This window comes from Bos javanicus, chromosome 21 (genome assembly GCF_032452875.1).
Source record: "Bos javanicus breed banteng chromosome 21, ARS-OSU_banteng_1.0, whole genome shotgun sequence".
In the NCBI taxonomy this organism is placed as follows: Eukaryota; Metazoa; Chordata; class Mammalia; order Artiodactyla; family Bovidae; genus Bos; species Bos javanicus.
The window spans coordinates 51,381,367-51,669,724 of NC_083888.1; positions in this window are offsets into that span (position 1 = coordinate 51,381,367).

Genomic DNA, 288,358 nt, shown 5'->3' on the forward strand with positions numbered 1-288,358 from the left:
ATGTATTGTTGAAGCCTGGCTTGGATAATTTTGAGCAGTACTTTACTAGCGTGTGAGATGAGTGCAATTGTGAAGTAGACTGAGCATTCTTTGGCATTGCCTTTCTTTGGGATTGGAATGAAAACTGACTTTTACCAGTCCTGTGGCCACTGCTGAGTTTTCCAAATTTGCTGGCATATTGAATGCAGCACTTTCACAGCATCATCTTTCAGGATTTGAAATAGCTCAACTGGAATTCCATATCCTCCACTAGCGTTATTCATAGTGATGCTTCCTAAAGCCCACCTGACTTCACATTCCAGGATATCCAGCTCTAGGTGAGTGTGAGTGATCACACCATTGTGATTATCTGGGTCTGAAGCTCTTTTCTATACAGTTCTTCGGTGTATTCTTGCCATCTCTTCTTAATATCTTCTGCTTCTGTTAGGTCCATACCATTTCTGTCCTTTTTGAGCCCATGTTTGCATCAAATGTTCCCTTGGTATCTCTAATTTTCCTGAAGAGATCTCTAGTCTTTCCCATTCTATTGTTTTCCTCTATTTCTTTTTTTTTTTTTCTTCCAATTTTATTTTATTTTTAAACTTTACATAATTGTATTAGTTTTGCCAAATATCAAAGTGAATCCGCCACAGGTATACATGTGTTCCCCATCCCGAACCCTCCTCCCTCCCCATACCATCCCTCTGGGCCGTCCCAGTGCACCAGCCCCAAGCATCCAGCGTCATGCATCGAACCTGGACTGGCAACTCGTTTCCTACATGATATTTTACATGTTTCATTGCCATTCTCCCACATCTTCCCACCCTCTCCCTCTCCCACAGAGTCTATAAGACTGTTCTATACATCAGTGTCTCTTTTGCTGTCTCGTACACCGGGTTATTGTTACCATCTTTCTAAATTCCATATATATGCGTTAGTATACTGTATTTATGTCCTCTATTTCTTTTCATTGATCACTGAGGAAGGCTTTCTTATCTCTCCTTGCTATTCTTTAGAACTCTGCATTCAGATGTTTATATCTTTCCTTTTCTCCTATTTTTTTTTCTAGCAATATGGTTTTTTGGCAAGGTTCATTAAGAAATCATCCTCCTTTAATGGGCTGCTGCTGCTGCTGAGTCACCTCAGTCGAGTCTGACTCTGTGGGACCCCATAGACAGCAGCCCACCAGGCTCCCCCGTCCCTGGGATTCTCCAGGCAAGAACACTGGAGTGGGTTGCCATTTCCTTCTCCAATGCATGAAAGTGAAAAGTGAAAGTGAAGTCGCTCAGTTGTGTCCAACTCAACGACCCCATGGACTGCAGCCTACCAGGCTCCTCTGTCCATGGGATTCTCCAGGCAAGAGTACTGGAGTGGGGTGCCATTGCCTTCTCCTCTTTAATGGGCTAAGTGTAATATGTACACACTCTTACATACATGTGTGTGTATAGACATACATTTGAATTGAGAATACACAATATGTGTATTCATGCATTGTGAATACAAACACAATTGAATTGAAATCTCAATTTCTCCTTTGAGCCAGTTTTATTCTGCTGAATTAAAAAAAATTTTGATAGACACCCCTAAAATACTTGTCTATGATTTAATGTAAAATTTTTAGAAAATAGGCATATATTCTTTCCAGTTTTTCAAATTTCTTAATTGTGTTGATGTTGATGAATGTGTTAAGAATGTATTATAGATAATGCCAATGTGTGATGTTGGTGAAAAGTTATATAAAACACATGATGGAATCTATTTAATTTCTCCCCTGTGGAACCATTTCTCCTAGAACCTTTTTATCTTTGGTTAAATTTGGTTTGTCTCTGGGTCTACAGCTTAGCTGTCATTGTTCTAGAAATTTTCTTTTCCTCTCACTGGAGTTAGATTCCTTGTTTCCTATAATCCTTTATATTGACTTTTCATTTTGGTAGAGCCAGTCTAATCAATCTTTTAATTTCCTAAGAACAAGGGAATGTAAATTTTGTTTCCTTGGGAAATTAAGACAAAACATCTATCCAAATGCTTTATTTGTAGTTTGATTTAGTATAGATCATATTCAATTCTTTTTTACTCAAAATCTTAAATTATTTTAAGATATCTTAGTTATAATGTCAGATACTTCTGATCCTTAACCATAGAAAGTCGAATTACTTTCTCTCTAGGAGCTTGCATGTTTTTTATCTTTGGTGTATATTATGAAATTTCGTGATCCCTATGTCTTGCGTGTCTTTGTGTATGTCTTTTTAATTGGAAAATTGGTGGGCCATTTAAGTCTATCATTCATATATGTAATCTTTCAGACTTACCTCTACTTTTCCCAAAGCACTTGTCACTTTATAATATACCTTTTTATTACACACATAATTTTTGTGTCTGTGTCACTCAGTTTTAGACAGTAAATACAATAAGATGGGGATGTTTGACATTCCCTTTATTATAAATTAGAAAAATAGTGGATACTTAATAAATATTTGTTGAATGGGAATGGCTGAGCAGCTTGTCAACTCATCTCCCTGATACTCCCTTACGATATACTCAAATTCACAGTATATAATTTACCATTTAACAATACTGAGCAAAGATAGGTATTGCTGTTTCCAAAAGCCAGTGGATCCCATAAATCTTAATCCTCCCTACCAAATAGTATATATACTATACAATACTTGGAAGTTACCACTTTCCTTCATTAGGATGTAAGTTTCCCAAAGGCAATGATTTGTTGTTTTTTTTTTTTTTTTTTTTAATTGAGATATCCCAAATGCTTGGGGAAAGGTGATATTATGACTCCATCATATTTTTTTAAGAAAAGGAAAAAAAATAATATATACAATTTAATACTTTAAGTAATTTCCTTCTTTTGGTCTTGTACTGGTCATAGTAGTTTCAGTTCTACAGAAGATAGTTAGATGTATTGACTTTAAAATGTTCCCTGGACTTAGCCCTGACAAGTTGAGGTGTCTGCACAGCCATTTCGCATGAGAAACTTTGATCTGAAGTGCTGGTTCCAAGGCCTTTGCCTGCGGTGCCCTATGAGTAAGTGAAACTAGACAAAGCACAAAACAAAAGAAAAAGGACAAGAGTTTCAAAATGTATGTGAAAAACCACCACCTGAGATCCATTCTGCTGATTCTGATCAAATAAGTTGAAGAGATCAAGCCCTGAGTCTTTGGAGTGGGAGCACTGACTCCAAGACCCTAGACTACCAGAGAACTAACCCTAGGAGGTATCAAATAGTGAGAACTCAGACAAAAGAAACCACTTGAATACAAGACCAGGCATCACCCAACCAACCAGTAGCACCCTGTGCAGGATGCCTCATCTAAACCACAAACAAAACAAAAATACAAACCCTATCATCAGCAGACGGGATTACCATCTCACTCAGCCTTGCCCATCAGAGGAAAAACAAACAAGCAAACAAGAACTCAGCACAAATCTCACCCTGTAGGAAGCTTACACAAACAACTGGACCAACTTTAAGCAGGCAGAAACCAAAAGGAAGAAAGAATTCAACCTTGAAGCCTGGGAAAAGGAGCCCTCAAACAAAATAATAATCAGAGAAATACTACACAAAAGAAGGAACAAACTGAAAACACAGAAGTCCAGGTAAATGAAGAGGAAATAAGCAAACTACCTGAAAAGAATTCAGAATAACGATAGTAAAGGTGATTAAAAGCCCTGAAAACAATGGAGAAAATGCAAGAATCAATTAACAAAGACCTAGATGAACTAAAGAATAAACATACAGAGATAAAAAGTTCCATGATGTAATATTATAGAATAAGTGTAATTTTCTGTTTATTTAAAATATCTGAATACCATTTGTAGAATATTGGATCTCATTATCACTTGATCAACTACTACAGAAAGTTACTAAGGACTTTGAATTATGTGGATAACTGAATGAGAAAAATAACTGATATCTGTTTTGTTTTGTTTTTTTTAAAGAAACAAAAACAACAGAAAGTTTTGCTTAACTATGCTTTTAAGTGCCTAGTTTTAGCTTGGTTACTGATCCTTATCTTTTAGGATTTTATAAAAGATATTTCACTGACCAGAGAAATAAAATCCATGTCTGAGTTTTCCAGGTCTCTGAACATTTCTTTGCCTTAGTTTGTACTTTGAGACAAAGATTTGAGTACAAGTTGTTTGTTGGGAAATGCTGGTGGCGGATTGGGACATAGTGAGAAAAGATTTCAGGAAGCCAGCATAGGATGTATAATTCAGCTCGTATCCACTGTGGGCACCTGTAGACTAGTCCCTCTGTGGAACTCTGTGAGTCTATCCTCATAGCATCAGTTCCCAGATATTAAATCTGCCCTGTGGGCCTAGAGAGAAGCCTGAGGCAAAGTCCCAGATGCTGAAGTCAGAAGTGGAACTGCATGTAGAAATATGCTATGCTGAGGCAGACTAGTAGGGCACTTACTCATGCAGTCCTCTGGAGCAGTATCCACAGTTTAACAATACTTCATAATACTTTTGTTCTCAATGTTGTCTTAATGACTATCAGCTGGTGCCATAGAGAATAAAGAATAATCAAAGCTGTACCTTAGATGGGTTCAAGTTGTACATTGGCACAGGAGATTAGGCTCTCCTATATAAAGACTCTCCTTTATAAATAGGGGACGTTAGGTCAGTCTTTGACCATAATATTTTTGAGCTTCAGTTCAGTTCAGTCGCTCAGTCATGTCTGACTCTTCGTTACCCCATGAATTGCAGCACACCAGGCCTCTCTGTCCATCATCAACTCCCATAGTTCACCCAGACTCATGTGCATCAAGTCAATGATGCCATCCAGCCATCTCATCCTCTGTCATCTCCTTCTCCTCCTGCCCCCAATCCCTCCCAGCATCAGGGTCTTTTCCAATGAGTTGACTCTTCCCACGAGGTAGCCAAAGTATTGGAGATTCAGCCTCAGCATCAGTCCTTCAAATGAACACCCAGGACTGGTCTCCTTTAGGATGGACTGGTTGGATCTCCTTGCAGTCCAAGGGACTCTCAAGAGTCTTCTCCAAAACCACAGTTCAAAAGCATCAGTTCTTTGGTGCTCAACTTTCTTCACAGACCAACTCTCACATCCATACATGACCACTGGAAAAACCATAGCCTTGACAAGACAGACCTTTGTTGGCAAAGTAATGTCTCTGCTTTACAACATGCTATCTAGGTTGGTCATAATTTTCCTTCCAAGGAGTAAGCGTCTTTTAATTTCATGGCTGCAATCACTATATGATTTTGGAGCCCCAAAATAAAGTATGACACTGTTTCCAATGTTTCCCCATCTATTTCCCATGAAGTGATGGGACCACATGCCATGATCTTCATTTTCTGAATGTTGAGCTTTAAGCCAACTTTTTCACTTTCTTTCACTTTCATCAAGAGGCTCTATAGTTCCTCTTCATTTTCTGCCATAAGGGTGGTGTCATCTGCATATCTGAGGTTATTGATATTTCTCCCAGCAACCTTGATTCCACCTTGTGCTTCCTCCAGCCCAGCATTTCTCATAATGTACTCTGCATATAAGTTCAATAAGCAGGGTGACAATATACAGCCTTGACGTACTCCTTTTCCTATTTGGAACCGGTCTGTTGTTCCACGTCCAGTTCTAACTGTTGCTTCCTGACCTGCATACAGGTTTCTAAAGAGGCAGGTCAGGTGGTTTGGTATCCCCATGTCTTTCAGAATTTTCCACAGTTTATTGTGATCCACACAGTCAAAGGCTTTGGCGCAGTCAATAAAGCAGAAATGGATGTTTTTCTGGAACTCTTTGGCTTTTTCGATGATCCAGCAGATGTTGGCAATTTGATGTCTGGTTCCTCTGCCTTTTCTAAAACCAGCTTGAACATCTGGAAGTTCACGGTTCATGTATTGCTGAGCCTGGCTTAGAGAATTTTGAGCATTACTTTCCTAGCATGTGAGATGAGTGCAATTGTGCAGTAGTTTGAGCATTCTTTGGCATTGCCTTTCTTTGGGATTGGAATGAAAACTGACCTTTTGCAGTCCTGTGGCCACTGCTGAGTTTTCCAAATTTGCTGGCATATTGAGTGAAGCACTTTCAGAGCATCATCTTTCAGGATTTGAAATAGCTCAACTGGAATTCCATCACCTCCACTAGCTTTGTTCGTAGTGATGCTTTCTAAGGCCCACTTGCCTTCACATTCCAGGATGTCTGGCTCTAGGTGAGTGATCACACCATCATGATTATCTGGGTCATGAAGATCTTTTTGTACAGTTCTTCTGTGTATTCTTGCCACCACTTCTTAGTATCTTCTGGTTTTGTTAGGTCCATACCAGTTCTGTTCCTTTATCAAGCCCATCTGTGCATGAAATGTTCCCTTGGTATCTGTAATTTTCTTGAAGAGATTTCTAGTCTTTCCCATTCTGTTGTTTTCCTCTATTTCTTTGCATTGATCGCTGAGGAAGGCTTTTTATCTCTCCTTGCTATTCTTTGGAACTCTGCATTCAGATGAGAATATCTTTCCTTTTCTCCTTTGCTTTTCACTTCTCTTTTCACAGCCTCTTATAAGGTCTCCTCAGACAGCCATTTTGCTTTTTTGTATTTCTTTTCCATGGGAATGGTCTTGATCCCTATCTCCTGTACAATGTCACAAACCTCCGTCCATAGTTCTTCAGGTACTCTATCTATCAGATCTAGTCCCTTAAATCTATTTCTCACATTCACTGTATAATCATAAGGGATTTGATTTAGGTCATACCTGAGTGGCATAGTGGTTTTTCCTACTTTGTTCAATTTCAGTCTGAATTTGGCAATAAGGAGTTCATGGTCTGAGCCACAGTCAGCCATTTGTCTTGTTTTTGCTGACTGTATAGAGCTTCTCCATCTTTGGCTGCAAAGAATATAATCAATCTGATTTCCGTGTTGACCATCTGGTGATGTTCATGTGTAGAGTCTTCTCTTGTGTTGTTGGAAGAGGGTGTTTGCTATGACCAGTGCGTTCTCTTGGAAAAACTCTATTAGCCTTTTTCCTGCTTCATTCTGTACTCCAATGCCAAATTTGCCTGTTACTCCAGATGTTTCTAGACTTCCTACTTTTGCATTCCAGTCCCCTATAATGAAAAGGACATCTTTTTTGGGTGTTAGTTCTAAAAGGTCTTGTAGGTCTTCATAGATCCTTTCAACTTCAGCTTCTTGTTGGATCACCATGATATTGAATGGTTTGCCTTGGAAATGAAAAGAGATCATTCTGTCATATTTGAGATTGCATCCAAGTACTGCATTTTGGCTCTTTTGTTATGTATGCCAATTTCCCTAATTCGTGTCATTGGAATATAAGCACTATGAAATTATGTCTTGATAGTTTAATCTTTCTCTTTACTAACTTTAGACAGATTTATACTTGTAAACTTCTATACTATTAAACAACATCATTCTTCCAAATTCTTTTCTACATTTTGTAAGTGTAGCATATTCAGGATAATAATTGTTTTCAGTAAAACAGATGGTAAGCTCATTACAGGACTATTAATGTTAGCATTCATTTGATAGATCAGATGAATGTGCATGAATTATATTCTTGGTTTAGATGCCCCCACAGTTTCTACTACTCACTCAAAAAAAAAGTTGCTTTAACATTGGTGTCAGTTACTACACCACTTTGAATACAAAGTGACATTAAAAGAATAATTTGTAGAGGCCCTGATTCCAAGGCATTTTCACTATTCTCCTCTGAAACCATCCTAATATGTCCCAAATTAGTGCCATGAATTCTGAGATAACATCTCAAATGTGCTCCAAAATCTCATTGTAGTTTTTTTTTTCTACACAGCACTTCAGTTTTCCTTCTTTGCAGACCACTGGGTTGTGTCTCTTTTCATCAACAATTCCAAGTGACTATGACTGAAGCACTGATTATTCTTCTGAAATTTTGAAACTGAGAGTTATTAGAAAACTCTTTACAGTCAATTATTTCCAAAGAAAATGTAGCATTTGATTTAAGAAGTGCTGTAAGTATAAAATACAAACAAGATTTCCACTTTTTTTTTGTTTATATTTTTGTGGCTGCTATAAAATTTAAAATTACACATGTGGCTAGTATTACAATTCTGTTGGATAGCGCTGTTTTGTACTAAGACTTTCAATATCCTTTTTAGCTTAGTTTTTCTTTCTGGACCAGCAAATTTACCAAAATTTTCTTCATGATATATTTACTACTCTGTTTATTGCTAGTAAAATATTCAGTTTGTTTGTATAGATCTGAATCTCTTCATCATACTTACCTTTAAGATCAATGTATTACTGACTAGCATTACAGAGTGTGGAATACCAAGTTTGGAATATCTGTGCTATTCTAGGTCAAGTGATATCTCAATTGACATTATTCAGATTCATCTGTATTTGCAATACAGAAATAGAGTTGCAGATGTAGAAAATAAAATTATGGTTACTAAGGAGTAAAGGGAGGGAGGGATTAAACTAGAAAATTGCAATTGACATATACACATGTATAATAGACAACTATTAAGAACCTATGGTATAGCACAGGGAACTCTGCTCAATACTTGGTAATGAGCTATATGGGAAAGAATATAAAAAAGAATAGGTGCATGTGTACATAAACAGATTCACTTTATTGTACACCTGAAACTAACACAACATCGTCAATCAACTGTCCTTGAATAACATGTTTTAAAAAGCTGTGGGTTTAATTGAATTATTTTTATTATGATAATATTGAAAATATTAAAAAGTGTATAAATTATTACTATGGCTCTTATAACAGTATTAAACCAAAATAAATTCTGATGCAAATACATATTCTAAAAATATCAATGATATATAAAGTATTTACATATATTATGTATGTTTTGGGGGTAGGGATCTCTAATCATAAAACAATTTCTCTACATTATTCCAATATTTTTATAGATTTATCTGTGTGTTTTTGATATCAGTAATCTGTTGATTATTTGAGTTATATAGAGATGCTTATTTTAAATTACACACTTGACTGTCCCCAAGGCATTCATTTACCAGCCTATTCTTCCCATTCATTTGAAATAGGCACCTTTATATTTTCAAATACAGCATTTTCCCTTTACTGCTTTGAAAAGATTTTGCCCTATTTTTCTTTCTGGAACAGCAAACTTATCAAAATTTTCTTCATGATATATTTAGTGCTCTGTTTAATGCTAATAAAATATTCCAGTTTTTTTTTAATATAAACCAGAATCTCTTCAACATACTACTTTCAAGCTGAATATATTCATGTATGACAGATGTTTACTGAATTTGGCATATCTGTGCTATTCTAGGCCAAGTGATAATACGATTGATATTCTTCAGATTCATCTAACAGTAACTTGGCATCTTCTGTGCCAAACTTTTCTCTTTCTCTCTTCTTTCAATGGATAGAAAAACACAATAATTCTGTTTCTTGAGGTCACCTTTGAAATTTTCTCTCTATCTATATTGTTTTGTATTCTGAGATAGTCATTCAGATGCAGCCACAGGATGAGATGGAATGACTCAGGAAACTAGTTTAAAATACAGGTCCTTAAGACAGGAGGTGCCACATGCCATGCAACTGTCAGGCCACATGAAAAGCCTCAGGGTGGTCAGAGGCAGAAGACAGAGGGAGGGGACAGTATTAGGCCAGAGCCATCATTGGAGTTTTCAAGGGAAAGGCCAAAAAGGGCAGGGTTAGCAGTTTATGATTGGCTAGTTTGAATAATTCTGGCAGGACTTTGGCAGGCACTAAGCCGTGGGCGCCTGGTCCCTGGGCCTGGAATGATTAAGGCAGAAAAATATTAGCACTTGGGGTGCGTGGGTTAGACTGAGGAAGTGTGGCTCTGGATTGGTTAGGTTGCTCACCAAAGGCATATTCCTGGGGGCCTTTGCCTCTAGGAGAGCAGACTCTCCCAAAGCCAGAAATGTTTTATAATTGTTTTTAATGTCAAAACACCATAAATACAGAACATTTTAATAAAACACACTATTACTCCCCAATTTAATGAGGATATATTTCATAATATCAGTTTTATTTATTTATTTTTTTAGGCAAGTTGGATGTTCTTTCTGGGAGAGTACATTTTTGTTTGTTTATTTGTTACTTTAATGATGAATCTGCTTCTCTGTGTATTTATATGTATGCCTGTATTGGGGAAGGTGATCATAGGGAAGGAATTTTTAGGCCTAGATAATTAAATTAACTCTTCTACACAGAATTTCAAATAGTCTATATCTGTTGAGTTTTAATAGAATGTTTCCATATGCTTTATGTATGTGGTAAATGTATACATGTATACACGTGTATATGTTCAGTTCAGTTCAGTCGCTCAGTCATGTCCGACTCTTTGCGACCCCATGAACCACAGCACACCAGGCCTCCCTGTCCATCACCAACTCCCGGAGTTCACCCAAACCCATGTCCATCGAGTCAGTGATGCCATCCAGCCATCTCATCCTCTGTCGTCCCCTTCTCCTCCTGCCCTCAATCTTTCCCAGCATCAGGGTCTTTTCAAATGAGTCAGCTCTCTGCATCAGTCCTTTCAGTGAATACTCAGAACTGATCTCCTTTAGGATGGACTCGTTGGATCTCCTTGCAGTTCCAGGGATATATATATATATATATATATATATATATATATATATATATACACGTACGTATATATGTACATGGAAAAATATGTGTTCCATATTTAAACATATATTTACATATATGGAAGTAATTGTGTGTTTAAATACTTAGTACAAAAATTCCAACATTTTACATTTGTTTTACTTAGACTGTTCACCTCAATTTAAACCAGAATCTTTTGCAGTTTTTCTTTAACTGAAGAAAGTTTTTGTTGTCTAAAGAAACCCTAATGTTTCTGCCCATCATCCTGCAGACCTGCAGGAAGGTTTTAAATCTAGCAGTCCCATATTGTAGCTCAAAATTGGATCATTGATATACTCTGCATTGTGCAGTAAAGGTACAAAAATTATTGAGCATTGTTTTCAGTGTTTAATGACATTTTGACCTCTACTTTTATTGCTGCTGCTGCTCAGTCACTTCAGTCGTGTCCAGCTCTGTGCGACACTATGGACTGCAGCCTGCCAGGCTCCTCTGTACATGGGATTCTCCAGGCAAGAATACTGAAGTGGGTAGCTATGCTCTTCTCCAGGGGATCTTCCTGACCCAGAAATTGAACCCAGATCTCCTGCCTTGCAGGCAGATTCTTTACGGCTGAATCACCAAGGAACTTTTATACTTCCTATCAAAAACATTGGGCTTGTCTGTCTGCATTCTGAAAAAACCTCAATTCTTTTATTTTTGTTTGCTGTTGTAATTTTAAGCACTTAGTAGGTACTTATAATTCACAATATCACAATATATTTGTTTTTAACTTTCTACCTTGCTTTTGTATATATTTTATGGAAGTGTGTATTTTAGGACATACATTGACAGGACATTCAAGGTGGTATTTGTCAGTCTTGGAGACTTGAATTTTTTATTAAAATTGAATACCTAATAAATGTAAAACCAAGAAAATGTAGGAATAAGATTAAATATTTGTTTAACCTTCTGTGTGCCATGGAAGTAATCATTTCCAGGTTTAGCGCATCATGATACAGTTTTTCCCTCAGACCTCTCCTTAAGTATAGTTTTTATGTGATGATTTTGCCATCAATTATGTCTATAGTCATAATATAACCGATTACATAAATTACATAAAAGTGGATAATATTTTACATGATATTTTACATTTGTTTTCGTAAATTTTATTGGTTAACCACTTTCCATATGCTTAAATCTAAGATAACAGATAAAAGATTATTAATTGATATACATCACAAAAAATCATGCTTAAAAAGTTTAAAGGCTATAGGAATAGATTGAAGGATGGAAAAAAGATTTTATGATTTCTAAGGATTTCACAGTAAAGCAAAGTGATTGCAGATTGCATGGAGTGTGAAGGATAGTTTGACCCAGCAATCCCACTGCTGGGCATACACACCGAGGAAGCCAGAATTGAAAGAGACACGTGTACCCCAATGTTCATCACAGCGCTGTGTTTATAATAGCCAGGACATGGAAGCAACTTAGATGTCCATCAGCAGACAAATGGATAAGAAAGCTGTAGTACATATACACAATGGAGTATTACTCAGCCATTAAAAAGAATACATTTGAATCAGTTCTAATGAGGTGGGTGAAACTGGAGCCTATTATACAGAGTGAAGTAAGCCAGGAAGAAAAACACCAATATAGTATACTAACACATATATATGGAATTTAGAAAGATGGTAGTGATAACGCTGTATGCAAGTTATCAAAAGGGACACAGATGTATAGAACAGTCTTTTGGACTCTGTGGGAGAGGAAGAGGGTGGGATAATTTGGGAGAATGGCACTGAAACATGTAAAATATCATATATGAAATGAATCTCCAGTCCAGGTTCAATGCATGATACAGGATGCTTGGGGCTGGTGCACTGGGATGACCCAGGGGGATGTTATAGGGAGGGAGGTGGGTAGGGGGTTCAGGATGGGGAACACATGTACACCCATGGTGGATTCATGTTGATGTATGGCAGAACCAATACAATATTGTAAAGTAATTAGCCTCCAATGAAAATAAATTTATATTAAAAAAAAAGAACTGGGAATATTAAAAAAAAAGTTCAAAAGCAAAAAAAAAAAAAGAAAATTAAAAGTATATGCAACAAAAATTCAATAGAAATGTTATAGATTAGTTAGAAATGTGTGATAAAGTAAGCTCAAAATAACTATACTCTTCATAAGAATAGTTTGCAAACAGGAGAGGGTATTTAAGCAAATATTTCTGATTGAGTTGCTTTCAGGAGTAATAACTAAATTTACAGCTATTTTCTCATGCCCGTATTCATTAGGTAAAAAGAGTATTGGTACTAAGAAATGATTTTATTATGGTTTTCATCTATACTCTGCACCAGTGAATAAAGAAATAATCTTTTTATCAATCTAAGGCAGTAAATTCTGCAAAATGGATCTAGTCAAGTTATATAATACTTCTCTGATACTGATATTTTTCTTTCAGATAATTTTTATTAACATATAGCTGTTTTATAAGATTAATTAGTTTCAAGTCTACAAAATAATGATTCAACACTTTTATAATTAATATTAAACTTCATTTACAGCTTTATAACATATTGGCTGTATTCCCTGTGCTGTACAACATATATTTTAATGTATTTATTTTATACAGGGTAATTTATACCTCTTAATCCCTTAGCCTTTCACACATTTCTCTTCCCATTTGTAACTTGTTATAATATCTTGTTCTCTTTATCTGTGAACCTGTTTCTGTTTTGTTATATTTACTCATTTGTTTTATTTTTAGATTTTACATGTAAGTGTTTACATACAGTATTTATCTTCCTTTGCCCGATCTATTTCACTATGCGTAATAACCTCCAGGTCCATCCATGGAAAAACTTCATTATTTTTGTGGCTTAGTAATATTTCACTGTATGTATGTATGTGAGTGTGTGTATGCTACATCTTCTTAATCCATTCATATGTTGATGGACACTGTTACCTCCATATCTTGGCTATTGCAAATAATAATTAAGATATGGCTATGTGAGTAATGCTGCTATGAATGTTGGAGTGCATGTATCTTTTCAATTGCTGTTTTTGTTTTCTTTGGTTACATACACAGGTGTGGAATTGATGGATCATCCGGGTAGTCCTATTTTTAGTTTTGTCAGGAACTTCCATACTGGTTTCCAGAGTGGCCATACCAAGGCACTAATTTTCATTCCTACCGACAGCGTAAGAGGGTTCCCTTTTAACCGCATGTACTTTAACATTTCTTATTTGTGGTCTTTTCAATGATAGTCATCCTGACAAATGTGAGATGACATTTCATTGTGGTTTTGGTTTGCATTTCTCTGATGCTCAGCTATGGTGAGCATCTTTTCATGTGCCTGTTAGCCATCTAACATGTCTTCTTTGGCAAAATGTCTATCCAGGTCTTTTGCTCATTTTTATTGGGCTTTTTGATGTTGAGTTGTAAGAGCTGTTTAGATATTTTGGATATTAACAACTTATCAGTCATACCCTTTGCAAATGTTTTCTCCCATCCAGTCGGTTATCTTTTCATTTTGTTGAAGGTTTCCTTTGTTCTGCAAAAGCTTTTAAGTTTAATTAACTCCCATTAAGTTTATTTTTGCTTCTGTTTCTTTTGCCTTAGGAGACAGATCCAAATAATCTTGTTGTGATTGATGTCAGGGTGCCCTGCCTGTGTTTTCTTTTTTCCTTCTAGGACCCCTATTATGTGACTGTTAGTATATTTGATGTTGTCACACAAGTTCCTTAAAAGGTTCTCATTTTTAAAATTTGCTTTTCTTTTTGCTCTTCTGATTGAGTGATTTCAATTGTTCTGTCTTACCATTTGCTTGGGCATTCTTCTGTATCACCTGGTCTTCTGTTAATTCCTTCTGGTATGTTTTTTCAATTTAGTTATCATATTGATTCACTCTGGCTGATTTTTTTTTTTTTATATTTTCTGGTTCTTTGTTAAAATTCTCACTGTATTCTTTTATTCTTTATCCTATTTCAATTACCATTCTTATACTAATATTCTGAATTCTTTACCTGGCAAATTATTTATGTTTTCAGTTTTTTTCCCCTTATTCTTTTTTTTTCCCCTTATTCTTTAGTTGAAAAAAAAATCTTTATTTTGCTTACCTTACTCTGTCTCTATGAAATTCAGTGAAACAGTTACCAACCCTTTTTTTGAAGAGATGTTCAGTGTAATTGTGCCCATTGACACAATTTGATGGGAAAGTTTGATGGAAGAACTAGATCTGAAATAAGCTTAGGTCACGTCTCCTCCCCACCACCACCCCCAGCATTTGCTGACAGCTATTACCTTGTTGGGTGGTGGGGCTAGAGATAGAGGGACTAGAGCCAAAGCCAGATGTGAACTGAGGCTCCTATGCTCACTGGCTGACAGTGCCCTGTTACAGGTAAAAAGCAGGTCCCAAAGTGCCAGAGCAAAAGGCCTGAGGGTTAGGTCTGAGCTGCTGGTGTTCCCTCTAAAGTGTATACTCTGTTTCCTCCCAGCCTCAGCACTTTCACTCCAGAGGGCATTGGTGCAAGGGCATAGGGTGTCTGAGTCAGTGCCCAGTACCTGCTGGGGCACACACTGATGTGGTCCCAGCCCACCAATCAGAATTCCAGGTGACTTCCTGTCCACTGAGAGCGCCAGTAATGGCTGCTTGCCCAATTCAGATGCAGTACTAGGTTTAAGCCAGGGTTAGCTCCCACACAATGAAACTAAGCAATGCCGTGTGGGGCCACCCAAGACGGGCGGGTCATGGTGCAGAGGTCTGATAGAATGTGGTCCACTGGAGAAGGGAATGGCAAACCGCTTCAGTATGCTTCCCTTGAGAGTCCTATGAACAGTATGAAAAGGCAAAATGATAGGATAGTGAAAGAGGAACTCTGCAGGTCGGTAAGTGCCCAATATGCTACTGGAGATCAGTGGAGAAATAACTCCAGAAAGAATGAAGGGATGGAGCCAAAGCAAAAAATAATACCCAGTTGTGGATGTGACTGGTGATAGAAGCAAGGTCCGATGCTGTAAAAGCAATATTGCATAAGAACCTGGAATGTTAGGTCCATGAATCAAGGCAAATTGGAAGTGATCAAACAGGAAATGGCTAGAATGAACATCAACATTCTAGGAATCAGTGAACTAAGATGGACTGGAATGGGTGAATTTAACTTATATGACCATTATATCTACCACTGTGGGCAGGAATCCCTTAGAAGAAATGGAGTGGCCATCATGGTCAACAAAAGAGTCCAAAATGCAGTACTTGGATGCAATCTCAAAACCTACAGAATGATCTCTGTTCGTTTCCAAGGCAAACCATTCACTATCACAATAATCCAAGTCTATGCCCCAACCAGTAATGCTGAAGAAGCTGAAGTTGAACGGTTCTATGAAGACCTACAAGACCTTTTATTTATTTTTTTTTATAATTTGTCATTACTTTAATCCATTTATAATGCATGAACATGTAGATTGTAACATTACATAACCTTGTATCTTAATTTACATAGGCTACCTCAGTTTAGTTCAGTTCAGTCGCTCAGTTGTGTCCAACTCTTTGCGACCCAATGAACCGCAGCATGCCAGACCTCCCTGTCCATCACCAATTCCTGGAGTTTACCTAAGCTCACGTCCATTGAGTCGGTGACACCATCCTTTTAGAACTAACACCCAAAATAGATGTCCTTTTCATTATAGGGGACTGGAATGCAAAAGTAGGAGGTCAAGAAACACCTGGGGTAACAGGCAAATTTGGCCTTGGAGTACAGAATGAAGCAGGAAAAAGGCTAATAGAGTTTTGCCAAGAAAATGCACTGGTCATAGCAAACACCTTCTTCCAACAACACAAGAGAAGACTCTACACATGGACATCACCAGATGGTCAACACGGAAATCAGATTGATTATATTCTTTGCAGCCAAAGATGGAGAAACTCTATATAGTCAGCAAAAACAAGACCGGGAGCTGACTGTGGCTCAGACCATGAACTCCTTATTGCCAAATTCAGACTTAAATTGAAGAAAGTAGGGAAAACCACTAGGCCACTCAGGTATGACCTAAATCAAATCCCTTATGATTATACAGTGGAAGTGAGAAATCGATTTAAGGGACTAGATCTGATAGACAGAGTATCTGAAGAACTATGGACGGAGGTTCATGACATTGTACAGGAGGCAGGGGTCAAGACCATCTCAATGGAAAAGAAATGCAAAGATGCAAAATGGCTGTCTGAGGAAGCCTTATAAATAGCTGTGAAAAGAAGAGAAGTGAAAAGCAAAGGAGAAAAGGAAAGATATTCCCATCTGAATGCAGAGTTCCAAACAATAGCAAGGAGAGATAAGAAAGCCTTCCTCAGTGATCAATGCAAAGAAATAAAGGAAAACAACAGAATGGGAAAGACTAGAGATCTCTTCAGGAAAATTAGAGATACCAAGGGAACATTTCATGCAAAGATGGGCTCGATAAAGGACAGAAATGGTATGGACCTAACAGAAGCAGAAGATATTAAGAAGAGGTGGCAAGAATACACAGAAGAATGGTACAAAAAAGATCTTCACGACCAAGATGGTGATGGTGTGATCACTGATCTAGAGCCAGACATCCTGGAATGTGAAGTCAAGTGGGCCTTAGAAAGCATCACTACGAACAAAGCTAGTGAAGGTGAAGGAATTCCAGTTGAGCTATTCCAAATCCTGAAAAATGATGCTGTGAAAGTGCTGCACTCAATATGCCAGCAAATTTGGAAAACTCAGCAGAGGCCACAGGACTGGAAAAGGTCAGTTTTCATTCCAATCCCAAAGAAAGGCAATGCCAAAGAATGCTCAAACTACCACACAATTGCACTCATCTCACATGCTAGTAAAGTATCACTGAAAATTCTCCAAGCCAGGCCTCAGCAATACGTGAACCATGAACTTCCAGATGTTCAAGTTGGCTTTATAAAAAGCAGAGGAACCAGAGATCAAATTGCCAACGTCTGCTGGATCATCAAAAAAGCCATAGAGTTCCAGAAGAACATCTATTTCTGCTTTATTGACTATGCCAAAGCCTTTGACTGTGTGGATCACAATAAACTGTGGGAAATTCTGAAAGAGATGTGAATACCAGACCACCTGCCCTGCCTCTTGAGAAACCTATATGTAGATCCGGCAGCAACAGTTAGAACTGGACATGGAAAAAATACTTGTTCCAAATAGGAAAAGGAGTATGTCAAGGCTGTATATTGTCACCCTGCTTATTTAACTTTTATGCAGAGTACATCATGAGAAACGCTGGGCTGGAAGAAGTACAAGCTGGAATTAAGATTGCCAAGAGAAATATCAATAAGCTCAAATGCACAGATGACACCACCCTTATGGCAGAAAGTGAAGAGAAACTAAAAAGCCTCTTGATGAAAGTGAAAGAGGAGAGTGAAAAAGTTGGCTTAAAGCTCAACATTCAGAAAAGTAAGATCATGCATCTGGTCCCATCACTTCATGGGAAATAGATGGAGAAACAGTGGAAACAGTGTCGGACTTAATTTTTTTGTGCTCTAAAATCACTGCAGATGGTGATTGCAGCCATGGAATTGAAAGACGCTTACTCCTTGGAAGGAAAGTATGACCAACCTAGATAGCATATTAAAAAGCAGAGACATTATTTTGCCAACAAAGGTCCGACTAGTCAAGGCTATGGTTTTCCCTGTGGTCATGTATAGATGTGACAAGAAAGCTGAGCGCCGAAGAATTGATGCTTTTGAACTGTGGTGTTGGAGAAGACTCTTGAGAGTCCCTTGGACTGCAAGGAGATCCAACCAGTCCATTCTGAAGGATATCAGTCCTGGGTGTTCTTTGGAAGGAATGATGCTAAAGCTGAAACTCCAATACTTTGGCCACCTCATGCGAAGAATTGACTCATTGGAAAAAACTCTGATGCTGGGAGGGATTGGAGGCAGGAGGAGAAGGGGACGGCAGAGGATGAGATTGCTGGACAGCATCACTGACTCGATGGACATGAGTCTGGGTGAACTCTAGGAGTTGGTGATTGAATGGGAGGCCTGATGTGCTGCGATTCATGGGGTCGCAAAGAGTCGGCACACCTGAGCGACTGAACTGAACTAGCCCCCACAATTATGCACCATTCTCAGCAGTGATAGCCTTCACTCTCATGGAAATCTGTACCAGAGCAAGAGGGGCTGGATTGGATAGTGGGTGTCAGCGGGTGTACAGGCTGGGATGGTTCTGGCACACCAGTGAGAGCTTGAGATAGCCCATAATCCACTACCTTTGCAAGTGCCTGCAGCCTTTGCCCCCACCCTGTTCAGATGCAATGTCAGGTCTGAGCCTTGTCCACCTCCCTCGACTGCAGTTTCTTCTGCGATGGCAGCCTTCACCCTAGTGGGGAGCAATACCAAAGCTGGAGGGACTGCGCAGTTGAAGAATAACTGGCCAGAGCCTTGGGCAATCTCAAACTGCTTCTTCTAACTTGTTCCTGGAAGTAAGCCAGCACGTGCATGTTCTTAATGAGCAGGGGCTAGGTTTCTTATTAGTCCCACTGGTTTTCATACCGGGTAAGGAAGTTCTTCTTCCTGGCATTGGACATCAGGGCTGGGGTTCCCAGCATGGGCTGCAAGCTACTCTCTCCCAGGGAGGATCTTTTAACCCACAGAATTCCTCTTGTCTTCTGTCCTCTCCTAGAGGTACAGGTTCTGAATTGATTGCTTGTCTTCACGTCCTACCTGACTCTATGTAGATCATTCTTTGTAACCTTGCAGCTTAAGATTCTTTCTGCTGGTATACAGCTTGTTTGCAGTGAGAATCGCTCTGTGTGTAGATGTATTTTTGATGTGTTCATAGGGCGAGGTGAGCCCAAGGTCTTCCTGATCACCATTTGATCTCCTCCTCCCAGATTATTTTTAAACCTAACTTTAGTTTTCTGCTTTCAACTATATTTAAACATATTTGGAAACATGCTGAATAGCATTTCCTAAATCATTTTAGGCTTCCAGGAATTGATTCAGTGCTCATAAATAAATGTTATTTTTAGATGAATATTCCAGTTCCATATTAGTAAAAATAAATTAAATAATCACCAAGTCAGTATTTCCTCATTTGATTGTGATATTTGTGTATCTTCTAGTAAGCTATTTGGACATTAAATTATTCTATATGAGGCATTCTAGAAATTCAATCAGAAAAAAACATTATTTTTCTGAGCAAATAAAAAGCTATTTCAAGTATCAAATTCTCATCAGTTTCAGATTTGTGCCAAGATGTATACAGAAAGCTAAAACATCTCAATATTGAAATTATAGTAAGCCACAATTTTATAGTGGAGGTAAATTATCTACATAAAACTGTGTACTTAAGGGTTTTCAAATAATTTCCCCAAACTCCATCTTCTTCTCATCATATACCTTAAATGCTTAGTTTAATTCTCCAGAATAAATTAAAATATATGTTTGAATGTCTAGGTAATTTAATACTTTATAATAAGAAATGAAAGATGAGAAGCACATGTTTAAAGACAATTATGACATATCTTTGGCTTAAATGACTTTCCAAATTAATAACCAAGAAATCACTACACAGGTAGTGTAAATAAATACAAACATAATATTGAAGGAAAATTGCCATCAATGTGTCAAGTACTTTGAGCATACTGATGATAGAAAAGTTTCTTCTTGGAGATTTTTTTGATAAAATTGCATTTGAATCAGACCTCCCACTAGCAGAGGACATTTCCAATGGCATTAAGTTGGAAAATAAATTGTTACACAGAAGGAATATTTTGAATCAAAAAAAGAAAACACTTTAGAGGATATTGGGGCTATTTTTTCATTTTTGCTAAGTGTTCCCATTTTCATTTTGGATCAGACAATTCTTTGCGTGCTGTCACATGTACTTTAGGATGTTTTGCAGCTTCCAAGATCTCTACCAGCCATACTCATTCTCCAGTCTTGTCATCCATGAAGGTTTACAGACATGCCAAGTGCCTCCTGGGGGGAAAATGCCTCTAGTTACAAACCAATGAGCCACAGTGCAGAAATACACACAGGGGATGGTGCTAAAGTGTAGGTTGCAATAACTAACTTTGGGTGAGTACTTTTTCTGGAATATCATTGGCTGATCATCTTGTGTTCATTATCTTATGTAATCTTCAGCTTGGCTTTATGAGATTATTACAGAAATTAAGAATGAGATGCCTAATGATTTTCCTAGAATCTCACATCTAACAAGTAGTAGATCTTGGCTTTAAACTGCTTTTTGCAAGATCCCCTGGAGAAGGGAACAACTACCTACTCCAGTATTCTTGCCTAGAGAATTTCATGGACAGAGGAGTCTGATTGGCTACAGTTCATGGGGTTGCAAAGAGTCAGACATGACTGAGCAACTAACACTTTCACTTTCTTTGCCTCAATAACCTGTGCATTTGGCTATAAGGATATACTCCCAGCAGACCATAAACATTGGCAAGCATACTGTGAAACTTACCAACTGCTTGATGTGAATTGGGTCATGGAAAAAGAAATGAGAAATTTCTCAGAGGTGTGAGAGAGCTTAAAAGATTAGTTGTTTAGTTCTTTGGCCCATTTTTTGATTGGGTCATTTATTTTTCTGGAGTTGAGCTGTAGGAGTTGCTTGTATATTTTTGAGATTAGTTGTTTGTCAGTTGCTTCATTTGCTATTATTTTTTCCCATTCTGAAGGCTGTCTTTTCACCTTGCTAATAGTTTCCTTTGATGTGCAGAAGCTTTTAAGGTTAATTAGGTCCCATTTGTTTATTTTTGCTTTTATTTCCAATATTCTGGGAGGTGGGTCATAGAGGATCCTGCTGTGATGTATGTCAGAGAGTGTTTTGCCTATGTTCTCCTCTAGGAGTTTTATAGTTTCTGGTCTTACGTTTAGATCTTTAATCCATTTTGAGTTTATTTTTGTGTATGGTGTTAGAAAGTGGTCTAGTTTCATTCTTTTACAAGTGGTTGACCAGATTTCCCAGTACCACTTGTTAAAGAGATTGTCTTTAATCCATTGTATATTCTTGCCTCCTTTGTCAAAGATAAGGTGTCCATATGTGCATGGATTTATCTCTGGGCTTTCTATTTTGTTCCATTGATCTATATTTCTGTCTTTGTGCCAGTACCATACTGTCTTGATAACTGTGGCTTTGTAGTAGAGCCTGAAGTCAGGTAGGTTGATTCCTCCAGTTCCATTCTTCTTTCTCAAGATCGCTTTGGCTATTCGAGGTTTTTTGTATTTCCATACAAATTGTGAAATTATTTGTTCTAGCTCTGTGAAGAATACTGTTGGTAGCTTGATAGGGATTGCATTGAATCTATAAATTGCTTTGGGTAGTATACTCATTTTCACCATATTGATTCTTCCAATCCATGAACATGGTATATTTCTCCATCTATTAGTGTCCTTTTTGATTTCTTTCACCAGTGTTTTATAGTTTTCTATATATAGGTCTTTAGTCTCTTAAGGTAGATATATTCCTAAGTATTTTATTCTTTCATTGCAGTGGTGAATGGAATTGTTTCCTTAATTTCTCTTTCTATTTTCTCATTATTAGTGTATAGGAATGCAAGGGATTTCTGTGTGTTGATTTTCTATACTGCAACTTTACTATAGTCAGTGATTAGTTCTAGTAATTTTCTGGTGGAGTCTTTAGGGTTTTCTATGTAGAGGATCATGTCATCTGCAAACAGTGAGAGTTTTACTTCTTCTTTTCCAATTTGGATTCCTTTTATTTCTTTTTCTGCTCTGATTGCTGTGGCCAAAACTTCCAAAACTATGTTGAATAGTAATGGTGAAAGTGGGCACCCTTGTCTTGTTCCTGACTTTAGAGGAAATGCTTTCAATTTTTCACCATTGAGGATAATGTTTGCTGTGGGTTTGTCATATATAGCTTTTATTATGTTGAGGTATGTTCCTTCTATTCCTGCTTTCTGGAGAGTTTTTATCATAAATGGGTGTTGAATTTTGTCAAAGGCTGTCTCTGCATCTATTGAGATAATCATATGGTTTTTATTTTTCAATTTGTTAATGTGATGTATTACATTGATTGATTTGCGGATATTGAAGAATCCTTGCATCCCTGGGATAAAGCCCACTTGGTCATGGTGTATGATCTTTTTAATGTGTTGTTGGATTCTGATTGCTAGAATTTTGTTAAGGATTTTTGCATCTATGTTTATCAGTGATATTGGCCTGTAGTTTTCTTTTTTTGTGGGATCTTTGTCAGGTTTTGGTATGAGGGTGATGGTGGCCTCATAGAATGAGTTTGGAAGTTTACCTTCCTCTGCAATTTTCTGGAAGAGTTTGAGCAGGATAGGTGTTAGCTCTTCTCTAAATTTTTGGTAGAATTCAGCTGTGAAGCCATCTGGACCAGGGCTTTTGTTTGCTGGAAGATTTTTGATTACAGTTTCAATTTCCGTGCTTGTGATGGGTCTGTTAAGATTTTCTTTTTCTTCCTGAATAGACATTTCTCCAAAGAAGACATACAGAGGGCTAATAAACAGATGAAAAGATGCTCAACATCACTCATTATCAGAGAAATGCAAGTCAAAACCACTATGAGGTACCATTTCACACCAGTCAGAATGGCTGCGATCCAAAAGTCTACAAATAATAAATGCTGGAGAGGGTGTGGAGAAAAGGGAACCCTCTTGTTGGTGGGAATGCAAACTAGTACAGCCACTATGGAGAACAGTGTGGAGATTCCTTAAAAAACTGGAAATAGAACTGCCTTATGATCCAGCAATCCCACTGCTGGGCATACACACTGAGGAAACCAGAAGGGAAAGAGACACGTGTACCCCAATGTTCATCACAGCACTGTTTATAATGGCCAGGACATGGAAGCAACCTAGATGTCCATCAGCAGATGAATGGATAAGAAAGCTGTGGTACATATACACAATGGAGTATTACTCAGCCATTAAAAAGAATACATTTGAATCAGTTCTAATGAGGTGGATGAAACTGGAGCCTATTATACAGAGTGAAGTAAGCCAGAAGGAAAAACACCAATACAGTATAATAATGCATATATATGGAATTTAGAAAGATGGTAACAATAACCCGGTGTACGAGACAGCAAAAGAGACACTGATGTATAGAACAGTCTTATGGACTCTATGGCAGAGGGAGAGGGTGGGAAGATTTGGGAGAATGACATTGAAACATGTAAAATATCATGTAAGAAATGAGTTGCCAGTCCAGGATTGATGCATGATACTGGATGCTTGGGGCTGGTGCACTGGGACGACCCAGAGGGATGGTATGGGGAGGGAGGAGGGAGGAGGGTTCAGGATGGGGAACACATGTATACCTGTGGCAGATTCAGTTTGATATTTGGCAAAACTAATACAATTATGTAAAGTTTAAAAATAAAATTAGAAAAAAAATACAAAAATATCTAGCACCCAGAAAGATATTAATAAAAGTCATAGTATGAATAAAAAAAATAAATAAAAGATTAGTTGTTAAGGAAAGTATTGTAAAATTCCTGACTGTGTGCCTTATATAATAGAAGGTCTTGTCATCCATGAAGGTCTATAGACATGCCAAGTACCTCCTAAGTACCAAATACCAAGTACCAATTCTCCAGGTACCAAAATAAATGCATATACAGTGCATTTATTTTCAGTTTTATAAATTTGAGGTGGTTTTATAACTTTTATTTTAAGGAGAGAAAATTGAGACTAATAAAAGAGAAAAAGCTTTCCCAAGTTCACAAATTTATATACCACATTTGAAATTTGAACCCAGGCCTGATTTCAGTGATTACATCTATTCCCTGTTCTTCATTTAAATATATGATTCTGTCATATATTTCGGTATATGCATTTGTCAAACTGGTCCTGAACAATAGCAACATACCAGTACTATTTCTTAAAATACACATTTGCCAGTATTCTATCAATGGCCCCAAAAGCTTGTTCCAGTTTTTTATGTAATTCTATAATAATGCTCAATTTTGGATTCTTTTGTGAAATATTTTAGTTCCTGACCTAGAATATATTTTTCTTGTTTACAATCACAAGCCAGATTTTGTTGACTCTATTCCATGAGTTCACTTTTAGACAGTCTGGTTCCTGAAGTTACATAGACACCTTACTGACATGAGTAAGTATCCTGTAAGGTATATAATGGCTGAATTTGCAATGATTATTAGTAGGCACAACTATAATGAAACCAATTTTTTCTTCTAAGAAATCTCTGTTCACTTTCATTCAAAGATGAAATGGAAAATATAAATCATTCCATGCTGACACTGTAGTCATTTGACAACTCATTTTTTGATAAACCCTTTGAATGTCAAATTTCTCAGAATATTTTATTGTATTTACTGCAATTTTTAATCTACAATGGAAATAGATCAGCAAACATCAAATTGGTTAAAATTCTACATTCTCTGAAAGACAGATGAATTGGTACTTTTTTATTTTGTCTGACACTTGGATATAAGACTATCCTTTAAATATATTAAATAAAAGCAACAGTTACATAATAGTATGTCAACCTGTTTTCAAAAATGTGGAAGAGTTGATAAGTGGGTTGGCCTGGCTGAGGTTTAGAAACCATTGTAAACATGAAAAAGCACAGTTTTGATATATTACAAATTTAATTTTTGCAGCATCTGTGAATAATGCATTTATTTTGAGCTATAAATTATTAAATTAATACTATTTTATAATTGATACCACAATATTATAATTCCAAATTGAAAGACTTGGTAATAGAAAGTCTTAATTACTGAACTACTTAAAAATCATTATGGCCTAATGTGAAGATTAAAATAAATATATAAAAATAGTCATTATTATAATATATACTAGGGTGCAGAATTTCATAAACAAGATACAGATAGGCATATCATTTCATGGAAGTTTTCATTAGTTGGCTACAGACCAAAATATTGCTTATTTTTTTCTATTATATACACTGGGGTAAAGTTTAGTTCTAGTTGTGGCATTCAGAAAATTGAGTTTAAGCCATCATAAACTAGAAATGCAAGTATTTTTCTCCCAGAGAACTCTATAAAACTATATTACAGTAGCAATAAACAAAATAACTTTTTGTTTTTTGTTAGCTTTGGGGATTATGAACTCCATTTCTGTATTTATTACAGTGGGCATTACATCCTTACAGTGACTCTGCCAAAACATGAAAGGTTGAACATGCCTTCTGATAATGTTATCTAAGTAAGTGGAATATTATTTAATAGACTGATTAAAAATTTTGGTGTTGCATAGGATTTGGGATGATAATATAACATACTGAAATGCCTAGTTAGTTCCAGCAATATTCCGAAGGCATCCATCTAACCTGAATAGGAAGAAAATAGAGAATGTGGAAACAGGTCTTAATCATTGAAACATAGTTGTTATGATTTTCAGCTTCTTGTTAGCTGAAAATAAGCCTAAAATTAAAAAAAAGATATATGACTTTTGGAATGCCACAGGGAAGATTTCCAAAATAATGTATCAAGTGATGTCAGATATTAATATGAATTAATATCTACTGTGACTAGAGAATGATTAAAGAGAGTTGAGGAAATAAGGTCACAAAGAGAAGTGAATTGTTTACCAAATTCTTGAGGAGATTATGGATCTGCATTGTTGGGGTGTGTAGAGTAGCCTTTTCAAATGACGCATACCATATCAACATACTATGAATTGGCAAACTGACATGAACTCAGTTTCTCTTCTACGTTTTTATGCTATTGTGCCTCTCTCAGTCTGGATAGAAGGTATATTTCATCAACAGGTGAAATAATTTTATCAGGAAGACAAGTTTTATTTTCGCTTTATAGAATCAGTTCAGTTCAATCGCTCAGTCATGTCCGACTCTTTGCAACCCCATGAACCACAGCACACCAGGCCTCCCTGTTCATTATCAACTCCCGGAGTCTACCCAAACCCATGTCCATCGAGTCGATGGTGCCATCCACCCATCTCATCCTCTGTCCCCTTCTCCTCCTGCCCTCAATCTTTCCCAGCATCAGGGCCTTTTCAAATGAGTCCTCTTTTCACATCAGGTGGCCAAAGTATTGGAGTTTCAGCCTCAACATCAGTCCTTCCAATGAACACCCAGGACTGATCTCCTTTAGGATGGACTGGTTGGATCTCCTTGCAGTTCAAGGGACTCTCAAGAGTCTTCTCCAACACCACAGTTCAAAAGCATCAATTCTTCGGTGCTCAGCTTTCTTTATAGTCCAACTCTCACATCCATACATGACTACTGGAAAAATAATAGCCTTGACTAGACGGACCTTTGTTGCCAAAGTAATATCTCTGCTTTTTAATATGCTGTCTTGGTTGGTCATAACTTTCCTTCCAAGGAATAAGCATCTTTTAATTTCATGGCTGTAATCACCATCTGCAGTGATTTTGGAGCCCCCAAAAATAAAGTCTGACACTGTTTCCACAGTTTCCCCATCTATTTCCCATGAAGTGGTGGGACCAGATGCCATGATCTTAGTTTTCTGAATGTGGAGCTTTAAGCCAAATTTTTCACTCTCCTCTTTCACTTTCATCAAGAGTATCTTTAGTTCTTCTTCACTTTCTGCCATAAGGGTGGTATCATCTACATATCTGAGGTTATTGATATTTCTCCCAGCAATCTTGATTCCAGCTGTATGTCTTCCAGCCCAGCGTTTCTCACGATGTCCTCTGCATATAAGTTAAATAAGCAGGGTAACAATATACAGCCTTGATGTACTCCTTTCCCTATTTGGAACCAGTCTGTTGTTCCATGTCCAGTTCTAACTGTTGCTTCCTGACTTGCATACAGGTTTCTCAAGAGGCTTTATAGACTATCCCTTGAAAAATATTGGTAAAACATAGTTACCCTGTGAGATAAAGGATACAGGATAATCTTTTTTAAAAAGTATGTCAACACTTTCATATTATTTTTAAGACAGAATGACTAAAACTGGGAAGCTTAACTGTATATCAGATTTTAAGTTTGGCCAAATCTGGATAAAACAACATTTATTTTTAAAATCAGTTTATTTCAAAACAATTTATCAAAGAAATATTTTAAAAAATCACTCATGTATATAGCAAAAGTTTCTACAAGTGATTATTTTGGGAAAGATAAATGTGTTGTAACAAAATTAATGTGTTTTTAAATAAAGTGTTTATTAGATTGTATCTGCATGTTTGCTCTTCAGCTGTCACTTTTGATTTAAAAATATATATTCTTAAGTAAAACATTCCAGGGCAATTATTATTCTTGTTTTGACACAAAATGAAGAAAGGCTTTGTAATGTCTATTCCAATTGTGTAAACTTTTTCAGTCCTCTACTTGTTTGATAAACTCGAGGTTAATTCTCCATGTAGAGTGCTGTCTTCTCTTGTCAATTGTGACTATTTCTGGATTACTAAAGTAGATAACTCTTATCTTTCCCAAGCCCATTTATTATATTTTTATTACTATATGACCACACTCTCAGGCTTTCTTACACTTACTTTATTGCAGATTTTTATTACTAGATTTTTCTCACACTAGTGATGGATTGCCACTGACCTTTTGTCTTTCAATTCTCTGTTACAATAAAAAAAAATACCCTCTACAATGTCACATTGGAGAATTTCAGTAAGATTAAGGCACAGTTTATAATCTTGTACCTTTATTTCTGAGTGAAATAATACCACATAGTTTCATGGTTGGTAAATCGGTGCAAATGGACTTCAAAAATCTTCATAAATTATAAAGACAGAAGACAATTATGTAACATGGTTAAAAAAGTGGTTTTTGAAACTGTCACCAGTTTACATACTGATATATTTTCTTATCATATTTACGATGGTCTCAGAAACTATTCTGCCATATACCATCATTTTTAATTTTCTTCCCATTCATATTCCTTTCTAAAAAGCAAAAAAAAAAAAAAAGGAAATTATTAGTTAATTGAAAGTAAGAGGCTCAAATGCTAGAGTAACATTATCCTTAAGGCAGACAGGAGAGAAATGGAATGAGGCTAAGTGCTGAAGATTTAATGATAGTTTATCTATAGCCCTAAATATGATCAATTCTTTTCATCTGATGAGGCTACTTCTTATAGTGTTTCTAATAAAGTTACTACCTTTATTATCTAAGGACTTCCCTGGTGGCTCAGATGGTAAAGCGTCTGTCTGCAGTGCAGGAGACCTGGGTTCGATCCCTGGGTTGGGAAGATTCCCTGGAGAAGGAGATGGCAACCCACTCCAGTACTATTGCCTGGAAAATCCTATGGACAGAGGAACCTGGTAGGCTAGAGTCCATGGGGTCTCAAAGAGTCGGACACAACTGAGTGACTTCACTTTAACTTTTCACTTTATTATCTAAAAAAGTTACTACCTTAAGAGTCTACAGTTATTTTCACAACAGATATAGTAAAAATGCTATTCATGAAACATTTCCTAAAAATGTTTCAGGAAACATTTTCTATATATAAGAACATGTGTATGTATAAGTATATATACTATACACAGAAGTGTGTATGTGTGTGTATATTTGCATTATTTTTCTGTTACTGCCATTTACAAATTCCTGCAAACTTAGCCACTTAAAAATAGTACAGATTTATTGCCTCACATTTCTGTAGGTCAGAAACCTTATATAGTTTCTGAAAGTCTAAAATCTTGGTGTTGACCGGCTACATTCCTTTTCTGGAGGCTTTAGGAGAGAATCTGTTTCCTTACAGTTCGAGTTTTTTGCAGAAGTCTATGTCATGTGTTCAACCCACTCCAGTGTTCTTGCCTGGAGAATCCCAGGGACGGGGGAGCCTGGTAGGCTGCTGTCTATGGGGTCGCACAGAGTCTGACACGACTAAAGCAACTTAGCAGCAGCAGCAGCATGCCATGTGTTTACAGGACTGAGTTCCTATTTTCTGGCCGCTGTCAGTGTGAGAACTGTGCTTAGCTTTTGAGACCACTCACATCTCTTGGCCCATAATTTCTTCTCCATCTTCAAAGTGAGAAAAAGTGGTTCTAATTCCTCTCGTACTTTGTTTCCTGGTACCTATTCTATATTCACATAGTATCTGATTTTGGTTCTTCCTTCTTAGAGTCCAAGTGGGTATATAGAATTTACCTGATAATCCAGAAAAAAAATCTCTCTGTTAAGATTAAAAACGTAATTTCATCTGCAAAGTCCCATGTGCTTATTCACTAACTCTAGGGGTTAGGTATAGCCATTTTGGGATTATCTTGCCTATTTCAGTCTACCATCTTGCCCCTAAATATTAATAACCAGAGCACATGAAAAATATATTCACCCCAATGCAGAAGCCCTAAAGGTTTCACTCTATGATAGTATCAGCTCAAATTTTCAAAATCTTAACTAAGTATTACCAGTATTAAATTCCCAAATTTTATTAACCAATCCTCTAAATCAGGTGTGAGTGAAGCTCTGGATATAATCCATTGCGATTATAATTCCTATTTATATTTGGACTTGTGATACTAAATAAACAGACTGTGCATTTTCAAAAGGCAGTGGCAGGACAGGAATATGAAAACATTAGAGACATTCTGGTTCAAAAGTGGAGAAAATGGAAGGAAAAAAATGGGTCACTGTTCTCAAGCCATTTTGAAATCTAATGTGAAAACCCCATTAGGTTGTAAGGCCTGGGAATAATTCTTTACAGTTCTTGATTACACTCTCAGAGTACTCTTCTCCATCTTCCTAGTCATCTTTTTTTTCCCCCCACTGAAAGATAGAGGGGTTTTGTAGCAGAATGGTTTCATCATCCTATTGGTGTCAGAGATCTTTCATTTTGTATAGTCTCTGCCCCTTTTAGTCCAAGTTAGCAATATTTCTGCTGCTATATAATTCTCTAACTTTGTTCTTCTCCTGGCATGTCATGGGGATTCATGCCATTAAACAAAAAAAATCTTTCCTATGTCATATTATCTCTATTTTAACATTTACTGAGGTGACTAAGGGGATAATGAACCCAAGTTTCCCAAGATCACTGGTTAGATTAAGGAATGAGATTCTCAAACTTAGCTTCTCAAGATTCTTCTCAATTCAATTCAGTTCTGTTCAGTCGCTCAGTCGTGTCCGACTCTTTGCAACCCCATGAATTGCAGAGTACCAGGCCTCCCTGTCCATCACCATCTCCTGGAGTGCACTCAAACTCACATCCATCGAGTCGGTGATGGCATCCAGCCATCTCATCCTCTGCCGTCCCCTTCTCCTCCTGCTCCCAATCCCTCCCAGCATCAGAGTCTTTTCCAATGAGTCAACTCTTCACATGAGGTGGCCAAAGTACTGGAGTTTCAGCTTTAGCATCACTCCTTCGAAAGAACACCCAGGACTGATCTTCAGAATGGACTGGTTGGATCTCCTTGCAGTCCAACAGACTCTCAAGAGTCTTCTCCAACACCACAGTTCAAAAGCATCAATTCTTCGGTGCTCAGCTTTCTTTATAGTCCAACTCTCACATCCATACTTTTTAATATGCTGTCTAGGTTGGTCATAACTTTTCTTCCAAGGACCAAGCGTTTTTTAATTTCAGGGTTCCAGTCACCATCTGCAGTGATTTAGGAGCCCCCAAAATAAAGTCTGTCATGTTTCCATTGTTTCTCCATCTTCTCGTCATGAAGTGATGGGACCAGATGCCATGATCTTAGTTTTCTTAATGTTGAGTTTTAAGCCAACTTTTTCACTCTCCTCTTTCACTTTCATCAAGCGGCTCTTTAGTTCTTCTTCACTTTCTGTCATAAGGGTGGTGTCATCTGCATATCTTAGGTTATTGATATTTCTCCTGGCAATCTTGATTCCAGCTTCTATTTAATCCAGTCCAGTATTTCTCATGATTACTCTGTGTATAAGTTAAATAAGGAGGATGGCAATATACAGCCTTGGTGCATTTCTTTCCCATTTTGGATTTGGGTAGGTTGAATTTTCAAAATCAAGATTTACTTTTTGTTTAAAAGTAATTTTTCCTTCATGTACCACTCTCCCCTCATATTTTAATAGGGCATCACTTGCTTTGTCCACAAAAGGTAACTAGGAATATCACTTTTAGATTGATGCACATACAAATAGAGCAGTAAAATTATCCATGCTCTCCCATTTTCATTATGAAATTTTTTGTTGAGAAGTTACTTTTATAAATGAGTGAGGCTTCCAAACTGGGACCCTACCAACTTTGTGTAATAATTAAACTATTATTAATTTAATCTAATGAGTATTTGGGATTGTTTGTTATTGCAGCATAATGTTAGCTTATGCTCACTCTTAGATAAGTAATTTTAGTGGATTTCTGTTGCTTGGTATTTGATTGGTTGTAGTGGTTAAGTCAGTGGGAAGTTAAGAAAATATTGGTAGGATAAAAATCTTTTTTCCCCCTTTTTTAGAAACTTGACTATAAGGAAAAGAAAATAAGTTGAATGGGACTGTGAGTAGGCCAAGCAAAGGCAATTTAAATATGAATGAGTTTTTCGATATTAATATACCAGAGAGCAAATATTGTAATCAGTGCAGATGGTGATTGCAGCCATGAAATTAAAAGACGCTTACTCCTTGGAAGGAAAGTTATGACCAACGTAGATAGCATGTACAAAAGCAGAGACATTACTTTTCCAACAAAGGTCTGTCTAGTCAAGGCTATAATTTTTCCAATAGTCATGTATGGATGTGAGAGTTGGACTGTGAAGAAAGCTGAGTGCCAAAGAATTGATGCTTTTGAACTGTGGTGTTGGAGAAGACTCTTGTGAGTCCCTTGGACTGCAAGGAGATCCAACCAGTCCATTCTAAAGGAGATCAGTCCTGGGTGTTCTTTGGAAGGAATGATGCTAAAGCTGAAACTCCAGTACTTTGGCCACCTCATGCGAAGAGTTGACTCATTGCAAAGGACTCTGATGCTGGGAGGGATTGGGGGCAGGAAGAGAAGGGGACGACAGAGGATGTGATGGCTGGATGGCATCATGGACTCGATGGACGTGAGTTTGAGTGAACTCTGGGAGTTGGTGATGGACAGGGAGGCCTGGCATGCTGCAATTCATGGGGTCGCAGAGAGTCAGACATGACTGAGCAACTGAACTGAACTGACTGAAATATTGTAATAAATTTAGGATAATGTATGGAACCAAATCTCTACAGTTGAAAAAGACTTTGAGGAAAAAGAGAATGATGATTTGCCTTAAGTAGTGGAGCAATTTAATTTTGTAAATAGATTTTTTAAATGTGACTTTTTTAAAGGCTGGTTTGTGCCAGTTATATAACAGCAATGTAGTCTAGTCTTGCTGTTTTTATGGAGCCAAAGATGAGGATGGTAATATAGACAGATTTATGATTTTCAACTCCATGCTCAGAATCATTTTCATCTTTTTTTTTTCAAGTAGAAGATAAGAGCAACATTGACCAGAGAAAAATAAAAGCAAACTTGATATCCACATAAAACTTTCTTCAAATCTACATCAATTCAGTACAAGTTGAAATAAGTTTGGAATGAATTTCTGATACCATATATCCTTTTCTTTGAATGACATATTAAGTGTTCAGTATAATACTCATCATTGTCAAAAGATATCTTTGTAAATACTTCACACTTAATATATTGACTTTTAATTCATAAATGAAAAGGAATAATGAGTATTAATCCTCAGTTCTGGAATTATGAAAGGTTACAAAAGTTATTATTTTCTGTATTTGTTGTATGGCTGGTACAAAAAAAACTGCTTACAAGTTTAAAAGTGCTGATGGAAGGCTTTTCTTTTGATGTTCAGTGACAGAAAACAACCAAAGCAACAGTATCTCCCTAATTTTTATTTCAAATTAGTTCAATTTCTTTTCACCATTGGATCTAATATTTCTATTGTATCTTTGCATTCTCACCTCTGAAAATGAATCAGATTTATACTTGCTTGCTAAGTTGTTAAACTCTGCATGCCTCAGGGAAACCCAATTAAAAGTCTTGGCTGTTGCAAAATAATTTCTCTTTATTTAGCCTTCCAAGTTTCCCAGTATTTTGAACTTGGAAGAATGTAGTCAAGGAACAATTATAATTCTTCAATTTATTTTAGGTCTAATTATATCTTTCTTTACTGTCATATACATGGAAATCAAGCTTCTCTCAAGATTTTTTTCCTATATGCTTAATTGGGATCTTATAAAACTGTAAAATGAATATTCTATATGAAGTCTCTTTTTAAATAAAATTAGGTAAGAGTTAAGATTTCTGGCTTTCTCAGTTATCTGGGAGTAAGCTCAAAATCTTAAAGTACTAATTTTTTTTTTTCCAATCTAGCTCTTTATTGGAGAAGGCAATGACACCCCACTCCAGTACTCTTGCCTGGAAAATCCCATGGACGGAGGAGCCTGGTAGGCTGCAGGCAATGGGTTTGCAGCGACTTCACTTTCACTTTTCACTTTCATGCATTGGAGAGGGAAATGGCAACCCACTCCAGTGTTCTTGCCTGGAGAATCCCAGGGACGAGGGAGCCTGGTGGACTGCCATCTCTGGGGTTGCACAGAGTCGGACACGACTGATGTGACTTAGCAGCAGGAGCAGCAGCAGCAGCTCTTTATTTATAGAAACTACTATTAAAATAAAAAAGATAATTTTAGAACTTAATAAATATGTGTTAAATGTACGTTAAAAAGTTGAGGATGAATCTGTATTAAATAGCTATATGTTATAATTTTTAAAAATGTAAATCATTTACTAAACTGTTACTGAATGAAGCACTATACTAAGACATTTACATTTAATTGCTCATCTTATCCTCATGATTCTGTAAAGTTTAGCTTACCTAAGAGGAATTTGCACTTTGGGTAGGTTAGATAGCTTTCCCAAGGTCATGTGGTTAAGGATTCACATTTAAACCTCAGTGTGCCTGACCCTATGCTCTAGCAGAAGCATAAATGGCTCTACAGATCTGTGTTCTGCTTTAGTGGGCAGCAAAATCACTAGCAGCTTTCTAGTCGTTAGATCTGAAGTGGGGCCTAAGATTTAACATTTAAAAAAATTTCCCAGTTGCTGATAATGATGGTTTGAGTATCACACTTAAGAACCACTTCTGTGTAAAAATTATAGAAGTTACAACTGTTATTCATTATATTATGTTATTCATGTTATGGCTATGTTATTCATTCATAGCCATGAAGAAATATTCAAATTATATTCAACATACTCTGTAACAAAACAAGGAAATTTGCAATGCTTTTAAGAAAAGCTTTCATCGAAATATATAGAACAAATATTCTTGTTCTAGAAATTAACCTCTAGTTATATAGAACAATTTCACAAGTGAAAACCTTGTTTTCATCCAAAGTAATGTGTTTCTCAGTTAAGAATTGCTCTTATGATGTATACAGTATTACTCATTTGTGGCCAGTGTGATTATGTCAGGACATCCTTGCACAAGATCAGTGATGCATATAACTTCAACCACCAATCTGAGAACCTTAGAATATAGAACCATGAATTCTTGAGTCAGTCTGTATTCTCAAGGAAACGATAATCCATGTTCCTAACTCCTGCTACTTTCACATACACACCATGTCATTTTTATTGGCCTGAGCACATTCATGCTTTTGTAAAGATAAAATTATTCTTAACCAAGCAGTGAATATTAAGTGATACCTGTAATTAATTTAGTGGTAGCTGACTCCTAAAAGCACAGGTTTTTTTTGATCCAAAGACTGTAGTCCCATGTAGATAATATCAAGCCATCATTTCCTTAAGAAATACATTGAGGGGTGTGTCACTAGCCTTCTTGACAAATCTCTAAAGTAAATGTCCTGTGTAGTGTACAAATGATAGGACTGCTGCAGTGGAGGTGGATTTCCTTATATCACTGAGAAAGGGATGTGTAAAAGCAGTAGTAGCCAGGTAGACATGATTTATATTCAGAGACAAGATGGGCACAATTACCACAATAGTGGTGATTAGAATTGAATTTTTACATGCAAAAATCTGCGGTGATATACAGTTGATTGTTGGACCACTAGAAATAACTGGATTTGACATTTATAAGCAGTAAATTCAAACTCCAGTTCTGGTAGAAAAAACTTACCTTGAGGTAACACTCTGTAGTGGAAACTCATAGTGCTCAGGCCAGGACAGTTGGCAGACCCTGTGACCTTCAAATAATGCAGGGTGGGGTAAGGGGTCTACCTCTTTGAAATAGAACACTGTGGTTAATCCAGAAGTATGTGCATGTTAATCTTCCCATAATCTGTTGCCACTTTTTAGGATGAACGTACCCTTCAGTTCAGTTCAGTTGCTCATTGTGTCTGACTCTGCAACGCCATGGACTGCAGCATGCCAGGCCTTGTCCATCACCAACTCTTGGAGTCCACCCAAAGTCATGTCCATTGAGTTGGTGCTGCCATCCAACCATCTCATCCTCTGTCATCCCCTTCTCCTCCTGCCCTCAATCTTTCCCAGAATCAGGGTCTTTTCAAATGAGTCAGTTCTTCACATCAGGTGGCCAAAGTATTGGAATTTCAGCTTCAGCATCAGTCCTTCCAATGAACACTCAGGACTGATCTCCTTTAGGATGCACTGGTTGGATCTCCTTTGCTGTTCAAGGGACTCTCAAGAGTCTTCTCCAATCAGATCAGATCAGATCAGTCACTCGGTGGTGTCTGACTCTTTGCGACCCCATGAATCGCAGCACGCCAGGCCTCCCTGTCCATCACCAACTCCCGGAGTTCACTCAGACTCACGTCCATCGAGTCAGTGATGCCATCCAGCCATCTCATCCTCTGTCGTCCCCTTCTCCTCCTGCCCCCAATCCCTCCCAGCATCAGAGTCTTTTCCAATGAGTCAACTCTTCGCATGAGGTGGCCAAAGTACTGGAGTTTCAGCTTTAGCATCATTCCTTCCAAAGAAATCCCAGGGCTGATCTCCTTCAGAATGGACTGTTTGGATCTCCTTGCAGTCCAAGGGACTCTCAAGAGCCTTCTCCAACACCACAGTTCAAAAGCATCAATTCTTCTGCATTCAGCTTTCTTTATAGTCCAACTCTCACATCCATACATGACTACTGGAAAAACCATAGCCTTGACTAGACGGATCTTTGTTGGCAAAATAATGTCTCTGCTTTTTTTAGGAAAGAAAAATTCTGACTTTCTGTGGCTAGTTGATTTTGGCTCTAATTGATAATAGTCCATAGAGACTTAATTCACCATTGTTTTCCAACTTCAAAATGAATCTTGAAGGAGTTTAAGCAATGGACTCTTGAATCTAGTTGATCTCACATTGTTCTCTCTTTCTTTCCTTCTCTCTCTCTCTTTTTTTTTTTTTTTTTTACTAGCATATAGTTGATTTACAGTGTGTTATTTTCAGGTATACAGCAAAGCGAATCAGTTATATATATGTTTGTATTGTGCATGCGAAATCACTTCAGTCATGTCTGATTCTTTGTGAACCCATGCACTTTAGCCTGCCAGGCTCCCTCACCCATGGGATTCTCTAGGCAAGATCATTGGAGTGGGTTGCCATGCCCTATGCTGTGTGTGTGTGTGTGCATGAGTGTCTGTCTGTCTGTCTGTCTGTCTCTTCCCTGATGACTTAGTGGCAAAGAATTTGCCTGCCAAATCAGGAGACTCAAGAGTTATGGGTTCCATCTCTGGGTGGAGAAGACCACTGGGAAGAGGAAATGGCAACCCATTCAGTATTCTTGCCTAAAAATTCCCATGAACATAGGAGCCTGGCAGGATACCAAAGGGTCACAAAGAGTCAGACATGACTGAGCAATCAAGCACATTTTATATAATTAGTGTGTATATATCAGTCCCAGTCTCCCAATTTATCCCTCCTCTCCTTTCCCCCCTGGTCACTGTAGGTTTGTTTTCTATTCTTTCTGTTTTGTAAATAAGTTCACTTGTACCATTTTTGAGATTCCACACATAAGCAAGAGCATATGATATTTGTCTGACTTCCCTCTGTATGACCATGTGTAGGTCTGTCCATGTTGCTACAAATGGCATTATTTCGTTCCTTTTAAGGCTGAGTAGAATTCCGTCCTATATATGTACTACATCTCTTTTATCCACTCATCTGTCAGTGGTCATTTATGCTGCTTGCATGTCTTGGCTATTGTAAATAATGCTGCAGTGTACGTTGGGGTGCATATATTTTTTAGAATTATGGTTTTCTCCAAATATACGCCCAAGGTGGATTGCTGGGCTGTATGGTAGTTTTATATTTAAGCACTTTCATACTGTTTTCCAAAATGGTTGTATGAATTTACACTCCCACTGGCAGTGTAAGAAGCTTTCCTTTTCTCCACATGCTCTCCACATTTATTGTTTGTTGATTTTTTGATGATGTCCGTTCTGACCAGTGTGAGATGATACCTCATTGTAGTTTTGATTTGCATTTCTCTATGAATTAGCAATGTTGAGCATCTTTTCATGTGCTTTTTTTTTTTTTTGGCCATCTATATGTCTTTGAAGAAATGTCTAGATCCTCCACCCATTTAAAAAAAATTTATATTGAACTGCATGAGTTATTTGTGTATTTTGGAGATGAATCCTTTGTCAGTTGATTTGTTTCCAAATATTTTCTCTGATCTGAGGTTTTTTTCCTTTTGTTTATGGTTTCCTTTGCTATGCAAAAGATTTTAATTTAATTAGGTCCCATTTGTTTTTGTTTTTACTTTCATTACTCTAGGAGGTGGATTCAAAAAGATATTGCTGTGATTTATATCAGAAAGTGTTCTGCCTGTGCTTTCATCTAAGAGTTTTATAGTATCCAGCCTCTCAGATACCTCTAGATTTCATATTGTTTCAATGAGACTATAGCTTAATTTTTGGTTCTTTGACCAGCGCTGAAATATATATCATGGAGAGAAATACTTGGGACCAAAGATAATCCCCAAGTGATTCCCTGACCTGTAGAAGAGATTTTACAATAGGGGAAAATAAGAACCACTGGAACTTCCTCATTCTTCCCATATGTCAATCAAAAGCAAGTCTACACATTTGCCTGCATCGCAGAGATTTAGTGCTACCAGCAAGTCTTGAAAGATGCAGGTGTGGTGACTGCTACCACAGCCCGTATTACCTCACATGTTTACCTGGTAAAAACCAATGTAATCATAGAAAATCACAGTAGGCTATCCTAAACTTAATGAGATGTTGATGCTAACTGCAGCTGTGATTCCGGGTGTATATATACAATAGTTGACCCCACCCCCATAGTATCTGGTATTTGTATCAAGCTTTTCACCTGGAAAATAACTTATTTCCACTTCTAATCAGCAAGGCAAATGATATAAAATCAGAAGTTTATCCTTCATGGGACTACATGGTAACTTTACTCCTTGTTGTAACATAGTTCAGACATCTTGGTCAGCTTCATGTACTGCAGAATACCATGCTGACCCATTTCAGTGTGGTAATGGGACCTGGAAAGGAGGAAGTTGCAAATATTCTGTCTGCTTTATTAAGATGTGTGCCAGGGACTTCCCTAGAGGTCCACTGGTTAAGACTCTGCCTTCAATGAAAGGAGTGTGGGTTTGATCTCTGGTCACGGAGCTAAGATCCTGCATACCTCATGGTCAAAAAAAAACCCCAAAACATAAAATAGAAGCGATACTGTAACAAATTCAATAAATACTTTAAAAGTGGTCCACATGAAAGAAAAAAAAAAAGACATGTACCAGAATGTAAAAAATATGCTTGGAAGTTTGGCCAAAATCACTAATGAAGTGCTTGAGGACTGAATATGTTGGGGGGTATCTTCTGAAGTGAGACAAGTTGCTGGGTGTCTGCATATTTGGGGCTACAAATAACATATGATGGCAAACTACTTCAGTTATTTATTTATTTGACAACTTGTACATCTCCCCATTTTAAAGAAGCCCAGATCTATGGGACACATTGCCCAATCAACTGGACCTCTTTTCCTATCAGATGTGATGGTAGTACAAGTGTCTGGGGCAGACCAAGGTGATCTGTGGCGACTCTGCAACCTCAATAGACAAATAATGCTTAGACCTTTCAGTTTTGGAATATGGCCAAGCCCTCTGTTGTCTATTACTAACTTCTGGGTGAAAAATATCACCTTGTTAGCTCCTGGGCCCTAGTAAATCTGAATGGCTAACCATGCCTACTAAGGGACTGCTGCTAAGTCACTTCAGTCATCTCCGACTCTGTGCGACCCCATAGACAGCAGCCCACCAGGCTCCCCCATCCCTGGGATTCTCCAGGCAAGAACACTGGAGTGGCTTGCCATTTCCTTCTCCAATGCATGAAAGTGAAAAGTGAAAGTGAAGTCGCTCAGTCGTGTCTGACCCTCAGCGACACCATGGACTGCAGCTTTCCAGGCTCCTCCATCCATGGGATTTTCTAAAGAGTACTGGAGTGGGGTGCCATTGCCTTCTCCGACTAAGGGACTAGGCAACCCAAACTGCTGTCATGAATGGGATTTATATAAGTTATCAAACTATAAAAATGGATGTGTGTAATTATATTTCATTATAAAAGGGATGTGCTACATAAATGGAAGGCTATAACTGGCTCAGAAGGCACAAATTTGTAGTTCACAAAAATGGTATCTAGTTCTATTACTTAGCTATATATCTCTGTCAAGTAGACTCATGGCCTCTGACCAGTTGATGGAGTGGATAATTAATAGCCCCAGTTTAAAGATGTATCTATTTCATCCATAGCCACTTCACTATGGCACCGCTCATCAGTGGCCCTGAAAAATTGTAAAGTGAAATTCTCCCATTAAGAAGAGTGTCAGATGATACTACTGATTATTTATTTTGTGTTCAAGAGAAAATGGGAATAAGAAAGGAAAATAGATGACAGGTGCTTAGCAGAGTAGGCATGTGACTGGACCTCTTGTAAGGAGCTCCTAGTAAGAAGGTATTCATTGCATTTATGAGATGCACCTATTGAAGAAGGGAGTGGGAGGCTTCTCTAGATTCCTCATTTACTGTTTTTCATAAATGAAATATACTGCTTAAATGAAGTTTTTCTCATTATTTGAAAGAATTGTATATAAACAAATATTTCTGATTCCTCATCCATAAATCTTAGTTATCTTAATTTTGTCCAAAATTCTCTGCAGTACTATCTAATAAATGTATATATGGACTACAATATATAATTATGACTGATTTACTGAAAGAATATTTGGAAATATAATCAAAAGGCTGGCATCTATTAATACATATTTATTAACATTCAGGGATTCCTTTAATTTAGTACTCTCATTTAGTGACTCAAGCAACTTAATTGCTTAAATTTTATTAATTTTAATTGCTTAAATTCATCAAGCGACAGGATTTCAGGAAATTGTAACTGTTACAATGGAGAAAGTAGCAAGGCCATTTCAGACATTTGCAAGATGACCATGAGGAAGGAAACCCCCCACCCCATATCCAGAGTGTCTCTGTTACCCAGAGAAAATCATGACCCTGGCCTCTGAGTCAGTTCAAAAAAGAGTTGGAGGGAAATCCTCTATATTGGCTACTTCTGGCATGATACATGATGTAACATTATCCATGCTGCTGCTGCTAAGTCACATCAGTCATGTCTGACTCTGAGCGACCCCATTGATGGCAGCCCACCAGCTCCTCTGTCCCTGGGATTCTCCAGGCAAGAATACTGGAGTGGGTTGCCATTTCCTTCTCCATAGCAGGCATGTTTTCATTTCTTTAAACACAGGTAGAAGTCACTAAAGTGAATTTATTGATGAGAGTGTAAGAAATGCTTTGTAGCATTTTTTCAATTGCATATTATATTTTGTTCCTCATAAAACACATATCGTCATGAAGAAAAAAGTCATTACACTATGAGGCTTATAACTTGGATATGATAAGTGAAAAGTTGTATCTGACTCTTTGTGACCCCATGGACTGTACAGTCCATGGAATTCTCCAGTCCATGGAATCCTCCAGAATACTGAAGTGGGCAGCCTTTCCCTTCTCCAGGGAATCTTCCCAACCCAGGGATTGAGCCCAGGTCTCCCACATTGCAGGTGGATTCTTTACCAGCTGAGCCACAGGGGAACTCCAAGAATACTGGAGAGGGTAGCCTATCCCTTTTCCAGGGGAACCTCCTGACCCAGTAATCAAACTGGGGTCTCCTACATTGCAGGCGGATTCTTTGCCAACTGAGCTATGAGGGAAGCCCATAAGAATAGAGGTTAATTCTCATTCTTTTCTGAGGTTTAATGATAAAATTCATTCTTATACTTAAAAACACCATTTCATTCATTGTATCTTCTGTTTTTAAATGCATACATTTTGCTATTTCTCTCACTGTGCCATTGGTTGCATGCTTTTAACCTAGTAATGAAAGAAAGAGTCTTAGCAAGAACTGCTTTCAATTCAAATTGATTGACATAACTTATATTTGAGTAAATTAAAGTAGAAATAAATCAAACAGATACTTTTGGCACCATAGATGAGGAAAGGCCAGAGCAAATGTTATTTATTATCCATTTTAATCCTGTTTTGCACTTAATTAGGACAGCTTCATTCAGGAACAGTGATCTTACATTAATCTTGCTTTCTGAATATAGATGAAATATGAGCTTAATAAAAATGTTGTAACTTATCTTTATTTCAAACAAGATTTCTTACTCCTTACAGTTTTAGCTTTTCCTAGCAGTATGGTAATGTCAGTTATTATTTGTCTCTATAAAGAAATTTGAGAAGCAGAAGGATCCTGTTTTTTTTTTTTTTGCATAGAAGTATATTTGAAACATTTCATTTATTTTCTAGCTTATCCAGAAAGCTTCACATAAAGTGTTACATTTGAGAGGTTTAAATGTGTTATATACGTATAAATAAGAACATTGTGAAATTATTTTTATTTTGGGATAAAGGAGATAAACAATATGGAGAATGATGTGCTTTTGTGCTTGAATTTTAGGAGTAATTTTTCTTAATGATTTTGTTAATTATTTACATATTTCCTTATTTTGTTCAGCTGCTCAGAGTCTTCTGTCTATGGAATTATCTATTTATGCACAGATGTTGGGTATAATACTTTTACTCCATTTCTGGAAATTCTATTTCTCAGAATAAAAATGATTAGTTAAAAGAAAGATATGAATGTGCTTTTTTCATTTCCTTAGACCACAAAGCATTTATTCAAAATGAATATTTCTTGTAAACCTTTTACTAAAAATTAGACCATGTTTCTATTTCAAATTAAAGGACAGAAATTGGAATCAATTTTATGCCATCTCTGTATGTTTCCTGTTATCTACTACCTAAAATGACCCTTCATAATCTTTTAAATAAACTTCTGGCTTATCAGAATGTCCTGAGATTGCTTTTGGAGTTTTTATCACTAGAAAAATCATTTTCTTACAGACTTCTACCAAAGAAACTTCGTTACTATTTTCCCCTTATGAAAACATTGTAGAATTGATGGAAACTAGTATTTACATATTCTTCCTGTGAATAAAAGGAGTATTGCTTGTTATTTCAATATTCAACAGTTACATTCAAATAAGGTCTCTAATATCAATTATAGGAATAAGACAATGTGTGATCATGCTTCACAGAAAAGCACCCAAGATTGTAATTAGCATTTAGCTTTTATATTTAGTTAGTTTAAATCTTTTGTTTTCATTAATGACAACTACTGGTTTAAAAAAAATCTACTAGAGGTTTTATGTATGATATTAACTGAAATATAATGTTTAACTAAAAGCTTCATCCAAACTTGTTCCTTTAAAACATTGTTCCTTCTCATGAATGGAATATTTTCCTCTGCTTTCCAGCATACATAGGTCTTAGACGACTTCTGTGGTAATTTTAACTTTTACCTCAGTCCAGTTCAGTCGCTCAGTTCTGTCTGACTCTTTGCAACCCCAAGAACTGCAGCACGCCAGGCCTCCCTGTCCATCACCAGCTCCCGGAGTTCACCCAAACCCATGCGTATTGAGTCAGTGATGCCATCCAACCATCTCATCCTCTGTCGTCCCCTTCTCCTCCTGCCCTCCATCTTTCCCAGTATCAGGGTCTTTTCAAATGAGTCAGCTCTTCGCATGAGGTGGCCAAAGTATTGGAGTTTCAGCTTCAACATCAGTCCTTCCAGTGAACACCCAGGACTGATCTCCTTTAGAATGGACTGGTTGGATCTCCTTGCAGTCCAAGGGACTCTCAAGAGTCTGCTCCAACACCACAGTTCAAAAGCATCAATTCTTCGGCGCTCAGTTTTCTTAATAGTCCAACTGTCACATCCATACATGACCATTGGAAAAACCATAGCCTTGACTACATGGACATTTGTTGACAAAGTAATGTCTCTGCTTTTCAATATGCTATCTAGTTTGGTCATAACTTTCCTTCCAAGGAGTAAGCGTCTTTTAATTTCATTGCTGCAATCACCATCTGCAGTGATTTTGGAGCCCTGAAAAATAAAGTCAGCCACTCTTTCCACATCTATTTGCCATGAAGTGATGGGACCAGATGCCATGATCTTACTTATCTGAATGTTGAGCTTTAAGCCCACTTTTTCACTCTGCTCTTTCACTTTCATCAAGAGGCTGTTTAGTTCTTCACTTTCTGCCATAAGGGTGGTGTCATCTGACAGAATGTGGTCCACTGGAGAAGGGAATGGCAAATGACTTCAGTATTCTTGCCTTGAGAACCCCATGACCAGTATGAAAAGCCACAAAGATAGGACACTAAAAGATGAACTCCCAGGTCAGTAGGTTCCCAATATGCTACTGGAGATCAGTGGAGAAATAACTCCAGAAAGAATGCAGGGATGGAGCCAAAGCAAAAACATTACCCAGTTGTGGATGTGACTGATGATGATAGAAGCAAGATATGATGCTGTAAAGAGTAATATTGCATGGGAACCTAGAATGTTAGGTCCATGAATTAAGGCAAATTGGAAGTCATCTAACAGGGGATGACAAGAGTGAACATCGACATTCTAGGAATCAGTGAACTAAGATGGACTGGAATGGGTGAATTTAACTCAGATGACCATTATATCTACTACTGTGGGCAAGAATCCCTTAGAAGAAATGGAGTAGCCATCATAGTCAACAAAAGAGTCTGAAATTCAGTACTTGGATGAAATCTCAAAAACGACAGAATGATCTCTGTTTGTTTCCAAGGCAAACCATTTGTGTCTGACTCTTTGGCACCCCATGGACTGTATAGTCCATGGAATTGTCCAGGCCAGAATACTGAAGTGGGTAGCCTTTCCCTTCTCCAGGGGATCTTCCCAACCCAGGGATCAAACTCGAGTCTCTCACATTGCAGGCAGATTCTTTACCAGCCAAGCAACAAAGGACGTTCTTTAAGTAATTAAGTCTTCACTTACTTGAAGAACCAATGAAAATCATTTATTCTGTATCTTCTTGCTCTCTGGCCCATATGCAATGGATAATGATTCAATCATTCTCTTTAGAGATTTTGTAAGGAAAGACTACAAAATGTTAAGGTCATTAGAAAATGAAAATATTAAATGATATTGGTGAACCACTGATTAGCCTATGCATACGTGTGTGTGTGTGAGTGTTGATTTTATGCTAACACATAACTGGAATCTCTTACATTTAGAATGGCAGCGGGATAATGTTAAAGTATACATGGAATTTGTATGTTAAATTATTGGGTTACTTAAGTAGAATTTGAGACAAAGGACAATGTGTAACATTTGTGAATGTTTCTGTGCTAAAGCTTTTATTCACACACACATACATGCATACACAAATTAAACAATTAACTCTCCAGATGCGTTTTATATATTGCAGTGTTTCTGCCTAAAAGAGACCTCACAAAAGTCACAGTTCTGTTTTGTTAGTGTACTACAACTCTTTCTTGTTGATGCAGTTCAGAATTAGTATATTGTGTTCAGGTCCAGCTCTAATTTACACAAGAGTTTCAAAGACAATTTAATAACATCATCATAGCCTCAGCAATCTTGTTGAGATTTAATTAGATTGGAAATAATTTAATATTTATTTTAGTGTTCTTACAGTGAATTTGTTTTTAATCGAAGGAATCAATTTTGTCATCATTAGTGTTCACTCTTCAGGGTTCATTTTCTTCAGAATTCATTACCTGGATGACTTCAGTCCTGTAATGCTATTACATAAATTTGCCGAAAGTTTGCTTTTATTTTACTAAGTGGACTATGCCTACGAATTCTTTGCAAACTGATACCTGTGGTGGTGGGGAGAGAATGGAGGGAAATTCCTTTCCTTTGGGAACTAATTATCATTTTTAACCTACCATATAAAGATTATTAAAGATTTTTTGCTTCATAAAAAATGTGACATTAACTAATATGCATTGAGAAAGATTTCCTATGGCTTTATTCTTCATTTTCAAATGATTTAATTTCTGAGACTTACTACGGATCCACCTTTAATATAAATTCTTAAAGAATGAGCCTGCTCCATTTTACTGTTACTACTCATGCTCTTAATATGCCTTAAGGATATATTTATCATGCCTGATGTAGAGTGTGAGAGTGAGTGTTAACAGGATAAAAAGTGATAACAGTTGAAGTAGGAACTGACAGAAAGTATACGAAGAATAATGGCATAAATATAATTCTCATGCCTCCCTGAAATGAAATTTACTTTAAGATACTAGATAATAAATCCAGGCAAGAAAGCAGTTGTTCAAAGCAGTCTTATACATTGAATTAATTCACTAGCCCTGTAAGAATAAGTTTATTTATATTGCTGTAAGTCTATCACATATAATAAATTTCTGGAATAAGTATTAGAGTATATATGAAATAGCCATTTTGTTGAATACACATTTTATCATGACTTTTATATATAAAGTAACATAGTCAATATCTTTCAGCACATAATATTTCTTTGATAAGAGAGATAACCAGTTAAAACAGAATTTCTTCGTTTAAAGGCATTTGAAAAATGCTGGGTAAAAGAAATTTTCAAAAATCCCCTTACTAAAAATGTTTAAACCTTAAATTATAAAATTACTCAAAATGTGTAAATAGGATACAATGTTTTCCCTACATATTTAACAGCAACATTATTAAAAATAAAACATTTAATGAGGTTTGGATTAACTTTTCATTTATGGAAAACAATTTGTTAACTATATTTTCCTGTAGGTTGATAATAAGATGCTGGAAAATAAACTACATGCCATATATTTACTTTATGAGCAGTACCCTATAGTTTAAACATTCAATTGTTCAAGCTAGTTTAGTGTTACCCAGCTGAATTAGAGCTCTCCATTGAAAAGCAGAATATTCTGGCTTTGGATATAATTTATCCAGTTTTCCTCTCTAGTATGTTATTAATGTGAAGTTAAAATTAGGACCAGTGATTAGTATAGAAAATTTTATCAAGAGATTTCAGGGCATGTATTTTTAAGTACCTACTCTGTGTAAAATTGTCTGTTGGAAACGTACATAGACAAAAATAATACAAAGATTCCTGATTTTAAACTATTGCATTCTTTTAGAGAAGCAGACTTGTGCAGAATAAAATAAGTGAAGATAAACAAGCAAATAAAGATAAGTAGATAAAACATGAAGAATTATCTTGGTAAAGAGTAAGTCAATGTCAAGTTTCCAAAAATTTTTTAAATATCAGATGAGATCAGTCACTCAGTCAAGTCTGACTCTTTGCGACCCCATGAATCGCAGCACGCCAGACCTCCCTGTCCATCACCAAATCCCGGAGTTCACTCAGGCTCAAATCCATTGAGTCAGTGATGCCATCCAGCCATCTCATCCTCTGTCGTCCCTTTGTCCTCTTGCCCCCAATCCCTCCCAGCATCAGTCTTTTCCAATGAGTCAACTCTTCGCATAAGGTGGCCAAAATACTGGAGTTTCAGCTTTAGCATCATTCCTTCCAAAGAACACCCAGGGCTGATCTCCTTCAGAATGGACTGGTTGGATCTCCTTGCAGTCCAAGGGACTCTCAAGAGTCTTCTCCAACACCACAGTTCAAAAGCATCAATTCTTTGGCACTCAGCCTTCTTCACAGTCCAACTCTCACATCCATACATAACTACAGGAAAAACCATAGCCCTGACTAGACGAACCTTTGTTGACAAAGTAATGTCTCTGCTTTTGAACATGCTCTCTAGGTTGGTCATAACTTTCCTTCCAAGGAGTAAGTATCTTTTAATTTCATGGCTGAAGTCACCATCTGCAGTGATCCTTACTTAAATAGGGGTATAACTAAAAACAACAACAAAATATTGAGTTTAGTGGCAGAAGAAAAAAGGGCCAAGGATAAAACTTAAAGAAAAAAAAAAAGGCAACATTTCATAGGTGAAAGTGATCAACAAGATAATGCCCAAGTTAAAAAGATCTTTTAGAAAAGGGACTTTTCAACAACAATTTCTAGGGATATTTTCAGGAATATAAAATATATGGAAATAAGTCGTTGCATTTTTCATTTCAAGTAATAGTGATGCATTAAAGGAAAATCTCGTAAGTAGAGTGATAGGGTCAGAGGGCATTTTAAGTTGTTGAGTAGTTGTTACAGATTCTTCTTACTAGAATTTTTCTGTTAACATGTACAGAAGAATAGAAAGAGTGAGTCAATATTACTTTGAGAGAGCTGAGAATTTGCCTAAGTAGAAGTTTGGAGAGAAGGATGAAGATGTGGAAAAAAAAAATCATTGATGACCTGAACTCTTGGAGAGTTTATGAGGGAACAGAGTTAATGTCCAGCTGAAAAATATTAACCCTGGAAAGGAAGAGTACTGTTTTTCTTCTGAACAGAAACAACATGACAATTGGTTAAATATGAAGAAAATGAGGTATAGTGTATAGAGAATTTTAGAAGATTTGCAATAAATGACAATTATTTTATAAAACCAAGTAACGGCCTGTTTAAAAAAAAAGGAACAGACAAATTTGATTTGACAAGAATATAATACAATTAAAACATATAAAAGAAATTAAGATAGATTTAAAATTCAGTAAATCAGCTTTATGTATTGGATTTTGTACCTCAAAAACTGTGGAACTTCTAAACTCCAGTACTTTAGAATGTGATTTACTTGGAAATACGGTTTATTGCAGATATAATTAATTAAGAAGAGGTCATATTGAAGTAGAGTGGTAGCCTAATCCAATGTAACTGGGGTCTGTAAAAGATGATGGTCATGTGAAGACAGAGACCCAGGGATAACATCATGTACAGATGAAGGATCAATATGATACACCTATAAGCCAAAGAATGCTTGGAGCTACTGTATGTTAGAAGAGAGGCACAGAATATATTACCCCACCAAGCCCTTAGAAAAACTAACCTGTATCTGACACCTTGATTTTGGACATCTATCCTCTAGAACTATGAAACCATAAATTTCTACTGTTTAAACAACCCACTTTTGAGAGCCCTTGAAACCTTAGGATTAGAAATATGTAAAAATGTGAATATATATATAGATATCAGATCAGATCAGATCAGTCACTCAGTCATGTCCGACTCTTTGCGACCCTATGAATCACAGCATGCCAGACCTCCCTGTCCATCACCAACTCCCGGAGTTCACCCAGACTCACGTCCATTGAATCAGTGATGCCATCCAACCATCTCATTCTCTGTCGTCCCCTTCTCCTCCTGCCCCCCATCCCTCCCAGCATCAGAGTCTTTTCCAATGAGTCAACTCATTGCATGAGGTGGCCACAATACTGGAGTTTCAGCTTTAGCATCATTCCTTCCAAAGAAATCCCAGGGCTGATCTCCTGCAGAATGGACTGGTTGGATCTCCTTGCAGTCCAAGGGACTCTCAAGAGTCTTCTGCAACACCACAGTTCAAAAACATCAATTCTTTGGCACTCAGCCTTCTTCACAGTCCAACTCTCACATCCATACATGACCACAGGAAAAACCATAGACTTGACTAGACAGACCTTTGTTGGCAAAGTAATGTCTCTGCTTTTGAATATGCTATCTAGGTTGGTCATAACTCTCCTTCCAAGGAGTAAGCATCTTTTAATTTCATGGCTGCAGTCACCATCTGCAGTGATTTTGGAGCCCAGAAAAATAAAGTCTGACACTGTTTCCACTGTTTCTCCATCTATTTCCCATGAAGGGATGGGACCAGCTGTCATGATCTTCGTTTTCTGAATGTTGAGCTTTAAGCCAACTTTTTCACTCTCCACTTTCACTTTCATCAAGAGGCTTTTTAGTTCCTCTTCACTTTCTGCCATAAGGGTGGTGTCATCTGCATATCTGAGGTTATTGATATTTCTCCCGGCAATCTTGACTCCAGCTTGCGCTTCTTCCAGCCTAGCGTTTCTCATGATGTACTCTGCATATAAATTAAATAAACAGGGTGACAATATACAGCCTTGATGGACTCCTTTTCCTATTTGGAACCAGTCTGTTGTTCCATGTCCAGTTCTAACTCTTGCTTCCTGACCTGCATAGAAATATCTCAAGAGGCAGATCAGGTGATCTGGTATTCCCATCTCTTTCAGAATTTTCCAGTTTATTGTGATCCACACAGTCAAAGGGTTTGGCATAGTCAATAAAGCAGAAATAGATGTTTTTCTGGAACTCTCTTGCTTTTTCCTTGATCCAGCGGATGTTGGCCATTTGATCTCTGGTTCCTCTGCCTTTTCTAAAACCAGCTTGAACATCAGGAAGTTCACGGTTCACATATTGCTGAAGCCTGGCCTGGAGAATTTTGAGTGTTACTTTACTAGCATGTGAGATGAGTGCAATTGTGTGGTAGTTTGAGCATTCTTTGGCATTGCCTTTCTTTGGGATTGGAATGAAAACTGACCTTTTCCAGTCCTGTAGCCATTGCTGAGTTTTCCAAATTTGCTGGCATATTGAGTGCAGCACTTTCACAGCATCATCTTTCAGGATTTGGAATAGCTCACCTGGAATTCCATCACCTCCACTAGCTTTGTTCGTAGTGATGCTTTCTAAGGCCCACTGGACTTCACATTCCAGGATGTCTGGCTCTAGGTCAGTGATCACACCATCGTGATTATCTGGGTCATGAAGATCTTTTTTATACAGTTCTTCTGTGTATTCTTGCCATCTCTTCTTAATATCTTTTGCTTCTGTTAGGTCCATACCATTTCTGTCCTTTATCAAGCCCATCTTTGCAGTAAATCAGTTAGCATTGATATTTTAGCATCTCTAACAGCACTTTAGGAACAAAGCAGAGAGAGTCACTTACCCAAGGTTGGGTATAGTAATGGAGAAGGCGATGGCACCCCACTCCAGTACTCTTGCCTGGAAAATCCCATGGATGGAGGAGGCTGGTGGGCTGCAGTCCATGAGGTCTCGAAGAGTTGGACACAACTGAGCAACTTCACTTTCACTTTTCACTTTCCTGCATTGGAGAAGGAAATGGCAACCCACTCCAGTGTTCTTGCCTGGAGAATCCCAGGGACAGGGGAGCCTGGTGGGCTGCCATCTATGGGGTCGCACAGAGTCGGACACGACTGAAGCAACTTAGCAGCAGCAGCATCAGGTACAGTAAATATATGTATTATTTGTAGTTAATATGTCAGAATATTTGATTGATGGAAGAAAGTAAAAATTAGTAATATCTTATGTTATTTGTTTTATGTTTGTTAGAACTAAGTTTTAGATTTATTGATTATTCTTTCAAATTTTTATCGTTGTTGTTAAATATGTCAATATTTGACATTGGTATAAAATAGAGCAAAGTTCTTAGTACTATATTTTCATATCATTATAAATTACTTTGTCAATTTCAGTTTTTTGTAACCTGTTGTTAATGTCTACAACAATATTACTGCAGTTAGAAAATAGAGTAAGTTTGTATAATTTTCTGAAATGGCATTGGGAGAGAAAATATTAAAATATTATTAGATTATATTTAATGTGTTATTTTCTCAGCCTAGAGTATAATTAGGGATAGAACAAAACATGGAGGTTGAAGAATATTTCAAGTACTGGAAAACATGTATCCATAGATGAGAGGAATTTGAAATGCAGTTACAAGAATAATTATCAACCTTATAACTATATAAAATCATTATATTAAGATTTAGGCAAGTTTCTAGGAACCTAATTTTCATCATGTGAACATGCTTTTAAAGAATATTAACTTAAAATAATAAAAACATTACCTTCCCAAAGTCCCTATCTATCCCTTCCCCCAGGCAACTGTAAATTCATTTTCTGTTAGTCTCTGTTTTGTAAGTAAGTTCATTTGCATTGGTCACGTACCCACTGCTATATTTTAAAAGGGAAAACCAACAAAGACCTATTGTATAGCACATGAACTTTGTTCAACATTATGTGCCAGCCTGGATGGGAGTGGGGTTGGGGGAGAATAGATACATGTATTTGTATGGTTGAGCCCCTTTCCTGTTCAGCTGAAACTACCACAACATTGTTAATTGGCTATACCCGAATACAAAATGTTTTTGATGTTTAAAAAATAAAAATTTAAAAAAATGAAAAAATAATAGGACATTTAAGAAAACAATGCATAGATGCTAAAAATGAGATTGCCAATAAAGATGGAGATGAAGTAAAGTGGAAAAGGAAATCCATAAGCAGCTGGGCATGCCTAGATATTAAAAGGAAATTTCCTGGAAGTAGCAAAAGAAAGTAGTATAGAGGTTGTATTTACTATAGGCAAAGCATTTGTTTGAAAACATACTGACTTTCAAAGGTAATTTTATTGTTCCCTGCCTGTAAATACTTAGAGATCATGGAAATCTAATGTACCTTGTATTGACAATACTAAAAATTTAAACTGTTAATGGATCTCAAAGAGGGAAAATAGCTGTTAGAATTTTCAGGATCATCAACAGGGAACAAATATTATAGATTATTAAAACAGTTGTTCCCCCCAGTCTAGTTTTTGACATTTAATTTTATAACACTTATTGATAGTAGAGATGAGGTACTGACTATAGAATGTAGACTGTGCTCAGTTGCTTCAGTCGTGTCCAACTCTGTGACCTATGGACTATGTATAGCCCACCAGGCTCCTTTATCCATGGGATTCTCCAGGTAAGAATACTGGAGTGGGTTGCAATTTCCTTCTCCCAACCCAGCAATCGAACCCATATCTCTGGAGTCTCCTGCATTGTAGGCAGTTTCTTTACCCACTGAACTACCTGGGAAGCCCTTTAACCCCCTGCTGCTGCTAAGTCACTTCAGTCGTGTCCGACTCTGTGCGACCCCATAGACGGCAGCCCACCAGGCTGCCCTGTCCCTGAGATTCTCAAGGCAAGAACACTGGAGTGGGTTGCCATTTCCTTCTCTTTAGCACACTAAGACCCCCTAAACCTTGTTTCCATCAGCTCATGGTATCAGAATGTGGAGAAGCAAACCTCCAGATCTGTCTCCTGACTACCTTGATAAGGCATGTAACTGGTCTGTTACCAACTGCACACAGGCCTCCTGAATGCATGGTTTCTCAGCCCTGCAGAACCGTTTAAACTGCTGCTGCAAGTGATATATGCAGTAAGCAAGGGCACCAGTATAAAGACAAACGCTAATTGAATAGTGTCGGAGCAGCATGTCACACAGTCCCATCAAGCAGAGGATATGACATAAGTGAGGAACAGAACCAGGAGAAATCACGTCCTGGAGCAGGGCTGGTAGGCGCTGCGAGTGGGCTGGGCAGCGGTGTCCTGTGCACGAGCAGGAAGCCAAGAGACGCACTCCGTACCGTGTTTCTACCAAGAAATGGAAGAACGGGGTCTGACAGGAAAACGTTCTATCCCTCAGCAAAAACAGAGCATGGTTCATGGACTCTGAATGCACATTTATGGCATAAAAGAATTTCAATCCTCTATTTTTATAAAGCAAAACTCCTTAAGTCTTTGTGACTGAGTTTCACATTAACTGGCACATTATTTTGCCTAAAACCTAAGCATTGTCAGTTTGAGAAGAAATCCACTGTGATATATAGATTCCCCATTTAAATTCTAGGGTTTCTTCTTTTGATCCTTTGTAAATTTTTTATCCAAGAGACAGAATAGATACACATATATATATATATATTTGGAATCATGAACCATTAAAGAATGAAATAGGAAATCACAAAGATTTAAGTTTTGGCAGCCCTTGCTTGTTTTTTTTTTTTTTTAGTTCTTTAAAGACTGTAGCAGAATAAAAGGATGACTGGCTCCTAGAGACAACAAGTGATGAAACTAAAAACAAACAAACAAACAAAGGCACATCCCAAGCAAGGTCAGGTAACCTCAATTCCCTGCCCTGCCCCACGGTAAACAAGATGAATACCTTTAGTAGCAGCTCAGAATTCATCTTTATAAAATGTAGGAAAAGAGTATTATTCTTTTCATCCTTTCTGAAAGTGATTAGAAGCTTCAGAAACTGAATTACCAATGAAAATTCCCAGCTAATTTTTCTTTGTCCTAAAGTTGCATAAAAAATAATGACACTCATGATAAGATATGCTCAACTCTTTGGTTTACTTGCTGAGTTATTACCAAGAGTTGAGGGTATAAATGAGATTGGGCCAAAGCAAAAGTCAAGATCTGAGATATAATTTGCTGCATTTCCAATAGTAGTTATGGATTTTTTTTTTTTAATGTCTCCAATCATGGTAGAATGATGGTTGGTGGGAAACATTTGTCTCATTTAAAACACACTAACAAGTAAATCTGGGAAACTAATAACTTAATTCAGTATTGATTTACTTGATTTAAGTAATAGGTAGAATATAGCTTCATTCTTAGCTATTTTCTTTAGGGACACTTCTTGAAGTCTGATTCTTAGTATTTTTTAGACCATTTCAATCCTCATGTTATATCGATTATTCAGGAACTTGTCTTAAAATCACCTAGCCAGATCAGCTAAAGCTCATGATCATTTATGATCAAGCAAATGATTTTAAAATGTTATATAGGTATATATACATGATATAAGAGGGCTTCCCTGTTAACTCAGACAGTAAAGAATCTGACTGCAATGCAGAAGACCCAGGTTTGAACTCTTGGTCAGAAAGAGACCCTGAAGAAGGGAATGGCAACCCACTCCAGTATTCTTTCCTGGAGAAGTCCATGGGCAGACCATGGGGTCACAAAGAGTCGGATATGACTCAGTGACTAACACTTTTATACATGATATAAGAAATCCAGTCAAAGCCATTCTTCTTATTCCCAAGATATTCCCATAGGAAGCTTTCTGGCTCATTCAAAATCTATGTACATTTTAGTTTTGCCCTTCTCTACTTGTTCACAGAAAAAAAAAAAGTAAGGAAAAGAACTATTAAAAATTGACTTTTTCCCCCATAGCATTTAGAATGTGCAATAACAGTTCAGTGTATAAAAAATAATATTCCTAGAAGCTCTTAGCACGTTCTCCTCCTCAGGTAATCTGCTTCTGCAAATCATTCATGCATTCTTATCACCCAATGAATAATTAAAATGACCATTTAGGTTTTATTAATAAATATAGAGGAATAAGAAGAGAAAACTATTTATGCAGAAAGATAAAGGGGGAATACATAAGAAATGTGAAATGGAAAACTTTAAAAAATTGTTATTAGGATTGGTTTATTTCCATTAGAGAATGATACATTTCATTAAAAGGAGAATTTTTTTTCTAGAGAAGTGGAGAGAAAACTTAGAAAGACTTTGGGATATGAAAATTAAGTTAGAGTGAAATTGTAAGATAACTCTAAGCAATTATAGTTTATACTTTAGATTTGACTCCTATGTAGTACAGTGACCTCTTTCAGCTATTTGCTATTTCATACATTCATAAATATAAAGGGTAGAATCTTTTAAGACTACATCAGAATGTTGTTTATAACAACTATTTGTTTTCAATATTTCATTTCTATGACCTGTGGGGAAAAAATTGCTTTAAAAATATAAACAAAAACACAGCCTTCAAGTGTTTCATAATCTAACCCTAATCTACCTCTTTTCATCTTGTTCTCAAATTTCCATTAACCTGAATGTAAATGACTCCCATTTAATTTCTTCAAAATTACACATCTTCTGTGACTGTTCAGAAAAGTCCCAGCTCTAATGTCACCTTCTCCAAAATCTAATAGCCTTTGGTCATCTTCTTATGATAGTATTCATAACTTTGAATTATAATTGTTATTTATGTATTTCTTTTCTCCATGAAGAGGGCAATATCGTTACTTTTGAATCATTAGTTCTTGTGTAGTGCCTAACAATATACAATCAGTGAATACTTTTTGGGTGAATAAATTAAATAACACCACAATCTTCTTTATGTATCTCTTCAGTTTTTCTATGCTACTTTTGAGCTTCATCTCCCAAATCAGAGATATAATAAACCTCAAAAAGCACTGTGAGTCACCGAAAGTTATAGAAATCTGTTTTACTACTCTAATCTTTTCAGTAAGTTCAAGCACAAAAGCCAAATATATTGGTGTCTGGATACTCATCACTATTTTAAAAATGTTACCTTGATGAAATAGTACTTGTTAATCATATAATCTTTTCACCTTCCTTTTAGTTCTACAAGGTAAATGGCAGTTGTATATCTCATTTCCGCTTTTCCCTGTTCTTCTACGAGAAGTACTTGCTCATCCTCTCAGGGTTTAGGTGATTACACTGCAAGATGAATTATGTGCAAGGATTCCTATTTCCAGTTGCACAAGTGCTTGTATCTCTTTGTAGAGAACTTGACTTTGCTTTATGAGGTTATGACTATCAGATAGGTCATTCATTTGGATTCACTACTGTTAGGAAATCACTTTGGCTTTATACAGAGAAGAAAGTTACTTAACAGGTATGAACAGAACAATCTCTGTGAGAAAAATGTTCACTTAAAAGCTTAAGAATATAAATGCTATTTGTCCCTTAATTCTATGAGTAACATTTTAGCTATTTCTTATTTTCATTTATCCCAATCTTACTTTTTTACTGTTACCAACACTAAACAGATGAATAAAGTTTAAAAAATGTTTAAAAATTTTTTTCTTAAGATTGAAAAGAGCCTTCAAAGAGGATGGATCCTAAATATATCTCAGACTTTCTTCAGTACAGTGATAACATAATTTTTTTAGACCGTATATAATTTCTTAGTGTAAAGTCATTGGTGAACTCTCATATTAGAGAGATCTCCTGTATCTATGATTTATTGAAATTCCAGTATCATATCTTCCTTTTCCAACTTTGGCTTTTAAGTCATATGATGGTTAATTGTATGTGTCAACTTGTATGGGCTTTGGGATACACAGACCTCTGGTCAAAATTATTTTTAGAGTTTCTATGAGGGTTTTTTCTTTTTTGGATAGGATTAACATTTAAATTGCTAGCTTGAGCAATACTGATTGATGTCCTTTATGTGAGTGGACCTCATCCCATCAGCTGAAAGCATTAATAGAGCAAAAGCCTTCCTTCCTTTATGTGTAAGAGAATTCATTTGCCTTGATTGTCTTCAAATTTGAACCATAATAAGTAAGTCTCTTTCCTCCCTCTCTTTCCTACGCTCCTCACCCCACTGAAACACAAAATACACATAATGAGATATAGCTCTCTCTATGTATCTCCTAGTGTTTCTGTTTCTCTGGAAAATCCTGACTACTATAGGCAGTTACAATTTACTTATTAGGTATTTGAATATGTTGTATGCTTTGAATCATGTCATTTCATGTTGTAAATGCTCTTTTTATGGAACTCAGCTTTGGCTGCTCACCATTTAAAAGCCGATAATTTGAGAAACAAGTGTCAGTAGAAAGGATAGGTGTGTTAATCAGAAAAGCTGGCAATATGGGCAGAGAGAAGACCATTTCCAAAGATTCTGCTCAGCCATGACAGTTTTTAAAGGGAAAATTGGAGGGGAAGAATCTCAGTTGAGAAATGGAATATTACTTGCCTTATCAGTAAACAAAGGATGTCACCCTCCCCAGCAAGTGCAGCCAATAGCCATGGTGAGCTGGTGATCCCTGAGGAAACTCAGGAAGAAAAGGAATACCAGTCATCTAGGTGTCATAAGACTGTAGCTACTACTAACAGTAAAACCTGAGGAAACTCAGGATGCAGAGATACTGCTGCCAGAAAGCTGAGGTGCGTATCAAAGGAATGATTTCTGTGAGCCCAGACTCTTGCATCTTCCCATACATGGAAAAGTGCTAAATTCCTTAACTTGAGATATTTAGGTTTTTCCTTTTTTCTTTTAAAAGTCATCTTTTTATTACTATCTGCCTTTTGTTGCAAAACTCCTATATATCCTGGCTTCCCTACCCCCTCCACCCCCCAAACCTCCTTGAAGCAGTTCTCTCAGAGTTTTTTGAGATGCTGTCTCCTGGGCTTGAAGTTCTAAAAATTTCCTTTGAATAAAACATGACTCCCAACTTTTAGGTTGTGAATAATTTCTTAGTCAACATGTGAATCATAGAGGCAGGAGGTTGGGTTCTGCATCATTCTAGTTGCATCCAGACAGGCTGACTCCCTCTACAGATGTTATCTTGCCAGCATGAACCTCCTGCAGGTTTCCTTAGGGGGCTGTTGAGGGTAAAGAGCTAATCATTCTTTAACTACTAATGCTTCATTCTTTCTTCTTGTTATCTAGGGAAAGAATCAACAAGTTAGACAAGGCATGGTGCACATTCAGGATAGCATAAGTTAGGAGTTAGGTTAAATTGCCTAGTGATCTCATTCCTATAATTAGGTTTTAAAGTTCAGAGGGGGGCAGAAATAAGTAAGTAGGAAAGGGACAAAAGAGCTGCTTTTCCTCTGAAGGAAAAAGAGAGGAAATTAAGACCAAAATTTAAAGCTGCTCCTTTATAGGAAAAATTTGCTTTAAAAACATGGAGATAATATTGTGGTCTTCACAACTTCTGTGATAGCTCAGTTGGTAAAGGATCCACCTGCAAGACACCCTGGTTCGATTCCTGGGTCGGGAAGATCCCCTGGTGAAGGGATAGACTACCCACTCCAGTATTCTTGGGCTTCCCTTTAGCTCGGCTGGTAAAGAATCCACCTGCAATGTGGGAGACCTGGGTTCGATCCCAGGGTTGGGAAGATTCTCCTGGAGAATGGAAAAACTACCCACTCCAGTATTCTGGCCTGGATAATTCCATGGACTGTAGTCACAAACAGCTGGACATGACTGAGCCACTTTCACTATCACGACTAATGTGAAACACAAGTAGACAAAGCAATGGCCTGGTTGTAATTGGTTATGTCCCTAGTATTAGAGAAACTGTGCTAGAGTTGAGTTTGCAGGGAAGCAAAATGTGCCACTTAAAATCTCTTTGGCATACACATTATTTCAAGCTGAAAATCAAGACTCTAAAGACTCAGGACGAATCTTTGATCTTCTCCCTAATTGCCTAAAATGATGTATTGATAAGCTGCTTAGTATTGCTGCATAATTAACGAATTACTGAACATTTTGTGGCTTAAAATAAACACACAGATTTATCACCTCATAGTTTCTGATCAGGAGTCTTTTATTAGTACTGTTGCATCCTCTGCTCAGTATCTCACAAGGTTTCAGTCAAGGTATTGCCAAGCTGAGTTTTCATCTGGAGGCTAGCATTGGGAAGAATACACTTTTAAGCACTGAGATTACTGCAAGATGTCATAGCTTTGTGTTTGAATGACTGAGGGCTCCAGCATTTTGCTCTCTGCCTGCTAGAGGTCAGTAATGCTGAAAAAGCTGAAGTTAAAATGGTTCTGTGAAGACCTCCAAGACCTTTTAGAACTAACACCCAAAAAAGATGTCCTTTTCATTATAGGGGACAGGAATGCAAAAGCAGAAGGTCAAGAAATATCTGGAGTAATGGGCAAATTTGCCCTTGGAGTACAGAATGAAGCAGGAAAAGGCTAATAGAGTTTTGCCAAGAGAATGCACTGGTCATAGCAAACACCCTCTTCCAACAACACAAGAGAAGACTCTATACATGGACATCACCAGATGGTCAACATCGAAATCAGATTGATTATATTCTTTGCAGCCAAAGGTGGAGAAGCTCTATACAGTCAGCAAAAATAAGATTGGGAGATGACTGTGGCTCAGATTATGAACTCCGTATTGTCAAATCCGGATTAAATTGAAGAAAGTAGGGAAAACCACTACATCATTCAGGTATGACATAAATCCAATCCCTTATGATTATATAGTGGAAGTGAGAAATAGATTTAAGGGACTAGCTCAGATAGACAGAGTACCTGATGAACTATGAAGGTTCATGACATTGTACTGGAGACAGGGATCAAAACCATCCACAAGAAAAAGAAATGCAAAAAGGCAAAATGGCTGCCTGAGGAGGCCTTACAAATAGCTGTGAAAAGAAGAGAAGTGAAAAGCAAAGGAGAACAGGAAAGATACACCCATTTGAATGTAGAGTTCCAAAGAATAGCAAGCAGAGATAAGAACGCCTTCCTCAGCGATCAATACAAAGAAATAGAGGAAAACAATAGAATGGGAAAGACTAGAGATCTCTTCAAGAAAATTAGAGATACAAAAGGAACATTTCATCCAAAGATGGGCTCAATAAGGACACAAATGATATGGACCTAACAGAAGCAGAAGATATCAAGAAGAGGTGGCAAGAATACACAGAAGAACTATACAAAAAAGATGTTCACAACCCAGATAATCATGATGGTGTGATCACTCACCTAGAGCCAAATATACTGGAATGTGAAGTTAAGTGGGCCTTAGGAAGCATCACTACGAACAAAGCTAGAGGAAGTGATGGAATTCCAGTTGAGCTATTTAAAAACCTAAATGATAATGCTGTGAAAGTGCTGTGTTTGATCAATATGCCAGCAAATTTGGCAAACTCAGCAGTGGCCACAGGACTAGAAAAGGTCAGTTTTCATTCCAATCCCAAAGAAAGGCAGTGCCAAAGAATGCCCAAACTACCACACAATTGTACTCAACTCACATGCTAGTAAAATAATGCTCAAAATTCTCCAAGCCAGGCTTCAGCAATACGTGAACCATGAACTTCCAGATGTTCAAGCTGGATTTAGAAAAGGCAGAGAAACCAGAGATCAAATTGCCAACATCTGCTAGATCATCAAAAAGGCAAGAGAGTTCACATCTATTTCTGCTTTATTGACTATGCCAAATTCTTTGTGTGGATCACCATAAACTGGAAAATTCTGAAAGAGATGGGAATACCAACCACCTGATCTGCCTCTTGAGAAACCTGTATGCAGGTCAGGAAGCAACAGTTAGAAACGGACATGGAACAACAGACTGGTTCCAAATAGGAAAAGCAGTATGTCAAGGCTGTATATTGTCACCCTGCTTATTGAACTTCTATGCAGGGTACATCATCAGAAATGCTGGACTGGGTGAAGCACAAGCTGGAATCAAGATTGCCAGGAGAAATATCAATAACCACAGATATACAGATGACACCACCCTTATGGCAGAAAGTGAAGAAAAACTAAAGAGCTTCTTGATGAAAGTGAAAGAGGAGAGTGGAAAAGTTGGCTTAACACTCAACATTCAGAAAACTAAGATCATGGCATCTGGTTCTATCACTTCATGGCAAATAGAGGGGGAAACAGTGAAAACAGTGACAGAATATATTTTGGGGGCTCCAAAATCTCTGCAGAATATGACTACAGACATGAAATTAAGAGACATTTAATCCTTGAAAGAAAAGCTATGATCAACCTAGACAGCATATTAAAAAGCAAAGACATTACTTTGCCAACAAACGTCCATCTATTCAAGGCTGTGGTTTTTCCAGCGGTCATGTATAGATGTGAGAGTTGTAGTGCAAAGAAAGCTGAGCACCAAACAGTTGATGCTTTTGAACTGTGGTGTTGGAGAAGACTCTTCACAGTCCCTTGGACTGCAAGAAGAATTCCAGCCAGTCTATCCTAAAGGAGATCAATCCTTAATATTCATTGGAAGGTCTGATGTTGAATCTGAAACTGCAATACTTTGGCCACCTGATGTGAAGAACTGACTCATTGGAAAAGACCCTGATGCTGGGAAAGATTGAAGGCGGGAGGAGAAGGGGACGACAGAAGATGAGATGGTTGGATGGTGTTTCTGACTCAATGGATATGAGTTTGAGTAAACTCCTGGAGTTGGTGATGGACAGGGAGGCCTGGCATGTTCCAGTCCATTGGGTCGCAAAAGTCAGACAGAACTGAGCAACTGAACTGAACTGCTACAGGTCACCTTTATGTCCTAGAGGCCACTTATAGGTCCTTGTGGCCCTGCTCAGTTTTTCTTTGCCACAAAGAACTTCCTCAACATAGTAGCTTATTTCCTCAAACCTGCAAGTATAATTTTTCAGTGTAGTCTCTAAACTGAAGTCTTATATATCATGTAATCAAGGAAGTGACATCCCTATATCCCCACAGTAGTGCCACATTTTGTTGGCTAGAATCAATAGATAAGGGGCCTGTTTCAGGAAGGAATTACGACCATGGATAGCAGCAGTATGAACTAAGTGTTGCAGACAGGAACCTAACAAAGCCCATTTGTTAAAATTCCTTTCTGTGTCCCATTGTCTCTGTGGTCTTGGTGGTTGATTTAGTCTGTAAGTTGTGTCTGACTCTTGACTCCATGGACTGTAGTCTGCTGGGCTCCTCTGTCCATGGAATTTCTCAGGCAAGAATACTGGAATAGGTTTCCTTTTCCATTTCCAGGGGATCTTCTAGACCCAGGGATTGCACCTGGCCCTCCTGCATTACAGGAAGATGGATTCTTTACTGCTGAGCCACCAGGGAAGCTCAGTTGTCTCTGCTTGGCTCAGTAAACACTTGTTTACCAAACAATTGCTTTTCTGTCTCCATGTCAATTGCCTCCCTCTCCTTTGATGCCCCAAACCATTATGACAACATTCTCTTTTGTCTTCAGCTGAATGATCTTTAGGATGAGGGTTTCACTTTGCCAAGCTACTCAAATTTTATATTATTAAACTTTTGTTTGTTTTTTCCCTGCTAATATTCCTAATGGCAATTTAATTCTTAGACTAACCAGAAGAACCCAGGAGAGTAGATGAAAATTTCTTCCTCTCTGACAAGGTTATTCCTTAAGGATATTTAATCAAAATAATTTACATTAAAATTTTTGTATCTTTTAGGTTTATGTTGATAATCTCCACATTATATAATATCCTGAGTGCTAGATACATAGCAGAGTCCATACATTGGAAAAAAGAAGTGAAATAACTGAAGTAATATTTAATGTAATGTACCATGGTAATAAATAAATCGTGTTCATAAAAAGCATATCCACTACTGCTAGAATAATTAGAGCAGATATTTACTAGGTAAATATTCCATAACTTTATTTCTTTTCAACATGTGAAAATATACATGTTACAGTATTATAGAAATCTATTTTTATAGCATGATTCCACATATGGGGAATGTCTTAAATTTGCATTGAAACCACCAGGTGGTGTGCCATGAGGCGGCTCCAAGGAACTCTGGTGCTTTTTGTTTCAGCACAGAAAGAATTCAGTGAGAGGCAAAGTGATAGATAAGAAGTGCTTTATTAGAAGTGGATGCTTATAAGGCTTACAAGTAGGGGGTGAGAGGGTGCCACACCCTAGGAACTTAGTGGGCTACAAAGGACAAGGGGTATGGGGAGAAGACCACCTTCTTTCTCATTCTTGAGTAGATGTCACACTTCCATTATCGGTGTCAGATGAGGGAGTTTTCTTGTCCCTACATAGTCAAGGCAGGACTGTCATGGCACTATGGAAAAATTGTTTCACGTCTCAATACAGTAAGGCTCTTTCAGTTTTAAACGTCACTTTCCATAAAATGTTTTGTATGTATTCAGAGAACATCTCCTCAGTTCAGTCGCTCAGTTGTGTCCGACTCTTTGCGACCCATGAATCGCAGCACGCCAGGCCTCCCTGTCCATCACCAACTCCCAGAGTTTACACAAACTCATGTCCATTGAGTCCGTCATGCCATCCAGCCATCTCATCCTCTGTCGTCCCCTTCTCCTCCTGCCCTCAATCTTTCCCAGCATCAGGATCTTTTCAAATGAATCAGCTCTTCACATCAGATGGCCAAAGTATTGGAGTTTCAGTTTCAACATCGGTCCTTCCAAGGAACACCCAGGACTGATCTCCTTTAGGATGGGCTGGTTGGATCTCCTTGCAGTCCAAGGGACTCTCAAGAGTCTTCTGCAACACCACAGTTCAAAAGCATCAGTTCTTAGGTGCTCAGCTTTCTTTATAGTCCAACTTTCACATCCATACATGACTACTGGAAAAACCATAGCATTGACTAGATGGACCTTTGTTGACAAAGTAATGTCTCTGCTTTTTAATATGCTGTCTAGGTTGGTCATAACTTTCCTTCCAAGGAGTAAGGATCTTTTAATTACATGGTTGCAATTACCATCTGCAGTGATTCTGGAGCCCCAGAAAATAAAGTCAGCCACTGTTTCTACTGTTTCCCCATCTATTTGCCATGAAGTGATGGGACCAGATGCCATGATCTTCGTTTTCTGAATGTTGAGCTTTAAGCCAACTTTTTCACTCTCCTCTTTCACTTTCATCAGGCATCTCCTAGGGATCAACAACTTACTCACTGGGCAGGATACGGGTCATGTCACTACTGTTTATTGTTTGGGAGCATGGCTCATGCTTCTGTTGCATGGTTTTGTTGCTAAATAGGCCTTCTTGGTTTTGTGGTTAAGCAAACCTGCTTTCTTGAGTGATCATTAACTTACAGAGGTCTTCCATACCTTTTTCTTTACTTACAAACTTCTAGTGGGGTTAACTAACTACTTTCTTTGACCCTTAACTCTGCCTATCAGTATGACTTTATACAGTATGATAAATACTATCAGCTAGTATTTATATTGTAAGCGCTAAAATTGTTGATAACCAGTCTAACACTACAGGGAGCAAATGGGTGTGTTAGTGTGCTATTTTGTAGTTTGTTTTGCTTTAGCAGATTATAACATGGATAAATTAATTCCTTGAAATTAAACAAATTCACTTGTTTAGATATCTAGAACTAATATCATACTGGGAAAACTTGGTTTCTTCATTCATCTTCTTCTTTTCTAATTCCATAGCACTGAAAAAACTGTAGTCTAAAATTTTGGGGCTGAACTTTCTCATCTGTAAAATAATGTTGCATGAGGTGATCTCTAGAAATTATTCCAGTCTAAAATTTTGCTCCTTTACTATATTTTTATGTGTAATTCATTCAGCTTTGTCCTGCATTTATCAAATTTTTCAGACAATGGTAAAATAACATCCTTTTAAATGTATTTTTATGCATGTATAGTGATAATTATTACAGAGTATTCTCAATTATCTGCAATCTTCTTTGAAAATAGTGTATTGCTATGTTGAATTAGGGAAATAGGTGCATCATTTCTCAATTTTGCTTCAAGTAGGCACTCTTAACAATTGGTTTTCTTCTGTTGGTCCCTTTGTGTAGATTAATACACAACAAAATAAAATAATTGCTAATTGCTGTTGCTGTGGCTATTCATAAGTCATCATTCTTTCCATTTTAAGATTATTGTAATTTATTTATTTGTAGTTATAGTCTTCATTGAAATATGTATGCCATGCCTCCTCAACTGTTTTTTGTCTTCCAGCTATTCAGTTATTTTCAAATATCTTAGTGCAAAAAAAAAAACTTATCTGGATTTTAATCTTGAAATTCTACCAGTGTTTTTTATTTTATTGCTTGTGCTTTAGGTGTCATCCCCTTAAAAAATCAAGACCTACATCAAGGAGTTTTTTTCTCAATTTTTACTTCTAGAAGTTTTATGATTTCAGGTCTTACATTTAAGTCTTTGATACATCTTCAGTTCAATTTTGTTAGTGGTAGAAATTGTGGGTCTAGTTTCATTCTTTTACATAATAAATATCCAATTATCCGAGCTCCCCTTATTGAAGGGAACATCTTTTCTCCATTGAGTATTTTTGGCTTTCTTTTCAAATATTAGTTGACTGTATATGCATGGATATGTTTCTGGGCTCTTGATTCTGTCCCTTTTGTCTGTCTTTATGCCAGTATTATACTACTCTTTTGATGACTATAGCTTTATAGTATAGCTAGAAATCAGGAAGTGTGATAACTTTGTTCTGGGAGATCATCAGCTCTACTTGCCCATCTCTAAGCTTGAGCGCCAGTGGAACTTTATCTAAGAGTTGTCTCCAGCCCTTCTTGTCAGATGCAACTGGAAGACACTATCCACTTGGGTGGGAGGACTGTGAGTCAGCTCTTTGATTAGACATAGGCTCCCTGGGCTCTAGGGTTGGCAACATTTTTTGTTTGAGGATTCAAATCAGGCATATCTGCACCTTGCTGAGTTCCCAAGTTGGAGTATGCCCCAGACGTGGTTCCATAGATGAGCAAAGGTGATGGTTAAAAGTACCACTTGGGCACTACAGATATGGCCTCAATAAGCCAAAATCTGGGTGCTGGTTGTTGCACACCACTCCCCTCTTCTTTATCACAGTCATATTTCCAGTGGTTGAATCCCACAGACTCCCCTGTGATCCCTGAATGCCGCATCAGAGTAGGGACTCCCACCGAGTCACCCATATGCTGGTTTAGTGGCTGGTTTCCCCCCTAGGTTGTCTTTTTCACTAGAAGCTGGAGGATCAGGTGAAACCTCTCTGTGTGGTACTGTGCTTGCCTGAGAGAGGGGCCATTGAGTCAAGATAAAGCCATTGCTCTTATGCTTCTGATATGCTCTGTGTTGGGCTCTTCAGTGCAGAGGGTTGCTTCAGCCTCATGTCTGGTTCTAGAAAGCTTGCAGTGATTTCTTGCTCTTGAGCAGTTTTAGTTGTTCTTGTGATGTGACAGTCAGTCAACCTATATTTTTGGTGATGCTTCTCCTCAGAAATCCCTTTTTAAATAAACAACAGCCAACATCCTCACCTGTTATAGGGAAAAGTGAAACTCCTTCCCAATGCAGCCCCTCTCTTCTGTTAGTAGCATGCAGCCAGCTTCTTAGGGACTAGAAAACAAAAAAGGCATTTGGCTTCTAGTTTAATGTAGATACCATTTGCTCTGTGGCAAGTTTCGAAATAAACTTTTGGTGATGCCTCCTCTTTCCTCAGTTTTTCATGAAGGAAAAGTATCCCTCTCTTAAAATTTTGAAGATATTTTCTATAAATATAGTCTGTGAAATGATTTTTTCAGATAAATCTTATTGTATACATTTAAAGGACAATACAAAAAGAAAAGGAGAATAGAAGGTAGGTTAGAGCAACCTAGAAGATTTTTTGTTAGAGTGAAACTTGAGTGAAGTTTATAATTTTTCTATTACTATAAAATAAAACCTACAACTTAAATATTATATCATTCACTTGGATGTATACATGTAACAAAGGAAAGAACACTTTATTTTTGGAACTTTCTAAGTAACTGCTTTTGAGTTACTTGGAAAATGACAGGCAGTCTTTTCTTGGGTATCAGTTGAGTCCCCATAACCCCCAAATCCTCTGACCTAATCTCCTAGGATGGGTCTTTTGAAATAGGTGCCCCATCTTGAAGAGACTGAGTTTTTGGAACCACGCTAGTGGTAATGGGTATACTAGTCAATCTCTGGAAAGAATTAGAGTGACTATAGATTTCTATAGAATCTTGGATTATGTCAGTTGTCTTTGTATAAAATTATTAATAGTCCCACTTCCTATCCTTTCATTATAAAAATTTTTCATGGTTTGGCAATAAATTATACAGTAACCTCATTCAGTCTTCCCAATCAGCATTTAAACTGCAGTGAGCAACTGCCAGCCAGTGAAGTAACACTATAGCCAGGACCCGGATATATTTGAAGGATGCTGAAAACCTGAATGGGGACTTCCCTAGTGGCTCAGATGGTAAAGCATCTGTCTACAATGCAGGAGACCCAGATTCGATCTCTGGGTCAGGAAGATCCCCTGGAGAAGGAAATGGGAATCCACTCCAGTACTATTGCCTGGAAAATCCCATGGACAGAGGAGCCCAGTAGGCTACAGTCATGTCAGAACTGCAGGTTACCAAGGATCAAGTATTTTATTGTATTTCAATGATTTAATCCCAAATGCTATCTGACTAAATATTATATGCCGTGTCCATTGAGTAAAGAAATAATGTATTATGTTTAATATGTTTGGGGGAGCCTTTATTTTAGTTAAGTTTTGTTTATTATCTCTGTTCCTCCTCTGTATAATAATACCTTTCAAAAAAGAATTTTTTCATTTTATTCACTGTTGTGTCCACAAAATCTGGTAGAGTGCCTGGCACATGGAAGGTACTGGGAATAAATATTGGTTGGAAGCAATAGAGGTTCTAGAGTTCATCTTATCTTGCCATTTCTAAAATCAATTTTATTCTTATGACATTGCTTACTGATAATTATAACTATTTTTAAAGAAATAATAACCAAAAACCCAGTTTGCTCATTTCTCCCACCTCCTACTCCTTACTCCACCTTGCAACCACCAGACTATTCTCTGTATCTGTGAACTTTTTAAAAAAAATTTAGATTTCATATGTAAGAGAGATTTTAAGGTATTTGTCTGTCTACTTGACTTATTCACTTAGCATAATGCTTTTTTTCTAATATGCATTTTTTCTTCCCAAAGACAGAGATGTGGTTTTCAAACAGATATTGGTATTTTAACAGAGGCTACTTCTTGTAAAATTTAGTTTATTACCTCTTGCTTGTGAAGCATTTAATTTTCCCAAAATCTCAAAGGTGTGGTAGTTTGTCTTTATTTTATGATTCATTTACTTTTATAAGCTAAGTAATAAGTACAAACTTGCAAAGAGAAACATTAAAAGGGTGTAGAGTACCAATTCATAAGCTTTGGATTTTTTTTTTTTTTGAAAGTGTATTTGGATGTTATACAGATTTTAGAAACATAAGAATTCAAATTAAATTATGTTTTCCAGAAATGAAATAATACCAACAAAAACAGTTCAATTCAGATGTAAAACAGGGTGTGTATATTTTAAAGAAGTTTTTCAATTATTCTTATGTAACATATCCAAATACTTAGTTGTGTCATGTAAACCATATTTATGCAATTTGTTATGTTGAACTTGAAAGAGCAAAGTTAAGTAAATAGAACCAATTATGAACCTGGGGAGTTTATGGTAAAAGAAATAATCAAGTTACAGAAGGACAAAAATTCATAATTCCATTTATATGAAGTACCTAAAGTAATCAGATGCACTGAAGCAGAGAATAAAATGGTGGTTTCTGCTTTATTGACTATGTCAAAGCCTTTGACTGAGTGGATCACAATAAACTGTGGAAAATTCTTTAAGAGATGGGAATACCAGACCGCCTTACCTGCTTCTTAAGATATCTGTATGCAGGTCAGGAAGCAGTAGTTAGAAATGGACATGGAGCAACAGACTGGTTCCAAATAGGAACAGGAATATGTCAAGGCTATATATTTTCACCTGGCTTATTTAACTTCTATGCAGAGTACATCATGAGAAATGCTGGGCTGGAGGAAGCACAAGCTAGAAATTTGAATAACCTCAGATATTCAGATGACACCACCCTTATGGCAGAAATGAAGAGGAACTAAAAGCCTCTTGATGAAAGTCAAAGAGGAGAGTGAAAAAGTTGGCTTAAAGCTCAACATCAGAAAACGAAGATCATGACATCTGGTTCTATCACTTCATGGCAAATAGATGGGGAAACAGTGGAAACAGTGAGAGACTATTTTTCTGGGCTCCAGAATCACTGCAGATGGTAATTAAAGCCATGAAGTTAAAAGATTCTTACTCCTTGGAAGGAAAGTTATGACCAACCTGCTTGCCTGGAGAATCCCAGGAACGGGGAGCCTGGTGGGCTGCCGTCTATGGGGTCACACACAGTTGGACATGATTGAAGTGACTCAGCAGCAGCAGACAGCACATTAAAAGGCAGAGACATTACTTTGCCAACAAAGGTCTGTCTAGTGAAGGCTATGATTTATCCAGTAGTCATGTATGGATGTAAGAGTTGGACTATAAAGAAAGCTGAGCACCTAAGAATTGCTGCTTTTGAACTGTGGTGTTGGAGAAGACTCTTGAGAGTCCCTTGGACTGCATGGAGATCCAACCAGTCCATTCTGAAGGAGATCAGTCCTGGGTGTTCATTGGAAGGTCTGATGTTGAAGCTAAGACTCCAATACTTTGGCCACCTGATGCAACTGACTCATTTGAAAAGACCCTGATGCTGGGAAAGATTGAGGGCAGGAGGAGAAGGGGATGACAGAGGATGAGATGGTTGGATGGCATCACCGACTCAATGGACATGAGTTTGGGTGGGCTCTGGGAATTGTGTTGGACAGGGAGGCCTTGCGTGCTGCAGCTCTTGGGGTCACAGTTGGACACTGAACTGAATTGAGGGAAAAAATAGGTAGGCATTGTTCAATGGGTACAAACTCAGTTATCCATGATGAATAAATTATAGAGATCTGTTGTACAACACTTTGCATGCACTGAACAATATTGTATTATGCTCTTAAAGATTTATTAAGATGATAAATTTCATGTTAAGGATTCTTACCACACACAGTAAAACAGACACAGTGAAATTTTGGAAATGATTTCTAGGTCTGTTTAGATCTGTTAACCTTGATTTTGGTGATTGCCGGGGACCAGCCCCGGCTGAACCAGGGTATTCGAAGGAGAGACGGCATAGGCGAAGATCAGGAAACAATTGCTTAATTAAACGTTAATTAAGGATATAAAGAGTAATAGAATGAGGATAGCTCAGTAAAGTTCAGTGGAGAAAAGAGGCTGAAATAAGGATAGCTCAGTGAGGAAATTCAGTGGAGAAAAGAGGCTGAATAATTCAGCCAGAAGGTAAGAGAAAGAACGACATGGTGAGACCAAGTTTTGGTGAACAAGGCCCGCACTTTATTTTTCAAAGTAGTTTTTATACCTTAAGTTATGCACAGAGGATAATGGGGGAAGGGGTAGAGTCTTGCAGCAAACCAGGCTTTCTTCCTGCAAACTTATCATATGCAAAAGCTTAGGTGATTTGCATCATCTTCTGGCCCAGAGGCCTGTTAACATTTTAAGACCTTTTCTTCAGAAAACTTATTTTTCTCTAAAGGTGATTGGTCAGGAGCCACCCTCCAAAAGCATTAGATAAAGTTGCATTCCTGCAGAGCAAAGGTGTGGTGGGCTACAACAAGAAAAAGAATTAACTCAAGGGTCCCAGGTTACAAACATTAAAGCTACTATTTACACCAATTATATTAACCAATACACTGCCAGGGACACAGCAGGTAAGGGATATGGAAACTTAGCAGCAAACATTGGCCCAACAAGTGAAAATCCCTTCACCAATACAATTTCTAATCAATCTTTTAACTACTCAAAAGAATCTGTGTTTAGACAGTTTAGGACATCTCCTGCCTCTCACAGTTGGGAGGCTCCGAACAATCACACGAGGCCGGAAAAACCTATTCAGGCAGGCTAGAGGATTTCCAAAGGAGTTTGTAGGTTAAACACTGTCACACCCAGGAATTATTAACTGGAGCTGTAAGCTAACTTTTTCAGAGAGGTAGTGGGGGACAGCCCCCGTAAAGTCAGAGATGTAGGTGAAAGCACAAAGCAGAAAGTAGGCAGACTCTGGTTTTGGGGGTATATGCTCGAGAATTTCCAGGGAGACTCCTGAAGCTCGATCCCGCCTTTGCGTATGCCGAGCCTCCTTCCTCATGACCTTTGTCATGGGCGGAGTTCCTCACGCTGGCTACCGGCAGTGATAGAATTCCAGTTGAGCTATTCCAGATCCTGAAAAGTGCTGCACTCAATATGCAATATGCACTCAATATGCAATATGCCGGCTCCCGGCATCTCCCCCTTTTTATTTCTTAAAACAGCCAGATGCAGCTCAGTCGCGAGCTTTTGAATGTTCTGCCGAAGAATCCTGACAATACAAGGAAGAATGATTATGAGAAGCACAACTAGAACTAAAGATATTAGACAGAATGTTTTTTCCAGAAATAAAGTTAGAGAAGGTGAGAAAAAAGTCATTAGCTGCTCCAGCGGTGGTAAAATCCAGTCGACAGTGTTCCAGGGCCTGTATTTGATTATGAACTTTCCCTAAGTCCAGGCCAATGTCAGAGCTGTTCCAAACACCTGAGATACGATTTTTGATTTTTTCCCATTCATAATCTGTCTCGTTTACCTTTAAAGATGTCACGCATATCCACCGGTAATCAGCGTGGCAAGACAGAGCCATTTTCACTTTTAAAGCCTGTAACTCAGTCCCAATATGCATTATTGCCTCTTCTAAGGCCTCTACTCTCATCTCCAATTTTCTATCTATAACTTTCTGTGTTGCTAGAGTTAAAGAAACATTTTTAGACATGGTATCAACATATTGGGCAGTATGCACTTGTTGAGTCAATGATATTGCTGCCACAGTAACAGAAGTAATTGCTGCTATTAAAGCTGATATTCCTAAAATAAGTAAAGCCCACAAATCGTCGTGATCACATTAAATCTTGTAGTTGTTGTAACATAGCAAGACTATAGTTAACATATCAATAAGTGGTTACATCATAAGATAAGGTGGACATTGTAACACTATAAAGGAGCAAACATTATATTGAGGGTTTAAACAAGATGAGAGCATGCATTGTTTACAAGTCACTACATTGGGTCCACCAGTGAAAGTCACATGTACATTAAGTTTTCCAGAATCATTGGTAAAGAGAAAAACATAAGGAGAGGGTAGACAAGCCAAAACAGAGTAAGTAGAATTATTTTCTGGTTGGAGTTCGCGCTGCAGCAGCCCCGTCGGTCCCGCCGGGATCTCGATGTTTATCTTGCCTCCCCTTCAGGCGGGCTCCTCTTTTGTGATCGAAGCAATGGGGGAACTGGATGTCTGGGGGTCTGCAACATGGCGAATCAACCTGTCCTGGATCTAAATTGGAGAATCTGCATCCTGTGGAAAAATACAAGCACATCCTCGACCGCTAGTTAATAATGGGTCAGGACCCTTCCATTGTCCTGAGAGGAGGTCCTTCCCTTTAACTAATGGTTTTGCATTTAATTGCTCCAGGCATCAATGGCGAAGCATTGCAGTAGTTCCAGCCAGATCAGTATTTAGAATATTTATTACGAAAAGAGCATGTTGCAAGATTTGATGGGGAGAACTATACTTAAACTCCCCTTCTTTTAGTTTTTGAATTTGGATTTTTAATGTTTGATGTGCTCTTTCCACAATGGCTTGTCCCTGGGGATTATAAGGGATGCCTGTATTATGTTTAATTTGAAACTTTATACAAAATTCCTGAAAAGACTTAGACGCAGGAGCATTGTCAGTTTTCAGAGCTTTTAGCAGGCTCAAATATGAAAAACAAGTAAAGAGATGTTGTATTACATCTTTAATTGCTTCCCCTGTATGAGCAGTTGCAATAATAACATGAGAAAAGGTGTCTACAGTTAAAGAACAAAGGACAGTTTTCCAAATGAAGAGACATGAGTTACATCCATTTGCCAGAGTACGTTAGGTTTGAGACCGCGAGGATTAACTCCCATAGGTAGACTATTATAAACAGTGGGGCAATATAAGCAAGAACACACAATCTCTCGAGCAGCCTCTCTGGGAATTTGGAATTGATATCTTAAGGCAGTAGCATATTGATGATAAAGTAAGTGAGAGGCTCTGGCCTCCTCAATCACAGTAGCCACTGTATTTCAGGTTAACAAGTCAGCCAAATCATTAAAGGCATTTTAAGGGCCGGGCAATCCGGAATGAGCCCGAATGTGTCCAATGAAAAATATTTTATTTCTTTTCCAAATTTGTTGCTGTAATTTAGTTAACAAATTAAATATGGTAGTTTTATTTTCAGGCAAAACCGCAGTTTCAATGTGTGGAAACAACCTGACAATATACTGAGAATCAGAATAAAGGTTAAATTCCTCATCTGCAAACATAGCAAAAGCCTCTATGACTGCTGTTATTTCAGCTCTTTGAGATGAAGTTTCCCGTGTTTTTAAAACCTTTTGGTGATTTTTAGTAACTATGGAGGCTTTACCGTTTGCTGACCCATCAGTAAAAACTATCTGAGCATTTGGAATAGGAGATTGTTTACATCTGACAGAAAAAATAACTGGATGTCTGGATATAAAATTCAGCAAAACATGCGAGGGTAAATGATGCAAAAATTTTGACCAAAATAGTTTCCTATAGCAATCTGCCAATTTTCAAACATTAGAAGAGCATCAAGTTGTTCCTTATTATATGGAATTACAATTTCTGATGGCTCTTTACCAAATAATTCAATGTTCCACTTTTTTCCTTTAATATCAAAGTAGCTATCAATCCTGGATAAGAAGCCACTACTTTTTTAGTTTGAGCGGAAAGATGGACCCACTCTAGGGGGCCGTTTTGCTATAAAACCAATTTTTTGTCTGGCCACCCCAATTACACCTATGGGGGTTTTAGGGCAAAGGAATTATCAAGCAGTTGTCAATTTAATTTTTAAAATTTACATTTTAACAACATAAATTTAGAGATATGTTAATTTAGGTCTAATGTTTAGTTTAGGTCTCCGTATAAATTTAAATAATAAATGTATAACCTCCTTATCTCATTTTGATATACAGATATACCTAAATGCAAAATGTATTTATATATGGCAACAAGTATAAACTTCATGATATACAATATATATAAATCAATATACTTGAACTAATCTTATAATTAATATATCAATTCATATATATTACAGCAATACAACACGCACACAGCCAATACCAACCAACACAAACCAATGTACTGTAATAATACATGTCACACATATATAATTATACAGCATACAGAACATATATCATCACAGCACATCAATCCATACTAATTAATATCAGCCACACACATTATATTACTGCAATATACATTTAATTATACAGTATATATATAATACATATATTGATTTATATACAAATTAAGTAAGTATAGATCTATAAATAGAATTAGGTATACCTTTATTATGTTTTATTTGTACCCATACCTAATTAGGCAAACTGTAGTTAGGCAAATATATTTATATTACGTATTTATAACAATATATAAAGTATTGTTAATTGTACCACCTGTTGATAACTAAAATTGAGAAAACCCTTCTCTGAGTATCTCCTATTTGAGACAGCACGTCCCTCCCCCATAGGGTAAAGGGGAGCATAGGAACTACATACGGTTGGAAAGTTCCACAGGTATCCTCAAACTGCCAATCTAACATTTTTGAACTTTTAACTACTGTGGGGGCTTGAGGGCAAATGAAACAAAATTTGACCCCTGAGATCTATCAGGGCAACTTGCCAATCATCACTACTTTGTAAAAGGCTTGCAGTTGATCCTTATTGAATGGAATTACTATATTTGCTACTTTTTTTTTTTTTTCTAAAAAGTTCCACACTTCTTTTTCCTCCTTTTATAATTAATTGTGCCACCAAGCTGGGATAAGATAAAACTATTTTTCTTGGGGTCACTGGTAGATGGAACCAATGGGCCTTTTTGTCACAATCACCCTGTAGGTGTGTTTTATGGCAAGAATAGTTTAATTTCATCTTTTGGTAATATTAATCCTAATTAACTGATCATTTAAAGTCTCATCTACTTTAACAAGAGCCAACTCTGTCTCATTAGTCAACTTAGAACTGGAATTAGGGTCGCTTTTTAAGCAATTAAACAAAGGCTTTAAATCTGCAGTAGTCAGTTTTAAATGTGGGCATATTTAATTAATGTCCCCTAATAATTTTTGGAAATCATTTAAAGTTAGTAAACAATCTCTCCACAGCTTCAAAGGGGCATTATCAGTTTTTTAAAACTTTTGGCCGACCTAAATATGAGAAGCAAGTAAACAGGTGTTGCACAACATCTTAATAAGCTTCTCCAGTTATCGTTTTGTAACCTAAATCTGGTCTATAGCTTTTTAGATGACAAGCAACCATCTAATATTTGCTTGAATACTTCCAGCAATGGGGAACTCACTACTCTTGAAGGTTTTAAACTCTCTCTCACCTTTTTCTCTACAGCATTCCCACCCCGCATACCAGTTGCTCTAATCTCAACTCATTTTCAGTAGTATGTGTTGGCCAGGAGCTGGGTCAGTCTTTCCCAGCAATGTTAAGAGACGTCTGTTCCTGTGTCTAATAGCCCTGACATTTTATTTTCTTGAATTAAAAGATCTTTTAAAGGCCTTGGAGCTGTAATTTCCTGCACCCAAAAGGCTGGATCACTAGATCTAAACGCTCTGTGGCTCTTAGCTTGAGAAGTCAAGTTTTTCTTGTCTGATAGTAAGGTAAAAGCAAAAACTGTGTTATTCTTTGACCTTTATTAATTTGCACAGTTTTGGTAAGCGGCGAGATCAAAACTATAATTTCTCCAATATAATCAGAATCTACCACACCATATACCACCGAAATTTCTTGAAAAGAAAGCGAGCTACACCCTAGCACAAGTCCTACAATGCCCTCAGGCAGGGGGCCAGCCACTCCCATTGGAATCGGAGCAACCGCAAGTCAGGGGTTAAAATTGTTGCTAAATCCCTTTACCGTCCGCTTTTTTCTTAGCCTGGGTAAAGGAGCACTGCATATTGTGCACGCAGTCTGTTTTAAAATCTCCACTGTTCAAAAAACTTTTTATCTTCCTCAGGCTTAGGCAACACTTTGAGAGGCTTTGGGGGCAAAGTGGGGAACTCTTGGGCCCTGGAAGGCGCAAACGGAGGCGGCAGCAATGGCCTTAAATCAGAAGGTGGTGGATAATTTTTTTTTTTTTTTTTTTTTTTAAGGTTTGCGCAGGGGGGGTGGGGGGGAGGGGGAGCTCGCCAGGGCACCTGGTCACAGCGTCTCTTAGTCTCTCTCTCTCTCTCTCTCTCTCTCTCTTCCTCTCTTCCTGCTTTTCTCACTTTTCTCTCCCCCTTCCTTTTTCGCTACCCTTCTCTTTCCTTCGTTTCTTTCCCTTTACCCTCTTTCTCTCTCTCTTTTTTTTTTTCTCCCTCTCTTTCTCTCTGTATCTCTTTTTCTAACTTCCTTTCTTCCTTTCTCAATCTTGCTGCATTCTCTGATTCCTTCCTTCTCTGTTCCTCCTTTTCACTCTTTAGCTTTTTCTCTATCTTTAGATCTTTCTCTATTTTTCTCTTTTTTTTTTTTTACTTTTTTTTTTTCTCTTTTTATTTATTTATTTTTTTTGCTTGGGTGAGGCCCCCCTGAGGGGGTTTTCTTCAAGGAGCAGGCTCTGTATATTGTGTATTTTTTTTTAAAAAAAGCTCCTTTGTTTAAAAGAAATCTTTTTTATCTTTTTCAGCCTTATGCAATGCTCTGGGAGACTTTGGATGTAAACTGGGGAATTTTTAGGCCCTGGGAGGTGCAAGCGGAGGTGGAGTAGTCGTCTTAAATCAGAAATTGTTGGATAAATTTTTAAAGGTTTGTGTAGAGGGGGAGGGAGCTCTCCAGGGCGCCCGGCCACAGCGTCCTGTAAGCCCTCTCCTTCCTCCGGAGGTAGAGCACAGTCTCCCTCCTTTTCTTCGTCAATGGCAGAAAATATGATCTGCGCAGAAGGTGGAGACCCACTACCATCCACCGCTATAGCCTCTCCCATAGACTATCCCACGGCCTCATGACGAGGGTCCAGAACATTTTTAATCATATTTATAGGATAAGTTTTTAGTTGTTTTTTTACCTTCACCCAAGTATCTAAATTAACAGTAGCCTCTTTAACAGTTTCAAGATTACTTGTATAAAGAGTTGCCATTCTTAGTTTCAGTGTTACCCATGTCAGAAAATTAAGTATAATAGAAGATAAAGCTTTTAGCTTTTAAAAGATCAGGCTTTTCTTTGGCCTTTTAACTCTAGAAACCGTTTTCTTTCTCTAAGTCTAACTCTTTAACACTTTCAACACTTCCCACTCCTCTCGCCCTGTCTATCCTACAGGGGGGTCCGCGGCACCCTTGAGTGGGGTCCTAGCCGTCCCGAACACTGGAAGAACAATAGGGCTGATAACCCAGATTGTTCCGGGGGAGGAACAGTAGGCTGATGGCCCAAACTGTTCCAAGGGAGGAGCAGTAGGGCTGGTCACCCAAACTGCTCCGTGGGGGAACAAGAGGGCTGGTCACCCAGTTGTTCCGAGAACGGGGAGCAATAGGGCTGATGGCTCTGATTGCTTTGGGGAGCTTACCTTCGAAAATCCCTGTTTCGGGCGCCACCTGCCGGGGACCAGCCCCGGCTGAACCAGGGTATTCGAAGGAGAGACGGCGTAGGCGAAGATCAGGAAACAATTGCTTAATTAAACGTTAATTAAGGATATAAAGAGTAATAGAATGAGGATAGCTCAGTAAAGTTCAGTGGAGAAAAGAGGCTGAAATAAGGATAGCTCAGTGAGGAAATTCAGTGGAGAAAAGAGGCTGAATAATTCAGCCAGAAGGTAAGAGAAAGAACGACATGGTGAGACCAAGTTTTGGTGAACAAGGCCCGCACTTTATTTTTCAAAGTAGTTTTTATACCTTAAGTTATGCACAGAGGATAATGGGGGAAGGGGTAGAGTCTTGCAGCAAACCAGGCTTTCTTCCTGCAAACTTATCATATGCAAAAGCTTAGGTGATTTGCATCATCTTCTGGCCCAGAGGCCTGTTAACATTTTAAGACCTTTTCTTCAGAAAACTTATTTTTCTCTAAAGGTGATTGGTCAGGAGCCACCCTCCAAAAGCATTAGATAAAGTTGCATTCCTGCAGAGCAAAGGTGTGGTGGGCTACAACAAGAAAAAGAATTAACTCAAGGGTCCCAGGTTACAAACATTAAAGCTACTATTTACACCAATTATATTAACCAATACACTGCCAGGGACACAGCAGGTAAGGGATATGGAAACTTAGCAGCAAACATTGGCCCAACAAGTGAAAATCCCTTCACCAATACAATTTCTAATCAATCTTTTAACTACTCAAAAGAATCTGTGTTTAGACAGTTTAGGACATCTCCTGCCTCTCACAGTTGGGAGGCTCCGAACAATCACACGAGGCCGGAAAAACCTATTCAGGCAGGCTAGAGGATTTCCAAAGGAGTTTGTAGGTTAAACACTGTCACACCCAGGAATTATTAACTGGAGCTGTAAGCTAACTTTTTTCAGAGAGGTAGTGGGGGACAGCCCCCCGTAAAGTCAGAGATGTAGGTGAAAGCACAAAGCAGAAAGTAGGCAGACTCTGGTTTTGGGGGTATATGCTCGAGAATTTCCAGGGAGACTCCTGAAGCTCGATCCCGCCTTTGCGTATGCCGAGCCTCCTTCCTCATGACCTTTGTCATGGGCGGAGTTCCTCACGCTGGCTACCGGCAGTGATAGAATTCCAGTTGAGCTATTCCAGATCCTGAAAAGTGCTGCACTCAATATGCAATATGCACTCAATATGCAATATGCCGGCTCCCGGCAGGTGATGATATTGGAGGTGTTTGCTTATATATAAACTTGTCAAATTTTACATGTTAAATATGTGTTGCAATTCTTTGTATATCAAGTATACCTATTACTGTCATGTACATAAATAAAACTATTTTTCTTCTCCTCTGTAAGATGTACAAAACTAGAACAGCAGAGATAAGAACCAGAGCAGACCTTTTGATTACTGGTGAAGATTAAATAAAAATGCCTTAAGTCTGTACATCTTCACTCTTTCCATTTTAGAACTAAACATTATAGTTTGGGAATGAACACGAGTATGAGGCTTAAAAAACCTTAGACCTCAGGCGTCATCTTTTACTTTTGTGTGCCTTAAAAGTCACTCATCTCAACACTTGGATTTTATCTGTTTAATGAGGCCAACTAAATTTTCTCTATCCCTTGATGATCTAAAATCCAATGATTTAATCCATGATTAAATCAATGATTCACTTTAGTTCAGTTAGGTTGCTCAATCGTGTCCAACTCTTTGTGACCCCAGGGACTACAGCACACAAGCCAGGATTCCCTGTCTATCACCAACTCCCAGAGTTTACCAAACTCATGTCTATTGAGTTGGTGATACCATCCAACCATGTCATCCTCTGTTATATCCTTCTCCTCCTGCCTTCAGTCTTTCCCAGCATCATGGTCTTTTCAAATGAATCAGTTCTTCACATCAGGTGGCCAAAGTTTTGGAGTTTCAGCATCAACATCAGAACTTCCAATGAATACTCAGGACTGATTTCCTTTAGGGTGGGCTGGTTGGATCTCCTTGCAGTCCAAGGGACTCTCAAGAGTCTTCTCCAACACCACAATTCAAAAGCATCAATTCTTAGGTACTCAGCTTTCTTTGTAGTCCACCTCTCACATCCATACATGACTACTGGAAGAACCAAAGTTTTGACTAGATGGATCTTTGTTGGAAAAGTAATGTCTGCTTTTTAATGTGCTGTCTAGGTTGGTCATAGCTTTTCTTCCAAGGAACAAGCATCTTAATTTCTTGGCTGCAGTCACCATCTGCAGTGATTTTGGAGTCCCCCAAATTAAAATCTGTCACTGTTTCCAATGATTAGGTGACAAAATTTGGATTTAAACTTATAAATTATTTAATGTTGAATATGTATGTGGGCTAAGTCACTTCAGTCATGTTTAACTCTTTGTAATCATGTAGAGCTGCCAGGCTTCTCTGTCCATGAGATTTTCCAGGTAAGAATACTGTAGTGGGTTGTAGTGCCCTTATGCAGTGGATCTTCCTAACCCAGGGATTGAACTGAGACTTTAGTCTCCTGCGTTGGCATATGGGTTCTATGTCCCTAGTGCCACTTGAGAAGTCCTAAGAAGATACATGTCAATACAAACAGTGAGTTTGTATAATTGGGCACTCATCACTGGCTGATGTTACCTTCACTAGGCCAGCTAGAACAAAGCTATCCTTTCATTAATGTATTCTTAAACTCTCATTTTCATTTAAATTCCTATAAAAATACACTTTGTAGTTTTTTTCAATAGTTTGTGCTGTAATTTTCAGAACCCCTAAGCTACCTGCCTTTAGTTCACATTGGCACTTATAATCTCATTCTTTTCTCTTGCCTTTTTAGGTGAAATGCACAGATTAAAATTTAGTGATACATTGAATTTTGCAATATAAAGCTTTTTCCATTGCACATTCTACCCACAGCCCTAGTGTGAATACCACCTATCTTTTTTTTTTCCCTACAAATTTAGAGTCACAGCTCATATTCTGAGATATTTACATTAGGTAGTGAATGAAGTAGGAGTGGGGAGTAAACAATCTGTGTGCCCTGGTACTTCATCAAGCTGACTTGGTCTCAGCCTCACAAATCACTGGGGAAAACTAAGCAACTGGATGGAAAATTATCTTCACAGCACTAATTCCACAGTCTTACATACATCTGTTCTTATAAATGTGCTCCTTTAGTTATAGAAATCCCTCTTCTGCTAACAAAAGCAAGCTCTTCTGGTTCTCCCCACTTTCCTCTCTCTTCTCTAAGAACTTTTTCCTTTGTTTATCTCTCTCTCAGGAATCAGGAATCTCTCTTTCTTATGCTAAATCTTCCCATTTGCCAGTTTCAAATAATTGTACCTTTCTGTATCTACTGGTTCAGAATAAGGGTTTGATTTTTCTTCCGTGATTTTTCACATTGGTGGTCTGTTGTTCCCAGCTACAGCAGTGAGACACAAAAGGAGGCTATGCATCTGCCATTCATGTTAGGATTATTTGTAAACTGAATCCTCATAGGGACACTGGTTTCATAGCTTTTGCGGCTGAGGTCTAGTAAATATTGCAACACACTTTAGTGGCCTCTGTCTCTGGAGTTTCTATAAAAAGATTAAATGCCTGACTTGAGTTGTGAATGCCTTTTCTCCAGACTAGAGGGAATATATGCCAGCTAGTCACAGTAGCCAGTGCTAATGACATTTGAATGTATTGCTTTAAGACTGGACAAAAGACTACAGTTTTTTCTCCTCCCTTTAAGGTGGCATCTCGAACTTTTTCACTATGTCTGTCAGACTGACATGCACCAATTCCCTATCTCTATACAAGTATTGAGTATATCAAAACAATAAACATGAAATTAAATATGAAATACAGCCATAAGAATAAAAAGAATCCCTCAAGCTGAAAGTTGGTATTTGGAAAGTTCTACTTAGGAAACTTAACTGGCAGTCCCAAATTTGAAATGATATTTTCCAAAATTTAGTTTTATTGTCGCTGATGTCATTTCCTCATATTCGTTTTGTTTGTAATTTATTATGGTATATTTAAAATACATATAAATTACAGAATGATAATGAACCTCCTGTATAAAAAGTGGCCAACTCTTGGTCAATCTTTTGTCCTTGCCACGCCTCCTGCCCCACCCGCCCCCGACTCCAAATCCTCAGCTGAATTACTTTGGAAATTGCAAGCATTGTATAATATAACCTGAATTATTTTAGTATACTTCTAAAAATTAAAACAAAAAAACTTAAATGTACATAGTACCTTTTCACACTTTAAAAATCAACATCTCTTTATTTAAATTTGTTATTATTCTAAATATCCTGGTTATGTAATAAATGTTCAATAGTTGATTTGTTCAAATTATGACCCAAATTTCACACACTGAATTTATTAAATGTGTCTTAAATTTTCATCTCCATTTTCTTGATAAATGAGTAATGAATTGTTTTAAGTAAAAAACTATTACCCAAGAAATAGAATATCAGCTGGACACAAGAATCATCCTTTCATCATCCTTTTAAGTCTTCCTCTAAAAACTAACAATTGTTTTGATTTCTACCACAGTAGATAAACTCTGCACATCTAAACAATTTCTGTAAGGTATATTTCAAGAGAGAACCACTGGGTAATAGCATATGTATGTATTAAAGTTTAATATATATTGCCAAGGATTTTTCCAAAGTGGTTGTAACAAATTGTATTGCCAGTAGCAGTACATGAAATATTCAGTTTCTCCATAGGCTCAACAATACTTGATTTTTACCACTCTTTAAAAATTTGTCCTTCTAGTGGGTAAGAGTGTCACGTTGTAGTTTAATGTATATCTCTCTAATCGCTAATGATCTCTAATAAAGTTAGCCATTTAGATATTCTCCTGCCCTGTTAGTCTTTTTTTTTTTTTTAATAATAAATATAATAAAATGAACCCACCACAGGTATACTTGCATTTTGCTTACTTTGAGGCTTTCATTGGCCATGTGTATTGCAGAAGACTACTCCTACACTGTGCTTGCTTTTTCATTCTTGGAGGGATCTTTTTTGACTAACAGAGAAATGTATAATTTAAATAGTCCAAATTATTGATGCATTTCTTATTACAAATAAATTTTGCATCATGTTTAAATGAACTTTTCTCTCCTTAAGTTAAGAAAGTACTCATCATTACCTTCTGGAAGATTAATTTTATAATCTTTCATGTTTAAAGCATCATCTAGAATTTATTTCGGAGAAGGCAATGGCAACCCACTCCAGTACTCTTGCCTGGAAAATCCCATGGACAGAGGAGCCTGGTGGGCTGCAGTCCATGGGGTTGCTAAGAGTCAGACACGACTGAGCAACTTCCCTTTCACTTTTCACTTTCATGTATTGGAGAAGGAAATGGCAACCCACTCCAGTGTTCTTGCCTGGAGAATCCCAGGGATGGGGAGCCTGGTAGGCTGCCATCTATAGGGTCTCACAGAGTCGGATATGACTGAAGCGACTTAGCAGCAGAATTTATTTAATATGGCATGAAGTATAATTTAAGCTTTACTTTTATACATGTGAATATCCAATTAAATCAGAACTAGTTGAAAATAATTGTCTCTGCTCTGTAGCATCAGTTTATATACAAATGAGTTGACTATTTGTGTGTTTTATTTCAGGATTCTATATGTTGTTGCGTTGATCTTTCTGCCCCTCCTTTTATTATTACAGCACATTTTTACTTGGTGTCATGTCATAATAGCACTAGATTTCTGATATGTGGTTTCTCCAACTTTGACTTTTCAAAAGTTTCCTTGGCTCTACTTGGGCCTTTTTTCTTTTTGGTATGTACATTAGAATTATATTGTCATTTTCACTAAAATGACCCAGAACATTATCAACAATATCTTGAAGGGATCACACTGAATCTATATATATATATATATATATATATACACAAAAAGAAGTTATAGCTTTAAACACTGTTTCTTTAAATACAGGAACATGGCTTATTCCCTACTTAGATTCTCTTTAATCTCAACAATATAAAAAGTTTATTTTTAGAGTTTTAGAACGTGCTTCATTAGTTATTATCTATTATTGTAGCAAACTATTTCATGAAAATCACGATGGTTGAACATCCTTATTTCTTTTATGATCTCAATAGATAGCTTTCAGATATTTCAGAAATAAGTGATACTTGCTCTAAGTTCTTTGTAGAAATTTTTAAAAGTGACTAATTTCCTTTATATTATTGGTCAGATTAAAGTTTTTAAAATCATAAATAGAAACTGATTATTTAGCAAATAATTCTTAAGTAATCAGAAACAAGATAATCATGAAATAATCATTGTTGTATTCTGTTTAGTTAATTCTATGTATTATTACAATGCAATATTATAATTATAAATATTAAATAAATTGAGCTTTCCTAAATAAAATATAATTTCATCAAGATGTATTATGTATTTGATTTTTTACTGGGTTCAGATTGCTTATTTTGGGCTTAGGATACTTTCTTATTTTTGTTTATGATCACAAGACATGCTTGTTACAATCTTTGTTGTATGGTTTTCCAATCACTATCTTTAGCATTTAAGGTGAAATTTATGCTGGGAGTGTTCTTTCATATCCCAAGATGTGGAAAATATCTATATTTCTATCAGTGAATAAATGGATAAAGAAAATGCAAAATTTATATACACACATATACAGAATATTATTCACACTTAAAAAGTAGGAAATCCAGTAATATGTGACAATATGAGTGAACAAGGAAGATATTATACCAAGAAAAAGAAGCTAGTTATGGAAGAAAAAACACTGTATGATTCCAGTCATGTAGAGTATCTAACATAGTCAAATTTATAGATACAGAGAGTAAGCGGTAATTGTCAAGGTCTGGGAGAAAGGGGATGTGGGTGTTGCTATACAGTGGGTATGAACTTTCAGTTATGTAAGATGAATACATTCTAGAGATCTCCTACACAATGGCAAATAGATGGGGAAAGAGTGGAAACAGTGAGAGATTTTATTTTTCTGGGCTCCAAAATCACTGTAGATGGTGACTGCAGCCATGAAATAAAAAGATGCTTAGTCCTTGGAAGAAAAGTTATGACCAACTTATAACATATTGCATAGCAAAGACATTACTTTGCCAACAAAGGTCTGTCTAGTCAAGGCTATGGTTTTTCCAGTAGTCATGTATGGATGTGAAAGTTGGACTATAAAGAAAGCTAGGGCCAAAGAATTGATGCTTTCGGACTGTGGTGTTGGAGAAGACTCTTGAAGTCCCTTGGACTGCAAGGAGATCCAACCTGTCCATCCTAAAAGAAATCAGTCCTGAATGTTCATTGGAAGGACCGATGCTGAAGCTGAAACTCCAATACTTTGGCTACCTGATGTGAAGAACTGACTCATTTGAAAAGACCCTGATGCTGGGAAACATTGAAGGCGTGAGGAGAAGTGGACGACAGGATGAGATGGTTGGATGGCATCACCAACTCAATGGACATGAGCTTGAGTGAACTCCGCGAGTTGGTGGTGGACAGGGAGGCCTGGCTATGTGCGGTTCATGGGGTGGCACAGAGTTGGACACGACTGAGCGACTGAACTGAACTGACACAGTGTTTTGCGTATAATGAAGAGATCTTTAAATGCACAATACAGTGTTGTAAGATGGTAGATCTCATATTGTATTTTTATACCACAGTAAAAAAGTTTGCACAGACAGTGCAAATACAGGCACTGACACACACATACACTTACTTACACATGTAAAACTGATGAACTCAGACTGAGATCATTGAATTGTATTATTGTCCATTTACATTTTTAACTGAGATAATTTTGCTCTGTGGATTTAAATATTCTAATATCAGAATGTGTTCACCACACATTTCAAATTTATATATATTTAGGTATCTACATATTCACCTCTATGTATGTGTGTGTAGCCGTATATCATTCAACTGCTCCTTCATCTGGGCCATTTTACATATGCCACTTAGGTAAAGAGCTAGAAGCATAGTTATGATTATGACCACTCTTAGATTTGTGAAACTTTTAGTTTTTTACTAGTTGAAACTCAATTTAAAATTTCTGACTTTAGGGTAATTATTTCTTAAACTGATCTAACAAGATTCTTGTTGAAGACACGGTGGAGGAGTAAGATATTGGGAGTGAGAGGATAGAGAATTGGACCATACAAATCTAGGCTGGATTTTAACTGAATGGACCTAGCAGAATTATAGCTAATACTAGATTAATAGGCCAGGGACAGAAGTCAAAGGTGAGGTCTAGTCAAAAAATAGGGACTCAAAGTTTCTGACTAAGGGTGGTAGTATTTGTCAGCTCTGAGATGGACATTTTTGTGCCAAGTTTATTAGGCAGAGCTTTTGTAATCAATACTTGTGAAGAGGAAGAAGTAGAATTGGGAAAAGAAAGAAGGTACCATCACAAGTGAGACTCAGCTCTTCACCTGCAGAGCTTTGAAGGCCTGCATTTGAATGCAGAATTTTCCTGGATATGGAATGAGGGGGCCAGGCCTTTATACTCTCCCCTCTCCCAATATTGGATTCAGGCTGTCCCCAGAGTGGATTGTGATCTGGGTAAGGCAGATCTCTTTGTTGGATCCCACGTGGGCAGTCAACCCACAGAACTCTTAGTATCTGGTCAAAACCATCCTTAATCCAGGAAGATTAGGGGAACAAAAACAGCATTTGTTGCAGCTAAGACCTCTGGTGCTCCGTTTCCTTCCTTCCTCGGGATTGTGAATTGAAGACAGTGAAACATGGAGAGAGCAACCTCTCTTCTGATGATTGGGATACCATCAGTTTGAAATGTGAGCTTCAAGGAAGATAGTGCTCTTATCTTGTTGCTGTTATTTAGTCACTAAGTCACACCTGACTCTTTGTGACCCCATGGACTCTAGCCCACCAGTTTCCTCTGTTCTTGGGATTTCTCAGGCAAGAATACAAAAGTGGGCTGTCATTTCCCTCTCCAGGGGATCTTCCCAACCCAAGGATCAAACCCATGTATCCTGCTTCGCAGGCAGATTCTTTACCACTGAGCCACCAGGGAAGCCAGTTTTCAATGGTTAATTAAAACATTTTTTTTTTTCTTTCCCCTCCACCTTTGTTGGTAGGTTTTGAGGATTTTTTTTTTAATTCTATTTCTTCAACAGTACACAGCTTTCAGAATATTTTGTTTACTGTAGATTATATAAGTAATTATATCATTATTATTATTATTTCTGCTAAATCTCACTTTGAGAGAAATTTGAGTTTCTGACTTTTTAATTTCTAAGTATTGATTCTAGTACTTAAAACTGCTGAATATATATTTACTGAATAAATAAATACATGTATTTCTTCTGAGAAGTTCAGAGCTACAGGGGTATCGATCTTTGTTCCGTATCTTCAGGCTAGAAAATTGACAAGTGGTAGTGAAATATCTAGTAAATTAACCACTAGAAATACAATGAACTATTGGGCATTGAAATACATTGATGCTATGCAAATAGGTATATATTAACCTTCATATCAACACATCAGAAACTTAAACTGAGTAGGTACATGTGAACTAAAGCAGATATCAACTCTTATGAATCTCAATATGTTTTAGGTCCCCATTTGTTGGTTTTATATATTCTTCAAATGTGTAAAATGTACAAGTAAATTAATATTGCATAATCATTTAAACTAATGTTTTTAAATATAGTATATTCTTTATGATTTATTTTAATGATTCATAAGAAAACAACATTTTCATATTTTTCCTCAGAGCCAATAAACATATCAACTTATTAATGTAGCTAAAAGTGAGAACCACACGAGCTTTTTCTATATTTAAATTTTTATTTAAAACCATTATAAATTTTATGCATTTACATTATCTATTATATTCCTAAATAATATTTTATTGAAGTATAGTAATTTTATAATAGTATATTAGTTTCAGATGTATCCTTTTAAAGTTATTACAAAATAAAGGCTATATTTTGCTGTTCAGTATATCTTTGATGCTTATTTATTCTCTATATAATAGTTTATATCTCTTATTTCCATAACCCTATCTTTCTCCTACCCTCTTCTCTCTTCCCACTGTTAACCACTAGTTTGTTCTTTATATCTGTGACTATTTCTGTTTTATTATTTTCATTCATTTGTTTTAGTTTTTAGATTCTAGATATAAATAACATAAGAATTTTTGTGTGACTTATTTCAGTAAACCTAATATGCTCTAGACATTACTTTGCCAACAAAGGTCTGTCTAGTCAAGGCTATGGTTCTTCCAGTGGTCATGTATGGATGTGCGAGTTGGACTGTGAAGAAAGCTGAGTGCCAAAGAATTGATGCTTTTGAACTGTGGTGTTGCAGAACACTCTTGAGAGTCCCTTGGACTGCAAGGAGATCCAACCAGACCATTTTAAAGGAGATCAGTCCTGGGTGTTCTTTGGAAGAACTGATGCTAAAGCTGAAACTCCAATACTTTGGCCACCTCATGCGAAGAGTTGACTCATTGGAAAAGACTCTGATGCTGGGAGGGATTGGGGGCAGGAGGAGAAGGGGACAACAGAGGATGAGATGGCTGGATGGCATCACCGACTCGATGGACATTAGTTTGGGTGAACTCCGGGAGTTGGTGATGGACAGGGATGCCTGGAGTGGTGCAATTCATGGGGTCGCAAAGAGTTGGACACAACTGAGCGACTGAACTGAACTGAATATGCTCTAGGTCCATCTACATAGTGGCAAATGGCAGAATTTCATTCTTGTTTTGTGGTTGAGTAATATTGTGTGTGTGTGTGTGTATGTATAGATAGCATCATCTTTTTCCATATCTGATGATGGACACTTAAGTTGCTTACATACCTGGCAATTGTAGATAACACTACAATGAACATTGGAGTGCATGTATCTTTTCAAATCCATGCTTTTGTTTGGGGGGGGTGTATACACAGCAGTGAAATTGCTGGATCATATGGTAGTTCTATTTTTAGTTTTATCAAGAATGTTCATACTGTTTTCCATAGTGGTTTTACCAATTTACATTTTCACAGTATACAAGGTTTCCCCTTTTCCACATCCTTGCCAATATTTGCTGTTTGTAGACTTTCTGATGATAGCCAGTCTGACAGGTGTGAGGTAACATCTCATTGTGATTTTGATTTGCATTTCTTTGGAAATTAAGGATGAATTTTTTTTTTATGTGCCTGTTGGCCATCTGAATGCTTCTTTGGAAGCATGTCAAGTCTTCTGCTCATTTTTAAATTAGGTTATTTTAAAAACTGAATTGTAAGATCTATTTATATATTTTAGAAATTAACCCCTAATCATTTTCTGCCATTCAGTGGGTTGTCTTTTTATTTTGTCAATTGTTTCCTTTGCTGTGGGAAAAAAAAAGTTTGATAATATCTCATTTGTTTATTTTTGCTTTTATTTCATTTGTCTTAGGAGACAAATCCAAAAAATACTGCTGCAATTTATGTCAGAGTGTTCTGCCCATGTTTTCTTGTAGTTTTATGGGTTCATATCTTACATTTAAGCATTTAATCCGTTTTGAGTTTACTTTTTAAATGATATGAAAGAAAGTTCTAGTTTAATTCTTTTATGAGTGTCCAGTTTTCCCAACACAACTTGTTGAAGAGATTGTCTTTTCTCCATTGTATATCCTTACAACCTTTGTTGTAGATTAATTGACCTTAGGCATGTGGCTTTATTTCTGGGCGCTCTACTCTGTTCCATTAATCTATATGTCTTTTGTGAATATGTGTGTCAATATCATGCTATTTTGATGAGTTTTGTGGAAGATTCTGAAGTCAGGGAGCATGATACCTTCAGCTTTGTCTTTTTTCCTCAACATTGCTTTCACAAAGCGGGTCTTTTGTACTTCCATATAATCTGAGTTTCATTTGTTCTAGTTCTGTGAAAAGTAGGTGGATGTTTTGACAGGTATCACATTAAATCTGTAGACTGCTTTGGGTAGTATGGACATTTTGACGATATTGATTCTTCAAAACCAATCATTCAGGATATTATTCCATTTTTTGGTATCATCTTAATTTCCTTTGTCAATTCTTTATAGTTTTCATACTTTAGGGCTTGTGTCCTTGGTTAAGTTTATTCCTAGGTATTTTATTCTTTTTGATGTGACTTTAAATGAGATTATTTTCTTACTTTCTTTGATAGTTTATCATTAGTGTATAGAAAAGCAAGATTTCTGCATATTAGTCTTGTATCCTGCAACTTTATTAATTCACTTACTTTAGTAGTTTCTTGTTGGAGACTTTGGGGTTTTCTACTTATTGATAGTATCAAGTCACCTACCAACAATGGCAAGCTTACTTTTTCCCTTCAAATTTGGATTCCATTTATTGCTTTAGTTGATCTGATATCTACGGCTAGGACTTCCAATTCTATGTTAGGTGGAAGTGGTGAGTGTGGACATTGTTTTGTTCTTAAATTTAGAGGAAGTTTTTTAACTTTTCATTGTTGAGTATGTTAGCCGTGGGTTTGTCATAAATGGCTTTATTGTGATGTGCTCTCTTATATCCACTTTAAAGAGGGTTTTTTCAAACATGAATGGTTGTTGAATTTTGTGTAATGCTTTTTCTACATGTATCTAGTGAGATGATCAGAAGATTTTTATCCTTCCTTTTGTTAACATGCTGTATTACATTGACTTGTGAGTGTTAAACCATCCTGGCATCCCTGAATCAATACCACTTGCTCATGGTGAATATTTTTATATATTGTTGAATTCAGTTTGGTAACATTTTATTGAGAATTTTTGCATCTATATTTGTCAGAAATATTGACCTGCAATTTTCTTTCTTTGCAGTATCTTTGTCTGGTTTTGATATCAATGTAATGGCACTCTCAGAATGAATTTGGGAGTGTTTCATCTTAAGTTTTTTGAATATGTTGAGAGTTTAGAAAGAAGCTCTTTTTATATGTGAAGTAGAATTTCTCTGTGAAGCTATCCAGCCCTGCCCTTTGGTTTATTGAGAGCTTTTTTTTTATTACATATTCAATTTCACTATTAATGATTTGTCTATTCAAATTGTCTATTTCTTTCTGATTCAGTATTAGAAGGTTGTATCTTTCTAGAAATGTGTCCATTTCTTCTAAGTTGTCGAATTTGTTGGCATATAATTGCAGCATTCTCTTATGATTTTTTATTTCTCTGTGATACTGTTTGTTTCTCCTCCTTCATTTCTTGTTTTGTTTATTTGGGTCCTTTCTCTTTTTATCTTGATGAGCCTGGCTAAAAGCTTATCAATTTTAACTGTTCAAAAAAGCAGCTCTTCATTTTATTAATCTTTTCTATTTTTTTGGTCTCCATTTTATTTCTTTTTTTTCATGATCTTTATTATTTCCTTCTTTCTTCTGACTCAGGGCTTTTGTTGTTGTTTTTAATTCATTTAGGTGGTCGTTTAGGTTGTTTATTTGAGATTTTTCATATTTCTTGGAGTGGGCCTGTATTTCTGTAAACTTCTTAGAACTGCTTTTGCTCTTTCCATACATTTTAAAAAGTTATGTATCCATTTTAATTTGTCTCAATATATTTTATGATTTCTTCTTTTTTTCTTCATTGACCCACTTTTTTTGTAAGGAGCATGTTATTTATTATCCAAGTGTTTGTGCTTTCCCCATGTGCCTTCCCATATTTGATTTCTAGTCTTATACTGTTGTGGTTAAAAAAAAAAAAAACAACTTGATGTAGTTTCTATCATCTTAAATTTGTTGAGACTGTTTCACGGTCTCGCATGTAATCTGTCCTGCAGAATGTTACATGTGCTCTTGAAGAATGTGTATTTTGCTTTTTTTGGATGGAAGGTCCTATAGGTTTCTATTAAGGCCAACTTGTCTAATGTATCATTTAAGACCACTGCTTTCTTATTGAGCTTATGTCTGGAAAAGCCGTCCATTGTTGTTAAGTGGGGTGTTAAAGTCACTTGCTATTATTGTATTAGTGCTAATTTACCCTACTACGTCTGTTAATATGCTTATATATTTAGGTACTCCTGTATTAGGTGCCTATGTGTTAATGAGAGTTACATCCTCTTCATGTTTTGATCCCTTTATCATCATATAATGACATTCCTTGTCTTTTTTTATAACCTTTGCTATAAAGTGTGCTTTAGATGGCAAGAACACACAGAAGAACTGTACAAAAAAGATCTTCATGACCTGGATAATCACGATGGTGTGGTCACTGACCTAGAGCCAGACATCCTGGAATGTGAAGTCAAGTGGGCCTTAGAAAGCATCACTACGAACAAAGCTAGTGGAGGTGATAGAATTCCAGTTGAACTATTCAAAATCCTGAAAGATGATGCTGTGAAAGTGCTGCGCTCAATATGCCAGCAAATTTGGAAAACTCAGCAGTGGCCACAGGACTGCAAAAGGTCAGTTTTCATTCCAATCCCAAAGAAAGGCAATGCCAAAGAATGCTCAAACTACTGCACAATTGCACTCATCTCACACGCTAGTAAAATACTGCTCAAAATTATCCAAGCCAGGCTTCAGCAATACGTGAACCATGAACTTCCTGATGTTCAAGCTGGTTTTAGAAAAGGCAGAGATCAAATTGCCAACATCTGCTAGATCATGGAAAAAGCAAGAGAGTTCCAGAAAAACATCTGCTTTATTGACTATGCCAAAGCCTTTGACTGTGTGGATCACAATAAACTGTGGAAAATTCTGAAAGAGATGGGAATACCAGACCACCTGACCTGCCTTTTGAGAAATTTGTATGCAGTCAGGAAGCAACAGTTAGAACTGGACATGGAACAACAGACTGGTTCCAAATAGGAAAAGGAGTACGTCAAGGCTGTATATCGTCACCCTGTTTATTTAACTTATATGCAGAGTACATCATGAGAAACGCTGGACTGGAAGAAACACAAGCTGGAATCAAGATTGCCAGGAGAAATATCAGTTACCTCAGATATGCAGATGACACCACCCTTATGGCAGAAAGTGAAGAGGAACTGAAAAGCCTCTTGATGAAAGTGAAAGTGGAGAGTGAAAAAGTTGGCTTAAAGCTCAACATTCAGAAAATGAAGATCATGGCATCCGGTCCCACCACTTCATGGGAAATAGATGGGGAAACAGTAGAAACAGTGTCAGACTTTATTTTTCTGGGATCCAAAATCACTACAGATGGTGACTGCAGCCATGAAATTAAAAGACGCTTACTCCTTGGAAGGAAAGTTATGACCAACCTAGATAGCATATTGAAAAGCAGAGCCATTACTTTGCCAACAAAGGTTCGTCTAGTCAAGGCTATGGTTTTTCCTGTGGTCATGTATGGATGTGAGAGTTGGACTGTGAAGAAAGCTGAGCGCCGAAGAATTGATGCTTTTGAACTATGGTGTTGGAAAGACTCTTGAGAGTCCCTTGGACTGCAAGGAGATCCAACCAGTCCATTCTGCAGATCAGCCCTGGGATTTCTTTGGAAGGAATGATGCTAAAGCTGAAACTCCAGTACTTTGGCCACCTCATGCGAAGAGTTGACTCAATGGAAAAGAGTCTGATGCTGGGAGGGATTGAAGGCAAGAAGAGAAGGGGACGACAGAGGATGAGATGGCTGGATGGCATCGCTGACTCAATGGACACGAGTCTGAGTGAACTCCGGGAGCTGGTGATGGACAGGGAGGCCTGGTGTGCTGTGATTCATGGGGTGCAAAGATTCGGACATGACTGTGCGAATGATCTGATCTGTGCTTTAGATGAGTATCATTACCCTCACTTTCTTATCATTTTTATTTCCATAAAATATCTTTTTCCATCACTCGGGTATTGGTTTTTAGGTTTGATAGGTAAAAATAATTTTTGTAATTTTTGCTATATATTTAGACTTGGCACTGAGAATAGCATATTAAACACATAGTAAAACTAATGTTTTTAAATGGACACACATCATCTCTGCCTTATATTCCCAGAAAATATATTTTAAGGAAAGTGAAGAGTCACATTAATACATATTTGCTTTTACTCCATTTATTGCAGTATACAAGGTGAGATATTTTTAAGTATCTATACATGTATTTCTGCTAATGTTCATTTGCTGAGAAACTGAGCAAGTTGATACAAGTGGTTTTACCTAGACCAAAGTACCCTGGGAGAGTATCGTGACCAATTCTCTCCAAATATTATGTGTTATTGGAAATCAAAAACATCATTAAAATATGACCACTCTTATTTTACACATGCATTATTCTTTTAAAACTTCTTACCATTTACTAGTTTGGAGATAAAAAAAAAAATCTCTCTTAAGGAAAACCAACTTAGCATTCATAGTTTACTAAAAGCCTTAAGGTTTGCTGCTAAGTCACTCCAGTCGTGTCTGACTCTGTGCGACCCCACCAGGCTCCCCCGTCCCTGGAATTCTCCAGGCAAGAACACTGGAGTGGGTTGCCATTTCCTTCTCCAGTCTTAAGGTTTACACCTACATCAATTATGGGCTTGAAGTGATAATGATGTGCCAAAACAGTTGTAATAAAAGTAACACTCTGATGCGGAATCTTGACAATGGGGAGGCTATGCATGTGAGGGGTAATTGGTATATAGGAAGTCACTAAACTTCACCTGAGTTTTGCTGTGAACCTAACACTGAGCTAGAAAAAAAAATATTTAAAAATAGGAGTTGGTATTCTAGTTATCATCTTTGGAATTAGTTTATTTTCAATATGAGTAATAAAATCCTGAGGACTTAGATGGTTGTAAAAATAATAGGAGAAGTACTAAAATACCTTAGGTACCTTGATAACTTTTGAAATGCTAATGACAACCCTTTCTGTTACTTTGGAATTCATTCTTACTAAAATTCTACATCCAGCTATATAAAGCTGGATCTGCAAACACAAAATATGAAACCAAAATGATGCAAACTATGAAAATAACTTCATTCTTTGCTTCAACTTTTTTCTACATAGTGGGAAAAGAGGTAGAATCATACCTAGCCTTACAAAAAAGTAGAATATTTAACAGACTGCACAGAAGGCTAGAGATAAATCCACTCTATTCCTACACTATCTCTGTAAAATCTCAGAGAAAGAGTATTATCTCTGGGGTTGTTAGTATTTGCATGAACAGATTCCATAATGTTTTTCACTTGAAACTTCGATACTGATTTATAATTTTCAACTTCTGAAGACCTGGAGTGATACTGACAAGTTTATAAAAAGGGAAGTTAAAAATAGCCCTTATTATATTATCTAATTGGGAAATTTTTATGTGTTTGACCTTAAATAAAATAGAGTGCCAGGTATGTCTTCAGCAAAGATTGTTTCATTTAGGATCAGCAGAGAGTTGCAGTTTGGGATCTGCTACCATGATAAGTGAAGTGAAAGTAAAATCACTCAGTCATGTCCGACCCTCAGCGACCCCATGGACTGCAGCCTTCCAGGCTCCTCCGTCCATGGGATTCTCCAGGCAAGAGTACTGGAGTGGGGTGCCACCGCCTACCATGATAAGTCATATGCAAATTCCCATGCAGTTAGGGAAAGGGAACTCTTATAAAGGGGAAAAGGAGGTTGGGAGGGTTACAGTAAAGCAAGGATTCTTCGCTTCTCACCGGCTGTGTGTGTGTGCACTTAGACACTCAGTCGTGTCTGACTCTCCATGACCTCATGGACTGTAGTTTTAGTTCTAAAACTAGAACTAAAATACTATGAATGCAGTGCCCAAATATAAATTACTAAGCATTTTATTTTCTTCTTATATTTGCTCGAGTACTTCTTTATAATTATATGACAATGTTGTATTGCAGTAACTGAACTTTTTTGTCTAGGAACATACATTAACAAATTCAAAAATAAGTACACATGAATTCTGTTTTTAAGGCATTTTCATACTAGTGGGAAAGGATATAATGTTTGGGATAACTAACAGAGCATACAGTGACAATATGCAAAAGAGACGTACTATCTGTGTCCAGGTGTCACGCAGTTCCTAAGCAGCAACTTGGTGGAAGCTGGCGGGTTGGCTTGCCACACTTCCGTAGATCTGGCTTATAAAGGACAAGATGCTCAAATGAATTTATATCATTTATTACTTATGGCACAACAGGTAGTATGACATTTTCATTTGCATTATTTCCCTAGTCCCTGAGCTCCACTGAGACAAAGTAGGTGGATTCTGTGCATGCTAAAGGTCTGTGTCACAACTGAGAATCACTGAGTTTAGGAAAGCCCACATCTCATAAGAGGGCTTCTGGGAAACTTAAGCCCTCCCCTCTGGAAAGAGATATTATTTTTCACTTTTCTATAGATTATAAAGAAATCTTCAGAGAAGGGGGGAAGGGAAAGTTCTTTATCTTTACTAGCCTTGAATATCTCTAAGAATGGAGTTGTTCTCTTTCTGGTAAGCCTGAGCAAACTGACTGTTAATTCCTAGTTGTACAGAAATGTAAGAGATTTGTGGAGAATTATGTCTCAAAATAGGACGACTCTGGACAGACTCTACAGAAGAAAGAAAAACTAAAACTTGAAGCTTGTGAAAGAAGATGAAGCGTCCACATGTGTGCATGCTCAGTCACTCAGTCATGTCCGACTCTTTGTGACCCCATGGACTGTAGCCCACCAGGCTCCTCTGTCCTTGGGATTTCCCAGGCAAGAATGGAGTGGTTTGCATTTCCCACTCCAGGGAATCTTCCTGACTCATGAGTTGAACCCATGTCTCCTGTATTGCAGGCAGATTCTTTACCACTGAGCCGCATGGGAAGCCCAGAGGGTACACACGTTCCATCAAAAATACGGAGTAATAATTTTGGGTGTGACTGGAATATAGACACAATGCCTTGGCTGATTATATTGAAAAGACATCCAGCCATAGCCCTGTAGGATATATTCAGAGACTAAATATTAATAGTTTAGAGTTGGCCCTAAGGCTGATGGAGGGTCTTTGAGTGCTTTGACATGAAGGCATAAATAGAATTGCTTTAAAGAATGCAACTATTTGGAAGTAGGACTAGTAGGAGGAAGTGCAGAGCTAATTTTGCCATTTCTTCACAAGCTTTGACAAAAATATAAGCAAACATTATGCCAAAGTAAGTCCTGAGCAACCTCACTTTCACTTTTCACTTTCATGCATTGGAGAAGGAAATGGCAACCCACTCCAGAGTTCTTGCCTGGAGAATCCCAGGAACAGGGGAGCCTGGTGGGCTGCCGTCTCTGGGGTCACTCAGAGTTGGACACGACTGAAATGACTTAGTAGTAGCAGCAAGTCCTTCAGGTCATATGTTCTTTCTCTCATCTTTATTTTTCCCTATTCTTACTTTCTTTCTAATACAAGTTTGTTGTTTTTCCATCGCTCAGCCCTGCCCGACTCTCTGTGACCCCATGGACTGTAGCACACCACCGTGGCCTGGAGTTTGCTCAAATGCATGTCCATTGAGTCAGTGGTGCTATCTAATCATCTCATCCTCTGTCATCCTCTTCTCCATGTTACTACTTCCTTTATTTTCCAAAAATTTTATGCTATATGCTACAAGTCCTATATTTAATAAGAAACCAAATTTCCATTAGTTCAGTCACTCCCAAGGGTCCTTTTCCTCACATGGCTATCATTTCTGCCTCAATCTTCTCAAGGGTGACTTGGATTTCTCACACAGGGCCTAGGTGTAGAGACTACATCCATCTAGCCCACAGTACTATTTTTATATTACATATATTATGCTCTTATAAGAATTTTTCTTATTCCTGGCATATAAAATTTGGCTATCCACTTTGTTGCCATGTGTAAATTTTTATATATTTATGGAAATTTTTGATATATAGTGTAATTGTATTTCTCTGTCTCAAGTTGTAATATTGTCCCTGTTGATTTGTGTGCCCTTACGAAAACGCCTACAGCATTGGTAAATTCCATTTTTTACTTATTTAAGTCCAAAACATTTCAGTTATACTTCATTCCAGCTACTCAAACACACAGTCATATTATCCAAACATAACAGCACAAGCAGTTACTTATCTCCAGAGTAAGCCTGTCCAACCTATTTGTTAACAGTCTATTTCAATTGCATTTATTATTTCATCATCCATCAACCACCACTTATCTGATGTCTTGATTTCCTCCCAATGTAAAGTGCCCTCCTCTTCTTCAACTTCTTCTCTATGTAGACTGAATTTAAAGTACATAAATTCAATTTTGAGGATATAAATGCCCCAACTCTATTTTCCCCTTTCTTCATCTGCTGAGAAAGTTGATCAACTGTTTGTCTTTTAACATCCAAGTCTCTGAGTACTAAAGAAAAGCATCCAAGCAAATACACCAGGGATGATTTCAGTTCATTGTGATAAATTTCACTGAGGTCCCAATCTATAATTTACAAAACCATTGATATTTAATTTAAAGCTCCATGGGATGTTATCTTTGAGGTCTTTGAACTAAGTCTAGCAAAATATCCATGAGATTCAGAAAACATTCTTTAATTCATTGAGTACTTGCAAATTGGAATAAGAGGGATTATTTCTTATGAAAAGCATAGTTCAATACAACATAATTCCTGAATATTTTGTATATTTATAGAAAGTATTCTTGCCTGGAGAATTCCATGGATGGAGGAGCCTGGTAGGCTATAGTCCATGGGATCGAAAAGAGTTGGACACAACTGAGCAACTAACACCTTCACTTTTCAAGAGTTCAAAGCCAGGTATTTCATAAATTGGTACCAAGACAATTTTAATTATTTCAAATAGATTTCCTTGTTCTTTAGTATTTCTGGACATGGAAATTCTCAGTCTGTCACTTAACATTTATTCCTTGATGCATAATTTACTTATTTTAAATGTATTTTCTTTGAAATATAAGTCTCAACTATGTTTTATTTTCTTTGTGTTGTATGTGTTTCAGACCTGGTCTTATATTCATATACTATGGTATACAAATTTAATGTATTTATTATACTTATCACTATGACCTTTAAGATTATCATCACACTAGAAATGTCCACATTATTCTTTTGTTGATTATAAAATATTAGTGGACAGAATATATGTTGAAAATATTCTTTGAAGTCCTTGTATTAACAGAAGACTATTTAATAACCTTTCAAAAATAATTAATTATATTTTAAAAATTCTGATCTTGCTGTTATGCTCTTCTTACACTCTTCTCATACATGCGTACACAAACAAGAAATCTTTCTGTACAGCAAAAATTATTTATCAAGCCAGAATAATACAAACCATGTTTGCTTAAATTTTATCTGATATAGTAAGAGATCAAGATAAATGCCTTCAGATAAATAAAATAGATCTTCAGGGACATATATGAAAGACATATAAAGATTTTTCTTTAGATATTAGAATCATGTTTGGATATGTGATACTTAACACATTTTTTTCTTCCTTTAGTTGGATATGAATTGCTAAATTTGAATTTTTTTTTTGCTTTGCCTATACATTTAGCAGTTTTATAAAGACAGCTTGGTGGAGGCAGAATATTGCATGAAAGAAATAAACTTTATTCCATATTTAATCAGAGATAACCCAATTTTCTTCCTAAGTTTGAGCATCTGGAAGAAATATCCATTAAATTCTCTCATTCAGATATTTACAATTTATGTAATTGACTAAAAGGAAAAAGAATGAGAAGCAAGAAGAGAAAAAAAATCTTTTTATAACAAAAGTAGGGAGAAAAATTACCATGTTTTGGAAAATTACTATATTTTGGAAATTTGGCCAATGATCTATACAAAAACATGCTTGTTGACTCTAAACACCTTCCCCCCCCAACCATTTTAAAAACTAAAGATTATATTATTAATGCTTAAACAAAACTTATTAGTTAAGGAAAGAATCACTCTACATTTTCACACTAAAAGAAACTAGGGAAGAAGTTTACTTTTTTTCATTTTTTGAGACTAATTTGTTATCTAAGTTTCTGTTCTGTTCTACCTTCTCTCTGTTCAGTGCTCTGACTTCCCAGTAGTGCCAGGGTAGACCTTTATGTTACATACTCTGACAAGTTCAGTACCTAATTATTTAATCCATATTTCTCCTATTTCAAATATACAAAAAGGAAAGATGTGTTTGTTTGGCTTCCTAAATCTGCTGACCTTCATTAGACAAGTGTTTCCTTTTGGTACAATAATGCTCATAAATAAGCCTTAATTAATCTTAGCATTCTATATATTCACACTCTTCAAAAAATGTTATTTTTTGGCTTCTAATTAGTATGAATTAATGAGGTTCTTTAAGTCTGAATTTGGCAATAAGGAGTTCATGATCTGAGCCACAGTCAGCTCCTGGTCTTGGTTTTGCTGACTATATAGAGCTTCTCCATCTTTGGCTGCAAAGAATATAATTAATCTGATTTCGGTGTTGACCATCTGGTGATGTCCATGTATAGAGTCTTCTCTTGTGTTGTTGGAAGAGGGCGTTTGTTATGACCAGTGCATTTTCTTGGCAAAACTCTGTTAGCCTTTTTCCTGCTTCATTCCGTATTCCACGGCCAAATTTGCCTGTTACTCCAGGTGTTTCTTGACTTCCTATTTTTGCATTCCAGTCCCCTATAATGAAAAGGACATCTTTTTTGGGTGTTAGTTCTAAAAGGTCTTATAGGTCTTCATAGAAGTGTTCAACTTCAGCTTTTTCAGCATTACTGGTGGGGGCATAGACTTGGATTACTGTAATATTGAATGGTTTGCCTTGGAAACGAACAGAGATCATTCTGTCATTTTTGAGATTGCATCCAAGTACTGCATTTCGGACTCTTTTGTTGACCATGATGGCTACTCCATTTCTTCTGAGGGATTCCTGCCCGCAGTAGTAGATATAATGGTCATCTGAGTTAAATTCACCCATTCCAGTCCATTTCAGTTCGCTGATTCCTAGAATGTCGACATTCACTCTTGCCATCTCTTGTTTGACCACTTCCAATTTGCCTTGATTCATGGACCTGACATTCCAGGTTCCTATGCAATATTGCTCTTTACAGCATTGGACCTTGCTTCTATCACCAGTCCCATCCACAGCTGGGTATTGTTTTTGCTTTGGCTCCATCCCTTCATTCCTTCTGGAGTTATTTCTCCACTGATCTCCAGAAGCATATTGGGCACCTACTGACCTGATGAGTTCCTCTTTGAGTATCCTATCATTTTGCCTTTTCATACTGTTCATGGGGTTCTCAAGGAGCAGGGAAAACCACTAGACCATTCAGGTATGACCTAAATCAAATCCCTTATGATTATACAGTGGAAGTGAGAAATAGATTTAAGGGCCTAGATCTGATAGATAGAGTGCCTGATGAACTATGGAATGAGGTTCATGACACTGTACAGGAGACAGGGATCAAGACCATCCCCATGGAAAATAAATGCAAAAAAGCAAAATGGCTATCTGGGGAGGCCTTACAAATAGCTGTGAAAAGAAGAGAAGTGAAAAGCAAAGGAGCAAAGGAAAGACATAAGCATCTGAATTCAGAGTTCCAAAGAATAGCAAGAAGAGATAAGAAAGCCTTCCTTAGCTATCAATGCAAAGACATAGAGGAAAACAACAGAATGGGAAAGACTAGAGATCTCCTCAAGAAAATTAGAGACACCAATGGAACATTTCATGTAAAGATGGGCTCAATAAAGGAAAGAAATGGTATGGACCTAACATAAGCAGAAGACATTAAGAAGAGGCGGCAATAATACACAGAAGAACTGTACTAAAAAGATCTTCACGACCCAGATAATCACGATGGTGTGATCACTGACCTAGAGTCAGACATCCTGGAATGTGAAGTCAAGTGGGCCTTAGAAAGCATCACTACGAACAAAGCTAGTGGAGGTGATGGAATTCCAGTTGAGCTATTTCAAGTCCTGAAAGATGATGCTGTGAAAGTGCTGCACTCAATATGCCAGCACATTTGGAAAACTCAGCAATGGCCACAGGACTGGAAAAGGTCAGTTTTCATTCCAATCCCAAAGAAAGGCAATGCCAAAGAATGCTCAAACTGCCGCACAATTGCACTCATCTCACACGCTAGTAAACTACTGCTCAAAATTCTCCAAGCCAGGCTTCAGCAATATGTGAACCATGAACTTCCTGATGTTCAAGCTGGTTTTAGAAAAGGCAGAGGAACCAGTGATCAAATTGCCAACATCTGCTGGATCATTGAAAAAAACAAGAGAGTTCCAGAAAAACATCTATTTCTACTTTATTGACTATGCCAAAGCCTTTGACTGTGTGGATCACAATCAACTGTGGAAAATTCTGAAAGAGATGGGAATACCCAACCACCTGACCTGCCTCTTGAGAAATCTGTATGCAGTCAGGAAGCAACAGTTAGAACTGGACATGGAACAACAGACTGGTTCCAAAAAGGAAAAGGAGTACATCAAGGCTGTATATTGTCACCCTGTTTATTTAACTTATATGCAGAGTACATAATGAGAAACGCTGGACTGGAAGAAACACAAGCTGGAATCAAGATTGCCAGGAGAAATATCAGTTACCTCAGATATGCAGATGACACCATCCTTATGGCAGAAAGTGAAGAGGAACTGAAAAGCCTCTTGATGAAAGTGAAAGTGGAGAGTGAAAAAGTTGGCTTAAAGCTCAACATCAGAAAACGAAGATCATGGCATCTGGTCCCATCACTTCATGGGATATAGATGGGGAAAGAGTGGAAACAGTGTCAGACTTTATTTTTCTGGGCTCCAAAATTACTGCAGATGGTGACTGCAGCCATGAAATTAAAAGATGCTTACTCCTTGGAAGGAAAGTTATGACCAACCTAGATAACATATTCTAAAGCAGAGACGTTACTTTGCCAACAAAGGTTCATCTAGTCAAGGCTATGGTTTTTTCTGTAGTCATGTATGGATGTGAGAGTTGGACTGTGAAGAAGGCTGAGCGCCTAAGATTTGATGCTTTTGAACTGTGGTGTTGGAGAAGACTCTTGAGAGTCCCTTGGACTGCAAGGAGATCCAACCAGTCCATTCTGAAGGAGATCAGCCCTGGGGTTTCTTTCGAAGGAATGATGCTAAAGCTGAAACTCCAGTACTTTGGCCACCTCATGCGAAGAGTTGACTCTTTGGAAAAGACCCTGGTGCTGGGAGGGATTGGGGGCAGGAGGAGAAGGGGACAACAGAGGATGAGATGGCTGGATGGCATCACTGACTCGATGGACGTGAGTCTGGGTGAACTTTGGGAGTTGGTGATAGACAGGGAGGCCTGGCATGCTGCGATTCATGGGGTCGCAGAGAGTCAAACACGACTGAGCGACTGAACTGAACTGAACTAATGAGGTTCTTGCTATAAAATTCATTCCAATTTTCTTGCTAATCAGAATTCACTCGTACCTACTATGATGGTATATGGTTTGGATTTGTTGAATATTCTATTCTCGGTGGTTTCTCCAATCACAGGTTAATTGACTCCTTTGCTTCAACTCCTCTGTTTGGAAATGGCTCTCATATTGCTTGTAATTCAGCTTTCTCACAGGAATGCTGTGAAGTATCATGAAGAAGGAGCTAGCACTGACAAATGAAAATTGAATGGAACTGAGGGTTCAAGGATCTATGATTTGCACCTGGTCTTGCTAGTTAAGAAACATTTTAGATTAAACTATTTTTCTATGCCTAAATTGTTCTTGTTTAAAATATTGGAATTAAATTTTCTGTTACTCTTTTGGAAAGACTTAAGTACCACCTGTGAGAAAATGAATAAAAAAAGATAAATAATAGCCAACAGTAATAGTAAAGAATATTGAAACACTGAAAGATGATTTGGGGAAGAAAAGACAAAGGTGCGAGATGGAGAAGTTGAGAAGGAACACTGGCAAATCCTCCTGTTCAAGAGGGAGAGGATAGAACCTGGGACTCATTTTTCCTGCAGCAGTTGTAGGCACATTATAGTAAAAATCCAAACTAAGAAGTAAGATGTGGGAACAGCTGGCAGTGTGAGTGTGTGAAAAGGTAGAATAGAATAAACAGAAAGCTGATCTTTCTCATGATTCCTTGGCTATCTGTTGATTTTCTTCTAACCAAAGAGGTGAAAAAGATAACTTGAGAAAGAAAAATAGCCATACAGGGAGAACATATAAGTCACCAGAACATCTAAAGGCAATCCTTCATCTGACCACATTCAGGGGAAATAATAATGAGTGAACCTCTGGATAATTTGATGGATATTAGTAATGCCTTCACAAGTGCTTTGGAATAGGAGAACATGCTGAAAATTCTAGAAATGAATGGATATATTTAAAAGAAGTATTGGAAGAAACATGATTGAATTCAAGAAATATATATAGTATTTTATTTTTCTTTTTTATTCCAGACTCTATCTGCATTGGCTTAATATTATCAAGGAGGATGAGAATAAAGTGTCTTAACATATTTAGAATTTTGTCACTTCCTCTGATGACAACTTCCTATTTAAAGAGATCAACTTCATTGCTATTCATGAGATTTCCAATGTGATTATTTGAATATGAAATAAGGCTGAATATAATAAAGTTATTAATATCTCATGCTTAATTATCCTCTTTTGGAGTAAAGAAAGCCTATCACAAGTATATTTGTGTCATGAGAGCAGCCATGAATACATAGAGTCAAAATAAATATTCTTTATACTTAGGTATATCTGTGTCTAATGAAGATTATACCAAAGAGATTTTTATATCAGCATATATTTCTGGCTTTGAAAAACAGAGAAAACAGATATATGATCACTAAATCATAGGTTAATTTGAAAGTCACAGATTTGTATCAGAATTGATAAAAAGAACTACTTAAAATAAATATGAATATTTTTTATTCTTAAAACTCCATTCTTTAACAAACCCTTAGGTTTGTTCCTCCTGTTTAATAGGGGTGAAATTATCCACAATTTAATGTTGTTATTTGGTAAAATGTTCTCAGTACGGCAATTTTAAACCACTGTGCTTATTAAAATTTCATTTTAATTTTCAAATTTCATTTGGCAACTATTCAATGAAATGTATCCAACTCTTATACTCTTACCATTCACTCTTCCAAGCATTTTCTCTTCTCCTGATTATTTCTGACCCTCAACCCCCAGAGAGATTCTTGCAATGAGGATAATAAAATAGTAGAAGAAACTTCTTAACTAAGATTATGGGTCATGGAAGAATCAGGGACTTGTGTGGCTTTTGAGGGACATTACTTTGCTTCTCCAACTGCTGGAGGGGTTACCTATTCAGTTTCCATACTGATGATAATGGCTATAGGGATACATATTCTATCTTCTCTGAATACATTTGGCGTTGCTTTCTCAGGCAAATGCCTGGCAAGTCCTAAAACTCTTCCTTCTTAGCTAATGTCTTCTTCCTTTCCATTGAACTATCAGAGATTGTTTCTCTTTCTTTGAGCCATGAGGGACCAGAATGGTAGTGTTCTTTCAAGAGTAGCAAGCCTCTTACATTCTGAAATCTCTATAGGAAGAATGAGCTGGCTCTTGTTCAGGTGAAAAGGGAGTGCTAGTTGCTCAGTAGTGTCCAACTCTTTGTGACTCCATGGATTGTAGCCTGCCAGGCTCCTCTGTCCATGGACTTCTTGAGCCCAGCAGGCTTCAGTGTAGTGGGGAGCCATTTCCTTCTCCAGGGGATTTTCCTGACCCAGGGATCAAACCCACGTCTCCTGCATTGCAGGCATATTCTTTACCACCTGAGCCACAGGTATTACTCCCAAATTCCAGGGATATTTCTGTGAATCACTATTTTTATCACCAGATAGGCAAACACAATCAAAGAGAAACTATTTTAAAAATCCAAGAACTTTGGTGGTGGTTCATTTTAGTTGCTAAGTCGTGTCCATTTTTGTGACCCCATGGACTATATCCTGCCAGACTCCTCTGTCCATTGGATTCTCCAGGCAAGAATACTGGAGTGGGTTGCCATTTCCTCCTCCAAAGGAACCAACCAGGAATCGAACCTGAGTCTCCTGCTTTGAAGGCAGACTTACTACCAATTGAGCTAGGAGGGAAGCCCAGAATCCAGAAATTTTACTGTATCCATTGTGGTGGATAGGCTCAAAGGTAGTCCCCAAGATTTCTACTGCTTGGTCTTGAAGTTCATGTGAAATTCTCTAACCCTGAGCTTTGATAGGACCTGTCAGTTCAGTCACTCAGGTGTGTCTGAGTCTTTGTGACCCCATGAACTGCAGCACATCAAGCTTCCCTGTCCATCAACAACTCCCAGAGCTTGCTCAAACTCACATTCATTGAGTCAGTGATGTCATCCAACCATCTCATCCTCTGTCGTCCCCTTCTCCTCCTGCTTTCAATCATTCCCAGCATCAGGGTCTTTCCAATGAATCAGTTCTTTGCATCAGGTGGCCAAAGTATTGGAGTTTCAGCTTCAGCATCAGTTTTCCCAAAGAATATTTAGGACTGATTTCTTTTAGGATCGACTAGTTTGATCTCCTTGCAGTCCAAGGGACTGTCAAGAGTCTTCTCCAATACCATAATTCAAAAGCATCAATTCTTCAGCACTCAGCTGTCTTTATAGTCCAACTCTCACAAACATACAGGACCACAGGAAAAACCATAGTTTGACTAGATGTACCTTTGTTGACAAAGTAATGTGTCTGCTTTTTAATATGCTATCTAGGTTGGTCAGCGTTTTTCTTTCAAGGAGCAAGTATCTTTTAATTTCATGGCTACAGTCACAATCTGCAGTAATTTTGGAGTCCCCCAAAATAAATTCTCTCACTGTTTCCATTGTTTCCCTATCTATTTGCCATGAAGTGATGGGACCAGATGCCATGATCTTAGTTTTCTGAATGTTGAATTTTAAGCAAACTTTTTCACTCTCCTCCTTCACTTTCATCAAGAGGCCCTTTAGTTCCTATTTGCTTTCTGCCAGAAGGGTGGTGTCATTTGCCTATCTGAGGTTATTGATGCTTCTGCTGGCATTCTAGATTCCAGCTTGTGCTTCATTCAGCCCAGCATTTCTCATGATGTACTCTGCATATAAGTTAAATAAGCAAGATGACAATAAACAGCCTTAACATACTCCTTTCCAGATTTGGGGCCAGTGTATTGTTCCATGTCCAGTTCTAACTATTGCTTATCGATCTGCATGCATATATCTCAGAAGGCAGGTAAGGTGGTATTCCCATCTCTTGAAGAATTTTTCATAGTTTGTTGAGATAACACAGCATAGTCAATGAAGAATTAGATGTATTTCTGAAATTATCTTGCTTTTTCTATGATCCAATGTATGTTGGCAATTTGATCTCTGGTTTCTATGCCTTTTCTAAATTCAGCTTGAACATCTAGAAGTTCTTGGTTTACACACTGTTGAAACCTAGCTTAGATAATTTTGAGCATTACTTTGCTAATAATGTGTGAGATGAGTGCAACTGTGCAGTAGCTTGAACATTCTTTGGCATTGCCTTTCTTTGGGATTAAAATGAAAACTGACCTTTTCCAGTCCTGTAGCCACTGCTGAGTTTTCCAAATTTGCTCGCATGTTGAGTGCAGCACTTTCACAGCATCATCTTTCAGGATTTGAAAGAGCTCAACTGGAATTCCATCACCTCCTCTAGCTTTGTTTGTAGTGATGCTTCCTAAAGCCCACTTGACTTCACATTCCAGGATGTCTGGCTCTAGGTGAGTGATCACACTGTCATGATTAGGACCTGTGTATTGTTTTTATTAATAATAGAATATTGTGAAGACAAGAGGATGTATGTGATGATGTGAACTTTATTACAGTACATGAGCTTGTCACCCATCTTTCAAGGAAAACCTTTCTCCCTCACCTGCTTTTAAGAAACAAACTGGCCTAATGTGAGCATCCATGTGGAAAGGGTCATATGGCAAGGAACTAAGGATAGCCTGTGACCAACAGCTAGGAAGAAGGAAATAATCTTTGCCCAGCAAGGAGCAACTCTTTCCCAAATCAAACCTTTGATTAGACTCTAGTTTTGATGGACATATTGATTGCAACTTTGTGAGATCTGGAAGAAAGGACTGAGGTAAACAGTGCCCAGAAGCCTGATCCACAGATACTATGAGATAACACATGTGTTTTTAAGTGCTTAAATTTGTCACATTTTGGTAACAAAGCTGTAGATAACCAATACCTTGAGGAAAGACTAATCTCACTTCTAGCAATCTTTTTTTTTTTTTTCCTTTTCTAACTGGTGAGTGAGATATACAACTGGGGAAATACTAGTCTTCTTAGTTTTCATTGACCTTGCCTATCCATTGTGAAAAGTACTGCCCTGAGTCTTACTAAAAGACTCAGATGGAGGTGGGTGGGAAAGGAAGTGAAAATGGTCCTGCAGTAGAAATGGCTGCAGTTAGGTTTTAAAAAAGAGAGAAAGTTTTCACTTGAGACTGTATTATAGGAGGACCTGTGTGAAAAGGGAAGAGAAAATGAAAGGAAAAAATACCTGTTAACAGTGAAAGAATTAGTAACAGAAGACTGTCGGAAACACAATTGCATACTATAAAAAGTATGTCTTGTTGATCTCTAAAAATAAATAAGGAAAGAAACAGCAAGCAAGCGGAAAGCCATAAGACATCAAATTATATTTTTTAAATAGAGTTGTAAGGAACAGAGGTTAGCCTGATGTTACTAGGGAAAAAAAATAAGGTCAAAAATAATCAGTGTAACTAAGCAATAAGCTTTCTAAACATAGCTGTGCATTGAATGAGGAAAATATTTTCACATGTTTACTCTTACAGTAAAATAAGCCAGATTCAAGGGAGCTTTGAAAGATAGGCATGTCAAAACCAGCTCAGAAATTGGTAAATGCCATTAACTGTGTGTTTCTCAGTTCAATCACTGAAAATGCAGGAGGCAGAAAACTGAAGTTTGGAGAATTTTGTTGACATGATATGGCTTCCTCCTCCCGTGTTGTAACACTCATAGTTTTGAAAGCAATAATAGATCCTCAGGAAGTAGAGAATGTCTTAAAATATTCCAAAGGAAGAAGGAACATTTCACTAAATTTAATATTTTCATAGCTGTTTATGTTAACCATTGGCAATATTTCCAATGTGATTTAATATTGGAGAAAGAGAAAATCAAAATATTAAGTGGAAACATTTGACAACTCTAAACCACATATAATCCAAAACATTATTTTAAAAAGAAAAGAGAAGGTGCAAAAGCTGAAGCTTAAAAGAAATTAAGCCTGTTAGTTATAACTCAATTAAACTAACTAAACTGCAACTATTAGATATCTGCAGGAATTTGCTGGAGTTCTGTTATTTCTGACAGAGTGACATATTTGATCTAAAATAACAAGTAAGGAAACATCACAGAATGCTTCATAAATTTAGCAGAAATAGTGCTTGGAAATATAAGAAAATATAGTACTTATGTCTGATTTCAGAATAGCTATTTGACAATATATCTGGGATTATGCTTCACAAAATATGTTACTACTAGTTTTCATCAAATTTGGTGTTGAGCTAGATATTAGCAAATGGAATAGGAAAGAGTCAAAGAAATTTGTAAATGCACATGTATTTATTTGTTACCTAAACAAAATTGATTCAGCGTTTAAATCTGGACAAATACAATTTGTAAAGGAAAAGAAAGCAGTAGGTTGAAATCCAGTGCTAGCCTATAAGAATATGCTTTGTATGGTAGTGTTGTGAGGAAAATACACTATGACTTCCAAATTTCCAGTCTGTGTCTGGTCAGAGAGATAAGGAAACATAGATCATGAAGTCACTGAATATGCTACTATCCTCTATTGTTGCATTTTCTGAGAGTATGTGAAAAGCCCAAAGATAACAGGGAAAAATCATCAGTTTCCTTTGTAAGTGAAAGGTGGAGGGAATGATGCTTGAAGTAGAATTTGGAGATAAACAAAAACCAACAGGTAGAAAAAGGAAGGGCAATTTAGAAAGAGCAACAGTATATGCAAAGGGATGTTAATGGGAAATCGAAGTAGTTTCTTTTTGCTGATTTTGTCTGCTAACCAGTGATAGGAAGCAAAATGATAGTTTGGAAACTGACACAGAACAAAAATTCAAAAATGATCTGAGAGATAGTTACGTATCAACAGAACTTTGTAATTAATTAAATATGGCGTTGGAAGAAGAATGGAGTAGAGGATATCTAAAGATACAGATAAGGGCAGCCAGGTAGAGGGCAGTATCATCAACAGAAACAGCAAATGCAGGAAGATCAGTTTTGCATGGATCAGTTTTGGATAGATATTGTTAACTAAACTTGTCACAAGCATTTTGTAATATATGAAAAGTCATTTTCTGAAACACAGTGGATGTAGCCCAGGCTTCCTGGGTGGGTCAGTGGTAAAGAATCCACCTGCAACGCAGGAGCTGCAGGAGATGTGGGTTCGATCCCTGGGTCAGGAAGATCCCCTGGAGGAGGGCACAGCAACCCATCCCAGTACTTTTGCTTGGAGAATTCCATGGACAGAGGACCCTGGCGAGTCTCTTTTATCTCCCGCATTGACAGGGAGGTTCTTTACCACTAGTGCCTCCTGGGGAGCCCTACAATACTATTATATGACTGTACAAAATATGTTGTCTTCAAACTTGAGGAACATTTATTCTGAGACCCTTAAGGTTGCATATTTCTGGTGGGTAAAATTAGAACCAGTGGGAAATTACAACTGTTTGCTTTTCAGTTCTTCCCAATTTTTCTACCACAAATATGTCAGTTTGATAACTGTAAAAAAAAATCGTTAAAATTCTCCTTCAAATAATAATTCTAAATTGTGGAATGGTAAAGAAAATCATTAAAAGTAATTTTGAGAAATAATGATATTTCATTCATTTTAAATAACAGCTCTTTTGCTTTTATTGTGATCAAGTTTAAACAGAAATGATTGACTAAAACATGCCACTGCTGTTTTGTTAGAATGTGTAAATTAAAGCAGAAAGAATCTGTAGTCACAGAGTGAATAAATGATTAAAATACGGTTACTAATTTTAAAAGACTAAAGAGAGGTTGGATTGTTCCTTTCTTTTGCCCGAGCCACTCTCTGCACTCCCACCAACTTCGTAAGCCCATAAAACCAGCTTATTACAGTAGATGGACAAGATAGGGTTTAGGCAGAAAGTAGTTGATTCTTTTTCTCTAGGTGCTATTGGCACCTTTTAGAAAAATATTTCCCTGACCTTTGTTGAAAAAGTATTTAACAATATTCAAATAATAAGCTCTTAATAAAACTCCAGTCTAAACAGAACAATTACAGAACTTCAAACTTTCATTCATTTTATAACTTATAACCTTTTCCAATTCAGTTTTACCCCAAGTCTGAAACACTTGCAGTGGGAAAGGTTTGTATGCTCCACATTTTTCTCCACTGACTATCATTGTTTTGGACCCTTGAGAGCTGGAGCTCAAAAAGAGAGGAAGTAAGAAGAAAGCCAAGCATTCTTTACCTTAATCTGCTGCTTCCTTCTGTACCTTCATTTCACAGTTTTTGATTCTTTCTTTCTTCTGTTCGTTTGGACATACCTACTCCACTCAGACTTTTTCATTAGAAGTTCCCTTCACGTAGAGCAAAACATTCTCAGACTTAAAATTTCCTCTTTAACTATTGGTCTCCAGTGATTCACTCCTTTCAAGGGTTACCTTGTTCTTCCAGCAGTTCTTGCCTTTCAGTTTTTTCCCCTAAATGGACCTGTTTCAGCCCTTTTTTTTTTGTTGGCTCCACACTCATCTATGACAAGCTAACCCACCATCTTTCTCCAAATTTTGGAAATACAGGTTCCTTGTAAAAGGGTTTTTTCTTTTCTTTTTTTTTTTTCTTTTCTCTCTCTCTTTCCTCTGACATCAGGGAAGGCAATTCTAGTCACACACTCTTGCCTTCAGATTTCTCAAAAGTCAGATTCTTATCCCTATCCTTTATATTTGAAGGGCTGCATGGCTAACCATAAGATTTTGACTAATCAAAAAAAAATTCCATTATCTTCTGGCATTTAATTTTGAATCATATTTGTTTATTCATATTTTATATCTCCCTGTCTTTCTATGCTACATTATGGGCAACATATTCCAACCTATCTACAAGTTGATAAACATTCTCTTCAGTTGGGTTCATTTTGCTATATAAGGCATCCCTCAACTTTTTAATGATAATGCTTATATTTTTCGTTTCCAAAAATTAATTTCAAAAGTCTGCTTGCTGCTGCTGCTAAGTCGCTTCAGTCATGTCCGACTCTGTGCGACCCCATAGACAGCAGCACGCCAGGCTCCCCCATCCCTGGGTTTCTCCAGGCAAGAACACTGGAGTGTTTTGCCATTTCTTTCTCCAATGCACAGAAGTGAAAAGTGGAAGTGAAGTCGCTCAGTCCTGTTGGACTCTTAGCAACCCCATGGACTGAAGCCTGCCAGGTTCCTCCATCCATGGGATTTTCCAGGCAAAAGAGTACTGGAGTGGGGTGCCATTGCATTCTCGGAAAGTCTGCCTGGTTATGAATAATAACATCTTGTTTCTTTGTCAATTTTAATCACATTTTATTTATCTATATAATGCATATTTATGGTAATTTATATTCTATTTGCTTTTTAAAGTCCAATACTTGATGTCTTTGAAAGGATTTTGAATAACTTCTTTTGAAACTTGCTCTTAGTTTTGTGTTTGTAGCGTTATTGTTTTGTTTGTTATCTAAACAGATAATACTTAGCTAAACTCAATCTAATGCATTTGCTTGACTTCTTTTTTTCCCCCTAGAGATAATTTGCATTTGCATTGCATCTGGAGGTGCTATAAACTTTAATTTACCTATCTCTCTTAAATATTTCCTAGAAAGTTATACCAGAAATCAGAAATCACTGGTAAATGCCATTGTCTTGAAATATGACATATAGTCATTACTAACTATAAGCAAGGCTAATAAAATGTTATTTTTGTGTTTAATGTCTCCCAAACAAAATCCTTGTGGCTCAACTGGTAAAGAATCCACCTGCAATGCGGGACATCTGAGTTTGATCCCTGGTTGGGAAGATCCCCTGGAGAAGGGAAAGGTTACCTACTCCAGTATTCTGGTCTAGAGAATTCCATCAACTGCGTAGTCTATGGGGTCTCAAAGAGTCTGACATGACCAAGTGACTTTCACTTTACAACAAAATCAGACTTACCTTAGAAAGTGGAAAAGAATGGATAGGAATAGGGGACTAACAGTCACAATATGGTCTATTTTGAGAATGGCATTATTTAAACACTCAGGATATGTTAGTTGCATGGAAATTTCATGTAAAATTCAAGGTAAACACAGAATGTATTTGCATTATCCCTCAACCCTTTTAATTAGGCTCAACATTTTTAGGATAGGATAATCATGTACAAACATTTCTAAAAATATTAGACATTCGAATTCATCCTTTTGAAAATTGAGTTTGACTTCATATATTCTACTTCACACCAGTGAAGATAAAATGTTGAAATATGTCAAAAACATATTCATAGTCAAAATTAAAGCTGTGTACTTTTTTAATTCATGAAAGTTAGACTGTTTTTTATTACCTATGATTTTCAAGAAAAATTCTTGTTATAAATATTTCATACTGATGACAGTTTCTGTGAGGAAATATTTCAGCCTTTAGTGTTTATATGTTCTATCCAGGAATTTTCAGTAAAACATTGAATAAGAGGATTGAAGGAGAAAGTTTATTGATTAAAATGAGCTTAAATAATTTATATTGTTTTGCTATATACTAAGAAAGTTTTTGAAACTCAGATATTATTCATCAATATTTTTAACCTGTGACATGAAACTCTTTGGCTCAGGAAATAAATATATGTTTTATATTTTTTAAAATTTTTGCTATCATTGTAAGAGGCTGAAATTCCATAACTAAAATGAACTCTAGCAGATTAGTTATAAAACACAAGAATACGAGAAATGTATGCCAATGTCTGAATCTATGTTCAACAAAGGTTTCACACTTCCTCCAGTAGAGAAGGAGTTAAAATGTTCCATGTCTAGAAGAGTCTGTTGAATAAAAGTCTTTCAAACTGAGAGAGCTCAAATATAAATGGGCACAGGCAAAGTGACCTATATTGTGGCTTCCAAGAAAAAAAGAAGCAGCTTGAGACCAAGCCTGTATCAGCTCACAATATAAAGTCATATGTAGAATTCAAGCTTTGTTATTTCCAAAGAACAAAGACATCAGACTTCCTTCACTGAACATAAACAGAATAATTTCAATAAGTAAGCAAGCTCATTTCCCTGAATCCATAAATACTGGGACTCTGTTTTATAACAGTTTTAAATCATTGATGGGTTGTAACCAGGGGAGAAATCGTTACTGATTCACTCACAAATGTGTTCTGATAATTATCCCCAAGTGCGTATTGAATGTTCCACCTCTAGGTAGGAACTGAACAGGAGTGATGAGTAAGGTTTTGACATAAACTTGTTTGTCAAAAGGATCAAAAAAGTAAAGTATATGTATAGTTTTGGTAGAGTGCTAGCTGTCATTCGGAATCCTTAAAAGATCATTTTAGTATGAAGTCCATTGAAATGTGGGTTGGTAGTCAGAAGTTCTCTGAAGTTTCTCTGTATATGTGTATGATTTAGAAAGAAGCTATTAGAATGAGTGATGCTGAAGTTTGTTTAAAGACTTTCTTTAGAAATTATTACAATTATTTTGAAAAAATACGATGTAGTTAAATCATTGCAATTCTTGATGTTGTTTCTAATAGAATGATATTTTAATAAAATGGAGAGTGGAAGTTTGGAGATAGAAATAGCGTAAGTTTGGAAACAGTACATCTGCTGTATATAAGCATACAAGATTGAGAAAAATGTACTCACCTGGGGAATGTATTTTAATCTCATGATAATTACAAACTTGTGGGACATTTCATTCTTTTCAACCTATTTGTACTTTTGGGTGTAAACTGTGTCTTTTATAGATAGTTTATATTTGGATTATATTTGTTTATCCCTTCCACCAGTTTTCTACTTTTTTCATTCAAGTGCTCAATCCTTTTGCATTTAATGTAATTATGTTACAATTTTTCTGTTATTTTACTATTATTTTACATATTTTAATGTCTTTTTTGTTCCTCTATTCTTCCAATACTGTTTTATTTTTGCTATATCAATGTTTTCTAATGTATTGGGTTGACCAAAAATGTCATTTGGCTTTTTCCATAAGGTGTTACAGAGAAACCCAAATGAACTTTTTGGCCAGCCCAATATCATTTGAATTCTCTTATTATCTCATATATAATTTTTTTCTTCTTTAGTATTTCTTTTTTGTTATTTCTGTAGTGCTTACCTAGGGATTATAATTAACATGAGATAACATTTAGTTTGTTTTAATATTAATTAAGTTCAGTAGTACAAGAAAAGTTTCTCTTATATAGCTCCATTCTTCCTTTGCCTTTTGCTATCATTGTCATGAAACTTACATCTTTCTACATTATAATATGTCAATACAATTTTCTAGTAGTTGCTTTTTCAGTTGTTTTAAAAATTGCTTAAATTTACAATTTTAATGTTAGAAGAGGATATATAATTTAAAAGGGCATATAATTATCCCTCCGTACTCATGAGGGATTGATTCCAAGACCACCCTCACATGCCTCAAAATCTGTAAATGTTCAAGTCCTTTATATAAAATGACATAGTTTGCCTGTAACCTGGTACACTTTAATTCCTCTATAGATTACTTATAATACCAAATACAATGTAAATCCTATATAAATAGTTATAAACATTAAAGTAGCAAGTTGCCAGAGTGGAACAAGTTGAAGTTTTACTTTTGGGGAACTTCTGGAATATATATTTCATGTCTTGCTGAATATTTGGTGGGAAAAAAGTTCACTTCAATCGATCAGATTAAGGGTGATGGTGAGAATAGAGGAATTAGGAAGGGGAGTTGTAATGAGGTTAGGCATGCTAAGATCATAGACTCAGAAATGAAATCAGAAGAAGAAAAATATATTCTTGGTATTAGCAACATTTAAAACAAGTCCATCTATATCAGTTATTTATGCATTTATTTACATATGTTATCAATTCTGTTAGTGTGATTTGGGTTTTTTGATAATCATTCATATTTTGACACATATGTATTTAGCACTTACTAACATTATACTTTGTGCTTGGGGCTTATTTACTAAAGTGGCCTGAAGAGACAGTCTCTGATCCTTATAAAACTAAAAGGTCAGTTTCTCAAAGCACTGGCAGTTTTTCATACTTTTGAAGAAAACATACTGCTATCATCTAATGGATATTCTCCTATGTAGTAAGAGATGATAATATATTTTTTTACTAAAATATTTAGGATGTTAAAAAATGATCATAATCAAAACATGAAATTGTCTTCACTATCACTAAAAAACACCAAGTGACTCCATCCCTGGTGGTGTTACTCTATTTTTAGAATATTTGTCTGTTATATACATCTCAGATTTGTAATAATTCCCAGATAAGATGTATGTCATATACTATTTTGTAATGAAATACTTTGTTTCCATTTTCTAGAACATATTCTGAAAATTAAATTTAAATCTAGTAATGTGACCTACATAAGCAAAAATAATTTTCTTGTGTCTCAGATATGCATCTGAAATAGCTCCAAGAGTTTTTGTAAATCCAATAGAAAAAAAATTATGTTTTGAAATGACCCCCTACTTTAGTAGTTTTATTAAAAAAGCTATATATTGCTGGAAACCAAGCAATTGATGAAATAAATTTAACTCTAGCAATTAAATATTCTAACTTTCCATTTATATGGCATATTATACTGTGCTTTATTTTCTCCAAAATTATATGTACACAAATTATATTTAGAAATAGTAATTTACTGGGATATAATAACACATGATTGAAATGTGATAGTATATGTTTCAAAAATTTAGTTTTATTATTAAAAATTCTAGTTTTAACAGTGTAGCTTCTGTTTTATATGCTAATATGGCACAATGAAAAGAATATTTCATATTGCCTTACTATATCTCAACATATAATTTCTCTATCAGATAATTTTAACAAATCCACAGTGTCCATAGTTTTACTTTAGAGAAATCTAGTCTTTGGTTAAACATCAAAACTCCTCAAAATATTTAAAAGCAAATTCTAATATCACTTATATATCATTTTGTATCACCTAACAAAATTTCAGTTTTCAAATGTGCTCAAGGAACTCGGATGGGTGATGTGTGTAATATTATGAAACACAGCCAATTTCCAAATGTTAAGGATGTTAAGTGTTAGTGATATATTTTTCTGAGGTTTATTTTAGTGTTATATTCTAATAATCACTGAAAAAATGATACTAAATATAGATGGTTTTCAAGAAGTATTAAGGGCTTAGGAGAGCATGTTGACCTAGGTAGTATTGTTGGATAAAGGGCACTGGTTACAAATAAAACTTAGAAGACAAAAATTTTAAACTATAAAGGCAGTTTAATCTCAGACAGAAGAGTATGAACCTTATTCATTTATTCATTATGTTCTCTTAGTTAAGAAAATATGAAATAAAAACCTGCCCTTTAGAAAATTTTTTATTATTATTATTATTGTACAGAGAAGGTTGGAGGAAAGCTAGAGGCAAGAAAACAATTAGAGACTTGCATTAGTCTAGAAATATGAAAATAGCTTGGATTGGAAAATTAGCCACAGGAATAGGAAACAAAGCAGAGCTAATAGATACATTTCAAATATTTTACGTTACTTCATAAAATATTAGCTATTAAGATGAAGAAAGAATTTTAGAATAATTTATAATTTTGAGCTTGATTGACTAGAGACATATCGTAAATCCATAAAGGAGGAAGGTCAGAGGTTCTGGCCATGAGGATTCAATATGAGTCTAATTTAAATGTGTTGAACTGGAGAGCACAACAGATTGTGCAGTAATATATTTTCATAACAAATTGGAAATGTGGAGCTAAAACATGTAGAATAGTTTGTAGGATCCTAAAGAATAGATGAACTATATACAATTATGTAATTATACATGAACATCCCTACATATAGTTTTATTTTCATTAGTTACTTATTACAAGCTATAAAAGTGAAATTGAAGGATGTGACTGATTATATACCTGTATATGTCCTTATTTTTCTTTATCTCAGGGGGTGAAACTAATTTTTTTTTAAGATAATGAAATATGGTGACCTACTTTCCTTTTCAGAGGTCTTAGAAAGCAAGTTTATTTATATGATTCCAATAATTCAAGTATTATTATAAACACTCTTGACAGTAATGGCATGCATGATGGACTCTGAAGAATAAGGCTTATAGGGATTACATACTTTCACATCTTGTCTCCTATAAGTAGATAAAATGTTGAAAAGGAAAATAGCTATGATGAATTAGGAATATTAAACAATATGTCACACTGATGAAGGAATTTATGTCACAGGAAGATTCATTTTGAATATATATGTACAAAAGACAATTGAAAGCAATAGGATATTTAGGGCAAAGGATATTTATGTCATACAAAGAATGTGGGTTCCTGTCAACTTCTTTTGTCAATGCAAATGAGTAATATGATCATTCTGAAGGCATGCTATTACTATGTTACCACTGCTAAGATAAAGATAAATTATTTAATTATTTGCATCAAAATTGTCTTACTAAATTGCCAATAGAGATTTTGCAAAGTAAGTAAATAATAATTTTTTTAACAATAGACAAAAAAAATCTTTGCGCCGTTTTGTGTTACCCACATCTGATTTTTCTCTGCTGAGTTAAAGCTTTCTCTCCCCTTAAATCTAAGGTTTTTGAAAAAAATATGTTTCAGATATATTTAAGATTAATCACAGTGTGCTCAGAATTCTCTCCATACTTTTTGTCATGAAAGAACTTTTATTCTTTGAATCAATATTTTTTAATCAATAGCTATCTCCCCATTGCTCGCATTACCATCTGACGTATCTCCCCTTCCCCCCATTTGTGGAAAAATTATCTTCCACGAAGCCAATCCCCAGTGCCCAAAACTTTGGGGACTGCTGGCTTAGATCGTTATGGGAGGTGATGTTGGCTTGGTCAAATATAAGAGTATAGAAATTATAGAAAACTGATAATATTAGGGATCTAGTCTAGATTAGGATGACAAAGCATGCTAAGGTACAGAGAGACATAGAGTATGAGAGAACAAGACAATTCAAGGATAATTCTGTTTGGTGCTTTGGGGTCTAAGTAACTGAGTAAGTACTTTTATTTAGTGAGTTAGAAAATAGTACAGAAGATGCTGGTTAGATTTGCTTATTGATATCAAAAGGAAGATGCTTAATATAAATATGGCAGAATGGCATAGTTTTGTGACAATTTCCCTTCCCATCACTCATGTAGATTACTTTGTTTTCATTAAAGCAGCATCTAATTATTGTCCTCTATAAGAAAGTTTTTGATAAAAGCTCCATCTACAGTTAGTATTTAAAGCAATCCATGAAACTTATTTAGATTAAGCAGCTAGAAATATTTAATAAAGAAGAGTATCTGAAGAGTTAGTCATGGGAAATTCTATCACTTGCTAATTAAAAAGAAAATAATCCAGCAAAATAAATGAGAAGAAACACATAATGAGGCAGGAAGAAGCCAAGAGAGTACAGACAGTGTTGTATAGAGTGAAGGAAAACATACTTTAAGAAAGAGGAAATGATCAACTATAGCAAATGCTGCATAACTGAATGTTGTAAGTACTGCAAATTATTTATTGAGCTTCGTGAAGTGGAAGTTATTGTGAACAATAAACTGTGTCATAGGAATTAGACACATAGGTTCGATTGAAGAGGGTTTAAGAGAAAGTAGGAGGTAAAACAATTGAAGTTGATGAATATATAAAAATTAGGGGGATTTGGATGTAAAGCACTATGAAGAAAATAAATGACAGTGAAGAGATACAGAGAACTAAAGCACTTGGTTTTCCTCTTATTGGGACATAATCTCACCATGTGTCTCTGCTCATAGAATGATTCATGTAGAACAAAAAAATAAAGCAATAGAGAGAGTGTTAAATACCATATCAACATCCTTGTGTTGATGATAGGGAATGGATCCCAATTTCAAAGGGAGGGGTTGGCCACAGACAGGGCATATTGAGTATTGTTCTCAGTCGCTTCGGTACTGTCTGAATCTTTGTAACCCCATGGACTGTAACCCACCTTGTTCCTCTGTCCATGGGATTCTCCAGGCAAGAATACTGGAGTGGGTTGCCATGCCCTCCTCCAGGGGATCTTCCCAACCCAGGGAATGAACCCATGTCTCCTGTTTTGCAGATGGATTCTTTAACCACTGAAATGAACACAAAATTTGTATGTGTGAATAATTAGGATTTAGTTGGGAAGATGAGTTTTTAAAAAATTTTTTAAGTGAACTACAAGAGAGGGCATTAGGTAAGAGTTAAAGAGTAGGGGAGGACAGCAAAAGAGACACTGATGTACAGAACAGTCTTATGGACTCTATGGGAGAGGGAGAGGGTGGGAAGATTTGGGAGAATGGCATTGAAACATATAAAATATCATATATGAAATGAGATGCCAGTCTAGGTTCGATGCACGATACTGGATGCTTGGGGCTAGTGCACTGGGACGACCCAGAGGGATGGTATGGGGAGGGAGGAGGGAGGAGGGTTCAGGATGGGGAACACATGTATACCTGTGGCGGATTCATTTTGATATTTGGCAAAACTAATACAATTATGTAAAGTTTAAAAATAAAATTAAACAAAAAAAGGGGGAGGGTAAAGGTTTCAAGAAAGAACAAGTATGAGGTGATTGAATTAAAGGGTTGGAAGATGTATTGTCTAAATTGAATATCAGTGTTATCAATGTGAGATTTTCCCCAAATACAGCAATTGGGTCTAGAAAAGTTTGGAATTATAGTAGGTTTTGTACTGGCTTGAGAGATTAAGGCCCAGGATTTAGTCTGTCCTTCAATATCTAATCAAGAGATCTAAAGTAATCTCATCTAAACTCAGCAAACCTCCAGTACCTTGTTTAACAACAAGATAGCATTTCCTAAGATTTTACTGTCTACCAAGCCATGAGTTGAATATGGATCATAATGTCATCTATATTCAAAACATCTGTGTCAATGTTGTTACTGTCTATTTTAAATATCAACTACAAATTTTAAAGAAGGTAAGTAACTGATTCAACAAACAACTTAGCTAACAAGTGTCAGAGAGAAGGCAATGGTAACCCACTCCAGTACTTTTGCCTGGAAAATCCCATGGACAGAGGAGCCTGGTAGGCTGCTGTCTATGAGGTTGCATAGAGTTGGACAGGACTGAGCGACTTCACTTTCACTTTTCATCTTTCATGCATTGGAGAAAGAAATGGCAACCCACTCCAGTGTTCTTGCCTGGAGAATCCCAGGGACGGCAGAGCCTGGTGGGCTGCCATCTATGGGGTCGCACAGAGTTGGACACGACTGAAGCGCCTTAGCAGCAGCAGCAAGTGTCAGAGTTTGGAATATCCCCCTGATATAGAATTCTAATGCTTATTCTCAAATCCTTACTGCATTTTAGTCTCACAATAAGGGTCAAAAATAAAGCACAATTAAAACAAAACAAAACAAAACAAACACTGCCCATTGGTTTAAAGGAATAGATGCCATTGGTTACTTTTGAGAAAGAGTTGGCAAGCCTTTTCTGTAAAAGTCCAGATGTAAATATTTCAGTCCTTGGGTAAAATGTGTCTCTGCTGCAACTATTTAGCTCTGCCATTGTAGCAGAACAACAGCCATAGATAATATGAAAATGAATGGGCATGTCTATATTCTAATAAATAATTGTTTACTATTGAACATGATCTGCTTCCTACTGAACAAAGTGATAGTCTTTGGTGAATTAACTTAAATGAGAGCCATTGTGAAATTCCTTAAGGATGAGACTTACAAATTTAATAATTCCCTATTGGCCAGCCACTAAGTTCAAAGACAGCCTTACGGTTGAGTTATACTGACAGAAATGTTTGACTCTAGGAGTTTTATTTAAGGTATTAAGAAAATAAAAAATAGGAGATACTTAAGAGAAAGGGAAGATATAACAAGGAAATAGAAATTAAATTCTAGAAAAAAAATGTAATCCGTAAAGTAAAAAAGGGTATGAGACTATAAGTGAAAGAACTTGATATAGCATCAAATATTTTAATTGATTTTGCTTTGAATTGTTACATAAGAGTTTAAAGTAAATCAGCACGTTAATTTTAGAAGGTATTAAATGATATATCAAATGCTACATTATAAAACTATAGACTATTAGGTTAAAAAGACTTTAAAATTGGTAATACAGTAGCTTCAAATATTTTATTTGGTATGTACTATCATATTCAGAGTTTTTACAGGTGTTTTCAAGATGGTGTTAAATAATTTATAATGATGGTAACATCAACATCTTCCAAGGTGTTTCATTCTGTCTTTGGAGATGCCTAAGAGAAAGTTTTTCCACTATGATTAAAGATATCTAATCTTCTTCCCTTTAACAGTATTTCAGATACTTAAATATATAGCATAATTTAAACCATTAATGAAAACTGCAGTCAAGTAGACTAACCATAGAAAAATAGAAACACATAAAACTTTGAATTCCACTTCAGCTATTTAAATAGATAAGATAGAAGTCACACATTACAATATAATTTATTGGAAACCATGAAGATAAAAAAATTTGATAAAGTATTTTTGAGTATTTTGGTAAAGTTTTTTTGAGAATGCTGAAAAATAAGTTATTCATTAACATTGCTGTAAAGATAAACCCTGTTGAAGACTATTAATAAATCAGTTACCATAAAGATTCAAATAATAAAATCATGGGGGACACAGTGAATTTTCAAATTTATTATACCGCTAAATAATCTGTATCTTGCAATTATGGACTTTTTTTTGCAGAAAATGCAAACAGTCTCTTTCAATAGTGTTTCTTACAAAAATATATGTTGTAATAGCCTTTGTAATATAGCTATTTTGTCCATGTAGTAGTCATTACATTCTTGCTTTATAAGTCTATTATAAAGAAACTGAACTTGGAGAAAATTGGACCTATTCACTCAGGCTATACTGTACACACCATCTCTATGATGACTAACACACTATCTGAAATATCATTAAATTGTAGCTTTAATTCCAATAATATTAAGGTATATAAATCCACTTGGTAGATAGAAAAAAATTTTAAGTCCTTTGTTTCCATGTCCTCTCTAAATTCTCTTGAGAGATTAGATAGGCAATTTTAACAGATGTACATTAAACTCATAAGAATTTTTTTTTCTTTTGACACTCGATGTCAGACTGTGATTACCCTTTAAGCAATTTCTGAACTATCGCTACAGTTTTTAAAATTACATTTACTGAGGTATATATATATATATATATATATATATATATATATATATTGTGTGTGTGTATATATACACACACAATATTGATGGTGGTTTAATTGCTAAGTCCTGTCCAACACCAAGGATGGTAGCCTGCCATGCTCATCTGTACATGGGGTTTCCCAGGCAAGAATACTAGAGTGGGTAGCCCTTTCCTTCTCCAGGAGATCTTCCCTGATCCAGGGATCAAATCAAGGTCTCCTGCATTGCATGTGGATTCTTTATCAACTGACTACTAGGGAAGTATATATACAGTAAATATTTCTAAGATTTTCATTTATTTAAGCTCTTGCTTCCTGTTGGTATCATTTCTTTTCAGTCAGAAGTAATCCATTTAGCATTCCTAGGAGGTCAATCAATTGAGAATAGTAGCTTTTGTCTTCCTTTACCTAAAAAGGGTGCAAGGAGATCCAACCAGTCCATCCTAAGGGAAATCAGTCCTGAATATTCATTCGAAGGACTGATGCTGAAGCTGAAACTCCAACACTTTGGTCACCTGATGTGAAGAGCTGACTCTTTGGAAAAGACCCTGATGCTGTAAAGGATTGAAGGCAGGAGGAGAAGGGATGACAGAGGATGAGATGGTTGGATGGCATCACCGACAGGATGGACATGAGTTTCAGCAAGCTCCGAGAATTGGTAATGGACAGGGAAGCCTGGGGTGCTGCAGACCATGGGGTCGCAAAGAGTCGGACATGACTGAGCAACTAAACTGACCTAAAATTCTCATAATTTTGCCTTCTTTGTTGATAGATATTTTTAATGGACAAAAATTATGAAATCTATATTTTTCTTAAGGACTTTAATGATGTTCCATTGTTTTATGATCCACCATGTTTGTAATGAGAAGTCTGCAGAAGAAAACACCCTTTTCCTATCTTCCTTACCTCCCTCTCCCTTCTTAAGGCAGCTCATAAAAGCTTTTACTGAACTGAATAAATGAGTAGCCACTGTGGACTTCACAAGATTATTTAATTCTCAAAAATATGTAGACCTTGATGGTAGGTGTGACACATGTTAGTGTCCCTTTCTTTCATTTATTTAAAATATTGTTATGGAGATATTGTTGTCTTATTCTGAGGCACAATCTTGGAAGGGAGAGTGCATTTAGCCCCATGTACAGCTGTACAAATTGTGGTGTGGCTGAACAGAAAGCCATGTGCTAAGAATAAACTCTGTTTAAAAAACAAACAACAAAAAAATTGAATTGTTTCTATGTATGTCATTTTCCTCTAGCTGCTTTCAAGGATTTTTTGTTTTGTTTTGTTTTGATTGATTTCATTTCTATGGCTTGACTAAAATTTACCTAATAATTTTCTTGGTATTTATTTTGTTTTGGGTTCACTGACCTTCTTGCATCTGTAATTTTTTTGACTTTTACAAATTTTGGATAGTTTTTAGCCATAATAACTAATTTTCAGCCCCTTTCTCTTGCTCTCATTCTCTAGTACTCAAAGTACATGTACATTTCATTTTAACGTACTCCCACAGATTCATAGGTTTTATTCATTTTTTAGAACTGTTCCCACCTGGATTGGATAATTTGGGTCAATTTATCTTTAATTCTTTCTTTGCTCTATTCTGTTTTGAAATTTACTCAATTTTAGTATTAGTCATTGGAAATTTCAATTTTTAAATTTTCAATTAAAAAATCTATTTTTGCTATTTTTTAACCATTTTATGTATTATAAATGTTTGCATTTCTTTAACTCATTGACCATAGTTATAATATGTGCTTTAAAGTTTTGTTTGATAATTCCATCATCTGAGTGATACCAGGGTTGGCATCTTTTGAATCTTGTAATATTTAGTATGTCAAGTTATTTTAGATTGAATCCTGATCATTGTAAAAGATTATGTTGTGGGGACTATGTATACTTTCATATTCCTCCAAAATGGTGATGTGTTTGATTTTTATAATTAATGTAGACTCAAACCCAGGTGTAGATTTTGTTACACCTGTGTAGAAGAGCTATTCAGATTATAGTTTAGATGTTTTTAACCTCCTTATATGTTAGTGGTTCTCCTTTTTCAGCTATATCTTACCCAGCGATTTTCTCTCATGCTCAAATGGCTCTTTTCTGGGCTTTTTTCTCCTATTACTATGTCCTGAAAGATGGTGAGCTTTCTCTCAAAGCTTTAGTGACCTCAGTAACATACAACTATGATTCAGTCTGCCTGTAGATCCAAGTCAAAGAAATGGAATATTTAATTTTGCTAGTCATTTCCTCTAATTATAGCTTCCTTTCCAAAATCTATATGCATTTCATTTTCCTGTAGAACCCTCATGTTCTTGAGTTTTGTATTTTAGCCAGAATTTATAGTTGATATTTACAAGAGTGATACCCTCCCCACGTGGCACATTGGTAAAGGTCACCAGTGGTAAAGGATTGCCTGCCAGGACAGGAGATGCAAAATATATAGGTTTGATCCCTGGGTTAGGGAACATTCCTTGGAGTAGAAAATGGTGACCCACTCTATATTCTTGCCAGGAAAATTCCATAGACAGAGGAGCCTGGTGTGCTACAGTCTGCGGGGTTGCAGAGTCAGACGTGACTAAGCACACAGGTCACCATGCCACAAGAGTGATAATTTTTTTATGAACTTTCTCTGCTTTATACACATATTCGAATTTGAATAAGTTATGCTTCCATTCATATTTACTACAAAACATTTCCTGTTTTCTGTGTTTTTTTTTTTCTTTTACTTTACCATGAATCATTTAGTAGTATGTTTATTTTTCAATGGGCTTCCCTTGTGGCTCAGCTGGTAAAGAGCCATCTGCCATGCAGGAGACCTGGGTTCAATCACTGGGTTGGGAAGATCCCCTGGAAAAGGGAAAGGTTACCCATTCTAGTAGTCTTCAGACAAGTGGGGATTTCCCTGTGGTATTTCTAATGCATAATAATAGTTTGACATTGTTTTTTACAAATAACATACTTTGAATAAGTTCAGTCTTTTAATTTTTTCCCAGTTTCATTGAGAAATAACATATAAAATTGTGTAAGTTTAAGGAGCACAATAATGGTGATTTGATATAAGTGTATATTACAAGGGCGCTCCCCTGGTGATTCAGAGGGTAAAAGAATCTGCCTGCAGTACAGGAGACCTGGGTTTGATCCCTGGGTCAGGAAGATCCCCTAGAGAAGAGAAAGGCTACCCATTCCAGTATTCTTCCCTGGAGAATTCCATGGACAGAGGAGCCTGGCAGGCTACAGTCCATGGAGTTGCAAAGAGTCACTTTTCATATTTCACAAATGCTTGTGATAAGTTTGCTTGTGACAAGTTTTTTTGTAACAATATCCATCACATCACACTTTTACACTTCTTTTCTTCATGAAACATTCACAGTATACTCCCTTAGCAAATTTCAAGTGTATGACAGATTATTGTTTACTATAGTCAACATTCCTGCATATTAGATTCCTAACACATTTATCTTATAACTGAAATCTCATATCTGTTTAGCAACATCTCATCATATCCCCCACTCTCCATCCTCTAGTCTTACTCCCAGTTTCTGTGGTCTGGTTGTTTTCTTTTTTAATATTTCATATATAAGTGAGATCATATACCATTTATCTTTCTCTAATTTATTTTACTTAGTGTAATCACCTCAAGGTACATCCATCTATGTTTCCACAGATAGCAGAGTTTCCTTCTTTCTCATGGATGAATAATACCCTTTTTAAATATATATCACATTTCTTGATTCACTTTTGAGTGGGCACTAAGATTGTTCTCATGTCTTGCCTATAGTGAATAATGCTACAACAATCACAGGTGTGCAAATCTCATTGAGATTTTTATTTCATATCCTTCAGATGCATACCTAAAGGTAGAATTGCTGGGGTATGTTTTTCAGGAATAAGCATACTGCTTTTTATAGTTGTACCAATTTATAGTCTCACCTACAGTGAACAAGGTTCCCTTTTCTTTGTATCCTTGAAAACACTTATCTTCTTTCTTGATGATAGTCTTTCTGGCAGGTATGAGTCAGAATCTCATTGTGGCTTTTATTGGCATTTTTGTGATGATTATTGATGTACATCTTCTCTGGTATCAATTATCCAAACATGTTTTTTGGAAAAATGTCTGTTTAGGTCCTCTGCCAATTTTTAACTTAGATATTTTTTTTTTTTTTTGAGTAGTATGAGGCCTTCATATATTTTGGATATTAACTCCTTATTAGGTATACAGTTTATAGATATTTTCTCCCATCCCATAGGTTGCCTCTTTGTTGATTATTTCTCTTGCTATTTAGAAGCTTTTTAGTTTGCTATAGTTCTTCTTGTTTATCTCTACTTTTGCTGCTGTGCATTTGGTGTCATTCCAAAAAACAAAAAAATGTTGCCCAGAATAATGTCAAGGATATTTCCCCTATGTTTTCTTTTAGGAGTTTTATGGATATAGGTATTTGAATCTTTAATTCAAGTTAATTTTTGTGAGGGGTGTTAGCTAGTAATCTGATTTCATTTCTTTGTTTGTAGTTATCTTGTTTTACCAATGCCATTTATTGGAGTAACTCTTCTTTCTCCTTTGAGTATTCTTGAAAGTGTTAGTCACTCAGTTGTCTCTGACTCTTTGCGACCACGTGGACTGTAGCCCAGCAGGCTCCTCTGTCCATGGAATTCTCCAGGCATGAATACTGGAGTGGGTTGCCATTTCTTTCTCCAAGGGATCTTTCCCACCTAGGGACTGAACTCGGGTCTCCTGTATTATAGGAAGATTCATGACCGTCTGAGCCACCAGGGAAGCCCTCCAAATCACTGAGAGATGAATTTAAATGGAAATAAATGTTTGGTAAGGAGTGGTAAATGTATCACGATAAAAACTTTGACAATATTGTTTGTTTTGGGTTCATTAATGAAGCTGTGGTTATACAAGGTTATAGAATCAGATACAATCAAATGGATAAAGAAAACTTAGATCATTAGTGGAGAAGACATGGAAGTTTGCTGACTTTTTTTTTTTTTTTTTTTCTTTTAGCTGTTCCACATGGCTTGCAGGACCTTGGGTCCTTGACTAGGGATAGAACCCAGGCCCAGGGCAGTGAAAGTGCTGAGTCCTAAGCACCGGACCTCTAGGGAATTCCCTGGTGACTTTGCATGTACTATTTGCTTGTATAACTGAATATCCAGCACTTACGTTTTTGCTATATTTCAAAAGTTACTTTCTTCAACTTTGTATAATTTTTTAATAGTTAAGGACTAGAAAGAATTTGCTCAATATTTTAAAAATACTAAATGCTGGGAGGTAGTGGCAAGCATATGGAAATTCCTAACAATGCCAGAAGTAGAAGTTTAACCAATAATTGGATAATTAAAAGAAAAAAAATCAATGTTAAGGTATTTCCTATCCAGGTTAATGTTAGCACAGGGAACATTCCTTACATACTACTTATCCTGGGTTATACTTACCAATTTAAATCATTTTCCTGAAATAATAGGTCCTGTATTCCTTACAATCATTAGGATTAGTCATTGATTAGGACTGTATTTGATTTTTCCCATATTCTGATTTCACAGCAAGGACCTAGTTTTACTCAACTGCATTCATTTGCTACCAAGACACAATGACCCAAGTAACTCAAATCACAGTGATTGTTACATTTTAACTAGAGTGGAAAGCAATGATAGAAAGACTTAAAATTCTTTGTCAGTCTTCTCAGATCTCCTTGATCTTGGGCCAAAATTGTTTCAACACATTTTTTGTAAAAACTCAAATGTTTGCAACTTTTAATGGCATCCTAGTGAACAAGTAGAACTTTTATTCATTGGAAAAGTCTATTAATTTGGATTTGAGGGATAACCATTTGTTTACTTGAGTATTCTTGAATTTCTTGTTAAATATTGGCATATACATGGCACCACCACATACATGGCAATGTATTCTGTAATTGGTATTCTGTTCTATTGATCCATGTATCTGTTTTTATTCTATTACCATATTGTTTTAAATATTATAGCTTTTAATAGAAGTTGAAATAAGGAATTGAGACACATTCATCTTTGTTATTTTTTAAGTATTCTTTAGCTATTCTGGGTCTTTGTGGTTCCAAAAGAATTTTAATTTTTCTTTTTTTAACCTCATTGCTGTGAGACATGTCATTTAATTTTGACAGTATTACATTTAATCTGTAAATGGCTTTGAGTAGTATGAACAGTTTAAAAATATTAATTCTTCAGGTCCATAAATATAACATATTGTTCTGTTTGTGCTTTCATCAGTGTCTTTCAACAATGTATGATAGTGTTCAATTCAGTTCAGTTGCTCAGTTGTGTCTGACTCTTTGCGACCCCATGAATCGCAGCGTGCCAGGCCTCCCTGTTCATCACCAACTCCTGGAGTTCACTCAGACTCACGTCCATCGAGTCGGTGATGCCATCCAGCCATCTCATTCTCTGTTGTCCCCTTCTCCTCCTGCCCCCAATCCCCCCAGCATCAGAGTCTTTTCGGATGAATCAGCTCTTCACACCAGGTGGCCAAAGTATTGGAGTACAGCTTCAGCTTCAGTCCTTCCAATGAACACCCAGGACTGATCTTTAGAATGGACTGGTTGGATCTCCTTACAGTCCAAGGGACTCTAAAGAGTCTTCTACAACACCACAGTTCAAAAGCATCAATTCTTTGGCACTCAGCTTTCCTCACAGTCCAACTCTCACATCCATACATGACCATAGGAAAAACCATAGCCTTGACTAGATTGACATTTGTTGGCAAAGTAATGTCTCTGCTTTTGAATATGCTATCTAGGTTGGTCATAACTTTCCTTCCAAGGAGTAAGCATCTTTTAATTTCATGGCTGCTGTCACCATCTGCAGTGATTTTCGAGCCCCCCAAAATAAAGTCTGACACTGTTTCCACTGTTTTCCGATCTATTACCCATGAAATGATGGGACCAGATGCCATGATCTTCGTTTTCTGAATGTTGAGCTTTAAGCCAACTTTTTCACTCTCCTCTTTCACTTTCATCCAGAGGCTTTTTAGTTCCTCTTCACTTTCTGCCATAAGGGTGGTGTCATCTGCATATCTGAGGTTATTGATATTTCTCCCGGCAATCTTGATTCCAGCTTGTGTTTCTTCCAGTCCAGCATTTCTCATGATGTACTCTGCATATAAGTTAAATAAGCAGGGTGACAATATACAGGCTTGACGTACGCCTTTTCCTATTTGGAACCAGTCTGTTGTGCCATGTCCAGTTCTAATTGTTGCTTCCTGACCTGCATATAGGTTTCTCAAGAGGCAGGTCAGGTGGTCTTGTATTCCCATCTCTTTCAGAATTTTCCACAGTTTATTGTGATCCACACAGTCAAAGGTTTTGGCATAGTCAATAAAGCAGAAACTTATAGTGTTCTTTGTAGGAAAATTTCATTTCCTTTTTAAAATTTATTTTTATGTATTTTATTCAACTTGATGCTATTATAAATGAGTGTTTTTGTTAATTTCTATATTTGACCATTTACTGTTAGTAGAAATACAGCTAAGTTTTGAATGTTGATTTTGTATTCTGCAACATTATTGAATTTATTTATTAGTTCCAACAGTTTTTGATGGAGAATATAAGATTTTCTATATATGAGATAATCTCATCTGCAGATACAATTAAATTTTACATTCCAATTTGAATCCCTTTAATTCTTTTTCTTGCCTAGTTGTTCTGGCTAAGGACTTCCATTATTATATTAAATGAGTGGTGAGAAATCTTCCTGACTGTAGAGAATTTTTTTTTTTCAATTTTCACTGTTGAATGTGATATTAAATGTGGTTTTGTCATAAATGTCCTCTATTATGTTGAAGTTAGTCAGTCTATATCCATTTTGTTGAGAACTTTCATCAGGAAGGGTGTTGAAGGGAGTCAAAAGGTTATAGTTATAAATGAGTCATGGGAAGGCAATGTACAACATGATGACTGTAGTTAATAATACTGTATTGCTATTTGAAAGAGATTTTAGATGTCATCATAAGGGAAGAACTGTTTCTGTAACTGTTTTATGGGACAGATTTTAGGTAGGCTTATTGCGATCATTTCACAAGGATGAACAAAATTGTTGAATCATTTTGTTGTACACTTAAAAGTAATATAGTGTTAAAGGTCAATTGCAACTCAATGAAAAAACAGTAATATAAAAAGGAAAGAAAGTGTTGAATTTTGTCAAACACTTTTACTGTATCTATTGACAGACTCATACAATTTCTATCTTTCATTCTGTTTATATAGTATATCACATTTATTGACTCACCTATGTTAAACCATTCTGGCATCACTTGAATATTGTATATGATCCTCTTACTGTGCTGTTGAAATGGTTTGATATATTTGTTGAGAATTTGCACCTGTATTCATTAGGGATATTGTCTTGTATTTGTTTACAGTGTTCTTATCTGACTTTTGAATCAGTGTAATGCTGGCCTTATAATATGGGTTTGAGAATATTCCATCTTCAGTTTTTTTGAAAAACTTTGATAAAGATACGCATTAATTTGTCTATAAAATGTTGGTAAAATTCACCATTGAAACCATCTTGTCCTGGATTTTTCTTTATTGGGAGGTTTTGATTGCTGTTTAATCTCTATAGTCATTATTGTTCTCTTCAGGTTTTCTATTTTTTTATGATTTAGTCTTGGTAGTTTGTATATTTCTAGGAAATTATCGATTTCTTCTAGATTATTTGTTTTTGCATAATTTGTTATTGCATAATTGTTCTTAGACAATGCATTGAAGTATAATGACATATAAAATTATATTAGTTGTACTTGTACAGCATAATGATTCAATATTTGAGTATAATGCAAAATGATCACCACAATTAGTCTATTTAACATCTGTCATAATACATAGTTAAAGATTTTTCCCATAATGAGAGCTTTTAACATCACTCTTAGCAGTTTTCAAACATGTAATACAATATCTTTAATTATGGTCACCATGATGTATATTACACCCCCATGACTTCTTTACTTTATAACATAATGCTCATACCTTCTGACCACCTTCACACATTTTACCTGCTCAAGTACATCCCTTGCCTCTACTACGGCCAGTAAATTAGATCCTATGGTATTTGTCTTCCTGCAGGACCTTGAGGACCTAGGAAAGAAAGAATGGGAAAGACTAGAGATCTTTTCAAGAAAATTAGAGATATCAAGGGAACATTTCATGCAAAGATGGGCACAATAAAGGACAGAAATGGTCTGGACTAACAGAAGCAGAAGATATTAACAAGAGGGGGCAAGAATACACAGAACTGTAAAAAAAAAAAAAAAAAAAAGACCTCCATGACCCAGATAACCACAATGGTGTGATCACTCACCTAGAGCCAGACATCCTACAATGCAAAGTAAAGTGGACCTTAGGAAGCATCACTACAAACAAAGCGAGTGGAGGTGATGGAATTCCAGTTGAGCTATTTCAAATCCTAAAAGATGATGCTGTGAAAGTATTGCACTCAGTATACAAGCAAATTTGGAAAACTCAGCAGTGGCCTCAGGACTGGAAAAGGTCAGTTTTCATTTTAATCCCAAAGAAAAGCAGTACCAATGAATGCTCAAACTACCACACAATTGCATTCATCTCACACGTTAGCAAAGTAATGCTCAAAATTTTCCAAGCCAGGCTTCAACAGTATGTGAAACGTGAACTTCCAGATGTTCAAGATGGATTTAGAAAAGGCAGAGGAAGCAGAGATCAAATTGCCAACATCCGTTGGATCATCAAAAAAGCAAGAGAGTTCCAGAAAACATCTACTTTTGCTTTATTGACTGTGCCAAAGCCTTTGACTGTGTGGATCAGAACAAACTGTGGATAATTCTTCAAGAGATGGGAATATAAGACAACCTGACCTGCCTCCTAGGAAATCTGAAGCAACAGTTAGAACTGGACATGGAACAACAGACTGGTTCCAAATAGTAAAAGGAGTATGTCAAGGCTATATATTGTCACCCTGCTTAATTAGCTTATAGGCAGAGTACATCATGCAAAATGCTGGGTTGGATGAAACACAAGCTGGAATCAAGATTGCCAGGAGAAAAATTAATAATCTTAGATATGCAGATGACACCATGCTTATGGCAGAAAGCAAAGAAGAACTAAAGAATTTCTTGATGAAAGTGAAAAAGGAGAGTGAAAAAGTTGGCTTAAAACTCAACACTCAAAAAATGAAAATCATGGCATCCAGTCCCATCACTTCATGGCAAATAAATGGGGAAACAATGGAAACAGTGACAGACTTCATTTTTAAATGATGCTTTTTCCTTAAAAGAAAAGGTATGACCAACCTAGACAGCATATTAAAAAGCAGACACATTACTTTTCCAACAAAGGTCCATCTAGTCAAGGCTATGGTTTTTCCAATAGTCATGTATGGATGTGAAAGTTGGACTATAAAGAAAGCTGAGTGCCGAACAATTGATGCTTTTGAACTGTGGTGTTGGAGAAGACTCCTGAGAGTCCCTTGGACTTCAATGAGATCAAACAAATCAATCCTAATGGAATATTGAATATTCATTGTAAGGACTGATGCTGAAATTGAAACTCCAATACTTTGGCCACTTGATGCAAAGAACTGACTCATTGGAAAAGACCCTGGTTCTGGGAAAGACTGAAAGCAGGAGGAGAAGAGGACAGCAGAGGATGAGATGGTTGTATGGCATCACCTACTCAATGGATATGGGTTTGAGCAAGTTCCGAGGGTTGGTGACAGACAGGGAAGCCTGACGTGCTGCTCCATGGGGTCACAAAGAGTCGGTCGTGACTGAACTGAACTGATGACCTATTTTACTTAACAAAGACCCTCAAGGTCTATTCATGTTCTCTCAAGTGGCAATATTTCATTCTTTTTTATGGAGGAGTAGTATTTCATAATGCACACACACACAAACACACATACACAGTCTTCTCTCCTATTTCTTGTTTAATCTAGTTAAAAGTTAATCAATTTTATCTTTCCAGTTTTTCACTGCCTACAGTAGGGTCTACAGTTTGTCAGCTTGTTACCAGGGGCTTGGTCTGATGTGAATCCTATCTGGTCACTTGTTGGATGACTACCATTGTTCAATAGGGTGGCACAAGAGCCTGCTCTAGATCCACAGTTGGGGCCTCAGGCATGGGCCTATTGCCTTGTCACTATGTGAGTCCCTGCAAGGGGAGGACTGTCCTGAACTATGGCTGAGAGAGGCTGGAACTCATGACAGAGCTGTTTCAGGTTCCACAGCCAAAACTGAAGTCTGCAAAACTGGCTTTGGAGGCATAAATAGATGTGCCTCCTGCCAGGTCCATGAGTGGGTTGAACTGATCCTTGATCATGGCTGGAGAGCTCAGAGATGAATAAATGTCCCTTTCCAAATTTCCTGAGGCACAGATATGGGAGTCTCCGACAGCTGTCCCTGTGCTGCAGGACAGCTCACTTTCTGCATAGGTGAGGGGCTGGAGCCTAGTGTAGCACCCTTTCAGAATCTTCCGGATTGTAGACAGAGTGTTTCCCACTGGGGCCTATTGGCTCCTCAGGACTGCTGCAGACAATGGGTGTGAGGAAGCTGGAGCTGCGTGCAAAGCCCTTTTCTCATCTCTGGGGGTCCAAATGGGAATTTCTCCGGCCTGGTCTCTGTGTCAGAAGACTTGCTCACAGGCTACTGCCACCTAGTTCTACGTACCCTCTCAGGATCTCCAGAGAAGTACATGAGAATGTCTCCTGCAGGATTCCTGTGCCAGCAAGACAGGAGTGTCTCCAGCAAGATCCTTGTTGCTGGGTTGTGGCTGAGATGCGTTAGAGTCCAGCTACATGGTCATTTGAGAATTTACGGTCTGACCAAGTTCAGTGAGCTTATCTCCAGAGGTTCCCAGACTGTAGCCAAGAGGGACTGAAGATAGTTCACAATGCACTTCAGGATTCACAGCTGGGATTGAGGCCTATAAGTCTACTTTCTGCTGTACAATTGGGCATGACTCCTCCTAGATCCCTTAGTGCTGGTGACAGACCCAAATCCAAAGGTGGCATTGACCAAGTTCTTGGGGGAACAAAACTGTTTCTGTCTCTGAAGTCAGTATCATACTCACAGAGTCAACTACTTGGGTGTGGACCTGTCTTCAATAAGATGGCTCTCAGATTTCAGTTACATAGGGTTTCACAGTCTCCCAAGTGGAACTCAATGCTCTCATGAAGGCACTTTTGTCATGGATGGGTGCCAAATTATTATATTGGAGGGAAGATAGGTGGAAGGGATTTCTTATTTGGCCATCTTGCTGACATCACTCTCCTCAATCCTTTCACATTTGCTGAGGCTTGACATACTCCTCAGCATATGGTTTGTCTTGACAAATATTCTGTAACAAATTGAAAATAATTTTATTCTGCTCTTTTTAATTGGAGTTTCCTACAAATATCAGTTAGGTCAAGTTAGTTGATAGTATTCTTCATATCTTCCTTATTTTTACTGATTTTCTGTCAATGAGTTTTTATTAATTACTGAAAGACAAATGGTATAATTTCCAATATTTGTATATATGTCTATTTTTTTGCAAGTCTATCAGTTTTTATTTCATACATTTTGAAGTCTTGTATTTAGGTGAATGCACATTTCAGATTTTTGTGTCCTCTTGATGATTTGCACATAATTTTGAAAAGTCCCAGTTAATATTTCTTTTTCTTAAATGTAGTTTATCTCATTTAATTCATTTTCTTTAGGTGCTTGGCCTATCTGTGTTTAAATTGTTAAAGAATTGGATTTGCCTTATCCTTCAGGTTTTTAGAAAATATTATTACAAAAATTTAAAGAGTTTGGACCATTTGCATTTGATACAGTTATTGATAGGGTTTAGTTTGTATATTCCATCTTGCTATTTGTTTTCCATGGTTCTATCTGTGTTTTGTTTCCTTGGTCTTTTTTTTTTTTTTTTAACAACTTCTATTTGAATATTTTTAGTGCATTCTCTCTTATCTCCAGTACTGGCTTCTTCAGTTCAATCACTCAGTCATATCCAACTCTTTGTGACCCCATGGACTGCAGCATGCCAGGCTTCCCTGTCCATCGCGGACTGGCTTCTTAGCACAGATTTTATGAGTGTGTGGTCAGTGTGGTAATATAAACCCCACCGTCAAAAGAGCTGCATGGTCCGTTTAATGTTCTGATGCTGCCATCTTGAAGTTCTTAGTAATGTTTTTAAAAAGGACTCAGAATTCTTTTGTTTTGAACATCAGATTTTATATAGATGGCCTCCACACAACTATTTTACTTTTTAGTGTTTAAGATTTGCCATATTCGTCTTTAACTTTTTATAGCCTGGGGTCGCGAAGAGTCGGACAAGACTGAGCGACTTCCCTTTCACTTTTCACTTTCATGCTTTGGAGAAGGAAATGGCAACTGACTCCAGTGTTCTTGCCTGGAGAATCCCAGGGACAGGGGAGCCTGGTGGGCTGCCGTCTATGGGGTCACACAAAGTCGGACATGACTGAAGTGACTTAGAAGCAGCAGCAGCAGCAGGTAGTATTATATTATTCAAAATTGTAGAATAGTATTTGCCTTCTCTCAATTTTTTGTGTTACTATTTGGCAGAAAGTGAAGAGGAACTAAAAAGCCTCTTGATGAAAGTGAAAGTGAAGAGTGAAAAAGTTGGCTTAAAGCTCAGCATTCAGAAAATGAAGATCATGGCATCCAGTCCCATCACTTCATGGGAAATAGATGGGGAAACAGTGGAAACAGTGTCAGACTTTATTTTTCTGGGCTCCAAAATCACTGCAGATGGTGACTGCAGCCATGAAATTAAAAGACGCTTACTCTTTGGAAGGAAAGTTATGACCAACCTAGATAGCATATGCAAAAGCAGAGACATTACTTTGCTGATAGAGGTTCATCTAATCAAAGCTATGGTTTTTCCAGTAGTCATGTATTGGATGTGAGAGTTGGACTATAAAGAAAGCTGAGTGCCGAAGAATCAATGCTTTTGAACTGTGGTGTTGGAGAAGACTCTTGAGAGTCCCTTGGACTGCAAGGAGATCCAACCAGTCCATTCTGAAGGAGATCAGCCCTGGGATTTCTTTGGAAGGAATGATGCTAAAGCTGAAACTCCAGTACTTTGGCCACCTCATGCGAAGTTGACTCATTGAAAAGACTCTGATGCTGGGAGGGATTGGGGGCAAGAGGAGAAGGGGACGGCAGAGGATGAGATGGCTGGATGGCATCACTGACTCTATGGACGTGAGTCTCGATGAACTCCAGGAGTTGGTGATGGACAGGGAGGCCTGGCGTGCTGTGATTCATGGGGTTGCAAAGAGTCAGACACGACTGAGTGACTGATCTGATCTGATTGCCATATACTTTACTTCTTTTGTTTTAATTTTCTTTCTTTCTTTTATACATGTTTTAATGCCAGTCTCCCAAATCATCCCCCCTCCCCCCACAGAGTCCAAAAGACTGTTCTGTACATCTGTGTCTCTTTTGCTGTCTCACATACAGGGTTGTTGTTACCATCTTTCTAAATTCCATATATATGTGTTAGTATACTATATTGGTGTTTTTCTTTCTGGCTTACTTCATTCTGTATAATAGGCTCCAGTTTCTTCCACCTCATTAGAACTGATTCAAATGTATTCTTTTTAATGGCTGAGTAATACTCCATTGTGTATATGTACCACTGCTTTCTTATCCATTCATCTGCTGATGGACATCTAGGTTGCTTCCATGTCTTGGCTATTATAAACAGTGCTGTGATGAACATTGGGGTACATGTGTCTCTTTCCCTTCTGGTTTCCTCAGTGTGTATGCCCAGCAGTGGGATTGCTGGGTCGTATGGCAGTTCTATTTCCAGTTTTTTAAGGAATCTCCACACTGTTCTCCATAGTGGCTGTACTAGTTTGCATTCCCACCAACAGTGTAAGAGGGTTCCCTTTTCTCCACACCCTCTCCAGCATTTATTGCTTGTAGACTTTTGGATCACAGCCATTCTGACTGGTGTGAAATGGTACCTCATAGTGGTTTTGATTTGCATTTCTCTGATAATGAGTGATGTTGAGCATCTTTTCATGTGTTTGTTAGCCATGTGTATGTCTTCTTTGGAGAAATGTCTGTTTAGTTCTTTGGTCCATTTTTTGATTGGGTCATTTATTTTTCTGGAGTTGAGCTGTAGGAGTTGCTTGTATATTTTTGAGATTAGTTGTTTGTCAGTTGCTTCATTTGCTATTATTTTCTCCCGTTCTGAAGGCTGTCTTTTCACCTTGCTTATAGTTTCTTTTGTTGTGCAGAAGCTTTTAATTTTAATTAGGTCCCATTTGTTTATTTTTGCTTTTATTTCCAATATTCTGGGAGGTGGGTCATAGAGGATCCTGCTGTGATGTATGTCAGAGAGTGTTTTGCCTATGTTCTCCTCTAGGAGTTTTATAGTTTCTGGTCTTACGTTTAGATCTTTAATCCATTTTGAGTTTATTTTTGTGTATGGTGTTAGAAAGTGTTCTAGTTTCATTCTTTTACAAGTGGTTGATCAGATTTCCCAGCACCATTTGTTAAAGAGATTGTCTTTAATCCATTGTATATTCTTGCCTCCCTTGTCAAAGATAAGGTGTCCATAGGTGCGTGGCTTTATCTCTGGGCTTTCTATTTTGTTCCATTGATCTATATTTCTGTCTTTGTGCCAGTACCATACTGTCTTGATGACTGTGGCTTTGTAGTAGAGCCTAAAGTCAGGCAGGTTGATTCCTCCAGTTCCATTCTTCTTTCTCAAGATTGCTTTGGCTATTGGATTGGAAGAATCAATATAGTGAAAATGAGTATACTACCCAAAGCAATCTATAGATTCAGTGCAATCCCTATCAAGCTACCAACGGTATTTTTCACAGAGCTAGAACAAATAATTTCACAATTTGTATGGAAATACATATACTTTACTTCTACATAATCCCCATTTAAAAATTGTTTTAAAATAATTTTCTCTTAAACACATTAAGATAATTTATATACCATCTGTTTACTATATCTAACATTCTTCTTAATTTGAATTGTTTGGATTTATTTATTTTGTACTTATTTTATAAATTTACTTTGGAGTTATATATGGGCAAGATCTAAATGAGTAAGGCACTTAAATGTAGCTTTATGTAAATGAGTAAGGAGCTTAAATGTAGCTTTATTTATATAGTAACATTTGTCACCATAGGGGTTCCATGGAGATTACCTTCTTTTTTTCCTTTAATTGAAGTATAGTTGGCTTCAATAACAATATTATATGGTTTCAGGTATTCATATAATGGCTCGATATTTTTAAAGAATATACTCCATATAAAGTTATTATAAAATATTGGCTATATTCCCTGTGCTGTACATTACACCCTTGTATCTTATTTATTTTATAGGTAGTAGTATGTATCTCTTTATCCCTTTTAATTATCTTGCCCTTTCTCCACCTTCTCACTGGTAACCACTAGTTTGTTCTCTTTATCAGTTTGTTTCTATTTTGTTATATTTGTTAATGTGTCTAATATCATGGTTATCCTGGTCATTACATTCTTTTTTTTTTTTTTTGTATAGTTCTTCTGTGTATTCTTGCCACCTCTTCTTAATCTCTTTGGCTTTGTTAGATTGGATGAAATAGTCCCTTGATATCACCAGTGTGCTTGAAGAGATCCCTAGTCTTTCCCATTCTGTTGTTTTCGTGTATTTCTTTGCATTGTTCATTTAAGAAAGTGTTCTTCTCTCTCCTCACTATTCTCTGGAACTCTGCATTCAGTTAGGTATATCTTTCCCTTTCACCTCTCTTCTTTTCTCAGCTATATGTAAAGCACCCTCAGACAACCACTTTGCCTTCTTGCATTTCTTTTTATTTTGGATGGTTTTGGTTACTGTCTTCTATACAATGTTAAGAACCTCAATCCATAGTTCTTCAGGCACTCTGTATATCAGATTTAATCCCTTGAATCTTTTTGTCACTTCCACTGTATAATGATAAGGGATTTGATTTAGGCCATACCTGAATGGTCTAGTGATTTTCCTTGCTTTTCTTCAATTTAAGTCTGAATTTGGCAATAAGGAGTTCATGGTCTGAGCCACAGTCAGCTCCCGGTCTTGTTTTTGCTGACTATAGAGCTTCTCCATCTTTGGCAGAAAATAATATAATCAATCTGATTTTGGTATTGAACATCTAGTGATGTCCATGTGTAGGGACATCTCTTTTCTTGCTGGAAAATAATGTTTGCTGTGACCAGCGTGTTCTGTAGGCAAAACTCTATTAGCCTTTGCCCTGCTTCATTTTGTACTCCAAGGCCAAACTTGTCTGTTACTCTTGGTATCTCTTGACTTCCTACTTTTGATAAGAAGGAAGTCTCTTTTTTTCATGTTAGTTCTAGAAGGTCTAGTATGTCTTCATAGAACCAGTCAACTTCAGCTTCTTCAGTATTAATGAGTGGGGCATAGACTTGGATTACTGTGATGTTGAATGGTTTGGCCTGGAAATGAATGGAGATCATTCTGTTGTTTTTGAGAGTGCACCAAAGCACTGCATTTCAGAGTTTTTCATCGACTCTGAAGGCTATTCCATTTCTTCTAAGGATTCTTTCCTACAGTAGTAAATATAATGGTCATCTGAGTTAAATCCCCTTCATGAATCTCAGCCTTGTCAGCATGAAGAGGTTTGTATAATTCAATGAACCTATGAGCCATATAATTCAATGAACCTATGAGCCATACCCTTCATGGCCACCCAAGATGGACAGGTCATAGTGAAGAGTTCTGATAAAATGTGGTCCACTGGAAAAGAGAATGACAAACAACTCCAGTATTCTTGCCATGAGAACCCCATGAGGCAGTATAAAAAGGCAGAAAGATGTGGCACCGGAAGATGAGCCTTCATGTTGAAATGTATCCAATATGCTACTGGAGAAGAGCAGAGAACAATTATGAATAGCCCCACAAAGAATGAAGTGGCTAGGCTAAAGTGGAAATGACGTTCATTTGTGGATGTGTCTGACAGTGAAAGGAAAGTGCAGTGCTGTAAAGAACAATATTGCAGAGGAACCTGGAATGTTAGGTCCAGTTGGACATGGTTAAGCATGAGATGGAAAGAGTGAACATAGATATCTGAGGAATCAGTGAACTAAAATGGATGGGAATGGGAGAATTTAATTCAGATGAGTAAATAGACAATTATAATAATTGAAGTATGTATATCTTTTCAAATTAGTGGTTTTTTTTTTTTTTTTTTTTTCTTCTTCAGATATCTATCCAGGAGTGGAATTGCTGGGTCATTGGTAGTTCTATTCTTAATTTTTTGAGGGATCTCCATACTGTTTTTCATACAGGCTATACCAATTTACACTCCTACCAAGTGTATTAAGTTTCCTTTTTCCACATTGTCATCAACACTTCTCATTTGTTGTCTTTTTGATAACAGCTATTGTGACAAATGTGAGGTGATATTTCACTGGGGTCTCAATTTGTTTTTCCCTGATAAATAGTGATGTTGAGCATCTTTCCATGTTCCTGTTGGCCATATTTATGTCTTCTTTGGAAAAAATGCCTATTTAGGTCTTTTGCCCACATTGTATCAGGTTCAGGATTTTTGATATTGAGTTACATTAATTCTTTATATATTAATCTCATCAGATATATCATTTGCAAATATATTATTTTGTTTAGTAGGTTACCTTTTCGTTCTGTTCATGGTTTCCCTTACCGTGCAAAGGATCAGCTCCCATTTGTTTATTTTTGTTATTGTTTCCCTTGCCTGGAGAGAAAGTTTCAAAAAAACATTGTTAAGACCAATGTCAAACATTGTGCAGCCCATGTTTTATTCTAGGAGTTTTATTTTATGGTTTTAGATCTTATATTTATGTCTTTAATCCATCTTTAGTTTATTTTTATAAATAGTATGAGAAAATGTTCTAATTATATTCTTTTACTTGTATCTGTCCAGTTTTCCTAACATAACTTATTGAAGAGAAGCTCTTCTTTCTCCCATTGTATATTCTTGCCTCCTTTATCTTTGATTAATTAATCATAAGTTTGTGGATTTATTTCTGGATTTTCTATTTTGTTCCATTGATCTTCACTTCTGAGATTCTTTATACCTTTTTGGAAAAACTTCATCTTGTAGCATGTTTCCTCAGTCTCAAAAATTGTCTGATTTATTTTCTGTAGTGCAAGTCTGGTGCTGAAAATTTTTTTCTTTTGTTTGATTTTAAAAATCTTTATTTTGCATTATTTTTTAATGATACATTAAGTTGGTAGTTGAAAGGTATCATTTCATTGATTTTATTTTTGATTTCTGATGGGAAGTTGTGCTTATTATCTGTCTGTTCTACAGAATGTGATATGACATCTACCTCTCACTTCTTTTGTAGTTCTATCAGTGTCCTTGGTTTCCATATTACATTACATTTTCTCTTCTAACTAGTATTTGTTTTATATTTATTCTGCCTAAGGATTTTTGAGCATTTTGGTTGAGTTTAGGCATTTCATCAAGTACTGACTTTTTTACACTATTTTATGTAATAACTTTTTTGTCTCAAACTTGTATAGGACTTTAATCACACACACATTAAATTACTTGAATTGTCTCATCAGTCACTGAAGTTCTTTTTTCCACCTTTTCTTCTCAATGCTTCAATTTGCATAATTTCTGTTGCCAGGTTTTTAAGTTTGCTGGTCTTTTGTAGATTTTTATCTGTCCTTAATCTGATCCCATTATATCTTCATTTTAGATATTGTATTCTCCATATCTAAAATTTTTCCTTGCAGTATTCCCTTTCTGTTTTCATTTTGTTCTTTACTTTTAAATCATCGATCCCATCACACATATTTCTAATACTGATTTAATGACATCGCACCAGTCATTTCTCATTTTTTTTCTATTGATATACCTTTCTCATTCCGATAAGTTACTTTTTTCATATATTATTATCTGTGATAATATATAACTGGATACTAGACATTACAATTTTATATTCAGTGCTGGAAATGATTTCTTTCATTTAAACAAGTTTGATCTTTTAGTGAGTTAATTTTCTTGAAGATAATTTTTATTATTTTGAGGTTTATTTGTAATGATCTCTTAGGGATGGTTTAAGATAGCCTTAACCCTGGCCTGGTTTATATTTACTAGTTAGGCATGACCCCTCTGAGACCTCTCTTAAATGTTAATAGAGTTCTTCAAGTACTTTCTACCATGACTATTCAGAGCTCAACTGTCAATCCTTCACTCTGGGAATTATTTATCTCATTCCATTTGGTATTCTCTTGACCTCACAAGCTGTGTTAAACCTTTCTGATATGGAAATACTGTGTTAACACTTGTAACGTATATTCCCTATTCAAATTTCTATTTGTTGATTATTCACATCCAGTGTTTCTGCATGATTAGTGTCTTATGTTTCTCTACTCTTTGTTCTTCAAAATTTATTCTCTTTCTTCAAAGTTCTCTTTGATTATGCCATTCAAGAGTTTTGCTTCAGTCTAGAAGCATATAGTTCTCGTCTTTGTATCTGTTTTATTGAAATACAAACATTTTACTGAAATACAAAATTTTAAATTATAAAACACATTTTAATATAATAAATGTTAAATAAGTTTTAAATTTTATTTTAAAATTAATTTCATTAAAATCAAATGAATGATTTTTTCATTAAGGAAATAAATGCATTGCACGGTAAAAAATAAAAAAAGAAACTCTTTAAGAATACTATCTACCTGCCATCTGTCAAGTAAACTATTATTAAATAATAGTGCTATTTTCAATGATAAATGGATCTCTATCCATTGATTATCTAGAAAGATCCTTTAAAAACACCATCGGGCTTTATCTTGTAGAATCTTGACTTCACAATTTACATAGCAATGTTGTCCCTATTCTCTAATTCAAATTGTAGATATTTGGTAGATACTGTCTTTGTCTCTCTTTGAAGAAAACCAAGACTTTATGTTTAACAGAGTTAATGAAGGAAAATCAAGACCATATGTTTGAACAAAGAATTAACCATGGTGACTTAATTCTAATGACATCTTTTCACAAAACTAATGATATATTTTCATTATTTTTCACTTTGGTGTCAAACACAGTTATTGATTCTAAAGCATTCTGAAATGACCTCTCAACTGCATGACTGGAGAAAGACTTTTAAGTAACAGTTTAAAAATTTAGAACTCCTAGAGATATAAATTCAGAGATTTAGAAATGTTTTACTTTTTTTTTTTTTTTTTTGTCTCAGTTTAAGCTACTGCAAAATAGTCATTTGTTTCACTTCTGGTCATTAGTATCACATGAAAAGGATAATCTTAAATGAAGTCCACTCTCATGTACTGCTGACCAGTTGATGCTGAAATAAGATTGCTTCGGGAACTTTGACACAATCAGCCTGTGAAAAGCATGTTTCCACGTGAAACTTAAGAGGTCATAGCATTATACACTGTTTGGACAGGGACAAAATTGATGTGAATCTGAGGGGCATTCTGTCACCAACAGTTTATTGTTTCTTTTTCACTTGAGTTGAGTGAATGAATTTTTTAAAAGAAACATTTTTTAGTGTTTCCTCTAGAGTATAGTAGTCTAAATAATACTGAAAAGAATATAGTTATAACTAAATAATAGAAACTAAGAATCAAATGCTTGTTATGGGTTTACATGGAAGGCCTTGATATTGAGATTAGTTTCTCTACATCAATGTGTCAAAAACAAAACTGGGTCTTGCACAGCCAGACTAACTGATTTTTTATCCCCAGATATCCAGTTTTACATTTTAGTAAACAATTCTCCTCCAACATCCCATCAGTTATTCTGTTTGTCTTCTGCAGAATCCAAAAACTCTTTATATGGTTAAGCTAATACAGTCACTGTTTTTAATAGGCAAAGTTCAATCTTTCTTAGTATTCCAATAAATCATGTGAATATTACTGAACTTAATAATTTTTTCTCAAATGAAAATTATATATTAAAACATGAATATATTTCTTATTTCCCATGAAATAGGGATTAAGGTCACACTCAAGCTTACAGTTTTCATGAATTCATTCATACAAATTAATAAAGACTAGTCTTACTTAATATTTTCTAAATACCAGACACTCTTCTAAACAATTTTTAAGCACCAACTTATAGAAACCTCATAATGCCTTAGAGGATAAGAATAATTATTATTTTCATTTTCACTGGAGCAACTCACTCACAGAAAAGTTGAAATCGTTGCTGGGATCACACAATTGGTGAAATTGAAATTCACACCAGAGTTTCTGGTTGCTAAGCAGATGCTTCACCCCTGTGATAAAACTCTGCTTACTGATACTTCACAAATCATAGCTCTCTGTGAAACTCATCAGATTTCTTCATAATGCACAAACCAAAACGTGGTAGGTCATACATGAAAGAGCAGAGTGTTACTTCATTTGTTCTCACTTTTTATCAACCACATAGCTATTGCATATTTTGATCCTAGAAGTTATATGTGTGGAGTTGATGTTGTTTTCATCAGAATAAAGCCAGATTGATATATTTTAACTAGTTATCCTAAGTGATATACAAAGTCATTTACTTTATGTATGAATGGTTGAATGTAACTATAAAATAATTTTGTAAAATATATTCCATAAATTCACTTAACACTCCTTTTTTCTTTACATTTCCTCTCAGTGAGTCAAAAAGCCATGTATAATTTGACTGAATTTTCCTTTAGAGAAATGTTTCAGTTGAAAAAAATGGTTCTACTGTGTGGAAAGATAACTGTGGAAAAAGTTATTCAAGGAAGTTTTGGCATGTCAACAGACATTTTCTGTAATGTTGTGTTTGTCTCACTGTCCACAAGATCAGGGACTTATATTTGACAGACTACATGATCAAAGAAATCAGCTGTAAATTGCTAATTCTTGGTCTATGTTAGGATGAAATACTTAAAAGAGTATCTTCCTTAAATTTCTTTAGTTTGTAATTCTTTGCAGTTTGCCTTAATTTAATTGGCTAGACATTTCAAAACATGTTTTTTTTTTTTTTTTTCCCCTAATGAGGAAAGAGGCAAAGATAGTTTAAAAGGTTCTTCTATAAGCCTTAAAGTTAAACACAATTATTGCTTCTGCCTCTCATTAATATATAGAATAAAGTTTATTTGGAAAACATAAAGCTTTAAATTTTGAATTTCAGTCCCAACTGTGCTAGATTATACATTTTACTGAATAGATTATGCTGTCTCTGAGTGTGGAAAGTAGTTTTAAATTTAGCAAGTAAAAATAAACTAGAGCAATTCTAAGACTCCTTTCTAGATTCAGACTCAACATTTTGGTTTGAAGGCCTATTACACATAAAAAGGCTTAACTGTATCAGTGATTAAGAGAAAATTGAGATGCCTGACTATTTTTTAAAATAAATTCAATATTTTGCTGATGGAGCTTTTTATTACATGAACCTTCATTAAGTTGATTATATTAAAACTTATAACCTGTTTCTTATTTATTTGAATTATGTTAGTTCTAGATTAATTTAGCAAGCTTATTTCATAGGCAAATTAAATTACCAAACTTTAATTTGCCTAACCAGTTAATATGATATCCCAGAAACTTTAAAGTGGCTTAAATGGATTTTACAATTAAACTTAATTAGAGTTATCATTTCAGTGTCACAAAAGTTGCATAATAATGTAAAGTAAATGAACTCTATGAAAATGTGCATTAAGTTATTTCATTTAAGTTCATTTTCTTAGAGTAAAATAATTTTTCAGTGATTTAATATTTATTAAGCTTTTAAAGAAAATCATTTGACTTTTTTAAAAAGCTAATTGAGTGCAAACTATGAATTTTATATTATTATCATTCTATATGTGCATGTGTGTATTTATAAACCTGGGAATTATGTATGAATAAAATGTTTTAGGTGTCCCCTAGGTTTTATTTTTAGAAGAGTAAATACATGAGCATTATTTGGGTATATACGACATTGCCTCTCTGAGAATAGATGTTAATTCTTTCTAAAGAAACTATTAAGTGACAGATACAATAAAAGAAATTTAACTCAAACATTTTAACTAATAAATTGTAGTTTCTAAAAAATGAAAACAACTGTATTTAATAAAAAGGGGGAACCTAATTCAATGACAGATATAGTAGCTTATCAAACCTCACCTGGTTAATTATTAGCAGAAAGTAGCTCTTGATTCTGTGAAAAGTGCTTTTACAGAATGAGACAAACTAGAGTACACAGGAGGTGAAAGCTGGTTTGTAAATCTTGCTGCAGTAATCAGTATAAAGAATTAGTACAGGCATATTTTGGAGACTGAATGTTCAATCTCAGACTACCACAATTAGGGGAATATCACAGTAAAGTGAGTCACGTGAACTGTTTTGTTTCATAGTACATAAAAATGTTATGTTTTTCATATAGTATAAAACACAATACTATAGTCTTTTAAGTGTGCAATAACATTATATCTCAAATGTGCATACCTTCATTTAAAAATATTTTATTGCTCAAAATAATAACCATTGGCTGACAATGTAGAGTTACCACTAATCTTCAGTTTGTAAAAAATATAGTATCTGTAAAACACAATAAAGCAAAGCACAATGAAATGAGTATACCTATCAAGATGATTCAACAAAGATTTGCTTATTATGTTACTTGAGAAAATGGGTATCTCAAGTTGTACACATAAACTATACAATGGAAAAGCTTATTTATATATTTGCGTGATTGTATGTGTTAAGTCACTCAGTTGTGTCCAACTCTTTGCAACCCCATGGACTGGAGCCCACCAGGTTCCTCTGTCCATGGGATTCTCCAGGCAAGAATATTGGAGTGGGTTGCCGTTCCCTACTCCAGAGGATCTTCCCGACCAGGGATCAAACCTGGATCTGCTGCATTGCAGGCAGATTCTATACCTACTGAGCCACCAGAGAAGCCCCTGATTTCACATACACAAAATGCCTCATTCTTCATTCAAAAAATAAATAGTTTCATACTTTGGAATATTGTATAGGCCTTGGGTCAGAGAAACCTGGGATTGGATTATCTGCCTGATATTTCCTATTATATATTTTGGAAAACAGTGCTATGTCAATTGTAGTGGATTCATGTTGATATATATGGGTCTTTTTGCACTATGTCTGGTATATGATCAGAATTCAGTGAAATTTTTATTATTTTTAATAATGCTGTTTGTGTCCATTTTTTAACAGTTCTAGATATACTATTAGTTTTTTTTTTTTTTCCTCCCTCGATCTCTCTGACATTCTCAGCTACCTTCACACTTTAAAACTTTTTTAGTTTTTGGTATGATTATACTACTGTCTTACTGATTTACTTTTTTCTTATTGACTAATTTTACTCATTCCCACTTAACATCCCTACTTAATGTTTGGTCCTTCACTCTCATGATTTCTCCTTCCCTCTAAATTTGACCTCTTTTTACAGATTTCATACTTTAAACTAATATGTGCAATTGTATCTGATTATCATAATTTTAGAAATAACCAATACTGAATTCCCTCCTTGGAGTGCTGTTTCCAACTGACTGATTTTTTAAATGCAATCTCAAACTAACATACTCCAAATCACTCATTTTCCTTTATTTCATTTCTCTGCTTTGTTTCATTGAGTTTATGGAGATTAAAAATCTCAAACTGTGTTTTATAATTTATTTCTTATGAACTCTTATGAGACCTCAGTCTTCACATCCTGACATCTCTAAGGGAGAAAATATAATTTGGTTATTTTGCTTTATTTATTACCAAAGAATTTTTAGAAGTTAAATATTTAGCATCATTCTATATGCTTTGTCTATTTTTAATATATCATTCAGATTATGTCATCTTCTGTTCAGACATATCACAATGCTAGTTCCACATTACCTAGAGCTAACTCCTTAAAATGAAATTGTAGATTGTCCAGCCTTTCCTAACTTCTCTTCTAATATCTCATTTTATCTAAAATCTTAATATATCATATTACAGTAAACAAACTGTTATCTAAATAAAACTAGTGCTTTCACATCTCCTTGATTTGTGAACTTTGTTTTCAGCCTCTTTCTCATGTCTCTAGGCAAATCTTACATGATATTGAAAGACAAACTCACAAGTCTACTATTTACTGAAGTCTCTGTGTGGAAGCAGTCTCTTCCTTTAAAATTTTCTGTGATAATATCTTATAACTATATTAGCTTTATTGCTATTATAATAGTCATTTTCTACTCTTTTTTGGCTACTTGGGCAAATGTATTATTTCCTCTTTTATACTCTAAGCTTAAATGTAGAAAGGATTCATGCATGATTAATTTTCCAGTGTTAGCACTATGCCATGCACCTATTAAATGCTCAAAAATTGTTTGTTGAGTGAACATTTCAATTCTATTTTTATATATATATATATATAAAAATAATAAGTGAAAGTTAGTTGCTCAGTCGTGTCCAACATTTGCAACCCCGTGGACTATAGCCCACCAGGCTTCTCCGTCCATGGGATTCTCCAGGCAAGAGTACTGGAGTGGGTTGCCATTTCCTCCTCCAGGGGATCTTCCCAACCCAGGGATCCAACCCAGGTCTCCCACATGAAGGCAGACGCTTTAACCTCTGAGCCACCAGGAAAGACATATATATTCTCATCAATGGATTTAAGATTATAACAAGGAAAAGACAACATTTTTAAAATAACACACTGAAGGGTATGACTTAAAGAGAATGGACTATATCTTTGAATAAGAATGTATTTATCAAGTTTAAAATGAAAAAGAAACTGAAAACAAGAGTCATTTACTCGTGTCCAACTCTTTGTGATCCCACGGACTGTAGCCCACCAGGCTCCTCCGTCGATGTAATTCACCAGGCAAGAATACAGGAGTGGGTAGCCATTCCCTTTTCCAGGGAACCTTCCCAACCCAGGGATCAAACTTGGGTCTCCTCCATTGCAGGCAGATTCTTTACTGTCTGAATCACCAGGGAAGTTTAAAAGATGGAAATTCAAATAGTGATATTAAAAATCACTAGAAAAGAAAAGGATTAATGCAGCATGTAAAAAATTGTATTAAAATAGTTGGTTTATAATATGTTAGTTTCAAGTATACAGCAAAGTGAATCAGTTATACATACATCTACTCTCTTTCTTTATCGGTATTTTCCCACATAGGCTATTAATTCAGCATTTAAGGAATAAAACAAATGAATATATTTATCAATGTAGATATAATGTATTCTATATATATATTTATGTCAGTTATGGATATTTAGTCATACTTTTCAAGTGTCATTGTTAAACAATTCAACTGAGTACATTTTACAGATATTATGAATCTTCAGTGACGAATGAATTGGGAAGTATCCAGTCTAGCAGATAGAGGGAGCTCCAAGGAACGTACAGATTTTTGTAGGCAGAAGAGAGCAGGAACCAAAGTAATATAATGTTAAGTAGAGGATTGGTTATTATAAGTTTACTTTTCTTTTGGGGATAGCATTGATCTATCAGACAGATTATGTAATGTGTGCTCACTAGATGATTCCTGATTGACTTGTAGAAGATTCTATTTTAAGGAGACTGCAACTGTAGTTAAGTCTTGGCTTGGTAAGTGGGATGTAGTATATGTGACTCCATTCGGGCTTGCTGTTTTTTTTTTTTTTATTATTATTATATTATATCCCATGACTTATTTATTTTATAATTGTAATTTTATGCTTTTGACCCTCTTCACCAATTTCTCCCATCCTCCACCCCTCACTTCTGGCAACCATCTTCTGTTTTCTGTATCTATGAGCTGAGCTTAATTCTTTTTGGTTTTGTTGTTGTCTCTTTAATGCTCCACATAGAAGTGAAATTATATGGTATTTGTTTTTCTGTATTACTTATTTTACTTAGATGGGCCTTGAAGGCATTATACTGTGCTTTTGCAAAGGGGAAGATTTCATTTTTTTATGGTTGAGTAATATTCTATTGTATATACATGCCACAATTTCTTTATTCATCCATTAATGGATATTTAGGTTGTTTTCATATCTTGGCTATTGTAAATAATTTTGGAAAGAACATGGGGGTGCATATTTTTTCAAATTAGTGTTTTCATTTTATTTGGGGAAATACCTAGAAGTGGCACTGCTGTGTCATATACTATGGCCCACCAGGCTCCTCTGTCCATGGAATTTTCCAGGAAAGATACTGGAGTGGGTTGCCATTTCCTACTCTAGGGGATCTTCGTGACTCAGCGATTGAACCCACATCTCTTGCACCTCCTTCATTGGCATGTGGATTCTTTACCACTGAACCACCTGGAAAGCCTCTTGTTCACCACTGTTTTCTATATTATAAAATGTTCCTTTCTGGAACTATACACTCAAATAATACATAAGCTGACTGTTCTTAAATATCTTCCTTTAGCCCTTCCTTTTCTGTTGAGCATTGGGAGAGTTCTTAGATACATACAGATATTTTTATCCTAACATATTTATGGTCTTTCCCATAAGAAACGGCACTCTTTGATGGGTTAAAATGGAAAAGAGAGTTTAATGAAGGGACTGTTTCCTGAAGTGTGAACAGAGTAGGGAAATAACAGCATTGGTGAATTACTCAAAAATACATAGCAACTTAAAGTTCTATTGCACTCATCTCACACACTGGTAAAGTAATGCTCAAAATTCTCCAAGTCAGGCTTCAGTAATACATGAACCGTGAACTTCCAGATGTTCAAGCTGGTTTTAGAAAAGGTAGAGGAACCAGAGATCAAATTGCCAACATCCGCTGGATCATGGAAAAAGCAAGAGAGTTCCAGAAAAACATCTATTTCTGCTTTATTGACTATGCCAAAGCCTTTGACTGTGTGGATCACAATAAACTGTGGAAAATTCTGAAAGAGATGGGAATACCAAACCACCTGACCTGCCTCTTGAAAATCTACATGCAGGTCAGGAAGCAACAGTTAGAACTGGACATGGAACAACAGACTGGTTCCAGATAGGAAAAGGAGTATGTCAAGGCTGTATATTGTCACCCGGCTAATTTAAGTTACATGAAGAGTAAATCATGAGAAACTCTGGGCTGGAAAAGCACAAGCTGGAATCAAGACTGCCGGGAGAAATATCAATCACCTCAGATATGCAGATGACATTACCCTTATGGCAGAAAGTGAAGAGGAACTAAAAAGCCTCTTGACGAAAGTAAAAGAGGAGAGTGAAAAAGTTGGCTTAAAGCTCAACATTCAGAAAACGAAGATCATGGCATCTGGTCCCATCACTTCATGGGAAATAGATGGGGAAACAGTGGAATCAGTGTCAGAATTTATTTTTGAGGGCTCCAAAATAACTGCAGATGGTGACTGCAGCCATGAAATTAAGACGTTTATCTTTGGAAGGAAAGTTATGACCAACCTAGATAGCATATTCAAAAGCAAAGACATTACTTTGCCAACAAAGGTCCGTCTAGTCAGGGCTATCGTTTTTCCATTGGTCATGTATGGATGTGAGAGTGGGACAGTGAATAAAACTGAGCACTGAAGAATTGATGCTTTTGAACTGTGGTGTTGGAGAAGACTCTTGAGAGTCCCTTGGACTGCAAGGAGGTCCAACCAGTCCATCTTAAAGGAGATCAGTCCTGGGATTTCTTTGGAAGGAATGATGCTAAAGCTGAAACTCCAATACTTTGGCCACCTCGTGCGAAGAGTTGACTCATTGGAAAAGACTCTGATGCTGGGAGGGATTGGGGGCAGGAGGAGAAGGGGACGGCAGAGGATAAGATGGCTGGATGGCATCACCGATTCGATGGACGTGAGTTTGAGTGAACTCCGGGGGTTGGTGATGGACAGGGAAGCCTGGCGTGCTGCAATTCATGGGGTCACAAAGAGTCGGACATGACTGAGCAACTGAACTGAACTGAACTGAAAGTTCTGTTGTCCTTAGATTTGAATGCCTCGTGGAAGCGGAGAGTGTATTTAGAGTTCAGAGTGAATGTGGAGCCATGAAAAAGGCAGCCACTGTCAGAATCTCAGTGAGATAGGGAGGGCGGGACATACCTAGCAATTCAGTAAGGTTGCTTTCAGGTCTCATGACGAAGTCTTCTTTTGCCTTACTCAACTTGAAGACTCTTGAAAACAAAGGATTTTGGTGATGTGAGTGTGCGTCGGGGGTGTGGTTAGCCTCTAGGGCAGGAAAATAATTCTGAAAATGTTTCTGGAAAAGTTTTTCAAGATCACATTTAACAATGGCCTGATTAGCGACAAAGCAGGACAATCTTTCTTAAGTAGTAGTCTGAAAAAATCATCTTTTTAAAAAAATCCATACATAAGGAGATATCACATCTTGCCTAATACAGTGAGAAGAAAAAAAAAAGCTTCACTATATTGGTCAATGCAATACCTTTACAAGATTCTACAGAGCTGGTAAATGATAAGAACTTACTCTGTGTCCAAACTGTATGTACTTCTGTCTCCTCTTCTATAGCTCACAATATCTACAAAAATTAAAAGTAGGGCAAATCTTTATCAGAAACAGATGCTAGTGTTTTACCCTCTTTAAGATAAAATATAAAACTTAAAAAATACATATTTTCTCATAAAGAGACGGGTGTGTGGGGGGTTGAATCTCTTTGCAGATACATTTGTGATATGCAGAAATAAATATAAGCCTAACATATTTTCATATCCCATATATGCTTCTTTAAAATATATTTAGTGTTGGAAAAGTTCATGAGAAATTTGTATAGAAATATGTAGGTCTGGTTACAGAGTGTTTTGTAGATAGCAATAGAAACTTTTAAGGATTTCCATATAAATAATTTTTTCTCTCTTTTAACATGCAAATTGTATATATTGAAGCAATTGTAAGGATATGAAAAATATGCCAAATACATAGGGAAATTGCTTAGAATCTGTTGAAAGAACATAGGATAAATTTCACAAAAAATAAAAATTATTGTGTGAATGTTGCTTTGGTTTACTAGGATTACACCTCATATCATTGCTTTTGTGTTTGATGCCCTTTATGGAAAAGACAACATATTTTGCAAATATTTAGCCTCCTTTTAATGGGCACTGTAGGACTGCTTATACCCACAGACTGTCTATGAGAAAATGGATGCTCAAAGTTTAGTGTAATCAAGTAGCAATTTTAAAAATTCTAATATTTCCAGCTCTATTTCTACATTGAATAAAATTTACACTAGGAGTCCTAATATGAGTAAGTTCTGAATATCTATTTAAAAAACATTTTCCAGGTTCTTTTTATTCATCAATAGTTTCTAAATTTGAATTCAAATATTAGAGTAGCAGAGAAGGTTGTTAAAGCAAGAATGTAGTTGAGATTGACTGTACTCTATTTCTACAGCCTAGTGGGGAAGATGTTAGATACAAAACTGTCTTTCTTATAAGTAATTTATACATGATCCATAGATCTGAAAACTGGACTCACAAACTCGACAGAATAAACAGTTTCTACTGTCCCATTTGCCTGGTTCATTTTTTGATTTCCTCTCTGAGGTTGGAGGATTGAAACAAACGCTCAAAAGAGGCTGTGCAACTCTGCCTTCTTCCCATGTCTTTGCCAGGACTGAATTTTATACCATCGATGCTTATTTTGCTGCCTAAAGCTGTCTTCAGAATCAATAGGTAGACTGGGACTCTTAGCAGAGATGTATATATATATAAACACTTAATTTTACTGAACAAGAAAAAAATGCATAAACTATGGTAAGTGGTATAGACATAACAAAGTATTGATTTTAAAAATATGTATATATTGTATAAGCTGAGAATAGAGGAAAGAAAGAAAAACTGTTAAAGTATTAAACAGCTTGTTGGAAAGTGATTTGTGGAATCTATATTCTGCATTCCAAGAGGGATTTTATGCAGCATAAAATAAAATATAAGGTAAATTTGATAGCAAAGGATGAAAGCAAGATACAGATATGCTTTGGAAGTCTTCAAAGCAGTATTTCCAGGAATATGAGCTAAATCTTCCTTATACGTGGATATATATTTTAACACTCTATTTCCTGCTGACTAAGTTGAAAGAGGAAATACTCTGGTCTAAATAGTGATCATAGCTGACAAAAGGAGAATGGAGATTTATATGCAGAGATACTTTTTGTCCCAGAAATAAATTTAAGATCTTATTATGTGGCTGATTTCTTTAGGGATATTTTGAAATGTAATGAATATTGCCTCCTCTACCACCAAGAACTTATTTTTGTTTTTGGTTCAGTAGTTGCGATATAAGATTTGATTAAAATTTTAGAGCCAGTTACTTCAGCAAACTAAGCACATTCTTTTCCTTCACTCACATGGTTATTGCATGGGACTTCCAAACTCCAGCCATATTCACGCCCATGTCACTCTTTCATGATGCCACCCTGTCCATTTATTTCAATATGGTTAAGTCTTACCTTTCTTCACAATGCTGTAACTTGTCTCCTCATAAACTTGGTTTTTGTGTTTGTGGATCATGTAATCTCTTTTGAAGAAAAAAAAAATCTATACTTCCAGTAGTATTTCATATCCTCACTGCAGGGGAATAGTTTTTCTCAGAAAAAATAAAATGACAGTTCTTTCAAAGACTCTTCCTACATTCACTTCCATAAAATTGAAGGGAAATTATGTAAATGATTTGTGAGTAATACAGCCTGCCTCTTGTGTTAAACAAAGTAGCATTGTACTTCCGCATTTTTATTCTGCCTTTTCAAAAGGCTCTTTCCTCTTATATTCAGGCTAACCACTTTTCTCTTTTTACTCTTGTGATTGCCTGCTATGCTGTAAGATACACATCTCTCTTCAATAAAGATTTTAGACCACATTGCTTTGCTTTTAAGTAGTCAGGAAACTATTCTCAAAAAATTCAACACTTGTTTTGGTAATTTTTTCCTCAACATCTGTTGCACAGGGTTCTTTGAAACCTTTAATTTCTGTTCTATTTTATTTTATCTGCTTATAGGAAGGTGACAACAAAATTATTATTAGTGCTTAATATTTTAGCCTACCTAAGACCTTGGTGGAATTCCTTTCTTGATTTACTATGTCTTAGGCTTCCCTGGTGGCTCAGAGGGTAAAGCTTCTGCCTGGAATGTGGGAGACCCGGGGTTCAATCTCTGAATCAGGAAGATCCCCTGGAGAAGGAAATGGCAAACCCACTCCAGTACTCTTCCCTGGAGAACCCCATGGAGGGAGGAGCCTGGCTGGCTATCGTCCATGGGGTCGCAAAGAGTCGGACAAGACTGAGTGATTTCACTTTTCTTTCAGCCTTCCTTATTTAGGATTACATTGCCTCAGCGAGCTTTTAATCACATTATCACAATATCTCTCTCTCAAACTTGGGGTTTTCAGACTCCATCAACCTTTGTTTCCTCATTTAGTCAAGATTCCATTAACATGTCCTTCAGAAACTGAATTTTTAACTCTGATTCCTTTTTCTCTATAACTCAATCAGTGCAAAATGTTAGCAATAAGTATTCATATTTCGTAAATTTATGGAATGCATTTTACCAGTTAACTTACAGATGGTTCAATGCAGAATAAGGTTAATGTTTGGGGAAATTGATATATAAACATAACTAGAATGGATAAATAAGTAATATTATCTAATTGGGAGGATATTTTCATATTACTTGTATAATGTTTTAAAATGCCACATTCATTAAAATTACCCTTTTTGTGTAAATAGTGCATGTATTATCTCTAAAAACTACAGTAGAGAAGAAAGGCTAGAGAAAAACTCTAAGTGTATAGTTAAAGCCTCTGGCAAAATATGAAGCCAGAATAATACCAGACAAAATAGACAGTAATAGAAAACCAGTACTAAATAGAGGACAATTTAATAATGATTAAATGGCTTCCCTGGTGACTCAGTGGTAAAGAATCCACTGGCAATGCAGGAGATGCAGGTCTGATCCCTGGGTGGGGAAGATCCCCTGGAGGAGGTCAAGGCAACTAACTCCAGTATTCTTGCCTGGAGATCCCATGGACAGAGGGGCCTGTCGAGCTATAGTCTGTAAGGCTACAGAATTGGACATGACTGAGCAACTTAGCATGCACAGATGCACGCACGCACGTGCGCAATGGCACATATATCAGAAAGATGCAGCTACAAAGAAAAATAAAATAATCTGTGATGTAAGATTTTAATACACTGCTCTCAGTAATTGAGAAGGCAATGGCACCCCACTCCAGTACTCTTGCCTGGAGAACCCCATGGACGGAGGAGCCTGGTAGTATGCAGTCCATGGGGTGGCGAAGAGTCGGACACAACTGAGCGACTTCCCTTTCACTTTTCACTTTCCTGCATTGGAGAAGGAAATGACAGCCCACTCCGGTGTTCTTGCCTGGAGAATCCCAGGGACGGGGAGCCTGGTGGGCTGCCGTCTATGGGGTCGCACAGAGTTGTACATGACTGAAGTGACTTAGCAATTAATATAAGAATCATACAAAACAGCAAACATGAAAGTTTAATCAATTCAATGAGCAAACATGATCCAGTAGACAACATACAAAATCCTATGATAGTTCTTGCAGTGTAACTTGGGATGGTTTTTAAAATTGACTGAATGCTCAGCCACAGAAAAAGTCTCAATACATTTCAAAGGGTTAAATTAGTACATCATATTGTCTTTGATCAGATAGCAAATACCAATATCTGGCAGTTGATCAATGTACTCTTACATATTGCTTGAAAAAAGTTAGAATGGCTATTTTAAAATATATTTACCTGAAAAAAATAAACACAAAATTTGTTGAATCCATCTAGAGTAATTTTAAAGATAAATTAATGGCTGAAAATTCACATGCTAAACATTTTAAAGTCTAAAATATCAATGTTATTCATCCATCTTAAGGAAACAGTATGCAAATTTAACAATTAGAAATCAGCACAATGGGAATAATAAAGAAGGAACAGAAATTAATGACAAATGATACAATAGAGGAAATCAACAGAAAAAATGGCTCTCTGAAAAGATTAATAAAATGTCTTTATACTCTAAGATATCAAAAAAGATGAGAAAAGACAAAATATCTAATACCAGATAAAAGAGGGGATAACACTGTAAATGTTAGAGATATTAAAAAGATAGAACTTAACGTCAGCAAATTTAAAACATTTGAACATATTCCTGAAATTATGTAACATCAAAACTGAGAAAATAGAAATCTTGAATGGATTGATATTTTTGAATACTGAAGCATCTTCCTACAAAGGAAACCCCATACCAAAATAATTTTACCCATTATTTCTGGCTAATGTTTAAGGAGCAGATATTCTGAAATCATTCAAGTATTTATAGAGAATAAAGCAAGGAAGCATCCAGATACAGTTGACCCTTGAGCCATGCAGGACGTAGGGGTGAAAACCCTCCATGCTGTTGAAAATCCATGTATAACTTATAGGCAGTCTGCCATACTTGCAGTTGTTATATATCCATGGTTACTCTGTATTCATGGTTCCACATTCATGGATTCAACTGACCACAGATCGTGTAGTAATGTAGTATTTACTATTGAAAAGTCTTCTTTTAAGTGGACCTGTGCTGTTCATACCCTTGTTACTCAAGGGTCAACTGTGCTTCCTAAAAAAATAAATTGGACATGTAGCATTGTGTAAATTTAAGGTGTGCAACATGTTGCTTTGATACATTTAGGATTACATATGATTGTCATTGTAGCAATGTGTAATATATAATTATTGTCCATATTCAGTATATTCTGCATCAGATTTTGATGACTTATTTATTACTTCTTGCAAGTTTGTACCTTTAACACCACCAGTCTTATTCCCCCAACCTCCATCCACTGGTAAATACCATTTATCCTCTTTTTTTTGTTTGTTTTCATGAGTTTGACTGTATTAGGTTTTATGTAATTATGATATGTAACACTTCTCTTTCTACCTTTCTGTCTGACTTACTTCACTTAGCATAATGTGCTCAGGGTCCATGCATATTGTCACAAATGACAGGGTTATCTTTCTTTCTCATCACTGAATAATATTCCACTGTGTATTTCTGCCACATTTTTTTCATCCATTATTCCACTGATAAGCATTTAAGTTGTTTCTATATCTTGGTTATTATAACTAATGCTACAGAAAACACGGGGATACATTAAACTGAAATTCTGTTCTCAATTTCTTTGGGTATATACCCATTGGTGGAGTTGCTGGATCATATGATAGATCTATTTTAACTTTTTGAGGATTATCCATATTATTTTCCATTGTGGTTCGACAAATTAACTTTCCAGTTAATGGTTTTTGTGTGTTAATTTTGTATCCTACAACTTTACTAAAATCATGGACTGCTGCTGCTGCTGCTAAGTTGCTTAAGTCGTGTCTGACTCTGTGTCACCCCAGAGATGACAGCCCACCAGGCTCCCCCGTCCGTGGGATTCTCCAGGCAAGAACACTGGAGTGGATTGCCATTTCCTTCTCCAAGTTACCACCAATTTTTGGTTGACTTTTTGAGAACTTCTATATAAAATTATATTAGCTAATAATGACAATTTTACTTTTTCTTTCTAATTCAGATACATTTTCTTTCTTTGTCTTGCCTAATTGCTCTAGCTAGGATTTCTGGTACTATTTTGAATGGGAGTAGTGAGAGTGGGCATCCTTGTCTTGTTCTTGCTATTAGAGGAAAGGCTTTCAATTTTTCTCCATTGACCATAATCTTAATTTGTTATATATGACCTTTGTTACGTTAAGTATGTTCCTTTATATCTATCTATCTATCTATATCTATATATGTATGTATATATTTTACATATATGTAATGTGTAATATTTATATATAACATTTATATACATGTACTATGTAATATTTATATATGTAGTATATATGTATATGCATCCGATCAGATCAGATCAGTCGCTCAGTCGAGTCCAACTCTTTGCGACCCCATGAATCGCAACACGCCAGGCCTCCCTATCCATCACCACTCCTGGAGTTCACCGAGACTCACGTCCATCGAGTCAGTGATGCCATCCAGCCATCTCATCCTCTGTCGTCCCCTTCTCCTCCTGCCCCCAATCCCTCCCAGCATCAGAGTCTTTTCCACTGAGTCAACTCTTCGCATGAGGTGGCCAAAGTACTGGAGTTTCAGCTTTAGCATCATTCCCTCCAAAGAAATCCCAGGGCTGATCTCCTTCAGAATGGACTGGTTGGATCTCTTTGCAGTCCAAGGGACTCTCGAGAGTCTTCTCCAACACCACAGTTCAAAAGCATCAATTCTTTGGCGCCCAGCCTTCTTCACAGTCCAACTCTCACATCCATATATAACCACAGGAAAAACCATAGCCTTGACTAGACGGAACTTTGTTGGCAAATAATGTCTCTGCTTTTGAATATGCTATCTAAGTTGGTCATAACTTTCCTTCCAAGGAGTAAGCGTCTTTTAAGTTCATGGCTGCAGTCACCATCTGCAGTGATTTTGGAGCCCAGAAAAATAAAGTCTGACACCGTTTCTACTGTTTCCCCATCTATTTCCCATGAAGTGGTGGGACCAGATGCCATGATCTTCATTTTCTGAATGTTGAGCTTTAAGCCAACTTTTTCACTCTCCACTTTCACTTTCATCAAGAGGCTTTTTAGTTCCTCTTCACTTTCTGCCATAAGGGTGGTGTCATCTGCATATCTGAGGTTATTGATATTTCTCCCGGCAATCTTGATTCCAGCTTGTGTTTCTTCCAGTCCAGCATTTCTCATGATGTACTCTGCATACAAGTTAAATAAACAGGATAACAATATACAGCCTTGATGAATTCCTTTTCCTATTTGGAACCAGTCTGTTGTTCCATATCCAGTTCTAACTGTTGCTTCTTGACCTGCATACAAATTTCCCAAGAGGCAGATCAGGTGGTCAGGTATTCCCATCTCTTTCAGAATTTTCCACAGTTGATTGTGATCCACACAGTCAAAGGCTTTGACATAGTCAATAAAGCAGAAATAGGTGTTTTTATGGAACTCTCTTGCTTTTTCCATGATCCAGCGGATGTTGGCAATTTGATCTCTGGTTCCTCTGCCTTTTCTAAAGCCAGCTTGAACATCAGGAAGTTCACGGTTCACATATTGCTGAAGCCTGACTTGGAGAATTTTGAGCATTACTTTACTAGCGTGTGAGATGAGTGCAATTGTGCGATAGTTTGAGCATTCTTTGGCATTGCCTTTCTTTGGGATTGGAATAAAAACTGACCTTTTCCAGTCCTGTGGCCACTGCTGAGTTTTCCAAATTTGCTGGCATATTGAGTGCAGCACTTTCACAGCATCATCTTTCAGGATTTGGAATAGCTCAACTGGAATTCCATCACCTCCACTAGCTTTGTTCGTAGTGATGCTTTCTAAGGCCCACTTGACTTCACATTCCAGGATGTCTGGCTCTAGGTCAGTGATCACACCATCGTGATTATCTGGGTCATGAAGATCTTTTTTGTACAGTTCTTCTGTGTATTCTTGCCATCTCTTCTTTATATCTTCTGCTTCTGTTAGGTCCATACCATTTCTGTCCTTTATCCAGCTCATCTTTGCATGAAATGTTCCTTTGGTATCTCTGATTTTCTTGAAGAGATCCCTAGTCTTTCCCATTCTGTTGTTTTCCTCTATTTCTTTGCACTGATTGCTGAAGAAGGCTTTGTTATCTCTTCTTGCTATTCTTTGGAACTCTGCATTTAGATGTTTATATCTTTCCTTTTCTCCTTTGCTTTTTGCTTCTCTTCTTTTCACAGCTATTTGTAAGGCCTCCCCAGACAGCCATTTTCCTTTTTTGCATTTCTTTTCTATGGGAATGTTTTTGATCCCTGTCTCCTGTACAATGTCACGAACCTCATTCCATAGTTCATCAGGCACTCTATCTATCATATCTAGGCCCTTAAATCTATTTCTCACTTCCACTGTATATGTGTAATATATACACATATATATGTATATATTCTACATATATATATATATATATATATATATATATGTAAAAGCTAAGGCTTATTATAGCAAACAGACAAAGGACAATAGAAACAGGAAAAAAAGCATTGGGCACATTTCTGAGGAATAAGATGCATGTATTGATGTTCTTCCAATTCTGGTATTCAGTAGAATTCATTTATCTTTGGCCTGTGACTCTCTGGGACACCCTTTCCAGAGAAGCATGCTTGAATCTGAGTCCAGGACATCTATGGAAGGCAGGTCATAAGAGCATATCCTGTTATGTGACCCACTATGGGAACTGAGACTAAACTAGAACATATCATCAGTCTTTGGTGTTTGTGAAAAGCAATATTGACAAGTTGATATGACATGAATTATCATTCCAGATGTCAAGAATCATCAGTCATTGACATAAGGAACCTTCTAAGGGTCACATTTTCAGGAGTTGGCGAAGGATCCATGAAGGTTCTAGACAGTTAGAAGACGTGAGGATTGAGAAACACAGACCTACTACGCTAATTGTTTCTTTAATGGCCCTTACCTCGCACCAAAAATTAATTATAAATAGAGTGTAGACTTAAATATAAAATCAAAGTAAAAAAATTTATAGACAGTAGTAGAAATCTCCTTTAGAATAAGGAATGATTTCTTAAATGGGGAACACAACGTATAACCATAAAGCAATGACTGTCAAATTGGGTTTAAATTAATAATTTTTATTCATCAAAAATAGAGTTAACACTTGTAAAATGAAAAGCACAGATTTGGGGAGGTATTTGGCAAACATTTACCTAATGAAAAATTTGAAGCTAGTATACGTAAAGAAATCCTAAAAATCAGTGATGAATCAAGAGAGAAAATGTGCAAAATACTTGAACAGGCTTAATTTTACTCAGTTTCATTACTTATCAGTGGATTGCAAATTTAAAACCATAATTGTATGTCACTGCTTACCCATCAGATAGGCTAAATTAAAATGCTTAAAATTAAGAGACATCAGTGAAAATATGGACAAATTAAAATTCTTATGTACTGCTAGTAGAAATGAGATTTTATGTAGTCACTTTGAAAAGCTGTTTAGTTCCTTAGTTCTCTTTAGTTCTAAACTAAAGAAGTTCTAAAGAACTAAAGAGGCTGTTGATGAAAGAGAGGGGAGTGAAAAAGTTGACTTAAAACTCAACATTCAGGAAACTAATCATTCAGTGATGGCATCTGGTCGTATCACTTCATAGCAAATAGATGGGGAGACAATGGAAATAGTAATAGACTTGATTTTGGGGACTCCAAAATCACGGCAGATGGTGACTGCGGCCATGAAATTAAAAGACGTTTACTCCTTGGAAGAAAAGTTATGACCAACCTAGACAGCATATTGAAAAGCAGAGACATTACATTGCCAACAAAAGTCTGTCTAGTCAAAGCTATGGTTTTTCTAGTAGTCATGTATGGATGTGAGAGTTGGACTACAAAGAAAGCTGAGAGCCGAAGAATTGATGCTTTTGAACTGTGGTGTTGGAGAAGACTCTTGAGAGTCCCTTGGACTGCAAGGAGATCCAACCAGTCCATCCTAAAGGAAATCAGTCCCAAATGTTCATTGGAAGGCCTGATGCTGAAGCTGAAACTCCAATACTTTGGCCATCTGATGGCAAGAACTGACTTATTTGAAAAGATCCTGATGCTGGGAAAGACTGAATGTGGGAGGAGAAGGGGATAATAGAAGATGAGATGGTTGATGGCCTCACCGACTCAATGGACATGAGTTTGAGTAAACTCTGGGAGTTGGTGATGGACAGGGAGGCCTGGCGTGCTGCAGTCCATTGGGTTGCAAAGAGTCGGACACGACTGAACCAGTGAACTGAACTGAACTGGAAAAGCTGTTTGTCATTATCTACCAGTGTTAGTTTAGTAATATCCTTTGGTCTAAAAAATTGTTTCCAAGAGTATAGCTAACATAAATACGTCTATATACTTGCCAAAATACATATGAGAGACTGGATAGTAGCATTGTTCACACAGGGCAAAGCTAGCAAAAGCTACACTGTATATTGATGGAAGGACAGATAAATTATTTCTTATTTATAAAAAAATATTTTACACAGTATTAAAATGAAATTTACTTGCATATATCCACATGGAAGAATTTTCCAACATAATGACGAGTGACAAAACTATACAATAGATGTATATTATGTAATTCAGTTTATGTAACATTAGAACAGGCAAAATCATAAATGCAGTTTTTGAAAACTGATTAGTGACTAACTTTATGAAGGAGGAAATAGTAAATATTGGCTGTAAGAAGGGAAACTCAGGAATGCTGGTTTTGTATTATTCCTTTTCTATGTTACATTGTAGCATCTTTGTTAGTATAAAACGTTTATTGAGAAAATTGCTTGCTTTATCTCATTTGCTTTTAGAAACTGTCCAGGAAAGTAAGTTATATGTTTATTTAAATGTGGGAAATTCAATACAAGTATGGTTGATCTGATTAAAAATCAGTTTCGTCATAAGGGTATGAGCTAGCTTAAAGAACTGAAGGAAAAATTCAACCACACTTTGGAAACAACACAAACCATGGTAGATTTTAGAATCTAGTTTTCAGCAGTAAATCAACATGTTCTTCTAAAGGCAACCCTGGAAAAAATCAGCTCATTTCCTTCCTTTTGCCACAATATTAATTTCTTACTGCAGTTGTAACAAATTACTATGTACTAAGTGGCTTCAAGCAACACATATTTATTCTTTTAAAGTTCTGGAAGTCAGAAGTAAAAACAGATTTGCAAGTCTGTGTTTTTCCTACAGGCTCTAAGTAGAGACAGTGTTTCCTTGTCTTTTCCAGATTCTAGAGATTTCCTATATTTCTTAGCTCATGGCCCCTTCTTCATCTTCAAAGTCAGCAATATAGTGGCATCTTTTCTTGGCATCTATTTTCATTCTTATGTATTCAAACTCTGATTTTCCTGTCTCTCTCTTATAAGGAGCTTTGCGATTGCATTGGTCCTGACCAGACAATGAAGGATAATCTTCTCAAGATCATGCAACATCCCTTTATTTAGGAAGATAATATATTCACAGTTCTGGAGATTAGGATATAGACATCTGTGTGTGTGAGTGTGTGCATGTGCTCAGTCATGTCCAGCTCTTTGCGGCTCCATGTAGCCCTCCAGGCTCTTCTGTCCATGAAATTTTCCAGGCAAGAATACTGGAGTGGGTTGCCGTTTCCTCCTCTAGGGGATCTTCCCAACCCAGGGATCAAATCCATATCTCTTGCATCTCCTGCATTAGCAGGTAGATTCTTTATCACTGTACCACTCGGGAAGCATAAACATCTCTAGGAGTCATTATTCAGCAAACTGCCATCATTTAGGGCCTTTTAAAAGGGAGAATTTATAATTCCATAGGCCTAATTTTCCATGAGGAATGGCAAAGTGCCAAGATTGAGCAGACTATCAAATTCGTATAATGATATTTCAGGAATTGATATTATCATGTGTGTTTGTGTGTGTATATGTATATATAATAAAATCTTATTAGTTTTTTAGGTTTTGTAGGGTGTGATTCCTAATGGCTCAGATAGTAAAGAATTTGCCTGCAATGCAAGAGACCTGGGCTTAATCCCTGGGTTGGAAAGATCTCCTGTAGAAGGAAATGGCTACCCACTCCAGTATTCTTGAGTGGAGAATCCCATGGACAGAGGAGCCTGGTGGGCAACAGTTCATGGGGTCTCAAAGAGTTGGACACAACTGAGTGATGAACACTTTCAGTTTCAGATTGTGATTAGGTTAATATTACACCTTATGGTGTGATCATTTCCAAGAAGTATGATAGTCACACCACACAAAATTTAGTGTGGATATCAAGACTGATGATACAAATTATGTATACCAAGAGGACAGATAAAGATCTGTTACTGACATAATGAGGCTTCCTGGGAGGAACAGGCCAACTCTCTAGCATGTTTGAAACGGGTTGAGGTTGCAAGGAAAGGAGACTGAGTGGGAGTTGACTGCAATTAGAGAATAGGACTAAGTTGATGGCTCTCCTGCACAAGCACCCTGGGGCCAAAGGAAGGAGTTCTCAGGCTTTTCTATCAGTTTGCTAAGTTGAGAGGCCCAAAGGAAAGGGGTTATTAGGCTTGAAAACTCTTAAGAAGTGAAAAATAGAAAATAGACTCGGATTTTTAAATTACATAACATAATGGCATTTCCCAAGAACACATATGTCTTTTATTCAACCAGCTCTCTTTTCCAAAAGAAAAAATAGGGAAATTTCTGCACAAAAATGTAAGACACAAATTAGAAACTCTCTGCTGTCACAGAAACTTCATCCTGATGATAATATGGTTATTAAATACTTAATCCTAAATTTAATATTGAATTCCAATTTTTCTCCCCAAAGTTATTTATAAAATGACACCAAGATTGTATTAGAATATGTGTCATTAGAATTGTTAAACCTAATGATCTTCTTTGATTGGCCTCTACTGACATCTCATTCTATCCCTAAACCTTTTCCTGATGGCTTTTCCAATTTTTTAATCAGTTGGTTCATTGACTGGACCTTTTTATTATCAACAGCTACTCTACTTCTGAAATCTGATTGCAGGTTTTCAATGTACAACCCATAAGACTTGAAGCTATATACCTACCTGAAGAAAAAATTGGGGAGAACATAGTCTTGGTCTTGGCAATGATTTCTTGGATATGACATCCAAAACATAAACATGAAAAGCCAAAATAGTCAAATGGGATCACATCAAACTAAAAGCTTCTACATAGTAAGAGAAAAAAAAAAATTAAGAATAAAAGACCATCTAAGGAATGGAAGAAGTATTTGCAAACCATGTATCTTGTAAGGAATTAATATCTAAAATACATTTTAGGACTCCTCGTATATATATTGGAGGACTTCTACAACTTAATAGCAAGTGAACTAATAATCTGACTTAAAAATGAGAAAAGGTCCCAAATAGAAATTTTCTAGAGAAGATATACAAATGGTCACTGGGCATATGAAAAAATATTCAAAATTGCTAATCATCAGGAAGATGCAAATCAAAATTTCATACCTGTTAGGGTGGCTATTACATTTTAAATAATAACAAGCGTTGGTGATTAAGTGGACCAATTTGAACCCTTTTACACTGTTGGTGGGAATGCAAAATGGTGCAAACATTTTGAAAAATACTGTTGAGATTCCTCAAAAAATAGTAAAATATTATCCAGTAATTTTACTTCTAAATATATATTCAAAAGAAATGAGATAAAGTATTCAGGATATACCTACATTCTTATATTTATTGCAGCATTATTTACAATAATCACAATAGAGGAACAACACAAATGTCTATTAAAGATGAGCAAATAAAGAATGTGGTATATACATATGATGGAATATTATTCAGCATTTAAAATAGAAAAGTATGCCATATACAACATGGATGAACCTTGAGAATATTCAGTTCAGTTCAGTTGCTCAGTCGTGTCTGACTCTTTGTGACCCCATGATTTGCAGCACGCCAGGCCTCCTTGTCCACCACCAACTCCCGGAGTTCACCCAGACCCACGTCCATCGAGTCAGTGATGCCATCCAGCCATCTCATCCTCTGTCGTCCCCTTCTCCTCCTTCCCCCAATCCTTCCCAGCATCACAGTCTTTTCCAATGAGTCAACTCTTCGCATGAGGTGGCCAAAGTATTGGAGTTTCAGCTTTAGCATCATTCCCTCCAAAGAAATCCCAGGGCTGATCTCCTTCAGAATGGACTGGTTGGATCTCCTTGCAGTCCAAGGGACTCTCGAGAGTCTTCTCCAACACCACAGTTCAAAAGCATCAATTCTTTGGCGCTCAGCCTTCTTCACAGTCCAACTCTCACATCCATACATGACCACAGGAAAAACCATAGCCTTAACTAGATGGACCTTTGTTGGCAAAGTAATGTCTCTGCTCTTGAATATGCTATCTAGGTTGGTCATAACTTTCCTTCCAAGGAATAAGCGTCTTTTAATTTCATGGCTGCAGTCATCATCTGTAGTGATTTTGGAGCCCAGAAAAATAAAGTCTGACACCGTTTCCCCATCTATTTCCCATGAAGTGGTGGGACCAGATGCCATGATCTTCGTTTTCTGAATGTTGAGCTTTAAGCCAACTTTTTCACTCTCCTCTTTCACTTTCATCAAGAGGCTTTTTAGTTCCTCTTCACTTTCTGCCATAAGGGTGGTGTCATCTGCATATCTGAGGTTATTGGTATTTCTCCCAGCAATCTTGATTCCAGCTTGTGTTTTTTCCAGTCCAGCATTTCTCATGATGTACTCTGCATATAAGTTAAATAAGCAGGGTGACAATATACAGCCTCAATGTACTCCTTTTCCTATTTGGAACCAGTCTGTTGTGCCATGTCCAGTTCTAACTGTTGCTTCTTGACCTGCATACAGATTTCTCAAGAGGCAGGTCAGGTGGTCTGGTATTTCCATCTCTTTCAGAACTTTCCGCAGTTTATTGTGATCCACACAGTCAAAGGCTTTGACATTCACAATAAAGCAGAAATAGATGTTTTTCTGGAACTCTCTTGCTTTTTCCATGATCCAGCGGATGTTGGCAATTTGATCTCTGGTTCCTCTGCCTTTTCTAAAACCAGCTTGAACATCTGGAAGTTCACAGTTCACATAATGCTGCAGCCTGGCTTGGAGAATTTTGAGCATTACTTTACTAGCGTGTGAGATGAATGCAATTGTGCGGCAGTTTGAGCATTCTTTGGCATTGCCTTTCTTTGGGATTGGAATGAAAACTGACCTTTTCCAGTCCTGTGGCCACTGCTGAGTTTTCCAAATTTGCTGGCATATTGAGTGCAGCACTTTCACAGCATCATCTTTCAGGATTTGGAATAGCTCAACTGGAATTCCATCACTTCCACTAGCTTTGTTCGTAGTGATTCTTTTTAAGGCCCACTTGACTTCACATTCCAGGATGTCTGGCTCTAGGTCAGTGATCACACCATCGTGATTATCTGGGTCGTGAAGATCTTTTTTGTACAGTTCTTCTGTGTATTATTGCCACCTCTTCTTAATGTCTTCTGCTTCTGTTAGGTCCATACCATTTATGTCCTTTATCGAGCCCATCTTTGCATGAAATCTCTCTTGGTATCTCTAATCTTCAAGAAGAGATCCCTAGTCTTTCCCATTCTGTTTTTTCCCTCTATTTCTTTGCCTTGATTGCTGAAGAAGGCTTTCTTATCTCTTCTTGCTATTCTTTGGAACTCTGCATTCAGATGCTTATATCTTTCCTTTGCTCCTTTGCTTTTTACTTCTCTTCTTTTCACAGCTATTTATAAGGCCTCCTCAGACAGCCATTTTGCTTTTTTGCATTTCTTTTCCATGGGGATGGTCTTGATCCCTGTCTCCTGTACAATGTCACGAACCTCATTCCATAGTTCATCAGGTACTCTATCTATCAGATCTAGGCCCTTAAATCTATTTCTCACTTCCACTGTATAATCATAAGGGATTTGATTTAGGTCATACCTGAATGGTCTAGTGGTTTTCCCTACTTTCTTCAATTTAAGTCTGAATTTGGTAATAAGGAGTTCATGGTCTGAGCCACAGTCAGCTCCTGGTCTTGTTTTTGTTGACAAAATGGTTACTTGCATATTAATACAAGGTAGAATCATTATAAAGCCATGTGAGTCATGAAATGCTAAGCAGAGGAAAATAGCATCATTTTGTGAAAAACAAGAGTCATTAGAAATACAGGTAGATACATGACTGGTATTAAAAGTTCATGCATTCATGTAATTCCCTGGTAGGCTATGGAAACAAAAATAAATAACTAAAAACATAAATGGCAAATAGATGGGGAAACAGTGGAAACAGTATCAGACTTTATTTTTGGGGCTCCAAAATTACTGCAGATGGTGACTGCAGCCATGAAATTAAAAGACGCTTACTCCTTGGAAGGAAAGTTATGACCAACCTAGATAGCCTATTGAAAAGCAGAGACATTACTTTGTCAACAAAGGTCCGTCTAGTCAAGGCTATGGTTTTTCCAGTAGTGATGTATGGATGTTAGAGTTGGACTATAAAGAAAGCTGAGTGCCGAAGAATTAATGCTTTTGAACTGTGGTGTTGGAGAAGACTCTTGAGAGTCCCTTGGACTGCAAGGAGATCCAACCAATCCATCCTAAAAGAGACCAGTCCTGGGTGTTCATTGGAAGGACTGATTTTGAAGCTGAAACTCCAATATTTTGTTCACCTGATGCGAAGAGTTGACTCATTTGAAAATACCCTGATGTTGGGAAAGATTGAAAGCAGGAGGAGAAGGGGAAAACAAGGATGAGATGGTTAGATGGCATCAGTGACTCAATGGACATGAGTTTAGGTTACCTCCGGGAGCTGATGATGGACAGAGAGGCCTGGCATGCTGCAGTTCTTGGGGTCGCAAAGTTGGACACCACTGAGCAACTGAACTGAAAGACATAAAATACTTGAATTATTTAATGTTTGTTTATCTATATATTCATATAACCTTACACCTTAAGAACAGGTAATGTATCTCCTCAAGCATCATATACCACTTACAATCATTGATTATAATGTTATAATGAAGTTTTTCAGTACATTTCTAAAGTAATAATTTTACTACTTCATCATCTTAAAAATAAAATACAAAAAAATCAGTGTTGGGATATTACAGAAAAACATCCTAAATTACTTGAATATTTGGAAGTAGCTGCATGATTAACTGAGTTATTAGAAAACACTAAAAATGAGAAGGGCTTCCCAGGTGGCAGTAGTGATAAAGAACCCTCCTGCCAATGCAGGGGATGTTAGAGATGTGGCTTAGATCCCTGAGTCGGGTAGAGCCCCTGGAGAAGGTCATGGCAGCCCACTCCATGATTCTTGCCTGGAGAATCCCATGGACAGAGGAGCCTGGCAGACGAGAGTCCATGGGGTTGCAAAGAGCTGGACATGACCGAAGCGACTTTGCATGCACAAAAATGAGAAAGTTACTGAACAAAAATGTGTGAGATACATTCAAAGTTGCTTCATGTAGTAGATTCACAGCATTAAAAGCTTTTTAATAAAAGGTATGAGAAGAGAGCTAAGCATTCTATTCAGGGAACAAAAGACCAAAGAGTTTAAGGAAAGCTGGAGAAAGAAATTAAATAAGAAGTAAAAGAGCTACAGGATTATTCACTATCCATATTTAATTTCTGTAACATGGTCATAAAGAAAGCTGTTTGAAAAGGGGGGAAAATAGGAAAAGGTAAAACTATACATTTTCACGAAACCTTTTTTACCATTTGCTGTTAAAAGTTCTCATTTTAAACGCTCATTTTGTCATTTATAGGGCTTGCCTGATGGCTCAGATGGTAAAGATTCTGCTGCAGTGCGCGAGACCTGGTTTTGATCCATGGGTGGGGAAGATCCCCTAGAGCAGGAAATGGCAACCTACTCCAGTACCCTTACCTGAAAAATTCCATGGATGAAGTCGCCTGGTGGGCTACAGTCCATGGGGTCGCAAAGAGTCAGAGATGACTGAGGGACTTCTCCTTCCTTTTGTCACTCATAAGAGCCCCTCCCACATTTGTAAATTAGGTCCAAGGTTGCCACTAGGTTCTGAAAATGAAGACTGAATTATAATCCCTCATGTTCCCGACAGGGGAAAGGAAAAGTGACCATTCAAAATATTTCAGAGGGTTCTCCTTAACAAAAGCCTGCCTCCTAAGTAAAATCACCAGAATCTTATCAGACCTAGGGTAAATGCAGGTTGCTGCCTAATAGAGGAGGTCTCATTGCAGTAGGTGTTTTTTTGTGTGTGCTCCTCAACTGAAGATTGAAAACATCAGGCCTCTGATCCCCACTCAATGCTATACATTATGTCTCATGACTATTGATAATTTTCCAGGTTGCTATTACTGTTCCAATTTGACCAACTGACCAGAGCTACAATGTGGTGCCCTTTGAAAGTAATCTGTATCATTTTTCTATTTTTATTAATCATTTACAGTTTAACAATGGTACTTTTTCTTTAAATCATAAAAGCAATTAAATAGTAAGGTGATAGGATATTCAGTGGATCTTCTCTACTCCCTTTCATTTACTGGTATCTTTTACCATTGCATGTGGGTCATTTCATAACTTTGCAGTTTATATGGGCTCACTTTCTCTCTTTAATTGACCTTAGATTTTAGATCTATTTCTCTTGGGACTAAGCCTTTTGTGTGTGTACTCATTTCCAATGTTGCTGGATTTTTTGTTTGTTTTGTTGCCTTAGTTTGGCAGTCTTGATTCTGGACCAAACTTCTGATTCTTCACTAGATAGGATCTTGTAACAGCATTTGATTTTCATTATTTCTTGGTTATGGTGTCCTGGTTTATATCTGTTTGAATTTTATCTCTAATATTTCCCTACCTTTATGGATATAGACCAGTGCTCAAAATATTTTCATAATTTATTAATAAATTAATTAGTAAAAAAAAAAAAAAGCCCTCACAAGTGTTTGACCCCCCCTTCTTTAATTTTTCTACCTTACCTATTATGACTAAGGGGTAGGAGAAAGGAATAAATTTATAGTTCCAGGAAATGATTGGGACTAAGACCATGAAGAAGGAGAGAAAGTATTAATAGATTTCAAAGGCATTCGTTTTATTAGGAAAGCCAAACCTGTCAAAATACTGTTTATGTCTTGATATCTGCACATTCCTTGTGCAGTTAATCAAAATTGTATTTTGATGATACTGAGTAAGAGGACATACTCAGGGTCATTATCTGTACCTTCCCTAGTTACTACAGAAAAAACTAAGTGACAATTTTTTGTAATGCTTTATTCCACCAATGCATGTATGTTTTGAATGTTTTTAAGTCAACATATCAAAAGTTAAATTGATAAGAATTTATGATATATTCAAGGATGATTTTAATAAAGTTTGAAAACTAATCTTCAGAATCCCACGCTTCTTAAGCACATAAATCTTGGATGAAATTTAGCCTGGTATAACTGAGAAAAACCCTAATATGTATGACTTTTGAGCAGTTTCCCACATCTTGTTCTCCTTTCCTCTGTCATGATTTACCTTACTACAAACTCTGAGAGTCCCATCATTTTCTAAAATAACTATTTAAAAATTACTTTATGCAAATGTGCTAGTCATTTTCTGTCTCTGCTAATATAACTGCTTTAGAACATGGTCATTCTGGAGATACAGTAGTTCACACCACATGATTGACAGTAGCAGGGAATTTACAGTTTCCACATAACAGTGGGTCATGTCATACTTTTGTTCTTCATAAAATATGCCCCCAAATGAACAGCTACTGTGAATTTATAACTGGCACTTTTCTAACCCTTATAAATTGAATGGAAGTTGTTTTTGCTTTTCTTTTTTAAAAGTTATTTATTTTTGGTTGTGCTGGATCTTCATTGCTGCGTGGGCTTTCCTCTAGCTGTGGCAAGGGAGGGCTACTCTCTAGCTGTAAAAATAAAGCAACATTTTCATATATTGCTGATTTATTTCATTCATAGGAAATTTATCATCAGTTTTGTTCGGGAAAAAAAAAAAAAACAGAGGACTCGGAGAGTCAAAAACACTTGGATAACTACTCTCTGGTTGTAATGTGCAGGCTTCTTATTGTGGCGCCTTCTCTTATTGCAGACCTCGGGCTCTTGGGAATGCAGGCTTCAGTAGTTGCGGAGCTGTGGTTCTTGGGCTCTAGAGCACAGGCTCAACAGTTGTAGTGGGTGGGCTTAGTTGTTTTGCAGCACATGGGATCTTCTCAGACCAGGGACAGAACCTGTGTCGCCTCTATTGACAGGCAGATTCCTTACCACTGAACCTCCAGGGAAGCCCTGTTTTGTTTTCTTGCCCTTGGTTTGTCTCTCAACTTATAACTTTCTTAAATTATACTTGTAAATACTGACATGTATAATACAAATGACTATTAAACACACAACTAAGTATTAAACTTTGAACTAATTAGGAAATAAAATAAGACCATAACAGATACATGTCATTTAAAATATTTTAAAATATGCAGTTGACCCTTCAACAACATGGGTTTCCCTGTGCAAGTCCACTTACACACAGACTTTTTTTCAGTAATAAATACTACAGTACTACATGATCCCTGTTTGGTTGAATCTGAGGATACAGAACCTCAGATAAGGAGGAAGCATGTATATGGTGGAATCTTGAATATGAAGGGACAACTATAAATTGAATTTTTGACTGCTTGGAGTGCTGGCATCACTATCCCTTCCACTGTTCAAGGATCAACTGTATTTTAATTGTTACTGTATATACTGATAAATGTCTACAGAAGATACACTTTTCTTCCTCCTTAGGAAAAAAAAAGTTTTCTTCATTTTTATTAATAACAATGAATCCAGGAATGAATTTAGGAAATTTTTTTTTTAATTTTACTTTCATGATGTATAGTTGAAATACCAGAAATTGCATGCATTAAAGGTGTACATCTTGCTGATTTTGGACGTAAGCATACACTGGTGATATTATCACCACAGTTACTAAATATATCCATCACTTTCAAAAAACTTTCTCCAGTTTGTGTGTATATGTGGTAAGAACACAATGTGATATCGTCCTCTTTAAAGTGCACAATACTATATTGTTAACTGTAAGTACTATGTTCTATGGTAGCTTGCCTCTGGGTTTGATCATGTGATGTAGTTCTAGCAAATGATGTGTGAAGGTCATAGTGGCGAAGAGATTTCGGGTAAGCCTGTTAAAGAAAATATACTGGCAGAATTTCCTAGAAGGTGATTCTCTTTGCCCTTCCTTTCTTTCTTGTTTCTTCCTGTAAACTGAATTACATATATAGTGTGAGAGTAGCCTTCTTACATCAGAGTAGTAAAACCAGTAAATGATAGGATGCTAGTGCAAAGAAATAGAAATAGCCTGAGTCTCTGATAACCATGGAGAGGCTAAAGAAGCCTTGTATTACCTATTTCTAGACTTCCTTTATATAAAAATTAAACATTTAGTATATTCATTCAGTTTTTTCTTAGGCTTTTTGTTTTATGTAATTGCCTAATTCAAATGCATGCACTAATTCGGGGGAAATAGATTAAACAATCTCATTAGTGGGACTTCTTATTTCTGTATTTAAAGATAGTTACTCAAATGTTTTAAAATGCTTAAGAGTTGTGCATGGATAATTACCTTTATGCAAAAAAAGAAGATTTTTTCTCTTTAATTTCTTAGGTTATGGATGTTTTTCTCCAGCCTTTTGAGATAATTTACATATAACATTGTTCATTGTTTAAGGTGCACAATATGTTGATTTGATGGACATAGAGGGCAAAATGACTACTACCATAGCATTTATTAATACCTGCATCAAAATTCATAATTACCATTTTCTTTTTTTGTGTGTGAGAATATTTAAGATCTACTCTGTAGCAGCTTTAGTGTATTCATTATGCGGTTCATTAGATGCCCAGATCTTATTTATCTTTTAGCTGAATGTTTGTACTCTTAGACCAACTTCTCTATCTTTTCCCCACCCTCTAACTCCCGGTAACCTCCATTCTAGACTATTTGCATGAACTTGACTTTTTTTAGATATTGTGAGTCAAAGAGGAGAGTGAAAAAGCTAGCTTAGAGAGTCAACACTAAAAAATAAAAAATAAACTAAGAGTGTGGCATCTGGTCCCATGACTTCATGGCAAATAGATGGGGAAAAAGTGGAAGCAATGACAGATTTTATTTTCTTGGACTCCAAAATCACCATGGAATATGACTGCAGCCACAAAATTAAAAGAAGCTTACTCCTTTAAAAAGCAGAGACATCACTTTGCTGACAAAGGTCTGTATAGTCAGAGTTATGGTGTTTCCAGTAGTCATACAGAGGTGTGAAACCTGGACCATAAAGAAGACTGAGCAATGAAGAATTGACGCTTTTTAGTTGTGGGCTGGAGCAGACTATAGAGAGTCCCTTGGACTGCAAGGAGATCCAACCAGTCAATCCAAAATGAAATCAACCCTGAATATTCATTGGAAGGACTGATACTGAAGCCCAATACTTTGGCCACCTTATGCAAAGAGCTGACTCATTGGAAAAGACCCTGATGCTGGGAAAGATTGAAGACAAAAGGAGAAGGGGGTGGCAAAGGAAGAAATGATTAAATAGCATCACCAACTCAATAGACATGAATTTGAGCAAACTCTGGGAGATAGTGGGGGACAGAGGAGCCTGGAATGCTGCAGTCCATGGGGTTGCAAAGAGCTGGACATGGCTTAATGACTGAACAACAACATATAAGTGATATCACACATATTTCTGACATATTTTACTTAGCATAATGACCTCAAGTTTTATTCAATGATAGGATGTTTTTTTTTCATTGCTAAATAATGAAATATACACACATATACACACACAACATTTTCTTCATAAACTTATACATTTACTCTCACACTTAGGTTATTTTCCATATCTTGGGTGTTGAGAATAATGCAGCAATAAACATGATAGAATGATATCTCTTCAATATCTGATTTTTTTTTTTTTTGAACTATACTCAGAAGCAGGGTTCCTGGATAATAGTGAGTTTTGTTTTAAATTTTTTGAGAAACCTCCATACTGTTCTCCAGAGTGGCAGAACAAATTTACATTTCCACAAACAATGAAACAGTATTCCCTTTTCCCACCAATATTACTATTTCTTACCTTTTTGATGATATCCACTCTAATAGGTATGAGATAATATCTCATTGTGTTTTTGATTTGTAGTTCCTTGATGATTACTGATGTTGAATACTTTTTCATGTACTTGTCCATCTGTATATCTTCTTTGGAAAGATGTCAGTTCATACCTTTGCCCATTTTTTTTTTAAACAAGACCGACACACACATTAGACTAGATAAACTTAACATTGAATGTTCCATCCAACAGTAGCAGAATACATATTTTTCTCAAGTGCATATGGAATATTCTCCAAGATAATTTATATGTTAGGACACAAAACAAATCTTAAATTTAAGAATATTTAAATCATGTCAAGCATCCTTCTGATCACAGTAGTTTGAAAGTAGAAACTAATTACAAGAAGCAAAATAGAAAATTTACAAAATATTAAGAGTAAACAACATGCTCCTGAACATGTTCTAGTTCTGTGAAAAATGCCATTGGTAATTTGATAGGAATCACATTGAATCTGTAGATTGCATTTGGTAGTATATTAATTTTCACAATATTGATTCTTCCTACCCAGGAATATGGAATATCTCTCCATCTGTTTTTGTCATCTTTGATTTCTTTCATCAGTGTCTCATAGTTTCCTGTGTACTGTTCTTTTGTCTCCTTAGGTAAGTTTATTCCTAGATATTTAATTCTTTTTGTTGCAATGGTGAATGGGATTGATTTCTTAATTTCTCTTTCTGACTTTTCATTGTTAGTATGTAGAAATGCAAATGATTTCTGTGTATTGATTTTGTATCCTGCAACTTTGCTAATTTCACTGATTAGTTCCAGTAATGTTCTGATACTGTCTTTAGGGTTTTCTACGTACAGTATCATGTCATCTACAAACAGAGCTTTGCTTCTTCTTTTCCGATCTGGATTCCTTTTATTTATTTTTTTCTTCTCTGATTGCTCTAGCTAGAACTTCCAGAGGAGAAGGCAATGACAGCCCACTCCAGTACTCTTGCCTGGAAAATCCCATGGACGGAGGAGCCTGGTAGGCTGCAGTCCATGAGGTCGCTAAGAGTCGGACACGACTGAGCGACTTCACTTTCACTTTTCACTTTCATGCATTGCAGAAGGAAATGGCAACCCACTCCAGTATTCTTGCTTAGAGAATCCCAGAGACAGAGGAGCCTGGTAGGCTGCCGTCTATGTGGTGGCACAGAGTCGGACACGACTGAAGCGACTTAGCAGCAGCAGCAGCAGCAGAACTTCCAGAGCTATGTTGAATAATATTGCCGAAAGTGGCCACCTTTGTCTTATTGCTGATCTTAGGGGGAAGGCTTTCAGTTTTTCACCCTTGAGAATAATGTTTGCCATAGGCTTAAAATATATAGCTTTTATTTTGTTGAGGTAGATTCCTTCTATGTCAATTTTTTGAAGAGTTTTAATCATAAATGGGTGCTCAATTTTGTCAAAGGCTTTTTCTGCATCTATTGAGATTAGCATATGGTTTTTATCTTTCAATTTGTTAATATGGTGCATCACACTGATTGATTTGCATATATTGCAGAATCCTTGCATCCCTGAAATAAACCCAACTTGATTACGGTGTATGAGCTTTTTGATGTGTTGCTGAATTCTGTTTTCTAAGATTTTGCTAAGGATTTTTCCATCTATGTTCATCAGTGATATTGGCCTGTAGTTTTTTTTTGTGTGTGTTGTATTTGTCTGGTTTTGGTATCAGGGTGATGATGGCCTCATAGAATGAGTTTGGACGTGTTCCTTCCTCTGCAATTTTTTGAAAGAGTTTTAGAAGGATAGGCATTAGCTCTTCTCTAAATGACTGATAGAATTCTGTGAAGCCATCTGGTCCTGAGCTTTTGCTTTTGGGGAGATTTTTGATCACAGCTTCAATTTCAGTTCTTACACTTGGGTTGTTCATAATTTCTATTTCTTCCTGGTTCAGCCTTGGAAGATTGAACTTTTCTAAGGATCTGTCCGTTTCTTCCAGGTTATCTATTTTATTGCCATATATTTGTTCATAATAGTGTTTTATAATCATCGTATTTCTGCATTGTCTGTTGTAACCTCCCCTTTTTCATTTCTAATTTTGTTGATTTGATTCTTCTCTCCTTTTTTCTTGATGAGTCTGGGTAAAGGTTTGTCAATTTTGTTTATCTTCTCAAAGAATCAGCTTTTAGTTTTATTAATCTTTACAATTGTTTCTTTCATTTCTTTTTCATTTATTTCTGCTTGGATCTTTATGATTTCTTTCCTTCTACTAATTTTGTGGGGGATTTTGTCCTTCCTTTTCCAGTTGTTTTAGGTGTAAAGTTAGGTTGTCTATTCAATGTTTTTCTTGTCTATTGATGTAGGATTGTATTGCTATTAACTTCCCTCTTAGAACTGCTTTTGCTGCATCCCACAGGTTTTGAGTTGTTGTGTTTTCATTGTCATTTGTTTCTAGAAATTTTTTGATTTCCCTTTTAATTTCTTCAGTAATCTGTTGGTTATTTAGAAACATGTTGTTTAATCTCCATGTGTTTGTGCTTCTTACAGTTTTTTTTTTTTTTTTCTTGTAATTGATATCTAGTCCCATAGCATTGTGGTCAGAGAAGATGCTTGATACAATTTCAATTTTCTGAAATTTACTGAGGTTTGATTTGCAACCCAAGATGTGGTCTATCCAAGAGAATATTCCATGTGCACTTGAGAAGAAGGTGTACTCTGGATTTGGATGGAATGTCCTGAAGATATCAGTGAGATCCATCTCATCTAATGTATCATTCATTTAAGATTTGTTTCCTTATTAATTTTTTGTTTTGAAGATCTGTCCATAGGTGTGAGTGTATTATTGTGTTACTGTCAGTTTCTCCTTTTATGTCTGTTAGTGTTTGTCTTATGTATTGTGTTGCTCCTATGTTGGGTGCATAAATATTTACAACTCTTATGGCTTCCTTTGGATTGATCCCTTGATCATTATATAGTGTCCTTCCTTATCTCTTGTAATCTTCTTTCTTTCAAGGTCTATTTTGTCTCATGTGAGGATTGCTACTCCAGCTTTCTTTTGCTTCCCATTTGCACGGAATACCTTTTCCATCCTTTCTCTTTCAGTGTATACATGTCTTTTTAACTGCAAGGGGAAAAGGACAGTAGGAAAAGCAAACAAAAGAATAAATATAGAAAAATAATAATAGGTTTAAAAATTAAAATTAAAAAAAGAGAAAAGAAAAAAAAAAAAAGAAAATTCCACAGAACTGCAAAAGTCCAAAGTAGAGGCAGAGGTTTATAACAACAATGACAAATGTGACTGAGAAAGGAAAAAAAAAAAAGCTCAAACTCTTAATTGAATTTTATAGTGCCAATAAAATCAACAACTACAACAGAGAAGGGAAAAAATGTGGGGCAGGGGGGAATCCAAAGAATCTACAGAAGAAGTCAAAACACAAGAATAATAAATGTTTTTCTTGAGTCAATGCTGTCTGAGTCCTTTCTCTCGCTGGGAGTCACAGTCCACCTCACCTCCCTAGGATGCCCTCCAACACTGTGCTGAGCTCTGGATCTGCTGTGGGGGCAGCTCAGATTCTAATCTGGTCCTACTCCTGTGTTTCTTGCCTCCAATGTCCACAGCTATCAGAACTAGTGTGTTTTCTTTTGTGGGAGCTCTCAGTGACCTTTTATATATTTCATAGACAGTGTCTGCCTAGTTGATCGTGTGGATTTAATCTGCAGCTTGTACAGCTGGTGGGAAGATTTTGGGTCTTCCTTAGCCACACTGCCCCTGGGTTTCAATTGTGGCTTTATTTCCACCTCTGCATGTGGGTTGTCCACTAGGGTTTGCTCCTGAGGTTGCCCTGGAGGACTTGGGTTTGCCCCCTGTGAGGGCCAGGTGTGGAGGTGGTGCAGCTGCTTGGGTTGCAGGGGTTCTGGCAGGTATTTAGGGGAGTTGGTGGCTAGGGCAGCAGGAAATATAGTGCTCTAGAAGGGTATGGAAACCAGTATTGACCAATATGCTCCAGTGTTCTTGCCTGGAGAACTCCCCTCCCTGACAGAAAAGCCTGCCAGGCCACAATCTACAGGGTTGGAAAGAGTTAGACACAACAGAAGCCACTCCGTATGCATAGATGCAAGACTTTTTTTGCCTGTGGCAGCTCTGCCCCAGTGAGTGTTGAGCATGAAGGTGGTGTAGCTGCTTGGCTTGCAGGGACCCTGGCTGTGCCAAGTGTGCAGGGACATGGACTGCTTCCACTGCAGGAGTTATGGCCCTATCAGAGTCTTTTTCAAGCCTCTTGTAGCTGGCAATCAGAAGGCCTCTTTGGCCAGTCTTTCTCCATAGCTCCTCTCATTCAGGCACTTAGAGAGATCCCTTGCCTCGGGTCCTTCTCTGTTGCTCGGCGCCTCAGGCACTTAGACGGATGACCCTGGCTGGAGTCATATTCTGTAGATTGCAACATTAGTTACTTAAAGGAGCACCCTGGATGGGGTCCTACTCTGTAGTGCAGTGCATCAGACATTTGATGGGCCAGCCTCTCTGTTGTTTCAGCTGCAAATGCTGGCATGTGGGAAGAAAGAAGCTATGGTGATGGTTCCACCCCCTACACGTGATTCAGCAGTATCACCTTGCTTCAAAGGCTGCCTGGCTTTCCTCCACAGACATCTCCCATTACTGTCTCCTCCCTCACATCCCCTTGATCCGGCTCTCTGCAGTCAACAGCAGCTCTTGCCCTGAACTGAGGGATTGGACCCCTGCTTAAGTTTCCCCACCTGCTGAGGGCAGGCCAGTCCATCTAACACTCTTGTTTTCCACCCTAGTTCCTTTGTCCTACCGAGTTTTGCATGGTTCTATATATTCTTTTCCACTGGTCAGATACTCCTGATGGCTCTCAGCTGGTGTTCTGCATGCACTTCTAGATCTGAAGGTGTATTCCTGATGGATCCCTGGAGAGAGATGTACTCCACATCCACCTACTCCTCTGCCATCTTCTGTACTCTACCTCTATACCTGCTTTTATTTTTAATTTATTGTCTTTACTTCAGTTTTATTTTACTTATCTTTTGCCTCTCTCCCTCGCTATATATTAGCATAGCATTACAGGGCTTATTTCTATTTTATTTCTTTGTTGAATCTCAAATCTTACTATAGCATCTGACAAAGCTTTTAATACTTGTTTGTTGCATGAATGCATGAATTGTAAAAATTTGACATCAATGTGAAATGTTTAATACCAGCTGAGTGTTTAAGTTTTGAGAAATCCATTTAATGAACACTTTTCTGCTATCTAAATAATTATGTAGAATATTTTTGTTTTATTTTAAATAAACTTTACTTTTTAGAAGAGTTTTAATTTTAAAAATGTGAAGATGTACAAAGTTCTCATGTAAACCCCACATGATTTTAGCTGTTAACATTATTACATTTGTAAGATATATTTGCTACAAATAATGGATGACTATAAATACATTATTATAAGCTAAATATACTTTATTCAGATTCCTTAGGTTTTATTTAATGTAATTTTTGCTTCCAGGATCCCATCCAGAATACCACATTGTTTATTTTTCATCATTAATCATCTCATCATTCAAATTTATCATTTCTCTTTCAGGTACTCTTGGCTGTGAAAGTTTCCCAGATGTTCCTTGTTTCTGATGACCTTGACAACTTTGAGGAGCACTAACCAGGTACTTTACAGAATGTCCAGCTATTGAGATATTTAGTTGATATTTTTCTTACTGTGAATCCAAGGTTAGAGCTTTTGGGGGAAAGAACACAGAGGTAAAGAGCCATTTTATCACATGATATTAAAGGCACATAGTATCAACATGGCTTCTAACAGTTGATGATGACATTGAGCATTTGGGTGACATAGTGTTTGTAAACCTTTATTGTAAAGGAACTCCTCTTTACCTCTTTTCATGCTGTACTTCTTGGAAGAAATTTACTATGCTCAGCCCACAGGTGAGGAGTAGGGAATTATGTTCTGCCTCCCTGAAGACAGAGTATCTACATAAATTATTTAGAATTTATCTAGATTGTGGATTTACTCTCATTTTTATTCAAGTTATTTATTTATATAAGTATGAACTTATATGTTCTTAATCTATGTTTTGGGTTATACTTATATAGTTAAATTATAATAAATTACTTTATTTTTGCATTCAAATTACAGAATAGCTTTTACCTCTTGGAGGTTTCTCAGTTGTCTCTTGTGTCTTGGGCATAAAACAGTCATTGTGGGTGTTGTTTTGGGTGCCATCTTACTTTCTGATATTATGAGTTCTCCAAGCTCATGTGTATTTCGTAGAATCAAACATTTCTCTGAGGAACATAGTTTTTTTTAAAGTGGAGAATGTTAGAAAGCAGGATATAGGTGCTAGGTGTATTTCTTGCCTATTGTCATTGCTTTTGGTTGTCAGCTGGCAGAGGAAGTAAATAAATGCTTCCATACTAACCCACGTGTCTATGCATATCATATATGTGTACGCTCAGTCGTATATGACTCTTTGTGACTCCGTGGCCAGGCTCCTCTGTCCCTGTGATTTTCCAGGCAAGAATACTGGAGTGGGCTGCCATTTCCCACTTCAGGGGATCTTTCCAACCCAGGGATCAAACCCACATCTTTTATGTCTTCTGCATGGGCAGGTAGATTCTATATCACTGGCAACACCTGGGAAGCCCTATGTACACATATACCTATCAATATTCTATATTTAAGTCTGTATTTATGCTAAGCTAAACTTGATCTCATAGTGACTTTTCAAACGTTTAATGAATCCATCACCAAGTGAATCATTTTGGTCCTCTCCTTGCTTATCTATAATTTTCCACTCTAGTAGTGATAAACCAGACTTCAAATGTTTGATATCCATTTACCTAACTGTTCATTTCTAGTATGTATTTATAGTAGTATCAGAATTGCTAACCTATACCCTCTAGTTTTTAACTTTATCAACTAGAATGCATTGCTTATATATAATTTGTTTTCTCTTTAATTTTATGGATTCATTTCTAAACTTAGGTCAGCACCTTTTTACCCTACTCATTTCAGTGAGATTGCTTCATACATTTGTGGTATATTGTGGATTCTTGCTTACCTCGTCTTATGTTAGGAAGTGTTCCCTCTGCTTTTACTTTCTAGAAGAGGCTGTGAAGAATTGCTATTTTTTCTTAAATGTTCTTTAACTCATCTGTAAAACAATCTAGACATAATAATTAATTACTATATCAATTTCTTCAATAGATACAGGCCTATTAAGATAATATATTTTTCCCTGCATGACTTTTGGTAGCATGAGTCCTTCAAAGAATTGGTCTATTTTATCTAAGATATAAAGTTTGTGGACATTGTGTTGTGCATAGTGTTCCTCACTGTCCTAACAATTGTCCGAACAATTTTAACAAATAGAAATATACTAATGATGCATGCTTTGAGGGAGAAACTGTCTAATATGTCCCATTTTTGCTTGCAGTTGATTCAATTGAATTGATGGAGAAAAACATTTTTGTTGGGTTATGAAAAACAAAACAAAACTAAGTTTCATTTTGGATTCCAGAAAACATCTTAGTCACGAGTAATTCCAAGAAAGATAATCAGATCCTATATAAATGTTCTTTCTTCTAATTGTGTAAACAAAATAATGGGACTTACACATTAAAGCAAAAGTCTTTTAAAGGTCTTCCTGAAATTCAAATAAGGGAATAGTCACAAAAAATTAAAGTTCAAAATAAAATTTAAATCCCTTATTGAATATACTGATTATCAGTACAGAAATCCTGCTAAATTGCCTTTCTTCAGGAACTAAGCTTATACTGCTAAATTAGAGTAATGTGCTACCATGGTAACGCAAGAATTTATATTTTGTGGCTGAATTTCTAAATTGATATAATACAATTCATTAGTCATTTTTATTTTCACAAAGTGATCAATAGGATCTTTACATTTCACATTTGCATGTAGCATAAAATATACATTCATATACATGGCAAAAGATACTGCATTTTGATTAAGTACAGACATCATAAACCATTAGAAGACTCAATTCAGTACTCAAATTTCCTTGGCTAAATTTAGAACTATCTTCACCTGTATGGATGACATTTGTGTTTTTAAACATACAGCTATCTATAGAAATAAAATTAAATGATTATAATTTTATTATACACTTACTCTGAGCCAATAATTAATATATTTTTTGAGATGTTATCATATTTAATTTCATTAAAAAATTTTCTGTTAGGTATTATTATCTCTTTCTTGGCTTAAATGGGTATTACACTTGCCAAATCATGCAATTAATAAATGTATGGGCTCTGCTTTAAATCCAAGTATTTTTGATCCAAACTGTAAAGCATTTTACAGTACCATTTATTATAATAGATTTTCCAAATACATAAAATAGGAATTTGAAACTTATACTTTTTTTGGTAATATTCTATTATATCCCTTTGAAAGTTGTTACAAGTAAGCTTATAGTGAATATGAAATTCACCATTAAAGTGTAGAAGATAATTTTTATAAAGTATTAATCTCATTTATAAACATAGATTCATATAGAAGATTCATTTATAGAATATTATGCCTATATCTATCAAAACCTATGCCGCATCCTTAGCTTTATCACTTAACAGCTAGGTGACATGAGGCAATTTATTCAGATGTTTTTTTCCTGGTTTTATTAAAAACAATATAAATATAATAAAAGCACACTTATTATGAGCTTTTTGGAAGAGATATTAAGGCTATCCAAAGAAATAGAACAAATAAAGTGGATGGATGGATGGATAGATAAACAGATAGATAAAGAAGAGATCTATGATTAGAGTTGGCTCAAAGGATAATGCAGACCAAAAAGTCCCATCCTTTGATACCTGAAAACTGAGAAATAGGAAAGTCAGTGATGTAATTCAGTACGAGTTTGAAGGCTCAGAACCAGGACTGATGTCAAAGGGCGGGAGGTGTGTTTCCCAACTCAAGGGAAAAAAGCAAATACACTCTTCCTACGTCTTTCTGTTCTATTCAGGTACTCACTGGATTGGATGTTGCACAGTCACATTGGTGAGAGTGATTTTTACTCAGCGCACAGATTCAAAGACCCTCATAGATGCGTTCATGCAATAGATCATACAATGCATGATAGATTCATGTAATACATGATTCATAGATTATTCCTGCAAAATAATGATTTTATAACTATCTGAGAATCCCTTAGTCCAGTCAAATTGACACATTAAATTAACCAACACAGGTGAATTAAGTGAATTAATACATATAAATTACTTTTGAAATTGCTTGCCATGAAATAAGCAATAATAAATATTCACCATTATCTATAATACATGCTATCAAATTTTTTGAGTTAGGATAATAAAAAGTTAATCCACGTGTTTTGTGGATTTGCTTTATGAGATGTTTGACGTATTACTTCACTAATGTGATTTGACATACGATTCCCTTGAATTACTTACACAGACTTACTGGGAAATACAGGAGATAATTAATATAATGAGTGGTATCATCATGTAGCAACAATTTAGTTGGAATTACAATAGAAGATGCAGCCTGGGAATAAAAATTATGAATTTTACACATCTAAATTTGTCTTTATGTAATGGAAGAAATATCCCATACAATGGAATGAATTACCATTGTACTCTTTGCAATAAAAAGATCATTTTTCAGGAGTAGCATTATATTCATTATTTTATATTAGCTAATCATTTAATTATGTATCATATTTGCAGGATCTGACTTGAAGAGAACAGATCATACTTTTCATATATTTAATTCTGAACTCACTAACAGCAAGACCACCCCAGCTTCTGTGAGAGAACAAGAAGAGTTAAAACATTGGCAGAGTTTTAGAAGAGGATTTTGATGCATAGATGAATATAATTATAAAAAAGTAGTAAGCAACTAATAATTAATTACAATTAGTAATTAGAAGCTGTTTGGACCAAAATCTTATTACTAGAAAAGGAAAGCATCAAACAAGAAAAGTAAATTAGTCACTTAATATTTCTCAGTGTTTGCGCTGAGACACAGAAATACCCCACTGTTCAGTTCAGTTCAGTTCAGTCGCTCAGTCATGTCCGACTCTTTGCAACCCCATAATTGGAGCACACCAGGCCTCCCTGTCCATCACCAACTCCCGGAGTTCACTCAAACTCATGTCCATCGAGTCAGTGATGCCATCCAGCCATCTCATCCTCTGTCGTCCCCTTCTCCTGCCCCCAATCCCTCCCAGCATCAGAGTCTTTTCCAATGCATCAACACTTCACATGAGGTGGCCAAAGAATTGGAGTTTCAGCTTTAGCATCATTCCTTCCAAATAACACCCAGGACTGATCTCCTTTAGAATGGACTGGTTGGATCTCCTTGGAGTCCAGGGGACTCTCAAGAGTCTTCTCCAACACCACAGTTCAAAAGCATCAATTCTTCGGTGCTCAGCTTTCTTCACAGTCCAACTCTCACATCCATACATGACCACTGGAAAAACCATAGCCTTGACGAGATGGACTTTTAGGCACATCAAATTTCAAGGTCTTGGCAATCTTGGTGAATGAGGGCTTTTATTTCTACCAACTAAATTATTTTAAAAACTTTACCACGGATTCATTTCGATATTTGGCAAAACTAATACAATATTATAAAGTTTAAAAATAAAATAAAATTAAAAAATAAATAAAATACGTGGTTCAATTAAAAAAAAAAAAAAAAGCTTTACCAGACACCCTCTTTTGACCTATTGAAAAAGAGAAACAGCACATTTCCCCTACTGATCTTCTTGATCAAGTCTTTTTTCACTCTGTTATAGATAGTGGCAGATGAGTTTCAGAGGATAAACTCAACATAAGCAGAGTGGCATCTTCTTCCTTTCCAGAAACTACTTTAATTCCTTCTTAGATTTTAGGGCAATGTATCCTAAACGTTTATTATTCTTTGTCTCTAGAGTCCCAACACTTACTCATCCTTTAACATTTCAATATTTATGTATTCTAAACATAGCTCTGCTGCCCAGTATTTACGTACTCTAAACATAACACACTTCCATGAGTTGTCTCCAACTAGTTTGCTTTCTCATTTGCCTACCATTATTTTATATTAACATTTGCAAAGCATCATTATGTTTAGCTTTTGTTGCTGTGTATTGAAAGTAGTTGACTTAAATCTTAGGTTCAGGTGTACAACATAGTTATTCAACATACATTATGTACCATAAAAAGTTATTACTATATTATTGACTATATTCCCTTGTGCTATACCTTGCATTCCTGGGACTTGGTTTATAATTGTTAGTTTTCCCCTCTTAACACAACCCACTCCAGTACTCTTGCCTGGAAACTCCCATGGACAGAGGAGCCTAGTAGGCTCCAGTCCATGGGGTCACTAGGAGTTGGGCACGACTGAGTGATTTCACTTTCACTTTCCACTTTCATGGATTGGAGAAGGAAATGGCAACCCACTCCAGTGTTCTTGCCTGGAGAATCCCAGAGACAGGGGAGCCTGGTGGGCTGCTGTCTATGGGGTCGCACAGAGTCGGACATGACTGAAGCGACTTAGAAGGAGCAGCAGCAGCCTTCTTAATACCCTTCACCTGTCTCAAACATAAGTTTGTTCTCTGTATACATTCATCTATTGATGGACACTCAGGTTGCTTCTATATCTTGGCTAGTATAAATAATGTTACAATGAACATTGAGGTGCATATATCTTTTTCAATTAGCATTTGTCTTTTCTTCAGGTAAATATCCAGAAGTGAAATTCCTGGATCATATAGTAGTTTTGCTTTTAATTTTTCAAGGATCCTCCATAACTGTTTACCATAGTGGCTGCACCAATTTTCATTCTCACCAATAGTGCACAAGGGTGTCCTTCTCTTCACATTCTCAGCAAAACTTACAGTTTATTGTTTTTTTGGTAAGTGTGAGGTGTTATCTAATTGTGGTTTTGTTTGTATTCCCTGGTGATTAGCAATGTTAAGCATGTTTTCATGTGCCTGTTGGCCATCTGTATGTATTCCTTGAAAAGTGCCTATTTAGATCCTCTGCCTATTTTTAAATTGGATTTTAATTGATATTGGATTATATGTGCTTTTATATACTTGGGGGATAAACCCTTTATTGCACATATACTTTGCAAGTTTCTTTTGTTGTCAGTATGTTCCCGTTTGTTTGTTGATGGGTATTTTTGCTAGGTAAAAAATTTAGCTTGATGTGTTTTCATTTGTTACTTCTTGCTTTTGTTGCCCTTGCCAGAGGAGACATAGCCAAAACATATTGATAAGACCAATGTCAAGAGTGTATTGTCTATGTTTGCTTCTAGGAATTTTATGGTTTCAGGTCTTATTTTCATATCTTTAATCAACGCTGAGTTTAATTATATACGTCCTGTGTGAAAATGGTATAGTTTCATTCTTCCTCTTGTAGCTGTTCAGTTTTGTCATCACTTGTTCAAATGTATATGTGTATGTGTGAGACAAAGCTTGTTATTTCTGTTTAGTCCAGAGAATTTTGAAGTTCACCATCAATTATTAACAAATTATGTATAATGTGTTATATACTAAGTATGTCTACCAACAAAGCTAGTGGAGGTGATGGAATTCCAGTTGAACTATTCCAAATCCTGAAAGATGATGCTGTGAAACTGCTGCACTCAATATGCCAGCAATATTGGAAAACTCAGCAGTGGCTACAGGACTGGAAAAGGTCAGTTTTCACTCCAATCCCAAAGAAAGGCAATGCCAAAGAATGCTCAAACTACCGCACAATTGCACTCATCTCACACGCCAGTAAAGTAATGCTCAAAATTCTCTAAGCCAGGCTTCAGCAATACGTGAACCATGAACTTCCAGATGTTCAAGGTGGTTTTAGCAAAGGCAGAGGAACCAGAGATCAAACTGCCAACATCCGCTGGATCATCGAAGAAGCAAGAGAGTTCCAGAAAAACATCTATTTCTGCTTTATTGACGATGCCAAAGCCTTTGACTGTGTGGATCACAATAAACTGTGGAAAATTCTGAAAGAGATGGGAATACCAGACCACCTGACCTGCCTCTTAAGAAACCTGTATGCAGGTCAACAGTTAGAACTGGACATGGAACAAAGACTGGTTCCAAATAGGAAAAGGAGTACGTCAAGGCTATATATTGTCTCCCTGCTTATTTAACTTATATGCAGAGTACATCATGAGAAATGCTGGGCTGGAAGAAGCACAAGCTGGAATCAAGATTGCCAGGAGAAATATCAATAACCTCAGAAATGCAGATGACACCACCCTTATAGCAGAAAGTGAAGAAGAACTAAAGAGCCTCTTGATGAAAGTGAAAGAGGAGAGTGAAAATGTTGGCTTAAAGCTCAAACTTCAGAAAACTAAGATCACGGCATCTGGTCCCATTACTTCATGGCAAATAGATGGGGAAACACTGGAAACAGTGCCTGATTTTATTTTTCTGGGCTCCAAAATCACCACAGATGGTGACTGCAGCCATGAACTTAAAAGATGCTTACTCCTTGGAAGGAAAGTTATGACCACCCTAGATAGCATATTAAAAAGCAGAGACATTACTTTGTCAACAAAGGTCTGTCTAGTCAATGCTATGGTTTTTTGAGTAGTCATGTATGGATGTGAGAGTAGACTATAAAGAAAGCTTAGCGCTGAAGAATTGATGCTTTTTAACTGTGGTGATGGAGAAGACTCCTGAGAGTCCCTTGGACTGCAAGGAGATCCAACCAGTCCATCCTAAAGGAGACCAGTCCTGGGTGTTCATTGGAATCACTGATGTTCAAGCTGAAACTGCAATACTTTGGCTACCTGTTCCGAAGAGCTGACTCATTTGAAAAGACCCTGATGCTGGGAAAGATTGAAGGCAGGAGGAGAAGGGGATGACAGAGGATAAGATGGTTGTATGGCATCACCGACTCAATGGATATGAGTTTGGGTTAACTCCAGGAGTTGGTGATGGACAGGGAGGCCTGGCGTGCTGCGGTTCATGGGGTCACAAAGAGTCGGACATGACTGAGTGACTGAACTAAGGATTTCTACACTAAGAGTACTATGTTAGGTAATGGAATGGAGATTTTCAAAAAAAAAGGAGAAAATTAAAAACCACAAAGATTTTGGAGTAAGGTAGGCCTGGCTTTTGAATATCAAGTTTGAAAATAGATGTGTCATTTGAGTGCATTTCACCACCTTTCCTTCTACTGCTGCTGCTGCTGCTAAGTCACTTCAGTTGTGCCCAACTCTTTGCGACCCCACAGACTGCAGCCCACCAGGCTCCTCCGTCCATGGGATTTTCCCGGCAAGAGTACTGGAGTGGGGTGCCATTGCCTTCCTTTTACTACTATGATTCAAAGCCCTGTCATCTCAAACTTGAATTATTACAACAGCCTCTTATAGCTCTTCCTGCTTTAGTGCCTGTCCTCTAAGTTCATTTTCAACACTGCACAAAGAATGATTCTTTAAAACAAAGTCAGATCTTTTTTTCTTCTCAGAAGAGTATACTCTGGTGTGGAATTCCTCTCACTCATGATAAATGCTAAAATTCTTAGAATGGTTTATGAGATTCTACAAATTGTGCTTTCTCTATCTCATCTCTAACTCTTTGATCTCATCCTTTACTACTTTTTCCTGAGTCTCCCTCAGGCCCCGCATCTACTTCAGATCTTAACTCAAAAGACACTATTTCACAGAGCATCTCCTAGCTACACTGTCTACATTGCAATTATTTTCAAATACTGTCTGTATACTGATGGAAATCTGTAAAAATCTCATCTCTTTTAATGTACTTCTGAACCATACTGAGTTCTCAATTCGAGTGGTTTTTCTTTTATGAATCCTATTATCCTTCTAGAAATCCTCTTTTCATGGGGATTTCAGAATCCACTGCACTCATCTGTCTTAATTGTACACACCTGAGTAATAGAAAAACGGTAGAGTCAGATTCTTTCCTTTTGCCCATGCAAAGCAGGGTGTGTGACCAAATTTGTGTTCATAGTGTTTTTAAGACATTAGTCAGTGAAACCAGGAAACAAAATACATTGATTCCAACTACTCCAATTTAACTATTGAGGAGATGATCATCTTGATCAGGCAGCTTCTGATCAGTGGTATAATAGAGTTGTAAGTGATACACTAAGTGGAATTATTTCTAGATGTGTGTTAGAAGAGGAGGGTGAGGAGAGGGAGATGAAGGCTTCTTGAAATAATTCTCAGGGCAAAACGTTTTATGATTTACTTATTGTTTATAAGATTTGATGAGATAAAGATAAATAGAATGATTCCTCTCGCTTAAAAGAATCCCAGATTTGAACAGCAAAGGGGAAAGAAAGAATATAGCAAAGTTATGACAGTAAATGATTCCCTTGTCATGTTTCTTATCTTATAGGTTTATATCTTTTATTAATAGAAAATGAATATATCTTACATTCTAGTTAAGAATATTAGTAAAAAATATGACAATGATATTGGCTTAAAAATAAACTGTAAACTCCTTTCTCTTCTTCTCTTTTCTTCCCTCTTTTCCTTCTTCTCTGTTTTTGAGCCTTACATTTTTTTCTACCTTTTGACAATTGGAATAAATTAAAGAAGCACTGGGAGGGATTGGGGCAGGAGGAGAAGGAGACGACAGAGGATGAGATGTCTGGATGGCATCACCGACTCGATGGACATGAGTCTGAGTGAACTCCAGGAGTTGGTGATGGACAGGGAGGCCTGGCGTGCTGCGATTCATGGGGTCGCAAAGAGTCGAACACGACTGAGCAACTGAACTGAACTGAAAGAAGCACTAATTTAGTTCAGACTGAAAATTTGAGTTCTTGAGACCATTTGAGGTAGGGGTTGGAGGAAAGTGGCAAATAATAGAGATACGCTTCTATAGATCAGGGGTGTAAAGATAAATTAGAGAAAAGGAGTGATTTGAGGAACTGTCAGAAAAAGTGAAACTTTGGAGACAAAGGCTTTTTTGGCAATATTTGCTGTTATTCTCTGCCTATTCCTCAAAATCCAGAGGGGACCTTCAATACAATGCTATGTTTATTTTTATAATAGTTATCGTTCTTCAGGTTTGACACCCAGTAAAATTTGTCTAAATGTATAGTTCAGAAATTTTTGATAAATTTATACACCCATGCTATGACAACCAAAATCAAGATATAGAACAGTTTCACTGACCACTCATACAATTTTCAAGTTATTTTAGAGTAAATCCCTGCCAGGGACCAGCCCCGGCTGATCCAGGGTATTCGAAGCCGGGACAGCGTCGGCGAGGATCAGGAAACAATTGCTTAATTAAACGTTAATTAAGGATATAAAGAGTAATAGAATGAGGATAGCTCAGTGAGGAAATTCATTGGAGAAAAGAGGCTGAATAATTCAGCCAGAAGGTAAGAGAAAGAACGACATGGTGAGATCAAGTTTCGGTGAACAAGGCCCGTACTTTATTTTCCAAAGTAGTTTTTATACCTTAAGTTATGCATAGAGGATAATGGGGGAAGGGGTAGAGTCATGCAGCAAGCCAGGCTTTCTTCCTGCAAACTTATCATATGCAAAAGCTTAGGTAATTTGCATCATCTTCTGGCCCGGAGGCCTGTTAACATTTTAAGACCCTTTCTTCAGAAAACTTATTTTTCTCTAAAGGTGATAAGTCAAGCGCCACCCTCCAAAAGCATTAGATAAAGTTGCATTCCTACAGAGCAAAGGTGTGGTGGGCTATAACAAGAAAAAGAATTAACTCAAGGGTCCCAGGTTACAAACATTAAAGCTACTATTTACACCAATTATATTAATCAATACACTGCCAGGGACACAGCAGGTAAGGGATATGGAGACTTAGCAGCAAACATTGGCCCAACAAGTGAAAATCCCTTCCCCAATACAATTTCTAATCAATCTTTTAACTGCTCAAAGGAATCTGTATTTAGACAGTTTAGAACATCTCATGCCTCTCACAGTTTGGAGGCTCTGAGCAATCACATGTGGCCGGAAAAACCTATTCAGGCAGGCTAGAGGACTTCCAAGGGAGTTTGTAGGTTGAACACTGTCATACCCAGGAATTATTAACTGGAGCTGTAAGCTAACTCTTTTTCAGAGAGAGGTAGTGGGGGACAGCCCCCCATAAAGTCCGAGGTGTAGGTGAAAGCACAAAGCAGAAAGTAGGCAGACTCTGGTTTTGGGGGTAGATTGCTCGAGAATTTCCAGGAAGACTCCTGAGGCTTGATCCCGCCTTTGCGTATGCCAAGCCTCCTTCCTCATGACCTTTGCCAGGGGCGGAGCTCGCTCCCCGCAAATCCCTATATCCCAATAGTCTCCCATAATCCTGCCCCGAACACACACACCCATCAACCAAAGCAAAATAGCATCTACTTTATTTCACCATAGGTTGTTTGCTTTTTGTAAAATTTCACTTTGATAAAATTATTCTGCTTTCTCTTTGCTCAGCTTCTTCTTTCAGCTATGGAGGTTCATCTCCATTATCATGTGTTATGAGGAGCACATCAGCTTTTAGATGTGATGGGTATCTCCATTGTATGGTTATATCACAATTTGTTTATCCATTCCTCTACTGGACATTGTGGGTCCCCCCCCCCACCCTGTTTTTGGCCATGAAATTTTCTGAATTTAAGCAATGTGTATATAAAATAATTTTTACTATTAACAACCTAAGTGCAAAATTATTATACTGTCAAATTAATAAATAGGGATGCACCAATTAGAATAAATATATGTATTATAAAAATTCAACTTTAATTGAAATGTTGTATGTGTCAATAGTATGCACTTGAACTATGCAAGAAACAGGAGTTTTGAGTTTTACATAAGCCATTGAAGGAGTGTGAAAATTAAGGTAATAGATTTCTGGAACAAAGGGATTCCACTCATCAGTATTCCATTTTGTAGTTACTTTACAGGAATATAAATTGGAAAAGATTCTTTGTGACTGTTACTCATTAACATTTTTCATTTTAGCAAAAGGCCTGGTGATTTTTAAAAGTTGAGTAAACATGGACACCATTGGTACCACATTGTATTAAAAGAGCTATCAATACAAATAATGTTTCAGTATTTCTATGAATAAGCATGACACAATTTGCATAACCTGACGTTGACCCATTGGAGCTGTTTTGGTTGGATACCACAATAGGTAATTCAGGTTTATATTGGTCACTCCACTCAATCTATATAAATGTTTTGAAACTTTATCATTGGGTGGTCCAGATGGACCACTAAGATAGCTAAACTGAATAGTTTAGCAGAGTCACAGCTCATTTGTATATGTTTATAGTGCTAAGTCACTATAGTCATGTCCGACTCTGTGCGACCCCATAGACGGCAGCCCACCAGGCTCCCCCATCCCTGGGATTCTCCAGGCAAGAACAGTGGAGTGGGTTGCCATTTCCTTCTCCAATGCATGAAAATGAAAAGTGAAAGTGAAGTCGCTCAGTCATGTCCGACCCTCAGCGACCCCATGGACTGCAGCCTACCAGGCTCTTCCGTCCATGGGATTTTCCAGGCAAGAGTACTGGAGTGGGGTGCTGTTGCCTTTTCCATGTTTACACTAAGCAACCTATAATATGAACGTCAGAGAATAAAATGGTCACTGCACATATGTCAGTTCTATTGAAAGTGATTTAGAGAGCTCAAGGGATTATTTGATAACATTAGGACCACAGAATTGAAATAAAATTTCAGGTCTATTGCTTTTATTCTGTTATTCTGCTCTGATAGAGAGTCTTACAATGGACTTGGTTAGTGGAAATCTAAATGAGGGAAAGAGTGGTTCTCTTCTGTGCATCTTATCTGGGCAAGTTAGAATTATACAATATGTGATCTCTATGTAAACTATGTTACCTAAATTATAGGAATACCTCATTAATTTAGAAAACCTTTTAAAACGCTTTTTATGCCTCTAGAATATACAAACACTTGGATTCCTGTTGTTTGTTAAATCACTTCCCTGATTCCCTGTGCTTTGTAAAAAAATTCTTAATCCACTGAACCAAGCATGTAGACTCATCAAAACTTTGTTTTGGGTAACAATCCCTTCATTATCTTTAGTTAACTTTAAGTCTGGCCTTCAGAAGTCATTCTTTCCTTGAGATGATGTTTTTCAAACTTTCCTGGCATCTTTGGTGTTTGCTTTTTTCCCTGAACTGGAAAGGACTCCATGGTATGGTGAGGTTGGGGTGGGGTGAAGGTTATGAATGGATTGGATTAACTTCCTGCCTTCCTCTCACACCAACTAAAGAGGTAGCTGCTGTTGGTTTTTTTTTTTTTTATTTTTCCAAACTGTATTTTTTGCCTATTCATTTCCTGCCCTAATTTATTGTGGACATTTTTGGGGTAAAAAAAGAAGATTATATTTTCTTTTTCTTTTTAACTTTAAACTTTTTTATTTTGTATTGGAGTAAAGTCAATTAACAATATTGTGGTAGTTTCAGGTGAACAGCAAAGGGACTCAGTCATACATACACATGTATCCATTCTCCCCCAAACCTCCCTCCCATTCAAGCTGGCACAACTCTGCTCAATGATATGTGCCAGAAGAGTCTATTTTCAAAATTTAAATTTCATTCCATAAATTTCTTCCTTTCTACTTATGCACATCAGCTTATATGTTTTCTACAATTTTCTGAATCTCTTTTAGTTTGAGAAAGCATAAATTTATTTTTAAAGTTGCATAGTTTGTTTTCAGATTATTTAAAAACATTACATATGTCAGCACTGATCTCTAAGCAATTCACTCATTGCATAAATATTTGATTACAACTAAATGTAAGCACTGTTCTAGGTGTAGTACATACTGGAGTGATTTAACAAAGACTTCTGCCCTTGGAGACATTATATAGTCCATCAGGAAGAGTATGGCTACTTCACCATAAGCATGATAAATAAGTAAATGTTACAGTATGTTAAAAGGAGAAAAGTGTCAGGAATAAAAGAAAAGGTAGAATAAAAATAAAAGGGAATAAAGATTATTGGTCTAAAAAAGATTGAGGGAAAGCCAGAGTTTTAAGTAGAATAATCAGGAATGTATCTCATTTAGATGTTGCTGATAAGCAAAGGGTTGAGAAATATAGCCAGGTGGATAATCTGAAGAGAGAAATTTCAGGCAGAAAGAAGAAACAGAGCAGTATGTGGAGAGTAGGTTTATTGAGAAGAGTAAGATTACTGGAAAAGGTCATTTATCTATCCAATGAACATTTAGACACATTTTCTGTTTCTTATCTCTACACATAATCATAAATATTAATGCTGAAGGGAATCACAGAGATAAAATCTTAAGTGTTCAGAGAAAGGAAATTGTTCCAAGAGGCTAAGTGACACCTAGTGGCTGAACAGCACTGACTCCGATTGCTTACTCTACAGACGTATGATGCTCTAAGGCTTCTAAAATGGTGAAATACATTTTTTTTTAAAGCAGTAGCTTTTAATAAAGCCTTGGACAAATCTAAGTAAATTGCTTTCACTTGAAGGATACCTGGCTTACCAATATGTAACATCAGATCTACTCAATGTTAAAATGTTGTATTATTTGCAATAAAGAGCAGGTGTATATGTGAAATCCATCATGGACCTGAATCCCCTGACACCTATAAAAAGCCTGTGAGCTGGAGGCACTGTGTTAAAGCCAGATCTGTTCACTCTCTTTAAATTCTCCAATGGATCTGTGTTCAGAAGGAATAACAGCTTATTTTTTGATGGTATTTTGTGTAAAACATTTGATTCTCATACTGACTTTTTTTTTCCCTAAAATATAAAAATGTGGCCACTTTGAAATTATAAAACAGGAGTGGAGCTACTAACATCTGTTGTTATTTTTGGAGAAAAACATACATTTATGACTAATTTTCCTTATTATTAGAGGAGCCTACACATGTGTTAGTGTTATTAAATATTGTCATTGCTGACACTGACACATTAAATGCAAACAAGAAGAATATTGACAAATCCAGTGGGAGCTAATGTATATAATTGGTAGCTTTATATTATGTGGTTCAGCTGGTAAAGAATCTACCTGCAATGCTGGAGATCTGGTTTCTATCCATGGGTTGGGAAGATGCCCTGGAGAAGGGAAAGGCTACCCACTCCAGTATTCTGGCCTGGAGAATTCCATGGACTGTATAGTTCATGGGGCGCGAAGAGTCTGACATGACTGAGTGACTTTCACTTTCACTTATGAGCAGTAACAAGTAGAAAGTGTGTGAATTAAAGATATAAAATGCTATCCATTTCTGCAAATATAGATGCTGACATAAAATAAATGCAAATAATAATATGAAACAGCCCAACAATATCATAGATATTTTCATTTTTATAACAAACAGTCATAGAGTTTTCTGATTTGATAATGTACTTTTTTCTATAATGAATATTTTTAAGTAAATAATAAATACTAATATCCACAGAAAACTAAAATTTAAACTCTCAAAAGTGAAAAAAATAGGTAAGTTATAAAACTATTAAAAAGAGGTAAAATTCTTAGTATACCTTTTTTTTTGTGGATGATAGAAGAGAATTAAACATTGACAAAAACATAATAAAATGTTCAGTTACATCGCTCAGTCATGTCTGACTCTTTGAGAATCCAGAATGGCTGCACGCCAGGCTTCCCTATCTATCACCAACTCCTGGAGTTTGCTCAAACTCATGTCCATCGACTCAGTGATGCCATCCAACCATCTCATCCTCTGTCATCCCCTTCTCCTCCTGCCTTCAATCTTTCCAGCATCAGGATCTTATCAAATGAGTCAGTTCTTCAAATCAGGTGGCCGAAGTATTGGAGCTTGAGCTTCAGCAGCAGTCCTTGCAATGACTATTTGGGACTGATTTCCTTTAGGATTGAAGGGATGGATCCTTTGCATTCCAAGGGACTCTCTAGAGTCTTCTCCAACACCACAGTGCAAAAGCATCAATTGTTCAGTGCTCAGCTTTCCTTAGAGTCCAAATCTCACATCCATACATGACTACTGGAAAAACCATAGCTTTGACTAGATGGACCTATGTTGGCAAAGTAATGTCTCTGCTTTTTAATATGCTGTCTAGGTTGGTCATAGCCTTTCTTCCAAGGAGCAAGCGTCTTTTAATTTCATGGCTGCAGTAATCATCAGCAGTGATTTTGGAGCCCCCCAAAATAAAGTTACTCACTGTTTCCATTATTTCCCCATCTATTTGCCATGAAGTGATGGCACCAGATGCCATGAATCAGTTTTCTGAATGTTGAGTTTTACCAACTTTTTCAGCCTCCTATTTCACTTTCATCAAGAGGCTCTATAGTTCTTTGCTTTCTGCCATAAGGGTGGTGTCATATGCATATCTGAGGTTATTGATGTTTCTCCCGGCAATCTTGATTCCAGCTTGTGTTTCATCCAGCCCAGCATTTCTCACGATGTACACTGCATATAAATTAAATAAGCAGGGTGACAATATACAGCCTTGACGTATACCTTTCCCTATTTGGAAACAGTCTATTGTTCCATGTCCAGTTCAAACTGTTGCTTCTTGACCTGAATACAGATTTCTCAGGAGGCAGGTCAGTGGTCTGGTATTTCCATCTCTTGAAGAATCTTCCATAGTTTGTTGTGATCCACACAATCAAATGTTTTGACGTAGTCTATAAGGTAGAAGTAGATGTTTTTCTGGAACTCTTTCTTTTTTGATGATCCAACGGATGTTGGGAATTTGACTTCTGGTTCCTTTGCCTTTTCTAAATCCAGCTTGAACATCTGAAAGTTCATGGTTCACATACTGTTGAAGCTTGGCTTTAAGAATTTTGAGCATTATTTGCTAGTGTATGAGATGAGTGCAATTGTGTGGTAGTTTGAATATTCTTTGGCATTGCCTTGAAACTGAATGAAAACTGATCTTTTCCAGTCCTGTGGCCACTGCTGAGTGTTCCTTATTCGCTGGCATATTGAGTGTAGCACTTTCATAGCATCATCTTTTAGTATTTGAAATAGCTCAACTGGAATTCCAAAACCTCCACTAGCTTTGTTTTAGGGATGCTTCCTAAGGCCCACTTGGCTTTGCATTCCAGGATATCTAGCTCAAGGTGAGTGATCATACCATTGTGATTATCTGGGTCATGAAGATATTTTTTGTATAGTTCTGTGAGTTCTTGCCACCTCTTCTTAATATCTTCTGCTTCTATTAGGTCCATACCATTTCTGTCCTTTATTGACCCCATCTTTACATGAAATGTTCCCTTAGTATCTCTAATTTTCTTGAAGAGATCTCTAGTCTTTCCTATTGTATTGTTTTCTTTATTTCTTTGCATTGATCACTGAAGCAGGTTTTCTTATCTCTCCTTGCTATTCTTTGGGACTCTGCATCGAAATGGGTAGATCTTTTCTTTTTTCCTTTGCGTTTTGCTTCTCTTCTTTTCTCAGCTATTTGTAAGGCCTCATCAAACAACCATTTTGCCTGTTTGCATTTCTTTTTCTTGGGGATGGTCTTAATCACTGCCTCCTGTACAGTGTCATGAACGTCTGTCCATAGTTCTTCAGGCACTCTGTCTATCAGATCTAATCCCTTGAATCTATTTCTCACTTCCACTGTATAATCATAAGGGATTTGATTTATGTCATAACTGAATTCTCTAGGGGTTTATCCTACTTTCTTCAATTTAAGTCCGAATTTGGCAATGTGGTGTTCATGATCTGAGCCACATGATCTGAGCTCCCAGTCCTATTTTTGCTGACTGTGTAGAGCTTCTCTATCTTTGGCTGCATAGAATATAATCAGTCTGATTTCAGTATTAACTATCTGGTGATGTCCATATGTAAAGTTTTCTCTTGTGTTGTTGGAAGAGGGTGTTAGCTATCACCAGTGTGTTCTCTTGGCAAAACTCTATTAGCCTTTGACCTGCTTCATTTTGTACTTCAAAGCCAAATTTGCCTATTTCCTGAGATGTCCTGACTTCCTACTTTTGCATTCCAGTCCCCTATAATGGAAAGGATATCTTTTTTGGGTGTTAGTTCTAGAAGTTCTTGTAAGTCAGTTTAATTCAGTCACTCAGTCATGTCCAACTCTTTGCGACCCCATGGACTGCAGCACATCAGGCCTCCCTGTCCATCACCAACTCCCAGAGTTTACTCCTGAAGAAGGTCTTGTAGGCCTTGTAGAGCCATTCAGCTTCTTCAGCATTACTGGTTGGGGCATAGACTTGGATTACTATAATACCGAATGGTTTGCTTTGGAAACAGAGATCATTCTGTCATTTTTGAGATTGCATCCAAGTACTGCATTTCAGACTCGTTTGTTGATTATGATGGGTACTTCATTTCTTCTAAGGCACTCTTGCCCACAGTAGTACATATAATGGTCATCTGAATTAAATTCACCCATTCCAGTCCATTTTAGTTCACTGATTCCCAAAATGTTGATGCTCACTCTTGCCATCTCATGTTTGAGCACTTCCAATTTGCCTTGATTTACGGACCTAACAATCCAGATTCTTATGCAGTATTATTCTTTACAGCATCAGACTTTACTCCCATCACCAGTCATATCCACAACTGGGTGCTATTTTTCACTGTGGCTCTGTCTCTTCAAAGAATGCTCAAACTACTGCACAATTGCACTCATCTCACATGCTAGTGAAGTAATGCTCAAAATTCTCCAAGCCAGGCTTCAGCAATACATCAGTCATGAACTGTCAGATGTTCAAGCTGGTTTTAGCAAAGGCAGAGGAACCAGAGATCAAATTGCCAACATCCGCTGGATCATGGAAAAAGCAAGAGAGTTCCAGAAAAACATCTATTTCTGCTTTATTGACGATGCCAAAGCATTTGACTGTGTGGATCACAATAAACTGTGGAAAGTTCTGAAAGAGATGGGAATACCAGACCACCTGATCTGCCTCTTGAGAAACCTGTATGCAGGTCAGGAAGCAACAGTTAGAACTAGACATGGAACAACAGACTAGTTCCAAATAACAAAAGGAGTACATCAAGGCTGTATATTGTCACCCTGCTTATTTAACTTCTATGCAGAGTACATCATGAGAAACCCTGGGCTGTAGAAAGCACAAGCTGGAATCAAGATTGCCGGGAGGAATATCAATAACCTCAGATATGCAGATGACACCACCCTTATGGGAGAAAGTGAAGAAGAACTAAAGAGCCTCTTGATGAAAGTGAAAGAGGAGAGTGAAAAAGTTGGCCTAAAGCTCAACCTTCAGAAAACTAAAATCATGGCATCCGGTCCCATCACTTCAAGGCAATTAGATGGGGAAACAGTGGCTGACTTTATTTTTCAGGGCTCCAAAATCACTGCAGATGGTGATTGCAGCCATGAAATTAATGATGCTTACTCCTTGGAAGGAAAGTTATGACCAACCTAGACAGCATATTAAAAAGCAGAGACATTATTTTGCCAACAAAAGTTCATCTAATCAAGGCTATGTAGTCACGTATGGATGTGAGAGTTGGAGTATAAAGAAAGCTGAGCGCAGAAGAATTGATACTTTTGAACTGTGGTTTTGGAGAAGACTCTTGAGAATCCCCTGGACTTCAAGGAGATCCAGCCAGTCCATGGGCTCGCAAAGAGTCAGACACAACTGAGCGACTGAACTGAACTGTTTCTTCATTCTTTCTGGAGTTATTTCTCCACTGATCTCCAGTAGTATATTGGGCACCTACCGACCTGGGAAGTTCATCTTTCAGTGTCCTATCTTTTTGCCTTTCACACTGTTCATGGAGTTCTCAGGGCACGAATACTGAAGTCGTTTACCATTCCCATCTTCAATGGACCACGTTTTGTCAGAACTCTCCACCATGACCCATCAGTTTTGGGTGGCCTTACACAGCATGGCTCATAGTTTCATTGAGTTAGACAAGGCTGTGATGAGTTTGTTGAGTTTGATGTGATGAGTTTTCTTAGTTTTCTGTGACTGTGGTTTTCATTCTCTTGGCCCTCTGATGGATAAGGATAAGAAGCTTATTGAAGCTTCTAATGGGAGAGATTGACTAAGGGGAAACTGGGTCTTGTTCTAATGGGTGGGGCCATGCTCAGTAAATCTTTAATCCAATGTTCTGTGATCAGAGGGAGGCCATGTTCCCTCCCTGTTATTTGACCTGAGGCCAAACTATGGTGGAGGTAATGAAGATAATTGAGACCTCCTCCAAAATGTCCCATGCTTACACTGCTGCACTGAATGTCCTCGACCTTGCAGCAGGTCACTGCCAACCCACACCTCTGCCAGAGACTCCTGGACACTCATGGGCAAGTCTGGGTCAGTCTCTTTTGGGGTCACAGTTCCTTTCTCCTGAGTCCTGGTGGGCACAAAGTTTTGTTTGTTCCCTACAAGAGTCTGTTTTTCCAGTCCTGTGTATGTTCTGGCAGCTCTATGGTGGGGTTAATGGCAACCTCCTCCAAGAGGTCTTATGCCATACCCAGGTCTGCTGAACCCAGAGCCCCTGTCCCTGTGGCAGTCCACTGCTAACCTGTACCTCCACAGGAGACGCTCAAACACAGTTCTGGCTCAGTCTCTGTGGGGTCTCTGGGTCCTGGTGCACAAGGTTTGTTTGAGTTCCTCTAGTGTCTCTGGTGGGTACCAGGTTTGATTCTAAACCTGATTTCGCCCCTCCTACTGTCTTGCTGGGGCTTCTCCTTTGCACTTGGACAGGGTGTGTTTTTTTTTTTTTTTTTTTTTTGGTGAAATTAAATATTCTCCTGTCAACAGTTGTTCAGCAGTGATTTGTAATTTTGGAGTTCATGCAGTAGAAGATGAGTGAACTCCTTCCACTCCACCATCTCCCTCTGCCACAGGTAACCCACTCCAGTATTAAAATAGAATGCCCTCATTAAACAAGTTTAATAAGCTCAAACTTTCAGAGTGTCTACAAGGCCAAATACCTCTACCTCCCTCTCATCAACTGTTACAGCTATCAAATGCAAGTTGAAAAGCCTTTCAGAACTGTATCAGAATGAGGAGTTAAACACGTGTATATTCCTAAGAAATAATAAAATTATCTCTTTTAAAATTATGCAATACCATATAAACAGTCTGTCAATAGCATGATATGTCTGAGGAACTGTTAAGCATAATGGGAGTATTCACTGGAATCAAATGTAAGTTGGTGATATTTATTTAGATATTTCTCTCTCAATAGAAAAGTGAATTTAGGAGCTATCATACTAATTAAGTATAGATAGATAATAGCTTTAACTTTTTTATAATACATAACTTCAACCTATGGATAAAAATAATGAATAATATCTGTGCCTTCCAGAAATCAGAAAGACTATAGTGAAAGCTGTCTGTACAAAGCAATCACAATAATACATTTAGAATGTTTTAACAAATACTGAAGCCCAATTCCTAGAGAAGGGAATTTGAATTAACAATCTGCACATATTTTATGGTAATGATAAAAAGAACAACAAACACAGATAAAGATTTCAGTGATTGAAACCTTTCCTTCACCCTCCACTTTCTGTTCTCACTCTTCAGTAAAAGTCTACATGAGATTACATGTGGTAAAAGACAGGCATAAATTAAGGGCAAGTAAGTAAGACAGTTTCGGCATCTATGAATTGATGCAACAAAGGAAAAATGAGTCATTTATGGCCCAAATAGGACATTACAGGCAGTTATGAAGGCTCTAGAACCTACAAAATATTTTAAATAAAAAAATCTTATTAAATCCCTTTCTCATGTACAAATTGGCATTCCTTTTTTCTTCAGATAAAAAGTATAGTACAAATTACTTTATACAAGCATCAGTTATCTCTCCAATGCTTTGTTATGAAATAAAATGGTCACTTAACATCACCAAATATGTCTTCATGATAATTTTAAAGTCATATTTTAAAAAATTTGTATTTGTACTCTACCAAAAATATTTATAGCGCTGAAGAATTGATGCTTTTGAAGTGTGGTGTTGGAGAAGACTCTTGAGAGTCCCTTGGACTGCAAGGAGATCCAACCAGTCCATTCTGAAGGAGATCAGCCCTGGGATTTCTTTGGAAGGAATGATGCTAAAGCTGAAACTCCAGTACTTTGGCCACCTCATGCGAAGAGTTGACTCATTGGAAAAGACTCTGATGCTGGGAGGGATTGGGGGCAGGAGGAGAAGGGGAAGACAGAGGATAAGATGGCTGGATGGCATCACTGACTCAATGGACGTGAGTCTGAGTGAACTCCAGGAGTTGGTGATGGACAGGGAGGCTTGGTGTGCTGCAATTCATGGGGTCGAAAAGAGTCAGATACGACTGAGCGACTGAACTGAACTGAACTGAATGAGAAATATTTATAAAATAAATCTGTACTATCATAGCTTCAAGTAACTCCTACATACCAAATTATTAGACATTTTTTAAAAAATGATGTACTCCATGATTTTCATTCAAAATGTAAATTTATCGATTTAATTACTTTAAATTATTTTAAGATCTTTAACAAACATAAAAATTTCTGAGCTACCATTATAGCATCTTTATTTTGACTTTTATTGTAATTATGTTTTACAGTTCTCAGTATTTTTCTAATCCTATGTCTGAATTGTTTCTATCATTGCAATCCATCACTTCTGATTTTAATGTTGAGCTGAAGAGATCCAGTCAAAAATCAATAATGCACAAAACACATGAATTTTGAATATATCTTCAAAGTATTATGATAATAGTTAAAATTTACTATAATTTTAGGTTTAGTTAATTCATGTGAAACATGTTCATATTCACTATTTTGTTTTCTAAATCTATATTACAGTATTTCCATTGCTTAACCCTCTGTTAGGATTCTTTGGTATAAGAAACAGAGAAATCAAACTCCTATAGACAAAAACATGATTTTCCCCCTCACTTAGAAGAATCCCAAGGACGGCGGAGCCTGGTGGGCTACTATCTATGAGGTCTCACAGAGTCGGAAACGGCTGAAGCGACTTAGCAGCAGCAGCAGAAGACTAGAAATGTGGTTTTAAGCAGAATTTCACGCAGGTATTTAGAGAAATCATCAAAATCCATTTGACCTCTTTTTCTGTCTCTCTCCCACTTCTCAGTTTTCTGAGAAAAAATGTGGTTGATAATTCCTGATTCACATTCTGCTAGCTATATTATCCAAATCTGCTTTTTCCTTAAACTTCTAAAATGATAAAATAAATATCTGGGGAAGAATAAAGATCTGGCTTAACTTAACAAATGCCGTGTTTACACAGCTGCATATGATATTATAACTGGAATGTCCTAGAACATGTTCTTAAAATTAAGGCCAGGAAGAAATATACTAGGTAGGCAGCCCCACCCCTTCCACATGAATGGATGGGGAAAGGAGTCCTTGTCCGGAGAAGGAAGAGTGAGTCTCTGAACAAACAAAAATCAACTCTAACTGTGATATTAAAATGTAAACTTTGAACAGTTAGAAGCATTAATGATAAAAATAAAAATAAACATGTCAACCATTTATTAACTAACTCATTAATAAAAAGACTAGTGCGATGGTATGAAAGTGAAAGTGAAGTCGCTCAGTCGTGTCCGACTCTTCACGACCCCATGGACTGCAGCCTACCAGGCTCCTCCGTCCATCGGATTTTCCAGGCAAGAATACTGGAGCAGGGTGCCATTGCCTTCTCCTGCGATGGTATAGCTGGTTCAAATATCACTTGAAGAGCTGAGATACATATAAGTTAATTAAAATAGCATGCAGAAATAAGGTGCTTTAATAAAGAAATTTACAGTTAATGTAGTACAGGATACATAACCTTTATTATCTTTTCTACTAGAGAAGAGATATTTACATTACATTACTATTGGGTCTATATACTAAACCCAGTTGAACATCTGGAAGTTCTCCATTCACATAGTGTTGAAGCCTACCTCAGAGAATTTTGAGCATTACTTTGCTAGCATGTGAAATGAATGTGATTGTGAGATAGTTTGAACATGCTTTGGCATTGCCCTTGTTTGGGATTGGAATGAAAACTGACATTTTCTAGTCCTATGGCCACTGATGAGTTTTCCAAGTTTTCTGGCATTGCTTCTTAGGAAGAGCAACTGTTTTAAACTATGGTATACACCTAACATTATTATTATACAGAATAACATTAGTGTTCCTCAACAGACTGGTTCCAAATAGGAAAAGGAGTACGTCAAGGCTGTATATTGTCACCCTGCCTATTTAACTTCTATGCAGAGTACATCATGAGAAACACTGGGCTGGAAGAAGCACAAGCTGGAATCAAGATTGCTGGGAGAAATATCAATCACCTCAGATATGCAGATGACACCACCCTTATGGCAGAAAGTGAAGAGGAACTAAAAAGCCTCATGATGAAAGTGAAAGAGGAAAGTGAAAAAGTTGGCTTAAAGCTCAACATTCAGAAAACGAAGATCATGGCATCTGGTCCCATCACTCCATGGGAAATAGACGGGGAAACAGTGGAAACAGTGTCAGACTTTATGTTTTTGGGCTCCAAAATCACTGCAGATGGTGACTGCAGCCATGAAATTAAAAGACGCTTACTCCTTGGAAGGAAAGTCATGACCAACCTAGATAGCATATTGAAAAGCAGAGACATTACTTTGCCAACAAAGGTCCATCTAGTCAAGACTATGGTTTTTCCAGTAGTCATGTACAGATGTGAGAGTTGGACTGTGAAGAAGGCTGAGCACCGAAGAATTGATGCTTTTGAACTGTGGTGTTGGAGAAGACTCTTGAGAGTCCCTTGGACTGCAAGGAGATCAGCCCTGGTATTTCTTTGGAAGGAATGATGCTAAAGCTGAAACTCCAGTACTTTGGCCACCTCATGCGAAGAGTTGACTCATTGGAAAAGACTCTGATGCTGGGAGGTTTTGGGGCAGGAGGAGAAGGGGAAGACAGTGGATGAGATGGCTGGATGGCATCACTGACTCGATGGACGTGAGTCTGAGTGAACTCCGGGAGTTGGTGATGGACAGGGAGGCCTGGCGTGCTGCAGTTCATGGGGTCGCAAAGAGTCAGACACAACTGAGCGACTGAACTGAACTGAACTGATACCCAACTGTGTTCAGGCCTAAATAAAGGATGTATTTTTGTAACAATTATGTTTCAGGTACTACACTATGCTAGAAATATATAAGTGGTTAAAGAATGAGGTTGCTCAAAATAATGTAAGGTCATTTATAATGAAAAAATGTATGAATAAGTATAATCAACAATACTCATTTACAGCTTAGCATTCAACAATAATGATTCAAATTAAAAGTGAAACAAAGCCTTACTATATATAATAGGTGTTATATGTACTTAAAAATATAGTGAGAACAGACCAGACATTTATAAGTTTTAAAAACTCATGGGGTTAGTGTGATTTATACTACATAATCAAAGATGCACACATTATACTATTAATAATATAATAATATATTTCAAAACAATATTTAGAATGGTAGATTTATTCTATTTACTTCTGTAAGGAATGAGTCAAATTTATTTCTCACTTTCCATCACCAGGTAGCAAATAGCCCCTAAATACTTATCAAAACCCAAAAGCAAATCTCTTAAGTAGTGGAAACTATTTTTTTAAATATTATGGGATACTGTCTCCAGTTTCATGTCCTGACTTGATCTGATGGAAACAAAAATCACCTGGAAATGATATTTTTCCAGCTGGGAACACCTTTCAATACAGTTCTTGCCCCTTCCCTGTTAGATCTCATTTTATTCCTATATCCTTAAACACTTCAATAGCTTTTTGCTCTCTTTCCATTTACGAGCATGCCAGTGGCATCCCCAAGTTTCTTCTCATCTCACTTTTGATGTTCCTGTACAATTTTATGCCTCATCTTTTTCAGCAAGCACAGGGAATATTTTCAAACACATTAAAAAAAAAATATCTTCCTCAATTTCAAATTGGCAAAATGTATTGTACAACAAGGGATATTCTCCCTAGATTAGCAATTCATTTTATTTGGTGTTCTAGTTGTTAGTTTTAAGTCTTATAATTATTTTACCTTTTTTTCTGTAAAATTTTAAGAAGAATAGGCATATATTTGTATAGGAATATTTGCTTCCTTATGATTATTTATCTCTTTAAGTTGAGATTATTATTAGAGAATCTAAGTCATTTTTACAGAATCACTGTTGGACATAACTTGCCAGCATTCTGATAAAATGAGGCAAATGAAATATAAATTGGTATAATTTTTAAAGCCCTAAATATTGTGTTTGTTGCAGACATTTTTCTTATGGTTTCTGTGGTCTTGCTTTCAGACAGAATTAAATATTGTTAGATATGAATTTAATTTGATACTCATTTTCTGCTATCAGCATTGGTATATGAGGCCATGGCCTAATGAGACCAAAATTATTTTCATTTTTATTCTTTAAATCATTTTGTATATTGTCAAATTCAAAACCAGAAAAGCATCTTAAGGAAATTTTCAAACTTCAACTTATATTTTTAATACACAATAGAAATATATGTGCTATCAACTATCATTCACAAATCACTGAGTGCACTCTTCTTTAGATTTTTTTCCCTATGGAATGTTGATAAAGCATTTGACAAAAGAAGCAATTAAGATATATTATCTGTTTTTATTGCTGACTAAATGAAAACAATACCTGTGAGATAATAATTGAAACATTTTATAAATCAAAATGTCTGGCTATAGACAAAGAAGAGGATTTACATATAAACCTCATTTATGAGTGTCTCACTAATGTCAAGTATATTGCTCAGGAAATCTCAAAGTTACAATGTTAAAATATGGCTCTGCAGCCATTCAGTTCAATTCAGTTCAATCGCTCAGTCCTGCCCAACTCTTTGGGATCCCATGGACTGCAACATGCCACGCTTCCTTGTCCTTCACCAAGTCTCGGAACTTGTTCAAACCCATGTCCATTGAGTCGGTGATGCCCTCCAACTATCTCATACTCTGTAGTACTCTTCTCCTGCCTTCAATCTTTCCCAGCATCAGGGTCTTTTCCAATGAGTCATTTCTTCTCAACAGGTAGCCAAAGCATTGGAGCTTCCAGTACCTACAATTTTGATGTTTTGAATTAGCAGCTGAATAACTTTTGGTGATTGCCACTGGGTGCAACTTCCAAAAAGGGCTTGATAAGTAAGGGGATAAAAGGATAGTTATATGAGGGATTAAAACTCACTTTTTGTGAACTACTTCATACCTGGGGCTGAGTTTACAAAATCTGTTAATCAATTGAAGATTCCTTGGGGTCACTTTTCCCTCTCAATTTATACTACTTAGCATACTCATAAAATCTATCTACTCTTTCTAAATTATAAAATATATAAGTGATCAGTATCTGAAGTTGGACAATTTGACATTTAAATCCAGCTGCCTTTGTCTTTTTTCTTTCATTCTTGCCTTAAGCATGCCTAATTTGTCCAGCTGTCTCAAACCATCTTTCTTATCTCTACATATCACCCTTAAGCTGTTATTTTATCCTCAGGATTGATAGTGTAATAATAGTGAGAGTGCTTTCTTTCCCAGAAACATTTCATTTAAAGGTAAATCCTTGTACAAATGTCACCAGCTAGTAGATGAGGAAGGGCATGGTATGTTTTGGAGCTTTAGATACCTCTATTTGTTACAGTCACATTTCTTATTGTAGGGCCAACCATCTACTTCATACAGACATTGGAATTTTTATACCATTCTCCTAATAGAATAAGCAATATAGTGAATTGATTTTAATAAAAAGCTTTGTATGAGGATATCACACATTCAGTTCTGAGCTCAACTAACTGATACCTTTGTGAACTTTTGAAATTTGCTTGAATTTTCAGAGCAACCACTGCCTTTGTTGCTTCATTGGTCAAAAGATTTTCTCAAATCATTGTTTGGAGAATTTGTGACAATATATTCAAAGGTGACACTGCTTAGTGATTAAAGGCACCATGTGCACAGGAAATAATATACTAAAGAACAAATAAATCTATTATGTACCAGGCATTATTCAAGTCTAGGTAATAGATGCCGAAGATATGTCTTGATTAAGATAAATCTTAAAAAAAAAAAAAAAGTATTCTTTTTAATGGCTGAGTAATACTCCATTGTGTATATGTACCACCGCTTTCTTATCCATTCATCTGCTGATGGACATCTAGGTTGCATCCGTGTCCTGGCTATTATAAACAGTGCCGCGATGAACATTGGGGTACACGTGTCTCTTTCCCTTCTGGTTTCCACAGTGTGTATGCCCAGCAGTGGGATTGCTGGATCATAAGGCAGTTCTATTTCCAGTTTTTTAAGGAATCTCCACAGTGTTCTCCATAGTGGCTGTACTAGTTTGTATTCCCACCAACAGTGTAAGAGGGTTCCCTTTTCTCCACACCCTCTCCAGCATTTATTATTTGTAGACTTTTGGATCACAGCCATTCTGACTGGCGTGAAATGGTACCTCATAGTGGTTTTGATTTGCATTTCTCTGATAATGAGTGATGTTGAGCATCTTTTCATGTGTTTGTTAGCCATCTGTTATGTCTTCTTTGGAGAAATGTCTATTTAGTTCTTTGGCCCATTTTTTGATTGGGTCATTTATTTTTCTGGAGTTGAACTGTAGGAGTTGCTTGTATATTTTTGAGATTAGTTGTTTGTCAGTTGCTTCATTTGCTATTATTTTCTCCCGTTCTGAAGGCTGTCTTTTCACCTTGGTAATAGTTTCCTTTGATGTGCAGAAGCTTTTAAGTTTAATTAGATCCCATTTGTTTATTTTTGCTTTTATTTCCAATATTCTGGGAGGTAGGTCATAGAGGATCCTGCTGTGATGTATGTCAGAGAGTGTTTTGCCTATGTTCTCCTCTAGGAGTTTTATAGATAGCAAAAGAGACACTGATGTATAGAACAGTCTTACGGACTCTGTGGGAGAGGGAGAGGGTGGGAAGATTTGGGAGAATGGCATTGAAACATGTAAAATATCATGTATGAAACGAGTTGCCAGTCCAGGTTCGAAGCACGATGCTGGAAGCTTGGGGCTAGTACACTGGGACGACCCAGAGGGATGGTATGGGGAGAGAGGAGGGAGGAGGGTTCAGGATGGGGAACACATGTATACCTGTGGCGGATTCATTTTGATATTTGGCAAAACTAATACAATTATGTAAAGTTTAAAAATAAAATAAAATTAAAAAAAAAAAGATATACCTTAAAACAATATTCCCAGGGACTCAGTTTTGAAAAGGCCAGTGTCTTACCCATCCTTCCTTCTCTCCCTTTCTTTTTTCCTTCCTTCCTTCCCATTCTCATTTGACTTTTTATACTCTTCCACTAAATAATCCTAATTAAAATCATATTTAGTCATAGCTGAAAATAATAAAGTATGTTCAAGGAAGCATAGTTAATAACCAGAAAATAGACAAAAACATAGTTGAACCTTCTCTGCACATATGAAATATAATCTTTTATATATATATACACGCATAGACACACATGTATATGAGCATAAAGATGGATTTTTATTGCTACTTTGACCTATTTATATTACATGCTATTAAACATAATAATTGATTTATAATGATACCACTATATAATATTGTAAGACCTGAAAATATAATTCACAGTCATTATTCTTATTTATTAACTTTTTGCTGTAGGCATAGAGTATAATTTCTTAAAATAATTTTTAAGATACCTGCAGAGGCAGGAATTAGGATTATAGCTGGTTGTAATATGAAGAAATGTTACTTATGACAATCCCTGATATTAACAGAATCTAAATCATTTGGGTGACAGAAATTCCTAATAACAGTCTATCATAATGAGTTAAACTATAGCTTTAATTATGAATTTTGCAAATTAGAGTCGCTTAATTTATGATATTGACAAGCAGCTTAATATTATCATATTTTAAAACTCAATCTCACTATTTTCATATCTTGTAAACTAAAATGTGTTTCAGGGATATTAAAGTCCTTTTCATGCCAGATTTTTCATTTTACATGGAAAAAGAAAGCATACATATCATATAGTTTCCTGGGGATTTGTTTCACATTGCTTTAATAGTAAAAGTACAGATGTAAAAAATTCATCTAAGTATTTATCATTAGTTAACTGCTATTTCAAGACAATGTACTCATTATAGATATTTGTTACTGAATTTGGAGAATTATTTATCAGGCTGTAAACCTGCTGAACAGATATAATTTTGGAGGTTGTTGTATTCACTTATTTGGCCAATACTGGGAATTTTTCATCAGTCACATTCTTATAATGTCATTGAAAGTGAGAATCTAAAAGATAATTGTTTATCTTTACACAGATAATTATTAATTTATTAATATTCATGGAAAATAGATAGGGAAACAGTGGAAACAGTGTCAGACTTTATTTCTTGGGGCTGCAAAATCACTGCAGATGGTAACTTTAGCCATGAAATTAAAAGACACTTACTCCTTGGAAAGAAAGTTATGACCAGCCTAGACAGCATATTCAAAAGCAGAGACATTACTTTGCCAACAAAGGTCCATCTAGTCAAGGCTATGGTTTTTCCAGTGGTCATGTATGGATGCGAGAGTTGGACTTTGAAGAAAGCTGAGTGCCGAGGAACTGATGCTTCTTAACTGTGGTGTTGGAGAAGACTCTTGAGAGTCCCTTGGACTGCAAGGACATCCAACCAGTCCATTCTAAAGGAGATCAGCCCTGGGATTTCTTTGGAAGGACTGATGCTAAAGCTGAAATTCCAGTACTTTGGCCACCTCATGTGAAGAGTTGACTCATTGGAAAAGACCCTAATGCTGGGAGAGAATGGAACAGGAGTAGAAGGGGACGACAGAGGATGAGATGGCTGGATGGCATCGCTGAGTCGATGGACATGAGTTTGAGTCAACTCCGGGAGTTGGTGATGGACAGGGAGGCCTGGAGTGGGGTGATTCATGGGATCACAAAGAGTTGGACATGACTGAGCGACTGAACTGAACTGAATATTAATACATAATTATTATTTTTCTCTTTTTAGGGTTTAAACATATTTTTCATATATTTTAAAAAACTAGGATAAAATTCCAAATGTTGTCTGTCTTGAAAGCAATTTAACCATTACCCCTTAGCTAATCATTTAATGCTGATGATCTCCAGAATGGGATTTGGTCACTTTGTGATTTCATTCACAAGGCTTATTATTACAAGAAATCAAATCAAAGGCTTAGGTGAAATAAAAATATTCTTCAAAATGTGTGCCATATTTCTATTCTTCTGTCTACACTTTTATCTATATCTCTAAAATCACTTGTATTTAGCAAGCGATACCATAAAGTACTGAGCAGAGAAATGGTAAAATATACATTTTTATATGGATTGCAGCAAAAGATGTAGTAAAGTAAATTGTGGGAAGGTGAAAATTCATTAGTTGTATGAGATAAGTAAATTATTGTAAACTGATGACTCTTTCAACATATCAGACTGTTAAAAATGAAACAATTAAAAACTATGCTTTCCAGAGGCATGAGTTGAAGGGTATTCTTATACTTGGCAGCTTCAGGCATTGTTTTGAAATTAATCAAGCAACATTTATTAAAACTAACATCAAAACAAAAATATAGATGGTCTGTGAACTAGCCTATCCTAAGTCTTGGATCAGTTAAAATGAAGGCACCAAATCCTACAGATTCAAGCAATAATATTTATTAAATGTATTCAAGAAAAACTAAGCAAAATACAAGCCCATCAAGGTGTTTACTGAATAGGGAGAAGGGTAAAGTGAACGAGAAGAAGAAATGAAAGGAAAAAAAACAGTGCATTTCATTACTGTGCACGTTATGATACTCTACATACTTCTTTTGGTTCATCAAATGGATAACATTCTGAACGTTCCATGGACAATGTAGTGTGTTTCTGTGTGTGTGGTGAAGGGAGGCAAAGGAGGAGGGAGGGAAGGATGTAGGAAATGTACTGGTAAAAAGAGAGAATGTGTAGAAATTATTTTTTAAATAAAGTAAAAATAAATAATTGAACAGAATGAGTTCTACTTTTCATTAGCTAATTTAGTATTGCAAAGTAGCTCTCAAATTCTGTCTATGGGGTCGCACCGAGTCAGACATGACTGAAGCGACTTAGCAGTAGCAGCAGCAGAGGGGTAAGACATTTAAGAGAGGAATTGCTAGTGTTTAAGTGTGTGAGGGTGGTATAAACGGATTAATCTTACATTGGCTTAACTATTTAATATTATTTAGGATGATATTTGACAAGAGAAATAAAAATTCTCTTTGGTCAGAATAAGCTGATCAGGATCAAAGTATCTCAATTCTGTTGTGAATGTAAAATAATGACCTTTTCATTTTTAGTATATGTAATGTGGCCAGTGCTTCTATTTGTCATGATTAGGAAAGTATGAACACTATTTTCTAGGGTTAAAAAGCCTAATGCAGAGGCCAACACCTGTTTTACCTTTGATCATTTCAAAGGTAAAAACCTTTAGAAAAACCACACACACACACACAAAACCAGAAGAAAATATTCTTTATACATCGATACAAAAATCTATGGCTTTCTTATAGTTCAGTAATAACCCAGAGTGAAAAAAAGTAGATACACACCTTTTTCTTCTCCTACAGCATAACATAGATACACATTGCCTTTTTCAAATGTTCAAAAAAGTTAAAAGTTACGTCTTTACATCAGATGAGCTGGAAACTCAAAGGGAGGACCTGAGCCCGATATAACTGTTTCTTTTAAATCGTGTCATTTTGATGGAGCATGAAAAAATGACAGAGGTAGTATTTGCTGAAGCAAATGGTGGTAGCTTCAAAGATTCAGTCATCCTAGAACCACTGCCACATTTCTGTATGCTGATGTAGATGTTAGGGCTATTGGAGCACAAAAGCATTCCTAAATCTCAATAAAAGAATCTATAAGCAAAATTTTTTTTCCCAGATAAAAGTACAGAATTAATTCTCACAGAAATATAAAGAATGGAGATTTCTAAAGTTTAAGTTATTTATTGGTTAGATATATGCACATATTTACATTCTTATATCTTTAAATGAGGCTAGAAGTCCTTAAATATTTAGAATATAAATAATAAATGTTTATGGATATTATCTAATTTTATGAAGAATTATTTCCATTGCAACCTTAGACCAAAGCTTTAAGTCCATAAGGTAGAATTTTGCTCACTAATAATGCCCTTTTTAGTTTTAGTAATTCATTATTTTAATGTATTCTAAAATGTATCCACATTAACATGATTTCTGACCTGTAGAATTATGAATTTCTAGGAAGCTTTCCATTGTTTACAGTGCCCAAAACAGCTTGATAATATCTATGATGTACAGAATGGCATTTAAGTTATTCAAAAATTTTAGACCAAATTCTAATATGTTGTCAGTAGAACCACCTTACACGGAATGCGTTGCATGAGGAATTGAACACTAGCATAAATTTCTTCTTCATTCTACATCTTGCCTTTCAATTGTATTATATCTTTATGGATGGGTCACTTTGCTGTGCACCCAAAGTATCACAACATTGTTGATCAGTTACACTCCAATATAAAATAAAGGTTTTTTTTAAGACGTTCATATATGTGTCAGTATGGCATGCTGAAATACTTCTATTGTTTTTAAGCAAATTACTACTCCGCTGCTATAATGAGGGCTTCTCTGGTGGGTCAGAAGGTAAAGAATCTGCCTGCAATGTGGGAGACCTGGGTTCTAAGCCAGGGTTGGGAAGATCCCCTGGAGGAGGGCATGGCAACCCACTCTAGTATTCTTGCCTGGAGTATCCCCATGAACAGAGGAACTTGGTTGGCTACAGTCCACGGGGTTGCAAAAAGTCAAACATGACTGAGTGACTAAGCACAGCACACTGCTATAATGAAAAATGATACAATCAAAATAGTCCCATATGTAATCAGTATTTTATTATAGAGGCTACATTTTTAAAGGTATGTAGTGCCCTAATTCTTTTTCTCTTCCTGAAGATAACCTTCATTAAAAGTTATTTCTTTCCTTGAACAGGTAAATGGCATATTTGTAAGTTGACAATATGTAAGCTTGTGGTAGGATACCTAATGGAGCATAGCAAAAAACAAATGAAGCAATTTGACTGCCTGATAACCATTTCAAGCTACGCTAGTTTCAAGGCAATTATAGCAGTTAGAACATATCCGACTATTCAAACTGTATTTCTGTTAGTGCAAATCTATAACCATTATGTGATTTAAGTAATCTCCAATACTATGAAACATTTCCCATTACTTCATATGGCATGCAGCTAACTGGCGAAGAAAAACTATCATATACTGAGAATTTTTTCTCTAAATTTGATCAGATTAATTCTTGTGGGTAGTCTCAGGAATCTAGTTCAACTGCCTAAATACATTAATTTCATCCGAAAATCAAAGAGAATGGCAGAAAATAATCTCTAGAGATAAGGAATTTCTTCACTGTCAGCTTTTCTTCATTGTGTAAAAACCCAATGAATAATTTTACATAAGTGTAATTGCAGGGTTTGCATATATGTATTGAAAAACTCTAGAGCAGTTACACTACTATTTTTAAAGTATTACAAATTGTATTGATAATGTTACAACATCTACTTGGTTCTTGGGTTAGTGACAATGTACTTAATTTTCTTTTTCAAAAAGATAGGCTGATGTCTATACTGTGCAGTAATAGAATTATCAAGCAAATACTTCTATAACATTCTAATATATTAGTTATACAATCATTGTTTTAATTTCCTAACATTTTCCAGGGATTCATCTAGGCACTAGGGAAATATGGTAACCGAGTTATAGGCCCTATTTGTAAAGTTTCTGTATTATATAGAAATGCAACAGAAAATGAACTTTCCACTGCTTTATATGACTTGATGCTATGTACAGGTAACATGAAAAGAAATGAAAATAAGATGAAGAGCAGTGTCCAACTCTGTGCGACCCCATGGACTGCAGCCCACCAGGCTCCTCAGTCCATGGGATTTTCCAGGCAAGAGTACTGGAGTGGGGTGCCATTGCCTTCTCCAGAGCTAGGGAGGGAGGAGAGCAAAAGCCAGAGCCTTATGATTACACTGAGAATTCTGAAAGAAGAGTTTTTTAAAAATTAAGAACCAATTAGAAGGATAGGCACAGTGGTATGCTGGTAAATGTTTAACAACCGACTTGAAAAAGGGCAGAGGGGAATGACTTTATACTGTGCGTCGGTTCCTGTAGTGCCAACCCTCCCACTATGGCTTATTTCAGCCTATCAGAGCAGAGTCCCTGGAGGCAGAGTTGGGGAAAGACGTGCAGCAGGATACTATAGAGCATTTTCACCATACATGTGTAATAGACCTAAATACCCTCAAGAGCATTGTATTAGTAAAATGTGTAAAATAATTAGGACTAATAAGTTTTGAGTTTTCACTATTTTAATATAATCTATTCAGTTCAGTTCAATCGTTCATTCATGTCTGACTCTTTGCAACTCCATGGATTGCAGCATGGGCATCCTGCATGGTTTCCCTGTCCATCACCAACTCCTGGAGCTTGTTCAAACTCATGTCCATCGAGTCTGTGATGCCATCCAGCCATCTCATCCTCTGTCATCCCCTTTCCTCCTGCCTTCAATCTTTCCCAGCATCAGGGTCTTTTCCAATGAGTCAGTTCTTCACATCAGGTAACCAAAATTATTGGAGTTTCAGCTTCAGCATCAGTTCCTTCCAATTATCAGTCCTCACATCATTTATTGGGTTTATATAATTTAATTTTTATAAACAGCTCACAAAATGCATGAAAATTTAAAGATGAGTTCCAACGAGCCAGTTCAAGCCAGAAAGTACATCAGTGGGCAGGATACATGTAAATGATAGAGACAGGTTGAATCTCTAGAAAACAGACACTGAGGTAAAAGTCAGGATTTCAAAAGGTTTGGGGTAATTAATATTTCTGAAAGAAAAAGTGGAGGAAGCAGGATTTTGCAAGAGGGGCTGTCAGATTGATATGGTCCTGACAGAATCACAGCCAGCCCATGAGTGAGCAAAGATTTCCTGTTACTGGAGTCCCATATGGGGAAAATTGGCTGAGCTGTATACCATTGCCTCTGTTGTTGACCAGGGATCATTTAAGAAGGCCATGACTGAGAAAGAGCTAACAGTGGGATGTTGTTAGCCACTTTCCCTACTACTGGAATAGCCTTCCTTTTGCACCCCTTCATCAGAGGGGTATATTTTCCACCTTTACCATGAGGTAGGAACGACCAATCATGATACATTATTCTCTGTAACAGAATGAGATAAAAACAGAAGTGACTATTGGGAGTAATGAGATGTAAGTCATGGGCAGCCTTCATCAGTGGTTTTCAACTTGATCTGAGAAAGAATAGAAGGTGAAGAAGGGAAACTTCGGGCACATGTGTTTCTTTCAAATATGAAAATGTATATATTCAAGCTGATTTATGTATCAAAGAAGCAGAGTGGTAGTAGAGACATAATAGGGCTAGAAATGTTCCAAAACATTTGAAAATTCGCAAAAACAATTTAATAGGAAAGTGTCTTCGAGAAGAAAGATCATTTAGTTGCCTAGTTTATTACAGTTTCCCTAGATTATTGAAAGAAATAGATGCATCGGTAAATAGTTCTTGGTTTTCATTATATTCATCTTGTGAAGAAAATCAGGAATAAAGAGCTAGTGGGTTTTGTCCAAAAATGACGATAGGTCTAGACTGGAAACCATGGGGAAATGGTATTTGCTCATAGTGTCCCTTTTGGGGGGTCAGAAATTCTTTGATTGAATTTGGCGATTGAATGACCTTTGTATTGAACAGATGTTTCTACTCCAGTAGCCCTTTGGTGGTAAAGATATTTTTAGTGAAATAAAAAGGGTTCTGTTGGAAATGCTTGCATGTGTTCTGTCATTAAACTAACAAGTGTGGCTGGCAAACACTAAAACCTGTTACTTGCTTAACTGATGCTAAGCTGTGCCTGGCTCCCAGTGTTGACAAAAAGATCTTGGTGAATGCATATTGGTAAAATTATACTAAAACACTAAGAAAAGAAGAGGAATTTCCGTGCATCTATATCTTATTCCTTTAGAACTGACTTGCATTTGTCCCTCAAACATGTCGAGTTTGCCTCTGCATTTGCTGTGGCCACTGCTACCCAGAATGTCCCCCACTAGAACTTCACTATGACTGCCTCCTGCTCATTCAGCTATCAGCTTACATTTTACCTGCTCAATAAGCCTGACATAGATCACTCAGCTGAACTAGCCTTCTCCTCCTCCCCAGTCAAGCTCTAGTACTCCCCCCTCCTCCCCCGGCACTTACCAGCTTCTGAAATTATCTAGTGCATTCTTTCATTCTTCACTATCCAAATGAAAACAATGACCTTCTCCTGTCCTTCACTAGTCTATGAATGTTGCTCCCAGCAAGTAGAACAGAGTGGGACACATCAGAGAACCTAAAGAAAAAGGTGTCGAATGAATGGCAACTATTTAATACTTTATAGTGTAAAGCTATTAACATTTGCTGATGTTTAAATTTTATAAGCAGCCCATTTTTTCTCATTGCCAAGAAAGGATATCATTTTAATTTCTCTATTGGCTTATCCTCTGCACCTGGTACATTGTCTTTGCGAGTCGGACACGACTGAGCGACTTCATGTTCATGTTGATTATTTTCAGAAGTGCTTGAGGTTGTTGACAGCTTAAGCCTGGTTACTGTGTTTTGAAGAGTAAATAGAAGGTGAGAAAATGACGACAATGTTACCGGGTGCAGAGGATAAGCCAATAGAGAAATGAGAAAAATGGGCTGCTAATAAAATTTAAACATCTGCAAATGTTAATAGCTTTACACTATAAAGTATTAAATAGGTGCCATTCATTCTGAAAATAATCAACAATAACCTCTAATTTAAAAGCTGAAAAAATTGAAAGCAATTTTAAGTTATATTTTTTATTGAATTGAACTTTTGGTTCTCGTCTTGCCTTACCCACCCTACCTTAAGTTAACACCATAGGTCTTTCTTCTCTTGATATTTCTGCACTGGCTTCTGGATGCTTCTTGATCAAGTTTCCCTTCCAACAGCTTTATTAAATGCAAGTCAGTATCTGAAATTGGCTACCCCTCTGCCCACTGTTGGACTTCCCTGGTGGCTCACATGATAAAGAATCTGCCTGCAAGGGCAGGAGACCCGGATTTGATCCCTAGGTCAGGAAGATCCCCTGGAGAAGGGAAAGGCTACACACTCTAGTATTCTTGCCTGGAAAATTCCATGGATAGAGGAGCCTGGTGGGCTACAGTCCGTGGATTACAAAGAGTCGAGACACCACTGAGCGACTAACAGTTTCACTTTTTGCTACTGTGAGCTGTCAGTGTTAGTCCAGTCCGTATTCTTATTTTCCCTTCCATTCTAGCTTCTTTATTATCCTGTTCCCTATTCCCCCTGCATTATATTTTCCTAAACTCTTTCAGTAGTCACTAAGCTGGCCTCCCTGAGACAGATTTGCCTCTATTCTCGACAAAGTTGTCAGAAGAATCTTGCTGAAATAATAGTCATACTCTAGCTTAAAACTTTAAAATTGTTTTCTTAACCAGTTAATACATCAAGAAACATGAAAGATTTTGCTCTTCATCCTCAGCATGTAGTTCACAGAGGGCATTTAATAAATGTGTAAAGAAGAAAGAGAAGGAAGAATAATTCTTCAGACAATGCCAAATTACTATGAATAATAAAGTTTATTTTCTTCTTGAGATAAGAAATTGGAAAAAGAGCTTTAAACAAAAAGTTACTAACCTGGTATTTCCAACTAGTGGTTAAAACCTTGCAAAATGCAAAAAGTTGAGAAAAGTGGACTTTACAGGTTTAATGAAATTAATGAATATATGTATATATTTATGTACATGCATATATACATTACACATCTACTCAAAGCAGGAAATAGCAAAAGTAATCAATGATTTCTCATTTTATGCCTCTTCCATATTGTATTCATAGAAACTAGAATCAGTGAAAAGAAAAGAAATAGAAGAGTTAGACAAGGGTGGCAAAGTTCTAGAGGGGAAAACTGGGATCAAGGGGGAATTTGTCATTTAAATAGAAGAGAATGGAGCATATATTATTGCTATTGGTAAGGTTCCATTAGAAATGGAGCAAGTGAAGGGAGAAGAGATAATCTCATACATATCTATGATATTTAACCTAGACATATTCCTAGATGTTTTTAGATGCATTTAGATACTTGCCTATCAATAATCAGTAATCCTTAGGAAGACAGCAAAAAGATGTTTTACTTGTCAGTATGTATAATCTTTTAAAATTATCATGGTTAATATTTTAGATTATTTTGTATTTCCTGAACAGATCATGAGATATAAATATTAATCCATTGTATTTATTTGAAAATGAATATAGCTTGTATATTCCAGTGCAAGCCAGTATGAGAAAATTATTTTTTTGTATAGCAATTTCATAATGAAAAAAAAAAAAAAAGCAATATGGCCTTCTTTTACATTCTTATTTGTCCAAAGGTAAATTTTAAAGATCACTTTTAACCTTAGGGTTCTCATTTTCTGTGGATTTTAAACATTTTAGAAGCTTTTATATATAAAATAGTTTCATTAAATTGTTTTCTTGAGTGCCTTAAGCAAGAGTGATGTTAAAAAAACATAATATTAGTTAAAATGGCTTATTTATGATACTAGACATTTATTTATAATAAATGTAAATAAATAAAAATTTATACTTCTGTTCAAACATGTAACAAATAATATGTCAATATATTTCCATGGACTTTCTCATGATAATTTTTATATCTGAATGTATAAAGGCAAAGAGGAACCTGGATTCAGAAAATCCAAAATACAAATAATTATGTCTTATCCCTAAACAAAATACAGTTTCAGGGCCAAGGAAACCATTGAGTTTTGACAGAAGAATTCAATGTTAATTTCATATCAAGAAATAAAGTTGTTTGTTGTCTCTGAATTTTGAGGAGTAGAGCCTCTTTATAATTCTTCATAAGACCTACAGCTGGATTATTAGAATAATATCACTTGTGTCTACGCTGTACCTCTCATCTGCAGCTGAACACAAGAAAGAAAAAAAGAATTGTGACACAAATGATAGTGTTTGCATGTCTGATTTTTTGTGAACTTGAACTATTATCGTCTATTGAGATGTCTTTCTGTGTATTTAAGCTAAAAACATCAAATTGTTTCTTAAACTACTTAAAAGGCCACTGAGCTCAAATTGTGTATTATAATCCTTTCTTTCCCTAAAACTGCAACAATATTACAATGGAACAAATATGATAATATTGCTATTGCATGTAGAGCTAGAGTTGCATTTTATAAGAAATAATAAAAAGTCAATGACATTTACTATGACTTTGCCATATGACTTAAGCTAATGAACATATTATCCAGAAGTATACTGGCTTCCCTTGTGGCTTAGTTGGTAAAGAATCCACCTTCAATGTGGGACCCTTAGTTTGATCCCTGGGCTGGGAAGATCCCCTGGAGAAGGAACAGCTACTCACTCTAGTGTTCTGGTCTGGAGAACTCCATGGACTCCATGGGGTTGCAAAGAGTTGGAATGACTGAGTGACTTTCATTCACTCACTTGAGAGTCATATTAAATGTGTGATTTGAATGATAAATATATTCTAGTTTATTTTTAAAAGAAAGATTACAAACTGTACTTCAATGACTATTTGTCTTTATAATTATACAAATTTTAGAGATATAATGTATAATGGGTATAGTTTAAAATTTATGAAATAAGGAGAAAATAAATCTAAAATTATATATTTATTTATTTATATTTTTAGTTTCTTATACTTTTTATTTTTTTTAATATAAATGTATTTATTTTAATTGGAGGTTAATTACTTTACAATATTGTATTGGTTTTGCCATACATCAACATGAATCTGCCACAGGTGTACACGTGTTCCCCATCCTGAACCCCCTCCCACCTCCCTCCCAATACCATCCCTCTGGGTGGTCCGAGTGCACCAGCCCCAAGCATCCAGTATCATGCATCGAACCTGGACTGGCGATTTGTTTTATACATGATATTATACATGTTTCAATGCCATTCTCCCAAATCATCCTGCCCTCTCTCTCTCCCACAGAGTCCAAAAGACTGTTCTATACATCTGTGTCTCTTTTGCTGTCTTGCATACAGGGTTATCGTTACCATCTTTCTAAATTCCATATATATGAGTTAGTATACTGTATTGGTGTTTTTCTTTCTGGCTTACTTCACTCTGTATAATAGGCTCCAGTTTCATCCACCTCATTAAAACTGATTCAAATGTATTCTTTTTAATGGCTGGGTAATACTCCATTGTGTATATGTACCACAGCTTTATAATCTATTTGTCTGCTGATGGACATCTAGGTTGCTTCCATGTCCTGGCTATTATAAACAGTGCTGCGATGAACATTGGGGTACACGTGTCTCTTTCAATTATGGTTTCCTCAGTGTGTATGCCCAGCAGTGGGATTGCTGGGTGTTCAGTTAAGTTCAGTTCAGTCGCTCAGTCGTGTCTGACTCTTGGCGACCCCATGAATTGCAGCACGCTAGGCCTCCCTGTCCATCACCAACTCCCGGAGTTCACCCAGACTCACGTCCATCGAGTCAGTGATGCCATCCAGCCATCTCATCCTCTGTCGTCCCCTTCTCCTCCTGCCCCCAATCCCTCCCAGCATCAGAGTCTTTTCCAATAAGTCAACTCTTCGCATGAGGTGGCCAAAGTACTGGAGTTTCAGCTTTAGCATCATTCCTTCCAAAGAAATCCCAGGGCTGATCTCCTTCAGAATGGACTGGTTGGATCTCCTTGCAGTCCAAGGGACTCTCGAGAGTCTTCTCCAACATAACAGTTCAAAGGCATCAATTCTTTGGCACTCAGTTTTCTTCACAGTCCAACTCTCAAATCCATACATGACCACAGGAAAAACCATAGCCTTGACTAGATGGACCTTTGTTGGCAAAGTAATGTCTCTGCTTTTGAATATGCTGTCTAGGTTGTTCATAACTTTCCTTCCAAGGAGTAAGCGTCTTTTAATTTCATGGCTGCAGTCACCATCTGCAGTGATTTTGGAGCCCAAAAAATAAAGTCTGACACTGTTTGCACTGTTTCCCCATCTATTTCCCATGAAGTGATGGGACCAGATGCCATGATCTTAGTTTTCTGAATGTTGAGCTTTAAGCCAAATTTTTCACTCTCCACTTTCACTTTCATCAAGAGGCTTTTGAGTTCCTCTTCACTTTCTGCCATAAGGGTGGTGTCATCTGCATATCTGAGGTTATTGATATTTCTCCCAGCAATCTTGATTCCAACTTGTGTTCCTTCCAGTCCAGCATTTCTCATGATGTACTCTGCATAGAAGTTAAATAAGCATGGTGACAATATACAGGCTTGACGTACTCCTTTTCCTATTTGGAACTGTCTGTTGTTCCATGTCCAGTTCTAACTGTTGCTTCCTGACTTGCATACAGATTTCTCAAGAGGCAGGTCAGGTGGTCTGGTATTCCCATCTCTTTCAGAATTTCTCACAGTTTTTTGTGATCCACACAGTCAAAGGCTTTGGCATAGTCAATAAAACAGAAATAGATGTTTTTTTGGAACTCTCTTGCTTTTTCCATGATGCAGCAGATGTTGGCAATTTGATCTCTGGTTCCTCTGCCTTTGCTAAAACCAGCTTGAACAACTGGAAGTTCATGGTTCACGTATTGCTGAAGCCTGACTTGGAGAATTTTGAGCATTACATTCCAAGCATGTGAGATGAGTGCAATTGTGTGGTAGTTTGAGCATTCTTTGGCATTGCCTTTCTTTGGGATTGGAATAAAAACTGACCTTGTGCAGTCCTGTGGCCACTGCTGAGTTTTCCAAATTTGCTGGCATATTGAGTGCAGCACTTTCAAGGCAGTTCTATTTCCAGTTTTTTTTTTTTTTTTAATTTTATTTTATTTAACTTTACAATATTGTATTGATTTTGCCAAATATCAAAATGAATCTGCCAGTTTTTTAAGGAATCTACACACTGTTCTCCATAGTGGATGCACTACTTTGAATTCCCACCAACAGTGTAAGAGGGTTCCCTTTTCTCCACACCCTCTCCAGCATTTATTGCTTGTAGACTTTTGGATCACAGCCATTCTGACTGGCGTGAAATGGTACTTCATTGTGGTTTTGATTTGCATTTCTCTGATGATAATGAGTGATGTTGATCATCTTTTCATGTGTTTGTTAGCCATTTGTATGTCTTCTTTGGAGAAATGTCTATTTAGTTCTTTGGCCCACTTTTTGATTGGGTTGTTTATTTTTCTGGAGTTGAGCTGCAGGAGTTGCTTGTATATTTTTGAGAGTAGTTGTTTGTCAGTTGCTTCATTTGCTATTATTTTCTCCCATTCTGAAGGCTGTCTTTTCACCTTGCTTATAGTTTCCTTTGTTGTGCAGAAGCTTTTAAGTTTAATTAGATCCCATTTGTTTATTTTTGCTTTTATTTTCGATATTCTGGGAGGTGGGTCATAGAGGATCCTGCTGTGATGTATGTCAGAGAGTGTTTTGCCTATGTTCTCCTCTAGGAGTTTTATAGTTTCTGGTCTTACGTTTAGATCTTTAATCCATTTTGAGTTTATTTTTGTGTATGGTGTTATAAAGTGTTCTAGTTTCATTCTTTTACAAGTGGTTGACCAGTTTTCCCAGCACCACTTGTTAAAGAGATTGTCTTAATCCATTGTATATTCTTGCCTCCTTTGTCAAAGATAAGGTGTCCATAGGTGCGTGGATTTATCTGGGCTTTCTATTTTGTTCCATTGATCTGTATTTCTGTCTTTGTGCCAGTACCATACTGTCTTGATGACTGTGGCTTTGTAGTAGAGCCTGAAGTCAGGCAGGTTGATTCCTACAGTTCCATTCTTCTTTCTCAAGATTGCTTTGGCTATTCGAGGCTTTTGTATTTCCATACAAATTGTGAAATTATTTGTTCTAGCTCTGTGAAAAATACCATTGGTAGCTGATAGGGATTGCATTGAATCTATAAAATTGTTTTTTAAACATTTATTTATTTTTAATTGAAGAATAATTGCTTTACAGTATTATGTTGGTTTCTGTCAAACACCAACATGAATCAGCCATAGGTATACATATGTTCCCTCCCTCTTGAACCTCCTTCCCACCTCCCTCCCCATCCCACCCCACTAGGTTGTTACACAGACCTGGTTTGAGTTCCTTGAGTCATACAGCAAATTCCCATTTGTGGATTAAAGGACGCAGTCTATGATAATTCTCACCACTCAGATTAACACATTGCTTTACAAAAGGGCATGCTGTGAAGGAAGAATATATAATTTGGAAAAGATTTTTGAATCTTATAATAATTTTCTAAGATATAAGTTCTACAAAAATATTCACATAATCAAAACTTCAGAAACTATAGCTTCACAAAAATCTTCTGAGCTAGTGGTAATGGACAGAAAGTGCAATAGGAAGGCCATTTAATGCAAATTGTGAAATTCCCTTGATCCATGGATGACACATATGAAACAGGCAATGGGTTCAGATGGACCTGAATTTGAATTCTGGATATTCCATTGACCAGCTCTATAACATGGAACAGTAGCATGGGTCACTTTATCTGACTTCTGCTAAGTTTTTTTTCTTTTCTTTTTTTTTTCATTTATTTTTAAAATTTTATTGTAGTATACCTGGTTTACAATGCTGTTAGTTTTAGGTGTACAGTAAAGTGTTTCAGTTATACATATATTCATTCTTCTTCAGATACTTTTCTCATATAGATTATCACAGAATATTGAGTCGAGTTCCTGGTACTACACAGTAGGTCTTTATAGGTTACCTGTCTTATATATAGTACTGTGTGTGTGTTAATCCTAAACTCCTGATTTATTATTCCTCCAGACATTTCTCCTTTGGTACCACACGTTTGTTTTCAAAATCTGTAACTGCTACTGCTTTGTAAATAAATTCATTTCTGTCACTTTTAAAATTAGATTCCACAAATGAATGATATCATATGATATTTGCCTTTATCTGAATTTCTTCAAGTAGTGTGATAATCTCTAGGCCTATCCATTTGCTTCAAATGGCATTGTTTAATACTTTTTATGGCTAAATAATAGTCCATTGTAGTATATGTACCATATCTATTCATTTCTCTGTTGATGGTATTTAGTTTGTTTCCATGTCTAAGGATTGTTAAGTAGTGTTACGAAGAACACTGAGATGCATGTATCTTTTAAATTATGTTTTTTCTCCAGATATATGCCCAGGAGTGGGGTTGCTAGATCATTTGATACTTCTATTTTAGTTTTTTAAGGAACCTCCATACTGTTCTCCATAGTGGCTACATCAATGTGCATTCCCACCAACAGTGTAGGAGGGTTCCCTTTTCTCCACACCCTGTCCAGCACTTATTGTTTGTAAAAATTTTGATGATAGCCATTCTGACCAGTGATACCTCATTGTAATTTTGATTTGCATTTCTCCAATAATCAGTGCCTTTCATGTGCTTTTTGGCCATTGCATAACTTCTTTGGAGAAATATCTATTTCGATCTTCTAAGTGTTGTTATCTAAAAATGAACCACATGAAAATTCAATGAGTAGTGCAGGTAAATGACTTAGCATTGTTCTAGCACAAGAAGAATATTCTAAGAAAACTGGCTTTTTAAAGACTTTAAAAAAAATTGATGATAGATGCATTGGATATGGTATGCAGAATGTAATACGTTTTTATATTTAATGCAATATTATAGTTTTTTATTTTTAACTTATTTTATATTTGAATGATTACTGAACATGGTTTCAGGTCTCCAAATTTATTCTATTAATTTCTCACTTCATCTCTTCCATTGATTACTTTTTAACTGCTTTGTTAAAAAAGAGCATTTTTAAATTGTTCAGTATTTATATTTGCTGCATACTCTGCCAAGCTGTGGTGGTTGTTAGACTGCCAACATAGGTATTTAAAGAAAGTAGGACTAACCCTTAGCTAGATAGATGAGGCTATTTATAAACCTACCAGGCTTCACTTACCATGCTAGTATATAGCTAGTATGAATGCAATATCTCTTATTATTCTCACTTAAAATGTAGCTTTTAAATAATAAAAACTAGAAAAATAAAAATTTTATGCAAGTGTAGGTTCTCAAATTTTACAAATAGGCCCAAGAATCAAGGAGTGTTGTCTATCAAAAAAACACATTTCAAGGTGATAATATTTTAGTCCAATATAAGATTTATTTTTAGGACATCAGAGGTGTTTTTTTTTTTTTCCAGGTTGTATGCCATGATATTATGGCATATACATCATTAGGAATGATCAGAAGTGATTCACATATTTTCTTTCATATTGAAGCAAAACTTTCCTTGTTTTAAAAATGAAGAATCTGTAATTTAGAAGTAAAGTCACATTTCCAAAGTCAAACAGAAAATGATCTACTAGAATTTGAAAATAATTCTCATTCCAAAACTTTCATTTCTGTCTACATTGCTATAGAGCCTCTGCAAGCCAATGAACAAAATGTTATATTATTACTTAATATTGAGATTTTTCTTGTTTTAATATAGGAATCTCATAATTAATTTTATTCACCAGTATAGTGAAATAATTTCATAAAATCATCATACTTTGATTTTGAAAATATATTCTGAATAATTCAAATCTAAGGCTCACAAGTATAATTATTTGTAACTCTACTTATGCTGTGTAGGTATAATTCTTTGTTTTTCTTTGAAAAAACTTTTAAAATAAAGTGATAAAACTTTGTTCTTATAGATGTGAAGAAATGTGATATCCAGAGGTGAAAGTGAAAGTCTCTCAGACTTGTCTGACTCTTTTGACCCCATGGACTTTATAGTCCCCAGTATAGTCCATGAAATTCTCCAGGACAGAATACTGGAATGGGTAGCCTTTTCCTTCTCCAGGGGATCTTCCCAACCCAGGGATCAAACCTAGGTCTCCCTCAGTGCAGGTGGATTCTTTACCAGCTGAGCCAGAGGTGAAGTGATTTGTTAAAGGTCAAATAAAAAACCATGGCAGAGTCAGAATTAGAGTCTGTTCTTAGTAGGCCATTTTCCTCCAGCAGATTTAGATGCATTGTGGGAGAGAGAAAGGGAGGAAGGTAAGCAGGGATGGATAGAGAGATTGAGAGAAATTAAAAGGAAACTTTGTAATATCAGAGTAGAGTAAAAATAAAATTAATGGTCTTTACCATCACTAAAAGCTGATATGTTTCTAGGATAATCTTTAATGAAAAAGGAACAAAAAATACATTTAAAACACACATAGAAAAGTACATTACTTTACAACACCAGAACTACATCATGATAGACATGTGAAAGACAGGATGATTTTATGAGAAAATCATGCAGGACTTTCAGATAATGAGGCCTATTTGAAGTCCTGTGCTCAAGAGGGTAATCCAGTTCTAAAGGCTTTTACAGAAAAAAAAACAAAAAACTGACTCAAGCCAAACACAGATGCTCTGATATCAAATAGACAAATAAGCATGACAGCCTAGAGTATTCTGAAATCTAGATGATAACTAGCTTCTCTAGTTTGGGAACATGGAGTTAGTTCATAGTGATTTATTTAACTAATACAGAAGCAGAAGATATTAAGAAGAGGTGGCAAGAATACACGGAACTATACAAAAAAGATCTTCATGATCCAGATAACCACAATGGTGTGATCACTCACCTAGAGCCAGACATCCTGGAATGCAGAGTCTAGTGGGCTTTAGAAAGAATCACTGCAAACAAAGCTAGTGTAGGTGATGGAATTCCAGTTCAGCTATTTCAAATCCTAAAAGATGATGCTGTGAAACTGCCGCACTCAATATGCCAGCAAATTTGGAAAATTCAGTGGTGGCCAGAGGACTGGTAAAAGTCAGTTTTCATTCCAATCCCAAAGAAAGACAATGCCAAAGAATGTTCAAACTACTGCATGTTGCACTCATCTCACATGCTAGCAAAATAATGCTCAAAATTTTCCAAGCCAGGCTTCAACAGTATGTGAACCATGAACTTTTGGATGTTCAAGCTGGATTTAGAAAAGGCAGAAGAACCAGAGATCAAATTTGCAACATACGTTGGATCATCGGAAAAGCAAGAGAGTTCCAGAAAAACATTTACTCTTGCCTTATTGATTATACCAAAGCCTTTGACTGTGTAGATCACAACAAACTATGGAAAATTCTTCAATACATGGGAATACCAGACCACCTAACCTGCCTACTGAGAAATCTGTATGCAGGTTGAAAAGCAACAGTTAGAACTGGACATAGAACAACAGACTGGTTCCAAATCAGGAAAGGAGTAAGTCAAGCCTGTATATTGTCACCCTGCTTATTTAACTTATATGCAGAGTACATTATGTGAAATGCCAGGCTGGATGAAGCAGAAGCTGGAATCAAGATTGCCAGGAGAAATATCAATAACCTCAGATATGCAGGTGACACCACCCTTATGGCAGAAAGTGTAGAGGAACTACAAAGCCTCTTGATGAAAGTGAAAGAGAAGGGTGAAAAAGCTGACTTAAAACTCAACATTCAAAAATTAATATCATGGCATCCGTTCCCATCACTCCATGGCAAATAGCTGGAGAAACAATGGAAACAGTGACAGACTTTATATTCTTGGGTTCCAAAATCACTGTGGATGGTGACTGAAGCCATGAAATTAAAAGATGCTTGCTCCTTGGAAGAAACTGAAAGTGAAAGTCGCTCAGTTGTGTTCAACTCTTTGTGACTCATGGACTGTATAGTCCATGGGATTCTCCAGGCCAGAATACTGGAGTGGGTGGCCTTTCCCTTCTCCAGGGGATCTTCCCAACCAGGGATTGAACCCAGGTCTCCTGCACTGTAGGCAGATTCTTTACCAGCTGAGCCATGAGGGAAGCCCTGGAAGAAAAGCTATGACCAACCTAGAAAGCATATTAAAAAGCAGAGACGTTACTTTGCCAACAAAGGTCCATCTAGTCAAAGCTATGGTTTTTCCAGTAGTCATGTATGGATGTGAGAGCTGGACTATAAAGAAAGCTGAGCATTGAAGAATTGATGCTTTTAAACTGTGGTGTTAGAGAAGACTCTTGAGAGTTCCTTGGACAGCAAGGAGATCCAACCAGTCAATTGTAAGGGAAATCAGTCCTAAATATTCATTGGAAGGACTGAAGCTAAAGCTCCAGTACTTTGGCCACTTGATGCAAAGAATCGACTCACTGAAAAAGACCCTGATGCTGGGAAAGATTAAAGGCAGGAGGAGAAGGGGGCGAAAGAGGATGAGATGGTTAGACGATATCACCAACTCGATGGACATGAGTTTGAGCAATATCTGGGAGTCGGTGATGGACAGGGAAGCCTGGCATGCTGCAGTCCATGGGGTTGCAAAAATTTAGACATGACTGAGTGACTGAACTGAATTGAACCTTTCCAACCAAAACTGCCATTCCCATCTTTCCATAATTTTTTTTTCAGTGTCTCTCTAAACAGTTAATTGGGTTTCTCTGGTGGCTCAGTGGTAAAGAACCCACCTACTGATGCGGAGGGCATGGGTTTGATCCCTAGATCAGGCGGATCCTCTGGAGAAGGAAATGGCAACCCACTCCAGTATTCTTGCCTTGGCAATCCCATGGACAGAGGACCCTGGTAAGCTGCAGCCCATGGGGTGGCAAAGAGTTGGACAAGACTTAGCAACTAAACAACAACAGCAAATATTTAATTAACAAATATTATTGAGAATTAAATGGCCAGAAATGAGAACACTAGCATTCTTTCTGTTTTGTTTATCACCACACAAGTTTCTGGAAATATCAATAGCATTTAATGCTTTTCTAAAAGGTATTTGTGATATAACTGAGTAATATCAAGACATAAATAAGCAATATGGATCAAAGAAGCAGTACACTACAGGGTAGCCCCTGAAAATCCTAGTGAATCATCCTAATCTAGATATTTTGCACCAGCCACAGGCCACGTCCTTAGAAGTAGACTGGGTAGAGTTTAGAAATCTGTGACTTTAAAAGGCATCAAGTAGGAATTAACAGAAATTTCAAACATCTGAATTCAAGAAAAGAGCTTATAGAAAATAGAATTATTTTCTTTGGATTCTAGCAGAGATTATATATCTGTCAGTAAATTAAAGAAATTGACTTTTGAATCTTGTCTGGAAAATATCCAAAAGAGCTGAAAGTGGGAAAAAAGCAGAGAAAAGGTCTTTGAGTTATAATTTTAGGTTCTTTATCCTCCTTATTGCTAGTAGGCTTTGTGATCTGAGAAGAGCAACTTAGCCTCTTTGAACATTATTTTGAATACATTAGGTAATTATACCTGTCTGATAATCTTGTTACAGTAAATTTATTAAATAAATGAAAGTGTTTGCAAATTTTTTAATACTTAGCTGTAACAACTCAGATTGTGGATCTTTAGTTCCAACACCGGGCTTAAAATCCACTACTGAGAATATTTTGGGTGTCTGATCTTCAGCCTGTAGATGAGGCTTCCAGAAGTTAGCTGTTTCACTATTTTTTCTACTCTTTGATGGGTTTTAACTACTACAACAGAAAACTTAATAACAGCTGCCCAGAAAATACGAGTGTTTTTAATTCCACAGAAGATACTGATAAGTTTTTCCTAACAGTTAAGAAGTAGAATGTCTGACTTGGTTAAATGTTCTGTAATAGACTAAGTTTCTAGTCTTGGATTTACTTTATTAGCTAATAAAGAATTTTATATGTTTACATGAGATAGAAATTATATATATATATATTCTCTTCAGGTAAACTTGGACATTCAGAGAAGAAATGCTATTGCTGGGTCATATACGCAAGGTAATTGGAAGAGTTTTGGATATTTTTTTCAATCTGGTTGATACAGAATTAGCAGTGTAACATATCTGCACCTGGAACTTTCTGCTCTTTGAAAAATATTGGCAGTTATTGAAGCAGCAGGTTGCAGGACATGTGGCTTCAGTTCATGGAAATGTTCCGACCACACATAGGCTTTGATATTCTACAAACAGGAATGTTCTATTTAAGGGAATCTGACTAAATTGTGCCTCTGCAGGGTTGGTGTCTACAGGAACAGAGAGTAAGAGTCCTTGTCATGTAAATATATTTGGCCTGAACTCTGCCCAAATGTCAGGGCTCTTTCATTTCTCATGGATTTTATTTAGATGCTCATGAGTAAAACAGCTGTTGTTTTGTAGGAGATGGTATACAGCTTTAGGCAAGAGATTTTAAAAACAAAACCTATTTCAAAGAGAATATCTCTTTTATCAGTAGGTGAATTTATAATTAAAATGTTTGATTCATCAAATTAAACCACATAGGTAAAATTCCCTAAAAAATGAACTATAAAATTACACTGCCATCATTTTTCTCTGTCTTCATTTTAATGCCACATAAATTGTTTATTAAAAACTGCCTATAAACCAAGGTAAGAGTTAGTTGCAAAATCAAACCATAAGCTAAGTAGTATTGAATATTTTCTCTATCTTGTTTCAAAGATATTAACAAATATTTGAGTACTGGAATTCAAAGATGACTATTTTTTTCCTTTATCTATTAAAAATGTAAAGAATTGAAGTATGAAGATGATGCAGGATTTTGCAATAGATTTAAAGGATAATTTTGTGGACTTAAAAGAGTACAATGACCCTAATGACCTTGAGAACATGTAGGGTAACAGATGGCTATATGTGTTTACATTTTCTTTTTTGAGGGGGATGTGGTGAAGACATAAATCCTGATTTGATAAGAGTGGTATTTTAATCTGATGATGCCTCAGCTATTTATTCTTTATATCTTAAATACCAGTAATTAGTGAAAATATCAATATTTCTGGGATTGTTGCTGTTTATTGTTAAGTTGTGTCTGACTCTTTGCAATCTCATGGACTTCAGCACACCAGGCTCCTCTGTCTTCTACCATCTCCCAAAGCTTGCTCAAATATATATCCACTGAGTTGTCGATGATGCTATCTAACCATCTCATCCTCTACTGCCCCCTTCTCCTCCTGCCTTCACTCTTTCCCAGCATCAGGGTATTTTCCAGGGAGTTGGCTCTTCCCATTGGGTGGCAAAAGTATTGGAGCTTCAGTATCAGTTCTTTTGATGAATATTCAGTGTAGAATTCCTTTAGGATTGAATGGCTTGATCTCCTTGCTGTCCAAAGGACTCTCAAGATTCTTCGCCAGCACTGCAATTCAAAAGCATCATTCTTTATGGTCCAACTCTCACATCTGTGTGTGACAACTGGAAACATCGTAACTTCGACTATACAGACCTTTGTCTACAAAGTGATGTCTTTGCTTTTCAATACACTGTCGAGGTTTCTTATAGCTTCCCTTGCACAGAACAAGTGTCTTTTAATTTCACGGCTGCAGTCACCATTCACAGTGATTTAAAACCCAAGAAAATAAAATCTGTTACTGCTTCCACTTTTTCCCCTTTTATATGCCATCAAGTAATGGGGCTGGATGGGATGATCTTAGTTTTTGAAGGTTGAGTTTTAAGCCAGCTTTTTCACTCTCCCCCTTCACCCTCATTGAGAGGCTCTAATTCTTCACTTCTGCCATTAGCGTGGTATCCTCTGCATCTGAGGTTGTTGATATTTCTCCAAGCAATCTTTATTCTAGCTTGTGATTCACCCAGCTCAGCGTTTCACATGATGTACTCTGCATAGAAGTTAAATAGCAGAGTGACGATATATAGCCTTGTTGTACTCCTTTCCCAATTTTGAACAAGTCGGTTGTTCCATGTCTTTGGGATATTTTAATCTAAACGCAAAAATCATTGAAAATTTTTCTGAATATCTTTCTAAATTTTTCTTTAACAAACTTAAAATTTTTTTTGTAAAATAGTATCATTCAATCACAAAATTAACAACTCCCATAAACTGTATTATTTCTCTTTATTTCTAAGACAACTAGCTAAGCTAATCATACTTCAAAATATACTCTTTTAAAAAAAATCTTGTTTTGAATAATGAGCTATTTGGAAAGATCAAAATAAATCAATTAAAATATACATAATAAAACTCTCTAGAACTTAGTTTTGTCTGTTTAGCTTTTTAAAATGTCTGTGTTTACCAAGTAAAATAAAATATGCTTTGGGAGGAACAAGCTTTTCTGAAAAATGACCTTACCAGAGAATCCTAGGTGGCCCAGACCACAAGTTCACAGGGATGGTTCGGCTTCTTTTCTCCCAACAGAAGGGGTGGTGTTGAAGCTTAATTTCCCACAACACTCCTGACTTCTTCAACTTGGCAGAGATGTTTGTAATCACATACAGGTTCCAATAGCCTGTCTGCTCTATAGTCTCCAGGTACAGAGCAGCTGGCTTTTCCAGCAATTCCTGTAAACAGCTGCCACCTAAATCAATATTGCCCAATGTCAAGCAGCCCATATATTCTCCAAATATAAAGTAGCATTCTTTTGATTACCATATTGAGGGTGCTCACAATGTTGAAACCCACACCAGGTCCAAAGATGGCCTGAGCCTGGCACCCCTTTCCATGAGTTGGTAGAGAAACTAGGGGATCTTCAGGCTAAGTTGATCTTGCAATTTTTTTTTTCCTTTTTCCAAAAAACCCTGTTCCTTATCCCAAGCCCAAATCCTGTATGACAGATAATTGTCCTAAAAGGACCCACCCTCCACCATAATACATTTTTTCTTAATTCTATACATAGTATCCTTTTCTGAGAAAATTTCTATTTTCGGGGAAAACATGAGTTTAAACATGTGAAAAAGGTTAATAATACATCATTTAAACGACTTAATGACATTAAAACCATAGGAAGAGATCTCGGTTGTAAAAATTTCATTTCACAAGTGGACACTTTCTATAAATATTTCTGTAAATATTTGAAACATACAAGTAACTTGAGAGAATAACAGCCATTTTTACTCTTTGTAAAAGGATAGTCAATACTGGACACACCTCTAAAAGTCTGTGCCAGTGAGGACAATGTGAAAACCTGACCAGGGGTGCCTATGGAGAGCACATGTCCTGCCAAGAGGAGTCAGACCATATTGAGTTCTACCTGAAGTATGTTTACATGAATATTTAAAAAGCAAACACTGGCTTATTTGGGGGCCTTTAAAGCAAACAGCAGCATCGCATCTCTGCATGCAATTGGAGGAAGATTAAGACCAGCTGAAATACTTTGACTTTCAAAATGCAGAAGTTAGTATATTGTACCTTTTTAAAGAATTTCTTTTCTGAGTTAATACCTTAAAGAGTGATTAACAAATTAAGACATCTCATTTTCAGTTGTCAAAGCTAGTGTTTTAACAAGCATCCTTTTGACATTGTTAAAATAACACAAAACGGAGATCAAGCTTGAGAATCTCTCAAGCCGAGAAAACTATTTAACCCACGTAAGGAAATGTAACTTATTTCATAATGTAAGTGAAATAGCTTATTTCTTAGAAATATTTATTATCATCATAATCTTAAATAATCTTCCTAAAATGGTATGCGATCATTACTTTTAATCAATCTCCTGCAGTCTGGAAAACCCCATTCTAATAATCAATCATTGTAAAGGTTAAGCAACTAACCTTTCAGTTTATAAGCCATCCTGTAACATCATGCCACAGAATAGCATATCACTTTTGGATTTGAAAGCTCCCAGTTCTCAAGCTTTTCTTACATACACAATAAATCCCTGTGAAATACAATTTTATTGACCTAGTGTTTTAAATTTCGCTATTTTTAGATTTTTGACAGTATGCTTGCTGACCTAAATGAAGAGTGCCAGGAAAGGATAGTGAAAGTCATTCAGTTGTGTCTGACTCTTTGCAAGAATTCTCTAGGCCGGAATCCTTGAGTGGGTAGCCTTTCCCTTCTTCAGGGGATCTTCCCAACCCAGGGACTGAACCTAGGTCTCCTGCATTACAGGTGGATTCTTTATTAGCTGAGCCACAAGGGAAGCCCAAGAATTCTGGAGTGGGTAGCCTATCCCTTCTCTAGCAGATCTTCCAGACCGATCCAGGAATCCAACCCTGGTCTCCTGCATTGTAGGTGGATTCTTTACCATCTGAGCTATCAGGGAAGCCTGATATTTTAAACAGAAGAGTGCTAAGGGAATATATTTATTAAATAGGAAATAGAGAGTCAAATTACACAGCTGTTATATCATTGTCAGAAAATTAATTTGCACTAAAAAATTTAATGCCTCTCAGGTATAAAGTACGTTTTCAGATATATCTCCAGAGAAGTCCATAAACAGAAGAGAATAACTATAGCTACAAGTATTGTACATTATGGTATATAACTGAAATATTTTGATATTTTTCTTAGTAAAGATGAAAAGGGACAAGTTTTGGTGAAATTATAGAAAAGATATGTATTTTTTAATTTTATTTTTAAGAAATAAAGCTAATTTATAAGCTTAGCTCCCCTCTTAAATGTGGAGAGGATCTCTCTTATAGATTTATGGAGTGGCTATTTAATTCAAGAATATATATCTGTTTATATCACATGCTCAAATATAGAAAATACAGGTATATTCTTATGCAGCATATGAAATACTAGATTATTGGTCAAAATGTGTGAGCTTTTTCAGTATATCATGTAATATATCAAATACATCACTTAATACTATGAGTTTTAAAAAGCAACAAGATTTTAAGAAGTATATTTTGAAATTACGCTGAAGCAAGTGAAATTTTGTATTCACAAGCAATTAAACTCTGACCCTGGTAGAAAGATTCCATTTCAAAATGCAAATCTGAAGCCCTCTACAATGTCAGGAAACTCTTGATAAAGTTTTGGTTCTTAAGAGCAAAATCTCCCATGTATCTAGAGCGATTATACCAAGTATTTTGTTCAATTTAATAGAAAAATCTAAAATCTAAATGAACAAAAATAAGAAAAATTTCAGCTTGACTTGACTTTGATTTGATGAAAGCAGTCAGGTTTCCCATTTCTGTTCAGTGTATATTTGGATTTGTCTTTTCAGTTCACTAAGCCCAGCTAGTGAATCAATACAAATTAACAGTGATCTGTCAGCATTTGATAAATGACTTAATGTCAGTAAGCTGCCGCTGATCCTATGTCATCTGCCTCTGTCTAGGTCAGCACATTTTCTTAATGCTCTAAGAATCTTAAAAAAAGACAGTATAATAAAAATCATTAATTAAGACCTTAACCCAAGTTTGTCCAGTAAAATCTGCTTAATCTGAAAATAGTACATTATGTAATAAAATACATTATATTTGACTATATGATAATCTATGGTTAACCATAATGTTAAATTACTAGGAAACACATGTAACAAACAGGAAAAAAAAGATAAAGCATTCATTTTTTCATACATTTTTCCCCAAATAATTGTTTACCAAGTACAAGGACTTTTTTCATTGTTACCTTATTTTCTAATTTTTATTCATATGAATTATGAGTTGTTTTTTGTTTTGTCCTAGTTCTGTGAAAAATACCATTGGTAATTTCATAGGGATTGCACTGAGTCTTTCTTTTTTACTTTACAATATTGTATTGGTTTTGCCATGAGTCTTTAGATTACATTTGGTAGTATAGTCATTTTTACAATATTGATTTTTCCAACCCAGGAGCATGGAATATCTCTCCATCTGTCTAACATTTTATTCATAACTTACACTAGCTTACTTACCTAACACAAGTGACTAGTGTAACAAAAAGGGCTGCTGTTCTGTCACCATGTAGGATTAATTTCTAAAGCAGAAAATCTCCATTTTAATATTACAACCATTACCTATTAATCCTGTTGACATTTAGAAGAGAGGCTATAGAAAAGTGGCGTGAATGAATGACTTAAACTGGGCTCCCTGAAAACATAGGCCCTGAAGCCAAGGCTTGGATGATAATACTTTATGGGAAGGATGCAACCCCAAGGAAAATGTACTGAGAAATTGGAAGAAAAGAAGGGAAGATCAAATATAATGTGGTATGTTAACCAGTTGGCTAGAGCTTCCCAATAAACACATGTGCTTTTGCAGTCAAGTACCAGGTCTCCAGAGGTGGATTATGGCATCACTGAGTTTCTAGATGGCCCTAGATTCCCTTCTCACTTATTCAGAGTCACCCCAAGGGGCATAACCTCCACGGCAATTCTGTGTTCTGTTGCACAGCCCTTCCACTACCACCGAAGAAGCCAGAGCTTCTGTGCAGGCAGTTTGGCCAGGGAGAAAGCAGAGTATTCTCTTGTCAGCTGGCACTGTGTATGAGGGCTTCTAGTTCTATGGTGGTGTGGCAACTGTGGTGTGGCAACAGAGAAAGCAGCTGGGGATTTTCAAGTACTGAGATGACTCAAGGCAATGGAAGGATTATTTTGGCCTAGAAATAATGCAATTGACTAAAACTTGTCAGAGCGGCAGGTGAGCCTATCTGGAAGAAAGAATAAACTGATCCTGGTATAAAGGTACGACTTAATCCATAATAATTGAGGCAAAGAGGTCAATGTACGTCACTTTCAAAATGACATAATGTAATATAACTTACCTTAAAAGGAAAAAATAAAGGTATAGGAAAGGAGCTGGTGAATATCTGAGAGAGAAGGAAAGAGAAAATAAACATGAAAATTTCACATATTTTTCACTTGTGTTCAGAGTGAAAAATCATTTGATGCTGAAATTTCTCTTACCCTCTTTTCAAATAAAGGTGAGACATGTTCCCACAGAAGACTCGCCAACTAATCTCAGGTCCACGGGGTATTTGGCTTATAATATGCTCAAGGTGATTTCCCTGTGCTATTTCCATTGTGGGAAACATACACTTCTCCATCCCAAGTGGCTACTAGGCTCTCTGTCACAGTGGATTAGTTTATAATTTATAGAATTTTACAAAAATGAAATAAAACAACATTTAGTATTTTAGAGGCTTCTTGGACAGGCATCATTCATCTGATGTTACTGGCTTAAGATTCGTTTCATGTCACATTTGCTTGTTTCTTTAAGGCTAGGCGGTACCGCATTGTTAATCTATTCGCTTCCAGTTTTGTGTTATGTTTGTGTTATGTAATGCCCAAATTTGCTGTAAGCATTCAAGTGTGAGACCTTGTGTGGACATATGTGTTCATTTATCTTATGCAAACACCCAGGGGTAGAAAGCGATTATACTATTTTATGTTTCTAAACGCAATGCAAGAAAATTGCACTGGCTTTATCCAATTATTCTATCACCATTGCTGAAAAAAATTATTCTTTCCTCATTAAATTGTCTTGGCACTTTTTCCAAATCTGTTGAACATATGTGTGTGGATCTATTTATATATTCTCTACAATATTTTTTATTTTCTATATATTTTTCTTTATGCCAATATGACACTGTCTTAATTACTGTAGTTTTATAATAAGTCTAAAATCAAGACTTGTAGAAGTCCTCCAGTTTTGTTCTTTGGGCTACACTAGAATCTTTGCATTTCATCTAAATTGTACAGCCAGCTTGCTATTTTTGTTTAACCAAAAAACCTGCAAGGTTTTGATCAGAATTGCAATGAATATTTGGAGAATTTAATATCACAATATTGAATCTTCTACTGCATGTCCACTCCACTTTTTTTAGTTCATGTTTAATTTCTCTCATCAATTTTTGAAAAAATTCCAATGCATATTTCGTTCATCTTTTTAAATTTATCCTAAGCATTTAATTTTATGATGTGGCTGTACCTAATATGTCTATTTCAATTTCCTTTTATTCATTGCTATAGCAGTACAATTTGTTTTTATAAAAATGTTAAAATTAGCAACCTTATTAAACTTATTCTTTAGCTTTTTATACTTACATTTTGTGTATAAATATAGTTATGCCTTTTTGAATAAATACAATTTACTTCTTTTTAAAAATTTTGAGTTGTATTATATTTATTCCTTTTTTAATGCCATATACACTTCAGTACAATGATAATGAGAGTGGCATAACAAACTTCCTTTCCTTGTGACTATTTTAGGTGGGAAGCATACAGTAGTTTCTTTTTTTTTTCTTTTTGCTAATACGTGTGGTTATTGCCTCATTTTTACAAGAAAGTATCATCAGAATGCTATGAATTTGAAGGGAAGATTATTTCTTAACCAACCTCTGTGAATCTGGATGAGCTGAAAATATTCTTTTCATTTTATTTTAATTGTTTATGCTAGATGAAAATATTTACAATTACCTAAACATTCAGATGGCTAAGTTAAACTATTCTAGGATTCCTCACAATAAGAAATTTCAACTTTAGTTAAGGATATGCTAGAAGCAAGTCTTTATTCATACTCACATATTTTTATCTAATAGTTTAATATGGTCAATGAGAAAAGCTGATTGATCTTAGAGATTAATTGTACACTATACAGGATTAAATAATATCATACATCTAATAGTGTTGGTTGACACAAACTGTGTAAGAAGCTGAAGGAGATTGTTAATTTGTGATTAATGGGCGGAGAAGGCAATGGCACCCCACTCCAGTACTCTTGCCTTGAAAATTCCATGGATGGAGGAGCCTGGTAGGCTGCAGTCCATGGGGTCGCTGAGGGTCGGACATGACTGAGCGACTTCACTTTCACTTTCCACTTTCATGCATTGGAGAAGGAAATGGCAACCCACTCCAGTGTTCTTGCCTGGAGAATCCCAGGGACGGGGGAGCCTGGTGGGCTGCCGGCTATGGGGTCGCACAGAGTCGGACACGACTGACGTGACTTAGCAGCAGCAGCATTCTTTAATATCTATCTCAAAAAAGCTAATATTTTGCATTTGTGTGGGACAAATTTTAAATGCATATGTTTTTCTCTCACAGGAATTTTGAATTATTGTTTGTTGTTACAACCCAGAAAGAAAGAGACTGAGGTTTTATTTATTTTTAATTATATTGATACTGTTGATGTTTCAATGTGAAGTTCAATCTAAGACCATGTTACAAATGATTGATAATCACTTAATAACAAAGCCAGGCTTAATTTTATGACTAAAGTAGAAGGCCCAGTGCTAATAGTTAAGTCCTTAAACCTAAGTTAGTTGAAATGACTTGAAAAATTTGAGTTTATATTATAGTCTCCATCTCTGCTGAAATTCCCTATCTGTTCATGCAATGCGTCTACCTTTTCCTTTAGACCCTTTAACATGTAAATCATAGTTATTTTAAATGTCCTAGCTAATAGCTCAAACATGTAGGAACACTATAAATCTGGTCCTGTCATTGTTGATGGTGGTTATGTGTGTGTGATAATTGTTGATTCTTGCCTGGAAATGTCACATCTTCTCTTATACTAGGCTGCTAGTGTAAGGATTTGACTTATTAACCTAGCGATGGGTTAAACCATGTTTGTATTTTGTAGTGTTTATAGTTAAATTTAGTGCACAAATGGCTTTACATTTCTCTTGCAGCTAGGGTGATGAAGGGTTTTTCTTGGTGTTTCTGCTTGCGTTCAGTTTTTCAATTATTCTTTGCACCTGCACTTCAGTGGAAAGTGTCTCTTCATCCTCTTGCCCCTTCTCCATTGCAGTCTGCTAATTTGTTTTCCTGGTGTTTCCTGGCTCGATGCTGGTAAAGAGCTATGTTCTCTATTATCTTGTTCAGCCTCACTGCTAGGCAGGCTCTGTGTCTCTAGGTTGCAAAGATTCAGCCTTCACAGTGATCTTGCCTCTTTCCCATGGTAGTCAAACTCTGTCTTGTATCTTCAAAAAGTTTATGTAGAGAATTTCCTGTTATTCCTTCAAAGGTTGGAGGCTTAAAATAGCTTTGGTGTAGGATGCTTGTCACACTTTAGCCACAGGGATGGTGGTTTTCTTGTTTGTTTGTTTGTTTTTAGTTTGGTTTTCTTTTACCATTTTCCCACTGCCAAGAGTATTCCTCCACATACTGAGAATTCATTAATTTTCCTCCAGGAGCTTAAGGCTTATTTTCTTTGGATGGAAGTTTCTAAGCAAAAGTATAATTCAACAGTGGCAGTATCCTTCTCCAGGCCTGCATCCCAACAGAGGCCACTTTGTACCTGACATTCTTGTGAGCATCCAGTCAAAGGCCTGCAGAGTAGTAGGTCCTGGGAGTAGGTGTAAACTGGCTTTGTGTCAGTATTTCCCAGTTTCTTTTCTTTCATGTTATTTCACACTCAACTTCAAAACAATATAAGTTCTCCCTTTTCGTATAGAAATTTAACATCATTCAACTAAAAATGCCAAAGGTTTCTATAGCTAGATAAGTTAATTTTTATCTGGAAAAAATGAGTAGGAAAGACAAAAACATTGATAATGGAGGTAAATTAGGGAAGTGGAGATAGCTCTGTCATATATTAAAATATATGATAAAGTTGCTTTAATTAAAACAGTTTGGTTTTCGTGCATGAATTGTTATATTACTGTTGGACCTGAATTGAAAGTTAAGTGAAGGGAAAGTGAAAGTGTTAGGTCGCTCAGTCATGTCTGACTCTTGTGATCCCCATGGACTGTAGCCCACCAGGCTCCTCTGTCCATGGGATTCTCCAGGCAAGAATACTGGAGTGGCTTGTCATGTCCTCCTCCCGACCCAGGGATTGAACCTGTGTCCCTATGACTCCTGAATTGGCATGCAGGTTCTCTACCTCTAGCACCACCTGGATGATGCTGAGTAACAAATGTGGCCTCTCAAAATCACTGGCAAAGAAATGGAAACCTTAATAAACTGAATTAAGGCAACTAAGAAGATGATAATATATTTATATATCACATAATATATTGTGAAAATGTGCATGTAGATCAGCCATATAAATGTAAACATTTGAAACCACATAAGTACTAGTAAAAAAAAAATGAAGTTGTGCCTGAATTGCATTATACCTCTAGGATTGTGATCACAAAATCACATTAGAGATAAATTTAATTGGTATATACAAGTGTTTGTTTTTTCTGGGGTGGGAGTGGAGTATGGGACTGCATTACTGTTTTTGTTTGTTTTATCATGTATAACATATACTCTCTTTTGGACAGATTCCTATCCCTCTCTATTAACTCTTAGCTAACCTGCTTCATCTACTTTCCTGTAGGGTCCCTGAAGCTATTTTAGCTATCTGATTCACAAATATAACAAGGAAATCTAAAATTCTCTCTGGTCAGGAATGCTGAGAATTAGGAGCAATTCAAGCACTGAACCATTATTTCTCAGTTACTGTGATATTTTGCAATGTAATTCAGGGAAGGAAGAGGTAAAAGCGTACTTATCATAATGTCAATGTAGTAGTCCTGAAGAAATAGCATAATATTTTTAATAGTAACTATTATTGATGAATGATTTTATTAAGAGGAATATATTTAATTTTAGATATTTGTTGGGTGAGTAGACATGTGCTTAGAGTAAATCACCTGACCATATCCAAACCCACCATCCCTGTCATCCGTGCAAAGAAACTTTGCCCTTTTGCTGGTATGCTTCTCTCATGTCCAGAGAGCTGATAAAAACTGAAGAAAGGGAAGTGAAAATGGCTTGAACTGCTGCCAAGGGATGTGGAACTTGCCAGGCACAAGAAGGATATAATGGAACTGAAATTACAACAGGGGATTCCAGATGTGGGAAGTGTAATCTGATAAAATTTAAGTCAGAATAAGAAAAAAGCTACTTTCTTCACCACCTTTCTCTCTCCTCCTGCCTAGCCCTGAGACTTGTAGGTCAGAATTGAGCTAGGCAGACTGCAGACATTTCAACTATTACATGCAAAATTAAAATTTGAGTGTAGGCTTGTCTTGGTTTTTTTAAGAGCTAAAATAGGAGGTCTTGTTTAGTAAAAAGCATCTAGAAAGCTGTAAAATCCGTCAAGTATCAGTGGGAAGATTGGAAGAAAAACTCATTGGAGTGTGATTAAAGACAGTAGAGGCAAGGCTATGTATTTATGGATACAGATTTAACCTTGTCATCAAGGCAAGTTTGAAAAGTAAAAAACTAAGATTCACTGAAGACAGTTTGGTATTTTTACAAGAATATTATGTAGAAGGGCCATTCCTCATTATTCGATATAGAATTTCTAAAGTATTGTCTTAATTATACTGGCCCGAAATAGTCATTATGTGTAGATCTGTATGGAAAACTCAAATGTATGAGCAATTATTTATTTTTTTTAAAGCAGAAACAGAGATTTTTTATGAGTGTTAAAATAGTAAATTTTTCTCTTTACCTAATCACTTAGCAATAATGTTAGGGAGAATTTTCATTACATGATGATTTTTTTTCAATGGAATTTGTTATTATAATGCTTTAAAATTTGCAAAAAAAAAAAAGATTTTTTTGAGTGAATCTGTCCTTTTAATCAGAAAAGTGACTGTCCTTTAGTGATAAAGCCATATGAGTATCAGTATGTTGCATAGATTCTAAAAATATAAAAATACATTTGTATATGATTAAAGCCACATTGTAACAGTGCTATAATACTTAGAGGGATTTCATTTCTAAGAAAATGTTTATTCTCTGCTGAATATTTATATCTCAGTTTCACTCTAATCTTTACAACATTGATGTTTTAACTAAATTCTGGAGAACAGAGAGATTAGATGCTTATCAAATACTTATGAGCAGCAAACTACTGACCTAAACAAAGAAATACATGCATTAAATTATTGTGGCACTTTACAGACAAAAGTACATAAATAATTCTGAATAAAGTGACAACAACATTTTTTTTCCTTTCCAGGCTGATGAATTTAACAGTATTTAATTGTACAGTTTTCTAAAGAACTGGGACTAAAAAATATTTACTATTACTGTGTGTTAGGAAAAACATTGTAATTTTTATCTTGTAGAATATTTAGCAATAATACAGAAAAGGTTCTATTGTGTATAAACCACAGTAGCCTGAAAAGATAAATAGTTTGGAAACTTTATTTTGAGAAGTATATAAGTAAGATATGGACAAAAGTATAATTTATAAGTTATGGAACACATAAATATGCATTATATTTATAGTTAGAGTAAATCTGGAATATTATTTCATTTTCAATATTATCTTAACTATGGGGTTAAAAAATGTACTTAAAAATCACTACAGTTGCCCTTCTCTCCTTTTTACTGAAGCTCAGAAAAGGTAGGGACTTACTACTTTGTCTGTTTCTGTCTCTGGCCAATATTGAATAAAATACTAAAATCCTTAGAAAAAGTGAGAGTATATCAGATTAATCATACAGAGCAGAGTATCCAGGGAAATTTTAGCAAAGTCCTGCTCATAATTTAAAATTTAAACTTCTTGATATGTTTGCCATATGGCTTCCATACGTGTTCAGAGATTTATAATTCTAAGCCGTTCACCACTGAATTGCTTAGACTGTGAGTAGACTGAGCTTTGACTAGACTATTATTTCAATACAGCACCAGTTCTGCACGAAAATGAAATTATGACAAACATGTTTATGTATAGTTTGCAAATAAACACATTGATTTGAGTCACACTTGCCAGAAATACATTGTTTCCACCTAGTTCTAATCCTGAATGTTTTTTCTATCTGGAATGTCATCAAAGCTTAGCAGTTTGAAATGCCCACTGGCAGTACACGCTTCTTTTTCAATTCTACATCATCACAATGCTTAATTTAATACTCGAATCCAATTTGTTCTCTAAGCAGGAACATTTTAATTATGTAAAATATAAATAGAGAAAGCTTGGTTATAGCAATTCTTTCTTTCCAAAACGTAAAGCAAACATAAATATTTTTTTTTTCTCTCTCATCTACCATGTTATTGGTTCTCAGGAAATAATTAAAACGAAGAATTTATTCACGCAGAATAACAAGTCATCCAAATCAAATCTGGCAGTTTCATAGTCTTAGTGTTTACTATACATCTAAACATATTATATTATTGTAACTCTCAAAACCAAATAAAATAGATGAGATAATGACAATAACATTATATGAAAAGAGATACATGTGAAATAATAAATATGAAAGTTACCATCTATATTACTTATAATGAAGCTAATAATATGTTTTTAAGTCCAGAGAATTCCATATAAAGGATAAAGTCATTATATTTAAAGATATAGTTACTCTGAGATATTTGAGGAAATAATAATTGAGGAAAAGCTTATGAAAATTCAGTTAGCACATGTATTTCCCTATATGTGTGCTTAATCTATCATTTTGAGGTATATATTGTTAGATTGTTTTTTACCTTGCAATGCTTTATATAATACATTTTTAATAAGACATTATAAAGTGAAAATGACCTCTTCTTTTGGACTCTCCTCTGTTTTCCAGACTTGCATGGTAGATGATTTGCTCAGTATCCTATTTGATTTTTTAATTGACATATTGAATGTAACATGTCCAAAAGAATTATTTTACTTTTGTTCTCTAGTCACTCCACCTGAGGACTAGCATAACTCATCATCCCTCCTTTCGTTCAGGCAAAAATCAATGGGTTGTCCTTTACTCTCTGTTTAACTTGAACCATTTGTCTAATCTATTGGGAATTTCTATTGATTCTACCTCTGAGGTAGGCATTAATTGAAGATGACCCCCATGATCTCCATCCTCTGGTGCTCATGCTCTGTGTAATGCCCTCTTCTTGCTTATGGGTGAGACCTATGATTTGCTTCTAGCCAGTAAAATATAGCCAAAGGTGAGGGATTTGGCAGATATAATTAAAGTCTTAAATAAGTTAATTTTGAGTTAATAAAAATGATTATTTCTTTGGCCCTGACCTCATCAGATGAAAGCATTCAGAAGTGACATTCAGCCCTCTGTAGGTCAGAGATATTCTGGGGGCTAATGGGATCCAATGTAGCAGTCAGGATATATGTCTAATAATTATAATTGTTTGAGAGTAATTCACACAAAAACATTTGCCCCTGAAGACTGAAATTCAGCCATTCTTATTAGTAAGAATTTGCTTGTGTCGAGACAAAATAACTTTGTGAGGGAAATCATGTAGGACTTTCCCTTCATTAATTTTCAAGCTAAATTTATACAGCACTCAAATGAGATTAAGTAATTCAGTAGAGAGAGCGCCTGTTGTCGTATACAGAAGAGGTAGTCATACAGAATGAGAGAGCCATAGTCTGGAGGAAAAGGAACAGAATATTAAGATGACCAAGTTCACATTTCTGGCTAAGGGATTCAGGTTCCACACTTTCTGAAAATATGCCACTACATATAACTGCTGGAGACCAAACATAAGAATTCAGAGGTAAAGATATCACAGGACCATCTTAATGTACTGTTTCTTACAGGTTGTGTTCCTAAATCCAGGTCAGTAAGCAAAAAGTTAAACATCTCATCCTATGAGGATGAAGAGAAGAGGCTGCTTCCATAAAAATTTAGGGATTCAGAATTAACAGCATGCGTCTGTATTAAGGATGATGAGACTTGCTATTCATTTGAAAACACATCATTGCTTTTATTATGCAGCTATTTTTGACTCCTAAGTAAATGGAGCCACATCATAAATATGTATATGTATTTATTCTCAAGGAGAGCCCAGGGGTGTGGAGAAAATTATTCAAGTGCACAACCCCTCTCAGTGGAACTTCAGATGGAAACACACACACACTGTTAAAAGGAGGTCAGGCTCTCTGAGAGTTAATATAGAAATCAATATTCTGTGATTCATATAGGTGGTAACATGAAAAGACATGAGCTCTTTGGCTAGCTTCATGGAAAGAAGTGCTCTTTAGGGAAATTACACTGGCAGTTGGGTCACTCATTTGTTATTGAATTTTTGTCAGCAAAGTTGTTTGTGTTCCGGTCAGCAGCAACTTTTATTTATAATTGAAACATTTTCAGTATAGGTATCATAGGAATTAAATGATAATGGGGAGCAAGTGCTTCCTGTTTATATGGCAATAATTATATTAGGTCTAGAATTAACTTGGATATTGAAGACCCTTAAGAGCCTAGTATCTACTGAGTTACTAGGCAAAGCACACTCTCACTCTGATTATTAAGTACATTAAAAAGTACCATAAATTCAAAATACTTTAAAAAAGTAATTTATTAGAAAGTCTAGAGACAGTAGTATGCTTTTCTGGACTTGGGTACTATTTTTGATAGACTGTTATCTAAGAATCATCACTAGTCTGACAAAATTGTTAATATATTAAAAAAATAGTTTAGCTATTCACCAGGCAGTGTGCTGGTTTTAAGGGATGACAAGATAGATGTGCAGAATACTACTATCATGCAATGAGCACTATAGGAGAGAAATAAAAGTGGAACTATATAAGTACAAAAGAATGGATGGATATCATTTAGTATTCACTATCAGATGTTCCAATTGTACTAAGATATAGAATATTAGAAGTTTGCTTGGAAGAAAACTTCTCATTTCCTCTGAGAAATCTAATTTTCAAAATTCTTAATTTTGGAAAAGTATACATATTTACACCAAAATGCTGTAAAAACTTTTCACAAATCAAAGAAAATAATTGTGTTTAGTTTTCCCAAGAAATTCCAATAAATGTGAATAGGAAATAAATGTCACCATCTAGTTCATATATTTAAGACTTTTAACAGTTTGTCTTTTTAGGTTTTATTGCATATTAAAATTTTGACCCATTGACTTGACAGTTCTGTTTGAGTTAAAGCAAGCAAAAAAAACAAAAAGAGTAATAATTACGGAACAGTATACTTTAATTAGGCTTCCCTGGTGGCTTAGCTGGTAAAGAATCCTCTTGCATTGTGGGAGATCTGGGTTTAATCCCTGGTTTGGGAGGATTACCTGGAGAAGGGAACAGCTACCCTCTCCGGTATTCTGGCCTGGAGAATTCCATGGACTGTATTGTCCATGCCTCAATTTTGAAAAAAAGATTCAAGGACAAACCCCCTAATTTCCCTATGTTTCTCTTTTTTCATTATGTATTGGCAGTTTAGGTCATTAGTTTTTCTATCATTGTTGCCTCCTTATAATTTTCTGATTCCAATAATTTTGATTTTTCCCTGCTTCTCTTCTTGCAAATATATATATATATATATACTTTCCCTAGATGTTCTATAACCAATACTTTATAATATATATCTATTATCCCTCAGAATTATCACAAAAATCTTTGCTTTCTGCTCTATGCCTATTATTATTCCTTTATTTTAATCCTGGGTTATTTTAACCATCTTCTAATTGGTCGCCCTCTCACTCTTTTCTCTCTGCTTTAGTCCATTCTTCATGATGCCTATGTGATCCCCTCAAAACTTTGGTTATATCCCTTTCCCACATAAAGAACTTTGGTGACAAGTCTATTGAATAGACCAGGAAGTCCACACAGCTTCTCCTCAAGCCACTACTTTTATCTATGACCATCTCTTGACATTCTACCTTGTATTCCACTTACCCCCATGCTACAATCATCACTATCTTCTGTTCACAATGAAAGCCTTATGCGATCTGATTGAACATATCATGATGTATACATTGTCCCTCTCCTCCTAAGTAACTCAAGATCCAACTTATAATACTCCTTGATTCTTCATGGAATTTGTCAATAAACTTATAGTCTTTCACTAAGCTATGCATGCATTCAAATAGAATGTATAACTCCTTTTTTAGAAGGAGTTAGTTAGTACATATGCAGAAGAGCATGGCAATCCATTCCAGTATTCTTGCCTGGAGAATTCTGTAGACAGAAGCATTTGGCAGGCTACAGTTCATGGGGTTGCAAAGAGTCGGACATGACTGAGTCAATGAGCCTGCAGATAATACGTAAACGTATGTGTGTGTGTGTGCATTTTAGAAATAAAAGAGATAAGAAACGAGAAGAAGAACAAAGGAGGAATGAGGCAGGGGCAAAGAGCAGAAGATAGACTGAGTAATTCAAAACAAAGTTTGGAAACTTTTCATTTCTGCATTTAACCCAGAGTTACCTCAACATTTGAGTGCTGAAAGTAGCAGGTTACATTCATTTCCCTATAAATAATAGCACTGAAAATATCTGAAGTTACATTTCTATGACCAAATTCACTTAAAAATGGAACAAAATTCTAAGAAAATTTAGGCAAAATTCCCAGCAGCTTGATTTTGATTATCTAGGCAATTGAAGCAAAAACAGTTTTAACGCTTGAATTAACCAAGTGATTGCCTAAACTCGTCGCTTCACTTTAGCTATGGAGACAAACACCTCACTGGCTTTCTGCCGAATCATATTTTTTCTTTTGCAAGTCACTAAGCATTTTCATGTATACATACTAGTTAAAAACCCTAATTATTTAACTGGTAAGTTTAATAATGCACTAGTAATAAAGAAGGAAGCAAATTGTTTACATGGCCACATTATTCAGAGTCACTCTAGGCATTATTTTGGTGAGTTGTCTCATATAATAGAAGTAAATCTAAGCACTAAAAAATCAAGAAATTACTTTTCTCATAACAAGAGAAAACATCACCCTGCAACATTTTTCCTTCTCTATTCAGATATGCAAGAAGGGCTGGCCATGTGACATCATAATATTAATAATCTGTATTAGCAAAAACATGTATTGTAGTCTTTGAACATAATTAAATTCTTATAAATATGTCAACATTGTAAATTAAGAGACTTATAATTACTTAATTTTAAAGGTAAACTACATTAATTAGTTTTGACTCAACTTTATTAATTTTTTTAAAGCAGGAGTTTTCACTTCTAATTCATTCCCTTTACCATCCTATTATAATTTTTAAATTTTTTCTCACTAATTTAATATAAGTAACATTTGTTTTACATTTGGCAACCATGTATTTTACAACAACTCTGTATTTAGCATCCTAAATACAGAGTTGTTGTATTTATGCAACAACTAGTAGTTGTTGTATAAACAACTAGATAGTTGTGGCATGCATTAGCTTATATGCAAAGCAGTAGACTGAGAGCAACCTGGCAAGACAAATCTCCCCATAGATGGAGAATATGCAGAGATCAGTCTCAGTTCCACTCTATCATGTTTGAGTGTAACCATCCTTGAATTTACTTCTCCCCTTAAATATTAATCTTAGAATTATTTATTTTCTTGATCCCTTTCTGATCCTTCTTTTTGGTTTTACCCAAATTTATTGTGACATACAACACATAATGAAGAATACATAAAACCATACGTGCATCACTTAACCAATTATCAAATAATGTTCAACTGTTAAAGATCAAGGAATGAAATATTCTTCAGCAACCCAACACCTCTCTTCCAGTGTGCCTCTTTGGAATTAGTAGCCCATCCTCTAAAATTAACTCCCCTAATGGACTTTATTGCAATTCCTCTTGCCTTTCACCTTAGGTTACTGTTTCAGTCTGTTCAGGCTGCTATAACAAATTATTGTAGTCTGAGTGCCTTCCTCAACAAATATGTGTTTTTCACAGTTCTGGAAGCTGGGAGGTCCACAATCAAGGTGCTGGCAGATTTGGTTCTTGGTGAGGGCCCATTTCCTGGTTTGCATACAACTGTCTTCTCACTGCATTCTGACATGGAAGAGAGTTCTTCTTACAAGGGCATTAATCTCATCTTGAGAGCTCCATTCCCATGACTTAAATACTTTCCAGAGGCCTGATCTCTAAATACCATCACATTGGGTATTAGAGTTTCAACACAGTAATTTGAGGGAGACATAAGCATTCAGTCCATAGCAGGTACTATCCAATTATTTATTCCTAATTTTTCCTGAGTATTCTCAGTTTTTAAAATATATATAACTAGAATCATATAGCATACATTGTGTTGTATGTCTCCAGATTTTTTAAACTTTAAGCCATAAAATTAATCAATATCTTGGTATGTAACTATTTCACTCATGTCTATTGGTGCATAATATGCCATTGGTATTTTCCAGGCAAGAGTACTGGAGTGGGGTGCCATTGCCTTCTCCGGTGATTATGGCACACATTACTTAATCAGTCTATTGTCAGTGAAGAGTTTACTCTATGATTTTTTCTTGTGTATGTTTCCTGGTACACAAAAGCACTCATACCTCTAAAGTATTTTCAGGAGTGGAATTCTTCACAATAGGATATATTCATTCTTTCTCTGCTTATATGAAAATTAATGCATCTACCAGTTCATCTTTGTAGTTGATACTGGTGTAATTTTAATCAGCAGTGGCTCCTTTAACACCTTCTTCCAAAAGATTTGCTTTGAGATCTAATCTTTCTATCTGCCTAAGTTGTTCAAGCAATTCCCCATCCTGCTAAAACACAAGAAAACTCAAAAATAGAATAGATTGAGTGCTTTAACTCATTGAGATTTCATGAGGGAGCACATAATTAAATTATACTATAATGTGATGCTCTTTTTTGGTTTTTAATTGGTTGGCATACTTTTCTGGTATTTTATTTAAAAATATTCCATAATAGTACACTTACATTCTATCTGCATCAAATACAAAGCAAATCTGATGCTTGGCAAGTATGAAATAAAATAAGACATTGCATTATGGGCTTTCCTCAATTAAATCTAAAGGTTAGGAGATTACTGCTACTAAATTAACAGTAATTGAATCAATGAATCATAAGTGTCCAACTGTTCACTGTACAGACTAGTAATAGGAATTAAATTTTGTTCAAGAACATCTGGAGTTTTTTTTTTTTTTTTCCTTTTTCTTATCCTAAACACTCTTTTGGCAACACTTCTCTTGATTTTGTGTAACAGAAGAAAAACAAAACCCAGAGTAATCAATTGAAATTTACCTATAACTTTCTGTTTGCAGAGTACTTTTCTGATTAAGAGTTACAAAGCTATTATATTTTCATTGACATTTCTTCAGGAAACATGAATGAATAGAGCTGCCTTTCAGTGTTAGATTTGTAGATATGGGACACAGAAGTTAACCACAGATTTCTTAGGGAGATACTTTATTTCCATATCATATGTATAGTATAGATATCATAATTGCATTATTTCCATATGTGTTTATTTTTGTCTCCCTATAGGGACATATACGATATATACAACAGTTTATTCTACTCATGTTTTGAGCAGTTGAAAATGTCTGGATGAGAAAGGAAAAGCTCTCCCAAACAGAAATACTCATCATTTGGCCAATAATCCCATTCCAAAATATAGGCAACAAAATTTAAAAAGTAACCTTTTCGCTAACTGTTTTGGCTACACATTGTATCTTTTCTGTCTCATTAGAACATACTTTTATCCATATCAAATCTAAACTTATTGAGAATTAAGAAATATTTAATTAATTACATTTTCATGTGTCTAAGTAAAACCAAATGATAAATTATATATTTTATGATGGCATTTGACTAAACTCACTAATATCATTAAAATTTACATGTTTAACTTAGCCAGAAACACTTTTGTAAAAGTTTTACCATGAATGTGAGTTTATATAGTAACTTGATAAAATTACTTACTCTTTATTTTTGCCAGACAGACAGCTGTTTAGTTATTCAGTCATGTCTAATTCTATTGCAACCTCATAGACTTGTAGCCCACTAGGCTCTTCAGTCCATGGAATTTCCCAGGCAAGGATACTGAAGTGGGTTGCCATTTCCTTCTCTCGGAGATCTTCCAGACCCAAGGATCAAACCCACATCTACTGCATTGGCAGGAAGATTTTTTTACCATGGAGCCACCAGGGAAGCTCCAAGAAGACAGCAGTGAACTTACGTATAGATCTAGACATTTTCAAGGTTTACATGGTTCTTCCTTTTTCACTCTTTATGATCTGATGAATTATTTATTCTTATTTACCCTTGCAAAATCTATTAATTAACCACACACACAAAAAAATACTTATCGAATCAGAGCACTCTGTTGCTTTTCAAATGAAATCTACTTACTAATATGTCCAGAACCTACTGGTTATCTAAACATCTTCATTTTGAGATGACAATAGATACTCAAATTCAAAATTGTCAAGATCAAGCTCATAACCCTTAATTTTCTAACATTTTCTTTTCATGGCTAACATACCTGGTAATTTAGCCAAATTTGACTTCATCTTTTACTCATTTCTCCCTCTGTCATTTCACAATAGTCTCTCCGTATGTTATTTCAGAAGTACCTCCTAAATCCAAGTCTTCCTCTCCGACAATGCTTTAGTTCAGACCTTCCCCATCTTTTTCTTTAATTATCATGTAGATTTCTATTTGACTTCACGTCCTCTAGTCTCAACCCCCTCTGTACTGCCAGTAGAATGATATTTCCATCCTCTTATTAAAAAAAAATTCAAGAATCATACAAATAGCAATTTTGATCACTCTTACCTGCTTTTTACTTTTTTGTGAATCCTTATCATTTAACAGACACAATCCAAATTTTCTTTCATTGTATATTAGAACTTTCACATTCATGTTCTCTCTTTACCATAATAATTTATTATCTAGTACATTTTTACCCTGAAATTTTACTATTTGTCCTAGTTATATAAAGTTACGTTTAGCTTCAAGTTACATAAATCATTCATGACTCTATATTACTATATATGCTATTTCATCTTCTCATCATGTCTGTTTACCTTTTACCTGAAGTTGGCTTATCTTTCATGTGTATTATGAAAATAGGGTTCAAAAATTTGCTAAACATTTGAGTACCTATAATTAGAAACTTCAAATTGGCACTAGGAAGACACAACATTATTTTTAAATACTGTCTATTCATTTATTTGGCAAATATTTATTGATTATCTACCCTAGGCCAATCACTGTAATTGTGATCATTCTAGATAGAGTACACTTCATTGGAGGGACAGATAATATTTGATGGGGGGGAAGGGGAGAGAATCTTCTCTTAGGATATTAACTGTTATGGAAGAAATCAAAAGAGTAAAATGATAAGGAATGGAGAATGGGAGATTATACTTAAGATAATCTCTTCAGGAGGTAACATTTGAGAAGATTTCTAACCTGTAGGAAGATTCATAGATGAGACCATCCATCTAGGTAAAGAGTCATGTGATACACATCACAGAGAAATCAAAGATTTACTGATTGAAGCAGAAGAAGAAGGAGAAAGAGAAGGAGGAAAAGAAAGAGGCTGGATAGGAAGAGACAAAAGTCTATAATGAGAACAAGAGAGAATCCAGATCAAGTAGACCTATGTAGAACCTAATAGAAAAAAATGGACTTTGCATACAGCATAACACCATTAGTGATGTTAAGCAGAAAGCAACAGGGTCTTTTATCATCATGACATATCACTATTCTGAAGCTGACTTGATATTGCACTAATTTCTTTATGTGTCAATGCTTCCTCCCACACATGACACTACTTGAGGGCAGAAAGAATCCTATGAGCTCAGCGTGTACATTTTGAACAAGGGAATGATTGAATGAAGAATTAATGAAAATAACTTCAAAGTCTTAAAATAGTTTTATAACAAATAAGCTAGTAAGTTTATATCACTACTTATAGCCTAAACAAAGACTAATATTATATATAGAAACTATTTTTCTCAGGATAGCTATACTAAAAGGAAAAATGAAATAACTGCAAAAATACTTTATAAATCCCAGTCAGAGGGAAATCAGATAATTTTATCTACTGTATTCTGAACAGTATCAATACTAATACAACAGAAATCAACACAAAATAAAACACTTAGAATCAACAAATAAAAAACAAATTCACTGACACTTAAGCCTTTCTTGAAACACATTTTTAAAATTCTTTCCATCCTTTAAAATTATATTTCATTCATTTTGTAAAAATCCTTTGTTAGTTATTCTATGAAAACTAAAGCATGACATGGGTTTATTAATTCTATTTCCCTGGTACTCAGAGTGGTACACATATTGCTTATATCTTCATTTATAAAACAAGTTGTTCCTTAACATTTTGTGTTGACACCTATAAGAATAGTCAGGAAGAAAACAGCTCTAAATAACTGGTCAGTGGAAAGCTTGGAGAGCTGCAAATGCTATCCAGTGCATCCCACTTAATGAGGGTGATACTGCCCGAAATGACCTTGCAGAAGACGATTTGGAAGCACTTGAAATCTGCTTCAACAGCAGATCTGATCATTGTGGTTTTATTTATTTTTTTCCAGAGCTTAGCAGTGGGACACAAGAGTGTTTGCTGCAGTAGTGAAAAATCAATATGATTACCTCTTTGCCACAGGGCTACATCTAACTACAATATCCTGGACACCACATATCAGCATCACTCACGGTTAATGCTGCATTGCAGATGGGAGCTGAATGAGAACAAATAGCAGTGACATTTCTACCCTCGAAAAAGTTGTTGCTGCTGCTGCTGCTGCTACTAACTCACTTTAGTCGTGTCTGACTCTTTGCGACCCCATGGACTGCAGCCTACCAGGCTTCTCCGTCCATGGGAGTTTCCAGGCAAGAGTACTGGAGTGGGTTGCCATTGCCTTCTCCATCGAAAAAGTTACACATGGCATTAAGATTTAACACAGATTGCATTAAAATGAAGGATTATGGTTGTCTTTGTGGTATGAAATTAGAAACTGACTTGTTATTGCTGCTTTTGAGATCAGATTGAGTATCTTTGACCAAAAATGGGAGGCCCAGCTTACATGAGAATTGATATCACAAATATTTTTATGATTTTCTGTCACATTGCTAAAAAAGAAATCAACTCACTTCATCTTGCTTATATATTTAGTGAAAAATACCTTTTCATTGAAATAGCATTTAAGATAAAATTGAAATATTAGCATCATCCTTCAGCATGTTAAAACTGGTGATGTGTTCTTGATGTTCATCTACAATGATTTTGGTAAAATGCTGCAAAGGAAAGAAACTTTTAATTAAAGCAATTTAAGGGTTTATTTGCCATTATAAATAACATTTATATTTCCATGTAAAACCAGAGGTTAGAAGTAGTCACATGTTTATCATCCACATTTCTACTCTCATATTTTCTGTATATATGATGCTTGAAAATATATTTCCTAGTTAATAACTAATTTTTAAAATAAATAAATATCAGGATTTATTAGTGGCTAAAGACGGAATAGTAAAGCTGTAATTGATTTCTCCGTTCACAGTTGTGTCAAGCATCATTTCTGTATTCTGCTAGGGAAATGGAATAGCTACACCCCAATAAATTGTTGAAAGTAAATTTATACATATGAACACCATTAACTAACAAATAAAATATATTTACCCACTTCACTTTTAGTGCACTGTTATACTGACTCAGCTGCTGTACAAGCTTTGATATAAATAGCAGATAACAGCCCTCTGACTCGGAGACATTAGCCTCCATCACAAGTGGTGACTTGCTTTTAGCGATTTGGACTGTGGTTCAGGCTGTTCTGTGTATAAAGCTACTTAGAAATTATGTGACAGATTCAGGCCAGAATTCAGAGCCCAAATGGAAAAACTGTAAATCTGTAGGCTTAACATTCTAAACTAAATATATGACTCAGAGCAGGTGGCTATGCATAATTACAGAACCCTGTCTTAAGCTTTTAAAAATATTTATTCACCTAAGATATTAAATTGTATTAAAATAATGAAATTATTCAGTGGAAAAAAATGTGAAGCTCTTCTGCTTCAAAATATGTGCTTGTGTGTTAATATTTATTCAATTAATAACAGTATTTCACCACAAACAGGTAGAAATTTTACATCCTCTCATAAATGAGGTTTGGGCATCGATAGATTCAGCTATTTTAGAAAGACCAGGGTAATGACACAAGCTGGTATGAATTAAATTCAACTTCAGAATGTACAAAGGCAGCATGAGAAACCTAGCTGGCGTGAGGGCTCCTGAATGTGAGTTTCACTCCAGTGTCAGGAATGAATTAGGACCAGAGGAAGGTGGAGAGGAAGAACAAAGGATGGGCTTTTCTGTTTGAATGTACTGCACCCTGCCATTTCATATTGAGTGGGAATAAGATTGATAAGACGCATCTGACCCAGATGAGGTGATTTCACAGTGGGAAATCTTAAAATAAAACATTTTGCACTGAATAAGATGTTTTCCACTTTTATGATACTAATGCTTTCATCATAAAAATAAACAGCCAACACTAAACAAATGGGGAAGAGTTTTGTCCCTTTGTTCAATTTTTTTCTGGGTGTAATTTGTCTATTTTCTTTTTTGGCAATTTTATTACTTTTCTACTCTTTTTTGTTATGGATAGCTCTACATATAAAATACTTTTTAAGCATGCATTACGATATTATTAACTGTAATTTTAATGCCATTCATTAGATTTCTAGACTTACTCATCTTACATAATTGCTACTTTCTACCCTTTGATTGAGATCCAATGCATGCTTTTGTACTACATACGTGTCATTTTTTTTCTTTTATTTTAAAAGGTTCTATTAAATAATTTTAAAGTATTCAATATATTAGTTTTGGCTTCCCTGGTGGCTCAGTTGCTTCCCTGCAAGCTCACCACCTGCAGTGCAGAAGATGTGGGTTTGATCCCTGGGTTGGGATGATCTCCTCAAGAAGGAAATGGCAACCCATTCCAGTATTGTTGCCTGGGGGAGCATATGGACAGAGGGGCCTCATGGGCTATACTCCATGGGGTCACAAAGAGAGGCACAGGACTGGACAACAACAATGCATTATATTATATTATATATATAAAGCTTACAAATAGTGTACTGAAAATGAAATAGATATTTCTTCCCCTCCAATTCTGACTCTTTCCTCTTAAAAGAGGTAACTAACTATGGTTGACATTTAACACAGGTTTGAGATGTGGTGGTCCACTTTTGAATTTTTAAATTTTTTTTTGATAGTAAATACTGCAGTGATAAACAATTCACAGTAGTTTGAATCTGTGCATGTGGAACCAAGTATACTGAGGAAATATATGGAGGAACTACAGAATTCAGAAGGCCTATTGTTAAGTTATATGCAGATTTTCCACTGGGCAGAAGGTTGGTGCCCAAAACCCCTGTGTCATTCAAAGGTCAATTGTATATATTTGACAGGTACCCTTCTATTTCATTATTTTATATTTGTAAGTTTTATTATTTACTACGTAATAATGCACTGCTTTTATGTTCTTTGACATATAAGCAAATGTAATCTTCTCTTTCTCCTATTGTTCACTCAAGATAATTTATAATCTCTATACATTAATATATATATAGACTAAACAACATAATCATCCATCAACTGTTGATGGATATTTCACTTGTCACATTTTGAAATTTTCTGTAAGCAATGAACATCACTTCTGTTACACATACTCACTCTGGCTCATACATCTAAACCTTGAAATGCTCAGTTCAGTTCAGTCTCTCAGTCGTATCCATCTCTTTGTGACTCAACGCACTGCACCACCACCAGGCTTCCCTGTCCATTACCAGCTCCCAGAACTTGCTCAAACTCATGTCCATCTAGTCGGTGATGCTATCCAACCATCTCATACTCTGTTGGCCCCTTCTCTACCTGCTTTCAATCTTTCCCAGCATGAAGGTATTTCCAAGGAGTCAGTTCTTTGCATCAGGTGGCCAAAATATTGGTGTTTCAGCTTTAGCATCAGTCCTTCCAATGAAGCTTCAGAACTGATTTCCTTTAGGAATGACTAGTTGGATCTCCTCGCAGTCCAAGAGACTTCTAAGAGTCTTCTCCAACACCACAGTTCAAAAGCATCAGTTCTTTGGCACTCACCTTTCTTTATGGTCCAACTCTCATATCCATACATGACTACTGGAAAAACTATAGCTTTGACTAAACAGACCTTTGTCAGCTAAGTAATATCTCTGCTTTTCAATATGCTGTCTAGGTTAGTCATAGCTTTCCTTCCAAGGAGCAAGCATCTTTTAATTTCATGGCTGCAATCACCATCTGCAGTGATTTTGGAGCCCAAGAAAATAAATTCTGTCACTGTTTCTATTGTTTCCCCATCTATTTGCCAGGAAGGGATGGGACCAGATGGCATGATCTCAGTTTTCTGAAAGTTGAGTTTTAAGCCAGTTTTTTTCACTCTCCTCTTTCACTTTCCTCAAGAAGCTCTTCAGCTCTTCTTCACTTTTTGTCATAAGGGTGGTGTCATCTGCATATCTGAGGTTGTTGAAATTTCTCCTGACAATCTTGATTCCAGCTTGTGCTCCACCCAGCCCAGCATTTCCCATGGTGTATCTTGTGCACACCAGGATCCAGGAGAAAGGAGCAGTGACCCCACAAGAGACTGACCCAGACTTGCCCGTAAGTGTCCAGGAGAATCTGGCAGAAGCATGGGTTGGGGGAAGCCTGCTGCAGGGTCGTGGGCACTGATTGCAGCAGTGCATGCCTGGGGCATTTTGAATGAGGTCACCATTATCTTCATTACCTCCACCATAGTTTGGCCGAGGTAAATAACATCCCAGGTAAATAATATGTAAAGGAAATCAGTCCTGAATATTCACTGGAAGGACTGATGTTGAAGCTGAAACTCCAATACTTTGGCCACCTTATGTGAAGAACTGACTCATTTGAAAAGACCCTGATGCTGGGAAAGATTGAAGGTGAGAAGAGAAGGGGAAGACAGAGGATGAGATGGTTAGATGGCAACACTGAGTCAATGGACATGAGTTTGAGTAAACTCCTGGAGTTGTTGGACAGGGAGGCCGGACGTGCTGCAGTCCATGGGGTCACAAAGAGTTGGATATAACTGAGCAACTGAACTGAACTGAACTGACTCTGAATATAAATTAAATAAGCAGGTGACAGTATACAGCCTTGAAGTTCTCCTTTCCCAATTTGGAACCAGTGTTGTTCCATTTCTGGTTGTAACTGTTGCTTCTTGACCTGCATACGGAATTCTCAGGAGGCAGGTAAGGTGGTCTGGTATTCCCATCTCTTGAAGAATTTTCCACAGTTTGTTGTGATCTACACAAAGACCTTTATGTAGTCAATAATGCAGAAGTAGATGTTTTTCTGGAACTTCTTTTTTGATGATCCAGTGGATGTTGGCAATTTGATCTCTGGTTCTTCTGCCTTTTCTAAATCCAGCCTGAGCATCTGGAAGTTCATGGTTCACGTACTGTTGGAGAATTTTGATCATTACTTTGGTAGCATGTGAGATGTGTGCAATTGGGCAGTAGTTTGAACATTCTTTGGCATTGCCTTTCTTTGAAATTGGGATGAAAACTGATCTTTTCCAGTCCTGTGGCCACTGCTGAGTTTTCCAAATTTGCTGGCATATTGAGTGCAGCACTTTCACAGAATCATCTTTTAGGCTTTGAAATAGCTCAACTGGAATTCTATCACCTCCACTAGCTTTTTTGTAGTGATGCTTTCCAAGGCCCAATAGACTTTGCATTCCAGGATATCTGGCTCTATGTGAGTGATCACACGATCGTGGTTATCTGGGTCATGATATCTTTTTGACTAAATGCTAAGTGATAGCATATAAAATTTTTAAGTTCACTAATTATTGTCAAATGTCTTCACAAAGAGAAATGAAATTTAATATTCTCATATCAACATGACGATCCGTGCTTCATCCTCACTAAAATTTGAGATTATCAATTTTTCCTTCCTCTTGCATCCTTGTTATGTATAAAATTGTATTTCATTTTTATTTTCAGCAGCATATATTTAAATACTAATATCTTTTGTGTGCTTATTTACTACTCAAGTTTATGATTATTCTGATTGCCTAGATTCTTACCTTCTTTTTCCAATGAATGTCTTTTTGTTTTATTGATTTATAGAGACATTTAATATATGTATTATTTTTAGAATGTATTGCAAATATCTTTCCTTGTCTTTAAATGTAAAATTTTATTTCTTCAGGTAAAGATGTGTAATGTTTACCAAATTTATTGATATTTTCTTTTATTTATGATTTTCTGCGTTCTGCATAAGGAGTTTTTTTAGTTGACGTCACAAATGAATTTGATTGCTTTAAACAATTTTATAGGTGTTTCTTAATTTTTTTTTAAATAGTCCTTAAATCATTTGGAATTTACTTGATAAATATTGTGAGAATTCAGTATTTTTTATTTATCAAGACAACTTCTCAATATTATTGATTGGATAGTTTATTTTCTCACTGATGTCTAGAAAAAATTTTATAATATGCCTATTTTATCATGAGAAATGCTGGACTGGAAGAAACACAAGCTGGAATCAAGGTTGCCAGGAGAAATATCAATAACCTCAGATATGCAGATGACACCACCCTTATGGCAGAAAGTGAAGAGGAACTCAAAAGCCTCTTGATGAAAGTGAAAGAGGAGAGTGAAAAAGTTGGCTTAAAGCTCAACATTCAGAAAAAGAAGATCATGGCATCTGGTCCTATCACTTCATGGGAAATAGATGGGGAAACAGTGGAAACAGTGTCAGACTTTATTTTTGGGGCTCCAAAATCACTGCAGATGGTGACTGCAGCCATGAAATTAAAAGACGCTTACTCCTTGGAAGGAAAGTTATGACCAACCTAGATAGCATATTGAAAAGCAGAGACATTACTTTGCCAACAAAGGTCTGTCTAGTCAGGGCTATGGTTTTTCCTGTGGTCATGTATGGATGTGAGAGTTGGACTGTGAAGAAGGCTGAGCGCCAAAGAATTGATGCTTTTGAACTGTGGTGTTGGAAAAGACTCTTGAGAGTCCCTTGGACTGCAAGGAGATCCAACCAGTCCATTCTGAAGGAGATCAGCCCTGGGATTTCTTTGGAAGGAATGATGCTAAAGCTGAAACTCCAGTACTTTGGCCACCTCATGCGAAGAGTTGACTCATTGGAAAAGACTCTGATGCTGGGAGGGATTGGGGGCAGGAGGAGAAGGGGACGACAGAGGATGAGATGGCTGGATGGCATCACTGACTCGATGGACGTGAGTCTGAGTGAACTCTGGGAGTGGTGATGGACAGGGAGGCCTGGAGTGCTGCGATTCATGGGGTTGCAAAGAGTCGGACTCGACTGAGCGACTGAACTGAACTGAATATACCTATTTCATTCATGTTAATTTCTGAATTTATCTTCATTTATATTTTTAAATATTTGTCTTCATTTTTGATTTAAATTAATTTATAATCAATTTTCTTACACCATGACAAGTCTATTGGGTATATAATAAAATTAAATTTATATTATAGCTAATTTGGGAAAAATTTTAATGAAAAAAGTATTGACCAACTATTACTCACTACTTATTCAGTTTCATGCCCTTAACACTGTTTTGTGATTTAATGCATTATTTGTTAGTTCCTTACAGTTTTGTTGAAGTTATGATTAGGATTTTTTTAATTTTAATTTTTTAAATTGAAGTATAGTTGAGCTACAATACTGTGTTAATTTCAGTTACACAGCTCAGTAGGTCCTTATTTTTATCCATGTTTTGTATAGTAGTGTATACATGTTAATCCCAAACTCCTAATTATCCTCCACCCTTTCCCCTTTGGTAACCATAAGTTTGTTTTCTATGTCTATGGGTCTATTTCTCTTTTGTGTATAGGTTTATTTGTATGCTTTTTTTTAGATTCCACATATAAGCCACATCATTATTTAATGTTACTTTTTGTCATTTCTGATAAGTGGCATTTCTTCAGATTTTTAAAAATATTCTATGCAGTCGATTAAATTTGTGAACTCTGTAGTAAGGCTGTTTTGAGTAGAGATAGACCATTTGAATCGGACACGACTGAGGGACTTCACTTTCACTTTTCACTTTCATGCATTGGAGAAGGAAATGGCAACCCACTCCAGTGTTCTTGCCTGGAGAACCCTAGGGATGGGGGAGCCTGGTGGGCTGCCGTCTGTGGGGTCTCACAGAGTCAGACACGACTGAAGCGACTTAGCAGCAGCAGCAGACCATTTGAACAAACTAAGTTCCAAAGAAAAAAATTTTTAAAAATCAAAGAACTATTCCTAAAAGAAAAATACAAAAAACTACTAAGTCAAGATAATACATCAAGATAATACAACATTTCAAAAATCATATATTTCCAAATCAATTACACTTACTCCAGATTCTAGAAAAAGATAGAAAATTTCCAAGCTCTTTCATGAGTGACTTGGATACTTATAGCTGATAAACACTGATTAGGAAAAGATAATTATAGACCAACATAAATTATGAATAGGAAGACAAAATTCCTATATAAAATAGTGAAACAACTTAATTGTACATTAAATTATATATCCTGCTTCAGCATTTTTTCCTGGAAAGTCCAGTGTTAGGGGACAAATATCATTCAACATAACATTAGATCTAAAGGGGAAATCATATTATTTTCTTAAAATATTTAAACAAAGTGATGAAAATAATACATAGCAGAAAGTGTGTGTGTGTGTGTTTTCTTTAATAGACCTGGGTCTAAGTCATAGCACTACTACATGTATTTGTGTTATTCTTGGAAGTGAGTCGCCTACTCTAAGTTTCTATATTATTATCCTTAAAATAGGAACTGCATTAGTCACAACTTTTCCAGCTCTTGTAGGAGAAACCTACTTTATACTAAAAACAGAGTTATTGTGAAGATATAAAGCCTATCCATGATTTCTCTTTTTCGTCACACCACTTGACCAATTCTTTCTGCTGGCTCAATTTTCAAAATATACCTACCCTCTGGTCTCCTGCAGTAAAACTGATTTCTATGCTTCTGCACTTGTACTATGGAAGTGCTTCTCAAGAGCTTTGTGGTGAATGACCAGATTGTTTTCAATTTATCATAATATCTCACTTTAAAAAAAGGATGGTGAAAGTGAATTAGCTTAAAAAATCATACATTTTTATCTAGTCATGATCTCTCAATTTTATACAAGTTTTCAACTGCTTACTATTCATTCTTGTGCTTATCCTAAAGAAGTAACAATAGTTTATGGACCAACATCCATTTGAGTAGGACTACTCCTAACATTTCCCTCAATTTATTTAATGTTGTAAGAACATAATTTAGATTTTATCTCTTGTTGCTTAAAACCAAACAGTGTCTTCCCATTCCAGTTACAATAATAGCCCAACTCTGAGCTCAGTGGAACAAGCTTTGCCTTTAGCTGATTTCTGTTTACTTTTTCTGCCCATTTTTGGCTACTCATTCACTTGCTTAGATCACTTTATTCACTCTGGCCTTCTGGCTCTTCCCTAACAAACTGAGTATATTCCCATCAAGAATACTTTTAATGACTTTTATCAAATATACAGAAAATGTGAGGAGAACCAAGATGCAGCTGAGAATCCAGAGTTCTGACTGCAGTTAACATTGTAGTATACCATATATTTTTTTCTAGATCTAATTTCTGTTTCCAATACACATATAACCTATTATTCTGATTTTCATTTTTGTCATTTCATGCATACTTTAAATGTTAATATATTAATACATTCTTGTTAATGTCCATTAGGATGATATTTTGCTGTACTTAGTTTTCTTTCAACTTTTTTATTCTTTATCTTCCTTTCCATTTCTCTTTATATAAAATGTTTACTTTCTTAATCCTTTCCTCCAGTCTTTATAGGACTTGCTTTTTTACAGTATTCAAGTCTCTGCTCAAATATCACATCCTCAAAGACCATCCAAAATGATCCCCTCACAACTACCTGAATGCTTCTTAAACATATCTTGATTTTTCTTCCTATACCTAAAATCACTATTTATCAATTCGCTTGACTAATACTTGTCTTTTCATTAGGTGAAGGCCTCCATGAAGGCAGAGGCATTTTCTTGTTTACTGTTTTATCACCACAGTTTTAAACTGGCCCATAGTTACTTCAAATATTTTTTACATACATAGCTACATGAATTACCTCTCTGTAAACTTAATGGCAGGTGGTGCAGAGAAGCCTTGAATACGTGCTAAATCATTTTAGTCATGCCGACTCTGTGTGACCCTATGGACCATAGCCTGCCAGGCTCCTGTGTCCATGGAATTCTCCAGGCAAGAATACTGGAGTGGATTGCCATGCCTTCCATTAGGGGATCAGCCTAACACAGGGATCAAACCCACCTCTCTTATTCTGCTGTGTTGGCAGGTGGGTTCTTTACCATTAGTGCCACATGGGAAGCCCAGATAAGCCTTAGGAAGGGACTAAGACTGAAATTGTGACATACATCAGATATTTAGGCAACTTCTCTTATAGAGAAGTTGTTGCTGTTTCTGATGTTTAGTCAGTAACTCACGTCCAACTCTTTTTCGACCTCATGGACTATAGCCCACCAGGCTCCTCTGTCTATGGGACTTCCCAGACAAGAATATTAGAGTGAGTTGCCATTTCTTCTCCAGGGGATCTTCCCCACCCAGGAATCCAACTTGTGTCTCCTACATCACAGGCAGATTCTTTACCACTGAACCTCCTGGGAAGCTCCTATAAACAAATACCATTTTTTTACTTTTTAAAAAAATCTGCATATAAGTATTTTCTATTTCTCATTCTACACTGAATGAAAAATGACATTCCATGCTAACCAAGCTTACAATCTTCGTTCAGGTTCAAGATAATGCTATAATGTATTTAGATAATTTTAGTACTACTCTCAACAAAGAAAAGGTTATTGTTCTTTTTTGACCAATGTCCAAATGGCCCAATTACCTATTGTTGAGAAACTAGATGGGATGTGAAATCAAGAGAAGATATAGCATCTAGGATTCAAATCTCAGGATTAGATTGAATAGGAAAGCATTATTTTGAATGTATCAGACATTCACAGAAAAAGTAATTTGAAATAAACTAGCATGCACACTTAAAGGAATTATGTGAAGAAGAAATAGCATGAATGAAATTACCACTTCTATTTTTATTATATAACCAACACTATATATGCAGGTTTAAGCCATTTGCATTTATTGTTTTAAAAGTGATGCTTAATCCTGATTCTGTCCATTTTAATTATTCATCTGTGTTCATGAGAGAGATTGGTAAGTAATCCTATCTTGTAATAACTTTGTCTGGTTTGTATTAGGATATTGTCTGAGTAATAGTAAGTCAAGAACTATTCCCTGCGCTTTATCTTCTAAAGAGATTGTAGAGAACTGGTGTAATTTTCACTTTTAAATTTTTCTGGATTTACCAGTGAACTGATCTGGACATGATACTTTGTGGTTTGGAAAGTTATCAATTATTGAATTAACTTATTTAATACATATAGGCTGATTCAGGGATTGAAACTATTTTAAATACATAAATATGGGCTTCCCTGGTAGCTCAGCTGGTAAAGAATCCACTTGCAATGCAGGAGATCCTGGTTCGATTCCCAGGTGGGGAAGATCCCCTGGTGAAGGGATAGGCTACCCACTCCAGTATTCTTTGGAATCCCTAATGGCTCAGGCGGTAAGAATCCACCTGCAATGTGGGAGACCTGGGTTCATTCAATCCCTGGGCTGGGAAGATCCTCCGGAGGAGGGCATGGCAACTCACTCCAGTATTCTTGCCTGGAGAAACCCCATGGACAGTGGAGCCTGGTGAGCTACATTCCATGGGGCCGCAAAGAATCAGACATAACTGAGCAACCAAGCACAGCACAGCACAACACTTCCAGTTTCATTTTATGAGGCTCATGTTATCTTGCTTAAAGCCAGATAGGGATAAAATAAAAGGAAAAAAAATAAGGATTTATATCTCTAATGAATATACACTCATGCCTTGGAGATGTTTTTAGTTTGATTCTAGACTACCACAATAAAATGAATATAGAAACTACAGGAAATATTTAGTTCCCCAGTAGATATGTAAGTTATGTTTACATCATACTGTATTCTATGAAATGTACACTAGCATTATGTCTTTGAAAAAGGTACATATCTTAATTTAAACATACTTTATTTAAAAAACTGCTAACCATCATCTGATAATTCAGGGTTATCACAAACCTTCAATTCATAATAAGTGCAACATTTGCAAAACACAATAAAACAAAACATGATAAAATGGGGTATGGCTATAAATGTGTCAACTAAATATTAGTAAAGTAAATCCAACAATACTTGAGCAAACATTTCTGAGAATTCTATTTTAATTTATTTCTAATGATTTCTTACTGTATCCTTTGGTATAGATTTTGTTTTAAAATATTTGATTCAGGCTCTATATTGTGTGTGTGTTTGTATAACTTAGTACAGCATACTGGTGTTGACGCTTACCAGTTCAAGTCTAGTGCAGAAATTTTACCTCTTTTTAAGTTCCTTTGCCCTCTTCTATTTGTAATGCAATCCTCTTACATAATTTCTGTGCATACATGTATAATCTCATCAGGCAGTGTTCTAACTTCTGTTTTAACTGTGAAACATAATTGAGGGGATGCACGAGAAAGAGTCTAGTTATTCATGCATAATTTGCCAGTTGTGTATTTTTCTTGTTCCTGATGTTCCAAGATTCCTTCTTTGGTGGTTTAGAGAACTAAAAAGTTATTGGCATTGAAACACGTATAATATCATATAAGAAACGAATCGCCAGTCCAGGTTCGATGAAGGATACAGGAAGCTTGGGGCTGGTGCACTGGGATGACCCAGAGGGATGGGATGGGGAGGGAGGTGGGAGGGGGTTCAGGATGGGGAACACGTGTACACATGTGGCAGATTCATGTTGATGTATGGCAAAACCAATACAACATTGTAAAGTAAAATAATAATAATAATAAATACCTTTGGGGTCAAAAAAAAAAGTTTACTCTTTTATACATGCTTTTATAAAAAAGTGACAAATTTTATGACTTCTCATTAGTGTAAGAATGTCTTTGTTCCCTTTAATTCCCAAAAGATATTCCACTGGGTAGATTATTCTGGGCTGAAGTTCTTTTTGAAATATTTGAAAAATATTGTGATATCTCTTTTTGGTTTCCACAGTTTCTGATGAGAACCGAGCTGTCATTCAAATTGTTTTTTTTTTTTCCCTATAGTTGAGGTTTCATTTCTCTCTTGCTCCTTCAAAGAATTTTTTTCTTTTTCTTTAACTTTTGAAAGTTTGACTAACATATATTGTACATTGGGATTCTTCAAATTTATCCTGTTTAGACTTTGTTCAGCTTTCTGAAACTGAAAGTTTATGTTCATTGTCATTTTGGGGAAGTTTTCAGCTGTTATTTCTTTAAGCACTTGTTCAGACTTGCCCTTTCTCTCTCCTCTCTTTCAGGACTCTAATGACACAAATGTTAGACTTTTAAAAACTAGTCCCATATGTCTCTGAGGCTCTCTTAATTTTTTGAGTCTATTTTCTCTCCTTTATGCATATTGGGTAATTTGTTTTGATCTCCCAGTTTCCTGATTGTTTCCATTTTGCTATTGACCCCTTCTACTGAGCTTTTCATTTGGGTATTCTGTTTTTTAGTTATAAAATGTACATTTGGTTCTTAATTATGTCTTTCAGGTCTTTGCTTAAAACTTTATATTTCTTTGCTGAAGCTTTATATATTTCATTTGCTTCAAATGCATATAAAATATATATGATATTATGTACATAATAGTTAATACAAGCATAAGTATCATGCTTTAAAATCTTTGTCAGATAATTCTAACATGTCTGCTATTTTAGTATTACCATTTATTGCCATTTTCATTGTTGGAGATAGTCCTGGTTCTTGGCATGTTGAGAGTTTTTTTTTTTTTTTTTTAATTTAAAACTAGACATTTTAAGTATTGTGAGGCTAGATCTTAATTAAACCTTCTGTTTTAGCTGGCTTTTCCTGATACTACTTTGGCAACAATTAGGACACCACCTTGCTCCTGCCAGATGGAGGTAAAATATCAGGTTCCCCATTGGGCTGCCACTAGCCAGCAAGGGCAGGGAGTGTGTATCCTCCTCACTACTGGATGGGGATGTAAATTCTGACTTCCCAAGTGGTCTCCACCGAAATTGGGGGGGAAGCCTCATTGTTGCTAAGGAAGTGTTCCAAGTCATTCTTCAGGCATTTTCTGTTATCACTGTTGCAGAAAAAAAGGAGGAGCACTTCATTGTTTCAAGTATGGTAGAAATCCAGGCTACTTAAGTGGAGTCTACTGAAACCACAGTAGAGAGGGTGCTTCTATATTCAGTGGGAGGGAGAATCTTAGCTGCCTTTTTGGTCTTTACTGACATTCCATGTTGGGTGTACCTCATAGAGTCTCACTATGGTGGAAGTCTAGGCTTCTCACATTGCCTTTGCTTACATGGGTGAGGATGAAGGATTATATTTTTGTAGTAGGCATGTGTGTGTGTTTGTAGGTGATGTTAAGGTTGGGATAGAGCCGTTATTATGTAAAGTTGTCTTTTACTTTATTATCTGTATCCATCTTGAAAAGAAAATTCTTACCTATCTCTAAATCTCCCTGAATAAAGCTGCTGCTTTACCATTTCCTGACCAAGGAGTGGAGTTTTCGCATGGGTCGGTGTTTTCTCTGGTGCCTGCTCCTATTCCAGGAAGCCCACTGCTGATGCTTTGGCCATTTGTGCTGTCAAGAGGACAGAGTTCTATAGTAGGATTCATAATTTCTCTCTGTTATTCATCCTGCAAGTGTGCTTTGATAATTTTTAGAGTTCAGAGACCAGTGATTTCAAGATTTATTTGTACTTTTGCCTCAAGATTTCAGACATTTGTGTAGAAATTTGGACCACATTCAATTCAGTCCTGATTCTATGCTCCAAATTACCTCTCCTTTTGTATTGAGTATGTTAAATGAGAGCCATCAAGCTTGGTTCTCTCTCGTGTCAGGATTAGTTCTCCCCAGGACTCCCTAATTTGAGACATATCTTTCCTGTATTTTAATAGTACTTCAGGCAAACCTGTATAGATCAACACCTTAACAGTTTCTCTGCTATTTTACCCCACCTCAAGGGGAGACTCTTAAAACACAGTTTAAAAGCATAAGCAGTATGAATGTGACCAGAAGGTAAAATTTCATTCTGACAAACAGTATGAATCTCTAACTTTGGAAACTTCATTGTAGCATAATATCCTTACTTGACTCATCCTCAAGTTTTATGGATTTTATGAGTGCTACAATAAAGAAACCTACTGAAGCTGTCCTGCTTCATCTAGACTGAGTGAGTGCTTTTGTTGTAATCAGGGTTTTGAATATGCTTATTACAATCTCAGAACACACGCATGTGCCTTTTTTTTCTTATTTAATCACAAATTGAGTCAGAGTATACGTAAAATTTAGCAGATGCTCTTTTAAACATGGTTAGCATTCAGGAACAAAGTTCGTACTCCCTACTTTTCCTCCAACTTAGCCCAATAAGCATCTTTGATGATTAAGTCATTCAATAGTACATCTATTACTGAGTACCAACTCTGTTTCCTTAGATATGCAGATGACACCACCCTTATGGCAGTAAGTGAAGAAGAACTAAAGAGCCTCTTGATGAAAGTGAAAGAGGAGAGTGAAAAAGTTGGCTTCAAGCTCAACATTCAGAAAACGAAGATCATGGCATCTGGTCCCATCACTCCATGGCAAATAGATGGGAAAACAATGGAAACAGGGGAAGACTATTCTGGGGTGCTCCAAAATCACTGCAGATGGTGACTGAAGCCATGAAATTAAAAGACACTTACTCCTTGGAAGGAAAGTTATGACCAACCTAGACAGCATATTCAAAAGCAGAGACATTACTTTGCCAACAAAGGTCCATCTAGTCAAGGCTATGGTTTTTCCTGTGGTCATGTATGGATTTGAGAGTTGGACTGTGAAGAAAACTGAGTGCCAAAGAATTGATGCCTTTGAACTGTTATGTTAGAGAAGACTCTCGAGAGTCCCTTGGACTGTAAGGAGATCCAACCAGTCCATTCTGAAGGAGATCAGCCCTGGGATTTCTTTGGAAGGAATGATGCTAAAGCTGAAACTCCAGTACTTTGGCCACTTGATGCGAAGAACTGACTCATTGGAAAAGACCCTGATGCTGGGAAAGACTGAAGGCGGGAGGAGAAAGGGATGACAGAGAATGAGGTGGTTGGATATTATCATGGACTCTATGGACATGAGTTTGAATAAACTCCGGGAGTTGGTGATGGAACGGGAGGCCTGGTGTGCTGCAGTCCATGGGGTTGCAAAGAGTTGGACATGACTGAGTGACTGGACTGAACTGAACTGAACTCTATTTCTAGAGATAAGCAGACAAATATAAACATTACCAGTGAGAACCTTAATGTACTTAATATCTAATTGGTAGGACAGGGAAATGTATGTGAATACACTGATATAAGAAAAAAAATTGAAATGAATATAATTTGTAAAATAAGTAAAAAGAAAAAGAGACAAACTATTTGCAACTGAAGAAATTAGAGCATCTTGTTTGTAGGATGATTAAATTTAGTCTAAAAGTGAAAGTCGCCCAGTCTTTTCTGACTCTGTGACCCCATGGACTATACCATCAATGGAATTCTCAAGGCCAGCATACTGGAGTGGGTAGCCTTTCCCTTCTCCAGGGGATCTTCTCAACCAGGGATCAAACCCAGATCTCCTGCATTGCAAGCAGATTCTTTACCAACGGAGCTTTGAGGGAAGCCCTTGAATCTAAAAGGAGGAAGCCAATCTCAGGAGGCTGAGCTAGATTGGGAGTGGGATATAGATCATTATAGGTAGATTGCATGGAGACCAAATCAGAAACTTAAATTTGTGGGAAGGAATTTAGCTGTTGATATCTTGCTATTGTTTGAGAAAGAAAATAATGCTTGTTTGTTTTTTCTGTGTTTTAGAAAAGAAGCAGAAATGGATAGGAGGGAAAGGAGAGGGAAAGTAATGACATTAACCACATATTAATTTTAGAGGTCCTAAGAATGTTATTTTCCTTCCGCAGTTCTTCTCGTTTTAATTTTACATTTCTCCTAAGTCCAAGTAGTGGTGTGGGTTTCATCAAGTGCATACTAAATAAATGTAGAAGGTACACAGCTCTCTGAGCATAATATCCTTTTCTTTTATCTGACAATGAAGAGCCGCATGGACAACTGTCCTATATAGTCCCTTTGTGATTCAACAACAAGAAAGATTGTGTTTCAGGTACAATCATAATTACATAATTTTTACAGTCAAGAGGAAACTATATTCCCACTTGGGACAAACTTCTCTTTCTTCCATTGAAAAGTTGTAATAACAATGAAGCATCAATCTAGTTTAAATAGGACTATTTTTTATGTATGACAAAACTGAGTGACTCCTTCTACCTATCTCTCCTATACACTGAAATACATATCATACTAATTAATAGGCAGGAATGTTCTTAGAGAAGATCTAATCTGATCTCTACAATATGAAGATGAGAAAACTGAGACTTAGAAAAACTTCTTTCAGTTCTACACATTGATTTCTACTTTCTATTTTCTATTTAATTTTTATTCAGGTACCCAATACACTATCTGTGTGTGTATAGATAGCCAAAACTTAGCAGCAAAAGAAGCTACTTTTTAAATATTATATATTACTGTCTTTCCCCCCAATAGTAATGCTATGCTCAGCATGTGAGCCTATATAACAGAGCAGATTTATTACTTTTAACACCAATAAACTACAAGTTTACACTCTTTATTTGAATAGTTTATGTAATACTCCTATTGCTGAAATCTAGATTTATATTCAGATCTATGAAATGGTTTAGTAGGTGTCTTAATAGAATTTTTTCATTGTTTCCCAAAAGGAAAAAAATGAAGGCAAGCATACCAAGTGACAGTAAGAGTTATGAACTCATATGAAAATTGGTATGGAAATAAATATTGTCTTCACTTTTTATATACGCTATTTAGGGACCCTTAAAGAAATATGAACTTGACCTAACATATTTCAATTTCTTGGGTGAGAATGTAATTTTCTGAATAAAAACAGTTTTCCTCTATGAACTTCACAATTGGGGACAGATGCTATATATTGTTAACATTTTTTTATAGTGCTAATGATGAGAAGAAATAGGGCATTTGAGAAGAAATACATTTCCTAGAAGTGTAGCATTCTGCAAAGGTTGTATCCTTTTCTGAATGATCATGTTTTATTTTTCTTAATAATATACATTAATTTTTCTATACATACATTCATTTAATAATTTGTATAATTTCTCATAAGCATCTGAATGAATAAACTTCAAATCACTTAGCATTAGATTAAAATTATCATAGCTTTAATACATATTAAAAATTCCTGATTATATCCATATTTTTTGACTCTCCACAAATTTAAGTCATTCTGTTACTTTATTTTTGACTGCCTTTACATAATACTTGTGTTCTTACTATTTCTATACATAGAACAAAGAAGTTTATTATTAAAGGTATAAAAGATAACCCTTATCAGTGGTGGTTATTTTTTATAACTGATTTTAAGATGTCTCACAAGGAAAACAAATTTTTATGAAACAGAAACAATTTGTTTAATAAAAATTTTGATGAGACATTGAAGAAGAGAAGTGATTCCAAAGGGTTGTAAAGTCACTACCAATAATACCACATTTTTATTTTCTCTAAATGTCAGTTTATAATATTGTGATGATATTTAAATGTTCAGCTGTAAAATTTAGAAACTTTTGGAAAAAAGTACACTCTTAGAGAATGTAATCTAATGATGAGTGTGTGAATGGTACCCCAGTTGGTTTCTTATGCAATCCAAGTAGCAGTGCTAAAAGGAAATTAGTCAACAAATTTAGGCAAATTTTATGTACAGTGGCATTCAGTATGTTCTGTTAATGTGCAAAGAACAAGAAATAATCATTATTTATAGAAGTGCTTAATAAATATATTTATATGTTTTGCAACAAATAACACAATCCTAAAAATGATGTGATTTTATTGAATAGAACATTATACCTACATACAAGAGGTGGTACTTTAAAAGATGCAGAGGTTAATGTCCCTGCTTATATGAGAACTGTATGAACTTAAAATATATATATATATACATACACACACACATATATATATAAATATATGTTACTGATAATGCATGTTCTAAGCATTTAAAAATACTAAAACTCCAACTTCTCACATGTATCACCATAAGCAAAGAATTTATTTAAAGAGATCTGTAGAGCTCAACATTCAGAAAACTAAGGTTATGGCATCTGGTCCCATCACTTCATGGGAAATAGATGGGGAAACAGTGGAAACAGTGTCAGACTTTATTTTGGGGGGCTCCAAAATCACTGCCGATGGTGATTTCAGCCATGAAAATTAAAATACACTTACTTCTTGGAAGGAAAGTTATGACCAACCTAGATAGCATATTCAAAAGCAGAGACATTACTTTGCCAACAAAGGTCCATCTAGTCAAGGCTATGGTTTTCCATTGGTCATGTATGGATGTGAGAGTTGGACTGTGAAGAAAGCTGAGCACCGGAGAATGGATGCTTTTGAACTGTGGTGTTGGAGAAGACCCTTGAGAGTCCCTTGGACTGCAAGGAGATCCAACAAGTCCATCCACAAAGAGATCAGTCCTGGGTGCTCTCTGGAAGGACTGATGCTAAAGCTGAAACTCCAATACTTTGGCCACCTCATGCGAAGAGTTGACTCATTGGAAAAGACTCTGATGCTGGGAGGGATTGGGGGCAGGAGGAGAAGGGGACGACAGAGGATGAGATGGCTGGATGGCATCACTGACTCGATGGACGTGAGTTTGAGTGAACTCCGGGAGTTGGTGATGGACAGGGAGGCCTGCCATGCTGCAATTCATGGGGTTGCAAAGAGTCGGACACGACTGAGCGACTGAACTGTACTGAACCGATACAAAGATATAACAAGATATGGTTGAAATGACACACAGTGATATGTGTGACAAAATTTAATCCCTCTGATGAACAGCACCAGATTACAGGGTACTGGTGTAGTTTAAGACTGAGAGTGAACCCCCAAGTCTGAAGAAGCATTGACAAATATTCTTAGTGACCTGATATCCTGTTCAAGTGTAGTTCTTATCACTTTAGGAGGGTTTATATGATACCTTCAAATTAATGAACAGATTATTTCACTATGCATAATAATATATTATATATTATATAATAATACTGTGTGACTTATTTCAACCTATGGGCTACTGAAGAGTCAGATGAGTCTATATAGTTCAGTTAGTCACTCAGTCGTGTCCGACTCCTTGCGACCCCATGAATTGCAGCACGCCATGCCTCCCTGTCCATCACCAACTCCCGGAGTTCACTCAAATTCACGTCCATCGAGTTGGTGATGCCATCCAGCCATCTCATCCTCTGTCATCCCCTTCTCCTCCTGCCCCCAATCTCTCCCAGCATCAGAGTCTTTTCCAATGAGTCAACTCTTCGCATGAGGTGGCCAAAGTACTGGAGTTTCAGCTTTAGCATCAGTCCTTCCAAAGAACACCCAGGACTTACCTCCTTTAGAATGGACTGGTTGGATCTCCTTGCAGTCCAAGGGACTCTCAAGAGTCTTCTCCAACACCACAGTTCAAAAGCATCAATTCTTCGGTGCTCAGCTTTCTTCACAGACCAACTCTCGTATCCATACATGGCTACTGGATAAACCATAGCCTTGACTAGACGGAACTTTGTTGGCAAAGTAATGTCTCTGCTTTTGAATATGCTATTTAATTTGGTCATAACTTTCCTTCCAAGGAGTAAGCTTAGGTAGGTAATTATTGTATAAACAGTTAGGCATGCTTTTCCAATTATAATAAACCTAGAACGAATTTAACTTGAGAAAATTATAGAGGCATTCTTATGGAACATGATATTTATAAAAAATTTAACATAGCCTCAAATGTTGCTAATATTATTTATAATGCAAGTTATTATTTGAGGAAGCACCAATATTAAACATTGAAGTAATATTTTCCTGAGCATACACAAAGACTAAAACAAATATAGTTATCAGAGAATATAAAATATTTATGAAATTCTAAAAAATAGAAGATAAGAATCATAAGCACATCACAAGAAGCTACATGTATGATTAATTTTTTGGAAAAAAAAGCTGTGAAATACATTTGTTTAATCAAAAAATAGAAAGGATTTAGTGAGTGAGTTTGACAATAAATTAGACAGAATTGAGCAGAGAATTAGGGACTTGGAAAGTGGGTCAAAAGTAACTATAAAGAATGCAACAGAAACCAAAGCAGCGGTAGTTTATAAAAATAAAGTCAAAGTATATGGTGATACAATGAGAAATTCTGACACATATTTAAACAGAATTTTTAAAGAACAAAGTAAAGATATTTCTTCAATAAATTAAAAAATAATAACTGAATTTTTGAGAGCTGAAGTAATTATAAACTTACTGATATAGGAACTGTAACATGTGTTGCTGCTGCTGCTGGGTAGGATAAATCATCTCCTAGATATATTTTATTAAAAGGACAGAATACAAAATGAAAAGAGAAGATATTCCAAGTATCCCTACCCAAAAGAATTACAAAATTTGACTGTTGGCTTATCAACAAAAGCACTATACCATAGATATCAGAACTTAACAAAGCAGACTCTAGGGTAGGTATGCCAAGGGTAAATTCCTTGTTTGTCGTTTACTAACTCTATAGCTATAGGCAAGTTAATAAAATTTTGTGTACATCTATTACCTCCCCATTAAAACAGGGATAAAAATAGTATATATATAAGTTAGAGTAGTTACAGAACAGCAATGATATGTTCCCAGCTTCAGAAAAACTTCTGGTAAATTTTAAATACTAAAAAGTTTTGCAATTATTGTTATTTAAAGTTTGTAAGATAATACTTAATTCATGAATTATATATAAAGTATAGTTGTTCAAGAAATAGAGTAAATACAGTGCTTTCAGAAAAATAAAAATTGAGTTTACTAACAGACATGATCATACAATTTTTGAACTCAGAAGACATATTTAAACAGGAAGGCAAATTATCTGAAATTGGAAGAAGAGAAGAAGAAAGGAAAAAGGGGCAATTGAAATTCAAGAAGAAACAAATTAGACAAAACAAAGCTAAATGTACTAGTAAAGTAGGTAGGACACAGTGTGTGAAAAATAAAATAATAACAATGATAATGTTGCTTAATTTGGAACTAGAAAAATTAAGACATACCACTCTGGATAAAAATACCATTGAATGTGGGAGGGAGATATTGTGAATTAGTTTTTATAAAGGTTTTGGAAATTTCCTAAAAATAGGCAAGATATTTTATTTAATTGTCAATTAAATTAATCAAGGCAATATTTCAAGGACATTTTTAAAAGACAAGAAATAAATGTAAAATTTGCATACTAGTAAATAAAATAATATAAATAGTATAAAACCTATAAAATGTCAAAATAGTCAAAAATCCCATGATAGTAAAAAAATATATAATAAGTATAAAACAACATAATATTGTATAAAGTGAAAATATGATATACAGACATCATGATTGAGATAAAAGTATTAAATTCATTTTTCTAAATACAGTGATTATCAGATTGGATTAAAAATGAAATTCAGAATATGTTGTTTACAAAAGACATCTAAAATGAAAGATTGTATTAATTAAATAGTAAAGCATATTACTGAAAAATACTAACAAGTTTAAAACTAGCATATAGACTAATATTACTGAAAATCATCTTTCAAATATAAAATATTAGAGAAAGAATAAGTTACTATATGATGATACAGATGTTTTAATAATTGGGATGATTTTATACACAGATATATGTAAAATAAAATTAGGAATCTAGATGGGAGATAATGGAAAGTTCTCTACCATAATGAGGGATATTAGCAAATCTCTCTGTGTACAGGAAGTTCATGCAAAGAAAAAAGAACAAATATATAATAGATTGAAAACATAATTAAGAAGATGGAATTAATGAAAATAAATACAATTATGACACACGAACAGGACCAAAAAAATGTAGTCAACATTAATTTTCCTAAATTCAGTAATGGACTTATTGACAAACACTTTAAAATAGATATTTTAAATATATTCAAGTAATTAAAGGAAATCATGTCTAAAGAAAGTATGAAAATGTTATATCACCAAACACAGGAATCAAAGAGAAATTCTGGTGTTGAAAAGTGTAATAGCTAAAATGAAAAATTCACTAGAGGAGTCCCAAATGTGCTTTGAACTGGTAGTAAAAACAGTCAGTAAACTTGAGGACAGATCACTTGAGATTATCCATTCTGAGAAACAGAAAGAAAAAAGAATGAATAAATTAAAGAAAACCTTCAAGACTTATGCTATACCATTGAGCTTTGTGACCTTGTGAAATTACTTAAAATTGTTAGGGCTAGCATTCTCATTTGAATAGGATATCAATTCTTTTTGTGATTAGTCATAAAGATGAAATAATCTAAGGCTTGTAATCTCTTTGAAAGTAATACTTTTTTAAAAGGATATATATTATAAGCAAATATGTTTATATTTATTAAAATGAGTGAGCAGTTTTCCATTAAAAAAATTTTCAGGTACCATAATGATATTGCTACCATAATGACATTGAATTTTATTCTGAAGTGAAATTTCCAGTGACCCTTATATTTACATGATTCAGTGGTATTTGATATATGATCATTATGTGATCATCGATAACTCATAATGGTATTTATTATGTTACTAATCACAGGGAACTGTAGTGAACCAGAAGAACTCCAGACAGGTCTTTTGCCTGGGAACTGATCTAAAATTAAAAACACCATCAATTACTGACCATTCCTCACCAGCTACTAAGAAATCAAGTTAAATCACAACAGTCACCAAACAAGAAAAAAAAAAAAAGATTTCCTTGTAACTTTAAATATTCTTCTTGGATTTTATTTTTAAAATCTCTGTCATGTATTTCAAATTAAAAAATCTATTTCCCAAATAACATATAATTTATCTGAACATTGATACAAAAGAAACTTTACTCATTCAGATTAGCCACTGCATGGATAGAATTGAGAATGCTACTCTTTCTTTAAAAATTTATTTATTTATTTTAATTCAAGGATAATTACTTTACAATACTGTGATGGTTTTTGCAGGGCAGCAAAGGAGACACAGATGTAAAGAACAGACTTTTGGATTGAGTGGGAGAAGGAGAGATGGGGATGATTTGAGAGAATAGCACTGAAACATGTGCATTGCCATATGTAAATAACCAGTGCGAATTCAAACCATGAAATATATATCTTTTCTAAACTGCTTTTGTCTGTACATTACACTCATCTTCCACCTAATTTCACATATTTCAAGTGTTTTTAGATAAATTTTTAAAGTTAATAATTATCTACCTAAAATTACCACCTATTTCATTGTTTATATATATCATCATTATATCACAAAGAAGAGATTGTCTTTTTTTTTTTTTTTACCAATAGGTGTCAAACACCATATACAGACAGATAAGTAATCCACCCCTCTAATCATAGCTGTGACAATTGTAGTCTCAGAAATTGAACATTAGTTTGCCATCTTGGTTCAATAGCTATTTCTGAAGAAAATAAATACATAAATAAATGACTTAGGATAAACTTGGCACCAATGTCACTTGAAGTTGGCTCTTTAGAAATACAAAAAAGAACTAGAAGCATTTCTGTGTGCTTTTATTTTCAGCTTTGTATACTTCCTTTCCTTAGAATTTGACACTGCTGCTGCTGCTGAGTTGCTTCAGTCGTGTCCGACTCTGTGTGACCCCATAGACGGCAGCCCACCAGGCTCCCCCATCCCTGGGATTCTCCAGGCAAGAACACTGGAGCGGGTTGCCATTTCCTTCTCCAATGCATGAAAGTGAAAAGTCAAAGTGAAGTCGCTCAGTCATATCCGACTCTTAGCGACCTCATGGACTGCAGCCTACCAGGCTCCTCTGTCCATGGGATTGTCCAGGCAAGAGTACTGGAGTTGGGTGCCATTGCCTTCTCTGAGAATTTGACACTAGTTACCTAAATACATCTGATATAACCATTTAGGATCCACAGGAATAATAAAAATAATATGAATGGCACAGCTATACAGAAACTTAGAAAAGTACCTAGCAAATGCTAGGCTCAGTTTCCCTTTAAAGCTCCAAACTACATATTTAAATATTGAGAATAGTTTAAGAGCCTTGATATAAGAAAATCTCACAGGAATATAAAATGGAGCAATTTTAAATTTCTTGCAAAGTGATACAAATATGAATTATATTCCAGATAGAAAATTGATCCCCCCCACCCCCACCAGGGAAAAATTTTATCCACATCTGAGAATTTCAATTCTGAAAATTCTTAAATAGGAGGGAGAATTTGGACTTAACTTTTACACATTAAAAGCTGGCCAGCCCTATGCTACCTCCTCCTGTGTGTGTCCCACTGTCCCTCCATCCCCTTGGCATTCATGGTTATTTTTGGTTAATAAGGAAGTTTGTCCACCAGCAAAACCCCAATCCAAAACTTTATACTATTTATGTGTCCTAAAATACTTTCATAATTAACATATAACTATTAAGTTCAACAGAGACTTCAATTTTTAAAATATATGATGAGAATTATCAAAGAATACAATTCAGTTTTGTGTTTGGGGAATGGTATCAATTTTTCACATTTATTTAAAGATTTTCTATGTCTTTTAGTAGAAATCAACTTCTTTGGTCGATACTGTAGTGATTCCAATAAAAATAATCATTTCTAATTTTTAAAAATATCTGCTACCAACAGCAGAAATGTCAAAGATAATAGCGACTTATAACAGCTGCTTGAGCAGTATTCAACCCACCCCTCTCTGCCCTACCTGAAAATGTCAAAGTGCTAGTCACTCAGGTGTCGGACTCTTCGTGATCCCATGGATTGTAGCTCAACCAGGCTCTTCTGTCCATGGAATTCTCCAGGCAAGAATACTGAAGTGGGTAGCCCTTTCCTTCCCCAGGGGATCTTCCCCACCCAGGGCATGAACCTGGGTCTCCCACATTGCAGGCAGACTCTTTAACAACTGAGCCACCAGGGAAGCTTGCCCTACCTCAGGAGCAAGTCAGTTCTCATGTGCTCTTCAGGAGTGAGGTGCAGGCTTCCCTGCTAATCCCATCAGGCCTCCAGTCAGCCAAGGGGCTCCTCTTCTCTGTGTTGGATCCCATGACTGGGGCACCCAGTATGTGGCTTGAACTGTTCACTCCCCAGGGCAGATTTCCACCTGTGTAAACTCTCTTTTCTTCTGACTCTTCCCAGAGGCACAGATCCCAGCTTGATCGCCTCTCTTCCTTCTTTCACAATTCATGCAATCTTTATTACAGTATCTGTTGTACAGAAATCTTTCTGCCAGCTTCTAGTTAGTTTTCAGTGAGAACTGTTCAACATGTAGATGTTTTTTTGATGTGTTCTTCAAGGGGTAGTTGAGCTCCATGTCCTCCTACTCTGCCATCTTGATCATCCCCTTGATGTACTAATTTTAGACTTTAAATATTCAATTTAGTAAAATAGAGGGAAAACAGTCTTAGGCTGAGACAGTAAAGAATCAGTCTGCAATGCAGGAGACACAGATTCAATCCCTGGGTCAAGAAGATCCCCTAGAGAAAGAAATGGCAACCCATTCCAGTATTCTTGTGGAGAATTCCATGGAGAAGAGCCTGGTGGACTGCAGTCCCTGGGGTCACAGAGGGTCAGACACGATTGAGTGACTAACACTTTCACTTTTTATATAATTTACACAAATGTAAATGTATGTAAGCCACATACATTTATTTTTCTTCAAAATATCAAATGGTTATAAACTAATTTCTAAAAAAGAAGTCAAAGAAAGTTCTATTTCAAAATAAAAATTGTACAAATGATAGTCTAATCAAAATACTATTAAATAGAATTTAATAACTCTGTATAACCCATGGTTATTTTTAATAGTCACTTTTGGTTTGAATTGAAAAATAAAATGTTATTGGAATTCCATTTAAAATTAATAACAAGGATGAAGACATTTTGAGAGAGTTTCAAAGGCTAAAAGAAACCTTGAATTTGGGGCAGGTTAATTCTAAGATAACAGTAACCTCTGTTATTCAGACATGTGCCTTGAAGGGTGATGTGGAAAGTACAGACAAAATCAAGATGATAGATATGTAGGTTCATCTAGTGTTTTTACATGTCATTTTCCTTAATAACCCTGTAATGCAGAAATAAAGAGCAATAGTGGAATTCTTTAGGAAATCTAACCATGAACTGGTGGTAATTTGGCAGACTGAACTTATTTTAAAAAATGATAGAGGGCGTTTGTAGTTTGCTGCTGACAAGATATGTATCATGACAAAGAGATTAGTGGATCAGTTTTCAGTTTAGAGACCTATCATGGTATTTTCCTATAGTTTGTATGATCTGGAATCTGTAAGAAATTATGCTAAAGACCTTCTGAATACATATTGTGTGATTGGTGCAACACCTCAGTGCTTCCCATGCTCTGTAGCTGTTCTTAGAGATAAGAGGCCAACTATTCAATTTTGTTAGGATGAAAATCTGGATTAACTGAGAGAAAGAAGCAAGTCCTTCCATATGAATAGCTATTCCTTAGACAACATTGTTGCTTCTGCTAAAGCTCTATCTGAGCATATGATTGAAAAGAGCACAAAATTACAGAATTGAAATATCTGTTTCTGAGGAACTATGTAGTTTCACTGAAGAAGGCTAGAAAGTCTGTCCCTTTCAGTAAACGCCCAAAAGTTCTGGACTGGAATAAAAGAAATAGCCTTCTTGAAATGACCCAGCACTGCTTTGAGTTCAGTACGTGATTCTGTATCTAAAATGTTTTAAAACAACGTATTTGGATGAACTATTTAAAATACCCCCCAATTGGAAATAATTTAAATGTTAAACAATTGGATTCTGCTTAAGCTGTCATACATTTATATGGTCAAAGTCATAAAGCCTTTAAAATTAAGAATTTGAAGAAAATGTTTTAACCTGGAGAAATGTTCACAGTATATTAGGGAAAAATTATCAGAATAAATATGATCTATTAGAAAGTAAAAACATATTTGGAAAGAAAAAAAAAATAAAGAACTTTAAAGAAGAAATAGAAAAGCTTAATATGTCAGATAACCAAGGAATTAGAAGAGTTGTCAATGAATGTTTATTTTTCCTTTCTTTTGTTAGTCTTAACTCTATTGTTGAAAGAAGCCTCTTGTATATCTCATACTTTAGGTTGCTTTCAGTGCTTCTTTTCATCTTAAGAACTACGGAACATAATGCTATTTTCCCCCCTTTTTTTAATCATAACATGTAATTGTCTAATAAATCTAACATTCACAACATCATTAGAAATTGGCATCTGGACCTTTACTCCTATGCTCCAATTTACATCTTCACTTCTGAAACTTTTGAGGTTTGATTTTCTTTTTTTTTTTTTCATCTTTGAATTACAGTATTAGGAAAGATTCTCTAAAGATGTTGGATAATCTACTGACAGATCAAAGGAATATACATGAGATTCTTGTTTGAAAATCTTTAAACACAAGTCTTCCTCAAATTATGGTGGGGTTAAGTCCTCAGAAAGATTATAGCTCATAGCTTATCATAACCTACCTAAAATATGCTCAGAATACTTATATTAGCCTATAATTGGGAAAAATACTCTAACAAAGTATTTATAATAAAGTGTTGAGTATCTTGTGTAATTTTTTTGAATACTGTACTGAGGGGACAAACAAAATAATTGTATGATGCAGAATGATGGTCAGGTCAGTTCAGTCACTCAGTCGTGTCCAACTCTTCTCGACTCCGTGAACTGCAGCATGCCAGGCCTCCCTGTCCATCACCAACTCCCGGAGTCCACCCAAACCCATGTACATTGAGTCGGTGATGCCAACCATCTCATCCTATGTCATCTCCTTCTCCTCCTGCCTTCAATCTTTCCCAGCATCAGGGTCTTTTCCAATGAGTCAGCTCTTCCCATCAGGTGGCCAAAGTAGTAGAGTTTCAGCTTCAACATCAGTCCTTCCAATGAATACTCAGGACTGATCTCCTTTATAACAGACTTGTTGAATCTCCTTGCAGTCCAAGGGACTCTCAAGAGTCTTCTCAACACCACAGTTCAAAAGCATCAATTCATCTGTGCTCAGCTTTCTTTGTAGTCCAACTCTTACATCCATACATGACCACTGGAAAAACCATAGCCTTGACTAGATGGACCTTTGTTGGCAAAGCAATGTCTCTGTTTTTTCATATACTGTCTAGGCTGGTCAAAACTTTCCTTTCCAGGTGTAAGCATCTTTTAATTTTATGGCTGTAATCACCATCCACACTGATTTTTGAGCCCAGAAAAATAAGTCAGCCACTGTTTCCACTGTTTCCCCATCCACTTGCCATAAAGTGATGGGATGACATGATATTCGTTTTCTGAATGTTGAGCTTTAAGCCAACTATTTCCACTCTCCACTTGCACTTTCATCAAGAGGCTCTTTAGTTCCTCTTCACTTTGTGCCATAAGGGTGGTGTCATCTGCATATCTGAGGTTATTGATATTTCTCCCAGCAATATTGATTCCAGCTTGTGCTTCCTCCAGTCCAGCGTTTTTCATGATGTACTCTGCATAGAAGTTAAATAAGCAGGGTGACAATATACAGCCTTGACATACTCTTCCTATTTGGAACCAGTCTGTTGTTCCATGTCCAGTTCTAACTATTGCTTCCTGACCTGCATACAGATTTCTCAAGAGGCAGGTCAGGTGGTCTGGTATTCCCATCTCTTTCAGAATTTTCGATAGTTTATTGTGATCCATAGTCAGAAGCTTTGGCATAGTCAATAAAGCAGAAATAGATGTGTGTTTTTTTTTTTTTTTCTGGAACTCTCTTGCTTTTTCGATGATCCAGCAGATGTTGGAAATTTAATCTCTTGTTCCTCTGCCTTTTCTAAAACCAGCTTGAACATCTGGAATTTCATGGTTCACATATTGCTGAAGCCTGGCTTGAAGAATTTTCAGCATCACTTTACTAGCGTGTGAGATGAGTGCAATTGTGGAGTAGTTTGAACATCCTTTGGCGTTGCCTTTCTTTTGGATTAGGGCTTCCCTGGTGGCTCAGAGGGTAAAGTGTATGCCTAAAATGTGGGAGACCCAGGTTCGATCCCTGGGTTGGGAAGATCCCCTGTGAAGGAAATGGCAACCCACTCCAGTATTCTTGCCTGGAAAATCCCATGGACAGAGAAGCCAGGTAGACTACAGTCCATAGGGTCGCAAAGAGTCAGACATGACTGAGCGACTTCACTTTTCTTCGGGATTGGAATGAAAACGGACCTTTTCCAGTCCTGTGGCCACTGCTGAGTTTTCCAAATTTGCTGGCATATTGAATGTAGCACTTTCACAGCATCATCTTTCAGGATTTAAAATAGCTCCACTGGAATTCCATCACCTCCACTAGCTTTGTTCACAATGATGCTTCTGAAGGGCCACATGACTTCACATTCCAGGATGTCTGGCTCTAGGTGAGTGATCACACCATCGTGATTATCTGGGTCATGAAGATCTTTTTTGTACAGTTCTTCTGTGTATTCTTGCCACCTCTTCTTAATATCATCTGCTTCTGTTAGGTCCATACCATTTCTGTCCTTTATTGAGCCCATCTTTGCATGAAATGTCCCCTTGGTATCTCTAATTTTCTTGAAGAGATCTCTAGTCTTTCCCATTCTATTGTTTTCATCTATTTCTTTACATTGATCGCTGAGGAAGGCTTCCTTATCTCTCCTTGCTATTCTTTGGAACACTGCATTCAAATGGGTATGTCTTTCCTTTTCTCCTTTGGTTTTTCCTTCCCTTATTTTCACAGCTATTTGTAAGGCCTCCTCAGACAGCCATTTAGCTTTTTTGCATTTCTTTTTGTTGGGGATAGTCTTGATTCCTGTCTCCTGTACAATGTCATGAACCTCTGTCCATAGTTCATCAGGCACTCTGTCTATCAGATCTAGGCCCTTAAATCTATTTCTCACTTCTACTGTATAGTCATAAGGGATTTGATTTAGGTCATACCTGAATGGTCTAGTGGTTTTCTCCACTTTCTTCAATTTAAGTCTGAATTTGGCAACAGGGAGTTCATGATCTGAGCCACAGGGAGTTCCCCATCTTGTTTTTGCTGACTGTATAGAGCTTCTCCATCTTTGGCTGCAAAGAATATAATTAATCTGATTTCAGTGTCGACCCATCCGGTGATGTACATGTGTAGGGTCTTCTCTTGTGTTTTTGGAAGAGGCTGTTTGGTAACACCAGTGCATTCTCTTGGGAGAACTCTATTAGCCTTTGCCCTGCTTCATTCCAGGTTTGCCTGTTATTCCAGGTGTTTCTTGACTTCCTACTTTTGTATTCCAGCCCCCTATAATGAAAAGGACATCCTTTTGGGTGTTAGTTGTAGAAGGTCTTGTAGGTCTTCTTAGAACTGTTCAGCTTCTTCAGTGTTACTGGCTGGGGCATAGACTTTGATTACCATGATATTGAATGGTGTGCCTTGGAAATGAATAGAGATCATTCTGTTGGTTTTGAGATTGCATACAAGTACTGCGTTTTGGACTCTTTTGTTGACCATGATGGCTACTCCATTTCTTCTAAGGGATTCCTGCTCACAGTAGTAGATATAATGGTCATCTGAGTTAAATTCACCCATTCCAGTCCATCTTAGTTCTCTGATTCCTAGAATGTTGATGTTCACTCTTGCCATCTCTTGTTTGACCACTTCCAATTTGCCTTGATTCATGGGCCTAACATTCCAGGTTCCTACACAATATTGCTTTTACAGCATCGGACCTTGCTTCTATCACCAGTCCCATCCACAGCGGGGTGTTGTTT